This window comes from Sminthopsis crassicaudata, chromosome 4, assembly GCF_048593235.1.
Source record: "Sminthopsis crassicaudata isolate SCR6 chromosome 4, ASM4859323v1, whole genome shotgun sequence".
NCBI lineage: Eukaryota > Metazoa > Chordata > Mammalia > Dasyuromorphia > Dasyuridae > Sminthopsis > Sminthopsis crassicaudata.
Window position 1 is genome coordinate 53,526,021 of NC_133620.1, and position 288,358 is coordinate 53,814,378.

The window sequence follows — 288,358 nt, forward strand, 5'->3', positions numbered from 1 at the left end:
AATTGAGTTTATGATGTCTACATGACATCCAATATTAGCTATTTAAAAGGCAGGTAAAATATGAGACTAGAGAGTGGAAGAGAGGTTAGGGTTGGAGAAGTAGATTTGGGAGTATCTGAGTAATGCTATAATAAAATCCATGGGAGCTGATGAGATGATCAAATGAAATATTTGATACAGGAAGGAGAAAAGAGACCTCAGGACAGAATCTTAGGGAAACCCTACTGCAAGCAGATAGAAAATAGTTAAAATTTAGCAAAGTGGACAAAAAAAAGGAGTGAGTAAACTACATAGAATTCCCAATCCCTCTAATTTTGTCCATTTTGGATTTCCTTTACAGGCTAATTGTTCACTATTTCAAAGTCCAATTCTTTTTGTACAGCAAAACAACTGTTTGGACATGTATACATATATTGTATTTAATTTATACTCTAACATATTTAACATGTATTAGTCAACATGCCATCTGGGGGGGGCGAGGAGGGGAAAAATTAGAACAAAAGGTTTGGCAATTGTCAATGTTGTAAAATTACCCATGCATATATCTGGTAAATAAAAACTATTAAAATAAAAAATTTTTAAAAGAGTGGGTAAACAGGTAGGAGGAGAATCAGGACACAGAAGGATCATGAAAACCTAGAAAAAAAAGAATATCAAGGAAAAGATGGTGATCAACGGTGTTAAAGACTGCAGAGAGTTCAAGATGGACGAGGACTTAGAAAAGACATTGGATTTGGCAATTAAAAGATCATTAGTAACTTTAAAGAGAGCAGTTTTAATTGGATGATGAAGTTAGAAACCAAATTGCAAAGTATTAAGAAGAGAGTGAAAAGAAAGATACTGAAAGTATTTATTGTGTTAGCCTCCTCAAGTACAGTAACTAGATGTCACCATAGTGGATAGTGCTATGCTTGAAGTCAGGAAGACTTGTCCTCCTAAGTTCAAATCTGGTTTCAGACTTTTCCTATCTGTGTGACCCTGGGCAAGTCCCTTAACCCTATTTGCATCCATTTCCTCATCTGTAAATTGAGCTGGGGGAAGGAAATAACAAACTATAGTGTCTTTGCCAAGAAAATTCCAAATAGGGTCCTGAAGAATCACACATGTCTGAAAAATAACTGATCAAAAACTTTTCAAGTTTAGCCATAAAAGAGAGAGATAATCTCTTGTCTTGAAGGAACACTATCTAATGAGGGTTTTTAAAGGATGGGGAGATATGGATATGGTTGTTCTATAATGAAAAATAGCTAAATATAATAAAGACTTTCAGTTTCATGTATAATCCTCTTTTCTTTGTTCTATTATGTATACAAATGTCCATTCTTTTTGGTGTTCATTAAGTTTAAAGTAAAAGTTAAAATTAATTTAGAAATAAGAAATAGTAGAGTTATCCCCTACTAGGCACTGAACTTAAGCTACTTATTCAGGCATCTTTAAAAAGGCGTAAATCTGATCTCTACTTATTTCTCCCCTTCACAACTTCAGATCATATCAGAACTATTCAAAGTTCTACTGTGAGGTGTGAGGAGAGAGGACATCTTTCCTCGCATCCCAACCAAATAGCAGCTAAAACACATTTTATTTTTATTTTTAGAGATGACTGAGCAACAATCCTAAAATGGAATTTCTAGCCTTGAAAGTCCTCTGGTGAGTTCAAGAATTTGAAAAGTCCTAGATTTCTTGGTCAGGGCTCACTGCTAGCTGGCAGAGTATCTGTATTTTATACAGAAATGCTGATTTAAAATTTCTGCAAAATGCCTTATGTTTTGGTTTTAAACCTCAAGATCCTACAGCCATAATTGGTTTTCTGTCAATGATCATTTGTGCATCTTCTATGTATTAGGCATTTCTTTTGGGTAGAGAAAACAAGTAGCTGAGTACTTTGGGGAGATCCTATACATGAGCCAAATCTAGGCAGTAAATAATTTTTCTCAAAGCACAGGAGAGGCGACAAGGGGAATGAAGGTATGGGGTAAAATATAAAGAGAAAAATAATATGAGAAAAGGAATAAAACTCACATTAGAAGCAAGGTACCTTATTAAAGAGATGGCAGTCAGCATGTGCAAATCAAAACATGACCACCACTTTGACTATCACCTCTTCTCAGATTCTGAGAGGGAAAAGTCTAGGAGTCTGAACCCAAGAATCTTGGGAGTAACAATACCCCTCCAAATCAGCATACCTACTTCTAGCAAAGCCCTTATAGCCATCATTAAAGGGAAAAATCATTGAGAGAGAGCCTATCTTCCTCATTAGTATAAGCAAAAGTTTCTGACCAACTGCTACTAACAGACAAATGGACGGAGGAATCCCAGGGGGTGGCAACAGAACACCTGCTTTTAGTCCAATACTGACAGCCATCATCTAGGAAACAACTCCTGTGGATAATGGTCAGTCAAACTTCTGCCCCCTTTGACTGACATCTCACCTCAGACTCTGATGGGAGCATTCCAGGATTCCAAACCCAAGATTCTTGAAGAAAGCACTACTTCTAGTCCAGTGCCCTCAGCCATAATCCTGAGAAGCAAACTCTGAGATGTAGAATGCTCCTGCAGGTGCTACAGCCAATCACTGAAGACATGGAAGGGAAGTTTTTGCCACCAAAGTGCTTAACACTGTCAAATGTTTTAGCATCCCAAACTGACAAAAGCCAAAACTGGCTTTTCTAATGAAAATAACAGTAAATAAGATGCATTTACATCTGCTTTGCCACTGACTTTTCCATCTGACTTGCATATATGTTGTCTCTAACACTAATATATGGGCTCTTTGAGAAAAAGGAGTGATGGATAGGCTAAAAATGCATAAAGATACATTTTTTTGGACATGGTCATTATGAGAAATGTAGTTTGCTTGACTATGTTTATTTGTTACAATGGTTTTGTTGTTTATTTTATTTTAGTTGGTGAAAGTTGGAAAGAGAAAATACATTTTCATAAATTGAAAAAATATTAATTTTAAAAAAGAAATTCAGTGTCAGCAACTACCTTGGGACATCTGATATCAAGAATCTCTTAATGGTGGGCATAAATGCAATACTAAAGGACATAAAGAATAGTTGTTAGAAGATTTGGTAGGACACAGACAAGAGTCACATGAGGAGAAAAATTATAAATTTGCTGCAAATTACATTATTAGAAGAGGACGCACATTAATGGAATCATGACCCAGTAAGCTGTTTAAGAATGAATGAACTGAAAGGACATGGATGGGTTGCGAACTGCACTGAAGTGAGGAGTAGCTACATCAATGAAGTCCTGATCCTTTGAATTTCAAAATAACAGGAAACACAATTTCTTTGTTGCTTTGTTGTTTCCTTCTTTCCTCTCTCTTCCTTCCTGTTTCTTTCTTTCTTCCTTTGTTTGTTTGTCTTCTTTCTTTCTCTCTCTTTCTTTCCTTCCTTCTTTCTTTCCTTCTTTCCTTTTCTTTAATTTCTTCCCTTTCTTTAATCATTTATCTATTGGGGAAATAGCTACTAGTTTATATATGTTTATTAGGTGTTTGTATCTTTTGAACATCAAAAATTTTTAAAATTTATTATAGCTTTTTATTTACAAGATATATATGCATGGGAAATTTTATAGCATTGACAATTGCCAAATCTTTTGTTTCAATTTTTCCCCTCCTTCCCCCCATTCTTTCCCCGAGATGGCAGGTTGACCAATACATGTTAAATATGAACATCAAATTCTTATCAGAGAAATTTGATACAAAGATTTTTTTTTCATTCACTCACTTCCCTTCTTATCCTGAATGCATTACTGTTATCTGTGCAGAAGCTTTTCAGTTTCAAGTAATCAATATTATTAATTTTATCTTTTGTAATTTCCTTTATCTCTTGTCTAACCTAAAAATACATCTCCTACCCTTAGATATGAGAGCTAGATGATCTATTTCTTTTCTAATTTTTTTTTATAGTGGTGCAGTTGTGTATCTACTTAGAATATATCTGTTAGCCTGAACTTTATTTTTGCTGGACTGCTTTCCAGTTTACTCAGTAGTTTTACCAAATAGGGAGATTTTTAGTAGGTAATTTATATTTTCCATCTTATCAAATACTGGCATATTGAATTCTATTATTTCTAAATATTCCTTATTTAATCTATTCCATTAATTTATTACTCTATCCTTTAACCAATACCAGATGTTTTTGATGAGTGCTGCTCTGTAATACAGTTTGCGGTCTGGAAGTGTTATTCCCTCTTCATCTTTATTTCTTTTCATCATTTTCCTCTATATTCCAAATGAATTTTATTATTTTATCAAGTCTTGTGAAATATTCCCTTAGTTATTTGATTGGCATAACATTAATAGTATAAATTAACTTATAAATTAAAAGTATAAAATGAGGTTCAAGTATAACAATCCCATTTTTTGTGTAGATATCTACTTCTGTACTGTTAACAGTGAAATAGTTTTTTTTTCTGATTCTTCTTTACCTTCTCTGCTTAAATTTTTTTTTATATTGGCATGGCCTACCCATGACCACTTAATATTCTCCAGCTATTTAAGTTGTTCTTTATTTCTTTTAAGGAGAGCTTTATAATTAAACTTATGCAGGTGTTTGGAGAGATTGATCCACAGATATTTTATGCATTTTGTAGTTATTTCAAATGAGAATTGATTTTCTATTATTACTTTTTGTCTTTTATTATTAAAATATAGAAATAATGTTGATTTTTGAGGATTTATTTTTAGCTTACAACTTTGCTGAAACTTATCTCAATATTTTGCTGATTCCCAAAGTTTTCTAAGAAAATCATATCATCTGCAAACAAGAATAGTTTTATTTCTTCTTCAATTATAATTATTCCTTTATTTACTTTCTTGTATTGCTAGCATTTCTAAAACTACATCAAATATACTTTACCTTTTTTAAGTTCAAATTTTATTTCATTTTTAAAGATCAGTTTTCTCTCCCTGCTACTTCCCTCCTCTTTCCCATTTAAAGGGGAATAAAAACAAAACCCCTGTTATTTAAAAAAAAAAAAAAAAATTCTCACTGGTGAAGTATAAAAAAAAGTGTTATTCATGCTCTAAATTCCTCACCTCTCTCTGTCCAGGTGGTGGACAAGATATTTCATCATGAATCCATAGAAACTATAACTGGTCTTTGTGTTGATCAGAATTCCCAATGTTGAGGGCAGCTAGGTGGCGCAATGGGTAGAACACAAGTCCTGAAGTCAGGAGGACTTGAGTTCAAATCTAGTCTAAGACACTTAACACTTTCTAGCTGTGTGACTCTGGGCAAGTCACTTAACCCCAATTGCCTCAGCAAAAAAAAAAAAAAAAGAAAGAAAGAGAGAAGAATTCCCAATGTTGGGGTTTGTTTTTTTGTTTGTTTGTTTTTTTTTTTTTTTTGTCTACAAATATTTTGTTTTAATTAATTAAGATCCACCTTCTCGGCATCCCACTAAAAATGAGGTCCAATTATAATAATCCCTCCTTTTTATATAGCTATCTGTAAGGGCCCTTTAAATGGGCGGACACAGTGCATCGGGAGATTGAGGCCCAGAAGTAATTTCTGTGGATATTAGGACTGCCCTTGGGCGGGATCCTGGCCATATTGAGATAGTTTCGTAATGGGTGACTCTCTCGCTGATTGGCTGTGTGTGTGACCTCACAGGCCCTATGTAAGCCCACTGCAGGCAGCAACCGCCCTCTTTAACCTCCTGCTGTTCACCCTGGCTTCCCAGCCTGGGTGGCCAAGCCAAGATGGGTAGCCAAAAGAGGTAAGGGTTTTGGTAGTGAACACATGGGTCTTCTGACCAGGTGTTCACTCAGGAACCAACAAGTCAGGGCATCAGTTAGGGCATTATGTGAGTAGGTATAATAAAGGCTTTTAAGATTACACGTGGCTGTTCTTGAGTGCGCTACCGGTTATTAAGCTATGGATTCAAGAGATTGTGGCCAGAGACCTTAGAAGGCCTCAGAGGAGGCGAGCCAGGTAGAGCTCACACTGCAAAGGACAGTGGTCAAAGGTGCTCTGGTGGGTCTAGGACAGACTAGTAATTGTAACTGCCAGGAGAGCACGATACAGCTATCTATTTCTGCACTGTGATTCAGTGAAATATTTTCTCCTGATTCTTCTTTACCCTCTCTACTCCAGTGTATTCCTCTTTCCCTCTTCATTCTTTTCTTAACATTATCCAGACAACAGAATCACTCCCAAGTTTTATCTAATAAAACCTGATGATGAGGTTTAGAAGACATATGTATCCGTTCCTTATATTTTAACTTAAGCAGTTTATTCTTGTTTAATTATTTATCACTGTGCATTCAGTGTATACCTTTTATATTCCTTTTCATTCTTGTATTTGTACTTCAAAATTTCTCTGCATGCTTATTTTTTTTTTTTTTAAATCAAGAATGTTTGGGAATCTTCTATTTCATTAAATATCCATTTTCCCCTTGAAACATTATCCACAGTGTCTCTGAGGAGATTATTCTTGACTGTAAGCCCATATCCTCTGCCTACTGAAATGTCATATTCAAAGTTCTCGGCCCCTTGATAGTGGTAGTTAAATCATGTGCCACTGATTGTGGCTCCTAGCTACTTAAATTATTTCTTTCTGACTGCTTGCAGCAGTTTTTCTTCTTTGACCCAGAAGCTCTAGATTTCAACTATGATATTCCTAGGAGTTTTCACTTTGGGGTTTCTTTCAGGAGTTGAACAAGTGGATTGTTCTAAGATTCTTTTAAGAGTTCTCAAAATATGTTTAAGCTTTTTTTTTTTTTTTTTGTTCAGGTTTTCTGGTGGTCCAATATTTCTGTTTTTTTTTTCTTCTTAATCTATTTTCTATGTCAGTTATTTTTGCTCATACTATCTTATATTTGTATCTAATTTCTCAGGTTTGGGTTTTATATTAATAGCTTTTCTTGTTGCCTCATGAAGTCTTTTGCTCCTATTTGGTCCATTTTTCCATTTGGTCCCATTTTCTGGGAGTTTGTTCATTAAGGTTTTGTACTTCTTTGCCAAGATACTAAAATTTTTTTCAATTCTTTCTTCCTTCCATAACTCTCATTTCTTTTCCATTTCCCCATTAAGTACTTTCATTCTATTTAGAAAATATTTTAAAACATTTTTTTAAATTCTTAATGCAACTCTTCCAGGAATTCTAATTGTTTGTGATCAAGTTATTTTCTCTCCTCTGAAACAAAGTTTATTTTTGTTGTAAAGTCATTCTCTTCTGCATTTGTGTCTTTAGCATCCCTGCTCCCATAAGAACTCATAATGATGAGATTCTTTTTGTTTGCCCATTTTTCCAGTCTACTTCCTGATTTTGGACTGGGCTCTGTAGCACATTTGGAGTGAAGATCTGAACAGTTTTCTTGTGATATTGAGTAGGATGTTATTCCAGGATACCAGACACAGGCAGTGGACCTGCAAGTTTACAGGGTTCCCAGAGTGTTCATTATAATCATCATAATCCTAATCATAAATATAATACTAATCCATCTTTATCTGAACTTGAACTCTAAATCAATACTGCATTTGACTACTGTGTCCCTCCACTTTGCCGGGAATCAAAAAATCTAAGAATTAGATTGGACTCAGAAAAAGGAGTTGTTAACGATTTAATGTCAATGTGGCAGAAGGTTGCCAATGGAGTATTCCAGAAACCTGTCCTTGACCTACATAAAGATGACATTGTCATTAAGTTGGTAAGTGATATAAAGCTAGGAGAGATAGTCAACACATTGAATGATAAAGAATCAAAAAAAATCTCAATGGGCTGGAGAATTGGGTTAAATCTAATAAGATAAAGTTCAATAGGGATAAATATTAAGTTTTACACTTGGTTCAGAAAAAATTGACTTTTTAAGCAGAGTCAGGAAACCAGAAATGATGATCAGCCGCAAAACAATGAGAACTGAATACCTTCATCAGACCTCATCTGGACTATTGTTTTAAGTGTTGGGTGAAACAGAGAATATCCAGAAGAGCATAACAAGAATGATCAACAACCTTGAGTTTATGTCATAAAAAGATTGATTTTTAAGAACTGGAGATGTTTAATATATGGGGGGAAGAGGAAGATAACTATTTTCAAGTATGTGAAAGATTGTCACATGGAGGAGGAATTACACTTGTATATGGCCCCAGAAGGCAGAAGTTGGAGGAAGAGGGGGTGTTAGAAGTCAATGTTAGGTTTTGATGTCAGCAAAAACTTTCTAACAATTAGAACCTTTTTTTTTTTTTTTTTTTTTTTTGCAATTCCAAAGAATCGGAAACCAAAGGGATGCCCATCAATTGGGGAATGGCTGGACAAGTTAGTTATATGACTGTGGTGGAATACTATTGTGCTATAAGAAATGACAAAAGACATGGTTTCAGAAAAACTCAGGAAGATGTGAGCTGATTCCAAGGGGAGTGAGCAGAACCAGGATAGCAATATAAATGACATTGTAATGATAATCAACTTAGAAACAGTGAATAGCCGATCAATATGATTGATGAGATCTTCATTGTTAGGTGTGATTAGCAGAGGAATTGATAAAAATTATCAGGCAGGCAAGGAGAAGGCACTGATAGAGATCAGTTTAGCTACAGGGTCCCACCCTCTGGAAAGGTCAAACAGTCTGAAACCCAAGTTATGTCAAACCTCTGGGACCCATCCTCTGAACCAGCAGTCTCACCTTGCTATGTCCTATCAGAAATTCCAGTATGTCCCTGAGGACATTTCCCTATAATATCTACTCATAAGCCATCTCATGGCTGCGGCCTTCCTTTGGGTCAGTCTACTATGGCATTCTGCCTCATGGTGTCTTTTCCCTTTCCCCATGCCTTATAGTATCTCCCCTAACTCCACTAGGCTTCCCAACCCCACTTCTCTTCCTTACAGTTATCTAGTTCTTTTTACCATCTAAGTCCCTTTGGGATTTAGCCTGCCAATTAAGGACATCCCCTAAACTCATGAGGTGTTCCCTTTCTACTGGGTAATTGGGAGTTCCATTGGGGAATTAAGTCTTTTAGATGCTTTCCCGGTGTATATTGTATCCCTTCATTTTATCTATAACCTATTCCCTAAATAAATCTACTTTTTGCCAAAAAGAATGGCCATTGTGAATTCTTCACTTGTCTGAACCCCAACTTTTGGAACCTACCATCATCTGTTGTCTACATTACCTACATCATTTTGGTCCTCAAACTATATCATCATGATTCATCACAACCCCAACTCATGATGATAAATGCTATTAATCTCCAAAGAGAGAGAACTGATGAATTATGAGTGCAAATTGAAGTTTATTTTGTCCACTTTTTTCTTGCCTTTTTTTTTGCAACATGATTAATATGTAAACATGTTTTCATGACTTCATATATATAATGAGTCTTGTATTTCTTGTTTTCTCAATGGGTAGCAGAGGGGATTAAAAAGAGAGAATTTAGAACTGAATATTTTTTTTAATGAGGAAAAGAAAAAAATACTTTAGGTTGCCTAGGGCCTCAAGTCACTCCCAGAGTTTACTCTTTATGTGTCAATACCTAAACTGCCTGCAAAACCCTGAGATAGAATATTGGAGATTTTGCTTTCAATACACCCAAAGTAGAGATCTCCACCTAGAATGGAAAAAGAATAAATGTTGAGATCAACAATCAAGCCCTATTTCATGGGGTTGTGAGAAAAAAAAAAAAAAGTATTTATTGTATTGTTTAGGAAAAATTATACTATTTAAATCAACCTTTATGTGATTAAAGGTTGTTCAAAATTAGAATGTCTCCAGATCCCAGTAACTCTATAAGAATGCTGGAGATGGCAACAAGGAATTTTGTGTTCCCTTAGGTTCCAAAAACACCTAAAACATTCTTATTTTGATTCCTACATTCAAGTCTTATTTTGGGTCCACTCAAACTTGGATTTGGGATTTCCTTGTGTTTTGGCTTCACCCAAATTGTATTCATCTCTATTTCAATTTAGCTTGCTTTCAAGTTGCTCTCTTGGCAACTTTACTTAATGGTATACTTATGGTTTGTGTGTGAGCACTCTTGTCTAAACCCTATATAATACAAAGTTTCCAGAGCCTTTTTGACTCACTCATCTTCCAAAGGATCTAATACATTTCTTTCTGAAATGTATTTCAGATTTATGGATTCGTGCATGAATAACATGCATTATTTCCCTTTGAAATCCACCTAGTTTACTAGCTTCCCTGTTTCTATAGAAGAAGCCACCATCTTACCAATCACCCAGGTTCACAACTTCATAGTCATTCTTGATTTCCTTCTACAACATCCAGTCGGTTGCCAAATTTGGTTAGTACTACATCCACAACAACTCTCATGTCCATCATCTTCTCTCTCTTCATATAATCACAACCCTATTCCAGGACTTCATCATCTCTGATCTGGACTGTTGACAATATTATTGGTCTTTCTGGCCCCAATATCTCTCTTTTCCAGTCCATCTTCATCACAGATACCAAAGAGATATTACTAAAGCACAGAGATGACCATGTTACTCGATTGCTTAATAAACTACAGTGGCTTCTTATTGTCTCTAGGATCAAAAATAAACTGTTTTGACATTTAAATGTGAATGTAATAGGTGGTCACCTATGGAGTATCCTAGAAATCTGTGCTTGACACTAGGTCCATACAATAGTTTTGTCAGTAACATGGAAAAAAGGCATAAATGACCTTTTCATTGACTCTGAAAGGATTGTGCTCTTTTTCCACCTGGTTCTAATCTATCTCTCCAGACTGATTTTACATTACTTCCCCTAATATGTTCCATCTTTCAATGAAAATGGCCCATTCTAATATTCTCTCTCCTTGCCTCTGCTTCTTGGGATCTCTAATTCAATTTAAGGCTCAACTCAAGGCCACTTCTTACATACCTTGATCTTTGCTCACTTCCTAGCTGTCTCTCTCACCAAATTACCTGCAATATTAATAAATAGTGCTTTTAACTAAGACAAAGATTCCTGCAGAAATTTGCACCACGCTTTTCAGCTTTACAAAGCAACAGATATTATCAGTTTTATTCTTCACAATAACCTTGGGAGATAGGTGCTATCATTACCACCCCCATTTTGTAATTGAGGCAGACAGATTTTAAGTTGACTTGCCCAAGGTCATACAGCTAATTAAGTACTTGAAGTCACACTTTTGGATTCTTTTCTGATGTACTGTGGTGCCATTTAGAAGTAAATATCTATAAAAAATTGTTTCCTTTCAGTAGACTCCTTCAGGTCAGAAAGTATCATTTTTGTATCATACCTGGCACAATGCCCTATGAACACAGAAAATTCCTAAGAGAGGAATTTTTAAAATTTGAATTGTATGACAAGCTGGTATAACAGAAAGATCTCTGGACTAACAATACTGATCCTGGATCAATCATAACATCTGTCTAAATCTTATTTTCTTTGTATAAAATACTGGAATGCCTATTTGCCTATTTCATGAGCTAATATGGGAAAAGCTCTTTCTAAACCTTGTTGTTATAAAAACAGTGAATAATTATTATTCTCTTTCAGCATATTAATTAGCCCTGAGGTAAATCCTGTATTTCCAGCTTTTTTCGTCCCATCAGGATGCAAGGAATGTATATTTTAAATTAGGTGGTACCAGAAGCTATTTTTACTACTTAATGATTAAATGAGGGAATGACATCAGTCCTGCTCTTCTAAACATCACTAGAAAGTTTCTGTATATTAATAGTTTTTATAGGAACTGCAGATGGGAAAATGTTTTTAATTTGCTCTATATAAAGAAATCCCTTATTATCCTGTGAAAACTCTATCACACCTGTGAAAATTCCAACTTTAACTATGGAATTAAGCTCCCCAATCCTTTCAGGCTATCATATTATGACAAATATTTTGTTTCCACCTACAGTTTCCTGATCTCTCAGTATCTTCTTCCTGTGCTCTTTTGTTTGGCATTTCCCAAACTGCTGGAGATTTACATAATGCCAGACTAGATAATGACTTGATAAAAATCTCCTTTGAAACATGTAATAGAGTAGAAAAGCATTAGATTGAATCAGAGAATCTAGCTTTACAAATTACTAGCTATAATTTTTTTCAATTTCTAGCTGTAACCTTTTCTGAACCTCTGTCCCTTCCTCTACATAAATGAATGAAAATGTATTTTGTAGCACATGCTCTGGAGCTTAATTTCCAAGTTTTACTCCATTTACCAAGTAAGGTCCTCAGAATTGGGCTACTACTTCTTCCCTGTGTGTTCTAGGGTTAAGTCTGAGGGATGGAGAGATTGTTCCAGTCCCCACTGGAATGCTTTCTTCCTTAATGATATATTGACATCAGTCAGATTTAATTAGCCTTTAGGAAGAATTAAAATTTTACTAAGGTGGTGCAGCAAGAAAAGTTAGTACATAACATATTGTCCTACAAATTATACAGAGCCTAGAGGAAGTTTAGAATGCTCCTGCATGAAGGGGTAAGTCACAGATCCTGGTTAATAAAAGTACTTTTCTTTCTTCCTGCTACTTATGACATCTCAGCTAGACATGGTGCAAATTCTGCAGGAATCAGTCTTCTTTAAATTTTCCTCAGTGCATCTAGTTTGCCCTGGGCTCCCAATATAGAAAATGACACTAGCCTTTACTGTCCCAGGGTGCTGGTATAATGCCAATGAAACTAAAAGTTTCACAAGATCACTCTCTAGTCAAGAGAGGGAAAAGATTGAGACTCTTCTTTTCTCTACCCCCCCACGCCTAAGCAATCCAGTCCAGTCAACTGGATTGCTGCCTCCTCTAACTTGCCATTGTCAAATGCTAGACAATGAACCAGCTATTGTATAGATGACCCACAGGGTGTGAGCAAGTTTCTTCAGCTAATCCCAACATACTTTTTCTCCACCTAGCTGAAAGTAGTTGCCTGATTGACTTACTCAGTAAAGAAGTCAAAGGCCTTTATCATATCTGGTTCATAACTACATCAACTGATTCAAGAAATCTGATTTCTTCATACATTTGTTAAGTGCTTGCTGTGTGTAAGACCTGTGTGAAATATATATATATAATATGTGTGTGGAAATATATACATTATATATATTATATGTGTGTGGAAATATATATATATACACATATATATTATATATCTGTGTATATATACACACAAATATATACATATATTATATATGTGTATATATACATTTATATATTATATATACATATGTATATATTATGTATGTGTGTATGTATATATATATATATATATATATGTGCAATATATGGAGAGAGAGAGAGAGAGAGAGAGAGAGAGAGAGAGAGAGAGAGAGAGAGAGAGATCATTGATATTCCAGAAGCAAAGATTTTGGATTTTATCACTGGTCTGAAAAGAAAAGGTAGAAAGTGTGCATGTGAGAGCGAGCATGTGATAAGATGACATACCTGTAAAGCATGATTTGAGGTTTGGGGCCAGATAGATATAGTAGATTAAGTGTTATAGTTTGTACTCAATAACCAATGTCTTAAGGGAAAACTAGGCCCCAGAATAGCAGTTTAAAAAAAAAAATCAATATACTAATTTTTCTGGTTCTTTGCAACTGAAGAAAGAGTTGCAACACATATTTTTATACACATAAGATCTTTTCTCCTTTTCTTCTTTTTTTTTGGATCTCTTTAGAGCATAAGCCTTAAAGTAATATTGCTGTAACAAAAAGAATGTATACTTTAGAGACATTTCAATTTACTTTCCAGAATTAATGCACCACCAGTAGTGCATAAATATGCCAACTTTTCTGTATTCTCTAACTTATGCTATTTTCCTTAATTGGCAATTTTGGTAATCAGATGGCTATGAGATATAACTTCAGAGTTGCTTCAATTTTCATTTCTCTAGTTATTAGTAATTGGGGACATATTTTCATATGTCTATGGATAGCTTGGGTTTCTTCCTTAGGAATTTCCTATTCCTATCCTTTGACCATTTACCAATTGGGGAATGTCTCTTATTCTTACACATTTCAATCCGCTTCTTATATGGCTTGAGAAATTAGACCTTTATTAAAGATACTTTCGGCAAAGATTTTTTCCCCTAGTTAACCGTTTTTTCTTTTAATCATAGCTACATCAGACATGTTTGTGAAAAGCCTATTTAATTTTATGTCTGGTCCACTCTACTACTTGGATTTTTAGCCTCTCCATAGATTTGAAAAGTAATTTTTTCTTTGGTCTTTTGATTTGCTTAAAATGTGTCTTTTGCCTCATTTCTAAAATATATAGAGAATCGAGTCAAATTTATAAGAATACAAGTCATTCCCAAACTGATAAATGGTCAAAGTATGTGACCAATTTTCAGATGAAGAAATTTAAACCTATAGTGATATGAAAAATGCACTAAATTACTATTGATTAGAGAAATGCAAATTAAAACAACTCTGAAGTATTTTTTCATGCCTAAAAGATTGGATGTTAGGATCCTTACTAGGTGCTAAATCGGTACTTAACAATTCTCTAGCTCAGAGTTCACACCTTTAGTTCAACCCTTTAAAGGAGCTTGCTCATTGGTTCTGTAAGGAGTTCCCACAAGCCCATGGAGTATCCACAAGCCAATTCTCTGGGAGGATAAAAGGAGCCAACATTGAGTCTGGAAGGAGTCAGGATTGGGTCAAGGAGAAGACTTCCCACACTCTTGGAGGAGGAATCTACATTCCCAGGTCTACATTCGTGCAGGCTGGAGGCTTTGGATTCAGAGAGAGCTAGAGATTGAAGCTGGCTGGAGACATTCTGCCAGGAAAAGATTCAAGACTTTGAAGGACACAATATAGGATCCGGACTTTAACTCCTAGCTGCATTTTGGGATTATTGAACTGGAACTGAAACTAAGGCTGGCTCCAGAAGCTCTCCAAGAGATCTGCCTCCAGAGAACGATCGCAATTTAGAGACAACAGAACTTCACAATTGGTCAACATGATAGGAAAAGATAGTGATCAATTTTGGAGAGGATGTGGGAAAACCGGGATACTAATGCATTGTTGGTAAAGTCTTGAACTGATCCAGTCATTCTGGAAAGCAATTTGGAACCATCCCCAAAGAACTATAAAACTGTGCATACCCTTTAATTCAGCAGGCTGGTGATAAGCCTATATCTCAGAGAGCAAAAAAGAGGACCCATAGGCAAAAAGATGTTTGCAGCAGCTCTTTTTGTGGTACAAAGAATTAGAAATTGAGGGGCTGCCCACCAATTGGTGAATGTTTAAATAAATCATGGTATAGAAATGTGATGGAATACTATTGCTCTAAAAGAAATTATGAGCAGGCTGATTTCAGAAAAACCTGGAAAGACATGAACTGATGCTGAGTGAAGTAAGTATAACTAGGAGAATATTATCTCCTAGTAATATCAACTAATATCAAGATTATGTGATCAAATTACATTTAGCTCTTTTCAATAATCCAGTAATCCAAGACAATTCCAATAGACTTTGAATGGAAAAATAAGTCCAGAAAAAAAGAGAACTATGGAGACTACATGTGGATAGGTGCATTCCCCTCTTTTGGTTTTTTTTCCCCCTTTCTCATGATTTTTCTCTTTTGTTCTGATTTTTATTTTCCAACATAACTCATAAGGAAATGTTAAAAAATTGATTGTACACGTATTACCTATATCAAATTGCTTGCTGTCTTGGGGAGGGGAGAGGTAAGGGAAGGAGGGAGAAAAAAAATAGAATGCAAAATTTTTCAAAAATGAATTTTGAAAGCCATCTTTACTTTTAATTGGAAATAATATACCATTAAAATAAAATAAAACACTAAGAACTTTTTAAAAGATGTCTTTATGTCTCAGTTGTGTATTCGTTTGGAGTTTCTTAGTGTATAGTGTGAGCTGTTCATCTAAATCTAATTTCTGCCAGATTGTTGTCCACAGAAAGTTTTATCAAACAATGAATTGTTGCCCCAGTAGCTAGAATTTACCTGATCTTGGACTACTTCATTTGCTTCTATTTGCTATATACTTAATCTGTTCCTCTTATCAACTTTTCTATTTTTTTAGCCAATTGTTTTGCTGATTTGTAATATAGATTGAGATTTGATATTGATATTGCTCCTTCCTATAGGGACCCTTAGAGGTTCTTCTGATAGATTTTAGAGTGTCTGAATTTGAATGGGAAAAAATTGCATCTTCACTTATAGTTGTGCTTTTTAAAATAATTCTATGTATTTTATCTACTTATCTATTTATTCTAAGAAGGGATTCATATGGGCTTCACAAGACCAGAATAATCAAGTTGGATCAATATTTTCTAAATTTTTATATGTATTTTAAATAACATGAAAGCAAAACAATTAAAAGAAAAAAAAAAAACTCTCCTCATCCTTCCCTTCATCTTCCTCTTGCTTTGCTTAGTAAGAATTGAGGATGGCAAGAAGTATATTTAAAAAAAAAAAAAAGCATCAAAAATAATTGTTTTCCCCCAGAGGACAGAAAAAATGGCAGAAAGGAATTATTTTTGGGTCGAGGTCTCTTAATGTCTAGGGACTTAAGGTCACCATTTCTATTCCTACCATAATGGGCCTCATTAGTAAAGGAGATGAGTTCCATCTTTAACTTAGGGATGCCGCCACAAAAATCTTGTTCCTGCTTATTTTTCTGCCTGAAATTCTTTAGCTTCTTATGGTGCTTCTCCTGAAGCTGTTCATCTAGCTTTATCTATCTCAGAAGTCCATCAAATACTTCCAGGTCATATGACCAACGATATGGAGGACTAATGATTTTCTATCCTCATGACTTCTCACACATCTCCAAAATCAGAAAAAAAAAAAAAAAAAAAAAGCAGAAGAGAATGCATTAGAGATAAACTTTTCAGTTGTCTCTCTATGGCCTAAGATATCAAGAACCAAAATGAAATGTAAGCCCAATGAACTGATAGAAAAGAAAACCAGGAATTCTTAAAACCTTATGCACTCATTCAGCATTCATTACCTTCCCCAATTATCCACAATGCTCCAGCAGTAGAAATGTATAATTTGACTTACAAACTTACAACAGAACACAATTCTACTCTTTAGTGCCACAGAAATGTAAAAGGCAAAATCTTGCTCAGGCTATGAAAGTGTAACACTAGTGCTATGTGTTCCTGATAGGGGTTGAGGTCCCTATAAGATTCCTTTCTGATTTCCCAACCCCCATGGCTGAACTTTGATTCACAAATCCTAGTCAGAAAGCATCCTTTTGAATATTGGGGCCCAGTCCCCACCAGATCTGAGCTGGGCTTGGGTTTTTGAGCCCCCACTATCTGCTCAGGTTTCCTCAACATCCCACAAACAGTTTCTTCCTTATCTGAAAAGCCTGCCAAGAACTTGGGGCATTGCCCACACGTCCCTTTTAGGTATAAAAGAGCCAAGCTGGAGCTCTCTCTTTGCAGGAGCCCTTCCCCCAAACATGGTATCCTTCCAGCCATGTGTTCCTGCCCGCCCAGCGACCATCTTTGGCCCTGAAGTCTTTCTATCTTTGACTTTACTTCCAAATCCCTACAATAAACCTTTTTTTTTAATCAATCTAGGTTTTTGGGCCTGTAAATTCGTTTACAGGGGACCCTGATCCATAATAGGACTATCTTTGTGCCGACCAAAACGGGGTTCCCCCTTTCCTATCTCTTATCATTCCCAGAAAAATGAAAAAAAAAAATAGGGGGAGGAAGGAGGGAAGGAAAGGAGGGAAGAAAAAGAGGGGAGGAGAGAAGGGGAGGAATAAAGGAGTGGAGGAGAAGAGGAAAGGGGAAATGGGGAAGAGAAGAAGGGAGGGGAAGAGGGGAGAGAAGACAGGGGGAGGAAAGGGGGGAGGGAAAGAGGGAGGAAACTAGGACAGGATATATGTGTGGCATTCCTCTAAGCCTAAAAGAAAGAGCCCAGGATAAAGCTGGAGTCCGTTCTGTCCCTTTGGAAGTCACTTTGATACAAAGACTTAGACTGGTAGCCTTGCTCAGAGTTGGGAGAAATTGAGATAACTTTGAGATCCAGCCCCTAGAGAAGGGAGGGTAATTAGAAAGTAAACAATAAGGGGAAAAACAAAATTGTCAAAGATCACAGGAGGAAAAAAAAAAAAACTCAATTTAAAACCTTAAGCATAAGTAGATAATACAATGAAGATATTAATAACAGAAGGGAAAATGGCCTGTAGGGTTTAAAAATTTATGAAAAAATGTTGAAAGACAAAGAAAAATTAATCAATACTTGATGAAATAAAGGACCTTATGAAATAACCAAGAGAGGTTAGAACTACGGCAATATGCTCCTGAATGTGTGTTTTTTTTTTTAATACAAATTTTGAAAGGAGAATTTATGTGGTAAGCCACTCCAAAGAAACAGGAAAATAACTGATTGGGAATGCAAATACATAGAATTAAAGGTCAATTTCAAAAGAGAAGCAAAAAGCAATAAAATTAAAAGAAAAAGTGATCCTTAAAAAAGAAAACATTCATCTCAAAGACAGAATGTAAAGAAACAACCTAAGGATTACTGAACTTTCAGAAAAACATGGCAATTCAAAAAAATCTATATATCATATTGTGAGAGAGAATGAAGTGTTTAAAGCTTCTGAACAAAAAAATTAAAAGAATAAATTGAAAAAATTCACTTTCAGGGCAGCTAGGTGGCGCAGTGGATAGAGCATCAGCCTTAAATTCAGGAGGACCTGAGTTCAAATTTGACCTCAGACACTTAACACTTCCTAGCTGTGTGATCCTGGGCAAGTCACTTAACCCCAGCCTCAGGGGGAAAAAAAAAGAAAAAATTCACTTTCCAGGAAGAAAATATAAAGGATGCCCTATGATGCAGATATTTGGTGGTTAAATTGATCAATTCTACTGACAATAAGTCTTTTGAGCAATTAGGAGAAAGGCCTCTACATATAAAGAAAGTTCCACTGACAATTTAATTTTTCAAGCAATTAGGTTAGGAAAAAAATCTTTAAATAAGGGAAATTTCATTAACAATAAATAAATCCTTCAAGCAATTAGAAGACCTAACTTTAAATATAAAAGAAAAGAAATTTAAAGGACACAAAATTACTTTGCACCCACCAAAAACTGCAGGAGAGAATAGAAGAAAGGTGCTCTGATGAGCAAAGAAGTTCAAGATTCAAATCCAGACTATTTCAAATACCCTGAAAGAAAAGCAATTCTGAGGAAATTATTTGCTTCTCAAACATCCTAGGCAACAGAAATATAAGGGTAAGCAAATACCAAAAATCAAGGAGAAAGAAAGAGAAAAAAAAGGGAATGGGGAAGAAAGAAGAGAGAAAGGAAGGAAAGAAAACACTCCTTCAAATAAGCCTTTCTCACTTGAGAAGGCCTCTTTAAAGTGCAAGAGGTTGATTGCATAAAACTCTCCAGCTGGCTCTAATAGCTTCTTCTTCCCTACAAACTCTTCACTAATGACCTCTTGAATTGATTTTTGAAAAACCCAGTCACACAAGTCAGAAGGTATCTAATAAGATCTAAAAGATAGCCTCTGTTTTCAAACTTAAAAAAAAGTCAATGTGAATTTTAAAATAATTAGACAATATGATTTAATCAATCTGTAAATATGACTGAAAACAAAAATAAATATGGTTTAGTGTTTAGTTTCAAGTTTAGACTTGAAGTCATGAAACCTAGGTTCAAATTCTAACTCTACTTACTAGATATGCAAGCTCAAGAGAGAACCATGAATCCATTTTGGAAGAGACTTTAAAAATCATCTAATTCAACACTCATTTTGGGGAAATACTCGTCTGAAGACTCTTGTGTCCCATCTGATGTGCTTTGCATTTACACAAAATTAGTCATCATGAAATCATTAACAAACACAAAGCATTTGCTTAAGGCAAATGCAATAATAATCACATTTACTCAGTAGAAGGTAAAAGCAGGAATAATCAAACAGCATAACTACTCAATAGAAAAAAAAAAGAATAATCAAAGCAGTCAGTTTGCTGACTTTTGATTTTTGTCTAATACGTTTTGCTTCAGCATTGAAATTTCTGGTTCTGTCTCTTTCATTCTACCTTTTGTTCTGAGATTGCTAATCAATCCACACTATTATTACGTTTGTGGGGGAAAATGGGGTTCCAATCACAATCTTAGTGACTTCTCAGGCTATAGTTCTCTACCCTGAATACTGCTATCACTCTATGTGTTATCTTCCTCATTGGAATGTAAACTCCTAGTAGTCTGGGATAGTTTCCCTTTTGTATTTGTATCCTAGTTTATCTACATAAGGACTTCATCTCTAGTAAGTTTTTAATAATTGCTTTTCATTCTTTTAATTTGTTCCTTTTTTTTTCAGAGTGTCTAATGCTTTGCTAAAGTTTCTGTGCTTCTGTTTGAAGACATATTCTCCTTTTGAGTTTTTCATTAAGAGTTCTAACTTACATATGAAATGGTGCTCTAAATGACAATTGATCAGAGAAACGCAAATTAAGACAACTCTGTAGTTTCACTACATACCTCTCAGATTGGCTAAAATGACAGGAAAATATAATGTGGAATATTGGAGGGGATATGGGAAAACTGGGTTATTAATACATTGTTAGTAGAGTTGGAAACTCATTCAACCATTCTGAAGAGCAATTTAGAACTTTGCCCAAAGAGCAATCAAACTGTGCACACTCTTTAATCCATCTGTATCTCTACTGCGTTTGTATCCTAAAGAGACCATAAAGGAGGGAAAGAGACCTACATATGCAAAATTGTTTAAGTCAGTTCTTTTTATAGTGGTAAGGAACTGGAAACTGAGTGGATGCCCATCAGTTGGAGAATGGCTGAATAAATTATGGCATATGCATGTTATGGAATGCTATTGTTTTATAAGAAATGATCAGCAGGATGATTTTAGAGTCCTGGAGAAGCTTACATGAACTAAAGCTAAGTGAAGTGAGTAGAACTAGGAGATCATTGTTTAGGGCAATAGCAAGATTATACAATGATCAATTGTGATGGAAGTGGTTCTTTTGAACAAGTTGATTTAGGCCATTTCCAATGGTCTTGAGTTGGAAAGAGCCAACTGCACCCAAAGAAAGGATTGTGAGGATTGAGTGTGGATTATAACATAGTATTTTCACTTTTTGTTGTTGCTTGCATTGTTTTCTTTCTCATTTTTTCTATTTGACCTTATTTTTCTTGTGCAGCATGATAATTGTGAAAATATGTATAGAAGAATTGCACATGTTTAACATCTATTGGATTACTTGCCATCTAGGAGAGGGAGTGGGGAGAAGGAAGGGATAAAAATGTAGAATACAAGGTTTTACAAGGGTGCATGTTGAAAATTATCTAGTGTATGTTTTGAAAATAAAAAACTTTAATAATTTTTTTAAAAGAGTACTGACAACTTTTTTTTTTCTCCAATTATTTTTTGTAAGTCATTCCAACCATTCACAGGGTTCTTGTAGCTATTCCATTCTCTTTCCAAAGTTACAAGAATATACGATTTTTCCTGGGTCTGCTCTTGAATTTTCTTATTACACAGTATTTCTGGATTAAATTGAGAACTTCTCTTTTCCTTTTCAGTTCTTCAGCTCCTCTATTGCTTTTTCTTCTATAGAACTTGTCTTGTGGAGATTTCTTTTTTCTGTAATAGGAACAATAACTACTACATATAAAAAGACTGGAAAGTCCCTGCCACATAGGCCAGTTTTCCCCTTAAAAGGATAATGAAACCATCATGGAGAATGTTAGTTCAGGAGAATAAAGCTTGAACTACTGACATAGCTTCCTGGTAGTCCATATAAATGTCCAGCACAAGACTAAATGACACTTTATAAGCTTTACAGACTTCTCTTTACCAAGGGAATCAATTCATCCTTCAGATTTGTCATATCATTATGGCAAATACAAGTGCCCAACTGAACCTCTCTTCTATCTTTTCTTAAGATCCTTTCCATGTCTTTTGTAAATTGTTATATGATTCACATTTTTTAAATGTTACTGATACTTTGTTTTGAGACAAAGGAGGAAGTTGGTGCTGATTTTACATATCAATTTCCCTCAGCCACCTTGGTAGAAAGTTCTCTTTTGCCCTTTCCTATTAAGAATTATAAAATAAAATGCTTGCTTAAGCTTGAACAATTAGGTGATACACAAGAGACAGTACTAGGCTTAGAAACACAAAAACTCATCTTCATGAGTTCAATTCTGGGCTAGTGAGTAACCCTAGGCAAGTCACTTAACCCTGTTTGAGTTTCCTTATTTGTAACATAAATTGGAGAAGGAAATGGCAAATCACTCCAGTATTTTTGCCAAGAAAATCTCAAATGAGGCCAGGGGGAGTCAGTGTTTCCTTCATTTATATGTTGGCAACCAGTTTCTCTTTGCTGTTCAGAGTCTAATTTAGAATAACAGTCCCTTCATGGTTTTCTCTGCTTTTTGAAGGTTGAATTTTCTAAGAGGGAGTGTTTGGGTGCGCTGGGTACTGAGATGGGGGAAAGAGAGGTTGGGATTAGACAATAAGGAAATGAGAAAGGGTATGAGCCTGTGCCAGCTTCAGCTGAGAGAGTAGAATGAAAGAAGATGGATGGGAGTGAGTGGAGGTAGATGGAGGTTAGAGTATGGGAAGGATGTCCAGAAAAGTTGAGAAGATTGAAGTAGAGGAGGTTTGAAGAAAGAGAGCCCAATCTGTGTGAAATGGAAAATCTAGGTTGGATATAGGATGAAGTGAAAGGGAAGCAAATTATAATATACTAGACTGGGTGATACTTTTAGAATGAGATGATTATACCACATAGCTCTCCTCCTCTCGTATGTTGTGTGTGGAGTTATAAACCAAATATGAGGTGTTATGGGCCAGAACTCTGAACTTAAAACAAAGGATTCTTACAGGGTACTAAGTCAGTGGAATTGATAGAGACAATAGCTAATCTAATTTAGCAAGGTTCAGTACGATTGATTTAATCCTACAAGGAGATGTTATGGGCCAGAACTTGAAACAAGGTAGTAAGTGAAATTGAGGAGACAATGGTTAAATCTAGTTTAGCATATCTTTAATCCTACAACAAATAATGGTTTCCTAGTGACATAATAATTGGTGTATACTCAGTGTGGGACATATAAGCAAGAAGCTCTAAGGGCCAGAAAGACAAGCCCACTAGAAGCTCTTGGAGCCTCAGCCAGGAGTCAGTTGGGGAGATTCAGAAGCCAGAGAAGGCAGGCAGGAACTCAAGTTCTCGGAACGAAGGCCAGACTAAAAGGCTCTCCAGAAAGCTGTCCAGCCCCAGGAAGGAGATAATAAAGGATCTGGACTATAAGAAAGCTAACCGGGCCCCAGGAAAGGAGACAAGACTTGGAAAGAGACAATAAAGGATTTGGACTTAAATCTTTGGCGGCACTTGTGGTGATTACTGAATTGAAATAAAGGCTGCTCCAGAGACCACAAGAAAATCTCAACAAGAGAACATTACGTTTTAAAGAGAATATTACAATAAGGCAATAATCAGTTCACAGAAATGCACGAGTATCTTATTGCTGTGATAAAACGGAAATTTAAAGCACTGGGAAGTGATGACATGACTATTATATCAACAGCAGCCAACCAGATAATTCCAGTCATAGGTTACCCTGTCAGTAAGCCAGCATTTACTAGTGCTAGGCATAGTGCTATGCCCTAGGGATAAAATGCAAAAACACTGGCTTTGCCCTCAAAGAGTTCACATTCTAATGGGGAAATAATATGGGAAATAACTATCTGTGTACATGATACATAGAGTAGAGGAAAATCAATCACATTAGAAAGGTACAAGTAGCTGGGGCCCAAAAGTAGAGAGGAGGGGGAGAGAGAGCAGGAAAGACCTTCTCTAAAATGTGGCTTTTGAATTAATTCTTGAAGGAAACTAGGAAAATTAAGAGGCAGAACAAAGGATGTGTGTATTTTAGGCCCATGCCTGGAATAGCCAATGTCAAAGGCACAATTAGGAATAGTGTCTCCATTTTCATTTACATATACCATATAAAGTCAGAAGAGAAGCAGATCATTTTCCTTTCATAACTATTAGCAAGAGATGAATTCTTAAGTAACAAAGGTTAGAGACAATTTTTAAAAAAGATAAATTTTTGACTAAAAAATATTTCAACAAACAAAACTAATCTAATTAGGATAAGAAGGTAAGTAGTTAACTAAAAACAAAGACCTGAGACAAAGGTTTGGTATGCAAGATATTAGACAAAAGAATTATGAGATCAAAAAGCCATTCCACAATAGATGAGTGGTCATTGTCAAAGGATATTTTGAAGAAGTTCTCAAAAGAATTACAAATTAATAGCAATGATATTTTAAAAATTAGATAAATAAGTAATTTTAAAACAAATTTAAGTTTTTCAGCTCACATCCAGAAAACTGGCAAAGATGACAAATAGTGAAACTAGTAGATAATGGAGAGGTTATAGATAGGCACATTATTGGTGAAACTATGAATTAACAAAACTATTTTGGAAAATTATTTGCAATTATTTAAAATAGTTAAAATGTTGACATCTTTGATTCAGAGAATCATGCTAAGCTGATATCCTAGTCAATCAACCAAGAATCAACAATGGTCAGGGAAGTCACTTACAAAAAGGTCTCCATATACATTAGAATATTTCTAGTTGCATTTTTTTTGTGTTAGCAAAGAATTAGAAACAACTTACCATCAATTGTAGGAATGGCTGAACAAATTGTAGTGTATGAACGTAATGAAATATTACTTTGCTCTAAGAAGTGATGAATGCAAAGAATAAACAAAAAAGCATGGACTTACGTGAATTGTTGTTAGATAGTAAAGTAAGCAAAGCCAAGAAAATAACAGATGACAACAAAAATGAAAAATGGGAAACACAACTATGAAACAAAATGAATGTTGCAAAATTATGTAAGCTTGATTCCAAATAAAAAATATGAGAAAAAGACACCTCCTCCCACTACTTTGCAGATGGTTGTGGATGAGAAGGGACAACAAAAGTATGGATGTCAATTTACACACACACATATATATACATTATATATATATTCAGTTTTGTGTAATTTTTCTTTCTTTTTTTCCTGAAGCTGGGGTTAAGTGACTTGCTCAGGGTCACACACCTAGGAAGTGTTAAGTGTCTGAGACCAAATTTGAACTCTGGTCCTCCTGAATTCAAGGCTGGTGCTCTATCCACTGCGCCACCTAGCTGCCCCCTCTTTTTCTTTTTAAAAAAAAATTATAAAAGTTGGCTTTCTGGTGAGGAAAAAAGGAATGGATAGTGGGAAACTTAAATGATGTAAAAATACATCAATGAAAATCTTTCTAAAAATATTAAAAAAAAATAATTCAGAAGGAGACAAGGAAAAATCGGGCAAGTACAAAACATGTTAAATTTAATATTTACTTTAAAAATATATATAATAGTATTTAAAAATCCAATAAATCTTCTTATTCTTTGTATAAGTATTTATTTGTTGACATTTATTAACTCCATAATAATGGGACATTTTAAAAAATCAACAAGTCAGTCTATCAGTAAATCATAAGCAATTATTACAGTCCTACTATGAGGCAGGTACTGTTCTAAGCATTGAAGGTCCAGAGAAGGGCAAAAAAAAACCCTGCTCTCAAGGAGTTCATAATCTAAGACAATGTTTGTAAATGCGAACCACTATGTGCAAATACAATAAATGGAAAATAATTAACAGAAGGATGACAATAGCATTAAAGGAGACTTAGGAAAAGCTTTTTACCTAAGGTGGGACTTTAGCTGAGACCTGAAGCCAGGGAAGTTAGAAGAGTTCCAGACATGGGGTACAACCAGAGCTGGTAGATGAAGTATCTTGTTCAAGGAATAGCAGAGACCAGTGTCAATGAATTGAAAAGTATGTGAATGTGAACAAGATAAAAAAAAAAAAATTGGACAGGTAGGAGGAATTGTCATTGTTCAATTGTTATTCAATTGTGTCCGACTCATCATGACCCCATTTGGGGTTTTCTTGGCAAAGATGCTAGAGTTGTTTGGCATTTTCTTCTCCAGTTCCTATTATAGATGAGGAACTGAGGCTTGAGTGACTTGTCCAAGCTCCTATAGCTAAATGAAATGTCTCAAGCTGGATTTGAATTCCAGGAGTCTTTCTCTTCCAGATCCATCACTCTATTCATTGTGCCACTAATATGCTTCTCGTAGATAAACTCACCATTTCTAAACTCATGCTAACTCCTCTCCCCTCTGAGTGAAGGACTGTAGGGCAGAGTATCAAACTCCTCCCAATGCCTTCCTAGTAGAGGCAGAAATCAGGCTCCCTTTGTTTTGCATCTACTGCGCTGCCTGGTTTCACCTCCATGGAGTAAGATACATCCCTCTCCAAATCTTCAATGAGATCACCACAAAAAGTTAATGTGATCTTGTGTTATGAGAACCACAGCTACCAAACATAGGGAGATGACAGTTGTATTGTATTCAGTCCTCTTGTAGAATATAGTGGCCAGTTTTGGGCATTATTGTTAAAGCTGCAGTGAAGGGCACTAGGGATGATGAAAGCTTTTAAGTCCATGTCAGATGAAGACTGAACAAAGGGACAGGACACACAGCAATTCTGATTGTAATATGGAGGAAAAATTCCACTGATGTTTGGCTCTCAAAGGATAGAACCAAAAGCAAAGGGTAAAGTTGCAGAAAGGCCAATTTAGACTTGATAGTGTAAGGGAAAATTTCCTAACAAATAGGAAAGTTCAGTAGAAAGAGCTAGCACCAAAGCCAGTGGTCTTTACTTGGAGGTCTTCTGCTACATCAGGACTTCCTTTCATTTGATTTGGACTAGATGGGTCCTGAGAGCCAATAATGAGATAATTATTGTCTTCCTCATTCTGGACAATGCAGATCTATCAGTGTAGCCTAAAATGTTAAAACTTTATCTCAACACATTTATTAGTCAATTGAGTTCTAAAAATGAGAACTCCAAGTTGAAATCATTTTCACAAGAACACTTTCTGGATCCATGTCTACTCCAACCTGGACTTGATGTAACTCATTTTTAAATCCAAGTACTAGATATTGATTCCAATTAAAACTCATTCTGTTAGCTTTGGCTTATTTTCCAAGTTACTGGCATCTTGACTGCATAAACTTCTTCAAAAAGTGGTCAGTAAAGGACTTTGTAAATTGCTATATAAATATGAGCTATTATGTTATTTTGGTAGCAACTTTTTAAGCAAATAAAAAAAGATAATCTATAAGAAACAGACACTAAAATGGTAGATGCTTTTATGTCTTTTGGGTTTTTTTAAATATAAATAAGGCATCTGCTATAGAACAAAAAATAAGAAGAAAAATAATAAAACTATATATGAAAAATAAACTGAATGTTTAGAGAAAAGAAATGTTTTGTGACAATTTAGGGCTATCTTAACAGTATCTTAGCTTTACTTTTGGTTCTAAGAATTAAAGAACTCTTCCTTACTTAAATATATTTTAAACACAGCTGGAAAGTAACAAAGGGTAAAAGGCAAATTCAAGCACAACTATATTATTTAATACCAAAGATTACAGGGATTCTCCTAGAACTTGCAACTTGACAAAGAGATCACTTAAAATGTTTTTCACAAGATAAGTTTTGCATGATGCATAACCAACCAAATACTTAGTTCCAGGAAGGTCTGTCTATGAGATGTTGATACAGAAGCCACCTTGTCAGATTCAGGAGGGGATGTCTTAGTAGCAATAGAGAAATGTGACCAACATTCCTCCTTCATAAGTTCTGGGCACTTAGAACTTACTCGTCTTCCTATTTATGTCTTACAATAAATACTGATGGAGTCATTACTTCTAATTCTCAAAATTTAGCTCTTCCAATCTGCCCTGTTCATTGTTGCCACTTTTATCATGTGAAACAGCATCCAACATGAATTAGGTTTCATAAAATAGACTTTGTATTGGCCTGTCTTCTTACAAGGTTTACAAATAGTAAAATAAATTAAATCTTAAGTTGATATTTCAACATTTTTATCCTTAACAAGTTCTTCTTTGTGAAGATGATAAGATATTTTTTCCTGAGTTTTAAAATTTCCTAATCTCTGTCTGATGTTAATAATTTAAACCTGTCTTCTCTGTAGTATACAGGAATACAATGTAACTACAATCATAAGAATCAAAACTAACAAGAAAGAAAGAAAAAGCCTTCATGAAAATCCAGCAATTTGTAATTAGGTTTGAAGTGTGGTATGCTTTAAAGTCTGTTAGGTTATAAACTATTTGAACTGCTTGATCATTCTCATAAACTCCCACATTGTACCTGCTCTGCATAATGTTCAAATAGAGGGGGAAGTCAAAAAGTTTAGGGCAAAACCAAATTGTTTCTTTCTATACCAAGATTCCTGCTACATGCAGTTTAACTTTCATTATTAAAGATGACACACAGTCATAAACATGCCAAAACAAGGTGTTTTTATTAGATTATAAGATTATTTTATTATGAAGTGGCACAAATTAGGTTCTCCTTAAAGGTAGTCATCACCTAACATTTCAGCTATGGGAAAAAAAAAAAATTTATCACAAACCAAATTCTTTTGAGTGTGCTTAGCTCTAACTGATTGTTTTAAGTTCATATCCCTATGTCTTTATACCTAGCCCATATTTCCATGGCATATTTAACATACCAAAACTATGAGCTGGCCACACCAAAAATATTCTTAGAATATGACAAGCATAACATGAAAGATTCCTTGTTTCTCAACCACACAAATAGCACTTAAAACTTATCTAACCAACATAGACATATTTTTAAAATTTCAACTCTGACAGACAAGAACAATCATTAATCTTGTCTGCTGAATGCTATTCTCATTCCAATCAAGTACAGAGGCTTGAGATTAGCTCAGATAGTTGGGAAGTGGCCCTTGTTGCTAACAGTGCCCACCGCTCAGGACAAAATAAGAGCAGTTTGGTTTGAGCGTCTGAGTAAGTAGGAAAAGAATGAAAAAGCTTTGGGTTTGGTCTCAGGAGAATTTTCCAGCTGGAGTTGGGGGACCCAGAAAGCCCCCTGCTTGCTTGGTGGCAGCTCGAGAAGGAGCAAGGCCAAGCATCTTCTGAATGTTCTGTGGAAACAAACAAAAAAACAAGAAATTATGTTTCAGAATGATACCTATAGAAAGCTAAATATTTACTTCATATGTGATTTTTAGATGTAGTCAAAAAAATTATTTGCAGCTAGTACAAATGAATCCAATGTTAAGTAAAAGTATGTTTAGCATATCCACTATGATGTTTCTGCAATGGACCTAAACTCCCCCTCACTGCCCCACCCCTGGCAAAATTTGGTACTTCCTAAGGTGGAAGAATGATTGTTTCCAGTACCAACTGTTCCATGCTGTTCAAATTTCGAATACACACCCCCTGAAACTTTCATAAATCATATATTTTACAAAAACAAACCATTGGTTCTCTAGAGTTAAACACTACTTTTTTGCCCCCACCCCTGCCCTTTCACAGAAGGGGAAGCAGAAGGCCAGGAAGCTAAGTGAGCGATCAAAGTTATACAGAAGTAAGTGTTACGCAGAACTGGAATCAGAACCAGGGCCTCTGGCTCCTAATCCCTTTTTTCCCACTACACTAATCTGTACATCTGGTCTTGTACATTTATGCTTGAAGTGAGCACAAACAATTGTTTGAATAGGAAATATTTTCTGAGATGCCAATTTAAATACTACATAAAGCGAGTTGCCTATTTCATGCATACATATACTTAGAGCAGTAACACAATGTTTTTCATTTTACTTTGTAAGGTCTATCACAAAACAGCTTCTTTTCAGGAACTGGCTGGCCCCTCAGTCCCCTGCAACACTCTGATAATGTGATTGTTAAGGTCCTAAGAAGAAATGTTAAATAGAGGCCCACGGAGACCAAGTTACCTATCTCTAATAAAGGTGTACAATAATCTAAACAAAAAGACATTAGAATGTATGCCTTTTACTAGCTTCTTTGGGTAAACTGCCAACTCTCCCTAGTGTTAGCTTGGTACCTGGCACATACAAGAAAACTACAAGGCATGATCCCTTGTTCTCAGAGCTTACAGTTTAATTGAGAAATGTTCACAATAATTGCTTTATTCTAAAACATTAAGAAAACAGTAATGGCATCTAGAGTTAAAGCATACAAGTTACTGTTTAAGCACAGTACACAATGAAATGCAACCTCTAATTCTGTAGATAAGGTATTAAAACAATTCCTCTATAAACACAGCTCTGCTACTCTCTAAATTATGGGGTCAATGGATTTAAAGAAGAAGATGGGGAGGGAAAGGGATAAAGGAAAAAACATTTTCAAGACTCAGGACTACAACAGGAAGTGACTGACCCATTAAAACTGAAGAAAGTGGCAGATGACAGGGACAGCAGACCTCGCACGTCAGTATTACTCTAAGTGCTGGTAGGACTCAACTGGAATGTCCCCAGCAATTGTATTTCAAGCTGCAATTGACTTTCATATTGCAATCTTATACTTTAGAACAAAGCTGTCTTGACTTCATGAGGCAGCCTGATAAAAATCCAGGCCTCTGCTGACACCATCATGCTCATGCCTTTGTTAAGAGCAAACTCTTTCACACTCAGTAGTCATCAGTAAAATTGTTCTCTCATGCAGAGACCTGGAGGATATCATGCCCCATTTCATGGTAGTAGACACGTCTCTTATTAAGAAACACCTTGCAGGGAACATAGTACAAGCTGCATGCCAACCTGAATGAGCTTGACCAAATTCAATTCAACAAGGCCGGTGGCCTGACACTAGGAAAGGAAAGAGCTCAGAATTAGAATATGTGGGCAATATTAGTAGTTTTTCTTTTTCATCTTTTAAGTCACCCATTCTGATCTGACTGTTAATTCTTTAAAATGTTTTCTGAGATGAGTTTTTCAGTTTTCTGACTGGTAGATGTAAGTTAATCCAAAAAGACAAATGGAAGAAATTACTGTTCTCGAACTTATAGAAATTAGCTTTCTTTCTCACATCAGGAAAATAAAATAGAGAATTTAAACCAATTAAGACAGGTGGAAAATGATAAGATAAAGTTGTTAGGGCTCTAAAATTTAACTAAGACGAGGTTTACATACATAACACGTTATTTTAAATTGTAAAAAGACCCATGTCTATTTCTGCATTTTCAGACAGGCTATCTGTAATACATTCACTAGCAAATGAAACAGGAAAAAACAAAGGAAAAAACTTCCTGATAATCATCCCTTCCACTAAACAGGAAATCCAGAAGCACTACTCTACAGGATTTACGTTCCTTCCTCTTTTGTGAAGGGTGAGAACAAGTTATTAAGAAAAGGAAGTTATTAGTTGCAAACTAGATATTTTGAGAAGACACTGTAACCCAGGTCATGGGCAATAAATTCATTTCATTCTTTTATTCTTTAGTCATTTAGATAATATTCATCTATCATAACTTTCAATTCTATTTTTTAATGCAAAACTCTACAGCAGGGGTTCTCAAACTGCGGCCTGTTGAGGACGTTTATTTGGCCTGCCAGGTTATGGCAAATGGGCTAAGGGCGGAGACAGAGTGTGAGTTTTTGTTTTTACTATAGTCCGGCCCTCCAACAGTCTGAGGGACAGTGAACTTGATCCCTATTTAAAAAGTTTGAGGACCACTGTTCTATGGCAATGTACTCTTCTCTAGCATTTCAGCAGTCAGTTTTTGTTTCAATTAATTGCTTCCTGGGTGGTTTCATGTAACAGTCTTACAACCTTTCTTTTCTTTTTTAAATATATGTGCTTTTTCTAAACACATTTCCTTATCTGTAAAATGTATGAAATGTATAAGAAAAATTAGATCAAAAGGGAAAAAAAAAAACCATGAGAAAACAAACAAACAAACAAACCCCCTAAAAGGTGAAAATACTATACTTTAATCCATATTCAGTCTCCATAGTTCTCTCTCTGGATGTGAATGGCATTTTGCATCCAAGCCTATTAGAATTGTCTTTAATCAGAAGATCTAATTCAGATCCAATTGATCAATGATGGACAGAATCAGATATACCCAGAGAAAGAACACTGGGAAATGAGTGTAAACTGTTTTCATTTTTGTTTTTCTTCCCAGGTTATTTTTACCTTCTGAATCCAATTCTTCCTTTGCAACAACAACAAAAAAATTCGGTTCTGCACACATATATTGTATCTAGGATATACTATAACGTATCTAATATGTATGGGAATGCCTGCCATCTAGGGAAGGGGGTGGAGGGAAGGAGGGGAAAATTCGGAACAGAAAGGAGTGCAAGGGATAATGTTGTAAAAAATTGTCCATGTATATGTACTGTAAAAAAAAAAAAAAAGTTATAATTCTAAAATTAAACAAAACAAAACAAAACAAAACAACTATCTTTAATCACCACAGTGTTGAAAAGAGCCAAGTCCATCACAGTTGATCGTCACATAAGCTTGTTACCATGTACATAATTCTCTTGGTTCTGGTTCACTTCACTCAGTATCAGTTCATGTAAGTCTTTCCAGTCTTTTTTTCTATCTCATACTCACTTTTCACCTATAGTTCTCCATGTATCATATTATTAACCATACTTTCCACAAACTGCTGTGGAATAAAATATCTTGGAATGTCAACTCAATTGGACTCTTCTTATTGAAATACATTTTCTAAGCTACTACTATTAGGAATTATAAGATATTGGCTTGGGGACGAAATATTTAGTCATTCACAATCAATTCAATATATCTAATAAGATAGATTTCAATTATCTTTTGGTTCTCTAGGAAGGAGAAAAGAGTTCAGTATAGAGAATGAGTATACTGATCTACACTTCTTACATACTCCTAAAGCTATAGTCAAGGTAACTACCATTTCCAGTTATACCTCTACTAAATAATAAATGCCTCTAAGTTGTAACTAGGATCATTCAAAGAAGAACCAAAGTATCTGCTTTAATATTATATAATACTTGAGCTCATCTTCCAGTGGTAGCCTACATGTTGAATAAAACCCAGAAAATAGGACTCAAATTTTTAACTCAGTTGGATGGAATTACAAACATACAGAAGAGGGGCAAATCCATCATTATTATTATCACTTCAAAAATGTTTATTGGACTCTAGCTGTTTCCTAAATAGGCATTAAAATGTCAAACCTGACTGCTTTCTTTACCTGCTGAATTCTTACAAATCTTTTAAAATCTAACCCAAATTCCACTTTCTCTAGGAAGCCTTCCTTGATCTCTTCAGGCAATGCAGTGGATAGAAGTGAACTAAAAGTCCTGGTATCTCTACCAATATTGGGAAAAGGAAAGCAAGAATAAGAGAGCTTCCTTTTAAACTTCACAGTGCCTTTGTCTCATTCTCACTTTGTCTCTTCTTAGCAATACAATGATTAAAGACAATTCTGAAAGACTCATGATGGACAATGCTATCCACATCTAGAGAAAGAACAGTAGATTGAAGCATACTATTTTCATTTTTTTTTTCTTGTGGGTTTTCCCTTTTACTCTAATTCTTCTTTTACACCATGACTAATGTGGAAATATATTTAGTCCAATATTTAAAAAGGCAAGTACTTGGAAAAGAACTTCCTTTTTGATAACAAATGATGGGAACATTGGAAAAAGATTGGAAAGAAATTAGGTTTAAGATGGTTATTCTACACTATTTACCCCAATAAAATCAAAATGGGTACATGACCTAAATATAAAGATTTAACCATTAAAAAAAAAAAAAAAATCTTACATATAGCAGATATTTTTCATTGTCATGACTAGAAGACAACTCTCAAAAAATAAGAGACATAAAGATAAACTAGAATTTTAATTACATGAAAATGAAAAGCTTTTACATAATTAAATCAACATAATTAGGTTACAGAAAGCAGTCAACTAGGAGAAAAAAAGCTTTGAATCAAATGTCTCTGATAAAGAGCTGATATCCAAGCTATATAAATAACTACCACCAACATACACATACATATGTGTGTGTAAGTATGTGAAAATCATTCCCAATGAACAAGTGGTCAAAGGATACAAGCAATTTCAAACTACAAATGCTTAACAATCCTATGAAAAATTGCTCTAAATCACTAGTAAAAAGAGATGCAAACAAATTATTCTGAAGTTTCATGACAAAGCTGGCTAACTGGCAAAGATGATAATATTTAATTTTGAAGAGGTTGTGGGAAAACAGGCATATTATTGGTGAACCGATATTTTCTAACATTGGTCCAACCATTTTAGAAAGCAATTTGGAACTTGTTGGGATTACTAGGTGAGGACTCAGGTTGTCTGGAGGGTGACAAGGTGAGAATTCAGGTTTTCTGGACAGTTACAAGGTGAGAACTCAGGTTGACTTGATAAGAGGGGGCAAGCTCATTGGCTGGGGTGGTTCTTCCCAGAAGCCCTTGCATTATCCCACGCCCATTCTCTGGGAGGATAAAAAGAGACAGCATTGGGCGCAAAGGGCAGATCGGCCTGGAGAAGGATAAGAGCTGGAGGAGATTCAGAGCCAGGATTCAAGAAGAAAGACTCTGAATTGCATCAGGCTTGACGGGGCTCTCTGCAGGAAGGGAAGTCACTTCTTTGGACAAGAGTTAACAGCAACTGCCTGGAGACAACGGTTCGTTACAGGAAGAAGAATCTGTCTGAGAGATTTGAGTAGACACAGCAGATCTCTTCCCAGAGAGCGATCCAGCAGCTTCTGGAGACGACAGCTCGCAACAATTGGCGCCCAACGTGGGGCAAGGACTTTTGCTTATCCTGACAAGAGGAGCTAGACCAGACCTTCGCAATTTGGCGCCTGAACAGGGACAGACACAGTCCTGATTCCAGTGGAAAAGCTTCCAATCTAGATCTCAGTCTCTCTGACCCAGAACCGTGAGTAACGAGGAAACTTTGTTAAAGATTAAGTGAGCGTGCTAATAGATAAATAAGGAACTTAACTTGTTAAGGGCTAAACCAGGAATCTCTTATAGCTGAAATGGGGCAGATGTTAGCTATATTCAATCCCTGGACCTCAGCCGACTCAACCTCAGCCCCAGACGCAACCTCAGCTCCATTCAGGAGTGGTACTATAGAGAGTATAATCAACATAATTGAGGAGCAGAGTTTACTTGTAACCTGGGTACAGATTGCTAAACTCTTGGCTGCATTAAGACGCACATCCCCTTGGTTCTTAGAGGAAGAAAAGATAGATGTAGATAAATGGAAGCTAGTGGGATATGAAATGAAAGAATTTCAAGCAAAAAATGGGCCTCGTTCAATTTCTGCAGAAGTATTTTATATCTACAACATAGTTCAATTAGCCTTAAACTATCAAGCAAGTTGTAGGAGAAGGAAAAGTTCTAAAAATGAACAGAGGAGGAAGTGTGAGGAAAAAAGGAAAGATCAAGATCTTTCCCTAGAGCAAGAGGATTTAAATGAGGAATTATGGTATGATTCTCTTGAAGAAGCTTCAACCCTGCCTAGAGAACAGATTATTGACAGGCCCACATCAACCCCACCTTCAGAGATGGAGGAAGAAAGAGGGGAAGAGGCAGAAACACAAACAGAATTGCCTGTGAAGAAGCCTAAGCCTATGACAAGATTAGAAAAAGCATTGGTTAAAGCTAAGAGAGAAGGACAGGATATAAGTGATTTTATACATGCATATCCTGTGATTGAAAATACTGACTCTGTAGGTAAAAAAAGGAGAAGATATGCACCTTTAGATTTGAATACAATTAAGGATTTGAAAAAAGGTTGTACCCTTTATGGGGCTACATCAGCTTATGTCAAAATGTTACTAGATGGTTTGTCTTATGAAGTCCTAACCCCGAATGATTGGAAATCCATAGCAAGGACATGTCTGGAGCCTGGAGAAAATTTATTATGGCTTGCGGAATTTCATGAATTATGTAAAATTCAAGTCAGATGCAATTTGGAAATAGGAGTTAACACACAATTCACTTTTGAGCACTTAGCTGGTGAAGGTCAATATGGAGAGAATTCGGAACAGATTAATTATACCATGACAATATATGAACAAATTGCTAAGGCTGCAATAAAAGCTTGGGGTGTCCTTCCTGGACAGAAAGATCGTGGAGAGGCTTTCACTAAAATACAGCAAGGTCCCAATGAACCTTTTGCAGATTTTGTGGGACGTTTGCAAACTGCTGTCAAAAGAACTATTGGAGAAAATTCAGCTACAGAAATAATGACCAGACATCTGGCTAAGGAAAATGCCAATGAAATTTGCAAAAGAATTATATGGGGATTAGACAAAGATGCTCCTTTAGAGGAGATCATAAGACGCTGTGCTACAGTGGGAACAAATGCTTTTTACACCCGGACAATGATGAATGTGGAAAGACAGGGTCCCTCCTGGCAAGGGCCTTCTAGAGAAACTCGGCGATGTTTTCAATGTGGAAAAATTGGGCATCTAAGAGCTCAGTGTAGATATGGAGATACAGTGAGAAGACAGGGTGAGAGAAGACCTAAAACTCCATGTCCAAAATGTCACAAGGGCCTCCACTGGGCCTCCGAATGTAGATTGACCCAGGGAAATGACAGATGGGGCCCAGCTTCAGCCCCCCAAGTGGGGCATGATGGCAGCCGAGGTTACATCCAGAAAATTTTAAGACATGATCAATCAGCCAAAAGGCAATCAGATGGAAGAAAGGGATTGAAATTAGGAAAAATAGAGTTGTGTGCAGTAGAGACTACCGAGATACTCCCTGGAGAAGTGAAATCTGTTCCTGTTGAGCCTATGGATCCTTTGCCTCCAGGCACAGTAGGCTTGACCATTTCACCTTCTGAGAGTGCCTACAAAACAGTGTCCATCCATACACTGATGTGGGAGACTGGAGAACGTGTATCTAATATCCCAGTCACTAACACAGGCAGACAACGTGTGATTTATCAACCAGGAGAAGTAGTAGCATCAGGCTTATTGTTACGGACCCCTAATAAGCAACCTAGTGATAGTCGCCTAGATTTTGACTCCAATGAACAAAATCCAGGAATATATTGGACAGCAGCTGTGACAGCTGACCGACCTATGCTTACTATTTATATAAACGGAATACCATTTGAAGGATTGGTAGACACGGGTGCAGATCGTACAGTTATTAGAGGTGCCAATTGGCCCGGTCACTGGCCAAAGATTAAAGCAGACACCTATATGTCTGGGGTGGGAGGATCAATAGCAGCAGAGGTTAGTGCTAGGCCTTTGAGATGGGTATTTGAAGGAGAAACAGGAGCTTTTACTCCTTTTGTGGTTGAAAAAATCCCCATCAATCTGTGGGGAAGAGACATTTTACAGCAGATAGGATTACAAATAAGCACTTCGGCTTTTTAGGCAGGGCTGCTGTTGAAGGCCTACCTGCACTTTCACCAGTTCCTATTCAGTGGAAGACTGATTCACCAGTGTGGGTAGAACAGTGGCCCTTAAGAAGTGATAAAATTCAGGCCTTATTAGACATAGTGCAAGAACAACTTGACCAAGGACACTTGCGGCCTTCTCTAAGTCCTTGGAATTCCCCAGTATTTGTGGTGAAAAAGAAATCTGGAAAATGGAGGATGATAACTGATCTAAGAAGAGTAAATGAACAGATGGAAACTATGGGAACTCTTCAGCCTGGACTTCCATCTCCTACTCAGTTGCCAAGAGAATGGCCTCTATGGGTTATAGACATTAAGGATTGTTTCTATTCTATTCCTCTAGATAAGGAGGATATGAAAAGATTTGCTTTTTCAGTGCCTAGTGTTAATTTGGCTGAGCCTTATAAAAGATATGAATGGACAGTTTTGCCACAGGGAATGAAAAACAGCCCTACTATGTGCCAAATGTATGTTGCAGCTGCTCTTGCTCCAGTAAGAAAAGCCTTTCCAAAAGTAATATTGTTACATTATATGGATGATATTTTGGGATGTGCACCTGAGGAACAAATGTTAGAGGCATGTCTACAAAGGACCATGGAAACATTAAAGTACTACAAACTGCATATAGCTACAGAAAAAATTCAAAGACATGCTCCTTTTCAATATTTAGGATATGAAGTATATCCTAAGGTGCTTACAGTACAAAAACTCTCCTTAAGAACAGAGAAGCTAAACACCTTAAATGACTTCCAGAAATTGATAGGAGATATCCAATGGATGCGTCCCGTGCTAGGCTTGACTACCTGTCAATTGCAACCACTATATGATATTTTAAGGGGAGACAGTGCTTTAAATTCACCACGCCAGCTTACAAAAGAAGCACAAAAGGCTTTGAGAGAAGTTGAACTGGCTTTATCCAATGTGGTTGAAAGAGTCACTCAAAAACCCTTGGAAATATCAGTTTTTGCTACAAAAGAGGCACCCACAGCAGTCCTTCATCAAGGAGACAGAGTGATTGAGTGGGTGAACCTCCCAGCACAACCAGAACAAAGCCTTACACCTTACCCAGTGCTTGTGGCTAGGATTTTATTAAAGGCTATTAAGAGAGTAACACAATTATCTGGGATAAGTCCTGAAAAAATATACACATTCTATACTAACGCACAGATTAATGTATGCTGTGAGAACATCCCAGAATGGCAAATTTTATTGGCCACCGCTCCAAATTTTGCACATGGATCTCCATTAAAGATTACCCGGCTACTACATAATTGGCGATGGATTTTTGAAGAAAAGGTTTCTAAGGTTCCTCTTAAAGGACCAACAATCTTTACAGATGCCTCCAAAGAAAATATTTGTGCCATATACTCTCATGATTTAACCATAAAGAGAGTAATCAGGACTCCTTTTCAATCCACTCAACAGAATGAATTATTTGCTATCATGCTAGCTCTCACTTATTACCCAGGAGACGTAAATATAATTACTGATTCAGCCTATTCAGTAGGTGTAGTACAAAGAATTGCCACAGCCCAAATAAAATTTGCAGCCTCCAATATTTATCAGCTCTTTAAGGAACTTCAAGAACAAGTGAGAAAACATCCAGGCAAGATTTATATCTTGCATGTCCACTCACATAGTGGACTCCCAGGTCCTATTTTTGATGGAAATTCAATGGCAGATAGCCTTCTAACCATGTTAGCCAGTAGTCCTTTATTTCAGGAAGCGCAAGAATCTCATTCTAAATATCATCAGGCTGCTCGAGCTTTACGTTTACAATTTGGAATCACAAGAGAGGAAGCTAGGAGCATAGTAAAAAGCTGTACAGCTTGTCTTCCTTTCCATGCTCCTACACTCCCTCCAGGGAAGAATCCTCGTGGTTTGAGACCCAATGAAATCTGGCAAATGGATGTGACCCATTATAAATCTTTTGGTCGTCTATCTTTTATTCATGTTGTGGTAGACACCTTTTCAGGATTCACATTTGCAATGCCAGCAGCAAAAGAGACAGCCCGAGTGGTCACTGAATTCCTTATACAAGCTTTTGCAATTATGGGTGTGCCACAAGCAATAAAAACAGACAATGGACCTGCATATACGTCCAAACATTTTACACACTTTTGTGCACAGTATAAGATTTTACATACCACGGGCATACCCTTTAATCCTCAAGGGCAGGCAATAGTAGAGAGAAGAAACAGAGATATTAAGACACTCCTCCAAAAACAAAAGAAAGGGGGAGCCACAGGTAGCCCTAGGGAACTTCTAAATTTAGTTCTCTATACCATTAATTTTCTAATTTTTGACAAAGATGCACTGGCTCCAGCAGACAGGTTTTATAACCCACCAGAAGGGCAGTGTCCAGTGAGAGCATCTCCACTGTCCTTAGATAATCGCCAGGTGATGTGGAGAGATCCAGAAAGTGGTGAATGGAAGGGACCAGATAGGTTAACTGCCTGGGGGAGAGGGTTTGCTTGTATTTCTTCAGCAGGAGAAGGAATCAGATGGGTGCCAACGAGTCATATTCGCCTTGTCCATCAGAGAGAGACAGAAAAAGAGAAAGATCTCAAAACAAAGGAGAAGATCTAAGAAACATCTGACACTGAAAGAGCCATTGGACTTCCTCACACAAGATGAGACTAATGGACAATGGACTTATGGACATTTATAAATTCTCAATTTATGATTATGTTATATACTTCTAGCATGTGTTATGTTACTATGTTACTATGTGCTTATGTAATTCATGTAATTATCTGTAATACTTCCCATATTGATGGATTTATGTTTCAAGGTCATTTATGTAATTATCTGTAATACTTCCCATATTGATGGATTTATGTTTCAAGGTCATGACTGTCCTATGTTCTAAATCAAAAGAAAGGGGGAGATGTTGGGATTACTAGGTGAGGACTCAGGTTGTCTGGAGGGTGACAAGGTGAGAATTCAGGTTTTCTGGACAGTTACAAGGTGAGAACTCAGGTTGACTTGATAAGAGGGGGCAAGCTCATTGGCTGGGGTGGTTCTTCCCAGAAGCCCTTGCATTATCCCACGCCCATTCTCTGGGAGGATAAAAAGAGACAGCATTGGGCGCAAAGGGCAGATCGGCCTGGAGAAGGATAAGAGCTGGAGGAGATTCAGAGCCAGGATTCAAGAAGAAAGACTCTGAATTGCATCAGGCTTGACGGGGCTCTCTGCAGGAAGGGAAGTCACTTCTTTGGACAAGAGTTAACAGCAACTGCCTGGAGACAACGGTTCGTTACAGGAAGAAGAATCTGTCTGAGAGATTTGAGTAGACACAGCAGATCTCTTCCCAGAGAGCGATCCAGCAGCTTCTGGAGACGACAGCTCGCAACAGGAACTGTTCTAAGAAATGACTAAAATGCCCTTTGACTCAGAGATCCCATTACTAGATATATACTCTAAAGAGGACAAAGACAGAAAGAAAGGCCCTAGAGACATTTAAATATTCCCAGAAACATATTTAGTGGTAGCAAATTACTGGAAATTAAGTAGATAACCACTGAATGTGGAATTGCTAACAAAATGCTATGTGATTTTAAGAGATAATTACTGTGCTATAAGAAATAATGACTATGAAGAATAAAAGAAATTTTGCCATAAGAAGATATGATAAAAAGTGATGTAAAGAAAACCAAGATAATAACAAAACACAACAGGTACCTTAAAAGGAGTGACAATAAAAAAAGAAAATAAATAATGTGTAATTGGCAGTTAAATGGCATAGTGGATAGACTTCTGGGCCTACAGCAAGAAAACCTGAATTCAAATCCAGCTAGATATATGTGACCCTGGAGAATAACTGAAACTCTGTAAGTCTTCGTATCCCCAATTATAAAAGGATAATAATAGTACCTACATCATTGGGTTGTAAACACTCAATGTAATGATTTGTTTTGTGATCAGATATTACAAGTCTATTATAATAATTTCCAAATAATGGATGCTATTAATCCCATTTAAGCTAAAATAAAATCACAGCCAAAAAAAAAAAAAAAAAAAAAGCCTCAATTCAAAAGTCTTCTCTTGAAAAGATTTGTTTTATTCTGCAGTTTTAACTGCCCTGAGACTGACTTAACACCTCTGGTGGATATTGGCACAGCTGCCACATCCCTTGAGAGGTCTCTTATAATTCACAAAAGGAAAACAATTGTTATCTGAAGGTCAAGGCAAGTTAATCACTAAACTTTAAGGAAATAAACAAAAGCCAAAGAAAAAAATAAACTAAGAAAAGGTAATTAGGTTTATTTTTATATATTAAATTCTCTTCAAAATATAATAACCTTCCCTCTTCTATACTCAGCCAAAACAAAACTAGTCACCTCTTTAAGTAGCACCCTCTGTTCTTTTCAGTGTCTACATTATTTGTCAAAATAGAGGGAAAGAAAGGAAGGGAGAAACAGAAGAAAAGAGAAAAGAGGGGAGAGAGAGAGGGAGAAAATATGAGAGAATCATCAGCAATTCTAGATTAAAATTGCTGTTTTTTACAGGTTTTAGTCACTTAAAAGAATCTTAAGATAGAATTTTCTCTACTTAATAAAAAGAAATAATGGCTTGGGGGGGGCGCAAAGAGAGGCTTTTTTTTCCTTCTTTTTTTAATGTGAAACTCCAGTCTTTTGTTTCTGAGCTTTGGTTTCACTTGACTCCTGTTAATGAATACGATGATTTAAAAATTTCATTAAACAAACAGCATTTATTAAGCAATTATTATGTCTCTCCTCTTCATCCAACCCTAAGGGTTATTTGCTAAGTCTTGTATTCCAAAGAATCTTAAGAGCTACACGAGTCACCAATGTCCAGGGGTGAAAGAAAAGAGAAATTCAAATCAACATCAGTTCTCAAGACTAAAGCACTTTGTAAACTTCAAAAAGCCAAGGAAAGGTGAGCTATTATTATATTTAGCTGTGCAAGATGCACAGCAGTTTTATCTTTTAGTTTTTGTACAGAGAGAATGAAGCATATCATCTCAGCTATAATTCATTTATTTATTAAAAATTATTGGGTTATAAATCACACAGTTCAATACCTTTTAATATAGCTCACCCCTCTCTCACTGTGTTAACTAATCTGAGTTGATTGCCATCCCATGGGGACATCTATTCTCTGAAGAGCATATAAATTGAGTTTATCACCACTATGAGATGGCCAAATGACCAGTCTAATAAAAAGCATTGGTCTTATTAATAAAATTAAATTAAATTAAATTATGCAGAAAAAAAATGCTAGGTTACTCCTTCAATATTTACTTTAAGATCTGTACCTAGAATCAACAAAGATCTAGAAAGACGTCAAATGACATTGAGACCAAGCCTATCATTTAGCAAAAACTAATAATAATGTTATTCTGTTGCACTTCAGTGTTTACAGAGAGCTTTCCATGTCAACTAATCTAATCTTTACAAACCTGGGAGGTAAGTCCTATTATTCCTATTTTATAAAATAAGGAAGGTAACACATTCAAAACTTCAATGAATTGCTTAGGATTACACAAGTAATAAAGCTCTGAGGTTATATTTGAACTCCTATGCCCAAATCTAGTGTTTTAACTACTGGATTACCTGAAAGTGAGACCCAAAAAGGCTGGGTACACATTAGTATCAGAGAAGGATTTTAATGCAGAACTCAACTCCAGAGCCAGTGTTCTTTCCATTGTATATCACTGTCTTCTAGTAGCACTAAATTTTTGAACCTAAGTAGAAGAGTACATCTATTCCTAATTAAATTTCATCTTATTAGATTCAGTCTTTTAGCCTATCTGGATCTTGGTTCTATCATTCATCGTCTTGGTTATTCCCTTCACATTTTTTCTCGACTTCTAACAATGTCTTCACTCAAGTTATGAATAAAATATTGAACTAAACTAGATTCAGGCCAGAAATCCCTATTAACTCTTGGAAATCTGTTCATAATGGCATCAACCTGCTGTTATAAACTGGTACTAACTATATTATTGATATTAACCTATGTATTGGGCCTAGTAATTCAATTAGTTCAATATCCATTTATTGGAATTACCATCTGCAACAACACCATGATGAACTTCAAATGTCTCAATGAAATTTAATTACACTATATTTCTTCAATCCATCAATCTGGCTAAAAGAAGTAAGATTGGTTCATGGGATCCCCAAATTTCTGAGCTGGAAGGATTCTCAGCAGCCATCTAATTCAACCTATACTATAAAGGAATCTCCATTATCCCAAAGCTAGACAGGTGACCATATAACCTCTGCCTGAAGACATCTAAACCATATACCAATGTGATCCCATTCCACTCTTGGACAACTCTAAATTATTAGGAAGTTTTTCTGGAAATATAGCCTCAATTTCTTTCTTTGAAACATCTCCTCATTGCTCCTGGTTCTGCCTTCTAGATTTAAACTGAATTAAGACCAATCTTTCTTTCACAATGCTCTTTCAAATACTTGGAAACAGAAATTACATTGCCACTCCCTCCAATTATTTTCTTAAGCAGGCTAAAAATGTCATCTTCTTCAAAATGATTCTGAATCACAGCCTGTCATCATCCTAGTTACTCTCCTATGCTCTTGCCCTTCTTAAATTGTAATATCCAGACAGGAAGAATTCTGTGACTTCGCTGATATAAGGAGTTGTCAGGTGAGGACACTTTCTCTCCCAAACCAGATTGGCCACTTCTCTGCAACCTGCAGTCCTGGAGAGTTGCCCAGATTGTTGAGAATCTCTGACTTTTTGGGTTCCTTATAACTAGCATGTGACTGAAGCAGGATACAAAAGGTTTTGTGACTTCACAGGCCAACTCTATAGTGACAAGGTACCTCCACAAACTGTATTACTAGAACAGAATATCATTCTCCAAATGTTGTCAAACCAGGGCAGAAGTCAGAGGGCCAGTATTGGCTTTTTTTGGCTACCAGTTCATAACGACTCCTACTTCTTTTCTTTTTTGCTACTTTTACTATTCAAAAAACAATCTATCTGGGATAAACTCGGAGAACCATATTATGTTTATCGGTATGTAGTTTGTAGAATCCACTATATTCCTCCATAAAAACTGGGAAACCATTTGTATGTCTCCAGGATTCCTCAAAGATAAATTGCCCAAGCTCTTTTATCACCATGGGATATAATTATTGTGTAAAACTAACTAGACCTGGCATCAGGAGAGAACTGAGCTCAAATTCCACCTCTGATACTAATGAGCTGTGTAACTGTAGGTAAATTATTTAAATTTTATGCTCATGTATAAAGACGACCAACCTCATAAAACTGTTGGAAAGATCAAATGTGACTGTGTGTGTGTGTGTGTGTGTGTGTGTGAGAGAGAGAGAGAGAGAGAGTACTCTGTAAACTTCAAAGTGCTACATGAAGGCAGAAACAACAATTACAGATTAATTAATTATAAGTACTTTGTTAAGTACTTATAATATAGAAAGTATCATCATAGGAACTGCGGGGCAATCATTCATCCACTTATTTTTTTGTTCATTCATTTATGGGCTGGGATCATAAGATAACTCATTCTACAGATGAGTAAACTAGGAACAATGGTATTAAGTGACCAGTTCAGGGTCACAAAGATAGTAAAAATCAAGCCACAGAATATGAAACTAGATCAAGATTTTAAATACTCACCTGTCTGATAGACATAGTACAGAGTATATAGAGGAAGATGAAGGAACAGTCTGTATAATCTTCTCCCAACAGATTTCGATGAGATAAACCTTGGATGTAGGAAAGAGGAGTGAAGGGAAGCTTTGCCACCACCCTGCCATCAAATCTAGGAAGAAAAAAACAAATGACTGTTATTTTTGGATGACAGAGGAGATTCCCAGTTCAGATGAACTCTTGGGACAGAGACAACATTTAGATTCTTTGATTTCTGAAATACAAAAAAATGGTGATCAGATGTAAGATGTAAGACCTAAATTAAAATACAAGAATAAAAGGAAGAGTTTAGATTATTTCTATGACCCTTTCCTAAACCATGAAATGAAGAGATTTATGAAAATCTATTTCCTCAGGGGCTTATCCAGAAAAAAATATATTTTCCAAGTCCTCCAGATCAATGTTAAAAATGTATTTCCAAAATGAGAGGAATAGTTATTTCAGATGCTACATGTTTTCTGAGACAAAAAGTACATAAATGACAGTGGTTATCAGGCAGGGTGAAGAAGAAAAAACAAAAACACAATAAATACCAATGGAAAGTTGCAGCTCATGAATTAGGTATTTTTGCTAGCAGAAAACAGCTGCAAAGAACACACATTGCATCCTAAAACTAGAGGGAACTTAATTAATTTTTTTTTTTTTTTAATTTTGATAATGAAGATGAGACATAGAGCTATTCAAGCTGAAAGTGTCCTTTGGAGAAACCAACTCAGAATTTTAAAGCTGGAAAGGACTGTAGGTATTATTTAGTCGACCTCCTTCATCATTTAACAGATGAAAAAACTAAGGTCCAAACATCATGGCCACATAGACAGTAGCAGGCGCTAGTCTAGATCTAGGTCTCCTGATCCTCAGTTCAGTGTTACAATAGAGTATAATGAAATTAGGAAAAGAGATAAAACTTTTCAAGATAATTAAAAAACTTATTAAGGAAAAATTTACTAAAATTCAAAAATTCCAGATTAGGCTCTAAGCTTATTATCACATTGAGTATATTTTAGATCTCTAAGCCTCATTTTGTTTCCATGTATATAAATCATTCTTCTACTCTATTTCCCCGACATAAAGAAAGAATTAATACACAAATAATACATTTTGCACCTCCACTCCACTTTTTGTTTTACTATATGTTGCAGTAAACATAGCAGATTTAAAAATGGGTAGGGCAATTAAAAAATAAACAACAAAAAGTCAACTAGTCCAATCCCTCATCCAGTGAATAGGGAAGAATTGAAGTAACCTGTTACACAAATAGGAAAGTGTAGAACTGGGGAACATTCCAAAAAGCAAAAAATATACTTACAACCAAGAATAAATTACCTTGAGAAACTAAGTATAATCCTACAGGGAAAAATATAATGGAATAGAAGACTTTCAGGCATTTCTAATGGAAAGATTTCACCTAAGAAGGAACTCTGATATAAAAACACAAGAGTCCAAAACAAACCTCAAAAAGGTAAATTTGAGAAAATTGAAAGAGACTATATGATGATGTAGGACTAACATTGTCATAAGGGGAAAATACCAAGTAAGTGTTCTTTCCTAACCATAATGTCTTCAAAGGATACTTAGAAATTAAGAAAAGCAGGAGATCTCAGAGTACTTTGATTACATTTTGAAAATTTTCAGTGAGAAAAGAAAAAGAATAAGTAGAGGAAGTTGAGAAACTGAAAATCAGAATTATCTTATCTCTGACCTGAAAGAAGAGGTTAGCATACATACCCAGAGTCTGATATAAAAGTGGGTGAAATTCAGCAGGAAAAGAAGTGGGGAAAGAGAAGGAAGGTGGTTCCAGAGAGAGACTATTAACAAAGAGGAAGACTGCCAATAAATATACTACCAAATCCTTGAGGGAGATGAACAGAAAAAAAAATTGGAAACTAAAAGAGATTATCAATACCCATCAACTAGAAAAATGGCTGAATAAATTATAATATGAATGTAATAGAATATTATTGCACTGTATGAAATGAGAGAGATGATTTCAGAGAAAAGTTTTTTCTTTTGCTTCTAATTGAGATGGAAGGGTATCAATGTTATGAAAAAAAAAAAAAAAGAAAAAGGAGGGCTACTGAAATCTTTTTTAAGTGCACAGAGAGGAGGAATTCAGAAAGAAGCATAGACAATTCTGAAAGTAACGTGTTGGACTTAATTATATTCTTTAAAAGGCAAGCAGTATAGAAAAGAAATTCAAGGTTTTATATACAAAATCCTGTCTTGTATATAGAAATGCTCATTTTTTGAGTAATTTCAAAACAAAAAAAGTATATATATATATATATATATATTTTTTTTTTTTAATAAACCAGTTCTTTGAGGCAGCTAGGTGGCGCAGTGGATAGAGCAACAGCCTTGAATTCAGGAGGACCCGAGTTCAAATCTGGTCTCAGACACTTAACACTTCCTAGCTGTATGATCCTGGGCAAGTCACTTAACCCCAGCTTCAGGGGAAAAAAAAAAAAAATTAAAAAAACAAAACAAAACAAAAAAAACCCAACCAGTTCTTTGCCCCAGTTTATATTCACACAGCTTTATTACTGTTTGTTTCTTTAAAATTAAAATGAAAAAGTTTAAAAAAAAAAAAAAAAAAAAAAAAAAGGGAAATGAGTTAAGCAGTTAAACAGAAACATTTAGAGAAGGATTACTTACATGGAGTTAAACATTCCCATCAAGGCAGTAAAACAAAAGCCAATAGCAAACATAGATTTCATTCGAACCTGCAATGAGAAGTCACAGTTACTGTATGCTGTTGGCAATCACCAAGAAAAAAAGACTACAATTGCAATAAATACAAATTTTAGTTTGACAAGTTTTCAGCTGTCCATTACATAATGGATCTCTCTCATTTAATATAACATGAATTTCAAGTAAAAGGAGATGAAGAGAGTTGGTAAAGATTCTTCAGCAAGTTCATGAGAACTGGCACCACAACTCAGACTTTCTCTCTTGAAGTTATATTAAAAACTAGATTAGAAAATCAAACTATACAATAGAACTATTTAATGGCCACTATGTTCATTCTATAAAGGCTTAAAAATAGTTCTCATTTAAAAAGGACAAATAGATAATGAAATCTTCCTTCTTGTCATCCTGAAAAAATTATCAATGAAAACAAAAATACCTATAGTAATGGTCCCTAAAAGGCACTAGCAAAGAAAGAAACTATAATATTCTCTAATTTTCATACCAACAGGACATGATGCCCAGGGGGTCATGTTAGATAAAAGTACATCATTATTTGATAATATAAAGAGTCTTCTATTGGAGAAGAAGCAAGAATTGTGCATGAAAGACAATTAATGAATTGTGAGATAGCCTAAAAAGATTAATCAATTTAATAAAATAAATTTTTATAGACAATAATATACTTTCCATTTAAAACTAAATCACAAAAAAAAGACAAAAAAAAAAAAAAACAAAAACAAGAATCCCATTGTTAAAGCATAAATAAGGTAGATATGGAATGCTAGATGAAAGGCATAAAAGGGGAATCTATAGCGTGACATGCTGCTTATAAGTCTAAGGCTCTTACCATAGATAGATCCCTGTTGTTATTCTTCAGTTTCTCCTCCTGCCTCTCTAAAAAGAATCAAAGCTAGAGTTAAAACAAACATATAATAAGTTTTCAAATACTTCAGTCAGAAATATAGTTGTAGCTTGTCTGGCTTCCAAAATCAACAGAAACAAAGGTGAATTCTTTTCTTTTCTTTTTTTTTTTTTTTAAAAACAATTGAACTCCTGACTACATTTTTCTTCTTGATATTCACTCCTCATAGGCTTTCATGATACAACTTTTAAGTTTTCTTTCTACAGATATCTGACCACTTCTCAATTTCCTTTGCTGTATCTTCACCCAGGTCTCATCCACAAAATGTTGGTGGCCCACAGAGCTCTCTTCTCTTCTCCCTCTTTAATTTCATTAAATAATCTCATCAGTTTCCATTAAAATACTTATCCAGCCTTGACCTCTTTTCTAACCTCTACTAACCCATCTTCAATTTGTACTAAGATATCTGTACTAAGAATCTATCAGTTTTCTATTCTAGGCACTTTCACAAGTTGCCTCTCATATGTGGAATTCTCTCCATGTTCATCTGTTTTCTAACCTCCCAGGTTTCCTTCAAATCCTAGATAAAATCCTACCTTCTACAAAAACCTTTTCCTGATCCCCCCTTAATTCTAGTGTCCTTTTTTGGACCCTATTCTTCCTTGGTTCTCTTCTTAATGTGTGATCAGTCCCTTTCCTTCATCGCCATCCATGCTAGCCTCTAATGAGGGGAAGGGAGAGAAGAGAAAAGAGATGACTCTAGGATCTGAATAAAATCTTTTTCTTCTCTTGGTAACTTCATCAGATCCCAAGTATTTAAGTTATTATCATCACCACATCCTGGCTCCTCTGGATGCCTTCCCAGCTAAAATCTTACCTTCTACAAGAAACTTTTCCCAATCTCCCTTAATTCTAATGCTTCATCTCTACTGATTATCCCCAATCATCCTGTCCATTGCTTGCTTGTACATAATAGTTTGTAGATCTCAGGAGACTCTGAGAATAAGGACTGTCTTTTGCCATGCTTTGTTTCCCCAATGCTTACTGAATAGGTTCTTAATATTTATTGATTTGAGTTTATTTTCTTGAAATAGAAAAGCTTAGGGATAATCCAAATTAGAAGTACTTGAGTGGGATTCCCTCCAATAATCCAGGACATTAAATCTTCTACTTGGTGATCTTTATGAATCACATAACCGATAAAGCATAAAATCATCACCCAGAAACCAAGCCTTTCAGAACTTAACAAGACTGATAATAGAATAAAAATATCCAATCTATCAATGGTTCTATACCTGAAATCCTTTTCTTCATAGACCTACCAGAACCTGGACTCACGACTGAATGCCACTGAATCCAATGTTGAATGGCCCTTTGCTACATATAGTATGCAATCCACAATTAAATTATATGGTTTTACTCAAGAAAGACAACAAAGATAAAACAAACAGTAAGAGTAGATGTGGATTCAAATCTTAGCTGAGAAGATTTTTAAATTATCCTAAGTAGAGTATTAGAACCTTTTTTCACTAGGCCTAGGAGCTTCAAAGTTATCACTTATTATCTGATGTCTTTGAAAATATTGATTAGCTGATAAATCATTCTTTATAGTTGTTTAAAATATCCCACAACCTTAAGCCTTGACTCTTAAAACAAGTCAAGAGACCATTAAGAGTCACTCAACAGGGGGCAACTAGATGGTGCAGTGGATAGAGCACCAGCCTTGAATTCAGGAGGACCGGAGTTCAAATCTGGTCTCAGACACTTAACACTTCCTAGCTGTGTGACCCTGGGCAAGTCACTTTAACCCCAGACTCAGGAAAAAAAAGTCACTCAACAATTTCAATTTTATCAAGTCCATCTCCAAGTTTTCCATCCTAGACAGTGAAAGACAATTAGCAATATTCAAGCATATCCAGCCTCCCTTAATACTAGCCAACATCCTTCCCAAGAATGATACTTCAGGAATATCAAAATCAGATCATCTGGAAAAGGCTGAGGGCTTTGTTCTGAATAGCAATCCAAGCAACTTGTTTTGACTGAATTGAAGAGGATTTATCAATGAGATTGCAAAACTACTTAAGAGGGCAAGATGAAATCTCTAGGAGGATTTAATCCTATCAATTAAGAGTTATAAAGAGCACACATTAGTATTCCAGCAAAACCAAATGAGAATTGACTACAAATCATAATCTCAAAGATAAATAAAATATACTTGAAGCAATCCTACAAAGAACCTTCAATTATATGCAAAAAAACCAAAACTAACCTCTTATCTTTACCAAGATTTTAAATTTCAAAGACCAGAGCAAGAAAAGGACAATTCTGTTCAGGTATAGTCGCTTAACTTTCATCTTTGAAGCATTTAATTTATTATGCAGAGACCACATTCTTATCTTACCTATTTTCTTCTTTTGCTGACGACCAGCTGATTCTGTTATTGTTTCCTTCTTCTTTTCCACTGAAAGCAACAAAAGTAGTTAAGAAAAACAAAAAATGACTTATGATAACAAAGTAAATTATTAACTCTTTATAATCATACTGATGAACAAAATAGACACAGCAGTAGCAATGACCAGATCATCTTTTGATGGCTTCAACTATGGATATGGGAAAGTAAGAATCCACAAGCAAAAATGCTAGAAATAATTGTCTTCAGAAAATGACATATATAATTAGAGCCCAAATTTTGTGATAGTTTTCAGACTATTAACTATCTAGTTAATAATAAGAGGAATTGTGACCTACTGGGAAGAGAGCAATCCGTTTAGAGTCAGGTCAGAGTTCTAATTAGAGTTCTACCTTCTACTTGTCATGTCAAACTTACCATAGATATGACCCTCACCTTCTATCCCTATTCCACCCTAAAACTATCAGTGGCTCTGAACTATCTATGAGTTAAGATACAAATTCCTTGTGCTTCAAGACTCTTCACAATGTGATTCAAACTTACACTATGTTCTCTGCCTAACTTCTCTACTAGCTATCCCCCAATCTGGTTCTACCTTCTCCAACCACCATACATTTAAACAGATGGACAATTTAACTCAACACACCAGTCCCATATTACCAATTACCTACTAAACATCTCAATCTATATGCTCTGCAGGCACCTTAAACTTAACATGTCTAAAATAGAACTTATCTTTTTTTCTAAACCCTCCCCTCTTTCTAGCTTTTCTAGTTTTGTTGAGATCATTATCCTTCAAGTCACTCAAGTTTATAAACTGTGAAGTCATCTTTCAATCTTTCTTTTCTCTTATGTCCCATATTTAGTCAATTTTTCTTCCACAACTTACAGACATCCATCCCTTCCCTTATCTCCATTCACACAGCCACCACCCTACTCTTCACCTCTTGTCTTGCAATAATTTCCTAATTGGTCTTTTGTCACTAGGCTCTTCTCTTTCCAACCCAACTTCAGCCTGTCGACCAAATTGATATATTAAAATCATATGTCTGACATCATTTTTTAATTAATAAGTTCTAATTAGCTTCTCAGAAAAGATACAAACTCTTGTTTTTTAAAAATCCTTCCCTCTGGCTCCAATCTCCCTTTCCAGATTGATTGCATTATCACTTTATATCTAACTGGCTTTCCCTCTATACATATTAATCCACCGCCTGTCTCCAAGTCTGCACAATTCCTGGAATAAATTCTCTCCTCATCTCTACCTGGTAAGACTCTAGAGCTTCCTTCAAAATTCAAGTTTTACTGACACCTTCTAAATGCATATGTCAATAAAAGAGAGAAAGAATAATTGGTACGAAACTAAAAACAATAAAAACAACAAAAAACTAGAAAAATAATATTTAAAATCCCCTAATAAGCACAAAAAAGATTAATAAAGTTTAGGGTAGAGAGCTGGTTTTATGGGGAGGAGGGAGGAACAAGATAATAGATAAAGCACTGATTAATTTGATTTTAAAAAGAAAACTAGATCACAAGTATCAAAAATGAAGAGGATGAAAGAACCACCCACCAATGAAGAAGAAATTAAAGCAACTACTAGGAATTATTTTGTCCAATTACATGCCAATAAAGTTGATAATCTAAGTGAAATGAACACATACAAAAATAGAAATTACAGATTAATGGGAGAAGAAATACAATATTTTAAAAACTCTATCTTAGAAAAACGATATTGAGTTCCCTTTGAAAAAACCTCCAGGACCAGATGTATTTACAAGGGAATCCAGTGAATACAATATAAATTATTTGAAAAAATAAGTAAAGAAATTGTGATACAAATATGCTATTGATAAACTAGGCAGAATAAAAACAGAGAAAGAAAACTATATACTAGTTTCCTTAACGTGTATCAATGCAAAAATATTAAATTAACGCTAACAAGGAGATTAGGTAATATAACACAGGATCACACTATGACCAGGTAGAATTTATACCAGAAATGAAAGACTAGTTCAATATTAGGAAAACGATTATAATAGATAACAAAATAACAAAAATCATATAATTATATAAAAAAATGCAGAAAAAGCTTTTGAAAAAAACAATACCCACTCCTGTTTAAAAAAACTAGAAAGCATAGGAATCAATAATAGCCTTTCTTAAAAAGATAAGTAGTAACTATCTAAAATCAAGAGAAAGCATTATCTGGAATAGATAAACTTGAATTTTCCTAGTAAGATCAGGAATTTTAAAAATCTGTCCATTAACACCCCTAATATTCAACACTGTAGTAAAATTGCTAGCTATAGCAATAAGACAAGAAAAAGAAATTAAAGGAATAAAAATAGGCAATGAAAAAAACAAAACTATCACCCTTTGTAAATGACATAATAGTGTATACTTAAGAGAATCCTTGAAGAATCAATTGAAAAATTAGTTAAAGGGGGCAGCTAGGTGGCACAGTGGACAGAGCACCAGCCCTGAATTCAGGAGGACCTGAGTTAAAATCTGATCTCAGACACTTAAACGCTTCCTAGCTGTGTGACCCTGGGCAAGTCACTTAACCCCAGCCTCAGGAAAAAAAAAAAATTAGTTAAAAATTAAACTTCAGGAAAACTGCAGGACATAAACCCATATAAATCATCAGTACTTCGAAATAATACCAAGAAAACCAATTAGCAACAGATAGAAAAAGACATTCCATTTAAAGTTAATTGCAAACAACATAAAATACCTGGGAGTCCTTCTGTCAAGACACATTCAGAGATTATATGAACACAATTACAAAATTTTTTCTCACAAAATAAAGAGATCTGAACTTGAGAAATATCAATTGCTCATGGATAGACTGAGTCAAAATAATAAGTGACAATTCTAATTTAATTTATTTAGTGACATACAATGTACCAAAGAATTTCTTTATAGAGCTGAAAAAATAGTAACAAAATTCATTTAGAAGAACAAAAAGTCAAAAGTTTATCAGGGCAAATGATGAAAAAAAAAAAAATTAATGAGTAGCCTAGCATTTCAGATTTCAAGTTATATTGTTGCTATATACAGTAATAAATATAGTGATCTAGTGTTTGATAAGCCCCAGGATCCAAGATTTGGGGATGAGAATTCATTTGACAAAAACTGTTGGGAAAACTGGAAAACAGTTTGGAAGGAACTATGTATTTACCAACATCTCATACCACATATCAAGATAAGATCAAAATGGATAAATGATTTAGACATAAATGGTGATTTCATAAATAATTCTGGGGAGCAAGAAAAAAATGTCAAATCAATAAATATAAACATAATTAAAACTTTCAAAGTTTTGTTCATCATAATTATTATTTTCAACAGAAAAACAAGATTACAATTACCCAGAATTTATCTTGGTTGCCTAAAAAGAGAAGAGTGAAACAGAAGATTGAGGAAGGTTTAAAAAATATGGCATAAACAAAAACTTTGTCTTTTGGCAGACCAAGATCTTGAGATTATGGGGTTCAATTAGCCAGTTGATTTTCAAATTCTGTGATGAATATTATATGCCAAAAGGCAGTATCCAGGTTAGGCCTAATGATGATGTAATGGACACAAAGGGAACATGTCGACCAGACCCATACATTCTTTCACATAAGTGATAAAATATTTCTTGGAATTTTAAGATTACAGAGAATAATTTTTTTTTATTTTTGTATTCATTTTTCCAAATTACCCCCCCTCCCTCCCCCCGATGACAGGCAATCCCATTCATTTTACATGTGTTACAATATAGTCTAGGTACAATACATGTGTGTGAATATCATTTTCTTGTTGCACAATAAACATTAGAATCCGAAGGTACATGCAACCTGGGCAGACAAATATTAGTGCTAACAATTTACATTCACTTCCCAGTGTTTCTTCTCTGGGTGTAGCTACCTCTGTCCATCATTGATCAACTGGAAGTGAGTTGGATCTTCTTTATGTTGAAGATTTCCACTTCCATCAGAATACATCCTCATACAGTATTGTTGTTGAAGTGTACAGTGATCTTCTGGTTCTGCTCATTTCACTCAGCATCAGTTGATTTAAGTCTCTCCAGGCCTCTCTGTATTCCTCCTGCTGGTCATTTCTTACAGAGCAATAATATTCCATAACCTTTATATACCACAATTTACCCAACCATTCTCCAACATGATGGACATCCATTCATCTTCCAGCCTCTAGCCACAACAAAAAGAGCTGCCACAAACATTTTGGCACATATATGACTCTTTCCGCTCTTTAGTATTTCTTTGGGATATAATCCCAGTAGTAGCGCTGCTGGGTCAAAGGGTATGCACAGTTTGATAACTTTTTGGGCATAATTCCAGATTGCTCTCCAGAATGGCTGGATTCTTTCGCAACTCCACCAGCAATGTATCAGTGTCCCAATTTCCCCACATCCCCTCCAACATTTATCATTATTTGTTCCTGTCATCTTAGCCAATCTGACAGGTGTGTAGTGGTATCTCAGAGTGGTCTTAATTTGCATTTCTCTGATCAGTAGTGATTTGGAACACTCTTTCATGTGAGTGGATATAGTTTCAATTTCTCCCTCTGAGAATTGTCTGTTCATATCCTTTGACCATTTATCAATTGGAGAATGGTTCGGTTTCTTATAAATTATGGTCAGTTCTCTATATATTTTGGAAATGAGACCTTTGTCAGAACCTTTGTTTTTAAAAATATTTTCCCAATTTGTTACTTCCCTTCTAATCTTGTTTGCATTAGTATTATTTGTACAGAAACTTTTTAGTTTGATGTAATCAAAATCTTCTATTTTGTGATCAATAATGATCTCTAGTTCTCCTCTGGTCATAAATTCCTTCCTCCTCCACAAGTCTGAGAGGTAGATTATCCTCTGTTCCTCTAATCTATTTATTATCTCCCTCTTAATGCCTAAATCATGGATCCATTTTGATCTTATCTTGGTATATGGTGTTAAGTGTGGATCCATATCTAATTTCTGCCATACTAATTTCCAGTTTTCCCAACAGTTTTTTCCGAATAATGAATTTTTATCCCTAATGTTGGAATCTTTGGGTTTGTCAAAGATTAGATTGCTATAGATGTACCCTTTTTTGTCCTTTGTATCTAATCTGTTCCACTGATCTACCGGTCTATTTCTTAGCCAATACCAAATGGTTTTGGTGACTGCTGCTATATAATATAGCTTTAGATCAGGTACACTTAGACCACCTTCCTCTGAGTTTTTTTTCATTAGTTCCCTTGCAATTCTCGACCTTTTATTCTTCCATATGAATTTTGTTGTTATTTTTTCTAGGTCATTGAAATAGTTTCTTGGGAGTCTGATTGGTATAGCACTAAATAAATAGATTAGTTTGGGGAGTATTGTCATCTTTATTATATTCGCTCGGCCTATCCAAGAGCACTGAATGTCTTTCCAATTATTTAAATCTGATTTTATTTTTGTGGCAAGTGTTTTGTAATTTTTCTCATATAATTCCTGACTTTTCTTTGGTAGATGGATTCCCAAATATTTTATACTCTCAACATTTGTTTGGAATGGAATTTCTCTTTGTATCTCTTGCTGTTGCATTTTGTTAGTGATATATAAAAATGCCGAGGATTTATGTGGATTTATTTTGTATCCTGCCACTTTGCTGAAATTTTGAATTATTTCTAGTAGCTTTTTAGCAGAGTCTTTGGGGTTCTCTAAGTATACCATCATGTCATCTGCAAAAAGTGATAGTTTGATTTCCTCATTTCCTACTCTAATTCCTTGAATCTCTTTCTCGGCTCTTATTGCCGAGGCTAGTGTTTCTAGTACTATATTGAATAGTAATGGTGATAGTGGGCAACCTTGTTTCACTCCTGATCTTACTGGGAAAGGTTGCAGTTTATTTCTATTGCATATTATGCTTACTGAAGGTCTTAAATATATGCTCCTGATTATTCTAAGGAATAGTCCATTTATTCCTATACTCTCAAGAGTTTTTAGTAGGAATGGATGTTGGATTTTGTCAAATGCTTTTTCTGCATCTATTGAGATGATCATATGGTTCTTATTAATTTGATTATTAATATGGTCAATTATATTAATAGTTTTCCTAATATTAAACCAGCCCTGCATTCCTGGAATAAATCCTACTTGATCATAGTGTATTATCTTGGAGATGATTTTCTGAAGTCTTTTTGCTAATATCTTATTTAAGATTTTAGCATCAATATTCATTAAGGAGATTGGTCTATAATTTTCTTTCTCAGTTTTCGATCTACCTGGTTTAGGTATCAGTACCATGTCTGTGTCATAAAAGGAGTTTGGTAGGACTCCTTCATCCCCTATGTTTTCAAATAATTTATATAACATTGGGGCTAATTGTTCTTTAAATGTTTGGTAGAATTCACATGTGAATCCATCTGGCCCTGGGGATTTTTTCCTGGGGAGTTGATTAATAGCTTGTTCTGTTTCTTTTTCTGAAATGGGACTATTTAAGCAATTTATCTCCTCCTCTGTTAATCTAGGGAGCCTATATTTTTGGAGGAAGTCATCCATTTCACTTAAGTTATCAAATTTATTGGCATAAAGTTGGGCAAAGTAACTCATTATTTCTCTAATTTCCTCTTCATTGGTGGAAAGATCCCCCCTTTTCATTTGTAAGACTATCAATTTGATTTTCCTCTTTCTTTTTTTTGATCAAATTTACCAAAGGTTTATCTATTTTATTGGCTTTTTCATAAAACCAACTCTTGGTTTTATTTATTAATTCAATAGTTTTTTTACTTTCAATTTTATTGATTTCTCCTTTTAATTTTTGTATTTCAAGTTTAATTTTTGGTTGGGGGACAGAGAATAATTTGAAAAGTAGTTTAACAACACTCACTGTGTAATAAGGAAAATATGTATAGTACTTCTCATTTAACAAAAAAGTTCTCATAGTCAAACTACCACTTGGTCTATTTTATAAGAATAATACAATAACTACAAGTATAACCTGTATCAAGACTGCTTGTTTCCAAATCCAATTCTTCCTTTGCAACAACAATAACAAAATTCAGTTCTGCACATATATATTGTATCTAGGATATATTATAACATATTTAATATGTATGGGAATGCCTGTCATCTAGGGGAGGGGGTGGAGGGAAGGATGGAATATTCGGAACAGAAGGGAGTACAAGGGTTAATGCTGTAAAAAATTAGCTATGCATATGTACTGTCAAAAAATGTTATGATTATAAAATTAATTTTAAAAATTAAAAAAAAAAAAAGACTGCTTGCTGTTTTGGGGACTGGAGAGGGGAGAGAGGGAGAAAAAACCCAGAAACTCAAAATCTCATAAAAGTGAATGCTGAAAACTATCTTTCCATGTAATGGGGAGGGGGGGGAGAGAAAAATATCATTAAGAGGGGGAAAAAGAGGAAAAGAATAATACAATCAATTAGAAATGGTATCATATACCAGATGGAGGATATGCCAAGAAGACATAAGTTCAAGTCCTGCCTCAGCTACATTACTAGGTGTGTGATCATGGACAAATCACAAATTCTCAAAGCCTCACAAGACTTTCTAAAGCTATAAAATACTGACAGTTGCCAATATATGTTGGTACTATATGGAGTTATTATCTAGACTGAAAAAATAATCAGGCACAAAGAAATTAACATAAAAAACCCAATCTTTCAAATATTGTGGGACTTCATTTAAAATCCTTGAGATAATACAAAGTAGTAAGTATTGTTCTTTTAACTTAGCATACTATCAGAAAGGCCAAAACCAGCTGTAATTAGAAGCTGTCTTTTTTTTTTTTTTTTTTTTTTACTGATGCAATTGAAGTTAAGTGACTTGCCTAGGGGTCACATAGCTTAACACACATGTTAAGTGTCTGAGACCACATTTGAACTCAGGTCATCCTAACTTCAGGGCTAGTGCTCTATTCACTGCACCACCTAGCTACCCTAGAAACTGTCTTAAAAGAATCTGGAAGTTCTAATTTCTTGGGTATCGCAGTATTCAGCAAGGAGTGATAAGCCACAGAAAAAGAAAGCTAAGTGCTGTTTCATGCCCACAACGTGTTTTTTTGATTGGATTCAAAACCCTTTGTAATAAAGAGGTTAAAATGTGATAAATAGATTTGCTGAACTGAGCTACATATCTAGATAAAAGACATCTGTTTAAAGGATTGGTAATTTACTTTATGTTGGTTCAACATGTATTTTCCTTATGTTAGATTTGACTATTAATTCACATATATTTCCTAAAGGACAAAGAATTTTGTCTACTCAATTTTCTTTAAACTTTTTTTTTTTTTTAAGCATCCTAGCTTTATTCATTAAATTTAAGTAACTAGGCTTAGATAACCTGCATCCCAGTAGACTGAAAGAACTTGTGGATACAACCACTTGGAGCAGCCAGGAGAGGTGTTACAGACCCAGGACAAACCCTGAAAAAATGCCATCCTCCTTTCAAAGAAAGGAAGGTGGATTCATCATTTCTTCTATATGGGGGGAGAAGGGAGCTTTACTTCAATTCCCATACACTATTCATTTTAGTACTCATTATTAAAGAGCTGATTTATAAGCACCTAAAAAGAAAAGCTGTAATTGTGACAGCCAGCACAAATTTGATAACAAGATATGCTTTGTTTTATACAAATAATGGATGTTACTGTACCATAAGAAGACAAATATGAATTCAGAGAAGCATAGAAGACTTAAATGTACTTATATGGAATGAAGAAATAAGCAGAATTAAAAACTAGAGCAGCAAAATACATAATTATAACAATGTAAACAGAACAAAAGCAAAAATCCTAAATGATATATAATAATAATGACCAGGCTTGGCTTCAGAGAAAATATCAGCTAACATTTATAATAGTGTTTACTTTGGTAAGCAGGTGCTATTATTATTCCCATTTTATAGATGAAGACATTGAAGCAAACTACAGATAAGTGAGTTTTCCAGTGTCACACAAACTATTAAGCATCTGAGATCAGATATGAAATAACTTTAGGTTCAGAGCTTAATCCACTGAGGCCACCTACTTGCCTCAGGAGAGCTGATAAAATGCCAATTCACTCCCTCCCCTATAGCAGGGAAACAAGAGCATGGAATATGATATATAATCAGAGAGATGACAGTTTCAGTTGGCTGGCTTGCTTAACTGTTACCCCTCTTCTACTTTTACTCTTTATTACAAAGATGGTCTTGCCAGAGTGGACAAAGTAAAGGATATGACTGGAAAGAAATGTGTAAAAAAGCAACTGGCATCAATTAAAAAAACAATTTAATTTACCAACAACAAAAAAAAGAACAAGGCAGACTCATTTCACTTTGTAGGACAGGTTTTTTAAACTGATAAAGAGCAGGAGAAAGCCACAGATGTGATCTAATTTGATTTCTGTAAGGCATTTGCCAAAGTCTTTTCCAGTATACTCATGACAAACTAGAGGTTTAGATAATAGCGAAATGGATTCTGGACAAAGTGAGTGACAAGACCCAAAATATTATAAATGGAATAACATCACCCTTCAGGGAAATTTCTAGTGAAATAGGAGGTTATGGTCCTGACCTTGGTCTGCTCAACACTTTAATCAATAAGTTACAGGCATAAATGGCATGCTAATTACATTTTTGGATGGTATTATACTAACAGTTATAGCTAATACATTAGATGAAAGAGTAAAAATCCATTAATATGGGGATAAAGTAAAACCATAAGCTGAAGCAAGTAAGAAGCAATTTAATGAGAAAAATTTTAAAAATCTATTCTTGGGTTCAAAACAATCAATTATCCAAGTGAAGCCCATGGTAGGCAACAGTTCATGTGAAAAACATGTGGAACTCTGAATGGACTACATGCTCTTATGAGTCAGGTATATCCTCTGATAGAAGATCATTATGTAATAATAATTAGAGCAAGAACTGCCACATACCACTTTAAGAATTGCAAAGCACTTCAATTATACAATTTAATTTGGGTCTCATCCTAGTAGGATGAAAGGTTTTATCACAGAGGAGGAAATGAAGACTGAGAGGGGAAGTAATCTACCATTAAAAAAAAAGAAAAGAAAATTTAACTTACACTTTGTCACAAAGTAGCAGAGCTTAGACATAAACTCTGGTCCTGAGCCATATTCTCACTACTACATCCGTGTCTGAATTTTGTTTGGGTGGACATTCCCTCCATGAACACAGATTGCAATCTTTTTATCACTTGGTGAAAAGCCTTCTGAAGTACTTGAGTCAAAAATCCATTAGTTGTCCACTCTCCCAGGTGTCAGATATCTTGCCAGAAGCAAGAAAGCAAAGAATCTCAGGCAAAGGTCTAGTATTACACCAGGATTCCCTCGAGGGAAGTACTAATAATGACATAGTTGGACCATGGCCTTAAAACATCAAGCGAGGAACATGTTCCACTTATGTCTTACTTTCTACCATCTTGGAAATGCAACTCCTGGGTTGGTAGGTACCACACTCATTTGAGACCATGGGAAACCAGGTCTCTTGTAGGAACTCCTTGCAACCACTCTTGCTAGCTCCCTAGCATTTGGAGAAGGAAGAGCACACCAAAAAACCTTTATTACAGGACTCTAGAAGGTAAATTCCCTAACAAATGATTACCTTCTGTTTCCCAGCCCATATTAAAGCCCTCTTCTACATCTACGTCTCTGCCCATTCGATTCAATTTTAATCTTTCCTCAAGTTCTTTTCCTCCTTTGCCCCCACTCCACTATGCCATCTCGAACCTCCACCCTATAACAGACTTCCTTGATGAATTTCCTGTACACTCACGCTCATTGCTTCAGATTATCTCTGTTGTTTCTTTTCATTCAGAGTTTTGTCTTAAGAATTTCATTCTTGAGTTTCCTGTCCATCTTGTGTTGATTTCTCCTGTAGCACATTAGCAATGAGATCCTAACTCTTTTTCTTCTGACCAACAGAATAAATACTATTTCACTCCTATATCACAAAATCAAGGAACAAGCGGTTACTTCTTCCAAAAGTGTCATCAATTCTACCTTGGCAACCGGTTTTTCCCATTTAGTACAATGGTATCAAATATCTAACTTCCCTTTATTAGTTCCTCTACTTTTTGAAGGATCAAATTATCATTAAGTCAAATCAAAAAAGTATTGGCTATTCTGTTTTGCCAGAGGAGGAGCTCCAGCAGGTATATGGATAACTGAATTATCCTATCACTATTATCATATCATGTTTTTGTGCCATGCTTATAACTTTTTTCCCCCAAATTCATCTATTTCTTCTTTCCACCAAGGTGGATGGAAATTATACTATGCTCCAATGACACATGTAATTCTTTTTCCACTGATCGTCACTCTCTAGCAAGTTCCTCCCCACTGGCTTTCATATTTTCATTAAATTTCTCTTAATATACAATGCAATCCTACTATAAAACCTACTCCCTTTCATCTATTCTGTTTCTTTTGAATAAAATACTTTTACCCAAATCCTTCCTGGCTCCAAAGTAAGACCCTAATACACCCACAGGTGGAGTGATCTCAAGAAGAACTTGTATATGTGTCATGCTAGGGAAGCTAAAGGACCTATGAAGCCTATGGAATCACTTGTCTTTTCCTACTCGAGTCCACTGAACCATGAAGATTAAACTTTTTAAAAATACCTAATGAAAAAAGAAAGAAAAAAGCCAAAGGCCCATTTTTACATCAGAACTCTTTCCCTGAACTTTTGTTACTACCTGCAAAGGAACATCAAATGTATGATGAATATTTAAGAACTAAATAATGAAGCAATACACAGTGGGTATGAAAAGGGTTCAACCATTACCAAAGAGGCAACTCTGCAAGAGTGGTATGAAGGATTTCAGCAGAAAAATAGTCTAGCTTGGCAGATGGTCATAGAGTGAGGAACAACTGAGAATTTGTGACTCTATTGGCATCTCCACATTGTAATCAATGTTAATATTTCAGTACCACTGAATTTCTTCTTTGAGATAAATACAAACCTCTTCTGAGACTCTTCCTGAGACCATAAGGTACCCTAATCTGGATCCTGTAATGGAACTAGTAAGCACTAGATTCTAAGTGAGCTTATGCTAACATGCCACCTTTCCCTCAGTTTTCTTTTTATTCTAAGATTTAAAAAAAAAAAAAAAAATTAATACATTTTAATTGAAATCAAGTAAGTCATGATACTCACATTTTTTGCTCTGCTTTTCCACTTCAGCTTTTAATCTCTTATACTTGTCCGTCCTGTAAACCAGTACCCAAGTAATACCTGAAAGCATCAAAAATAATAGAATGTATTGATAGCATAATTATTCATTTCGTTCCAACCTGGTGGGAGAAAATCATAGCAATACAAAGAGAAATCAATTAATTTTGAGTTGAGAACTTGTATTTCATAGGAAACATATTCTTCCTATTTAGTAAAACTCCGTCCTAGGCCTCTTTTATAAGAAAAAGGGAAAACATTTAGAGAAGAATCATTCAGATCATGAAAGGATACTAAACCATGGTAAACAGTCTCAGCAGTTTGACTAAAAAGAGAATTGCAGACACCAGAGTTATCATAGAAAAGGAGAGAAATTGCTAGAAGACCCTTCTCAACCAATGCCAAATCCCATTCTTCCCTTCACAAAAATAAAAAAAATTATATGATGGAAAAAGGACTGAAGTTGGATACAGGGCCTAGTTCTGGGCCTAAGCCCATTTATGAGGTATGTGATTCCAGTACAAGTCATTTTCCACTTATACAGTGCTTTTTTTTTTTTTTTTTTTTTTTTTTTTGGGCCACCAGAGAGCTATTATATTCTTGTACATAAAGGACCTTTTCCTGTTTGATTTCTTTTAGGAAAATACCCAGCAATGATACAACCAAGTCAAACGATAATGGGCTAGTTTAGCAATTTTTAATGTATAGTTCAACTCACTTCCAGTATAGTGGTGGCCATTCACAGATCTTCCAATATTTATCAATGTGTCTATTTTCTTCACAATTCTTTCAATACTTGTTAGTTTCATTTTTGGGGTGATTTTTGCCCCTGGTGGTTGAGGTATAATCTGAGTTGCTTTAATTTATATTTCTCAAATTATTGTTGATTTGGAACATTTTTTTTTCCTCTTAAGTGGCTCCAATTTATCATTTATTAATAGAAAAATCTTATTTGTAGCAATTCCTTTTATATTTTGGAAATTAAATCCTTATCAAGAGAAAAATGCAATTATTTTTGTTCCAGGTAACTGCTTCCCTTTTAAACTTAAATTGCTAAATGTTAATGCAAAAACTTTTCATTTCTATGAAATCTATGATTTTTCACAGAATTCCTTGTTTGGTAATGAATTTTTCTCCCACCAATATATTTGATAATTTTCTCCATTTTTCCATATTTTGTTTACTATTTGTCCTTTTATATCTGGAAGCTTTTATATCTTGCAGCTTATCTTTGATGGTCTATATCTAATTTCTTCTACACAACTATTCAATATTCCCAGTTGTTTTTGCCATAAAGTGAGTTGTTAGATCAGTTAGGATCTTTATGCTTATGGAATATCAGAGTAGAGGTATTATACATGCCTCCTAAATGTGGCTGAAAGCAAATTTAAAATGTAGTCAGGAATTAACAAAATAAACACAGTGGAAGACAGATACCATTAATAAATAGTTTTCAAAGTCAATATGAAGGCATTAGGGAGCCTTATGTATGGGTTAGTAGCCCTCAGTTCTAAATTTGGTACCACTACAGTAGAATATTAGAAACATTTGTTTCCATATGCCATACACTTAATCTGTTCATGGGTTTGATCTAGTTTTTAACCAGTAACAAACTTTTTAATAATTTCAACTTTGTAATATAGTTTTTGCTTTCTGGTTGTAGTTTGTTGTATTTATAAAAAAAAAAAAAAAAAAAAAAGAATGGAAACTAAAGGAATGCTCATCAACTAATGAATATCAGTTGTTACATGAATGTGATGGAACACTATTGTGCTTTAAGAAATGAGGAAACAACAAGATGTGGAAAAATGTGAACCTAAGGTAAAGTAAGTAGAACAAGAACAATTTATATCAATTTGATAAAACGGAAAATTTTTGAGAATGTTTATAAGTTGAATTAAATTAGCAGAATCAGAATAATTTCCATAATATTATCAAAGCAAACACCTCCAAATATTGTAAAAACTATGATCAATGCAATGACTATTCACGATTTCAGCGGAACTATGAAGAAAGAAGCTATCCCTTAGAGATGACAGATTTAACTAAAGGGAAAGGGACCTGTATGTGCCAAAATGTTTGTGGCAGCCCTTTTTGTAGTGGCCAGAAACTGAAAGATGAATGGATGTCCATCAATTGGAGAATGGTTGGGTAAATTATGGTATATGAAGGTTATGGAATATTATTGCTCTGTAAGAAATGACCAGCAGGAGGAATACAGAGAGGCTTGGAGAGACTTACATCAACTGATGCTGAGTGAAATGAGCAGAACCAGAAGATCATTATATATTTCAACAAATGGATATTTTAAATATAGAGAAGATCTAAATCAGATCCAATTGATCAATGATGGACAGAATCAACTACACCCAGAGAAAGAACACTGGGAAATGAGTGTAAACTGTTTCATTTTTGTTTTTCTTTCCAGGTTATTTTTACCTTCTGAATCCAATTCTTCCTTAGCAACAACAACAAAAAATTCAGTTCTGCACACATATATTGTATCTAGGATATACTATAAGATATTTAATATGTATAGGAATGCCTGCCATCTAGGGGAAGGGATGGAGAGAAGGAGGGGAAAAACTCGGAACAGAAGGGAGTGCAAGGAATAATATTGTAAAAAATTACCTATACTTATGTACTGTCAAAAAAAAAAAAGTTATAATTATAAAATTAATTTTAAAACGAAAAAAAAAAAGAGATGATGGATTTAAGATGCAAAATAATACAGATATTTTTATGCAGCCACTAAGGGAATCTGTTCTAACTATGCCTATTTGTTACAAGAATTTTTTTTTTCATTTTTTTTCATCCAGCGGGAACTGGAGGACATGTATTTCACTTATTTTTTTTAATTAGAAAGTGGTATGAGGAGTCAGTTGCTACAGATGTGAAAGGTTCCATTTATTTTCAAACGAGGCTACCGAATTATCAGTTTTAATTTTTCTACTTTTGTCACAAGAAACCTCTCAAAGTGAATGTAATCTGAATATAATAAAATATATTAATAGACCATCAGAAAGAAAAAATATTTAGCAATTAACAAATCACTGGCTGAATTACAGATACAAGTTAGATTTCTCTTTTTATATTCCCCTTGGCATACCCCTAGTTCCATCTACTCTATTTGAAATTTCATTTTTAAGCTCAAAAGAGCCTCGGTAACTAAGAGCTCATTATTTTGGTCCATCCTGATGACGCCCTATTGGAAATCAGAAGCACCGATTTAAGGCAAAAGAGGTTCGAGCTAAAGATCATCTGAGCGTTGATATTACACAGCTACACAAAAGCTTTCGGAATCCTTATCCTTCTTCCAGGCTCACGGACGACCTTCTCCACAAACATCTCCCCCCCTTCCTCCAGCAGTAAGAGTTCCCTCTTCGGATTTGGTCTTGGCCACAACCACTTCCTCCCTGCGTCCACGCAGTGATCCGCCGGTAACTAACCACAGACTTTTGTCAGTGGCCGCCTACGTACCACATTAATAAATGGCATTAATTTGACGCTTTCAGTTTGCACGGCACTTTATTCCGTGAGCTCCGGGGAGGCAGGCCCTACAAGCTCTATGACTTTTATATGTAGCTAGGAGAGACTGAGACTAGAGTTTAAGTGGTTGCCCACGATCACGCAGCCAAGAGTCAAGTCTGATGTCCGACCCTAATTCCCCATTTCATACATACTGTGCAGGTAAATTGTGCGAGGGAAGCTAAGTGTTGTGCACATAATAGGCGCTTTTTAAACCGTTTGTTAAAACCGAGTCAGTCAGGACCCCCAGCTCCTCTAACCGGGGCGAGGGAGCCCTAAGAGAGCGGAATGCGGCCCCCGCCCCGCCGCGGTCCCGCCCTCACCCTCGGCCAGCAGCGCCGTGCACACGGAGATGAAAACGATGAGAAGGGTGTCCGCGAACATGGTGCTCATCCTGCGCCGCGGTTCCCGCTCTCCAAGCCCCCCCGGAGGGGGCGGGGAAACACCTGCGGCGGCTCAGGAAAGGGTGCAGATCTTCAGGTGACGGCGACCACCCGCGCGAATACGGCGACACCCCGAAAGTCTAGAAGACTCACTTCCGCTTCCGGCTCACGGAGCCGGATCCACGAGGAAAGACGGAAGAAGAGGAGACCGAGGTAGAGGAAAGGGAGGGGGAAAGGCTGGGCGAGAAAGGCAGCCAATCAGAGAGCGATTCGTGGTAAAGCAGTCCGGAGAGATCTCGCGGGATTTCAGAGAGCGTCCGCTTCGAAAGGTTTAGCTTGCTTCCGGTGTCCGTGCTGTGCTCTAGGTTGCCTTCGCCCTCCACATGACTCCTCCCCTCCCTCAGTTTCTCGTGCGCGTCTCTGCTTCCCTTTCTCCAGCAAGGTTCCTAATCATATCCCTTAAAGATCATGGAGTCCTCTCCTCTCACTTTATAGGGAGAAAACCGAGGCCCATCGAGTGAAGTAACCCCGGAAGTTAATGACAGACCACGACCAGAAATTGGGGCCGCCGGACCCTCAGACGGGGCTCCCTCTTTGGTTGTGAAGCGCTTAGCGCAGGGCCCCGCCCTAATGGGCGTTTGACAAATGTTGCTTCCCTCCCTTCCTTCCTCCTCCCGTTTTAAACCGGATGCCCCTTGGGCACTCAACTGGTGAAGCCTTTTTAGAATAATATTTTTTAAATGCATAAAATTAAAAGGAAAAAAAAAACACAAGATTATAGAGGAAACCAATTGTATTGAAATAGCCATTCGTGGGTATATGTATGTTGTGTTTACATGCGCGTGCACGTATGTACATGGCTAAACCTCTCTATATAGTCACATCCGGGTAAGTGTGCATATTTATAGACAGAAGGAGGTCACGAACTCCAGTTTAACAACTCTAGATTGTCAATGAATAGTCACGCAAGGTTTGGATACATTTGTTTAGCAGCATTTATGACTTTGTAGAGCGTGGAGTTAAGAAGACCGGCGAAGGGGTTCTCAAACTACAGCCCGCTTAGGACGTTTATGGGGGGGAGGGGGGAGGCCCTTATGGCAAATGGGCTGAGGGGCGGAGTTTTAGTATACTCCGGCCCTCTCACAGTCTGAGGGACTGTGAACTGGCCCCTATTTAAAAAGTGGGAGGACCACTGGGGTATTATTTTACTTCTTTGAGGTATGAAGTTGTGAAAACGCTCAGCTTGTTAGTGGGAGAACACTGAAGAAAGAAAAAGATCTCTGTAAAAGTAGATCTAGAAGCCAAAGTGGAAAAAGAAGGAAGGGGAATAGTGACATCATTCCTAGAAAAGTCAGTAGGCGGGAAATGTAGTTGGTTTGGGAGGGGAATGGGAAGAAAAAATGTTCGCTATATATTTTAGGTGATAGTGGGTCATCCTGGTTCCGTTGCAAATTGGCAATAAAAGACTACAACAAAGAGTTTAGAGTTGGGAGATTTATCTTTTTATTTAGATATTTGTAGCAATATTAACGGCTTACAGAGATGCAGAAAGTATGAGTAGCTTAACACAAAAGCAAATTTGATCTTGTAGACATCACTGACACTGACAGATCCATGACTGAAATATGGTTCTTAGACTTTTTATCTTATTCAAAAGAAGAATAAGGTTTGTTTTTTTGGGGGGAGGTATAGAAATAAATATTGAACAGATAAAGCTACATATATACCTGTAACAATCATTTTGGTGAAAATCAAGTGGAAGGGAAACAAAAGTGATAGTTATTGCAATATATATTATAGATCACCGGCACAAAAGATTTAGGAAAAAGCTTATAAACCTGTCATGGAAATGACCTAACAGTGAGAAGAGATTTCCGTTTTACACAAACTGCAGAAATTTTCTCTCTGGTAAGAGTAGCTAGTGATTTCCTGACTTGCTTAAATAATAGCTGCCTCGTCTTTGAAAAAGATGGAGAAAACAAGGACATGGTGTCTGAATTGTAAATGATGCAAACTTTAGGAAGAGACGACCATTCCATCTATGAATTTGTTCACAGAGAGAATGAAAACTATATATAATTTGCTTGTCTACCCTAAGAGTTTTAGTGAAAACAAATATTAAAGAATTTGTTTCATCCTTGCTTATTTAGCATAGTGGGTATATAAGAAATGCTTTTTATTTTTAATTGAGTTATGAGAAAAGATGTTTGGGGTGAAGAAGAATGCACCTGAGGAGAAGTTATCTCCTTTTCAACTGTCTCATTCCCTTTGCTGCATTCGAGTTGAAAAGACTGTCCAATAACATTAGGACCCAAGTCTTTTGTACTTGATTGTAAGACTGTTATTTGAAAGTGCCATGAAATATAGCTCAACCTTGTTAGAACCCTCTCTTCCCAGAATCAGGCGGAGTCAGGATAATCAAAAGTCTTTATTCTTGGTCTTTTGCTGTCTTGGTCAGGGGATTAGATCTAGCAATCTCCACACCTCCTCCCTCTCTCTCCCAAGCCAGCAGAATGAATCAATTTCCTCCTCCTACTCCACCCATTCATGTCAATTCCCCTCTTTTGTCCACACCCACCAATCTAGTCAGCACAGAACAACTGGGGAGGGTCATCCTTCAAACAAGTTAATAGAGAACAGTCCAATTGGCAATTAGTCTCAAGTGCTCCATTATCCAAGTGCCTTTGCTCAGTTCTAGCCCTTTACACATCCTGATAACAGGATCTTGTGCTATATCTTTCTCTAGCCCATCTCTGGCTAGACATCCTATTCCACTCAGCTTTGTCATCTCAGTTCCCTCTGATGTCCCTTCCTGTTGCTCCTTGCAGTTACCATTCTGATCTCAAACCTTAAAATCTTATAGTAGTAAAACACTTCAGCTATTACCCAATCCAACTCTTACCTGAACCCCTTTTCAATATTTTTTATAATTGGCCAACTATTAAAGTTCTCCAAGGGTTGATAAGTCTCATCCTGCTTTTTAGATAGATCAGTTTTGAAAAGAAAAAAAAGTCATTAATTTTATTGTTTTAGACATTTTCAGAAATTTTTAGGTTTCAAAAGTATAGCTTTAAATTTTTTGACCAAAATATTTCTTAAAATAAGTTTAATTTCTTTTTATGGAACAACACTTCAAGCAGAAAATGAAAACTGAACTAAGTCTTTTCTTTTCCAGGGTAAGCATCCCCAGATGCTAAATGACAGCGGAACTAGTAATGGGTGGTCATCTATAGTTACTTGATTGGGAGGCTCACACAGTAAAACTAATCAATCAGAAATTTCTTAAAGAGCTTAGAATCATAAAGGGAAAGGGGGGAAGGAAATTGTGTGTTGCCCAAAAGAGTTTTATATCAAGCTATTATAGCATGGTTTTGTCATTTTTTTCTACAGTTAAGATTTATTGAAAGTTCATTTTATGTAGGGTATTATCATAGACTTTGAGGTAATAAGGAATTAGAGACTGTAGACTCTTATTACAGCAGTCATTTGTTTCTCTGACCTTGCAGAAATCATTTAATTCTTTGGACCCATTTTCTCAGCTGTTAAAGAAGAGGTTTAAATTAAATTAATTCTTAGATCTTTTGCAATTCAAAATACATGATCTTCTGATCCTCTTTAAAACAGATTCCTGATTGACAACTATAGGTAGTCACTGCTAAGACAAGATAGTCAAGTACTAAGGCATGAAAAATCTTCTTTTAGTCAGTACTATAGAAACTATGCCATTCTTATCCTCCATTTTTCATCCAGCCTCCCTTTTTAACTCTTTTCACTGCACAGCAGAAAATCTTGTCATTATATCATTTATTTCATATTATTTGATACCATTTCTAATACTATGCCTAATTTTACATTAATTTACTTTTAGATTAATGTCTCCTTGATTTTTTTTATAGATCTCAAAACTAGAAAGGCCTTCAAGGGTCATCTAATCCATCCTTACCTGAATAGGAATTCCTGTTTCAATATAGCTAACAAGTCATCATACAGCCTCACTTTGGGATCTCAGGTAAGGGTGAAACCACTACTTCTGGAGGCAGTTAATTTCATTTTTGGCTAGCTCTAATTGTTAGGAACTTTCTTATGATGAGTCAAAAGTTTTCTCTGTAATTGCTATCTATTGTAACTAGTTCTGCAAAATTAGGTTGGGCAGAATTCAAATTTCTTTTTACATGACAACTCTCTAGCTACTTGAAGACAATTGTCATGTATGATAATAGTATTATCTTGGTAATAATAATAGCTAAATATTCCCACTTCCTTCACCTGACCCTATGGACTCTCTGATAGGATCTGGGAAAGCCCTTTTCTAAATATAAAAATATATGAGATGATATGTCTACGTTCAAAGAGCCATACTTAGTAAATTAGTAGAGATGAGAAATACAAATTAATACAAAGCAGAATATTAATGATATAAGCATATCATCATACAACTTCAGAGGAAGCAGGAATCATTTCTAATTGATGTAACCAGGGGAATCTTTGTAGAGGAGATGGCATTTGAGTTTAAACTTGAAAAATGTACTGAATTTCTATTGTTGAAGATGGGGTAGTCATTCTAAGATAAGGAATCAATAAAACAAACACTAAGCATTGTCTATATTCTTTGCAGTGTGTAAGAGGAGTTGTTGGAGAGAATACAAATATAAAAATGTAACAATCCTTATCCACAAGGAGTATACATTTTACTAGGGGCAATTGAGAATGTCTACAAGTGCATAAATACAATATATATACAAAACAATTTTACAAATTTATTAAAATGAGGGAATCAAGAAAGGCCTCTTAAAGGAATTGCACTTGAGTTGTTCCTTAATCTACAGGGTTTAAAGAGGTGGAATTGAGGAGAGAGACTATTCCAGGTTCTGAAGACAGACTTTGCAAAGACATGCAGGTAAGAGGTTATCTTATGTAGTGATTGGGTTAGTATCCTGAATATCTTAGAATCAGCCAGAATCAGGATAAGCAAAAGTCTTTATTCTTGCACTTTTGGAGTTGCAGTCAGGGGAATAGATATAGGAATCTCCACACCTCCTTTTTCTCTCTCCACCACCAAAGAATGATCCCCATTGATTTACACACATATCTAGGTATCTAGGTTATATTGTAGCACCTGTAAAATATATGGGATTGCCTGTCATCTAGGGGAGGGAGTAGAGGGAGGGAGGGGATAATTTGGAAAAATGAATACAAGGGATAATGTTATTAAAAAAAAATTACTTATGCATATATACTGTCAAAAAAAATTTATAATTATAAAATAAAATAAAAAAAAGAATAATCCCCATTGTCCTAGTCCACCCTCTGATCCCTCACACTTCTCCACCCACAGATCCAGCCATCACAGAATAGTTGGGTAGGGTCATTCTCCAAGCATATGTTAATAGATATTGTCCAATTGATAATTAGCCTCAATTACTTGGCTATTCAAACGCATCTCCATTTCAGCACTTTACATCTCCAGATTTCTTTTGTTTTAGAACACAGGTGGTCACACCATCCCAGACTTTTCAGGGAGGTGAGAACCCCCAAAAGAAGGTGATCACAGCCCTCCCTGACTTCTCAGGAAAGGATGTGAAAACACCGAAAAGGAGGTGATTACACTACCCCTCTCCCCCCACTTCTGAGGAAGGGAGGTGAAAGCACTAAAAAGGAGATAATCACACCCTCCCTGACATCTTAGGAAGAGAGATGAAAAGCACCAAAGGGAAGTGGGGATTGCTAGCAGGTTTCTGGGCTGAAGGGTCTTATTAGAAACAGGTATGCACAAACCCATCAGCATGGGAGGTATTACACAAGCACATAACAGTAAAGCACAGGCTATAAGTGATGACTCTCCCCACAGCTAGTGCAAGCTCACTGTGTTGTAACAAACATGAATTGTACATCAAGTAGTGATATAACAAACAATATAAATCAACATGGTCTTGTAAAAGATTTCCAGAAGTCCTAAAAGAAGAGTATATAAACATCAGTCACACATACACCTTCTTCAGCAGCCAAGAGACAGTCCAAAATCAATCTATTATCCATTGCTTCACATGTCAGGGAATCCAATGATCCCCACAAATTTTTGAAGTCCTGCAGCAGTCTTTTTATATGTTAGGGAATTCAATGATTCCTATAGGTTTTGAAGTCCTGCAATAGTCTTATTATTTCTCAGAAAATCCAATAATTCCTAAGGGCTTTCAATTCCTACAACAGTTTTATCATGTCTCAGAGAATCCAATGATTCTTGAGGGTTTTGAAGTCAAACAATTTTTGATGTTCATGAGTCAAATGCCATAACTGCTGTGCTCTTTCAGTGGTGGGCACAGTCAGCGCTGTAACCACTCGATGTTTCTTGGTTCTTCTCCTTTGTTTCAAGGGGTCTGCTCCATCTCTCCCCAATGGACAAGGTGAATATGGCTCATTGGCACTCATCTGATTCCTTCTCCATCTGTGGAAATACAAGCAAACCCTCTCTGCCAAGCAGTTAACCCATCTGGTCCCTTCCATTCACAAGGGAATGCTCTCTCCATTCTTTCTGATCTCTCCACATCACCTGGCAATTATCTAAGGACAGTGGAATTGCTTGCATTGGACATTGCCCTTCTAGTGGGTTATAAAACCTGTTTGCTGGAGCCAGTGCATCTTTGTCAAAGATTAAGAAGTTAATAGTATAAAGGGAAAGATTTAGAAGTTCTCTAGGGTTACCTGTGGCTCTCCCTTTCTTTTGTTTTAGGAAGAGCATTTTAATGTCTCTTTTTCCTCTCTACTATTGCCTGTCCTTGAGGATTAAAGGGTATGCCAGTGATGTGTAAAATCTTATACTGTGCCCAAAAGTGTGAAAAATATTTAGAAGTATATGCAGGTCCATTGTCTGTTTTTATTGCTTGTGGTACACCCATAATTGCAAATGCTTGTATAAGGAATTCAGTGACCACTAGGGCTTTCTCTTTTTGCTGCTGGTATTGCAAAAGTGAATCCTGAAAAGGTGTCTACCACAACAGACGACCAAAAGATTTATTTATTTATTAATTTTTAAGTTTTATAATTATAACATTTTTTGACAGTACATATACATAGGTAATTTTTTTTTTTTACAACATTATCCCTTGTACTCCCTTCTGTTCCAAATTTTCCCCTCCTTCCCTCCACTCCCTCCCCTAGATAGCAGGCATTTCCATACATATTAAATATGTTATGGTATATCCTAGGTACAATATATATGTGCAGAAATGAATTTTGTTGTTATTGTTATTGTTGCAAATTAAGAATTGGTTTTGGAAGGTAAAAATAACCTGGGTAGAAAAACAAAAAATGCTAACAGTTTACATTCATTTCCCAGTGTTTCTTCTCTGGGTGTAGCTGATTCTGTCCATCATTGATCAATTGGAATTGGATTAGCTCTTCTCTATTTTGAAGATATCCACTTCCATCAGAACACATCCTCATAATAGTATTGTTATTGAAGTGTATAATGATCTCCTAGTTCTGCTCATTTCACTCAGCAGACCAAAAGATTTATAATGGATCATATCCCATTTGCCAAATTTCATTAGGTCTCAAACCACAAGGGATCTACCTTGGAGAGAGTAGGAGCGTGGAAAAAAAAGACAAGCTGGACAGGCTTTTACTATGCTCCTAGCTTCTTCTCTTGTTATTCCAAATTGTAAACATAAAGCTTGAGCAGCCTGATGATATTTAAAATGAGATTCTTGGGCTTCTTGAAATAAAAGAGTATTGGCCAACATAGTTAGAAGGCTATCTGCCTTTGAAATACCATCAAAAATAGGACCTGGAAGTCCACTATGAGAGTGGACATACAAGATATAAATCTTAACCTGGATGCTTTCTCACTTGCTCTTAAAGTTCCTTAAAGAGCTGATATATATTTGAGCTAGAATGATAGCATACAATTAATTCTGCTGAGTGGACTGAAAAAGAGTTCTGACTACTCTCTTTATAGTTAAGTCATGCGAGTATATAGCACAAACATGTTTGGATGCATCTGTAAAAATAGTTGGTCCTTTAAGAGGAACTTTAGAAACCTTTTGTTCAAGAATCCATCGCTAATTATGTAGCAGTCTGGTTATCTTTAATGGAGACCAGTGTGTAAAATTTGGAGCCATGGCTAATAAAATTTGCTACTCTGAGATGGTTTCACAGCACACATTAACTTGTGCATTAGTATAAAAGTTGTATATCTTGTCAGGTCTTATCCTAGATAATTGTACTGCTCCCTTAATTGCCTTTAATAAAATTCTAGCCACAAGCCCTGGGTAAGGAGTAAGGCTTTGTTCTGGTTGTGCTGGGAGGTTCACCCACTCTATCATACTATTTCCTTGATGAAGGACTGCTGTGGGTGCCTCTTTTGTAGCAAAAACTGATATTTCCAAGGGTTTTTCAGTGACTCTTTCAACCACATTGGATAAAGCCAGTTCAACTTCTATTCAAGCCTCTTGAGCTTCTTTTGTAAGCTGTCGTGGTGAGTTTAAAGCACTGTCTCCTCTTAAAATATCATATAATTGTTGCAATTGATAAGTAATCAAGCCTAACACTGGATACATCCATTGGATATCTCCTATCAATTTCTGGAAATCATTTAAGGTGCTTAGCTTCTCTGTTCTTAAGGAGAATTTTTGTACTGTAGGCACCTTAGGGTATACTTCATATCCTAAATATTGAAAAGGAGCATGTCTTTGAATTTTTTCTGGAGCTATGTGCAATTTGTAGTTCCTTAGTGTTTCTATGGTCTTTTGTAGACATGCTTCTAACATTTGCTCCTCAGGTGCACATCCCAATATATCATCCATGTAATATAATAACATTACTTTTGGAAATTCTTTTCTTATTGGAGTAAGAGCAACAGCAACATACATTTGACACATAGTAGAGCTGTTTTTCATTCCCTGTAGCAAAACTGTTCATTCATATCTTTTATAAGGCTCAGCTAAGTTAACACTAGGCACTGAAAAGGTTAATCTTTTTATATCCTCCCTATCCTTAATGTCTAACCAGAGAGGCCATTCTCTAGGCAACTGAGTAGGAGGTGGAAGTCCAGGTTGAAGAGTTCTCATAGTTTCTATCTGTTCATTTACCTTTCTTAAATCAGTCCACATCTTCCATTTCCAGATTTCTTTCTTACAACAAATACTGGGAAATTACAAGAACTTAGAGAAGATTGTAAATGTCCTTGGTCAAGTTGCTCCTGTACTGTACCTAATTAGGCTTGAATTTTATCGCTATCTAAGGACCACTGTTCTATCCACACTGGTGTATCAGTTTTCCATTAGATAGGAATAGGGGAAAGTGTTGGCAGGGCTTCAACAGCAGCCCTGCCTAAAAAACCCTGAAGTACTCACTTTTAACCCTAATTGTTGTAAAATGTCTCTTCCCCACAGATTGATAGGGATTTTTTCAACTATAAAAAGAGTAAAAACTTCTGTTTCACCTTCAAAAGTCCATCTCAAAGGGGTAACACTAACTTCAGCTGCTATTGATCCTCCTACACCAGACATGTAGGTGTCTACCTTAGTCTTTGGCCAGTGACTGGGCCAGTTGGCACCTCTAATGACTGTACAATCTGCACCTGTGTCTACCAATCCTTCTAATGGTATGCTATTTATATAGATAGTGAGCATAGGTTGGTCCGCTGTCACAGCTGCTGTCTAGTATATTCCTGGATTTTGCTGCTTAAAGTCAGAATCTGGGTGACTATCACCAGGTTGCTTATTAGGAGTCTGTATCAATAAACTTGATGCTACTACTTCTCCTGGTTGATAAGCACACATTGTCTACCTGTATTAGTGACTGGAATATTATCTACACATTCCCCAGTTTCCCACATCAGTGTATGGATGAATACTGTCTTGTAAGTGCTCTCAGAAGGTGAAATGGTACTGTGTCTGGAAGCAAGGGATCCATAGGCTGGAAAAGAACAGATTTCACCTCTCCAGGGAGTATCTAAGTTGTCCCAGCTGCATACAACTCTATCCTCTGCAAAGGTCTGGTCTAGCTCCTCTTGTCAGGATAAGCAAAAGTCCTTGCCCCACGTTGGGCGCCAAATGTAGCGAGCTGTCGTCTCCAGAAGCTGCCAGATCGCTCTCTGGGAAGAGATCTGCTGTGTCTACTCAAATCTCTCAGACAGATTCTTCTTCCTGTATCGAACCGTTGTCTCCAGGCAGTTGCTGTTAACTCTTGTCCAAAGAAGTGACTTCCCTTCCTGCAGAGAGCCCCGTCAAGCCTGATGCAATTCAGAGTCTTTCTCTTGAATCCTGGCTCTGAATCTCCTCCAACTCTTATCCTTCTTCAGGCCGATCTGCCCTCTGCGCCCAGTGCTGTCTCTTTTTATCCTCCCAGAGAATGGGCGTGGGATAATGCAAGGGCTTCTGGGAGGAACCACTTCAGCCAATGGGCTTGCTCCTTCTATCAAGTCAACCTGAGTTCTCACCTTGTAATTGTCCAGAAAACCTGAATTCTCACCTTGTCACTGTCCAGACAACCTCAGTTCTCACTTAGTAATCCTAACATCTCCCCCTTTCTTTTGATTTAGAACATAGGACAGTCATGACCTTGAAACATAAATCCATCAATATGGGAAGTATTACAGATAATTACATAAATGACCTTGAAACATAAATCCATCAATATGGGAAGTATTACCGATAATTACATAAATTACATAAGCATATAGTAACATAGTAACATAACGCATGCTAGAAGTATATAACATAATCAAATAATCATAAATTGAAAATTTATAAATGTCCATAAGTCCATTGTCCATTATTCTCATCTTGTGTGAGGAAGTCCAATGATTCCTGCTGGTTTTTAAAGTTCTTTAACAGTCTTCTTATTATCCATGCTCTTTCAGTGTCAGATGTTTCTTAGATCTTCTCCTTTATTTTGAGGTCTTTCTCTTTTTCTGTCTCTCTCTGGTGGACAAGGCGAATATGACTCGTTGGCACCCATCTGATTCCTTCTCCTGCTGAAGAAATACAAGCAAACCCTCTCCCCCAGACAGCCAACCTATCTAATTTCCTTCTATTTACCACTTTTTAAATCTCTTCTCATCATCTGGCAATTACATTGGAATTGTTTGCACTGGACACAGCCCTGTTGGTTTAAAAGGCCTGTATTCTCCCCAAGTGTAATCCATTTTTGCAATCTGATTGCCTTTTGACTGACTTATCAGGTAATCCCTTTCTGCCATGTGATTGCTTCTCTGCTGATTGATTAAATCAGAGTCCTGGCCTTCTAAAGGTTCTTTGGGTGTAACATCAGCTGCCATCATGCCCCAAGTCTTTTTTGCCTGGGGCCCTGGACCTGGGCCCCTCATCCCATTTCCCTGAATTATTCTACACTCTGATGCCCAATGGAGTCCTCTGTTGCATTTTGGACATGGGGTTTTAGGTCTTCTCTCACCCTGTTTCCTCACTGTATCTCCATACCTACACTGAGCTCTTAGATGTCCAATTTTTCCACATTGAAAACATCGCCGAGTTTCTCTAGAAGGCCCTTGCCAGGAGGGACCCTGTCTTTCCACATTCATCATTGTCCGGGTGTAAAAAGCATTTGTTCCCACTGTAGCACAGCGTCTTATGATCTCCTCTAAAGGAGCATCTTTGTCTAATCCCCATATAATTCTTTTGCAAATCTCATTGGCATTTTCCTTAGCCAGATGTCTGGTCATTATTTCTGTAGCTGAATTTTCTCCAATAGTTCTTTTGACAGCAGTTTGCAAACGTCCCACAAAATCTGCAAAAGGTTCATTGGGACCTTGCTGTATTTTAGTGAAAGCCTCTCCACGATCTTTCTGTCCAGGAAGGACACCCCAAGCTTTTATTGCAGCCTTAGCAATTTGTTCATATATTGTCATGGTATAATTAATCTGTTCCGAATTCTCTCCATACTGACCTTCACCAGCTAAGTGCTCAAAAGTGAATTGTGTGTTAACTCCTATTTCCAAATTGCATCTGACTTGAATTTTACATAATTCATGAAATTCCGCAAGCCATAATAAATTTTCTCCAGGTTCCAGACATGTCCTTGCTATGGATTTCCAATCATTCGGGGTTAGGACTTCATAAGACAAACCATCTAGTAACATTTTGACATAAGCTGATGTAGCCCCATAAAGGGTACAACCTTTTTTCAAATCCTTAATTTTATTCAAATCTAAAGGTGCATATCTTCTCCTTTTTTTTACCTACAGAGTCAATCTCTTCAATCACAGGATATGCATGTATAAAATCACTTATATCCTGTCCTTCTCTCTTAGCTTTAACCAATGCTTTTTCTAATCTTGTCATAGGCTTAGGCTGCTTCACAGGCAATTCTGTTTGTGTTTCTGCCTCTTCCTCTCCTCCTTCTTGCTCCACCCATGAAGGGTTAATTGAGGGAGGAGATGGGAGGTGCTCCTGTTGCTGTTGCTCAGAATTGTATTTAACTTCATTGTTATCTGATTCATCCTTTTCACCTAGTTTAGTTGACACTTCCCCATTTTGCTCCTTCATCTCTTCCTTTAGAATAACATTTTTTAAAGCCATTTGGATTAAATTGTAGGTATGAATTGTATCTTTGGAAACTGAGTTTGGTCTGGAACCAAAGGGCAAAATGTCACAAAGGCAATTGTAGTGTTCACCTAATTGCTCTCCTACTAATTTCCACTCATCTGGATCCAATTCTTTTTCCAGAGAAAAAGAAGGACATATAACCTTCACAGTTCTTAAAAGTTCAGTAATCTCCTCTAAAATTATAATCAAGCCTTGGCTTTTCATAACCTTGATCATGCTCTCCAAACATTTTCCTTGAACAGAAGGTGTTTGCCCCATTTCACTATAAGAGATTCCTGGTTTAGCCCTTAACAAGTTAAGTTCCTTATTTATCTATTAGCACGCTCACTTAATCTTTAACAAAGTTTCCTCCTTACTCACGGTTCTGGGTCAGAGAGACTGAGATCTAGATCGGAAGCTTTTCCACTGGAATCAGGACTGTGTCTGTCCCTGTTCGGGCGCCAAATTGCAAAGGTCTGGTCTAGCTCCTCTTGTCAGGATAAGCAAAAGTCCTTGCCCCACGTTGGGCGCCAAATGTAGCGAGCTGTCGTCTCCAGAAGCTGCCAGATCGCTCTCTGGGAAGAGATCTGCTGTGTCTACTCAAATCTCTCAGACAGATTCTTCTTCCTGTATCGAACCGTTGTCTCCAGGCAGTTGCTGTTAACTCTTGTCCAAAGAAGTGACTTCCCTTCCTGCAGAGAGCCCCGTCAAGCCTGATGCAATTCAGAGTCTTTCTCTTGAATCCTGGCTCTGAATCTCCTCCAACTCTTATCCTTCTTCAGGCCGATCTGCCCTCTGCGCCCAGTGCTGTCTCTTTTTATCCTCCCAGAGAATGGGCGTGGGATAATGCAAGGGCTTCTGGGAGGAACCACTTCAGCCAATGGGCTTGCTCCTTCTATCAAGTCAACCTGAGTTCTCACCTTGTAATTGTCCAGAAAACCTGAATTCTCACCTTGTCACTGTCCAGACAACCTCAGTTCTCACTTAGTAATCCTAACAATCCTCCCCAATTGTAATCTCTTTCTCCCATCAGGTTGCTTCCTTGCTGATTGGTCATGTCTGGGTATTGGACTTCTAGTCACTCTCTGGGTGTGGCATCAGCTGCCATCATGCCCCAAGTGTTTTTTGCTTGAGGCCCTGGGGCTAGGCCCCTCATCCCATTTCCCTGAATCAGTCTACATTCTGATGCCCAGTGGAATCCTCTGTTGCATTTTGGACATGGGGTATTGGGTCTGTCTCTATGCAACATTGAGCTTTCAGATGCCCTACTTTACCACATTGAAAGCATTGACGAGTCTCTCTGAAAGTCCCTTGCCAAAAGGGACCCTGTCTTCCCATGTTGGGATCTTGGGAAGTTTGCATCATAGCCTAGCTATAAAAGGCATTTGTGCCCACTGTGACACAGCGTCTTATGATCTCCTCTAAAGGTGCATCCTTGTGTAGTCCTAGTATAATTCTGCAAACCTCATTAGTATTTTCTTTAGCAAGTTGCCTTATCAAAATGTCTGTTACTGTATTTTCACCATTAGTCTGTATGACAGCTGTCTACAACCATCCCACAAAATCAGCAAAGAGTTCATTTGATCCTTGTATAATTTTTGTGAAGGTCTTGCCCTTGTCGTTTTTAATTGGGGAGAGAAACCCATGCTTTGATAGCAGCAGCAGCAATTTGCTCATATGCTACTATGGAGTAATTCATCTGTACTGAAACGTCTGCATAAGAACCTACAGGTGATTAGAGGATTAACTCCACTTTGACTATTTTATTGCACTTGTATCCTACAGAGCTCACTATATTCAGAAAGCCACAACAAGTTTTGTCCAGGTTCTAAGCATACCCTTGCTATGGATTTCCAGTCCCTAGGGGTTAAGACTTCATAAGCCAAATTCTGTAATAACATCTTAACATAAGCTGATGTAGCCCCATAAAGAGTGCAAGCCTTTTTCAGGTCTTTGAGGATGTCTATATCAAAAGGAGTATATCTTCTGCTTTCTTGACCTGAAGAGTTAAACTGTTGAATCACCGGAAATATTTGCAGCTTCGAATCACCTATATCCTTCCCTTCCTCTGTGGCTTTAAGTACTGCCTTTTGCAATCTAGTCATAGGATGGGGTGATTGCTGGAAGGGAGATGCTGGTGGTATCACTGTCCCTTCCACTGCTCCTCCTCCCTCCATCCTGGAAGGTGGAATTGATGGGGGCATGTCAATAAGCTCCTCATGAGAGCCAGAATCACCACACCCTTGAGCTTCATTTAAGTCCTCATGCCCTCTGGCAATATGGTCATTAGACTGTTCTTTGTCTTCCTCTTTTTCTAAAACTTTTCTTTTTTCTATAACTTGCAAGATTCTTTAAGACCAGTTGTATTATATTGTATATATAGAATGCTCCTGTGCACATTGAATGAGGACCTCTATCCTTGTAGTATTCGTGCAGTTGATCTCCTACCAGCTTCCAATTATCTAGGCCTTTTTCTTTTTCTTCTAAGAACCAAGGGGATGTGCATCCTAATGTACCCAAGAGTCTAGCAATCTGTTCCCAAATTATAATTAAATCTTGCCCCTCAATCAACTTAAACATGCTTTCCATAACACCCCTTTGGGGCAGGGGTGGGAGTGGGGCTGGGGGCAGGGGAGAATCTTTTCCTAACATCTCCCCCATTTCAGCTAGAAAAGGTTCCTAGTTTAGCCCTTAACAAAGTAAGTTCCTTGTTTGTCTATGAAAATACTCACCTAATTTCCTAGTCACTGAGGAACTTCTTCAGTGAAAGTACGGTGCTTGGCCCACACCTTGGGTGCCAAATGTAATGACCGTATTAGTACCCTGGATATCTTAGAATCAACCAGAGTCAGGATAAGTAAAAGTCTTTATTCTTGGACTTTTGGGGTCGCAGTCAGGGGAATAGATATCGGAATCTCCACACCTCCTTTCTCTTTCTCCACTGCCAAAAAACGATCCCACTTGTCCTACTCCATCCTCTGATCTCTCTCACACTTCTCTGTCTCCACCCACAGATCCAGCCAGCACAGAATAGTTGGTCAGGGTCATCCTCCAAGCATAATAGAATATTATCCAATTGGTAATTAGCCCCAAGTGCTTGGCTATTCAAATGCATCTCCATTTCAACCCTTTACAATCTAACAGATGTGGATAGATATTAGTAAATAGGCCAATTCCATTACTGTGTAGTGGATATTAATGACAGTAATGTGTACTTAGCCTGGAAAGATAGGTTGGAGCCAAGTACACTTTTAATTTAGACATACTGCATTTCCAGAGGTAGAGTAGGACTTCCAAGTAGAAATGTCCATCAAAAAGTTGGCAGGGTGTTAGAACTGGTTTGAAAAAGATATAAAGGCTGGAAAGACATGAGTTAGAGTCAGGTATAAATCATATCTTAAAGATATTTACTTCTTGAATGATATCCTAAGATCATTAATTCCACCTATTTATATAAGCTTACATAGGATACTATAATTTATAAAATATTTTCTTCAGGTCAATAGTATTATTATTTTATTTTATAAATAAAAAAACTGAGGCTTACAGAGTTTATGGCCTACCCACAGTCACACATAATAATTTTAATGAATCTGGGACACGTATATAGTTTTCTAACTTCAGGTAATTCAGAACCTTAAATTCTATTAATACTTTGCTATTATTTCACTGGCTCTCTACTCATTTATCATATCATAATAATAATTAGATAGTACAAGGGAGATTATCAGTACATGGTACAGAGATTCAAGGTTGAACTTCTCCAAAAATGTCAAGGTATTATGCTTTTTAATGAATTTTCTGAACTAAGATGGAAGGAATAGAACAATGCCCTCTTTCCCTCAAAAAATCTGGTGACCTGATGTTGTAGTTTGCTCTTCCTACTTTACTGCAGGACTTTTTATTCATTAGATTCTATCACAATAACTAAATTCACAATTTATAGATAGACCAAATACATGACATTTATTGAACCTACTTTAATCAGCCCTGTTGTTCATATATGAGCAGGTAGTTTTGTATAAATGCCCTATCATTTCTACAACCACTCTGTATGTTTTAATAATATGCCAATTTAGAAGTAGTCTTTTCAGTTATGATAAAATCTCAGAATGAGAAAATAAATCACATGCTTTTGATTCCAAAATAAGTGATAATTTTTATTGATTAAAGCTTCAGCAAGGCTGCTTTATCCATATGAGTGGAATTTTGTCTACTTTCCTGTAGTTTCACCCAGAAACTACTGTTACCAGTCATGTCTAATTCCCAGGCCTTCAGAAAAATCTCTGGCCACTGTCTTTCTCAGGGGTTCTTTACCAATCTTTCCTTAATCAGAGGTCTTCAGAGATGTCTAGCCACTGCTTGGTACAGTGGTTCTCACAGCTGCATGTGAGTTCAAGGTCTTTATTCCACATGTTCACATCCTACCCTAGATGACCTCCTGCTTACTCCTAGTGAACTCCTAATGAACTTTAGTTAACTCCACTTACTTCCTGGTCCCCACAGTTTATATATATGGTCTGTGAGGTCACACGCACAGCCAATTAGAGAAGGAGACACCTCCGTTGATGACACAATTTCAATGCGACCAGAGCTTGCACTCACTAAGCAGACATGGGGATCCCAGTCTTCAAGAACTTTGTACTTCCTGATTTAGCAATGTGTGGCTCCTCCCCTGACCCTTATACTTTCTCATAACTATGGCCTGAAAAAGGAATAAATCTATGACTGTCATTTAAATACATTTAGATAGCATTAGTCTTTCATGATTTCTATGTGTAGGACTCAAGTGTCTAGCTACAGCCTTTCTGTATCCCTAGTAGATATCCCTAAGCCTTTCTAGATACACACCTCTAGGCTCACTTTCCCCATTGCTCTTTGTATTGGCAGTTTGAATCTTTAGAAAACAGTTATCTACTCCTCCCTTGAGAGTTTTAGTGATAACCTGGGGGATGGGGTGTTTCTAATACTGCCACTCATAATAATGTAATGAGTAGTAATAACTAACATTTATAAAACTTTGTGCCAGACTCTACAATTTATACATATTAGTTGATTTCATACTAACCTTGGGAGGGAGGCACTATAATTATCCCCACTTTATAAATGAGGAAATTGAGGCAGACAAGTAATTTGTCCAGGGTCACACTAATTATTTGAGGCAAATTTTAATTCAAGTTTTGCTGTTTCCAGGGCTTGTGCTCTAGCCACTGTGATATCTTGCTACCCCACAAACACCTTTTAGAGTTTTTTTTTCCAATATCAATCAATCAAGTCATATCAACTGACTTTTGCAAAAGGGAATTTACTAAGAAAGTATAATAAAGACAGAAGTTGTAAAAAAAAAAAATATATATATATACACACATTCCCTTCTCTACTCTAGGATACACTCTCCTCTCTAAACATAGTCCCAGGAAAGAGAAAATACCATGTAAGATCACAGAGATAATGAAGCACATTTAGATACCATGTGGGATCAAGGGCTACCTTGGAACTCTTAGCCTTGGGAGACCTTTAATCCTTTTGAGGAGTCTACCAGGTTCATCTCAGGCTAGTTAATCTGAGCTGGCTTCTTTTCAGGTTGGTTTTTCACTTGAGGACCAGTGCTCAATTGGTCTGGTTTAAGCTGGTCTCTTGATGCTTGCCAGGCTTCCAGTTGTACTCAGTTGCTTGATTATATTTACACTGCTACTGAATCTGGTAGCTGAGGATCCCTTTCATGGCTCTTGAGGCTTTTCAAAGTTTACAAGATTCTGGTTATTTCCCTCTATTTCCCTCCTCAATATTGATGAAAAAAGTCAACAAAAAATAAGCACAAAAGAGACAAAAGAACAGAGATTCCATGTTTTCTTGAACATGTTAGCCAGTTGGGATGAAACCTGTTTCTGCACATCTCCCACCCCAGTCTCACCAAGCACTACAGAGTCCTCCACTTGAAGGGAAGAGAGAAGTCATCTAATGAGACCTTTTGTATGTACCCTTGCTTCCAACTCAGATGCCAGTTTAAAAGACTTTTTGTCACTAACTTGCTATGACAGATAGAGTCCTGATCTTGGAATGAAGAGGATATGTTTTGGGGTCCTACCTCTGTTTGGTACTAACCATTTCACCCTTGACAAATAACAGTCTTTCTGAGGCTTAAATTACCTAATTTATGAATCAAAGGAGAAAAATAATCTCAGTGGCCTCTAAAGTTTCTTCTAGCTCTAAATCCATGATCCTGTAATCTAGAAATATTCAGTAAATTAAATGTTAGGTAACTCTAATTTGGGATTGCACAGCCATTGTATGACAAGAGCAGAACTTGAACCCTTACCCTCTTACATCTTTCTCTCTCCCCCCTTTTCTTCCCTTCCTACTTCTTCCTTTCCTCAATATCTTCTCTCCCTCCCCCACTCTTTCATTTTTCTCATTTATTTTTTTATAATGTACATTCTTATAAGAAAATAAATGCACGTAAACCCCAAAGACTTATTTTTTTGTTACAAATTTAAGTGGCCTGGGCATTAAAAATGAATAAAAGGATAGAAAGATGCTGAACTTGTCAGAGTGCAGACTAAGACTCTTGGAAATGACCAATGCAGGAGTGTATTTTAAGTGTATTATAAGTGTATTAGCTTGATACATGTTTGTAAAAAGGTTGTGTTTTTTTCCTTATTTCTCAGCTAATGCTGAGTGAATATAATAAGGCAAAGAGAAAAATGGATTTTTCTTGATTAAAAAAAATTGTGTTTAAAAAAATGAATAAAAAGCTGCTGTTAAGTTAAGAGGTAAAGTTGCATTAAGAGAAGCATACAGAAACTTCTGGGTCCTTTAACCAAAAAGATGGCTTGGACATTTTCTCCAATCTTCATGATCTTGCAAAACTTCCAAAATAAGAATTATTCTGAAGAGGCAGAGAATTGCAGAGATCTCCACAGACTAAAACACCAAGAACACAAATAATAAGTACCAACCAACCTGATGAACTAATGGCAGAAAAAACTAATCTCTAATCTCTAACATTAGATCTTTAATAATTCAACATCCCCTCTTCCACTAATACTCTTACTCTTAGGGGGGCACACAATGGGATCCTCAGTGCTTAATAATCCATTCAGCAAAAAATTCCCTTGATGATGCTAGAATTCCTCCCCTTGTACTCATCCCACCAATCTGTGACAATTAACATAATTCAACTTTATCCCTTCCCTTTTTTTCCTCCTTTCCAACTGATAGGCATCTATTTTGTTTCTAATTCTTGGTCATCTCAAAAAGTGCTACTGTAAATATTTTGGAGAATGAGGACTTTTTTCTTATTGATGACTTCTGATTCAAAGGATATGGACATGTTAGTTACTTCATTTGCTTAGTTCAATTTTTACCACTTTGTAGGGTAGGAAGTGAAATATTAGTTATTTTAATTTTCATTTCTCTTATTAGTGATTTTTTAATGTGCTTATGAATAATTTGCAGTTCTTAATATACTTTGGCTATTTATATTTTGTTTATATTGTTTATATATTTTGTATACTAAACTCTCATCAAGGAACTCAGATATGAGGAATTTTTCCTATTTGATCACTTTCCTTCCCATTCTAAATGCATACTATTGTCTGTGCAGAACCTTTTTGGTTTTAAGTAATCAAAAATATCTCTTATCTTTTGCAGATGCTTCTATGTCATTTGGTTAAGAATACTGTCATTGTGTCTTAATATTTTCCTGGTTTTATCATTTGCTATCTCTTTGTGCCTTCCAGAACCAACATTCATTGTTCATTGACTAAAGATAACAGGGCTTTTCCATCCACCCTGTCACTAAATCCTTAGGATTTCTAGGCTTTTTTTGGTGGCTGAACTCTTTTCTCCTCCCTTCCAGCTTTCTTTTCTTCTCCCCCCAGCCCTTCAGGCCATCCTAGGATAGATATAGGGAAGCCCACTATAGGTGCTCTTTCCCTTTTGTCTTCCCTTTTTGCTTCTTTCCTTCTTTCCTTGGCTTTGGCCACCCAGAACCTATTTGGTGGCTTCTTGACTGCTCAAATCACTTGCTTAAGTTAGGAATCACTATCTCTATTCTATCTAATAAAATAGAAGACTATCAGGCCTTAGGAATTGCACTGCTTTTATACCTTGCAGACCCCTGGCACATCTTTAGAACTCCTAGGCTTTGCCACACTCTCTGTTTAATACTTAAGGGTTTTGGGCCATTCCATCTTCCCTGTAGCAGAACTTTCATTTATATGTTGCCACCTCCTAATGGGATCAAGGATAAAAAAAGCTTTTGCTTTTTCTGTCTCCAGTACATAGCATAAATGCTTGGCATAAAGTAAGCATTCAACAAATGCTTTTTCATTCAGTCATGCACTCATTTGTCCCAGAAATCTATCTGACAGATCTGGCATATGACCTGCATTGCCTTGTCATGAATGTGAATTTAGAACCAGAAAAAAAAGAAATCTAAAGAGGCAAAGTCATTATTCTCCACCTTTATAAATTTATTATGTGCAGTTGTCAGCAGCAAAATCTTGCAGCTCTGATATCTTTAGGATGACAAAAACCTCACTGTCTTCCTAGATTATTATGATTTTGGATATATTAAATCAACTTTATTTATTTGTTAATATGTAGAGAGAAAGAAAAGGGTGATTACTGTAAATCACTTAATGCTAAATCAGCAATGCAATTATTAAGGTAAACTCAAATTGATTTAAACATCGAGAGTTTTGGGATCTAGTGGCCAATTTTCCAAGAAAGAATAATGCAGTATAGGTAATAGAACTGGTAGCTTGCCTTACATAATATTTGTTTAGCTACATCTAAACAACTATTTTTAGTATTTATATTTACATATTTAGTAATATAACTATATTTAGTATTTATATCTAGTGTACTTAGCATTTTTATCTATATCCCTACAATCATAGAAATTCTATAGTTGGAATAGTCCTTAAAGAATCAGTGACTGGTAATCTGATTTCAAGAAAAGAAAGTACTTTTAATGAGGATTGGCAAGCCATATTCTTTGTCAGATGATGTGTGCCATTTTTGGTTCAAAAAGATAGAAAGATAGAGTCATCAAATCCCTAAATCCAGAGATAGCATAGTATGAGGGATTGAGAGCCAACCTTGGAGTCCATAATACTTTGCTGGGTTCAAGTCCATATTCTATTAACATAGTCAAATCACTAAGATCTCTCAGCACCCCAAGTGATTCTCTAGGACCATAAGCTATAGACTAATTGCTGATTTGCAATGAAGGGAGTTCCAAAAGAAAGAGTTTATCACACTAAGAAAATTGTAGGTCTGATGTTAGAATACACAGAAGCCACCTGACAGTAGTGCTGGAGATGCAACTCAGAATGGATCTCCTCTTTGTGATACAAGGAGATTGAGAGGCCATTGCTGTTCTCTGACTGCTCTGATTAAGAGGCCATTGAGTTGTATGACCTCTCTCCTCTTCCCTCTGCCCCCAATGTATCTCATTCCCAGTCTGCAATACCTATGTCAGCAAAGGCTGCCCTGCAACTCCTTCAGATGCTATGATCCACAGCTGTGGAGAGTCTAGGAGAATTGACCTGTCCCTTAACAATTTCCTGTTTTTTTTTTTTCTGTTATTTTCCTTCCCATTTTAAAGATGAAGAAACTGAGGTATAGAAGGATTGTGTTTGGCTATAATCCCACAGCTAAACAATGATGTAATATTTGAATAGAGATCTTTCTGATTCCAAACCTAGTGTTCTAATCCATTATACTATATTATACTTCCTATATAGACCCAGTATATAATGATGTTTTTATTTTTCAAAATACTTTTGCATCTATTAATTCAACTCTGGAATAAGTAGATAAATAGTCTTAATATTATAATCCCTATTTGACAGATAAAGAGAGTAATTAAAATAGATGACTTTAATGGTCATCTAGCATAATTTCCTTATTTTACAGATGAGGAAGGTTTAGACCAGATAGTTTTAATGACTTTTGTCTTCATATAGGTTAATGGAAGAACCAAGATTCATACTTAGTTTTCCTAAATTCAAATCCAGGCTATTTTCCATGATACCATGTTACTTTGTCTCTTTAATAATATCCATTACAGTACTTCTTGTGTAATTTTTCATCATGTGTTTGAGCACACTTAACACCCATTCATATACCTTTTCATTACACTTTAGTTGATTCTTAAATTTAATTCTTCAGAACCTATTATTCCATTAATCACAATCATAAAGTATTATTAGAAAAATACTGTTGAAAAGATGGGCCATTGATATTTTGTAGTGCTGGTGGAGCTATGAAATGGAACAGCCATTCTGGGAAGTAATTTGTATCTATGCCCCCAAATACACAAAGTATATTGTGTATCCTTTGACCCAATAATAGCACTACAAGACCTGCACCCTATAGATATCAAGGAAAATAAAGGCTTCTTTTGTACATTTTTTTTTTTTATTAAAGCATTTTATTTTTCAAAACATATGTATGGATAATTCTTCAATGTTAACTCTCCCCCCCCCCCCCCCCCAGCGATTGGGGGGTTAAGTGACTTGCCCAGGACCACACAGCTAGGAAGTATTAAGTGTCTGAGAACAAATTTGAACTCAGGTCCTCCTGATTTCAGGTCTGGTGCTCTATCCACTGCGCCACCTAGCTGGAAGGAAGCAATACAAATTTTTAAAAAGATTTCATAGACACCTAATTTAAAGCATTATTCTTTGTGCTAGAAAAGAAACAAAAGCCAAATAGATATTCTTCAATTAGCATAGGTTCAATTAGCTTAATAAATATTTATTAAACTCCTACTACATGCCAGACACTGAACTAAGCATTGGAAATACAGAAGAAAGCAAAAGACAGTACCCAATGTGGGAGACAACACGCTAACAAAAATGTACAAATAAATAAAGAAAAACAATACATAGGATGCATAAGAAATAATGAATAAAGGGAAGGCACTAAAATTAAGAGGGACTGAAAAAAGTTTTGCAAAGACGGGGGATTTTTGTTGGTATTTGAAGGAAGGCATAAAAGCCAGGAGGTGGAGATCATTTCATGGATGGGAAACAGAGTAAATTCTTGAAGCTGAGCATGTTTTATTTTAGGGAGATGGAAGAAACATAAGCATTTATAATATCTACTCTATTCTAGGCAGTGTGCTAAGTGTTTATTTGTTTTAACCAACATTATAGAATTTAAATTTCACAAAAACACTGCAAAGGAAATCAGTATATGAATAGAAAAAAGAAAGAACAATATGACAATCAGAACTGCTGTAAAATTATAATGGCTTGAGTTTTGCCCTCAAAAAGAGATATGAGAAAATACCTCATCTATTTCCTTTGCAAAAGTGAGGTTCCTTGTATGTGGAATATTGCATATAATGCCAGATTTTCCTTTTAATATTTTGATCAGTTTCCTGAATTTATTTTTTTCTTTTTAAAACATTTTATCATACAAGATGGTTCTCTGGCAAGAGGGAAAGGAAATGTATAGTGGGAAGCATAGATAATATAAAAACAAAATACTTAAATCTTTTTTTAAAATTTCCTACATAATTTCCCAAAGGGAATCTGGACTTTTGGGATGTTCAATCCTGGGTCCTGTTCATTGGCCACCTGCAGTACCTATCCAAGTTATCTATGTAGCTATCTGTCTATCTGTCTCATATTCATATATACATATATATATATACATATATTATCTTTATGTATATGTATGTGTATATATGTATATATATGTTTAACATATAAAAAGATAAACTAACTTTTTGGGTTATTTATCATTGTTCTGGTCTGGGCCTGAGACCAATCTCCTGGCTCAATAATAGGGGGGGGGAAAGACTCTTGCAGAATTGATTCAAATTTATACGAATACAAATCATTCTGTAATTGATAAATGTTCAAAGAAAGAGACAATTTTCAGATGAAGAAATATTCTAAATCACTATTGGTCAGAGAAATCAAGAAACTTTGAGGTACCACTACAGACATCTCAGATTGGCTATAATGATAAATATTGAAGTTGATGTGGGAAAACTGGGACACTAATATATTATTGGTGGAGTTATGAATGGATCCAGCCATTCTGGAGAGCAATATGGAACTATGCCCAAAGGACTATCAAACTATGCATATCTAGCAATGTCTTTACTGGGCCAGTGTCTCAAAGGGATCACAAAAAAGGGAAAAGGACCCACATGTGCAAAAATATTTGTATCAGCCCTTTTTGTAGTGGCAAGGAACCGGAATTGAATGGATGTCTATCAGTTGGGGAATGGCTAAATAAGTTATGGCATATGAATGTAATAGAATATTATTGTTCTATGAGAAATGATCAGCAGGATATGGCCTGAAGAGACTTATCCGAACTGATGCTCAGTGAAATGAGTAGAACCAAGAAGACATTGTACACAGCAATAGCAAGATTATACAATGATCAATTTTGATTGGATGTGGCTCTTTTCAACAATCAGATGATTCAGGCCAATTCCAATAGAATTGGATGGAGAGAACCATCTGCATCCATAAAGAGGATTGTTGGGACTGAATGTGAATCACAACATAGTATTTTCACTTTTTGTTGTTTACTTGCTTTTTGTTTTCTTTCTCATTTTTTTCCTTTTTGATTTTTCCTTTTTTGTACAGCATGATAAATGTGGAAATATGTATAGAAGAATTACACATGCTTAACATATAATAGATTACTTGCTTAATAAGGGAGAGGGGTGAAGATAAGGGAGGGAGAAAAATTTGGAACACAAGGTTTTACAAGGATGATGTTGAAAACTATCTTTGCATAATTTTAAAAATAAAAATCTATTATTAAAAAAAAAAAAAGAAAAAAGAGTTACAGGCCATTCAACAAACAAAAGGAAAGTATTTAATCATATTAAGAAAAGAATATCACCAAGAATAGGTATTCAGAACCCCTCATAAATCCCAAGAAACTCTTGATGAAGTTTGTCTTTGGTCTAAAAGAAATGGTCAAACTGATACATTGTTGGTGGAATTGTGAATGAAACCAACCATTCTGGAGAGCAATTTGGAACTGTGCTCAAAAAGCTATCAAATTGTTCATCCCCTTTGATCCAACAGTGTTACTACTGGGCTTGTATCCCAAAGAGATACGAAAGATGGGAAAGGGACCTGTATGTGCCAAAATATTTTTGGCAGCCCTTTTGGTAGTGGCTAGAAACTGGAAAACGAATGGATGCCCATCAATTGAAGAATGGTTGGGTAAATTGTGGTATATGAATGTCATGGAATAGTATTGTTTTGTAAGAAACGACAAGCAGCATGGTTTCAGAGAGGCTTGGAGAGACATGAAGTGATGCTAGCTAAGTGAAATAAGCAGAACCAGATAATTATACACGTGGCTGTCTTCAACAAGATGATTCAAACCAGTTCCAATTGTTCAGTAATAAAGATAATCAGCTACACCCAGAGAGAGAATTATGGGAAATGAGTGTGAGCCACAACATAATATTTCCACTGTTTCTGTTATTGTTTGCTTACATTTATTTTCCTTCTCAGATTTTTTTTCTTTCTAGATCTGATTTTCTTGTATAGCAAGATAATTGTATAAATATGTATACAGATATTGGATTTAACATATACTTTAGCATATTTAACATGTATTGGACTACCTGCCAAATCCAATGAGTTTAAATTTCATTCTATGCTTATCCCCTCCCTTCTTTCCTTTCCACTCTAATAGTCTTTTGTGCCTCTTCATGTGAGATAGTTTATCCCACTTAACTTCCCCTTTCCTTTTCTATCAGTACCATTATCTTTCTATCCCTCAATTTCTTTTTTATATCATCACATCAGTCATCTTATACCCATACCCTTTGTCTATGTGTATGCCTAACTACTTGAACAACGATACAATTTTCAAGAATTATAAATATTATCTTCCCATATAGGGATGTGAACAGTTTAAACTTTACGGAACATTTTTTCATTGTTGTTAATCTTTTTATGCTTCTCCTGACTCTTATATTTGAATATTGAATTTTTTGTTAGTTCTGGTCTTTTCATCAGAAATAATTGAAAATCCCCTATTTTATTGATAAGTGATTGTTCTTGATTGTAGTCCTAAACACCACTGCCTTCTGTTTAGATTATCTTTCCTGGATCTATTTTCTAGGTCAGTTGTTTTTCCAATGATGTAATTTTTTTGTTTTCTTTTTATATTCTTTTGATTTTATTTGACTGATTCTTGATATCTCATAATGTTTTTTGTTTGCACCTGTTTGATAAAATTTTTTTTAAGAATTTTTTTCTTTTATTAGCTTTTGTAAGGGAGAGAAAGAAGAAGGAAGGAAAGAAAGAAGGAAGGAAGGATTTTACTGAAAACATGTTGGAGAAGCTAAAGAGGTCCAAAATTAGTTGTTTTGTTATTTGTACTTGGTTTTTGAAGAGGACTGATGGTATTACAAGTGATTAACTTACAAGTGATTTGGATTTTAGTGAGGTAGAGCTGTGCAAAGTCATTAACCTTATTCTTTCCTCCAGAGTCATTTAAGTTCAGTGAAAAGACAAAAGTCAAGAGGATTATCCATGGTCCTGAATGAAGTAGAACAAGTCTTTCCTACTTCTCAGTTTGTGTGAGGCAACCCCCATTCACTATTTAAGGACTAGGTAAGAATTGAGACAAAAAATGGCTTGCCTAGTTTGCTATCACAAAAGAATCAAACTAGGATGGGAATATCCTCAGAATTTTTGAACAGAAAATAATTGCTCTTAACACTCTGAGCCATCAAAACTCAAACAGAGCTAGAGAGATTTGGACTAGGACCTGTGATTGATTTTTCAATGAAAGACAGTGATTTGGGTTTAAAGCTATTTGAATCTTTTTCAAAGATTCAAAGATTTCCAAAGATTTTTTTTAGAGCTATTTTAAGAAATCATAAATTAAAACTGAGCAAAGAGTTAATTGACCCATCTACTTGGGAAAAATATGATAATATGAAATAAATAGGAAATTTTATTAATCTAGCCTGAAACTCCAAGATATCTTACAAAATATAATTGACCAAAAATCATATTCCTTTGGACAGAGCACTCACATAGTAAGGGTATAACTTCCCATATGGACAGAAGACCCATAAATAATGAAGGAAGAAGGATGAGGAGGAGGAGAGAAGGAGAAGGAAGGAGAAGGGGGGGAAGAGGAAGGAGAAATAACAGCAGTAGATTGTTTTTCATCTTTTATGCTTGAAAAATAAGTGAATAAGATGGAATATAAGGAGATGTCTGAAAAGACATATAAGTGTTGCTTTTGTTCACTGATTCATTTGAGCATCTGGATTCAAGGCTGATCTATCATGTTTCTGATTTACCACTATGGTTGTTTCAGTCTACTGAAACATGAGCTCATGGATATGCTTACTTCATACAGTGTTTCAAATTCTAACTCATCTACTTCTCTGCAGTTTTTGTAACCTTGATTACCAACACAACTAATAAATAAATCATTCACTCTGCCTCAAGTCTTTAACACAACATGCTGACTTCTTTCCTCTGGGTCAGTCTTATAACCCTATCAAGGAAAATAAGTTAGTCAGGTATAATTATGTCTTTAATAATAAATTTCAAAAATTTTACAGGAATCATAGTAAAACTATTGCCTATAGTTTTCAGACCCCCCCCTTTTTTTTTTTTTTTTTTGTAAAATCAGAGGATTTTCTTTTCTCTAGTCCTATGACACTTTTCCCATCTTCCATTTTAAAATCAATCACTGACAGGGACTCACTATCACATTTGCCAGTCTCCTGATGATATAATACATCTGAAACTGGTGATTTGAACTCATCAAAAGAAAATGGGTATTTTTGTTTCCCTACTTATCTTGGTTAGTCCTATTGAGTAGCCATTTCTGTTTTATACTTCTAAGTACATAAATTGTTATCCTTACTAGAGTTGGGTACCTTGGCTTTCTTTTGTCCATTATTACTGTCCAAAATGACTTCTGGCCTTTTTCTTCTTTGATCTTTCTCTTTCCCACCAATATAAATATAAATAAATCCTATTTGTTGTATTTGATGTTCTTCACCAACCTCAGCTCTTTTCAGCCTTAGAAATCCTGGTATTCTTGCAGGTCCATACCATGCCTTATCCCCAATTACTTGTATTAGTTTATATCTCCTTTACTTTTCATCTTAAAATTTAATTTAAATAATGGATTGTTTGCGTATCCATTCTAGGTTTTTTTTTTTTTTTTAGGTAACTCCCTTTTTACCTTAATCAGAAATGTTTTCTTTCATATAGTGAAAGTTTCATTCTTGAGATGATGTGGGTAGAAAGCTACATAAACTTGTAGTCAGAATGACCAACATTTGAAATCCTGCCTCTGACCCTTACTACCTGGGACTAGTCCTTCTACTTTCCTGAGCTTAACACTTACACTTACTTAACAGTATTGTTAAGTACTTAACATTGAAATGAAATGAAATTTAAAAAAAATACATAAAGCATTTTGCAAACTTTAAAGCTTTTATCATTTTTTCCCAAAGTGACTTTCTCTGTAGAATTTTTTGTCATGGAATATTTCCTTATCCTTTTCCTGAACATTTGAAGTATAGTCTCTCAAAATCTAGGGTGCATATCAGATTGTACTTGGCTTTCTTCTTCTATCACAAAATCTAAGTTTAATCCTTAAAGTTCCTCTCATTTCTACTCTTACAACCAATTTCTTATAGCTGATATGAATCAGCTATAGAAGAATGGTTCCTCTTGCTGTTTTCTCTACATTTTTGAAGGATAAGATTATTATAGTCAGACAAAAAAATTATTGCTGCTCTGTTTGGGTGCAGAGAAAGAACTTCAATAAATGTTCAGATGATTTAAATTCCTTATATCATAACCTCTCTCTTTCCTTCTTATTTCTCCTCTCTGTCTTTCTATTACTCCTTCCCACAAGCAGGGATTTTTTTTTTAATTTATTTTTAATTTTTATTTGTGTGTTTTCTTTTTCTTTCTTATTAAATCTTTTTTTTCACAACATATGCACAGATAATTTTTCTTTTTTATTAATTTCATAATAATATTTTCTTTTGGCAATACATATGCATGGGTAATTTTTTTACAGCATTATCTCTTGTATTCACTTCTTTTCTGAATTTTCCCCTCCTTCCCTCTACCCCCTCCCCTAGATGACAGGCAATCCCATACATGTTAAATGTGTTACAGTATATCCTAGATATAATATATGTGTGTAAAACCAAATTTCTTGTTGCATGGTAAGAATTGGATTCAGAAGGTAAAAGTAACTTGGGTAAAAAGACAATAGTGCAAACAGTTTACACTCAATTCCCAGTGTTCCTTCTCTGGGTGTAGCTGATTCTGTCCATCATTGATCAGCTGGAGCTGAATTAGATCTTCTCTATGTTGAAGATATCCACTTCCATCAGAATATATCTTCATACAGTATCGTTGTTGAAGTGCATAATGATCTGGTTCTGCTAATTTCACTCAGCATCAGTTCATGTAAGTCTCTCCAAGCCTCTCTCTATTCATCCTGCTGGTCATTTCTAACAGAGCAATAATATTCCATAAGATTCATATACCCAACCATTCTCCAACTGATGGGCATCCATTCATTTTCCAGTTTTTAGCCACTACAAAAAGGGCTGCCACAAACCTTTTGGCATATACAGGTTGCTTTCCCTTCTTTAGTATTTGTTTGGGATATAAGCCCAGTAGCAGCACCACAAACAGGAATTTTTAAATAAACTTTACCCTTGTACTTTTCAAGAGCTATATTCTAGTTGTTGGTTTCATCCTATAAGTGCTGTTAATGTCCAAGAGATCTTTAGTTTAACTTGCTTTTCTTACATACTTTGTGCATTTGTATATAAAAGTATTAAATGCGAGGTTTAATTCTTCCTCTTTTTAGGATATTTTCTTCTTTTAAAATCTCTTGATATTAACTATTACTTTTTTTCTTTTGCTGAAAGTATCTTAGAGTATTGAAAATAGTATCTGCCTCCCAAAAGTCATCAGTTTCTCACTGATACTCTTTATTCTTTAGCAATCTTTCTAGATTACTTCTGGCAGTATTATTGTAGCATTGTGAATGATCAAAAGTGAATCATAGTCATTCTGATTGATTAATATTAGGAAGACAGCATACCACTCTTGTTTTGGAGTTTTAGAATGTTTTATCTTCAAATATTGTGAAAGTTTTGGTGGAAAACTTAGTTTATTTGGGGAAAGCATTTCTCTGATTTATACCAAGGAGTGAACCTAGTTTTAAAATAGCTTGTTGTTGTTGTTGTTTTGTTTTTTTCAGTCGTGTCCAACTCTTTGTGCTCCCATTTGAGGTTTTCTGGTAAAGATACTGGAATGATTTGCCATTTCTTTCTCCAACCCATTTTAAAGATGCGGAAACTAAGGCAAACAAGATTAAGTGAGTTACTCAGAGTCATAAAGCTAGTAAATGCCTGATTTTAGATTTGAATTCAGGAAGATGAGTTTTCCTGATTCCAGACCCAGCATTTTATCCACTCTATCCCTTGGACAAAACAGTTTTTGCATCTTTAAGAAGTCAATCAATTTAGCTTTATTTTTGTCTTACAAAACTAAAAGAAATAACCAGTTTAACTCAATGGATTTTTTCCAGGATACACTAGATTCTAGGAATAAGTATATAAAAACAGTGTCATCATTAGATTCTATGTGTGGGGGTAGAACATGTACACAGATAATAATACCATTAAGTGGAGTGTGATAGAGATCCAATTGCTTATGAATATCTTAGAAAGGAGAGAAGAACCTTCAATGGGAAGGATTAGGGAAAGCTTCAGGCAGTAGGTGGTACTTGAAAACCTGGAAATAAAAGAGTGATTCTTAAAAGCAGAGAAAAGGAATGTATGTCTAGGCATAAAGGGTGTTCTATTTGAATGTGGAAACCGGAAAGAGTATGCTTGAAAGACAGTTAATAGTTTACCTTGACTGGAATGTGGACTTTATGAAGGAAAAAAATACAATGTCCATAAGAGATTCAGTTCAAATAAGACAGAAGAAAATAGATTGGAATCAGAACATGGAAGACCTTAACTACCAGACTAAGGGGTTTACATTTTTTTTCTATAAGCAAAAGAGAGCCACTGAAAGTTTTCTGAATTAGGAAAATTATTTTGATTGCTATGTAAAAGATAAATTGGGAAGGGGAGAGAAGCAGAGTGATTATATTTGGTGCTATTCTAATGTTCCAAGTAAGATGTAATGAAGGCTTGAATTTAGGAGTCTAAATGGAAATATGAAAAGATGGCTATGAGAGGTGTTCTGCAAATTATCAAACTTGGCAGTAGATTAAATATGAGGAATCAAGGGAAAGTATCAAGTTAAAAATTACTCTTGGGTTTTGAACTGGGAGAATGACTGGGAGGATAGTGGTGTCATCATCAGAAGTAGAGAAGCTTTTTCTTTCTTTCTTTTTTTTTTTTTAAAATATGGCTTTTTATTTGCCAGATATATGCATGGGTAATTTTACAGCATTGACAATTGCCAAACCTTTTGTTCCAATTTTTCTCCTCTTTCCCCCCATCCCCTCCCTCAGATGACAGGTTGATTAATACATGTTAAATATGTTAAAATATAAATTAAATACAATATATGTACAAAAAGAATCAGACTTTGAAGTAGTGTACAATTAGCCTGTGAAGGAAATAAAAAATGCAGGTAGAAAAAAATAGAGGGATTGGGAATTCTATGTAGTGGTTCATAGTCGTCTCCCAGAGTTCTTTCACTGGGTGTAGCTGGTTCAGTTCATTACTGCTCTATTGGAACTGATTTGGTTCATCTCATTGTTGGAGAGTGCCACACCCATCAGAATTGATCATCAAATAGTATTGTTGTTGAAGTATATAATGATCTCCTGGTCCTGCTCACTTCACTCAGCATCAGTTCGTGTAAGTCTCTCCAGGCCTTTCTGAAATCATCCTGTTGGTCATTTCTTACAGAACAATAATCTTGAGTGCGCTACAGGTTATTAAACTATAGATTCAAGAGATAGTGGCCAGAGACCTTTGAAGGCCTCAGAGGAGGCGAATCAGTAGAGTTCACACTGCAAAAGTCAGTGGTCAAAGGTACTCTGTTGGGCCTAGGAATTGTAACTGCCAGGAGAGCACATTACAAATGGCGCCCAACGTGGACTCATCAGGAATTATCAGGTTTTGAAAATATTTAATATTCAGAATTAAGATTCTGAAAGATCCGGTAGAAACGCCACTTAGGAGGGAAGGCAGAGAAGTAATATGGATCCAGGTAACACCGGGATCAGGTTCAAGGACACAGCTGAACATAATGCTTATATAAAGAGGTTAAAGAGCCAGATGGAAAATCTTTTAATAGAGATCACCACTGAAGAACAGCAGGAAGCTTGTAATCAAGCTCCCAGAAGGCTATCCCCACACCCAGTAAATATAGCTCGAGAGGGAGCAACCTAGAGCTAATGCGTATGTATGACAATATAGAGTATAAAATGCCACAGCAAGAGTTGCTGGAATTGCAGGTTAAACTACAGATTGAGATAGAGAAAGAAGAAAAAGCTAGGTTACTACAGACAGAACAGGAAGAGTTCAAACCAGTGGCTGAAGCTAAGGAAGGAAATAGAGGAACCACATGGACTAAAGTTATAGAAATTCTTCTTAGCGTTTTTGTTGGTTTACCTTGTGTATTGTTGTTTTAAGGAATTTATCAATTACTCTTCCATTGAGAAGAAGTTTAGTTCTTTTTATGTGCAAAGCTCAGGTTGGATTTTAAATCAGCCTTTGGGGAATTTTCCAATTCCTCTTTCCTCAGCCTCACCTTTGTGGGCCAAGGGAGAAGGGGGAGGAAGAAAAGGAAGGGCGATAATATCATCTGCACTGCCCATTAATCCATTTAAAACTCTTGTGTCTTCATTTCAAAGGACTGGAGTAGGCTTTATGGCCCAAAGCAAAAAGGAATTGTGGGGTATTGACTATAATCAGAAAAGTTTTAAAAATACAGTTCAGTTAATTTCTAAGAAACCTTACAGGGATAAGACCTTGCAGTTAGAGAAAGTGCAGTTTTATACTTGTAAAACTGCTAGGATCATCTTTGGAGAGTTGGAACTCCTCTTTTCTTACCTTGTGGATTTTTTACTTCCACAGGTGGGCTTGATTTCCCAACCCCCTCTCGAGTACTTATAAAACAGTGTTTGTTTAGAATGGTTTGGAAAATTGCTGTTTTAATCACTAGAATAAATAGACAGTGTGTGATCTTTGACCCAGGAGGAAAAGTAATATCAGATTTATTGATTCACACTCCTGAAGTACAATTCGGTATCAGAAACTCAAACTTTGATTTTTAGGCAAAATAATTCAGGGATATAGCCGAGTGTTCTCTTTTCATTAACTATATGAGTGGCAGACCACTGAAAAGGTATTAGCTCTTTTAAGAACTTTGAGAGCGAGTGAGAAAGTGCTCTGATAAATATACCCTACATGTCCATTTTCAGAGTGGACCTTCAAATCATTTATAATCAGGCTGCTAGAATCTTATATTTGCAAATTGTGATAACTAAAGAGGAAGCTAAGAGCATGGCAAAAGGCTACACAGCTTATCTTTCTTTCACTTTCCTATACTCCTTATAGGACACAAACCTTATGGTTTGAAATTTAATGTTTTAAGACCAATGGACATTATGGCTTCATTCCAATCTGGAGAAATAGCTAGACATGTGATCAACCATTTTTCCATTGTAGAAATTTCACATGCATTTAAGACAGTTTATGAATTGGCTTACAAATATTTTGCCTTTAAGTGTTTTTGCATTGAATTTGACTTTGCCCATTCCATTGGCATTTCTTATAATCCTACTAAAGCCATTACTGCACAGACTATATCCCCAAGATCTTCTCTTCTAAACAAGAGAAGGGAATTTTGGGATATGCACAAGATGTGGCAATACATATATGTGATTGCTTGCAATTTTTAAATTTTGATTTTACATTTTTAAACACTTTTGATTTTACATCTTCAAAGTATTTTGATTTTACATTTTAAAGTTATTTTGGTTTTACATTTTTAATCTATTTTGGTTTCATACTTTTTGGTTTTACATTTTTAAATTCTTTGCCTTTTACCTTAGCAATGCACTTCAGGCATACACAGAAAGTGCAGCTAAGTGACAGACTGACTAACTTTTGCCTGACTTTTGTTAATCTTTTTGACAACAACTTTGTTTCCACTGTGATGTGGAAAGGCCTGGATGGCATTTGGAAAGGCCTAAGTTGGGCCCCGGGTACATTCCTTCCTAGGTGCAGATCCAGCAGCAGAGTTCATCCCCACCAGAGACATTTGTAACCTGGGGATCCAAGAGAAGGACCAGACAACAGCCCAGAGGGACCAGCCAGATGTCAGCAGCCCTTCAGACGCTGATGGCAGCAATGTCCCTCCTGACTGTGACACCAGAGACAGCAGACACAGTTCCAGTGTTGCAGCTGAAATGGACTGTTTCGGTGATATGCAATATAAAGACTGTAAATGGACAATGGGCCTACTTGCTCCTCCCGTGGCTACTTGCCATATGGTGGTCTGGGGAGAGGCTTTGCCCTATACTTTCTATTGAAGGACTATGCTTTTAAATTAGTGGGTGAAAAACCAACACACCCACCTGCCGTTGTTATTGAGACGTTATTGGACATGACTTTGCTTATGTGCACCTGTGAAACTAGAATTGCTCTAGGATTGTGAAAAGTGCAATAGAGAATTGTGATAAGCTAGAATTGTTCTAGGATTGTGAAAAGTGCAATAGAGAATTGTGATAAGCTAGAATTGTTCTAGGATTGTGAAAAGTGCAATAGAGAATTGTGATAAGCTAGAATTGCTCTAGAATTGTGAAAAGTGCAATAGAGAATTGTGAGAAACTAGAATTGCTCTAGGATTGTGACAAGTGCAACAGAGAATTGTAAGAAACTAGAATTGGTCTAGAATTGTGATAAATGTAACTAGAATTGTGACAACCTACCTCACTGATATTTAATTGTTAACTAGAATTGTGATGTTTTACCTTGACTTCCCACCTCAGTGTTGACATCCTACCTCATTGGCATCCAACCTCTTTGGCTTATTATCTCGAGTATGACTTTGATGAATGGGTTGAACACTTGGGCCACTATTGAGCCTGGTTCTCATTGTCATACTTCTGTTTACTGATCTGCTGCTTTGTACCTCCTTGGGCATAACACTCTGTCATCTCATGGATCAAGTGAACTACAGCTGGTGCTAAAAGTTTAGCTTGATGAGATGTGCGGTTCCCGCAAAACAAGAGAAGGGAATTGTAAGGGCCCTTTAAATGGGTGGACACAGTGCATTGGGATATTTGAGTCCCCCCAGGAAGTAATCTCCGTGGATATTAGGACTGCCCTGTAGGTGGGATCTTGTCCACATTGAGATAGCTTTGTAATAGGTGACTCTCTCGCTGATTGGCTGTGTGTGTGACCTCACAGGCCCTTTATAAGCCCACTGCAGACAGCAGTCGCTCTCTTTAACCTGGCGCTCTTTACCCTGGCTCCCTAGCCTGGGTGGCCAAGCCAAGATGGGTAGCCAAAAGAAGTAAGGATTTTGGTAGTGAACATGTGGGTCTTTTGACCAGGTGTTCACTCGGGAACCAACAAGTCAGGGCATCAGTCAGGGAATTATGTGAGTAGGTATAATAAAGGCTTTTAAGATTACACGTGGCTGTTCTTGAGTGTGCTACCGGTTATTAAACTATAGATTCAAGAGATAGTGGCCAGAAGACCTTTGAAGGCCTCAGAGGAGGCGAATCAGGTAGAGTTCACACTGCAAAAGTCAGTGGTCAAAGGTACTCTGTTGGGCCTAGGACAGACTAGTAATTGTAACTGCCAGGAGAGCACGTTACACAATAATATTCCATAATATTCATATACCACAGTTTATTCAGCCATTCTCCAACTGATGGGCATCCACTCAGTTTCTAGTTTCTGGCCACTACAAAGAGGGCTGCCACAACCTTCTTGCACATACAGATCCCTTTCTCTTCTTTATGATCTCTTTGAGATATAAGCCCAGTAGTAACACTGCTGGATCAAAGAGTATGCACAGTTTGGTAACTTTTTGAGCATCGTTCCAAGTTGCTCTCCAGAATGGCTGGATGTATTCACAATTCACCAACAATGTATAAGTGTCCTTGTTTTCCCACATCCCCTCCCATATTGTGCATTACCTTTCCCTGTCATTCTAGCCAATCTGACAGATGTGTAGTGGTATATCAGAGTTGTCTTAATTTCCATTTCTCTGATTAATAATAACTTGGAGCATCTTTTCATATGGCTAGAATTAGTTTCAATTTCTTTATCTGAGAATTGTCTATTCATATCCCTTGACCATTTATCAATTGGAGAATGGCTTGATTTCTTGTAAATTAGAATCAATTATCTACATATTTTGGAAATGAGGCATTTATTGGAAGCTTTGACTGTAAAAATGTTTTCTCAGTTTAATATTTCCCTTCTAATCTTGTCTGCATTAGTTTTGTTTGTACAAAAACTTTTCAATTTGATATAATCAAAATTTTCTACTTTGTGACCAATAATGATCTCTAGTTCTTCTTTGATAATAAATTCATTCCTCTTCCACAGGTTTGAGAGGTAAACTATCCTATCTTCCTAGTAGAGAAACTTTAAAAGAAAAATAATGAATTATGATTAGAATATGTTGAGTCTGAGATACAGACAAGATATTTTCAAATATAAATGTCCAGCATACATTTAGAAGCAATGCAGGATGAGAAACTAAGGTGTTATATGTAGTTATTAGGAGAGACAAATAAATGAATGGATAGATAGATGGATAAATAGATGAAAGAGAGTAGAAGAAAGAGGAAAGAGAGGGAATTATATATAGGAGAGAGAATTTATATATATGAAGATCACCAAATGAGAGAATATATAGAAAGACAATAGATGAGGGCCTAGAACAAAGATTTGCACCCAGGGGATGATAAAACAATCTCTAAATTACTTAATCTGATGTTCTTTTCTCAGTTTTCATCCTTGTCAAGCTCAAATGAAAAAAATAAATCAAATTGGGGGAACCTGAGGATACTTGTATACATTAATGAAGGAACAAGTAAGTAGGGATGGAGAATAAAAGAGGGAATGATGATGTAGCAGAGTTCTAAAGAAAACAGAAGGGAATGGGATGAGTGACATATATGGCAAGGAGAAGCCAAGCAGAACTTTTTTTTTTTTTTTTCCCCTGAGGATGGGGTTAAGTGACTTGTCCAGGGTCACATAACTAGGAAGTGTTAAGTGTCTGAGACCAGATTTGAACTCAGGTCCTCCTGAATTCAGGGCTGGTGCTCTATCCACTGTGCCACCTAGCTTCCCCCATCACTTTCATTTTTAAGATGGAAAAACTGAATTTGAATAACTTCACATGTGCTTTCTCAATGAGGAGAGGAGAGGAAGAAAGGGAGAGAATCTGGAACTCAAAGTTGTAAAAACAAATGTTAAAAATTGTATTCCATATGACTGGGAAAAATAAAGTATCAAATAAATAAAAAAAAAAGAAAGAAAAAAAAAGATGAAGAAACTGAATTTCTGAGATCTATTAAGTGATTTGCCTAAGTTCACCCAGCAAGTAAAACTGGATTTGAACCCTAGCCTCCTGCTCCCAATAATCCCATTTTTTCTACTGTATATGCATGCTGCTTATCATGCCATGATTTTGGTGTAATATAATTTTGGCATTACTCTCTCAGGGAGAGGCCTACTATATCTTCCTTTTCAGAGTCTAAGGGTTCTCTGAAGGATTTCTGGGTACCTCTTATCACTGCTATTGGCACAAACCCCCATTAGCTATGTTCTTTCCATTTTTTGAGGTCCAGTAATTAGCACTCTAGTTCCATTTAACACAACTTAGTTTGATTTTTTTAAAAAGGGATGTTTACTTTATAGATATAGCAAGAAATATAAAAAAAGAGTTCCTCAAACACCTCAGAAGTGTAATTCCCTTATATCATTTCATTTCATTCTGGGGGTATGGGGCTGAAAAAAAAGATTAGGCTGAAAATTTAGCTTTGTTCCTGCATAGCATTGCATCCACCAAGTTCATGTCAACTGAAGCATGATTGCCAGATGAGCCTATATCTCAACTACTTTTTGTGAAGACCGAGTTAGCACCCTAGATACCTTAGAATCAGCTGGAGTCAGGATAAGCAAAAGTCCTTGGTCTTTATTCTTGATCTTTAGGGGTAGAAGTAAAGGGAATGGACACAGGATCTCCACAACATTCCTTCTCCTCCTCTACTGCCAAAGTGACCCTCGCTTGTCTTACTGCACCCCCTAATCCCTCCTACAATTCTCTGTATAAACCAAAAGATCAAGGCAGCACAAAATAGTGAGAAGGGCCATTTTCCAAGCATAAGCATAAGCTAGAGTGTTATCCAATGGGTAATTAGCCTTAAGTGCTCAGTCTTCTGACCCCAGTGCATCAACTCAGAGTTTTAGCCCTTTACAACTTTTAGACTGGTTTCCTGAAGGTCACTCTCTAAGATTGCTCTTTACTCCTCAGGATATCAAAGCTATGCTTTTTTATGAATCTCAATTCTAAAATGACAGGATGCCATGGAGCACTCTGCATTTTTCAAACTCACATAGTTATAAGCTCTACTTTTTTCACTAGTCTTGGGCTAATGTGTTGAGACAAGCAGATCAAAACCGAAGTTGACAGGGCTTTTTGAATATCTCCATAACCAATCAGTCAGCATGTGATTAGCTATACAAAGTCTTGACCACCTTCACAGTGTGTCTTTTAACAGCATTTTCCTTACACATCATCACAATATGACTCTAGAATCGATTTCTACTCTTCTCTCAAATTGTACTGTTTTCTGCCCTGCCTCCTCTGATGTTCATGTTTTCTTTGATTCATTTTCTCTAGTTTTTAGATTGTATAATAATATACAATTGTATAATTGTATAATCATAATAACAATGAATATTTATATAATTCAATTAGAGTCTTTCCTTAAGTCTGTGAGGTGAATAGTACAAGTATTACTATTCTTATTTTACAAGTAGAGAAACTGAGGCTCTAAAATTTGTTTGTTAGCCAGATGATTTTCAATCCTTCCCCTTCTTCACTTCCAATCTGCATCTTTTAAAGGGTTCCTTTCTTTATGTAAAATCAATAAACATTTATTAAATGAAATAATCAGTATAGAGAGAGGGATTGAAGATTAGTTAAAGAATGAGGTTGATAAAGGGAGCAAACTTCTGGATGGATGGAATGGGATCACTTGAGGAGAATAGACATCTCTACTTGTGAGATGGGTTGAAGGAAGAAATATTGAGGAAATATTGGGGAAAGGCATGTAAGTAATTGTGAAATGAGGAGTAATAGGAAAAAAGGAGCTCTCAGACATCATTTTTGTTTTTCAGAGAAATATGAGCCAAGGTTCTTAGCTTAGAGGATAAGAGAAAAGGGATCTATGGGAGGTTTGAGAAGATGAAAAGACCTGGAAAATCCATGGTGGGGTATGGTTTAATGTCTGGGCTAGTTTTCCAAATCTTGGGATTGTCAGCACACGAGAGCTGAAAAAAGACAGTGTAGAGTTAAACAGGATCAATAAGGAGTCAAGATTAGGGCAGGAAGAAAGAATATCCAGAACAGGAATCATGACTTGGAAAGAACTTAGAAGCAAAAGAATTGGAAGATGAACAGGGCTAGAGGTTTCAAGGCAAAGGGAAAAGTGAAATTTTTAAAGATTATGATCAGATAAAGAATTTTAGAGTTCATGAATACGGAATTGTGGGTGATTGAAAGAGCAAGGGCATGACCATTTCTGTGAGTAGTTGAGATGAGATGAAGGAGGAAATCATAGGAAATAAGTAAGCTAACAAATTGGAAAATTGGTCTGTTTCAGAGAGTATCAATATTAATTATATGGAAGCTAGAATGAGAGCAGAAGGTAAAGACAAAGGAAAGACAACGAGCCAGGTGCTGAATCATTGAGGAACAAAGTAAGTCCAGGAGATCAGTAAAGAACAGCTACCAGAGTCATGACTGGGTAATAAATATGGATTGAATTCTCCCATAAAATCTTCTGAGATTTTTTTTCCTTTCTTTTTTCTGTCCTCCTCCCAACAAGCTCAATTTTCTCTTCCATTCTCGAATTTCTCATTGCATATAGTTTGGACCTCACTGATGTTCTTATCACACTCATTTTTATAGTACTGCTATTTATTTGACATCTTTCTCTCTGTTAGACTTCTAAAATCCTTATGAGCAGGGTCAGGGGCAGTATCTTTATGTTCCTAAGACTAGTATAATGCCTTGCAAAGAGTAGCCAATAAATAGACATTTGCTGAATTCTATTGGATTTTATTTAGAATAATCTTTTTTTTTTTTTTTTTTTTAAAGATGTGAAATAAGGTCCTACCTAGTATTCAGTGCTCTCTATAATTTGATATCATCTCTGCTTTAGCTCTTATTTTCATCCATATGTATCTGGGGCAGCTAGATGGCACGGTGGAGTGTCAGGCCTGGAGTCAAGAAGACTTGAGTTAAAATTTGTCCTCAGACACTTAATAGCTGAGTGATTTTGGGTAAGTCACTTAATTATGTTTGCCCCAGTTTCCTCATCTGTAAAATAAGCTGAAGAAGGAAATAGCAAACTATTCCAGTATCTTTGGCAAGAAAATCCCAAATAAAGTCTTAAAGAATTAGATGTGACTGAAAAAAATGAACAAAAAATTAGAATTTAAGGACTGACAAATCCTATCCTGGTATCTGAGAAAACATCCTTTGATTTTACATATGTACTGTATGGTCCATCAACGATGAACTACTGTTCTTGCTCTTGAAGATCTGTCTCCTAGAGACTCCAGGAAGAGTTAGACCTCTGAGTCTTTGCTTATACTATATCCTCTTCCTGGAATGTCCTTCCTTCCTTTTTTGCCTGCTGCTATCTTATCTATTCTTTGATGCCCAACTCACATACCCACCTCCTTTATAAAGCTCCCTATTTCCTCAAATCTATAATGACTTATCAGACCTTATATAACTTTTTTTTTTTTTTTGCTAACTCTCTGCTATATTATTATATATATTAGATATCTGTGTATTGTCCCATCTCTTCATCAGATTATATGTACTATTAGGATGGGGATTCTGTCTTATCTAGACTTAGTATCATATCCAATGCTTAAATGTTTTGTTTGATATTTGTACTTTGTAAATATACTTTGTATATTCTTGGTAAATATTTGCAACAGTTGAAATGAATGTTGAAATAATTTGTGCACCAAGAATTATCCCTTATATTTGTAAAATCCTCACTTAAAATAATCTTCTATGAAATATATAAATGTATTTAAAATGTATTACTGGTCCTATGATCTTGTCAAATATAGATGTTCCTCCAGGGATGCAGATTACAACCCATCAATGTCTATCCTTCCTTCCGGGAAATGTGCTAAGCACTTGGATACAAAGAAATGCAGAAAATAGACCCTATTCTCAAGAAATTTCACATATAATGGAAGAGACAATATAGGAGAAACAATAAATAACTATGCTAGTATAAATTGAAAATAATCAACAGAGGGAAAGCTCTAGAAATAAAAGGGCATTAAGAAAGGTTTCTGGTGGGAGATAGGATTTTCTCTAGGAATTAAGGGAAGCCAGGGAAGCCAGGAAGCAGAGATAAGGAGGTATAGATTTCCAGGGATTGAGGACAACCATTCATAATACCAAAAATTGTGGAACAGATCCTACACTAAGCATAGTTTTGGGGATATGATGTGAAGTGTAGGAAGACTGGAAAGGTAGGGGGGATAAGTTTGAGAAGTTTTGAATAGCAAACTATTTTATATTTGATCCCACAGATGTTAGGAAGCTATTGGAGTTTAGTGAGTAATAGGTTTGTTTTGGTCAGAAATGAACTTTAGGAAGATCACTTTGAGATCAGATAGAGAGAAACTTGAGGCAAAACCTTCCTCCCATTCTCTTCAGATTGTAGGTTGTAAGATAAAAAAGGGATACAGGGGAAAATCTAGGTGATGTACAAGCAAAACATATCAATAAAATCTTTTTTTTTTTTTTTTTTTTTTTAAAGACTTCTAAGATTTCTGAGAGAAGCTTGGCATCAATAAAAGAACTGTGCATTTTAGAGAATTGGTATAAATTTTAGAAAACCAATATAATCTAAACTAAATAAAAATACATATGTATAAAAAATACACTGAATACATCTTTATATTCTTCAGTGACACCATGAAGTTCACAATATGGGCATTCCCTCTAACACCCCAAAATACACGTCCAACCATACTTCCTCTTTCTGCTTAATTCATGTCTATCATGCCACAAATCTTTCTTTCCTTTCTATTTAAAGATTTTTTTCTTTGTTGCTTACAAAGTTTGTTATTTTTATTGAATTTATAAACTTACCACTATGGGTCTTACATTTTGATGTTGTGGGTTGGTTTTTTTTGTTTGTTTGTTCTTTTGGAGAAAAATCGGTGGATTGTTTCAATTAATGGTTTGTTATCTGTATTCAGAAATTCTAGGAAGTCTTCTATTTTTCTTGGATTGTGATGTTTAGATTTTTTTTTGACTTGTAATTTTCTAGGAGACTTAGAATATCCTTGAGTTATCTCCATATAGCCTATCTTTGAAGTCAATGTGTTTTACTCATGCAGAGATCATATGTTCTATAAACATCATTAACTTTTATTTCTCTTCTAGTTAGCATTTCATTTCAGCATTTTTATATTCTGAGTCTGTTGTTTTCTCTTTTGTGTCTTTGGAGAAACTTGCCATTGTAGATTCAAGTTTTTCTATTCTACTAATTATTTCTGTTATAGAAGCTGTCATTTTGCTATGTGTTCCCTGCTTACTTCTTTCAAGATTATTATTTCTCTTTTAAACCACTTAGGAATATACAATTATGGTTCCATGCTCTCTTAGGGAATCTCATAGAGTTTTTTTTTTGTTGTTGTTGTTGTTTTATTTTATTTTATTTTATTTTTTTATTAAATCTTGATTCAATTTCTTGATCATATAATATTTACTTATAGAAGTTTGTAATCTTTTATATGTTTAGATAGTCATCTCTTTTGATTTTTAATATCTTCTCATTTATCTGTTTGTGTTTTAGGATTATATTTGAATTTTCTTCCTCTTTAAATCTTTATAGTTTGGGGGCTTTTTTCTTATATTTCCCCTTTGATAACTTTTTCATTTCTTTCCTTAGGATGGATATATCCTTGAGGCTGAACTAAAAGCCTCAAGTCTTTCCTAACTCTAATTCATCTTCCAACCAGCTACCAAATTAAGTCTCAGCTTCACCCAACATTGGTGAATTTATTTGTCACTGGTGTTGGTCCCTGATCCAAATCAAGTCAAAGTAAAGTCAAATTAAGGCAAGAAACATTTAAGAACCTATAATGAATGAATGATTGAAAAAAGCACTGTGCCAAGAAGTTAGGGAATACAAGTAGAAAAATCTGTGCTCTCAAGGACTTTATGTTCTAAAGGAGGAGACAATATTTAAAAGGAAGGTTTCAGCTACAGGTTAGTAGAAGGATCTCACAGTCTCTAGAGGGCAATAACAAAGGAAATGGTCACACCTCTTCTTTAATATCATTTTCACTGCTTAAAAAAAAAGTATATATATATATGTATATATATGTATGTGTGTGTGTGTATATATATATATATATATATATATATATATATATACATTTTAAGGAAGAAGTTAAGGTTAAATGACTTTCCCCAGGGTCACACAGTTTGTTAGTATGTAAGGGCAGATTTGAATTCAGGTATTCCTGACTCTAGGGTTGCATAAATAAAATATAGACATTCAGTTACTATACTATACTAGTATTAAGTGGATTGAGAAAGGTTTCTTGTGGAGGTGGGATTTTAGTTAGAGCTTGAAGGAACTTAGGAGATGGAAATGAACTTGGAGAATGCTCCAGACATGGGGGATAGCCAATGAAAATGCATAAATTTGGGAGATAGAGTGTCTTATTCAAGCAAGAAACTCAATGTCATTGTATCAGAGTATGGAGGAAAATAAGGTATATAGTAATTCTGCAAAGATAGGAAGGAGTCAGATTATGAAATGCTTTAAAAGCCAAATAAAATATTTTTGATCCTGAAAGTAATAGTGAGTTACAATTAAGTAGTAGTGTGACTTGGTCAGACTTTTGATTTAGAAAGATCAACTGAGTAGAGAGGATAGACTGACTTAATAGAAAGCCGAGATAGTCAGGAAAACCAGAAGATTTGCAAAAGAGATGATGAAGGGCTATAATGGAATGGAAATAATGACAGAGGAGAGAAAGGAGGAGGTAAAAGAAAGATATGGTGAAAATAGAATTGTCAGGACTTGGCAACAGATTGAACATTGGGTGTGAAAGTAAGGAGTTGAAGATTTGGGGTCCTATCTTTATTTTGGTTTCCTTTTCTACAGAATTGGAGTGGCCATCAGCTACTAGTCTTCTGCTTTATTTCCCTCAATTCTTTAGTTCTCTAGCTCAAATGAAATAGCAACTGCTGCTTTTTTCAAGATTGAATTCTAGGTAGAGCTCTCTGGCCTTTGGATTTCCTAAACAAGGAGGTCATAGATAAAGCAGAATATTAAATAAGGGTCAAATCTTTAAAACAAAACAAAACAAAATCTCAGGGACTGTTCCAGGCAGAAGGGTGCTAACCCTCTTCCCCAAGCTTTTTCCCTTCCCCCCTCCCCCATATGGATGGGCAGAATCAACGTTTGCTTATTGTTGCAACGGGATTATGAGGAAAAGGAAAGAGTCAAGTGGATCATTAGAGTCTCAACAGCTAAAAGAAGTTCTCTGAGTAGGTCTCAAAACACAATCCTTTGGGTCAGTTTGTGTATCCTGCCAGAATGAATCTAGGTTAGTGAGTGCTAAGTGAGTTCATAATGGATTAATGCTTTCTACTGTTAATATATAATTCTGTTATTTTTTTTGTTTTTTTTTACTTGTGTTGTGAAGTCAGCTGTAATTACTCATCTCTTGCATATAATTTCTGCGTGTGTGTGTGTGTGTGTGTGTGTGTTTAAGAATTAATGGAGATAAGAAAATTCTAGTTCTCTACATTGTAGCTCACATGATCTGGAAGTCCATAAATTTTCCTTTGAGTATCTACCCAACACACTAAAGAGTTTCCTTTAAGTATCTTTTAAATTTGGGGGGTAGTAGTGAAGCATTTGGACTTTCCATGTTTTTCTCCATGGTATAGGATTGGCCCACCTCCTCTTGCAGTCATACATTTTGTTGGGTTTTATGTAAGTTATCATATGTCTTATTATAAGTCTTATATTCTCTTATCCAGATATAATATTTATTATTATTTATCTCTACTGGAATACCTCTTTTATCCATATTACCTTTTTTCTACTCACACTGCCACTGTCCTAATTCAGGCCCTCACTAATTATTAACTGTAGTCTTGCAATAGCTTTCTAATTGGTCTCTCTAACTCAAGTCTTTTTCCTCTCTAATTTGTCCTTCACATGATGGCCAAAAAAAAAAAAAAATAAAATAAAATAAAATAAAATCCTGAAATATAAATCTTACTACTTTCCTCTCTTGAGGTACCAGAAGTTTGCTATTTATTTAGCCAATAAGATCCTTTTTTGGGCATCTAAAGCTCTTTACTTAACTTCTCCAAAGAATTGAGAAAAAATAGATGGGATGGGAAATACAAATATGGTATACCATAATGAAGAATAATCTTGAAAAAGAAAAAGCAAAAAAGCAGTACTTTAAAAGAACACATGATCTCTATACAAGCACAATAGTTCAGTCAATCAACATTCACTTCTAGCTCATTTACCACCCTCCTTCCCTCCCTCTGTCCCTCCCCACTTCTCCCTCTCTTCCTCCTTTTCTTTTTCCCTCCCTCTCTCCCTCCCTCCCCTCCTCTCTCTTTCTTCTTATTGTAATATCAGATTACAATAACTAGCTCATTTTAAATCTTAGGGCAAGATTATGTTTCCTTAGTTCCAAATGGTTCCCTTTTCTGGGGGCATTGATGCTGGGCTGCTGCAAAACTCATTATGGACTCATCTACAGAACTCTTGGATTTCATTTGCTTCCCTATTACTGATTTTTCAACTTTTATATGGGTCATTGTCACCAGATTAATCTCTTTCATATGAAAAGAAAAAGTAAGGAATGTATTCATGGACTATATGTTGGGTCTTTGTGAAGAAGGCCAAAAGCTTCTTCTCTTACAGCATTATCTCTCCTTTTTCTTGTGAGCACTGGTGTTCCAAGTTAGGATTCCCCTCAGAAGTTGGTATCTTTAAGATTACAAATCTATTACTATCACTTCTTACCTTAAAAATTTATACATTCAATACTTGTAAGTTAATTCTTATAAGTTTAATACATTATATTGTTTTCTTAAATGTTGTTTCTCTTTCTGAATCTTCCTCTTGGGCTTTGCTAATAAAACAAAAAAGATTTTTATGGGGAAAAAAACTATCCATTTGGCCATTTAAATAACTGGCTGATGCCTTTATGTAGATTTTCTCTCTGGCTTGGAATTCATTCCCTATTTACCTTGCTTCCCACAATTCTCAACTTTTTTTCAAAGTCCAGCCACATGAGTACTTTTCTGATCCCCTCAGAATCTAGGGCCTAATCCCACACAACCCTTTCAAAAAAATTACTTTATATGTATTTTGCATTTCCCTAGATGTGTACATATTAACCTCCAATAGAGAGAATGTAAACTTTGGGAAACTCAAATCATAAACTATCTGTATGTAGTCTTCTTGATAAGGTGCCATTTCTACACTTTTCACAGGGAAAAAATGCCAATCAAAAGTTCACCATTTATAAATTCACCAAAAGCAACTTGAGCACCTTTGGCTAAGTTTCTACACATCTATTAAGGAATTTTATACCATCTTAACAAATGTATATATGGTACTTGGTTGAAATGAAAGTTAAATATGACCAAGTACCATGTCTTACTCTTTTTTTCCCACTGTTATAAAAATCTATTTTTTTCCATTTTTATTGAAAAATCTATACTATGCATTACATTTTTGAACTACAACTATAATAATTAAAACAAAAGGACAAGTTTATTTAAAAAGCAACACTTCCTACTAACTACTGTCTGATAACTTGAAAGGCTATGTTATGTTCTCTATAACCTTGGACAAGTCTACATTTGTCATTTTTGAAATATGCACATCTTAAGAACTTTATATATATATATATATATATATATATATATATATATATATATATATATATATATATATATATATATATATATATATATATAAAATTGAGAAACATTGAACTGGGTCATAGCTTTTTGTCATGAACCAAATTAATGCCAGGACCTTGATTAGTTTGAAATCATGTAACAAAGTCCATATAACATAGGGAAAATAATCAGTACAAGGGAACTGGGAAAAATAATTTGCTATATTGCTAGTATGATTCTGACTCTTGTTAAGCCAACTTGATTATACATATAAAAAATTGGGGAGGGGAGGAATTATAAACCAGTAATGTCATTATTATTATAGGCTGAAAAATGCAAATTGTGGGATCTGCTGACTGACCATTAACTTTCTCTCTCTCTTCCCCCTAGATATTTTTCCTTTCTCCCACTCTCCCTCTTTCTTCCTTCCTTATAATTCTCATTTTTATATTTTGACTCCTAGATGTGTGTTGTAAATTTCTGTATCTATTTTCTTTTTTTTAATTAAAGCTTTTTATTTTAAAAACATATGCATAATTTTCAACATTCACCCTTGCAAAACATTGTGTTCCAATTTTTTTCCCTTTCTTCCCCTCACCTCCTCTCCTAGATGTAAGTAATCCAATATATGTTAAAACATTTGCAGTTCTTCTATACATATTTCCACAATTATCATGCTGCACAAGAAAAATAAGATCAAAAAGAAAAAAATGAGAAAGAAACCAAAATGCAAACAATGACAAAAAAAAGTGAAAATACCATGTTGTGATTTACACTCATTATCCACAGTCCTCTCTCTGGGTGCAGATGGCTTTATCACAAAATCATTGGAAATGGCCTAAATGTCTGTGTCTATTTTCAAAATAATTGTTAGTTATGAATTTCATTATCTTTTACTAGATATTTCAGCTCTTAGGCCATCCAAACCACAAAGCCTGATTACTGTTTAGTTTAGGATCCCTAAAGAAGTAGTATTGAACTCAAATAAAAATGGGAGCCATTAAACTGTAAATAAAAGTCCCCAAAATACATTTTGATTTAGAAAATCACATATTAACATTATGTTCTATTTTACTTATATTTATTTTGTTAAATATTTCTCAATTACGTTTTCATCTGATTTAGGCTGCATTTTGGAGTGTTATGGGTGCATGCAGCCTTAATATGTTTTGCCTCAGAGAAAAAATTGGAAGCCAAGATTATAGACCTTTTATTTTCACCTTAAAATTTTCTCAAATTCACTTTCAAATGCAGTAGACTGGTTAGGTTATTAATATTCTAGTTTCTGGTCAAATATATGCTAATGTGATTTTAAAAAGTTATTCTCTATTTAATAAATGCCAAGTAAAATTCTGGGCATATTATATTTGTATGGTAAAGAAGCTGTTTGCATATTGTCTTTTCTGTTAGACAAGAACTCCTTGAGAGAAGAGATTGAGCTTTTTGTTATTTTCTTTGGGTTTCCCTTCTCTGTATTCCAAGTTCTTAATACCAAGCCTACATAATGAATGCTTAATAAAAACTTGATTAGAATAGAAAAAGAGGATATAATACAACTGGGATATATCTATTATATATGCTGTATATACAGTTTGCTTTTCTTTTAAAATGTATGATAAACTCAACATGTAATTATAAAAGCTATTCATCTTGTCTGTGATTCTTTTTGGCCTTGTTTCACATCTTTTCTGTTCCAGCTAAAATGTTAATGGATGTCAGTCAGCTAACATTTATTAAGTCTTACTTTGTGTCAGGCATTCCATTAGGTGCTAAACATATCAAAGAAAGGCAAAAGATAATTCTTTGGGAGTTCAGTCTAATGACTGGTAATATGCAAATAACTATGTATAAACAAGTCAGACAGTTAGTGATCATTTATTAAATACCTATTTGCCTGACACTGTGCTGGGCACTGAAGATACAAATGTGAAAAAGCTGCCCATGGGGAACTTACATTCTAACCTAAAAAACAACACACAAAAGAAAACTGAATAAGGGGATGGGAGAAAGATAGGAGTTTGGGGGAAATGACAGACAAGGCTGAGAAGTCACAGAAGATCAAAAGCAATGTGGTTGGGTGTCTATCTTCATAAAATCCTTCAGAATTTAAAAACTAGAGGACTCTATATTTGATTTAGAGATAATAGTCACTGTAGTTATGGTATAAGGTGGGATCAATTTGACAAGTTAAAGGAGGACAAAGCAAAGTGGAACTAGACCTAAAGCAGGGAGACCAAAGAGCAGGATATTGTAATTGTCTAGGCATGAGATGAGAGCTTGACCAGTGGAGAGATGGTGAAGGTAAATTGAGAGGATTTGGCAATAGGATAATAAAAGTGAAAGACAGTAAGGAGTCAAGGTTAACAGGAAGATTTCCAGTGTGGGTAATTGGGAAGTGGTTGATACCCTGAGATAGCAATAGGGAAATTAGTAGAAGAGATGGTTTGGAGGTAAAGATTATGAATTCAGTGTTGGCCATCTTCAGTTTAAGATGTCTACAGAAAGTCTACAGGAGGTTAAGAGAGATGTTAGGGCTGGATATGTAGATCTGAGTTATGTACATAGAAATAATAATTGAAAAAATATTTAGAAGAGGGCCCAATTCACTGTTGTGAAAATCTAAAGAAAGTATCAAGGAGAATAACCAAGGAAATTTCAATAATGGGAATCTCAGGTAACAAGATATGCTGATGGAACTATGTTAGTTTTTGGGTTTTGGTGGGGGGGAAAGTGAAGCTGAGAAGTACTTTAAGTAGAACCCTTCATAAAGTCCATTCTACAGAAGGGAATGAGGAAATTGGGATTTTCTAAGGGTGGGGGAAAAAAAAAAAACATTAAAAAAGCCAAGAAGTTACATAAGTATTCTGGCAAACACTAGAAATAAGCAAATATTTTCAGAATGTAAATGTTTTTGTCCCGGATGCTCCAGGTATTCATATTAACCCTTTGTGTCGTTTTGTTCGTCTGCATTTGATGTTAATTAGATCTCTGCAGTTAGAATGGATTTAAATAACTAGGTTAAAGAGTGGCCCGTTTTTGAAAATACTTGCTTTGTTCATTCATTATAATAATATATGTCATTGTAACATTACTGTGTGTATACACACTGACTTCTTTTTTTTCCCCTCTGACATCCAGGACTGAAAAATTAAATCTTTTAATTCATTTTCTTGTCCACTCATGGCTTGTTAAGAAAGGGTTAATTAAGTAAGCCCAGGTTTTCTGATGAGGTGTCAAGCAAACACCTTTCCCTAAGACCTCAGCCAGCTGGAGACTTGGGATATTGGGGAGGGTTCAAGACGAGCCCACTGGACTGGGAAGCCTTTCTCTGGGCAAATAGACTGATTAGATTTTCTTTCGGATTGGAGCGGCTGTATCGCGATGATCTCTGGCTGGGATGTAAACTAGATTGGGGCGGGTAGTGGGAGAGGAAGGCTCTTGACTCATCAGATAAAGCCAGCTTAGCTGGAAGGTTCAAAAAAACCTAGAAGAGGAGGAGGAGAAGAAGGAGGAGGAGGAGTAGGAGTAGGAGGAGGAGGAGCAGGAGCAGGAGCCGGAGCTGGAGCTAAAGCAGGAGCTGGAGCAGGAGCAGGAGGAGCAAGAGGAGTAATAGCAGCAGCAGCAACAGCAGCAGCAGCAGCAGCAGCAGCAGCACCTACAGCAGAAGCTGCAGCAGCAGCAGCAGCCGCCGCCGCCACAGCCACAGCCACAGCCGCGGCAGAACAATAACACCAATTAACACCAAGTGGTGGCTGAGAGAATAGAAGGAATCCAGACTGGGAGAGAGAGAGAGAGGCAGTCAGGCAACTAGGCAAGCAAGCAACCCAGCAGTCAGGCAGGCAGGAAGGAAGGGACTGGCTGGAGCCATGGCCGGAGACAGTGATCAGACTCTTCAGAACCACCAGCAAACCAACGGAGGGGAGCCTTTTCTGATCGGCGTCAGCGGAGGCACAGCCAGCGGCAAAGTAAGGGGGTTCTCGGGTTCTTTTGTTTTTGTTTTTTTTTCTTTTTCCCCTCCACGTTTCCAACTCCTTCTTAAGACCCCCTTTTGGTCTGGCTTCCCCCTCCCCCAGGCGGCGCGTGTGGGCTGGGGGAGGGGGAAGCTGTTGCTGTGTCAGTTTGCAGCAGGGACCCGCGTGGCTCTTCAGAAACGCGGTTGTAATCTGTTTTCCCGGCCCACGTTTCCAAAAAGAGATACTTTTGGCTTCCATTTGCATCGGAAGCTCTCTTTTGCGCCCCCCGGATTTGGGGGTACCTTGTGAAGGCTGAGGAAAAAAAAAAAAACCCTGCAAAAGGGCTATAGGGCGGTATTGGGGCCACTGAGCACATGCCCTTTTTCCCTAGTGCTAACTCTTGGCCAGGGTCGTTTTTTGGGGGGACGTTTTTTAAAATGGGACCCCTTTTTTTTAGGGTCATTTGCTTTTGGGAAAGCCAATGTTGGTGAGACAGCTCAAAGAAAGATCTTTTTTTGCGCCGCACACATGTTCCTTTTTCTCTGGGCCTTGCATTAATCCGCGCGCCAGAGCTGAGCAGCCCTGGTGCCATGGGGCGGAGGGAGGCAGGAAGCTAGCCTGGGAAAGCTGCTGTGGTGGCGGGAATGGGGGGGTAGGCGAGTAGAGAGACTTGGCTTTTTAATCTGGATGTGATTACAGATTTTGAGGTAAAAAATACCAATGGGGCCAGATGTGTGTACGCCTGTGTGCAATGGCAGATGAAAAATTGCATTTGGTGGTACCGGGTTTCCTCCTTTCTTATTAATATTCCTAATTTCAGGAGGAAACCTGGTGGCCTCCATGGGTAAAGTTGCACACTCCACTGCCGGGTCTATTTTGTCCTGCAGTTGCTTTCTTTTATCACTCTGTGGTCCTAATTAGGAAGAGGTCATTGCTTACTTACGTCTATTAAATCCCCGCCAAAGACCAGCGGCTGGCTTTGTTTTATCCAAAAGGTCTGAGACTTATGGGAAACGGCAATTCCCCAGCCGCGGCCACCAGATTGCGGGTTCTGCAGGTGGAGAAGAGGGCTTTACAGATGGCTTACAGTTTATACTCTTAACTGTCTTTTATGATGTGGCTACTTGTTTCCCTCAAAATTTTTAACTATCTCCCAACTTCATTTGCAACAATGGAACCCAAGGCTAGAGTCTCTTCCATGTGAGTGCTATAGTCTAGTTTGGGTAGGGGCCGGCGGCGGGCTCTGATTGGCGCCATGTGCTGTGAGCAATGAGAGTGTCACTCCTTGGTATGCTTCACCCCTCCTCCCTCCATTTTGGTCCTTCATTTTTCCTTCCTAGAGTGGAGATGGATTTCTTTGGAATTTGGGCTCCTACGCTTGGGAGCAGTTGTTGAAGAGTTGATGGGTTCTGTTAGTCTCTGCTCTTTCCCAAGGCAACATTTATTGAAGACATTCCTTAAGCTAGCCCTGAGGCCCGACTTCACTAGGTTGAAAAGAACACTTGTACTCTTGATACTAGAGATTTTAGAATTGCATACCGTTAGGCCTAGGGCTGTTAAAGATACTCCGATCCAACCCTTTCATTTTACCTAGGAAGAAATTAAGATTCAGCTGGAGGGAATAACCCTTTTTTCCCCTTTGTTCTGATTCTCCTCACAAATTTAGTTTTGCTTTTGTGACATGATTAGGCCTGTGTAGCGGAAACACTGGACCCATGATGTCAAGCAACTGATTTGGAGAATCCTAGATCTAGTAGTTATTTCACCTCTCAGCCTCAGTTTTCTTATCTTTCAAATGGGCATATTGATGTGTGCCATACCTTCCTCAGGGGGCTATTGTGACGGGAAACGCTTTTAAAATAAACTCATTATTATTGTCTTATGGAAATGAGAATTTGTTATCATTAGAATATAATTTTCAGTTTGTATTTTCATATTTATAGTTGTGATGGGAAAAGTATCCTAAATAATCCACTAAAAATGCATGCAAAGGCAAGTTCCCGCCTTTGTTAAAAGTGCACAGTATATCCTAGGCTTTTTAGTGATTAAAACTTATTCAAAAGAAGAAAATAGCATTTTTATCTAATATTCATTATATTGTATTTTAAATGACTAGTTTGCATTTATTTTTATCTTAGTATCTTTCTGCCAGAGAATTCAAAGATGTTTATAGAGTATGAATCTTTTGAACCATCTAGTTGAAAGGACAAAAGATGGAGCTGGGAGGAATAAGGAAAAAAGTTTGGAAGATGGGCTTTTGGAAGACAGCAGCTTACATTCGCACTTGAGTATAGTTGTATAATTTGGAAGAATGAAGAATCAAGGCTGGTGGAAGCGCTTACTTTTGGGTTTAAGAAAACCTTTGTTAGATTCCTCTTGGGTAGGGAGCACTGTGCTAGGCCCTGTGGGCTCTATACCTGCCTTCTTGTATAGTCAAATGGTCCATGGAATAAGATACTAACCTGGATAATTATAATTAACTATATAATTAATAACTGGAAAAATGAATGAGAGGTTACCACATAAGAGAGAAAGGAGATTTGTAAATGAGGTCTGAAATAAGGTGGGGGATGGGAAGTGAAAGAGGGAGTGGAGGCTTTGGGGGAAAGCTGAACCTCCTTCTGGTTTGCTGGAGGAGGTGCAAGTGTAAGAATTCTGTTGGCTGAGGGAGGATTGGAACTTGTTTCAGGCACAGAATTAGGCTGTGGGGAACGGCTTCAGTTATTTAAAAAAAAAAAAAAAAAGACTAGATGTGAACTAGGAGTTTGGAGTTCCCAAGGAAAGTTGCATAAAACTAGTCTGGTTTTTGCTACACTGTAGCACTATTTTATTGGTTCTTATCCTTATCTAAGTCCCACTGTGAAAGGACTTGGTCTTTTCATGTTTGTGGTGTGGCTGCAGTATCTCAATGTTGTGACTGTCTTTGGTGCAAGTATTTTATCTCAGACTAAAATATTTTGGATTTTGAAGGCAAAGGCAGTGGTTATGGCTCCCATGCCCCTTTTCCTTTTCCAGATTCCCTCCTTTATTTTAGAAATTATTGTCAGAATTCCAAAGTCAACAGATGTCTGTGTTCAAAAATCCATAAGAAAGTCATGTTATTGAAGATGACCATAATTTAGTTCATGTGGTAAGGTTTTATTAAAAGTCTACTATGTGCCACATACTGGAGATAAATAATTTTTAATAAGAATAGGAACTTCAGTTTAAGGTTTACAAAGACTAGAAGTCATTGATACTAGCCGTTAGTTATTATTTTACTTCAGTAGATTCTCTTAAAAAGAGTTGGCATTTCTAAAATGTTTTATCGTTTATGAATGTTTTAAACATTTTATTTATTTTATGTGACCTGTGCAATAACTCTGTTAGGTAAGTATTGGCAAGTATTGTGCCCATTTTCCAGATGGGGAAATTGAGCTTGGAAGAAGTAGAATAATTTGCTCATGGTCACATTTTCAATAGTAGAACCAAAATTAAAAGCCAAATTTCTTGGGTTCTATTGCTTCCCCTGTCCTTGTGAAACCCCCGCTCAGGATTACTAAATTACATCAGCCTCTTTTGTTCTTACTTGTGTGATGTTGAAGAGAGCTAGAAGAAATAATAAAACCATGCTAATTCCACTATAGATTTGTGTTATCTAATTTCAGCTGGACTTTCACTACAGCCAAATAGTTGATTGAGTCTAGCTCACCACAGTTGCTGTTCTAAACCTCTTCTCAAGCCATCCCACACTTCACTTAGAGAATAGAGCCTGTTCACTGATTCTTTCTTCTCTTCTTCTCATCTCACATCTACCGTTTCCTTTTTTATTCCAGCCTCAGAAGAGTTGACCTTTCTCTTTGCCAGGCCAACCTGTTTATATGTGGACTTGATTCCCAGTCCACCCCATCTTCTCACAGCAGATTGACCTTGCAGTCTAACATTCATTATCTTCCTGTTTTCCTTCTTTGTTATCTGCATACTAGTCACATATATGTCCAGGTGTTCCCATCATTAAAAAAACTTCTCTAGATCATGCATCCCTATTAGGTATGGTCCTCCAGCTTTCTTCTCTGTCTCAGCTAAATTTGAAAAACTATCTACATGTGATTTATCCACTTCCTGTCTTCTTTTTTAAACTCTTTGAAGTCTGTAGATGGTTGAAATAAAACTTCACTAGTCACTAGTGATCTTTTAATTGCCAAATCCTTGGTCCTTTAATCAGTTCTCATCCTGCTGATCTTGTTTTCTCTGTTTCTTTTCCCCTGCCCCTGCTTTCTTCCCTTCCCCCACGAGTATTTTGATTCTCTAATTTAATGATGCTTTTTCTTTGTTTTCTCTTATGCAAATCTCTATTTCTGGATCTTTATGCTATGTTCACTACCTGGTAGGGACCTCAAGGTGATGTTTTAGGCACTCTTTCTTTACTCATTTGGTAAATTCTCTCTGTATTTCCCTTCTTAAATTCACCAGTCCCCATGAGTTAAATTAATTTTTCTAAAAGCTTTTTATTTTCAAAACATATACATGGATAATTTTCAACATTCACTCTTTTTTTTTTTTAATTTTTATTTTATTTTATAATTATAACATTTTTTGACAGTACATATGCATGGGTAATTTTTTACAACATTATCCCTTGCACTTACTTCTATTCAGATTTTTTTCCCTTCCTCCCCCAACCCCTTCCCCCAGATGGCAAGCAGTCTTATATATTCAACATTCACTCTTGCAAAACCTTGTGTTACAAAACTTTTCCCTCCCCTCCATCTCCTCTTCTAGATGGCAAGTAATTCAATATAAGTTAAACATGTGCAATTTGTCTATACATATTTCCACAATTATGCTGCACAAGAAAAATCAGATCAAAAAGGGAAAAAATGAGAAAGAAAACAAAATGCTAACAAACAACACAAAAAGAGTGAAAATACTTTGCTGTGATCCACACTCAGTTCCCACAGTCCTCTCTGAGTGCTCTCTTCATCATAAAACCATTAGAATTGGCCTGAATGAGTTAAATTATTACCTATTTAAATGATTCCCAAAACTATATGTCCAACCTGTAATGTTCTCTTTAAAATATAATCATTCTCTGGGAGCAGGATTCTTGGGGAGCTTCTGGAGGCAGCCTTAGTTTCAGTTCAGCTCAATAATCCCAAATGCAGCCAGGAGTTAAAGTCTAAATCCTTTATTTTCTCCTTCAAAGTCTTGTCTCTTTTCCTGGGCCCGGTTAGCTTTCTTAGAGGCCTATCTTTCTCCTTGGTTCCTAGAGTTCTCTCCAAATGTCTCCAGCCAGCACAAAGGTGGAAGTTGGAATAAAACTGACTCCGCCTCCAAGAGTGGGCTTCTGGGTTCCTGTGGGCTTGTGGGAGCTCCTCCTTATATATGCTCTCTTAAAGGTGTGAACACTGATAAGTACTAAGTACATAATCACTTAGCACCTTGTTTCAAGCTCTGGCCCATAACATCTCCCGTTTTCTTTTGATTTAGAACATAAGGTGGTCATGACTTCCTTGACTTCTCAAGGAGGTGAGAACCCCAAAAAAGGTGATCATGCCTTCCCTGACTGATCAAAAAAGAAGTGAAAACACCATTAAAAAGGAGGTGGTCATTCCCTCCCTGACATCTCAGGAAGGAGATGGAAACACCAAAGGAAATGGGAAGTAAAATCAGATTAGTGGGCTTCTTATGAAGGGGCTCACTCTTAAAATAGGTATACATAAATCCATCAATATGGAAGGTATTACACATAATTACATAAATTACATAAGCACATAACAATATAGCACAGGCTAGAAGTTATATAACAAATAACATGAATCAACGGGAGGAATTATACATATCCATAAGTCCCAGAAATAGTCCAAAAGGAATCTATTGTCCATCTATTGTTCATGTGCCAGGAATCCAATAATTCCTGCAAGTTTTTAAGTCTCTGCAATAGGCTCATCTTATGTTAGGGAATCCAATGATTCCTGCTGGTTTTCAAGTCCTGCAACAGTCTCATTATCAGCCATGCTCTTTCAGTGTCAGATGTTTCTTAAATCTTCTCCTTTGTTTTGAGGTTTTTCTCCTTTTTTGCCTCTCTCTCCAGGTGCTGTTGCCTTTTCCATCTGTTTCCTTCTCTGTCTGTAAAAATACAAGCAAACCCTCTCTCCCAGACAGTTAACCTATCTAGTCTCTTCTATTTACCACTTTCTAAATCTCTCCTCATCATCTGGCAATTACATTGGAGCTGTTTGCATTGGACACTGCCCTGTTGGTTTAAAAAGCCTGTATTCTCCCCAGTTGTAATCCCTTTCTGCTATTTGATTGCTTTTCTGTTGGTGGATCATGTAATCCCTTTCTGCCATCTTATTGCTTTTTGGCTGATAGATCACATCAGAGACCTGACCTTCTAAAGACTCTCTGGGTGTAAACTCAGCTGCCATCATGCCCCACCTGTCTTTTGATTGATATCTTGGGGCTGGGCCCTGCCTCTCATTTCCCTGGGTCAATCTATATTCTAAGGCCCAGTGGAAACCCTTGTGGCATTTTGGACATGGGGTTTTAGGTCTTCTCTCACCCTGTCTTCTCACTCTATCTCTATATTTACACTGAGCTCTTAGATGTCCAACTTTTCTACATTGAAAACATCGTGATTTTTTTCTAGAATTCCTTTGCCAAGAGGAACCCTGTCTTCCCATGTTCAGCATGGGTCTGGCTATAATAAGCATTTGTGTCCACTGTAGCACAGCATCTTATGATCTCCTCTAAAGGAGCATCTTTGAGTCCCCATATAATTCTTTTGCAAGCCTCATTGGCATTTTTCTTAGCCAAATAACTAGTTATTATTTTGGAGCTGCATTTTCTCCAGGGTTTATTGTGACAGCTGTTTGCAAACATCCCACAAAATCTGCAAAGGGTTCATTGAGACCTTGCTCTATTTTTGTGAAGGCTTCCCCTCGATCTTTTTGTTCGGGGAGGCAATCCTAAGCTTTTATTGCAGCCTTAAAAATTTGCTCGTACACTGTTATGGGATAATTAATCTGTTCTGAATTCTCTCCATACTGACCTTCACCTGTTAGTTTGTCAAAGGTGACTTGTACAAACTCCTGTTTGCCTATTGTGTCTTGCTTGAATCCTACACAATTCATGATACTCTGACAGCCACAACCAGTTTTGTCCAGATTCTAAACATGTTCTTGCTATCGATTTCCAATCATTAGGGGTTAGGATTTCATGAGCCAAATTATCTAGTAACATCTTAACATAAGATGATGTAGCCCCATAAAGATCCTTAATTTTTTCCAGCTCAAAAGGAGTATATCTTCTCCTTTTTTGACCTGAAGAGCCAAGCTCTTCAATCACAGGGTATGCATTTATAAAATCAGATACATCCTGTCCTTCATTTTTTGCCTTGACTAGTGCTTTTTGTAATCTTGTCATAGGCTGCTTAATAGGGGATGCTGATTGTGTTTCTGCCTTTCCCCCTCCTCTTTCTCCCTCTACCCATGAAGGGTTAATTGAGGGAGCAGGAGGAGATGAGAAATGCACCTGTTGTGAAGTGCCACTCCCAGAATTGTACTTAACTCCATTCTTTTCTGAATAGTTAGTTGGCACTTCCCCCTCCTGCTCTTTCTTCTTTTTCCTTATTCTATAACTTATATAATTTGCTAAAGCCATTTGTATTAAATTATATCTATTAAGTGTGTCTTTGGAAATTGAATCAGGTCCATTTTTATTGTAGTATTGACAAAGTTGCTTCTTTTCCCATAGAAAACCAAGGAGATATGTACTATTTAGTTTCTAAAAGTTCAGTGATCTGCTCCCAAATTATAATCGAACCTTGGCTTTTCATAATCCTGACAATGCTTGCTACACATTTTCCTTAAAGAGAAACAGAAGACTCTTTTCTAAACATCTGTCCCATTTTAGCTGAAATTCTACTTTAGCTCTTTAATAAAATTTCCTTGTTGTACTCACCCTAATTTCTGGGTTGAGGAGACTTTTCCACTGAATCAGGATCATGTCTGCCCCACGTTGGGCACCAAAATGTAATGTGTTCTTCTCTATAATATAATGTTCTGTGAGAACAGATTTTTGGGGGAGCTTCTGGAGGCAGTCTTCATTTCAGTTCAGTCACCCCAAATGCAGGTATTAAAGTCCAAATAAGTCCAAATCCTTTATTTTCTCCTTCAAAGTCTTGAATCTTTTCCTGGGGCCCAGTTAGCTTTAGTAGAGCCCTATCTCTCTCCTTGGTTTTAAGAGCTCTCTCCACATATCCCCATCCAGCACAAAGGTAGAAGTTGGAATGAATCTTGACTCCTTCTCCCAGAGAGTGGGCTTGTGGGTTTCTGACTTGTGAATCTCCCGAAAATCCAAGAGTGGGCTTGTCCTCTAGTAGGCTTGTGAACTCCTCCTCATATATGCTCTCTAAAGCATATGTACCATATATGTGTGAACTAATGTGTGAACGCCTTTAAAGGTGTGCACTAAGTACATAAGCATTGTATCTATCAGTGACTTAGCACCTTGAAACAAGTTCTGGCCCATAACACCAACCCTCCCTCCTGAGCCTCAGTCCCAACTGGATTTCAGTGGACATTTCAAACTAAACTAGTTCAGTCAATGAACAAATATTTACAGAGGGTCTAGCGTGCTAAGGATACAAAGGGGGCAAAAAGACTGTCTGCACTGTAGGAAGTCACCATCTAATGGGAGAGACCTTAAAGGACTATATACAGGATACATTGGAAATAAAAGGGAAAAGGCACACTAGTATTAAGAGGGACTGGGAAAGGCATGTTGTAGGAAATGGAGTTTTAGTTGGGCCTTGAAGGAAGCCAGTAGGCTGAGTTGAGGAAGGAGAGCATTCTAGTTTGGGGGAAAAGTCAGTGAAAATGCCAGAACTGAGAGATGAAGTGTTTTATTTGAGAAACAACAAAGAAGCCAATGTCATTGGATTCCAGAGAATATGGAAGCAGTATAAAATGTAGGAAGACTAGAAAGGTGGGGGGTAGGAGGTGGGTATATACATTATATACAGAATTTTAAATTATAAACAGAATTTTGTATTTGATTTTGGAGGCAATTGAGAACCTGGGATTTATTGAATTAGGGAAGTAATATGGTCAGACATTAACTTTAGGAAAACCCTTTGGCAGCTGAATGGAGGATGAATTAGTGAGGAGAAATTTGAGTAGACAAATCCAGCAGTGACCTATGTATTATTGCAAGCCCAAAACAGACCTCATTTTCATTTTCCTCAAAACTCCTAGTCTCTCATGATTACTATTCTTATCATCCATATGTAATCAAATTCTAAACTTGTCATTTATTTCTCTATAATAACTGGCTTTTTTGGTCTCTGCATTCCACGCACAACCACCATTTTCAAATTCTCATTGCCTTTGACCCAGGATTATTACAGCAGTCTCTTAATAGAGTTCCCTGCCTTGAGTTGCCCATTTCTAATTCATCCTACCATAGAGGTGCCAAAGTATTCTTCCTCATGGGCAGGTCTCTCCCTGACACACTGTTTCTTGCTCCCTCCTTACTAACTAGTGTCTCTCTACTACCTATGGTATCAAATTAAAAATTTTTCTGTTTGACATAATACTCTTCATAACTTGGCGCCATCCTGTCTTTCCTAGTCTCTCCTTCACATTTTGTAGTTCATATTGGTCTTCTTGCTATTCTTCCAATCTTTTGTTTCCATGGCTTTCCATTGGCTGTTTTCCCTGCTTGGAATGCATTTTCTCCTTATTACTGGTTTCTTTCAAGACTCAGCTCAATTAATAAAGGCGTCTTCTTGAGGCCTTTCCTGTGCTTTTCAGTTGCTAGTATTGCTGCCTTCTCTTGTTGTATTTACTTTGCATATATCTCGTAGTTATATGTGCATGTTGTTTTATATATGTGTCATACATACATATATATGTGTCCAGTATCTATGTTTATATGTAAATTCTTTGAGGTTGAAAATTATTTTTGATATTTTTCTCTAAAGTGTTTTGGCATATTAAAAGCCCTTGGTAAATGTTAGATTGTTTTTCAAATTAAAATTGATGTGTTTGGGGCAAGTAACTTCTAGTTGTATGGGTGAGAGACCTGGAAAGGCTTATTGGAAGATGTCTTATTTAACCTCTTAAAAGCTTGAGTAGGTGGTAGTGAGTTGAAGTAAATGGTGGGTTCTTTATGTGAGAGTCCTTAGAAGAGTGTTTAGATACTTGTATAGTTAAAAGAAAAACATAGTTTAAAATAATGATGTTACAATGTTATTGAATCAACAAGGGAATATTAAGTGCCCTCCCGATGCTAGGTAAGTCAACAAGGCCCAGCTCTCAGGGGAGCTAGAATACAGTCTGAATTTATAGCTATATTGGGTAACTAGGTGGTACCTTAGAGAGATTACTTAGTCTGGAGTTAGGAAGACTCAACTCTGTATTTGGATACTTACTAGCTGTGTGAAATTGGGCAAGTCACATAAGGCTGTTAGCTACAGTTTCCTCATCTATAAAATGAGCTGGAGAAGGAAATGGTAAACCATTCCATTTTCTTTGCCAAGAAAACTACAAAAAGGGTAACAGAATCAGTCATGAATGAATAACAAGCCCAAAATGTATATATATAGGAATATAACATACAGTAAAGAATAGTTACTAGATCTTAGGGTTGGGTGGTACCTCTTAGCAGGTGGTGCTTGATTTAATTCCCCAAGGAATTTTTGTGGTTGAGGTAAGTAAGGTGATCATTTCAGGAATGGAAGATAGGTAATACCAAAGGTATAGAGATGGAAGATGAAATATTATGTGAGAGGAAATAGCAAGATTGTCATTTTAAATCATAGTGTTGGAGGGAGGAATTGTATGCATTAAGGCTAGAAAGGTAGAATGTGTCTTAAGTTGTGAAGTTTTCAGTATCAAAGGAGTTGATACTAGAGATATTGGGGGGCCACTGGAATTTAAGGAGTGTAGAAAATTATGACAATAGCATTTACAGAACACTGATAAGAGTTTGACCTAGACTTTTGAGCTTTTCTAGGTCCTATTGGATTGATTAATCAAATAAAATAAGACTCAGGTCAAGTGTCTTTTCTCTTGTTATATAATTGGAAGTGGTTGGTCCATGATTGGAACCTAGACCTTTCTGCCTACATCTGCTGTTGTCCCTAAAAAAAATCTTGGAATCTAAGGGAGCCCTGCCCCTGTGCAGAAATGCTGTTTCTCAACATCTGAAAACTTTCATTGACTGGGAACTGTGTCCTGAGGCAGCCCCTCTCACTTTTAAACAGTTTTAATGGTAGGAAATTTTTACTTTTCATTTAGTTTATGAGTCCTCACTTCCACCTGATGTTTCTAGTTTTGCTGATGGATGGACTGACTGACTGTTCTTTAGGGCCAAGCAAAACAATTCTAATCTTTCTTCCAGATGGCAAGTTTTGACTTACTTGGAAGCAACTTTTATTTTCTCCCAGAGCTTTTTCTTCAGGCTAAACATAACCATTTCTTTGAACCAACTTTGTGAAGTGTGGCAAAGATTTCCAATCCTCTTTGCCATTCTAGTCCTTCTTCTGATATAGGTTTTATTTTGTCAATATCCTTAAGTTTCAGGTCCCAGAACTGAACAAGATATTATAAATTTGCTTTGACAAGAGGCAGATTAAAACTGAATTGCAGCTGCTGTTACCTTCTGTTTTACCCCCTAGACCTGTAGGACTTGTATGAAACTTCCATTATCTTTCTCATTTGAACTGCTGTTTGTTCCCAAATCTGGGTTCCAAATCTGTGAATAGCACAAGACAAGAGCAATAATGTGTGTCACCCTCTAGGTGACAGTGAGTAGATAGCCACTTCCTGGAGCTCTTTAAGCCAAGAGTCCCTTAGTTCTCATTTCCCTATTCCTGGCACCTTGATTCAGCTCTCTAGCCCTGACATGATTGCACACTCTGTTCACCTTCCATATGAGGAACTTGTTATATCATATGACTGGCCCTGGAAATTATTTCTTGGCTTTCTTACAGGGAGCTCTTACAGGCCACAAGAAAGTGGCCAGGTATAGAGTTGAAGATTGGTATATAGCAAGAACTCTTCATCTGTTCTCTACAGATTCCTTAATGAGACTTCCCATCCTACCCCATCCAAAACTTGATAAATTCCATGCATCTGTGAATTTGGTTGGGAAAAATTATTACACCTTTAGCCTCTCAACTAAAATTTAGCACTTCCTCCAATTTTGACTCTAGGCAATAAAGAATATTTTGAGAAGTACACCAGTTTCACTTGATTACCAATTGGGATTTGGGAACTAAAAAGAAACTTTGTACAAGAACTAAAATGTTCACTGTTGCTTGTGGGAAAGGAAGAATATGAATAAGAAATAAGAAAAAAGATTGTATATATACACACATTCACTCAACTTTTTTTCCCCCCTTAGGTATACTTAAGAAATGATTTTATTTATTTTTTTTTTCAGGGACCAACTAAATTTCATTTCAATTTCATACTCTTTCATCTTAGGCTGAATTAGGATGTTATGGTTATAGCTGTTATGCCCCCTTGCTCCATTGACTATGGTCAGATTGCAAACAAACTAGGTATGGAATCTTTTAGACCTGATGCCCTAGATCTCTTGCTTCAATTTGGCAGAGCACTTGCAGGAATTCTAAGTTTCCAACTTAGACTCCAATATATTATCTAATGTGTCTATGGCACACATCGCCTGAGGGCGATTTTTTTTTTTTTGGCCAGGCTTCTGGTAACCTTTCTGTTTCTTACCCTCATTAGCTCACCCCAGAGAATCATATTGTTTTCATCCTTCCTTTATATATACTGTAGGGCTAGTACATAGGCCACTGTCTCCTATTCAGCTCCATGGGTTTTTGAAGCTCTAGAAGGACAGTTAGGGGATCGATTGGTCCTTTCCCTTTGTATTTGGGTCATAGCTGTGGGATCTTGGGACTAATTACTGGATCCCATTCCTTATACTTTGACAGAGTTAATCTTAAATGAACACCACAATCCTTGCAGGACTGGGCTCATGCTACATTTTTCTTAACTGGCTCATGATTAATATGCTTGTACTTTAAAAATATCTGTTTTGCCTAAGAGCTAGCAGACTCATACAGCTTCAGCTGTTACCTGTGTGACATCTCCATTTCCCATTGGGCTTCTCCACCAGACTCCTGAGGCAGGTCCCTCCCCCATACTTTTCAGCTTTCTTTGGCATGCTGTTGTTCCCCTTTCTGTATAAGCTTCTTGAGGGAAGGGACTGTTTCCCCCAAATAGTTCCCATTTTAACTTTTGAGGCCCAAGGTTTCAGGCTCATATCCCCAACTCCTTACAAACATCCCTCTTCAGTAGGTCTTGTTTGTTTCTCAAAGTTAAGCAGTCAACAAGCATTTATTAAGTACTTTATGTATGTCAGTCATAGTAAATACAAAGACAGAAATGGAGTAGCCCTTTCGGAGCTAAACCCAAAACATATTTAGCCTCCGGGTTCCCTTAATTTTGTCAGTGTTGTCACATTTATCCTAGCTCCTATTTTTTTCATCCTTTCCTTCCCTTCTTCCTAAATCCTCCTACCCCAGGTTTATCTTGTCATATTCTGCCTTACCAACATTTCCAATGCTACCAATCTCATTTGTGAATTAGTTCACTATCATCATTTTGAACAGTTAATAATAGCTTTACTCATAGGTCTTTCTACCAGCACTCATCCTTCCAATCCATCACTCCTTTCCTTCTCTAATTTTTTTCCCATTTAATTTTGCATGCATCTGATACTGTCACTTCCCAGTTCAAAATCTTTCCTTAGTTTTCTATTGCCTGCAGGTAGATAGGACATTGGGAGAGAGAGGATTTGGGTTCAGTAAAGACTTGATTTCATTTTCCATCTCTGACATGTTATAGGGTGGGTTTGAATTCAGGTTTTTCTGTGCCACTTAGTGCTCTACCCATAGCAATAATCAAACATTTATTAAGTACTTACTCTGTGCCAGGCTCTATTCTAAATGCTGGGGTTACAAATATGAAAATGAAAGAGCACCTTCTCTCAAGGAGTTTATGTACAAAGAGGAAAGAGTACTAAAAGAGTACTAAAGAAAGCTGAAAAATAGAGGGGTAGGGGAAAGATATAGTGGAGGGGCCAAAATGTCCAAAATAAAGCTAGATGGGAAATATGAGAAGTATATAGGTTTGCCTTTTCTCCTTGCCTTCTGTAGTATTATTACTGAGTGCCTTCTTGGAGCTCGTCTATAGTTAATACTTGGAGGCCATTCATTGACTAGAAAGCTTCAGAGCATCATGATCAGGACTTTCTGATCATCCTAGGTGGCTGTTTTTTCATTTTGCTTTCCAAACTTTCATTCACTATTAACTTCAGCTGTTGCTGTTGCAGGATGGTGTCTCAGCTGAGCTGGTACCATCTGTAGAAATCTGCTCTGACTAACCTGCCTAGATACTAATCATTTCATGTTTAGCTAGTTTGTTGGTCTGGCTTATTTATAATCATTTCTTTCTCCTCCCCATTCGTTCCCTAGGCAACAAACTGCTGACAAAGCCTTCATATCCCCTCCTTGATGAAAATTCCCTAAGTCCCATTTCTTAATTGGGTTAGGGCAAATTATCTACCCCTGGCAACAAAGTGAATTGTTTCCAGCTCTTGTTCCTAGCAGCTAGCAGTAGGGTCACAGTAGGGTCCTGCAGATTCCCATTGATAAGCAAAAAAAGACATAATCTGGTAACACTCAGGTGGGGTGAATAGAGCTGGTATCTACTGGCATTGCATTCCTGCTGACATAGCATATAAGCCTAAATATACTTATTGTAACTTCTACCTGTTGCTCACAGTTCTGGGGCCAAACAAAAGAGCTGAAAAATAAGAATTCCACCACAATGCAGGGGGAAAAACATTGCATTGAGAGTAAGAGGAACTAGGTTCAAATTCTAGTTCTTTTTCTTACTCTTGTGTGGGATGAAGACCAGAGAACCTCGTGTAAAATGTCTCTCAGTTACAAATTGTTGAGACCTATGTCTTTTCTTCTTCTGATTAAACATCCCCAGTTCCCTCAGTTGAGTCTTCTCTATATATCTGACATAATCTCAATGCTTTTTACCATCCTTTTTCCCTTCTGCTAGTTGTTTTGAAGCTAATCACCATCCTTCCTAAAATGTGGTACCCTAATATTGCATAGAACACTCTAGATATTTGCTGCCCAGGGCAAAGTACAGCATGACTACTTTCAGATCCTTACCTCCATGTCATTTTTTTAGAGGATGTAAATTTGAGGGAAGGGATTATTTCACTTTTTGTCTTTGTATTCCTAGCATGATTTATAGCACATAGTGGATGCTTAGTAAGTGCTTTTTGACTTATTGATTGGCTGCTTACCTTTCTTGGTTGCTGTTTAATGCTATTGACTCAATTTGTAGTGTGCTCTTTTTTTAGTTGAATTGCTACATCTAGCTATGCCTTCTCCATCTTGTGTTTAGCAGGTGTTTTTTTTTTTTTTAACTAAGTTTAAAAAAAAAACTTTACATTTATTCCTAGTGAATTTGATCTCATTAGACTTGGTCCAATGTTCTAGCCTCTTGGGGTACTTTTAGATCTTGATTCTGTCTTCTCTTTGCTATCTCTTTTTGTGTTATTTGTGGGTGTTGCTTTACATAAGGGTTTGACAGAAATGTCCACAGCATCTGGCCAATCAAGAGATCTCTGGGCACTCACTCCATTAGAGCTTTTTCAAGTTGTCATCTGGTCAAGTCAATTAGTTTTGAATCCATCAAACTTTAAGGACTTTCTAGAGCTAATATTAAATCGGTTTTGTGTGCACATGAGCATCCTTGTGTGCCCATGCACATATGTATGTATGTACATATGTATATGTGTTAGGATTCTTGAGATTTCTCACTACACAGTGTTTAAGTATATTCATGATGTTTCCTGTGAAAGAGAGAACTGGGTTCTAGTTCCTACTTGACTAACTAGTTTTGTGAATGCTTACATGTCTGGATCTCTGTTTCTTCAAAAGTGATGATTTTGAAGTTTTTGCTGAAATAATAGGCTTTTTTTTTTTTTTTTTTTTTTTTCTGGCTTAGGATAGGGCAGGTACTACCCACTTAAGGCTCTACTTTGTGGGGCCCCTCCCAGTGAAAAGTACTTGATTATTTCATTTGATATAATCTCAACAATCCTAGCTAACATTTAGGTGCTATTATAATCCCTATTTTTGTTCAGTTGTAAATGACTCTGTGATCCCATTCTGGGTTTGGTGGTTGGTGTTGTTTTCTTGATAAAGACATTAGTGTTATTATTTTGTTATTATTTATTATTTTAAAAATCAGGCAAGCAGGGTAAAGTGATTTGTTTAGAGTCACACAGTTACAAAATGTCTGGGGTTAGATTTGAACTCAGGGAGTTGAGTTTTCCTAACTCCTAATTTTCTGACACTCCATCCTTTGTACCAGCTTATTACATAAAGGTATGGCTCCTTTATGGCTGAGTCCTTGACTTGTTTTCATTTTTGTTTGTATCCTTAGCATAATGATTTGCACATATGTACTTAATAATCAAAGATGTTTAGAAACCTCAGCTTAAAGGTCCAAAATAATTAGTAATGATCATATGTTGAATTGAGTAAATGTAGCTAAAGTGGGAAGCAAAAAAGTGATGGCTTTTTCACAATTGCTAGAACAAGAAAGCCTGTAAAACTTTTAAGGCAAGCTATTTCTCTATCTATGGACCATATACATACATACACATCCATACGTGTGTGTATACTATATAAATAACTTAGAAAAAATGCTGGCTTAGGGGTCAGATGACCAACAGTTAAATTCTGATTCTTCCAGTTTTTGCCTGAGTGATTTGGGCAAGCTACTCAGTGGTAAGTCACTTCCCCTTTTTTTTGGCCCTCAATTTCCTATCTGGAAAGTAAGTTGTTGAACAAAGCTTCTTAAATTATGGATCTCCATCCTATATGGGGTTGAGTAACTTAATAAGGAGATTATGAAATTGAATTTTTGTGTGTGTCTGCTGAGGCAATTGGGGTTAAGTGATTTGCCCAGGATCACACAGCTAGGAAGTATTAAGTGTCTGAGACTGGATTTGAACTCAGGTCCTCCTGACTTTGGGCCAGTTCTCTATCCACTGTGCCATCTAACTGCCCGAAATTAATTTATTATTAATAAATATTTGATTTGCAGCTTTTTTTATACCCTGGGTTGTAGAAACATTTCTTTGGTGAAAACAAAAGTTTGAAATTAGGAAAAGTTTAAGAAGCCCTGAACTAGATGGCCTTGTTTCTAAGTCTAGAGCTTTAATTCTTGATGGAAATTCTGGAGGATGTGGAGAAACCATTACAAAAGGGCATCAGGAGATTATATAGGAGAGACTCTTGAACTGAGCCCTGAAGAAGAGCTAGGGCTTACAAAGGGAGGAGGGAAAAGGCAGAGTAGATATGTTCTGATTTGATGAACAACCTTGTGAGAAGATACCACTGGCATTAGCATTCCTCCTTTGTAGATAAGAGAATTGCCACTATGCAAGTTTACCTTGTTCCTGCTCATACTCAGCTAGGAAATATAAGAGGAAACTAGAATTAAAACCCAGTAACTCTTAAGTCTAGTGTCTTCAATGTTTTATCTGGCTGCCTTTCACCTCATTCAGTGAAATATGTGAAACCATAGGCTTGGAATATAATGATCTTTTATAAGATCATTAGATTTAGAGTTGGAAGATAACTTAGGCCACCATATCATTTTAAAGATAAGGAAACTGAGGCCCAAAGAACCCAAATAAGAAATAAAAAGCTTTTTATTTTTGTGCATTTAGAACTTAGGACAATGATTGAAAATCCCCTAGGGAGGCAGAGTTCAGCTCAATCAGTATAAGGACAAATTGTACTTATTCCAATTTTCATAAAAAATGATATGATATGGGCTATCGTAGTATAATGAATTCTCTATCACAAAAAGTCATTGCATATGCTGAAAGACCATTTGTCTTAGATTTGTAGAGTTGAAGGATTTGTCAACTTGAAGATTCTAACTCTTTGATTGCTTCAGTTTTATGATTTTCCTTTCCATGATGTGGCCATCTCAAGGAGAACTGGGAGTCATTTTTTGAAATCAGAATAGAATGACTTTGTGAACAGAGATAATCTTAGAGGATTGATTGGCTTGCTTGTTGTAAACTCTTCAACCTAAGTTACAGAAGTCTCTCTGTCTTCCTCTTCCTCTTGCTCCTTCCATTCACATTACAGATAAACCATGTCTTAAGTTAAAGGAAGGTTTTAGATCTTGTTAAGATGGTAAAGTATCTAGCATATATCTGCTTTCATCAGGATTTTTATCCAGTCTACTTGCTTTCAGAAATTCCCCAGTAGATTGCAAAATTTAATGACCTTTTTTTTTTTTTTTCTTTGTTTGTTTTTGGTAGTTCCCCTGGCTCTTTGCCTTATGATTAGTGTCCAAACCCTATTTTTGCACACTCCAAAGTTAATTGCACCATAGGTTTAATGGAAGTCTTTGTGGCTCTACAGCTGCCAAAGGGGCATTATCATTGTCTGAGAGGCAGCTACATTTGTGGTCAAGAGTGGTTTTTCTCTGAGCCCCCTGCATACACAGAATGATACTCTATAATAAATAGTATTGACAACGAACAGGCTAAACTATTTTTTCCCAATTCACAACTATGGATTTACTCACTAACTGGGTGAGCCTGAAAAGTTCAAGTGTTAGTAGATGACATACTTTGCACAAATTTGGGCTCCCATTGTATTCGCTTACAAAATCAATTGTGGTTCATTAAGCTATGTATTTGAAGAATTAAAACCCCTCTATAACTTTCAATTAGGACCAGGGACAGAGATCAAATGACAAATTCCCCAAATGGACTATAATTTTGATGTTGACATGAAACTGCAATTAGCTATACAATGTATATCTAGTGCAACATGAATGATATAAGCCATAAAGGGAAATTTATTCTAATTTAGACCTTTATTATCATCTTTATCCTAAACTGTTAAACAGTTGAATCTAGTCTTTTCTTCCTTCTAGTTCATTCAACATATAACTATAGAATTAATCTTCCCAAAGTACAGGTTTGACTGTAATACTCCCTTCTTCAAGTATTTGTAGTGGTTCCCTATTTCCCCTGAGGACAAGATGCAAACTCTCCTGTTTGATATTTAAAAGCTGAGCAATGTGGTCCTGGCAGATCCTTCCATATTTGGTTCACACCATTCCCCTTTATATATGCTAAACTGGATTGTTAACTATTCCCCAAATTTGTTATTTGATCTCTGTCGTTGGTCCTACCTGTTTTTATATAGGCCCTCACCTGTGCCCAGACTTCAAGGTTCAACTTGGGTGCCCACATTCTGGGAAAGGGGCTTATCCCCCTGAGTTAGTACTCTTCTAAAATTATTTTGTTCTTAATTTCAGTAAATATATGTCCTCTATTGCAAGACAGTGAGCCTCATAAAGGCAAAGATATAGAGTTTTTCATTTTTCCCTTTTATGGTGTCTTGCATATAGAAGGCATTTAGTAATTACATGTTGAATGAATTATAATTGTAGGCCAAAGGCATTTCAAAAAGATGACATTGAAATGTGATGAACTTGTGGAAAATAAAATTGAATTTAAATAGGAAAGGCTCTAACCACTGTGCAACCCAGCTGCCCCGAGACAAACTTTTAGCCGTGTGTAAGGACAGAGGGCAGCAAAACCAGTCATGGAGCATACTATGCCAGGATATAGTCCGCCATCATTTTTCAGGCTGAGGTGAAAAAAATTGGTTCTTTTTCATTTGGTATTTGAGAATTGTAAGATGGTGTCAATGGAGAGCTAACCATATTATTGGAATGGGACAGTCAGAAGAGCCAGGTTTTAGTCCTTGTTCTGTAATGGATTTGCTAGACTTCAGTTGTTGGTATGTTGTCCTACTTTTTCCTTTTTTTAAAAAAATCATATTTGGGGTTGTTACCTGATTTGGAGTTGGAACCCCCTAGTTTCTGCTGTAAATTAGTTACATGACCACAAGCAAATGGGTCTTAGTTTCTTCATCTGTAAAATAAAATGATCAGATCAGACTTCTGTTTTCTAAAAGGTTATCCCTGAAACAGGTGTTTGTGGAGACTGGCAATGGGGTCAGAGATTATAGACATTTGAAAGCAACTTAACCATGATTTTGAGCTATTGCTTAAAATTGGTTGGAAAGTTTCTTTATTAGGATTTTTGATTCTCAGTTACTTTGTTTTTGGGAACTGTGATCTTTACGAGGCCTGGAACAAAGAAAATAAGAGGGATGTGATCCTAGAGGTAAAGGAATAATGTGTGATGATTGAGGGCTGAGTGCCTGGGCTTCCCAAAAAACTCTGTTTATTCTCTGTTCATCATTAGAAAACTTCTTAAGGGCCTACTATTTGCCATGACTCTAGGATGGTTCTAAAACCATCTCTTCATATGTAAGTGACAAATAAGTGATACCCTGAAGTAGTACTGAAAGGGTTAAAAGAGAGGAGAGATCGGAGCACTCAGGCATTCACTGAGTATGTAGCAGAGATGGTCCTTCAAGGAAGGAGGAAAGTAAAGAAGTAGGGTTGGTAATGATTTTTGTCTCTCTTTAACATACATGAAGTTTCTTGAGGTGCTACAAAAGTGCCTGAGAAAAACTGATTTAAAAAACAAACATCTTCCTTTACAGGAAGGAATCATAAGATTCACTTATCTATTGGAATTAGGATTATTTGTGTTTTTAGACTACTCTGAGTATTTTATCTCTCCTTTTGCTTATAAACAATAGTGACAGAAGAACATGAAACAGCAGAAAAGCAAATCTTGACTTGACAAAACATCCATCTCTTGCCTGGTAGCACGGTGAAGTTTAGCTTTTCCTCAGTGCTCAGTGGAAGGACTAAAGAAAGATGGCTGGGGGGGGGGGCGGGGAATGCTGGCTAACCAGTCTCTTAAACTCTTACCTTTGCTTTATGCTCTTGTTTTCCTCTTGTGGTAAAGAGATGTTACTTAATTACATTTAATTAAAAAAAAAAAAAAAACAAACCTAGTGCATCAGACAGAAATGTAAACCTGAAGATGAGAATGTTCTTTGTTTACCTATAAATAAGAAGGGCAGGCAGGACCAGCTAATTAATTAGTAGGCTTTGTCAGCAGTAAAATTTGAGCCTTATGTTAAGTAAACCAAGGGAAGATAGAATGATAGCTGAGACCCCAGAATTAAGACAAGTGGACTCAACAGAAACTTTGTATAAGGATCCTCAGATTTGGAATGTCAATATTGATTTACTGCCATTTGATACTGTTTATTCAGATAGAAAGGGGAAAAAAATCTCAAAAGGAGGAATTGTGTTATCTCAAATTTTTGCTAAAAGAGGATATGGAAGAGGTCTCTGATTTTAGGAATAGTAAGTGGAAGCAAGAAATTTTAAATCATATAGCAAGCACCCTGGTTGCTTATATATTCTCAGTTTCAGGAGGAAAACATCAGAATCCAAGGTGAGGAGGAAGGAGCTGTAGCAATAATAATAGCCCTGCAATGCTCTTTGAGGGCTTGCCAGCCTACATGATTCAGGGTATAAGCTGTTTGACAGCAGGGGTCAGGAAACAACTTGAACTTGGCCTCCCATCTAGCTTTTGGGAGATGGACCTCATTGTGGGCTGGCTAAATGCCAGCAACCAGTTCATATCAGATGTTGGAACAAATTAAAGCACTTGCAAGTCATTGAACATTTAACAAAAGGAGATTTACTTTGCTCTTACTGCACAGATATGCAACAAAGATTCAGTGACATTTGGTTTCTCTGGATGTGGCCTTCCTTGTTTCCTTATGGACTACTGTGGCATTTAGAAATTCAAGTTAGAGGAGCTATGGTCATGGTTTAGGCTTTTTATGCCCTTAAATGACTAGGAAGCTGCCCCCAAAGAGTAGGGGCAGTTAAGTCCCATAGTTAACTTCAAGAAAATTTTCAGGGGGAAAACTTGGTCAGATCACAGAAGGAGTCTTCTTCCTGAAATGGCAACTGCTTGTGCACTAATTACAGTAGATTGCTCAGTTTTAATGGTCTGGTTTGATCCACAATGCCCATTCTGATGAGTCAATAAACATTTATTTAGTGCCTACTATATGCCAGTTACTGTACTAAGTGCTGGAATACAAAGAAAAACAGAATCTCAAGGAGCTCACATTTTAATGGAGAAGACTACATAGAAAAAACTGCACATACAAGATATTTATAGGGTAAATTGGAGATAACTTCAGAGGAAATGAACTTAACATTCATTTAATGTTAACTGGATGAGCCTTCTTGCAGAAGGTACAATTTTAGCTGAGGCTTGAAGGAAGCCAGGAGGCACAGAGCAGAAAGGAGAGAATTCCAAGAATGGAGGGACAGCTATTGAAAAGGTATGGTTTAGGACACAGAAGATTTGGTGTGAGGAACAGCAAAAAAGCCAGTATCATATGGCTGTATAGATGTGTAGGAAAGTAAAGTATAAGAAGACTGGAAAGTTAGCGAAGGCTTTAAAAGCCTTAAAAAGAGAATTTTAATTTTGGTGTTAACTAGGAACCTTTGAGGATGGGTGTGGGGTTGCCTGTGGAGCTAGGTGTAATGAATTGCAAATTCACTGAGTCAGGGGTGTGACTTACACTAATATGCTGATTGCATTTTTATCTTGTCAAGATACTGATACTTACTGAAAATGTGCTTTGAGTAAGGCAGATTAACAGCTAGATTGGCTTCAGTTCTAAGTTACATTTTTAAGGTTATTTAAAGCTGGTGCTAAGTGGTGTAGTGGATAGAATTTAGGAAAACCTGAGTTCAAATTTGACCTCAGACACTTCCTGACTGTCTGATCTTGGGCAAGATATGACTGAACAAGAAAAGAAAGAATACCACTGATATGAAAACTCCCCAAGGGTCACAGCATCTTAAATCTTAATAGACCTTTTCCAGTTTTTAAGGGGTTTTCAGGTTCCTCACAAAAGGCCAGTTTAAATTCAGCCACAAAAGCTGAAAAGGAACTTAGATGAGTGAGAAAAAGAGAAGCAGAAAATTACAAGCCAAAAATTTTTTTAGTGACTTTGATAACAATTTGCCAGATTGATTCTCAGATCTATTTATCTACTTTTCACTTTTCTTCTAATTTTTAGCTTTGCTTCTCTGTCTGTTGAATATCTTTAATTGGATGTCCAGTAGATAGTTTAAACTTAACATGTCCAAAATTGAATTTGCTATCTTCCTTCTTCCACTTTCCCTCCACCCAAACTCTTCCAGATTTCCAAATTTCCCTATTATTGTCAGACTATCATCTTTCTAGTTACTCAGGCTTACATCTCAACACTTCCCTTCTTCCCTCTCCCCATACCAAGTCTTGTTGATTTTACCTTTAGAGCATCTCTTGTATATGACCCATTTTCTCTGATGCTGCCATCATTTTTGTGTTGACCCTCATCATCACATACCTAGACTACTGTAATAATTTTGTTTGATCTCCTTTCCTCAAGGTCCTTCATTAGTTATCAAATTTATCTTCTTAAAGCACAGTCTTAGGTAATCTTGTCCTCCAATTCAACACACTTCACAGTTTACAATCTCCATGTAATTAGCAATAAAAAGTCCATAGCAATTCAGAGGCCATTGGAATTTCAATCCTAGTTGGTTAGCATCAGTGAAGCATCTCCCACCAAGTTTCTTCTCTAAGGTGATTATGTTAATATATTAATACTTAAGAGATTTGTAGGATGTAATGAGGCAAAGTATTTTGAATATTCCACATGAAAGAGTGGAGGTGAGACACTGCTATAACTTAGCCCCAGTTATATAACTTAGCCACATTTCACCTATGGTGAATTTCACTAATAATCTTGGAGATCATCCTTGCATATGCTTTCTTGCTCACTCTCTCTTTCCCTTATCCCCCACTTCCCCTCCATTTACATTTGTTCAGAAAACCTGTATGTTGTTGAGCTCAGGCAGATGATGCAGACATAGATATTTGATTTGAGCACAGAAACTTGAAAATACAATTATAAATTATTATGTCTTAGAACAAAATACTGTGGGGTAAGGCAACCTTGGGAAACCAGGTGGGAAATTCTTTATTGATTCTATGTAGGGGGAATTCTGAAAGCCAGCCACCTGCTAAGGCTTAAGAAAAGGTCAGAAATCTTTTATCAAGCATTCTTCCTAAAGTTAGTCCTAATGTTTAATGAACCTCTTTGTGCTATAGCTTCTGTTTTGTTGTTGTTGTTGTTTTTCTTTCTCTTTTCAATGGGCTTTGTTGTTACTTGTATTATTTGATGAGCATTGTCTTCTCTTGGTCACAGTTCTACTAAAAGCTCCTTGATCCACATGTCCCATATACAACACAGGCTACTCAGCCAGAGGCTTACTGTGTCAAGCTTTCCTTCTTCTGCCAAGAGGCACCAGGGGGGCCATCTGCTCTTTCTGTGCTGGCCTTGGTAGAGAAGTGGGAAAATTGGGGTATCTATGAGCACTGCGAGTTGTGCTATTTCAATGTAGCTTAGATTTTAATGGTCATTATTTTTAATGTTCTCTTACAATTTAATAATTTAATTTAATAATCTTTTAATGTTCTTTTTATAAAAAAAAAAGTTCAGTTCTTTTTCTCATTGACACGATGTGCATACTAAGGGTTTTATCTATTTAAAAACTATATCTCTACTTAAATATAACCTTTTAAAAAACACACATAGACCTGTACCACAACCCAAACATATTTTTAAGTAGGTCAGATGTTGAAAGTGCCTCCTATATTTGGTTTTCTTAGTGGGTTTTTTTTACAAAGAACCTTTTTTTTTTTTTTTTTTTTTAAATAGTCAATGTCCATAGACAATATTTTATATTGACATTTTCTAGATATGAGTTGGGGTAAAAGAACCTTTGCCAGTTGTACTGCCTGATGGCTACTCCTAAATGTTTGCTTGTTTTTTGTGTGTTTTTGTTTTTGTTTTTGAAAGGTATGCCTCAATTTCTAAATGTATTTTATGAGACCCTTTGACTTCTACTTTTTTCTAGTATTAAGATTAGCAATTCTCATTTAAGATAAGGTTTAGGAACAGGAATTTTATTCTGCTTGCATTTTAACCCATTATTATTGTCTCTTTTGGTATACTAGTGATGGTATAATTGGGGACAGATATATTGCAGAGATCAGGAAGAGGCCAGGAAGACTGCTGATTTAAAGCTCTGGGAGAATAGATATCTCCTGGACCCATTGCATTCAATTTGTCTCTAATTCATGTTTCTTTTCTTTTTCTAATCAGGCATTTCAACTTTTGGGGTAAAAATTGCTTTTTCTCATCTCCTTTAGCAAGTTGAATTTTTCATAAGATTTAAAACTGGAAGGGACACTGTCTAAATTGAAAGAGTGCACCTAATACAACCTATTTCTGCACAAAAATTCACTCCAATGTCCAAGACAAGTGGTTATTCAGCTTTTGTTTTCAGCCCTCCAAAAAAACCGTAGTCATTAAGCCCATTCCACTTCTTCCTAATTCTAATTGTTAGGAAGTTTTTTCTAATTAAAATGAAGCCTCTATTTTCTTCTTTGTGACTTTCATACATTTCTTTTGCCTTGTAGGATTAAGAGGGAATTAAATATCCCATGAGGTCTCCTCCCCATTCATGTAGCCCTTGCCAGGATCATGTTTTAGAATCATAGATCTAGGGGTCAGAAGAGATTTAGAGGTCATCTCATTTTATCAGTGGGGGAAACTAAAGCTTGGAGAGGTGATGATTTCCCTAAGATTTTGTAGGATATTAGAGTCGCAATTTTAACCTGATTTCTCTTTATTTTTTCCTTTCTTGTTCCTTTTTCAATCCTGTGCTATTCCTCTCTAAACCACTACTCTTTTTCTAGGTCAGACATTCCCAGCTTATTTGAGAAGTCCTTATAGCTCCATCCTGGTTCTCCTCATCTGGATGCTGTTTAAGATCTTTATAAAATTTGACACTGTAGATGTAGCCTTGAGCTGAGCACTTTATATTGTGCTATAACCTTCGCACCCATGTGTACAATGGCTTTCTTAGTGAGATAAAAGTCTCTTAATAAAATTCAAGAATTATTCTTTTTTTAAAAAAAGAAAAATTGTTCTTTTTAAATATTATAAACTACTAACTCATCAAACTTAAAGTTCACTAAGACTCCCAGTTCTTCTAAATCATTGATAAAAATGTAAAATAGCATAGAGACCTGTGAGATCTTTTCGACTCCAGGACCAATAATTTTATTTTATTTTTTGCTGATAAATAGCTTGGGACATAGAAGGCATTTTTCAATCCCTTGTCATTTATGACTAGCAAGTATGCATGCAACATGGGTTTGTTTCTTCCTTATACCAGTGATAATGCATGACCTTGATAGCTTTTGGTTGTATGAAGATTTTTACATCCTGTTATCTCTTTTTATCCTTATAATCTTCTTTGTGGGGGGGCAAAGCACAAAGTAGGTACATTCCTTTCCATCTTTTAGATAAAAAAGCAAGGCTCAGGGAGGTTTTGGTGACTCATTTCTGGGGTGCTTGGAGCTTTCCAAAATATTTTCTTTATATAACCCTGTGAGGTAATTATTCTTATAGATAAGGAAAATGAGACACTGAGTTTGTTAGTAAATTATACAGGGTCACACAGCTAGGAAGCACTATGGCCAGCATGCCAACTATGGTTTTCTGATTTGAAGGCTGGGTTTTTTCTGATCAGATCCGGCTGGCTAGCTAGGATTCTAAGGAAAGAATATTTGTACAGTGGCCAACATGCAGTAGGTGATTAATAAATACTCGTTCCTTTTATCTTCCTTTTTTTCTCTTCCTATTTTTTCAATTTCTCTTTTCCTATTGATCATTGCATATTATAATGACTTTTAAAATTTTAGTCCTTGAGCTTTCTTTCCTGAATATTTGTTCTTTTGACCCTTCTGTAAGAAAGACATTGGTTTAATTTGGTGTAAGTGTGGGTGTGGGCATGTGTCTGTATAAAAAGATAGTATGTGTGTTAGTACGTCTATTTTAGATTATCTTATTGGTTTGACCACATTAAGTTCTCCATACTCAGGTTATGAAAGGATATAATTTTCATAATCTTTATCAGTAATACCCCTTTAGGAGAGGAAAAAGATGTTGCCACTTTCCATCAGCTTTGTGCAAAGGTATAAGCAGTCTCACAGAGTGGAAAAGGTGCTGGACCCAAAGATCAGAGGTTTAATTTGAATCAGACAGAGATTTAATACTTACCAGCTTTGTATCCAAGAGCATGTCATTTAGCCCTGAGGCTCAGTTTCTTCATTTGTAAAAAAGGGGATTCTATTTACTTTATGGAGTTTTCATAGGAAGGCATTTTATAATTGCTTAAAATGCTTTATAAAATATTTTGATTGTTTTAGAGAAAATAGATATTTTTTTCTCTTTTCCTTCCTCTTAAATATAAATATACACATGTATGTGTATGTGTGTGTGTGTAATATATATATATATATAGTCTATCTTTTGCAGAACAAACATGCAACATGTTTTCTATCTGTTGACATGAAGTATCATTCTGTACTAATCAATAAGCATTTACTAGTTAATTAGCATATATCAAGCATCATAGGGTCGGTCAGTCACTATTATGTCTAAATTTTCCAAATCTGTTCCTACTATATCTAGTCCTTGTCATAATTCTCCATTATCTCCTATAGCAAAAGCATGTGGTTTACATGTGTGAGAGGCTTACAGGAGCAAATAGTTCCTCCTTGGCAGAAATACATTGGACTAGGAGCCTGTTCATGTAGTTTGAGGCCAGCTTTGCCACTAACTGTATGTATGATCTTGGCCAAGCAAATCACTTAACTTTACTGATCCTATTTCCTCATTTATAAAAGGAGGATGTTAGTGTTTGTACTGCCCAGCTGACTAGAAGGTTCCTAGAAGAGTGCTTTGTAAACTGTTAAAATGCTACATAAATGTAATCTATTGTTACTCTGAAATCAAGGCAGTTTGTTTAACCACCTTTTGTCATTACAGATTTTCTGAAAAAGATGGGTTTCCCCCAAAACATAAATCCCACTTTTACAACACTTTTTTTTTTTTTTTTTTTTGTTCAAGCATTCCCTTTATTAGCTTAGCTACATCTATAGAAAGCTTGTGTGAAAGAGAATTCCTAAAGTTAGGATCTTCTCTTTCTAACATCTACTTGTAGATACAGAAAGGAAATCATTGAGTTTAAAATTGAGAAACTCAGTAGATAAAGTTATAGAAAAGCTGAGATAAGGACTGTGCTATTATTTGATTGCTAGGGACACACCTAGAGCTGAATTCTCAAGACTCTTGGTCTATTACTTGACTAGAGTAAGTATCCTCAAGTACTTCAGAACTAAACATTTGATGAGTTACTTCTTAAACCTATTGTGCTGGGAATGTCTATGTCCTTATATAATATGTGCTTTAATGTCCACTTTACTCTATAGGCTTTTGGAGACCTTGACATTCTTTTCTTATCTTTTCTATATTAACCATCCTGTACTTTATTCTTGTTTTAGGCTTGTTTTAAGCAGTCATTTTTGGCCCTTGGTATACTAAGGAGAGAAGTTTCTTAGAATCAGGTACTAAAAGTTGTCAGACTGTGCCATAGGTTATGGGATTAGTTTTTCAAGGAGATAGTTTTATATCAAAGTTTTTTCAGGTTCTTGGTTCATCTAGCAGAAGTTGGAGAAAGGATTAATCAATCAATTAATTAATTAAATTAACCAAATTAAAAAACGTTTTTATGCAACTGCAAATTTCAGCTGGGATGATATTCAGATGATCTTTTAACTACCCACCCAGCCATTGTCCTGAAGTTTTCATTTTTACTAATCAGTGTCTGATGAATGGCAGTGGGCATAGATATGAAAAAAAGGATATTATGGTCACATGCTTATGTTTCATTCTTTGGCGGCCTTCCCTTTTGTTTTAGAATAATAACTATTATAATGCTTTAAAATTTATAAAGATCATAGTTTCACAACAGTCCTCTAAGATATGTAGTGAAAGTATTGTTATTTCCATTTTCCAGATGGAAAACTGAGGCACAAAGTGATTAATTGACTTGCCTATGGCCACATAATAAATATCAGACCTAAAAAGGTTGTGAAATTAGGTCTCCTAATTAGAATATTTCCCATATACATTGTTGTCTCAAACTTTGGGGCTAGTTGTCCTCTCCATTTAGATTTTAAGAAAGAGCATTCATTCATATTTCAAATCTCCACAATATAACTGAATCCCAGAGATATTAATTAAATGATTTTCCAAAGATGAAAATCACCTTTGGTCAGGACAAGATAAAATCTTTGATATGTGAGATAAATGAAATTGGAAGGAAAAACTTAGGTCTTTTTGATGAATTCAAGTCATCAGCATTGGATTAACTGCAACTGATTTTCTGAAAGAATTGGTAAATAGCATTTGTTGATTCACTGTCAGTGATTTTGTCTATTTTCTCCACCGTTAGTTTTGAACTTTTTGATGACGGATTTTTTTTCTTCCTTTATATAACCAGCACTTCCTTTGTATAAACTGACACATGGTATGTGTTCAATAAATGCTTATTGACTTAATGTACCTAAAGACTGGGGAAGTGTCTGTTTAAAAAAAAAAAAAGGAATTATAGCATGCAGATGATTAGACTTGTGAACTTGACTTTGATTCTTGGAAAAGGTGTAGAACATTTTGAAAGGGATGGTTAATACATTTCTAGAAAAGGAAGCAGGGATCAATTATAAAGAACTAGCATGGCTTTAAGACAGATGCCACAGCTAACTGTGTTAACCCATTTCCTAAAGTGGTAATGAGAGGAGTGATAGTTTAGTTTATCTAGATTTATTTTTTTTTTTTGGGGGGGAGAACATTGATAATCTCTTATTTTATATTTGTAGAAAAATTAGAGGGAGATTGTCATATAATTAACTAGATTTGGAATAGCTGGATTTATAGACTAGTAGAATGCCCAGACATTTTTGCTTGATCTTTTGGTAGTTGATATTTTTTTTGTCACTGTCTTAAAGACAGGGAGGGAATGTTTGAATCTAGAAGGAATGACTCCTTTTTGAGTAGGAGATGACAGAGCTGAGATTCAAGACAGATAATCTTCCTGGCCATTATTCTATTACATGGGAGAAGATTCAGACCCTTATGTTTTTAAGTGTAAGAATGGGAGTTCTTCATCCAGCCCCCCAGAATCTCTAGGAGTGTTTCATCAGAGAAATCTCAGGTTAGAATGTGTGAAGACCTAAGGTGTATTTGGATAGATGCCTTGGCAAGCTTTATACTTGACTCTGCTTCCTAATCTAACCTGTTGATCTCTTTTCCTTAATGTATGTGACCTTTAACTGAAAGAAAATACATCTAACTATTCTAACAGGTTGAGGGACTTGCCTGCCTTTAGGATTGTAGAGGCAAGGAAAGATTTGTCATTAGGGGAAAAAAATATGAGTGAAAAATTATAATAGATGCCCAAACCTCTCTGAAATCTGCTGAGAGAATGTCACCATTTTGATTTCTACTCTAGCTTATCTACTGCCTTGCTACTGGCTCCTCATCTCACCCTGAGTCTAACAATTTAATTTTCTGCTGCAAAAGATATTTTCTTATTTCTCCACCAACTGAAGATGGTGTTATTAGTGGCGTTATTTAGGTTCTGAGAAGTCAATTAGCAACATCTTTCAGTTTGTTTTGATATCTAAGCTGATCACACGTCCTCACTCCAATGGTTTTCTTTGGCTCTACAGCTGCACTCAAGATTGCACCATTTTTCCCAGATGAAATTAGAACAATACCATTTTAATGAAATGATGATTTTATCTGTTCACAACTGCCTAGTGAGGGAGATAGAGCAAGTAGTTTTCATCCCCAATTTACAGATGAAGAAGTAGAGACTATGGGAATCCAGGTGATGTATCTAAGGAAATAAGCTATGGGATCTGAGTGCAAGTCATCTCATCCACTATCATTATATTTTCCATGTGTCAGTAGCTGGGTGTGTGTGGTGTGTTTGGAGTTTCTGCAACTAGACAAGACAATGAGCTCCAGAGATTCTTGCACATCTCTCAGTAGCCAGAGGATAGCAGTGGCCAATTGCTGTTTGGTGGGTTTATCAGTCTTCGGCCTTGGGTGGTTGTTTTGCTAAGCCACACAAATGATGAAAGGTCTGGGTATGCCATGAATCATGGTTCTGTGGATTGACATTTATCTGTGAGCTTGATGAATCCTCCCATTGAGACTGTTTCTCTGTGGCTACAATAGACCTAGTAACTGTTTTGAAGGGAGCAAATGATAAGTTGTAAAACTTTATTATACAGGATATAAACATGGTAATTAAATCTCCATATAAAAAGAAGAAACTTTGTAAACTTTGAACCTCTCAGGAAAAGTCTTCTGAGCTGGTGTCATAACTATTAGTGAGAGGATTTATTTTCACATCTTTGACCTTGATTTCCTGGAAGGTAGGGAAGGAGAGAAGGAAAGAGAGGAAAGGAGACTCTCCCCAATCTCAGACTGCCAGCTCCCCACATTTTTTGAAGAGATTGACTCAACAACTCTGTTTACCTGGCACTGAATTCTACATTCCTTACTCCACTGTGTTCTCTCTATACCAGCACCCCGGGCAGTGAGTGAATCACCTTTTCTGTCCAGATAGTTGACCATCATATCTCCGAACTATATTTGTCAGGAAATCTAAGATGCTAAGGTCTCTATGTGACCACACCCCTTTTTGGGTGGTTTCACTGTGACCAACTGAATGAAGTGGCTTCAAGAAGCCATCACTCTTCTCTTCTTTTGCCATTAATCCAGTAGGTAGATAATTGATAGTTCTGCCCGTATATTTTTTTACAGTGGCTTTTGTATGGTAGTCTTTATGAGTGAATGTCTGCAACATTGTAGAAAGAGCACTGCATTTGCTGTCAGAAGAATCCTAATTCTTCTAGTTAGGGTACTGAATTTTCATGAATTTTTTGGACTTTAATTTTCTCATTGGTAAAACACAAGAAGCTTGGCCTAAAATTTTTCTAGCTCCAACGCCTCTGGTGCCATTAATTCTGTGGTGTTGCAGCTTTGGGCTGAATTTGGATCTTGTCTTACTCAACTATTAGTTGTATGACTTTGGCTAAGTCTCTGGGTCTTAAGTTTTGTTTCTATCTTAGGGGATGGGCTTTGATGAACACTTAAATTCCCATGGATCTTAACTTATTATGATTCTTTCTACTCATCTGACTCTAGTTACAGGCTTTTGCTGTTTAGATTGTCTCTATTCATTGCTTTAGGGAATTTTCTGAATTGACTCTTCCCTTAAAAAAAGTAAATGTTTTTTTTGAGACTTGATATTGAACATCAATATAGACAACTAAACTTTTAGTCACTATTTACATTCAAATGAATCCATTCCCTCTGAGTCCCTGATTAGATTTTTAAAAATCCATTATTTTATGATTGTAATTACTGCATGCCATTTTCCTAGTTCTTTTTATTATTATTTTTTGGTTTTGTAGTATGTCACAAAGAAAATTTCAGACTTTTTGGTCTTACTAAACATTATAATATTCAATTATATCAATGTATCACAATTTATTTAACCACTCCTAGTGTTGGATATTTATGTTGCTTCATTGTTTTGTTTTAAAATGACAAATAGTGCTATTCAAAAACTTTTGAAACAGATCTTTATTTATTTACTTATGTATTTGTGTTAGTGCTTTTAGGTTATGTTGCCAATAGTGGAATCATTGCATCAATCAACTTTCTCCCTCCACCAGTTTATCTCAGAGTCTTTTCTAGCAGTCTTTTCTGTTTTGCCTAGAAATCCAGAAGGCCTTCCCCTTCCAGATTTATTTATTTATTTAGTTTTTGGTGGAGTTTTAAAATTTATTTTATTTTATTTTTTTTTTTTTTTTGGACTAGGTGAAGGGGGACATTCTTTGCTTGAATTGCTACCTAACCCTAATCACTGAATGGGTGTGGCCTCATTCAAACCGAAACCTGTTAAAGCTTAGTTTAAAAAGGCCAAGGTCTCCCACTATATCCAGTCCCATCTCCAGTAGTCCTGATCTAAATCTGGCCATTGGACCCATGTGACTCTGGAGGGGAAAGTGAGGCATGTGACCTTGCACAGCCTTCCCTCACTGAAATCCAATGTACTTGCATATCACGTCATCTCCTTCCGATGTCATGGTCCTTTTTGAGAATGAAGAATAAATAGCAACAGCAATAACATAGTCACATTGCTGCTGGCTTTCTTACCTCTACTTTAGAGGGAGAGAAAGAAACCATGGTAAAAGGGTAGGAGCTCCTTTTATTCTCCTGATGGTGAAGATAGGCAGGGAATAGAACATAGGTTAAGCTTAAGTGCTTTTGGGAAGATTTATCCCTCAGCTTGGTGATAGATGTAGAGAGTAGGTCCCATCGTATGTGTCAGCAGCAACTTGGGCAGATGAGGGCATAAGGGAGATCTGAAATGATCATGGTTCAGAACTAGGAGCCCCAAGGGACAGCTTCTTCATTTTACAATGAAGGTGATGGAGGCTCAGGTAGCAGGTTGGCTTCCTGATTCCCAGCCCTTCCACTGTGCCACACATGCATGTTTCCTAAGTTTCCTAAGTACCAACATTCAGTGTAAATGAAAGTGATTTTTTAATTCAGTTTTACTTAAAATTAGAACATGTAGTTGAAAAAATCCGGAGTCTGGAGACTTGGGTTTGAATTTTGGACCTGACACTTATAACATGGGTGACAGGTGAGTTCTTTAACTTGCATAAACCTCTGTTTCCTCATCTGAAAAGAAGGGGTGATAATTCTTAGATTACCCACCTGATTAGCTTGTCAGACAAGCCCCAATTTAACTTTACATCAACTTGACTCACATTTATAAGAATTTTACTGTGTGCCCTAATGGGTGATGACACAGTGTGAGAAACAAATGACCAAAAAAAGCATTTACTCTTTGCTTAGTTGTATAAACGTTGTACCAGGTGCTGAGGAGGCAATATAAGGCAAAAACTGTCCCTTTCCAAGGACATTTTGTGATAGTTGGGTGATCTATCCATTCCTGAAGAAATGACAAGATTGATTTGATTTGAGTTCCAGAGCTGGAAAGATGTGTGGGTGAGGAATCTCATTATTCTAGTTGGGTTATAACACAGTTTCAGCAAGTTAATTAATACTGCATTTCATGATATTCTATAGGGTTAGACTGGGAAAATAAGGACTGAAGGATACAATTAAGTAGGTTCATATTTGGTTCAATGTGCCAATTAATATATAGATATCAAGATAAAGGAGATTTTTCTGTCTCTGACCCTCTTTTATTCAGCATTTTTATCCAGTATGGGTAAATGCATGCATGGCATGCTTATTAAATCTGTGTATAGTACAAAACGAAGAAGACATATTTTGGGTGCAAAAATCTAAATAATCTCAGTAAGTAAGGATGATGAATCCTCAAATAACCTTTCTTTCAGTATTTAAGTGAGGTGATGCCTCCAATAGGATGGAAGCTTTGTTTCCTTTGTTACAGAGGTTCTTTAAGTTTTTTGTTTGTTTGTTTTGGGATTTTTTATTTTTTTTTTATAGACTCCTCTCTCCATTCAGGTCTAGAAAAATCTTGAAATCCTTTCTCAGCAGAATGTTTTTAAATCCATAGAACAAAATACAAAGGATCACAAAGAAAACCAATTATATTGAAATAAAACTGGAGGTTTTTTCCTCCATTTGAGTTCATAGACCTCTTGCAACTTCACAGATCACAAATAAGAAAGTTTGCTAAAGTTGTTAGTTCTCTGCATCATAAAATTATATCTAGATATGGAGCTGAAAATTTCAGATCCTGTAGGCAATTTAATTCTATTTCATTTCTTCTCTTCAATTTTAAACTTCATAAGAGGCTTCCTTTTATTTTTCCTCTATAGACTCAATACTAGTGGGCTACATTGAAACAAATTAGGTACTTAATAAAATGCTTTTTGCATTGAATAGGATGAAATAGGCAAACATTTTAATTTTACACAAGTTAAAAAAACAAATAAAAAAATTAGATATTGGAATGTGCAGGGGAGAAGAAAGGGATAAAAAAGGTGATTTCATGTGAGAAAAACTTAGTTTTTTTTTTTTTAGTTGTTTCGAACAATAAGCAATTATCTTCTCTCTGTCACTCCCAAAGTTCAAAACAAAACAAAATGAAACAAACAAAAAACAAAAGACCTCAGAAAACAAAACTCTTATATCCGATGTGTTAGTCAAATGAAACAAAATTTTTATTTATTTTTTTCCTTTGTCTAAAAATGTGTTTCAGTCTGCATATGGAGGCAACATTCTTCATCATCAGTTTTTTGGTATCATTGGTTGGGTCATTTCATTGATCAGAGTTGGACTTGGATTTAAAAAAAAAGTTGGCTCTTAAATTTAATATGAGTCAGCTGGCTGCTCCCAACATTTATGTGATTGTCACATTAGTGGAAGTATAGTACCCAGAACAAAGGAGATAACAGTACCACTGTACTCTACATTAGACAGATCACATTTTCAGTGTTCTGCTCAGCTTTGGGCTCTACATGTTTAGAAAGATAAACTCGTCTATGTCCAGAGAAAAGTTCTCTTGATGTTGAGGAGGTCTTGAAATAATGTCATATTATAGTTAAACAAAATGGGGAGGTTTAATCCAAAGAAAAGTAGAGTTGAAATGGGGAGGGACATTAAGTATATGAAAAGCTATCATGTAGATGGAGGGATTAGATTAGTTTTGTATAAAGGGCAAAATTGGGAATGGAAGATTTTTTTTTTCCTTGTTCTGCATACAACTTCTTAGCAGTTGAGTCATTAGAAGTGAGATGGTTTGCTCTGCAATAAAATCAGGAGTCCTAGTACAATAGATTTAGTCAAATCAACAAGCATTTATTAAGTGCCTATTATGTTCCAGACATTTGTGTTAAGCACTAACATATATAAATATAGAGAAGGTTAGAAGACAGTCCCTGTTCTCTAGGAATGCATAGTCTAATAGAAGGGAGTAGGAGAAAGAGACAGATAATATATAACAATTTTGTATAAATAAGATATTTGGAGATAGGCTTAGAGGAAAGGCACTAGGGTTCAGGAGGATCAGAAAAAGATTCTCAAATAACGAGGAATTTTATCTGAAATTTGGATGAAGCAACCAGTGGATTAGGGAGATGTGTTTGGAACAACTAGAAGGCCAATGAAACTATATTGCTTCCCAGAAATGAAGGAAAGGTAAAGGTTAGGAAGGGCATTAAAATTCAGATAAAGAATTTTATATTTTATCCTGCAGGATAGGGAGTCACTAATAAGAGTGTGACTTAGGTTTAGAGCTGAAAGGGACCAAAGAGATTATCTGGTTCACCTCATTTTATAAAGAAATCAAATGACTCAAGAAAGTGAGACTGTATGCACAAGAGTACTAAGGATCTCTGATGCCAAAATCTACCTTGACATACTGCCTCTTTATTATTAAAAGGATTCAAATAGTGTCTGAACAATTAATTACCTCTTAGAGATAATATAAAGGGGACTCATTCTTGGAACTGGCAGTTGGATTAGATCATTCAGCAAGCATGACTGCAAAGATAAAAGGAAGTAGTCACTGTTTCTAAATGGTCCTCTGGAGATATATGTGGTAGTGTGTGCTTAAGAACTGTATAGAGTTAAGTGCTACTTGTATTTAAATTAAACATATATAATTCTAATGCCCCCAGTGAGAATTCAGTTCAACAAACTGAGATTAGATGAGAAACTATGATTGAGGATGAAAGAATACATAAAATTAGGGAGAGTAAGATTAGTTTAGATAAATGCAAGCAAAAGTATAAGATATTTAAGAAGAGAAATAATACTTCATGGGGTAGTAGTCTTAATCTTCCAATTAGAATTAATTGGTATTGGATAGTTTGTATTTATCCCTTTTCATCCAATTTGCTGGGTCTACCACTGGGTTAACCTGATAAATATGTAAGTATTAATATAATATAATTTTGTATTATTTGTAACTTACATTTTTACTAATATGATTGTTATATTAATGTAATTTTGAAAATATGTGTTTTTACTAGTACTTATCTCCATTCTTCCCATCTCCTGTCCTAATAATCTATTCTTAATCTCCCACCTGCCTGACACAAACGTTGTTTCATGTGGTGTAGAATTCTCGACTTCTGTCCTGGAGAGAATCTTTGGGGATGCTCAGACCAGCTGCTTGCACAGGTGCAGTTTGTGTTCGGTTGGGGTGGGGTGGGGGGTAGGGAGAATGTCTGGGCTGTGCCAGAAAAAGGAATGGTTCCCTTGGGTGGTGTGGTATGTATTGCCACAAAGTGTAACAACTAAAGAATCCTTGTTCCACCCTTAATCTCTTACTCCATTCCTTCAAAGCTCCCCTTTCCCCCTCCCTTCCAACCTAGGATACTTGATATCTCATTTGTTCACTTTTCTGTTTAGATTTTCTCTTTAGTAAGTTTTCTTCCTAGATGACTTTTTTTTTTTTTTTTTTTTTTTTTGCTTAGCAAAGAGGTTTTGTATGAAAGTCAGAATTTTATAGTTTGCCCTCTTTTTTTTTTTTTTTTTTTAAATCATGCCATTTTTGGCTTCTGAAATTTGAGGGGTCAAGTTTGGAACAAGGCTACTTCTTGCTGCTCCCTAGTAGTTAATATAGTGTCAGCTTTTGGCAAATAATCTACCACAAAGGTATAAGAATTCTAGGACTCAGCTCTAAGTTTAGTTAGTTTCTAAGTGAAATTTCTATTTTGAACAAAAAAGAAACCTTGTACTATGTAACTGTTAGGCAAGTTACTTAAGCTAATTTAGCCTCTTGGAAAGTACCTCAGAGATCATGTTGTCCAACCCACTGGGCAAAAGAAATCTTTTCTGCAGAATTCCAGACTATTCTGCTTCCTCACTGTTGGGCAATAAATTCAAGAGATTCACCTAATGGCTTTTGAATTAGCCATCAGTACAATCTGTGACAGATCTAATTAGACAGTCAAAACCACCACAGGTGACCAGAGGAAACATTCATGGTTGCCAATCCCCTTCTTGCTGTGGTTTCAGAATGGCTTAGTTACTGACTAGCTGTGCTAATTCTAACCCAGGGCATTACTCTCTAAATCTATAAATGATCTATTGTACTCAAAGTCTTCAAAAGTCTGAGCTTTAAAATTATGATATATTCCATTGCCAAGTACCTAGGAATTTGAGTTAGAAGAGACTTTTAATGATCCTCCAATCCAGTAGTCCTTGGACTTTGAAGTTTTTGGCAATTGCATCTCAATATAATTGGTTTCTTTTGAAATCCTATGTATTTTATTCTATGCATTTAAAAATATGATTCTGAGAAGTACATAGAAGTCACCAGATTGATCACCAAAGGGGTTCAGGACACTAAAATGGAAAACGGCTGCTCTGGTCTAAATCCCTCTGTCTATTAAATAGGAAACTGATTAGCTTAGCCTATTTTCCCTTCTTCTTTCCCTTTTTTGCTCATTGTGTCCATCAGAATAAGATAACTAATAAATGTGTACCAAGGGAAGATACTCTTACTTTATTCTGTAATTCCCTACAGATGAGAAAGATGCACCAAATTTGGTAATGGTGGTGATAGGAAGAGGTCACTCTTTACTATACTATATTTTATATGTAGGTTTTTTTGTTTTGTTTTTGTTTTTGTTTTTTAAATAATTCTTTAGGCCCTGGGGATTGGATGGGAAGGGCTCTGCTGCTACTCATTCAGAGGATGAGGGAAGGGGGAGCAGGGACAGAGACCAGATGGAACAAGCTTTTTTGGGTTTGCCTAATTAAATATTGAGTACGTGCTATGCAGTAAGCCTTATATTAATCTCTCTATATATAGTCAAAAAAGTTCTTTTAGCTTTAAATTGTTCCAGATTGTCAGCGGTGGATATACCATAAACAGTCATAGAACATGATTTTATTTCTTTGGAGAGTCAAAGTGGTAGATGAGTAATGATGATTTTGGGAATTTGAATGGAGCTGAAGGGTGATATCCACCTCCTACTTCATGCTGCTTCATGTAAATGCACTCCTTGGAGGTATTTGCTTAGGACTCATTTTTCCTGGGTATTTCCTGAAATGGAAATTGTTTATGGCATTTTTTCTTCATTTTTTTCCAGTTTCCTTGGCAGGAGGTTTTCTGCTTTCCCCATCCTGGAATAAGAATAGAAGTAGTTTTTCAGCATGTTCCCTTCCTTAGGGATAGATTAGAGGAAGTTGACCAGAGGCAAGTGTGTATATAGGTATGCTCCTATACCATTTTGACTTTAGTAGTCACCAGAGTGATTCTAGATTAGAAACATGGTATTTAATGTACAGCATTTTCAAATTCCTTTTTTTAAGAGATTCTCTCCCCCCCCCCCCCAAATCCTGAAATTTCCCAACCTGCTTTTTTGTTTAACTCCTTTTCTCCTTTCCATTCCAAGCTTGCTGTTTCAGTTGTGTTGTGGATTTGGGAAGGAAAGATTTGATCACCCTCAAAAGAATGCCTTGTGTGAGATAATCAATACTGCAATTTACTTTGTTTAAAAAAAAATAGCTTAAAACTGCTTTTTTGCATCTAGGGAAAAAAAAAATCTCATGATTTTTCTTTAAGCTTGTCCCCTCTCTGTGTACCTAAATGTTGAAAACAGGTCTTCTTTACTACTGTGAATTCACATTGTTACAAACTTTTTTTTTTTTTTTTTTTTTTTGCTGAGGCAATGGGGGCTAAGTGACTTGTCCAGGTTCACACAGCTAGGAAATGTTGTGTCTGAGGTCCTATTTGAGCACAGGTCCACCTGACTTCAGGGCTGGTGCTCTATCTACTACATTACACTACAACTAGCTGCCCCTGTTACACACATTTTTGTAGCTTCATGTATTCTTCATGAGGTCCAGTGAAATTCATTCTAATAGAATTCATTCTGGCTCTTTCCTGTTCTTTGTGAACTAAAGATATCTAGCATGTCTGCCATTTGATAGAGACCAGCCTCCTTGTTCTCCTGTGATCTTGGCTGGTGTGAACCACTCCATTATATCAGTTGAGGAATTAAGAAGGCATTACGTACTGTATCTATTCTCTTTTCCCTAAGTCCTTATTTGCGTAGAGAGTTGGATATATTACCTACCAGGAATCGAAGTTTTAGGCTGCTCTGGTTTGGACACGAAAAAATGAAATTCTGCTTTGATGTTCCATTGAAAGATCACTAGCGAATCAATATAACGTACTCTTCTTGCTTGAAAGACATATTCTTTCCTACTGTTTTGGTTATGGAGAAGAAAAATAGAGGATGCTAAATTAGAAATGGCTTTTGAGTACTCTCAGCTACTCAGAGCACTGATTTTGAAATAGTATAATAATAGTAATGCCTTTTTGGAACAAAATGTTAACTTTTGTTTTTATCATGTAGTGTAGGTGACTTGGGTGTTTTTTGGGGAGTAATCTTATTTTCATTGGACCAGAAAATTTTCAAGCAGAATTTTATTCTTACTAAATGATTATTTTTAAAATTGGAAAATAGAAAATACTTTTGTTTTCTGACACATTTTAAATTGTTTACTTAAGGTCTTTAGTAGTTTTCTTTCTTTAAAGGGAAAAGGTAGGGAATAAGTATTTATACTGCATCTACTCAGTGCTTTACAAATACTGTCTCATTTAATTCTCTCAACAAACCTGTAGGGTAAATTGCTGTTGAATCTGAGGAAATTGAGGCCAAAAGAGCCCTTTAGGGCTCTATTCCATCATGCAAGCTTGTTTCAATTACTTAGCAACCAATTTTTAAATTATTATTATTAACAGGCATTCAGGTCATGTTATCAGCAAACATTTTAAAGTATTTTAAACATTAAAGATTTTTTAAGTATTCTAGTCACTGTGCTTAGCAGTTCTATAAATGTAGTTCAATAATAACTGGTATTCTTAATGAAGACTGTAATGCTGCTATATCCTGAAATGTTTTTTGAGTCAATTTAGTTTCTAATTAAGAAGCTGGAAATTAGTGGTACAACTAGATGATATAGTGGATACAGCACCAAACTTGGATTCAGGAGGTAATTGCTTCATTATCCTACCTTCTCCCCCCCAAAAGAAGAAGAAGAAGAAGAAATAAAGAAAACCAGTTACATTGAAATATAGTTATCAAGAAATATATATTTTCATGATTGCCAGACTGCATGTTAAGAACTTCTGTATTTAGGGATGTATGACATGCTTATAAATCAGTGAATAGAATTAATGTATAAAGGAAATTTCAAGAGGGAGAAAAGGCAAACAATTTGAGAAGAGAATGACCATGAAAGCTTTCATTGGACCTTATCTGACCTCTCTGGAAAAATTCATTGAATATCTAGCTAGTACATTGTGGGTTCTTAATACCATCACAGTATTAGCTATTCAAAAAAAAACAAACAAACCCAAAAGAAAAACAAAAAAAACAATGAAAATAAAATGATGCTTTAATTTCTAAGAAAGCTTCTAAGTTCTAGGGTTAGCCCATTTTTTCTGTAATAAGTTTGAAGTACCATGTTGAGGATTTTATATTTTATCTGAATAATAAGGAATGAATGAAAAAACTGTTCAAATTGAATTATCAATCCTAGAAGTTAGGTAATATCCCTATTTTATAGTAGGGGAAATAGAGGCTGAGGTAAGGTGAGTGGTTCAAGGTCACATGGTTTAGGAAGTATCTAAGTCTGGATTTGCATCTTGAGGTAGGCCCAGTGCTCTGTCCATGGCACCACTTAGCTGCTTGTTAGATGAATCTGTTGAATGAGTTCCCTAGAATTCTGGAGAAGACCTCTATGAATGGCAGCTGTTATTCCTGACAGTCTAGAGTTCAAGACTTCAAAAGTCAGCAGGTTTAATTGTTTGGGGGAACTCTTCCTATGTCTACCTGGCGCATCCTGTAAGCTTCCCACCTATCCTCCTCACGGATATTGCATTAAAAGAACAGATACTGGATAAGCCGAAAGTAAGTATTGAATTCAACAGTATAAGTACTTTGAAAATACTGACCTACTTGGGGCCCTCCTACAGTTTTTGCATAGGAAGGAAAGGATTCCTTACTGGCTGCTTATGAAAGCTGGTTGACTGCAATTGAATGCAGGGAAACGTATTTAGGTCTAATAAATGGCATTGAGCATGTCAAGCAAGGAAAGCAGGGAACAGTAAGTCTGGTCCAGGAATAGAACTACACATTATGATTTTCTTGGAGTTAATTAGGAGTTTTTTCTGGCATGATGATATTGCACCAATTGTGTCTTGGTCACGGTGGCAGGGCAATCCATCTATGCTTTCAGTTGTAGCAGCAGCTATTGTTTTTCAATAACAGAGTTATGGAGTGAAGGGAAAAATACAATCCATGTAATTATGGAATATAATCTGAAAGAAAGGTTATTCCTATTGGCTCCACCCATCTCCCATTTGTCCTATTGGCTCCTAACTCATAGTACTAAGATAAGGAGCACCTCCCTAGTTCATAAGCTTCATTCAGGGACAGAAATCAAGTCCCAGCATATGTGGCTTAGCCTCATATTTTTCCCATTTCATGCCTGTATCCTAATTGTTCTTAAGCTATGAATTGACACATAAAACAAACAAATAAAATAATGTAAGAGAAGCTTTTATATGGCTTTAACTCATAAATGTAAGTAAGCTATTGTTATTTTCTGTAATTATTGACAGTTGAGTAACTATCTGTTTAAAATATGACCAATTAAAGAATTCTAGCATGTTTGAGATGAAAGAATCTTAGAAATAATTTGTTTCTACCCTTCATTGTAAAATGAAATTAAGGCTAGAGAGGTTAAGTAATTAGTCCAAATTTACTTGAATAGTTCCCCTTCCTTCTCAGGCTTGAAATTAAAGTGTTGGTAGAATTTATGTAGTATTTGGTAGAGCTCTTCAAACTCTAGAGCTATTGTGTTTTGATGATTCAATTGTCTGCATCTTCTATAGACAAATCTATACATTTTTGGTGCTAGGTTTTTTTTCTCTCCCCCATGATTAACAATTGTAGCAATTTTAAGCAAGATTGTGTCATCTTGTCTTTGACCATTGAGATGAAACAGTTGCACATGAAACAACCTTGTATGTATCAATTTGATTGTCTTTATGGCATCTACTAGTTAATAACTTCCTATATGAGGTAATTGAAGTCCAGAAGGTTTAGTCACTGCCCCAGAAAAACTTGCCAGGTTATGGATAGAAGTAATATTGATTTCCATGTGTCAAACATAGGACAAGTTAATCATGTACAAATATATCATTTGATCCTTACAATAATCTTTGGAGATAGGCACTATTCTTATCCTCATTTTATAGTTAATAAAACTGTACAGATGTGAATAACTTGCAGATGATTATATAGTTAAGTCTTTGAATCCAGATTTAAATTCAGGCCTCCTGGAATTATAGACCCACTCCATTTAGAATGTCAACTAATTGCCTTAGGGTGTAAAAGGTTATATGAAATTCTGTTCTCTAGGGCAGTGGTGTCAAATTCAAATAAGATGGGGGGGGGAGAAGATGAAACTATATGCAAAGTTCCCTGCATTATTGACTTAGAAAACAAATTATTAATATTATCAGTGTTTTATTGTACTTTCTAATTTTGTTAAATATTTCCCAATTACATTTTAATCTGATTCTGGTCCACTTAGGAACAGATGTTTGCTTTAATGGACTTTTTAAAAAATTATGTTTCTTTAAAAAAGTTTATTTTCAGTTCCAATTTTTCTCCCTTCACTCATTCCCATTTATTGAGAAGTCAAGAAATATCATACTCATTATACATAATGAAGTTACCATAAAATATATTTACCTATTATCCATGTTGTGAGAAAAAGAAACAAGAAAAATAAATGAAAAGATATTCCCCAGTCTGTACTCAGAGTCTATTGGTTCTTTCTGGAGATGGATAGCATTTTTTTTTTTTATGGGTCCTTTGCTATTTCCTTGGATCATTTTATTGATTAGAATAGCTAAGTCTTTCACAGTGATCATCATTATATTGCTGCTACTATGTATACATTTTTCCTGGTTCTATTCACTTCGCTTTGCATCAATTCATAAATGTCTTCCTCAGGTTTTTTTTCTGCAACCATTCTCTTCTTTAATATCAATGTTTCTGTGACAGTTCCTGTGAACCATTTTGATTTAGGCTGATAACTGGTAATTTACCAAATTGACCATTGAGTAATTTGCAGCTCATTACACATTGGTGTCTTTAGTCATAGCACTATTTCCCAAAAGGAAATGTTCTTAGGCACCATTCTGCTTTCAGATACCCAGAATATATTTTCAGCTTGATTGGTAATTTGACATCCTGGGCTTTGTTTCTCAGCCCTAGATGACTTGCACATATTTTGAAAGGTACCTGTTTCCCTGTACAAAATAATTTCACCTAGGTCCTTCATTTCTCCTCTTTGCTAGAATGAAGTAATATCTGGGAAGCATGGCTTGAGTTTTCTTTAAGATAGTAATTATATAAATCATTGGTGGTCATTACTACATAAGGAATTCTGTCATTCCTGTCATTTTCAGAGCCTATAAAATTGGTGGGTATCTATCTACACAGTGGGGAGGGGAGGGAAAGAGGAAACTATTTTAAAAAGAATTGCCCTCCTGGTTATTCAGCTTCATGGTAAAGGTAACATCTAGTATGAATCTACATTTCTAATAACAGGACAGTTAATAGGGTTAAAGAATGAGGCTGCCTGTCTATTTAGGTACATGATCTAGCTTTTTTTTTTTTTTTTAAATTAAAGTTTTTTATTTACAAAACATGCATGGGTAATTTTTCAGTATTGACCCTTGCAGTCACTTCTGTTCCAAATCATCCCCTCCTTCTTTTCATGCCCTCCCCTGGATGGCAGATAGTCCAATACATATTAAATATGTTAAATCCAATATATGTTTACATATTTATACAGTTATCTTGCTGTAAAAGGAAAATCAGATCAAGAAGGGAGGAAAAAAACTGGGAAAGAAAATAAAATGCAAGCAACAAGAACAGGAAGAGTGAGAATGCTATGTTTGTGGTCCACACTCAGCTCCCATGGTCCTCTCTTTGGGTGTAGACGGCTCTCTTCATCACTGAACAATTGGAATTGGTTTGAAATCATCTCATTGTTGAAGAGAGCCACAACTATCAGAATTGATCATCATGTAATTTTGTTGTTGCTGTGTATAATGATCTCCTGGTTCTGCTCATTTTACTTAGCATTCATTCATGTAAGACTCTCCAGACCTCTCTGAAATCATCCTGTTGGTCATTTCTTACAGAATAATAATATTCCATAACATTCATATATCATAATTTATTTAGCCATTAATCAATTGATGGACATCCATTCCGTTTCCAGTTTCTTGCCACTACAAAAAGGGCTGCCATAAACATTTTTGCACATGTAGGTCCCTTTCCCTCCTTTAAGAGGGATATAAGCTTAGTAGGAACACTGTCGAGTCAAAGGATATGTACAGTTTGATAACTTTTTGAGCATAGTTCCAAATTTCTTTCCCGAATGGTTGGATCCGTTCACAGTTCCACCAGCAATGTATCAGTGTCCCCGATTTCCCATATCCCCTCCAATATTCCCATGATCCCATGAAACTGAAATCTGCGGCATAAGGAATCAGTGTGAAATAACAATACTGATTGGTTATGAAGTTTTTCTCCATCAGACAGAGCTCTTGCCTCTGCTCCAGCTCCCTCTGGGTGTGACATCCAGGCAGAATCCTGAAAATGCCTATTCAAAAGAGAAACTGGCCCTTACTCTGTATAGCTCTCATCCTGCCTTTATTCCTACTAGCCATAATAAATGCCAGCTCTGTTCGCCCACAGCCAGATTGAGTCTACAATTCCACGAAAGCCTGATCCCTGAGCTGGTTTAGTTTTTCCCTTGTCAGCCCACTTGAGCACTAACTGTGAAGAGCATATAGACTGAAGAAAGGCCACCAGGCAACAAGAGCTGAGTCAAACATTTGTATTTTTGCATCTGTTTAGCTGTACTGAGTCTGAGTTAATGAGTTAGGTTTAAGATTTAAGGCAGCAATTATTTGTATTTTTCCATTTAATAGCTATTTTTCTAGTTGCATATAAAGATAGTTTTCAACATTTGTTTTATAAGATTTTTTTTTCTCCTTCCCTCTCTTTCCTCCTCCTTCTTAAGATGACAAGCAATCTGATAGAGGTTTTATATGTACAGTCATATTAAACATATTTACACATTAGTCGTCTTTGTAGAAGAATCAGAATAAAAAGAAGCCATAATAAAGAAAAAAATAATGAAAATAGTGAAAATATTATGTTTCTATCTGCATTCAGATATCATAGTTCTTTCTGTGGATGTACATAGTATTTTTCATCTTTTTGGAATTGTCTTAGATTACTGTATTTTTGGGAAAATAAGTCTATCAAAGTTGATCATTACATAGTGATAGTATTACTATTTCTATCGTCCTAGTTCTGCCCATTTCTGTCAGTATCAGTTCATATAAGTTTTTCCAGGTTTTTCTGAAATCTACTTGCCCATTATTTCTTAAAGTACAATAGTATTCCATTACAATTACATGCCACAATTTGTAGAATCTTTCTCCAATTGATGAACATCCCTTCAATTTCCAGTTCTTTGATATCCTAAAAATAGTTGCTATATACATTTTTGTACATATGGATCCTTTCCCCTTTTTTAATTATCTCCTGGGGATATAAACCTTGTAGTTGTATTGCTGTACCAATGCACAGTTTTATAGCCCTTTGGGCACAGCTCATATACTGTCCAGACTGGGGTTGGATCAGTTCTCAGCTCCACAATAGGGCATTAATATCCCAATTTTCTCATCCTCTTTAACATTTATCATTTTCTTTTTCTCTGACATATTAGCTAATTTAAAAGGTTTTAGTTAGTACTTCAGAGTTATTTTAGTTTATAATTCTCTAATAAAATTGTGATTTAGAACTTTTTTTTCATATAACTATTGGTTTAATTTCTTCATCTGAAAATTAAGGCAGGGATTTTAAAATTTCAGTACTATTTTTTTCTCAATTCCATGTGAAGAATTCTCAACATTCATTCTTGTAAAGTTTTGAGTTCCAGTTTTTTTCTCCCTTCTTCTTTTACTCTTCCCTCCCCAAGACAGCAAGCATAATCACTTTAAACATATTTCCATATTAGTCATGTTATGAAAGAAAAATCAGAACAAAAAGGAAAAATCATGAGAAAGAAAAAAATGAACACAAAAAAGTGGAAAAAATATACTTCAATTCACATTCAGTGTCCATAGTTCTCTCTCTGGCTACAGATGGCACTTTCCATCTCAAGTCTATAGGATTGTTTTGGATCCCTGTATAACTGAGAAGAGTTAAGTCTATTTAAAATTTTTTTAAAAATTATTTTAAAGCTTTTTATTTCCAAAACATATGCATCGTTTCCAACATTCACCCTTGCAAAACCTTGTTCCAAATGTTTTTCCCCCTTCTTTTTCCTCCCATCCCCTTCTCTAGACAGCAAGTAACCAAATATATTTTAAACATGTGTGGTTCTTCTATACATATTTCCATATTTATCATGCTGCACAAGAAAAATCAAATCAAAAAGGGGAAAAAAAGAGAAAACAAAATTCAAGCAAACAATATAAAAAAAAAGTGAAAATACTATGTTGTGATTCACACTCAGTCCCCACAATTCTCTCTCTGGGTGCAGATGGCTCTCTCCATTACAGGACCATTGGAATTGGACTGAATCACCTCATTGTTGAAAAGAGCCATATCAGAATTGATCATCATATAATCTTGTTGCTGTGTACAATATTCTCTTGATTCTACTCATTTAACTTTGCATAAGTTGCTGCTAATCTCTCTACTTTTCTGAGTTCATCTTGCTGATTGTTTCTTATAAAACAATATTCCATAACATTCATACATTATAACTTAATTCAGCCATTCCCCAACTGATGGGCATCCTCTCTGTTTTCAGTTCCTTGCCACTATAAAAAAGGCTGCTACAAAAATTTTTGCACACATCAGTCCTTTTTGCCTTTTTTTATGATCTCTTTGGGATGCAGCTCAATAGAGACACTGAAGAGCTAAGTTATAGTTGATCATCACATAATCTTGCTGTTACTATATGTAATGTTTTCTTTGTTCTACTCACTTCAAGCAACATCAGTTCATGTAAGTCCTTCCACGTGTTTCTGAAATTAGCTTGCTCATTATTTCTTATAGAACAATAATCCATTATATTCATATACCATAACTTAGTCAGCTATTCTCCAATTGATGGAGAGCCAGTAAATTTTCAATTCCTTGTAAAGCAGGGATTCTTAACCTGAAGTCTGTGGAACATTTTTTTTTTAATATTTTAACTATTTCATTAAAAGTGGATTCTCTTGTGATCTTAGTATTTTATGTATAAAATGTATTTAAAAAAATCATTGTGAGAAGGAATCGTTAAGAACTTCTATTCTAGAGGATACCCTCTTTAACAACTATAAGCTGTATTTAAATCAGTGTAGCTTAGCACATATTTGAGAGGTGCCAACAAAAAATAAACCTCTGAGAAACTATCTGTTGAAAAGAAGCATTAATCAGTTTAATGGAAAGTAACAGACTTAGAAGCTGTATTTGAATTCTCTTACACTTATCTGTGTGACTCGTGAGATTTCTTATCTATTAAATAAGAGTGCATAGCAGAGTTGTTATGAGAATCAGTGAGATTTAAAAGTTTACAAACTTTTCAAGCAATTATGCAAATATCAGGTATTGTTATTATTATTGGGCCTTGTTCTCTTGGTGGCTTTGAATGTTTGAATAAAAATTTATTTACCTTATATTTGAATCCCCAGCATTGACTGTGGAGTTATTTTTCAGTCATGTCATACATGACACCATGTTGGGGTTTTCTTGACAAAGATACTGGAATGATTTGCTATTCCTCTCCAGCTCATTTTATAGATAAGGAAGCTGAGGAAAACAAGATTATGTGATTTGCCCAGGGTCACACGGTAAGTGAGTAAGGCCAAATTTGAACCCAGAAAGATGAGTTGTCCTGACTCCAGGCCCAGCACTTTGGCCACTGCACCATCTGGCTATTCCAGTGTGCCCCAGTATTTGGGAAAATTATTTACTCCCTTTGCTGCCTTCATGGTTTACAACATATTTAAAATGAGAGATTTGGAGTGGATAATTTCTAAAAGTGTCTTCCAACTTTAGATATTGTGTTCCTAAGCTTTGTCAGCCTGGGCTATAGGAATGGAAAAAAATATCATGTCAGAGTTTGATATCCCATGGTTCAGTACATTCAATGGAATGATCTCAGTCTATTTATTATGAAACACAAACATCTCTTTTTTAGAATACCATAATTATTTCCTTGCTTCCAGGAAACTGTGCAACTATGTCACTCAGCATAGTTGACTGTTGAATCTCCTTCCCATGAGATTTTTTTCTAAACCAAATTATACCTTCTCCTTTGCCACATATTCCTAATAACTGGATTATTCTGAACATTGTAAAAATTCAGGTTGCATAAAATTACAAATAGATATTTCTTTATAATGTTTGCATACTAATAGCTGGAATCTAACCTTTTTATAGATCATTTCTACTTATTCATTTTTAGAGAGGCACATCAGATGATGATAGTTTCTTGGATTTTAGAGAATGCTTTAATTTTTTAATATGCAAGGCATAATATAGTTGGTCCAATTTATTCTCTCTTCAGAGGGTCAATTAATCATTTACTATGGAAACACAGAATTTTAGATTTAGAAGGCATCTCAGCAAGTTAGCCAGTTTAACTGAAACTTGCAAGAATTCTAGCCTAAAATGTCCTCTAACATGTGGTTGTCCAGTCATCACTTTTGGACAGCTCTAATTGCTTTGTTATTTTTTTTTTTTTCCTTATGGCAAGATCTAGGACAAAGACAAACAATATTTTATACATACTGTAAAATAGCCCACATGGTACCCCTGAGTCATTTTCTTAAGGATGGGTGAAATATCTCTAACTTTTCCAATGTTTTCAAGATTCTTCATCATAGTTGCTCTCCCTTGGATTTCTTTCATCTTTAATATTGTCCTCCTCGCCGCGGCGCCCCCCCCCCCCCCCCATTATACACCATGGAATACCTTTTAATTTTTTTTTTTTTTTTTTTTTTTTTTTTTTTTAATATCAGCAAAATCCTCTTCTCTCGCTTTCACCATCACCCTTCCCCATTGAAAAAGAAAGAAAAGAAAATTCCTCTTAGGAACGTGTATAGTTGAACAGAGCAAATGTCCACATTGAATTGACCTTGTTTTTGTTTTTGTTTTTGTTTTTTTTTGTTTTTTGTTTTTTTAAATAGCATCTTATTCTACACTCATATGGGACAGTGCTAGACCCCCTTACCCAAATTAACTAATCAGAGACATCTTCAGATACAAAGAGAAAGCATTTATTCAATCCTTGAAAGGAGAGGCCCAAATACACTTGGGCAGACATAAAGCCTCTCAGCTCCCATCTCCCAATATGTGCTTGGCCCTACAGTACGGAGTTGGAAATAATGAATCTGGTTAAGTAGCAAAAGACCCATATCTTTTTATTGGATAAACTAAAAGGAAATAGCCATTACTGACTAGTGTTTGGCCATGTTGTCTGCTTCTTGTGGGTCACATCACTTACTGTCACTTCCTGAAGCTTGGACCTAGGGTCTGACCTTTCTTGCCCTACAGATATTTGGGAATCACTTATTAGGCTTGCTGGCCTAAGGTCTGACCCAACCCATTCCATTTCATAGACTTTTAGAGAGATGTTTACCTGGTCCTATTCATTGGTAATAAATCTCATCTTGAGTCTTTTGAAATCTTGATTATTATGCTGATAAGAGTTCCTCAGTCTTTCAAAGTTGTTATTATTATGTAAACATTCTCCTAGTTCTACTTACTTCAATTTTTTAACAATTATACAAATCTTCTAGCTTTCTCTGAAATCATCTCTTCATCATTTTTACTCCATAGTTATATTTCTTCATTTTTATATACCTTAACTTGAAGCCATTACTTAATAGACTACTCCTTAGCTTCCATTTATTTGCCACCTAAGAAAGAGCTGCAAAAGTATTTTGAATGCCTTTAGTTTGTTTTGTGTGGGACAAATCCCTCCCTTAATATACCCTTTTTCTTATTCCTCCTTTCCATTCTCTCCTGTTTTGCTGTTGATTGAATTATATTTTTGTATCCGTATGTGTGTGTGTGTGTGTGTGTGTGTGTGTGTGTGTGTGTGTGTGTGTGTTCTCTTACCTTTTTGATCAATTGAGATGAGTATGGTTCAAGTGTCACTAGTGGTTTGTATAGATTTCTATTATGTGTTCTGATTATGTGAACTAGTTTCCCCTAACTTTTTCCCTTTCTTTTCCCAACCCCTAAGGGTATTCTTTTTTTCCCTTTTAATTCTTTTTAAGATCATTAAGATATAAAATAACCAATCCCAATTTCTCTAATTATACTTACTTTATAATTGCTATTAGTGATAGGATTCAGAGGAGACACATTTCATAATAGAATATAAACAGTTTATCCTTTTAATTGTTTGCTTATGTTTATTTTGTTTTTCTTCATTCCTATGTTGAACTTCACAGTGTCTTCACAGCTCTGGTCTTTTCTTCTTCAGGAATGCTTAGAAGTCTACTATTTCATTAAAAATTCCATTTTCCCCTGTAGGATAATGTTTAATTTTGCTGGATAGATTATTCTTGGTTGTAAGCCTGAATCTTTTGCCTTCTGGAATATCATATTCCAAGCTCTCTATGCCCTTACAGTAATGGTTACTAAATCATGTGTGACCCATCTAGAGAAAAGATAAAAAAATATATATATATATATATATATATATATATATATATATATATATATATATATTTGTATATATTTATACATATATACAAATAAATATATATATATATATATATATATATATGTATATATATATATATATATATATATATATATATATATATATATATATATATATATATATATATTTGTATATATATATATACATTTGTAACGTGCTCTCCTGGCAGTTACAATTACTAGTCTGTCCTAGACCCACCAGAGCACCTTTGACCACTGTCCTTTGCAGTGTGAGCTCTACCCGGCTCGCCTCCTCTGAGGCCTTCTAAGGTCTCTGGCCACAATCTCTTGAATCTATAGCTTAGTAACCGGTAGCGCACTCAAGAACAACCACATGTAATCTTAAAAGCCTTTATTATACCTACTCACATAATGCCCTAACTGATGCCCTGACTTGTTGGTTCCCTGGTGAATACCTGGTCAGAAGACCCATGTGTTCACTACCAAAATCCTTACCTCTTTAGGCTACCCATCTTGGCTTGGCCACCCAGGCTAGGGAGCCAGAGTGAAGAGCACCAGGTTTTATCTTTATTTATTTTATTTATTATTTATATGTATTTATATAGATTTATTTATTTTATTTATTTATATAGATTTATTTATTATTTATATGTATTTATATAGATTTATATGTATATATATTTATATATATTATTTATATGTATTTATATGTATATATTTATATATACTATTTTTATATATTTTATATATACTATATATATTATTTATATGTATTTATATGTATATATATTTATATATATTATTTATATGTATTTATATAGATTTATATGTATATATATAGATATTTATATGTATGAAAGCCCCAGTTGGACACTGGGCTCTGATTAACTCAGAGTGACTGTAAATAGTATTATTTCTGTTTTGGCCAGAAACCTAGAGGGTATTCCCCTCCCAGAGATAGATATATATATATATTTAAAACTAGGTAAAAGAGGCCATTTTCTAATTTTTTTTTTTTAAACCTAACCTTAATTACTGATTAGCTGTTACCTCAGTCAAACTGAGACTTCTTAAAGACCTTGACTTAAAAAGGCCAAAGTCTCCCTCATATCCAGGGCCATTTCCAGTTGTACAAATCTATATCTGGCCACTGGACCTGTAATGTCAGAGAACCAGACAAGATAGAGATTAGAGAATATTTAACATTTTATTTAAAAGGGAGAGATTTACTGGAAACAAATGGATCCATGGTTTGGTCCCAGGACTGAATGTAAGTTCTCAATGGCCTACACATGGCTCAGACTCGGGGTAGACTGAGGCAGAGGTGGAGTCAGGGTGCTGAGAGTGGGATGGGATTTTGACAGGGTGGGGTGAGCCACTGGAGAGGGGGATGACATAATAGGAGGCACCCCAGAGATGGGGAGAGGCATCTTGATAAGATAGTATTTGATATTTTGATAGCTTGGGATGGGGAGAGGCATTCTGATATCCTAAAACAAAATCTTTTATTTTTATCAAAAATTCTGATTAAGAGGGAGGGGTGGTTTTGCAGGACTGAGCAGAACAATTATAAACTGAAGCAGAACAATTAGGAAAACTGAGGATAACTGGGGAAATTTAGGAAATTAGGGAATGTATAGGACATTCTATTTTGTTTTCACTAATATATTCACTAAGCAGCACATTCTTCTGATTTCTAATTTATTCCTATTAGTTCACAAAAGTCTTATTATATTTCTTAGAATTCCTTGTTTGTCTATCATTTCTTACATTGTAAAAGACCATGACCTTTCACCATAATTTTCAAATGATGGTGATACATAGGGTCACAGGATGAATATATGTAGCATATCAGAAAAATACAAAGCAAAAGTGCTTTAGGAGGTCCAAGAATGCAGTAAGGATGAGGGTGATCCACAAAATCTGCATGGAGAAGGTGGAAAGGAGGAGGAAAGACATTCCTTACAGTCAGGCGACTTGCCCTGATGCCCTGTCTTATACTCTTCTACCTCCACAATGTCAAAGAGGAGTCTTCTAATAAGAGATTTAACTTAGTTCATTGCTACTACCTCAAAATCAGAGATGGCTTTAAATAAACCAATAGCAATAGCCACAAGTAAGTGGAGCAGAATGTCAGGGAAGAGAAAGTTAGGTAAGAAAGATAGCATATTAATAGATTGTAGAACATCCTGCTAGTTAAGAAAAGATGTTTGAACTTGGTTCCCTAGGTAATAGGAAATCACTGAAGTTTGTGAGCTAAGCTGGTACAATGACCCTTAGTCAATAAATATAATAAGAACTGGGTGGAGATACAATATTGCCTTGGATGATAACAACTTGTATCTCACTGCATTGTACACATGGTGAATACTGGCTGCTTTGTATTTCCAGCTACTAAAAGCCTTTACATACATATACACACACATACATGCTTATATACAACTAAAAATGAGCATTTGTTTTCAGTAATATCATTTATGTTTGTGTGCATGCACAAATATGTATATAACAACTATATGTATGTGACACATGCATGCACACGTATGCATATGTGTATTATATTGATTTAGATTTTTTTGTCTTTCATTGGTACTTAGTTCAGCAGAGCATAGAATGTATACTGACATCTTCAAAATGAAGCTAGATATCACACACTAATTCTATCCTATTCTAGCCTCTATTTGTCTTTCTGGATAATGTTTATGCCATTAAACTGAGCTCTGCTATTCTGTCTCTGAATTGGAAAGGATTACTGAATTATGATATAAGAATAGAAAGGGAATTTAGTGATCATCTAATTTAATCCCCATATTTACAGATGAAGAAACTGAAGCCAGAGAAATTAGGTAGCTATATTCACAAAAATCACAAGCAAAGAAGAGATTAAACCCACCTCTGACTTCAGATCTTTCTGTAAATTGGATCTGAAGGCTTATGTGAGAACATTTTAAGTGCTTTAGTTAGGATACTTTCGGGAATACATTCTGAAGAATCCCTGTTACAGCCTGCCTCTCACCCCTACCCCACCCTCGCCTAACCCCCAGCATTGGATCCATCTTTACAATAAAGAAAAAGTTAAACAACAACAACATAAGAGTAATCATTTAAGTTTATGCATCATCATGTAACTGTAATTCCTTGCCTTTCTATCAAGAGGAGTGGTTCATGTTTCATTATTTGTTCTGTAAAGATTGTTAATTATAGTTACTCATCATTTTACAGAGTAAATAATTAGTTCATACAATGTCTTTATAGCAAATAAGATTTTTATTCCCATTTTACAGGTGGTAAAGCCAAGGCATAGTCTTTTCTGTAATATGTTTGGTATAATTAGAATTCCAAATTTAAAAATTACAATACTAATAAGCCCATAAATAAAATCCCCAATACTTTGAAAATCCCTACTTTTTTTAATTGTTCCATTTTTTGTTTGTTTTTGTTTTTGCTTTTGTCATTTCTGCATAAATTCCTTTCTTATCTCTCCCCTCAGCAGTGAATCTTTAAAATGAAAAAAAAAAAAGGCTCAACAAAAATATCATACAGTGATTTATGTTTGGCATATATATATATATATATATATATCATTATGTAATTGTTTTTTTATTACCTTTCTATTAAGAGGAGGCATCCATGCTTCATTATCTGTTATCTAGAATCAAGATCGTTTATTTTTATAGTTACTCCTCTTATCATTAGTTTAGTAATTGAGTATCATATGCTCCTGATTCTTATTTTACTACAGAGTATAAGTCTTCATAAAAGTTATTATATTTCTTAGAATTCCTTAATTTGCTAGTTCTTAGGTCATAATCTTTAATCATAATTTTTTCAGCTATTTTGAAGTGATGGGTAAAACCAAAAAGGTTATTCTATAAATATTTTGGTATTTAGGACCAAAAAAAAGAAGAAAAAAAAGTTCTAAGGATGAGTATACACATATCATCTTTTCTTTAGCTCATTTTCCTAGGAAGAGATCATCAAGATTAAAATCATTTGCTAAACTATGAATCCATAGTCTTCACAAAGGGATTTTAGTTTAAACAAATTAATATCTGATTCTTAAAAATTCATAGACTTAGGTGACATGCAGGATATAGATTTGTAGTCAGAAGTGGTTATTGTTCATTTATGTTTGACTCTTTGTGATCCCTTTTTGACATGTTTTTGGCAGAGACACTATACTGGTTTGCCATTTCCTTCTCCAGATTATTTTACAAGTGAGGAAATTTGAGGTAAACAGGGGCAAGTGACTTACCCAGGGACACATAACTGGTAAATGTCTGAGGCCAGATTTGAACTTAGAAAGAAGAGTCTTCCTGATTTTAGGCCTGGCTCTCTATCCAGTACACCTATCTTTGCAATCTTGGATAAATTAATTATCCTCTTTGAGAGTCAATTTTTTTTTATGTATAAAATGAGACAAGTTTTATGTTCTATCATTTATTAAGAGTCTATCATGTGTGAAGCACTGTGCCAAGCACTGGGAGTACAAATAAAGACAAAAATCACTCCTCTCCTTCCAGAAGCTCATAATCAAATAGGAAAGTTAGCATGCAAACATCTACATACAGTATGAATTGTAGATAATCAGTGAGAGAAATTCAATAGCATTTGAGGGAATTATGACTTCTTGAAGATGTCATTTTAACTGAGATTCAAAGGAGACCAGGAATGGAGAAGGGAGAAGACCATTCCAGGACTGGAGATTAAATGCAATCAGGAAACAGTGTTTTGAAACAGAGATGAATGTCAAGGAGGCCAGTATTTTTCTGTTATAAATCTATAATCTCATTCTCTTGTGTATTTTTACTGAAATGGTCCACTCTGTTTTAAGTCAATTTTATTTAAACTTTACCAGTTTTCATAATGAAATACTCAAAAGAAACCAAAATGAGACTATAGAAGGAGGTCTTTATGTAAAATCTCCTTTGATGTCCATGACAGACACCAGTTATGCTGTAAGGCATAACATACGCAGGTATCTGTAGAATGGAAAAGCATTGGACAGGAGATCTTATTTCAAAACTTGATTCTGGTTATGACACTTTTTATCTGTAAGATGAAGGGGGTTAGATGAGACAGTTATTCCTGATCTCTGTGAGCTGTGCACTTTTGGAGAGTTTGAAGGTAGCATAGACTTCTTACTTATTTATTCAGGATATCTCCAGAGTTTAGTGAAGTGAGTATTGAGTGGGGTTGTGAAGCTTCATGAAATCTTTGTTTGTGATCTGATAATTATCTTTGTTGTTAAAATGGCCTTACTCTTAGGGATACAGGACTATGCCATCTCTGGTTCTTTTAACTTTCAAAAATAACATTGTCTTATATGAACATTGTAAAAGAATAATTAAGTGAATTAAATATATAGGGAGATATCTAGTACAAAATATATAGTGAGTATCCGTGTATTAGTGGAAAGATGTAAGGAGAACACATCACTTAACTGATTTTGCAGGTTGCTCCTTTTTTTTATTTGTACTCAGTTTTTTGATCATTGATTTGAGGGACATATCTAGTGGCCATCTATCTCATCAGGTTCCCTAAAATCTCCTTTATCTAATCAAAGAGGTAAATTTAGAGCCTGTTAGGTTAAATGGTTTGCCTGCAGGCACATTGGTTTGTTTGAAATCTTCCATGGACTCCAACTATAGAGAGCCTCTCTTCCTCCTGCTTTCTGGGGGCTAATGAGTGTGATTGTGAGGTGATAGCCAAAAATGTCTAGACAACAGAAATGAAAATGCCTTGTTTCATTCAAATAAACAGACCCAAATTTCACCCCTACTTTTCTTCCCAACACCTGGATTTGACTCATGTGAAATTTCATTTCAAGTAATGTTTTGGTGTTCTAGTCTTATTCTGATTCAACAATTGAATAAACCAGATTGTGTTCCAGTTTAAATTTATCCACTTTTTTTTTTTTTTTTTTTTTTTTTTTTTTTTTGTGGACAGTAGGAAAAAAAATCTGGTTTAGGGTTGTTTTTAAAAATGTTATTTGGATTGAATTCTGTGAATTTATTTAGGATTTTGTGTTTTTGTGCTGTTGATTTGGGTTTTTTGTTTTACAAGTTCAGGTGCCTAATAAGCAAAGTAAAAATACAGAGAGGTTAACAGGTTGGTGTAGTGTCTAGGCAGAATACTATTGATTCTTACCCAAATTGATGAGGTTTGGTTTAGGACCCTAAAATATTTAAAAAAGAATAGAATCCTGAATAGAAGACAACCTTGTGTTCTAGTCCTCAGAAGCACAGAACTTTAGCAGCACAAAAGATTTATCCAGCCACATGATTAAAGGCAAAATAAAAATGTTCTAGAGATGGAATATTCCAAGTACTTCCTGATTACCTAGGACTGATTATTCAATTAGTATATTATTTAGGAGTTTTTCCATTGCTTTCTGCTTTTTTTCTCTCCCTACTGAGAAAGTAGATTGATATAATCAGAGAGTTGTGGGCACCAAGTCAAAAGATCTAAATTTTAAAAATCCTATCTCAGGATTTAATAATAGCATGGTCCCAGAAGGTCACTCAACCCTCTAAACTCTAAAACTCTTTCATTTCTTCATCTAGAAAAACAAGATCATATTTTTTTTCTTTAGCAAGTTTTGATGGGAAAAGAAAGTTTGCAAATCTTATAGCACACTGTATAAATGTTAATTTAAATTCCCTTTCTCCTCCTTTGTACAATTTCATTGCCCATATGCCTCTAGACAGAGGCTGATGGGTCAGAAAGATAAAAGGAAGAAAATTTTAAAACAAGATTATTTTTGTATTTTTTTATACCACTTTCATTATGAGTTATTAAGATCTACCACATGATAATGAAGGGAAGTATAAGTACCTACTGGTCCTACCTCTTAGCACCTCTAAGTTTCCCCTCTAATCTAGGGAGATGAGAGTCCGCTCAACCTGTGATCTTTCTCCTCTTTAATCTAAGGACTACTTTTTCTTCTCTCTTTGCAGTCCTCAGTGTGCTCCAAAATTGTGCAGCTGCTGGGGCAGAATGAGGTGGATTATCACCAGAAGCAGGTGGTAATCCTGAGTCAGGACAGCTTCTACCGGGTGCTGACCATGGAACAGAAGGCTAAAGCCCTCAAGGGCCAGTTCAACTTTGATCACCCAGGTAAGAAAGTGGCACAGACTGGTCTGAGGTGAGGTGGGGAGAGGAAGGAGAAAGAAGACAGAAAGAGAAATGGAGGAAATAGGAGGGAAGGAGAGAGGAGAAGAGAAAGGGAAAGGAAAAGAAAAGGGAAAAGAGAGAAGTTCTTTCCTCCCAACCCCCCCACACAGGGGAAGAAGGCAGTGACTGGGAGCATTCAGGCTGCCTACTGCTCTCTGCACCCCGCCCTCCTGCAGCCTTTATCTGCATACAAATCCGGCTCTCCGTAGAGCCTGCTGATCAGGATAGAAAGGAATCGATTAGAGAAGCTGCCCTTCATATCTCTGCCAGAACTAAGATTTCACAAAACCCTCCCTTATTGCTCTAGTTGCTCTAGTCACATTGGCCCCAGTGTTGCCTGGAATTTCAATTTCTAACTTTGCCAGTGCCCTTTGGGTTGATTAGTAACTGGTGGAGAAGGGAGAGAAAGCTGGAATTTTTAAAAGAAAAAGTTCATCAGGACTAAGCAATATATCTCCAAAGACTGATTTTATATGTTCCATACTTATGGTCACTAACTTCTACAAAGGAAGGAGAGGGGTGTAGGCAGGTCCTTTTTAAAGAAAGCAGTAGTTCCTAAAGTGAGGCTCTACTTGTCATTGTTGTGTTCTGGCTACCAAGTGCCTCATTACAGAGAGAAAAATCAGTAAACCCTCAAAGCTTGTGAGTGTCTTTGTCATTTGAAAATATTATTAGGGCTTTATGGAGTATAGCCGAGCCAAAGGCATCTCTTTTTCCTTAGATGCCTTCGACAATGAGCTCATCTTCAAAACCCTCAAAGAAATTACAGAAGGAAAGACGGTTCAGATTCCTGTATATGACTTCGTCTCCCATTCCCGGTAAGAGACTACTTACTTCTCTTGGTCAATGGTGGGGATTTCTGTTCTTTCTCTCAGAGCACACAGTAGGTAGGCACAGAGCTTTCATATCTGAACTTCCTTATATAGATTGAATTTTAGGATTGGGAGATAAGGATTTATGATTGTAATAGGACATTCATCAGTAGCACCAGTGCTGTGGGTATACCAGCAGATGACTTCATCAAGCTCTCCCTAGAGCAGGAAGTTTGTCATATAAATGAACTTTCAGATGGCTTGGAGTTAACTGAGAAAGGGATCATAAAGACAACAAGTCCTTTTCTATCCTATTGATTTGGGGCAGTGAAATAGCAGGAATCTCTGAAAGGATTGGAGTTAGGCAAAAGCCTAGTAGTTAATCCTGCTAATATTTACACTTTCTCCCTTCACCAGAGTGGCTAGGTGGTACAGTGGATAGAGCACTGTGCTGGGAATCTAGACTAGCCTACAAACTAGCTTTGTAACCTTGGGAAAGTCTTGCCATATCAGTCTGCTTCAATTTTCTCATCTATAAAGTTCAAACTATACCAGTGAGGGTTGGTAGGAAAATCAAATAATGTGTCTAAAGTGTTTAGCATAGTGATTGGCACATAGCAAGCACTATATACATATAACTTATTACTGTTATTATTAGTTTCCCAGACTTATTCTATCTGTTTAAGGAAAGCAATATCATATTATTAGATTAAGAAATAGGGAGTTCTTAATCAGATGAGAGACTTAATTTTTTGATTCTTAGCTTCCTCAAAACACAGGGACATCATATAGATTCTTATAGGAAGGAGCCTTTTACTTTAGCGCCTGCTAAAGAAATTAGCTTTCTGTTATCAGCAGCCATTTTAATCATGCCTAGCAGTAGTGTTTCTATAGTTAAAACTTAGCTCTTCTAATTTAAACATTTATACAGTACTTATTGTGCGCTAATCACTGAAGCTTCAAAGACAAAAAAGACTTCCTCTCCTCCCAAAAAGCTTTCATTCTGTGGGGAGGAAAGCATGTCTATATTCCAGATAAGTATAAGGTAGTTAGGACTCAGAGCTTCAGAGAAGGCTTTATATAGATAGTGATACTTGAATTATTTATTGAAAGTTAAGAGAGCAATTCTGTGACAAGGAATTGAGGAGAAATTGCATTTCAAACATAGAGGATGGCTGGTGCAAATGTATGTTGATGAGTCATGGTAGGAGCACAGAAAGAATATCAGTTTGATTGAACCATAGATTTGGGAAAGGAATATTTTATTTTGATAGTCCTCTAGAGAATGGATTGGAGTGGAGAGAACCTTGAGACAAGGAGTTCAATTAAGAGGCTTTTGATAATAAACTAAGAAAGTGACTGCAAATAGATATAACGTGTCAGAGTGATATACAGAATGCATACAATTGGGTAGAAATGACAGTAGTCTGAATATACTGAATTATATTCCAAGATGATAATCAGTCCCAAGAGAGTTGATGATGTCATCCATTAATTCAAGATTAATTAAATTTCTTTGTATCCTTTGCATTGTTATTCAATAGAAAGAGTACTGAATTGGGAGGATGAAGATTTGGCTTTGAATTCCATTTCTTAAGTTTCTTAGTCTTCTATTTACATATGTAAACTGTAGCCTGGCTTTTGAAGTTCCTTTTTTGCTTCAAAGCTATGATTGTATGATTTGGATTTGATTTATTACTTGAGTAATTCTAAACAAGTAAGTCCTTTTTTGTCTCTGAGCCTCATCTTTTTTCTAATCTGTAAAATGAGAGGATAGACTAGATGATATTACTATTAATGTCTATGAGCTCTAGTTTTTCATCTGAATATGAGAGTTAGGCTATCTGATCTCTAAGGCTAATATATAAGGCTAATATTCACTAATGCTATATACCACTTAGGTAAATGTGTGTTATCAAACTATAAGCAACTTTATAATTATATTGATTGTATTGCGATTTGTGTTTTGATTATTGAAAGTACATTGCTTTTCCTGAATTGTACATGTCATGTTGGGCAGCTTGGTGGCACCATACTGCCAAGAGTGCTGGGCCTAGGATCAAGAAGACTAAATTTCCTGAGTTCAAATCTTGCCTCAGACACTTCCTAGCTGGGTGACCTTAGGCAAGTCATTTCACCATGTTTGCCTTAGTTTCCTTATCTGTAAAATGAACTGGAGAAGGAAATGATATCTTTGCCAAGAAAACCCTAAATGGGGTTACAGAGAGTCAGACACGATTGAATAAAAACAATATGCTGTATAGATGAATAACAGTACCACATACACCAAGTTGTTGATTTCACCTGTCATTATCTCAGCTCTGTTGCTAGATAGACATGCTGCTTCTACCAAACTAGACTTCTGGCACTTCTTATATACAACTAGTGTTGCTTCCTTGTTCTTTGCTTGATTTCTTCCCTATACTTGTAATGTCCTTTCTTTTCTTTTCTTTTTTGCACTACTGTTCTAGTGAATGTGTAGATATTGTATCCCCCTCCTCAGATCAGGAGGCCAGGGACCCTGTCTTCATTAGCTTTGTATCCTGTTCAGTACCTAGCATAGCATTTTATGCATGTTAGATGCTTTTAGGATCATATCATTTCAATTTGCAAAGAGATCATTTTATCAATGAGTAAACAAACCTAAAAAGTTTAAGTGACTTGCCTATTGCCATAGCAAACTTGACAAGCCCATGTCTCCTGATCCTAAATCCCTTTCTCTGTTTTGTCACACTGCCTCTTCTTTAATAAGTACTCACTGAATGACTAAATCAAGTCTCATCAATTCTGTGGCTTCCTGGTTTTGTGACAAAATTAGGGATTGGAGTTCTAGAACCCCTCCAGTTCTAACATTTCTTGCTATTATGGGTCATAGGAATCAGTTTGGAAAAAAAAGTCTCCCTTCCTACAGTTATCTTGGTTGTTCAGTCCTTTCAGTCATGTCTGGTTATTCATGACCACATTTGGTTTTCTTGTCAGAAATACAGGAGTGGTTTGCATGTCCTTCTCCAGCTCAATTTACAGATGAAGAAACTGAGACAAGCAGGGTTAAATGACTTGTGTAATCACACAGCCAGTAAATGTCTGAAGCCACATTTGAACTCAGGAAGAAGGGTCTGTCTGACTCCAGGCCTGCCTTATAGCTTGTAGTCTGGCTTCCCGTTTGTCTGGTTATTCTTTTTTTTTCCTTTCCTGCCTTTCATCCTTTAATTATGATAGTTCTGAACATAGAACATTCATAAACATTTGTGAAATTAAATGTACTTACTTTTTAGTTAGAATTAAGTTCTCTTTCTCTTAAAGATCAGTTAAGGGACTAATGAAGTATGTCTTTCTATTAAAGACAAATCTCACTAAGTTTGTCCTGTGATCTTTCTTCTTGCCCAGGCATGACATGGGAATTGTGAGGAAATGTCTGGGAAAACCTTTGAGGGTTTTTATTCTGACAGGCAGAGTTCTAGTCCTGTCACTTGGGGTTTCCATTGTTGGCTAAGATTTAAATGGAAATAAATGGTGATTGAAGTATTGAAAAAATGGAAATCAGAAGAATGAGAATAGAAGTGAGGGTGAGGGAATGATGGAGGATACTAATTCTGCTTGAGAAAGGTCCCACTTTGAAAATTTGTATGCTTTCCCAAGAACATTTATGTGCTTGTTATCCTTCGTCTTCTGTAACCCTTTGTGAGAGTGGAAAAAAGAGGTTATGTCCCTTGACCAGGGTCCCATGATCAGATTAGTGATGAATTTGGGACCAGAATAAGTCTAGAGTGATCTTCTCAGAGGTGTCAGCATCTCTTCTTAAATTACTTTTTGTCTAAAACAAAAGTTTTGACTTTCTATGTTTAAAAGTTCAGAATCAGGCAGTGGCCAGTGTCAAACACCAGTTTATTCCTAGAGAATTAACTTTCCCTATCTTGTATGCATGTTCATCTCTGACCTTCTCTTAACAGCTGGTCCCTATTTTAAAGTGAAGATTCTTTCCTTTCTTTTGCTTCCTGTATCATCCACAGTGCACAGTTGACATTAGTCAACAAGTCAATATTTATTAAGTGCCTTTTATTGTTGTTCATGTAACATCTTGCATATTATTGTTAAGTTGTTTAAGTGTCCAACTCTGTGACCTCATCTGGGGTCATATGGGAGTTTTTTTGGCAAAGATATTGGAGTGGTCTGCCATTTCCTTCTCCAGCTCATTTTTAGAGACTTGCATAGGATCACACATTTAGCAAGTGTCTGAGGCCAGATTTGAAGTTAGGAAGATGATTTTTCTTGATTCCAAGTCCAGTGCTCTATCGGGCAACCTCAGTTGCCCTTATTAAGTACCTTCTATCTTGTTAAAAGAGGCTCTCATCTCCATTATGACTGTTGGGTCTTTGATGTTAGTGAAAGCTTCTTGAAGCTGCCTTGGCTAAATCCTTTCCTTAGTTCCTGCTGGGAAGAAAGTGAATAGAGGATATGGAATCATCATTTTAGACCTAGAAGGGATATTAGATGCCATTGAGTACAATCCCCTTGTTTTACTGGTGGGGGAATTGAGTCCCAGAGAGATTACAAGATTGGTCACATGAGCAGAATTTGAATCTTTGTCCTCTAGGGCTCTTTCCAAAAGCTTCCCTTAGGCTGCACATCCTTTCTCCCTCCACCATCCCCTCCCCTCATCATCTCCCTTCCTCCCACTTCTTGATGCTCTTTACTTTTTTGTCTAACTTGACTTCACTTTCTGCCTTATGCCTGGCAGGAAAGAGGAGACAGTGACTGTGTATCCTGCTGATGTGGTGCTCTTTGAAGGGATCCTTGCTTTCTATAGCCAGGAGGTCCGAGACCTTTTCCAGATGAAGCTCTTTGTGGACACAGATGCAGATACTCGACTCTCCCGTAGAGGTAGGTTTGGAAACCTCTCTTTGATCTTAGAGCATAAGCAATAGAGACTTTGGATCCCACTTTCTTTTCTATGGAAATGCCTAGCTCAGATGTGCTCACTTTTAAAGCTTAGCCTGTAAAGAGGCTTCTTTATTCCAGAATGTTCTCGTGGGCCATTGATTCTGGTGACATTAGAGGTAGGATTAATCAGTTGTTCTGTACAGAATAATAAATCCCCTATGAGGTCACCATCCAGTAACCTAAGAGGTTGGCATTTGGGACTACAGGAAAGGGGTTGGGCTAAATACTCAGTTCCAAATAATGTCTTTGTGGGAAATTCAGAGTAAGATCAGGACATTTGACTTCAAGGTATTTTGAGTGGAGTACAGTTTGTCCCACTGCCTAGAGAGTAGTTCTGCCAGTTTTCCCCTATTCCAATTTTTTTTTTCAGATCTTTTAAAAAAATGTTTTTTGTTGATATCTTTTGTTTTTGCATTACCTTCATCTTCTGATAGATCTCTGCCTTCTCCCCTAATCAGCAATCTTTCTAATAAAAAATAAATAACAGGTCAGGGGAACAGCTAAGCAAAACTAACTGATAATCAGCTAAATCCAGTGGGATTCACAACTCTTCAAAGGGAGGGAGAGAGGGTCCTACTCTCTTGTATCTCTTTTTTGGCACAAAGCTTGTTCTTTATAATTATGCCATGTTAAGTTTTGGGGGGTTAATAATTTTTTTCCATAACAGAAATGTTGCTACAAATATTTTAATATAATTGAGACCATTCTTTATATCTTAATGAGATACTGATAACAAGGGTATAGTCAGGTATAGGCAGTTTAGTCACTTTTTTTTATCTCATGAGCTTTTTTTAATTTTTAATTTTATTTTTTTCCATTTACATGTAAAAACAATTTGTAATATTCATTTTTAAAACTTTGAATTTCAAATTTTCTCCCTTTCTCCTTCCCTCCCCATCAAGATTGCAAGCTGTTCAATATAAGTTATACAAGTATTGTCATGTAAAACAACTGTGTGTTTGCTTTTAACTACATCCCACTACATGAGGCATTTTCTGATTCCACATAATTCCAGTCACTAGTGCCCCACTCTTGAAAAATGGTTTTATTTTTAATTCCACATACACTTTTATTTTGATATAATTTAAGGACGGTGTGTATCTGCTTGCTCACTCTCACCCTGGTGTGCCAGAAGGTCATTAGGCCTTCCCATTAGATTCCCTACCATGGTTACTCACAGATTCCCAAATGTGTTAGAACATGATATTGGGTTGGGTGACCACAGGCTCAGGCTTACGTCATTGCCAAGTCTAGCCCATGCAGTTGGAGCTGAAGTCAAAGCCTCAGAGAATGGGATGAATCAAGAATGATCACAGTGTTAGAAGTGAAAGCGACTTTAGTGCTTCCATTCAAAGAGCAAATAGCCATGTGAGCATGTTCTTTAGCAGACACAGATATCTTTTTTTTTAAAGGATGTATTTTAATAACAATCAAAATATATTTTTGGTACATACATAAAATAATAATAAACAAAAAATAAAATTATTCACAATAAAATATAAATCCATGCCAGAAGGTTTGTCGCATGTGGAAGAGCAATTGTTGGAATTGGTTTCAGATGGATTCTTTTTTTTTTTTTGTTAATTCACTTTTTTTTTTTTTTTTTGACAGTACATATGCATAGGTAATTTTTTTTGGTTATGAATTTTCCCCCTCCTTCCCTCCACCCCCTCCCCTAGATGGCAGGCCTTACCATACATATTAAATATCTTAGAGTATATCGTAGGTACAATACATATGTGCAGAACCGAATTTTGTTGTTGTTGCAAAGAAAGAATTGTATTCAGAAGGTAAAAATAATCTGGGAAGAAAAACAAACAAAAAAAATGCTCACAGTTTACACTCATTTCCCAGTGTTCCTTTTCTGGGTGTAGCTGATTCTGTCCATCACTGATCAATTGGAATTGGATTAGCTCTTCTCTATGTTGAAGATACCCACTTCCATCAGAATACATCCTCATACAGTATCATTGTTGAAGTGTATAAAGATCTCCTAGTTCTGCTCATTTCACTCAACATCAGTTGATGTAAGTCTCTCCAAGCCTCTCTGTATTCCTCCTGTTGGTCATTTCTTACAGAACAATAATATTCCATAACATTCATATATCATAATTTACCCAACCATTCTCCAATTGATGGACATCCATTCGTTTTCCAGTTTCTAGCCACTATGAAAAGGGCTGCCACAAACATTTTGGCACATATAGGTCCCTTTCCCTTCTTTATATTTCCTTGGGATATAAGCCTAGTAGTAACACTGATGGATCAAAGGGTATACACAACTTTTTGGGCATAATTCCAGATTGCTCTCCAGAATGGTTGGATTCTTTCACAACTCCACCAACAATGCATCAGAGACACAGATATCTTACTTGAAACAAATAATCAAGTCATTAAACTGATAATTTCTTTTTTTTTTTTTTAACTGATAATTTTTATTGTCCTGTTGACAAATATCAGGAAATCTTGTATGATCTTAACATACATTAGAAATCTTTAGATGGAGAATTCTAAAGCTACATTTTTGTCCTATTGAGTCAAATCCTTTGTTATTATTTTACTAATAAAACTTTTTGTAAAAGTAATTAGCTGGCAACAGTTGCTGATATATTGTTTGCTTGGTTGAGGATGGGAAGACAATAATTTTGTCCCTAATTGTATTTTTAAACTTATTTTGGTATCTTCTACCTGCATTATTTTGTTTAAAAAAATTTCTTTAAAAAAAAATCTTGTTTTCTAGGTTGCTACCTCTAGCATATTTCCTCATAGAAATAAACTTGAAAAAAATTCATTTTTTTGTGCTTTCTTCCTCCTTTTTTATGCTTTCTAGTCACTCTTTTTCTTTGGTTAAAACTTGCTTTGTATCTGTTGTCTTTTCTACATGTCTTTGTTCTGCCTTAAGCAAGGGACCTGAGCTAGAATTGTCAACTGTGTTACTCAGATTAAATCTCATCATTTCTCTAAGATCCCTTTTCTTATTTGTAAGGTGAAAGAATAGGCTGAATGATGTTTCAGGTTCCTTCTTAGATAGTTGCATCCAAGTGAAATAGGTTTCCTCCTTCCTTACCTTGCTTATTTTTTGGAGTAGACTTTGTATCCCTTTCTTTAATCCTTCCCTTTGTACATGGTATATTCTGAACACACCAAAGCTTTCTTCTTGCTGATCATTTGCTATTTCTATGATTCATCTTCCAGTCTACTCCCCTGCAATGTGTATGTGAAATTTTCCAGCTTATTGTTTCTTAACTCTTTTGCAACACAGGATGGGATATGTGTGATTGTGCTTATGGGGTGAAGAAGAAACTGGTCCTATTTAAATGAATTACTTGAGACTTAAAATTCACTTCTTTCCACCCCCACTCCTCTTCCTTCCCTTTCCTTCCTTCCCTCCCTTCCTTCCCTCCCTTCCTTCCCTTTCCTTCCTTCCCTTTCCTTCCTTCCCTTTCCTTCCTTCCCTTCCTTCCTTCCCTTCCTTCCTTCCCTTCTTTCCTTCCCTTCCTTCCTTCCCTTCCTTCCTTCCCTTCCTTCCCTTCCTTCCCTTCCTTCCCTTCCCTTCCTCCCTTCCTTCCCTTCCTTCCCTTCCTCCTTTCCTCCCTCCTTCTGACAAATTTCACTGGTCAATCTTTATAGTTAAAGGCCTTTGCAGTGGGATTCTCTTTTTGGCATCGATATCTCTCATCTAGGGATGTGTGAATAAAACAAATTAAATTTATTTATTTATTTACTTACAGACATATGTTTATTTTTTATTAATTTTATGATTATAATTTTTTTGACAGTACATATGCATGGGTAATTTTTTTTTTTTTTTAATAACATTATCCCTTGTACTCACTTCTGTTCCGAATTATCCCATCCTTCCCTCCACCCCTTCCCCTAGATGAGAGGCAGTCCCATACAAGTTAAATGTAAACCAATTAAATTTAAAGAAATAATACCTGGCTCTTTCTGAACCCTTCCTTCACAAATGGCTTTCCTTCTTCCTCAGAATGCAAGGTATGGGATAGGATGCAGATTGGTATCTTAAAGTATTTGTTTATTTACTAATCCCATAGCAACTAACTTCTTTATTATAAAGTGTGAAATTTATTATAAATGCTAGAATTTCTTTTTAACTTTCTCTTCCTTTTCCATTTTGAATCAGAAAGAATTAGCAAGAGAATAATCATGGGGAATTATAGATGTGGCTCCGGAAGGGCCATCAGAAGTCATTTAATCTAGCCCTCTCATTTTACAGATGAGAAAACTGAAACTCAGAGAAACAGTGATCTGCCCTGATCACAGTATTAGTAAATGATAGAGCCATTATTTGAATTCATGTTTTCTTTCTTTTCTTTAAATTTTTTTAAATAATAGCTTTTTATTTTCAAAATAAAAGCAAAGATAGTTTTAAACATTCACCCTTGCAAAACATTGTTGAATTCATGTTTCCTGATTCCCAATGTAGCCCTCTTCATGCTGCCTCTGCTAGCTGTTCTTTAAAGCCCATTTCAAATGCTACCTTGCTATGTGTAGCCCCTTCTGATTCCTTTGTCACTAACAATCCTCCTCTTTCAGCCCTACAGCCCTTTATTCTTCATCTTCCAAAGTAAATATGTAACATTTTGTATTCTAGTTAACTGTTTTTGTATCTTATTCTCTTAGTAGATTGTAAGCAAAATTCATCTTTTATCCAAAGTTTATCTTATCCAAACTTTTTATATCACTCAGTGCCTAGATGAGCACAGAGCTCTGCTTATAGTAGTAGTCTCTTATTAGCTGTTTGGGGGAAGTTATTGTTAAGCATAAATGGCACCAAGCCCAAATAATAAAGTATTTTTACTTTGATCAGAGTAATCACCATAACTTGGCCTCCTCTTTCTGTTGATATTGTATTTTCTCTGACATCCTTTTGTCCTAGCAAAGCATTTGTTTTATATGAATGTATTAAGGCTAAAAAAAGGAGGGAATCAAGTACTTAGCACTTCCCATGTTCCTGTCATTGTTCTGAGTTCTTGGGGATACAAATAGAAGTCAAAAAAATAGATGTTCCCACACTCAGTGAGTTTATGTTCTGTTGGGGGGTGGGATGAAAGTACTTGTTGGAAGTATATCATGATTTAATCCAGCAAGTCAAGAACAGGGCTTGGAGGAGGATGAAAACCGGCTCACCAACATTACTCATTAGCAAAAGGGGGATGAGGCATCAATTTGCAGAGGAATATTATGGGGGTAAACAGCAGAGCTAGTGGGATATTCTAGGGTAAGGAGGCCCCAGATACAAGGGAAGTTCCAGAATGAAGCTATAGGGAGACATGGTTTTTATGTGGATGTCCTGTCCTTTACATATGTGTTGAGGTAGAGGTTGGGACAAAACTGGACAAAGCTACAAAATGACAGTCCTTCCTATTATTTTGATGAGGGCCCTTTTCCTTGGCAGACATAAGTATCTTGACTTTCTTGATGGCTGTCTCATGTTTTCATTCCTGTCATTTCATCAGACTAGAAAGGACACAACTCAAATTGCTCCAGGTAGCAGACATATTTATTCTTCTTCTTGATTGTCAACTTTTTCCAGGAGAATTACTAGATTTTGTGTTTTTTTTTTTTTTTTTTTTTTTTTTTTTTTTTTTTTTTCTCCTCCAGTATTTGGGACTGTTTCTTTCTTTCTTGAACCGAAAAAAAAGAAGTGCTTTTGTCAGGATTCAAAAATGATGTAAATAGGATGCATTTTGTCCTCTTTTTTTTTTCTTCCTAATCCTTCTCCTGTTCGACTCTTCATTCCCATTGCTCATATAGAATAATTCAGATGCATCTCTCTTCACTCAAGTCTTTCAAAGATTTGTTTACAATGAAATGTAGCCTAATTTTGAGCTCTGCAATAAGTGTGGAACCTTAAAGTAGTTTGTTGATAGAAAATAGGGCATCTTGTGCAGTAATAGTGGGTTTCAGTGAAACATCTTTAAATAAGATATATGTAATACATCCCTTAAGGGAAAGAAAGGTTTAACTAGAGATCTTTTGGGAATGTAATCAAAACGAAACAAAAAATCTCTCATTGTAATTCCTGTGGTCCTCTCTATGCTATTTTTTTAATTTATGGGAAAATGGAAGACCAGAAAGCAACATACTTAATGAAAAAGCCAAGATTGTTTTTGACATTTTCTATTCCATGAGTCTTCCTACAATCTCCCACCTTGTTTTCATGAGCCTAGGGCCTGAAGTACCTTTCTGTCCAGTCCTTTTGGGTCCAGACCTGAGAATAAGATGAGCAAGTTTCACTCTTTATCCCTAGCATTTATTTAACAAACATTTATTGAATCTCCTTTATTCACTGCACTTTTACTTCATAAGATGCTTAAAATTTAGTCAGATTAGTGGCAAGAAGATAGATGGAAGGAGTATGGGACTTGAAGTTAGGATTCCTACATTTAAATGTCACCTGACATTTACTAGCATCTTAACACAGAGCTGTAAGTGGCATCATTTTGTGCAAATTCTATGTTCTCTTCTTTCTGATGGGGAAAGTACATCTGTTTTACTGTGTACTGAGAAAAAGGATTTTGAAAACATCCAAATATTATGGGAAAGTATGATTTGTTTATTGAAGTTATATTTGGCATTTTTGGCAAACCTAGACAGTTCATAATTCCTTTTTAAAAAATATGTTGATATCCTTTGTTTTTATATTATCTTTGTTGTTGACCATTGTATTCCTAGAGCAATCTCTGGAACAAGGAAAGTTGAAAGAGAAAATCAGTGCAGTAGAAGTAATCAAATTGTTACACATTCAGTTCAGATCAGCACAGCCTTACTCCCTCTCCCCCTCCCTATCCCATCCTCTACCTGCAGAGAGATTGGGGCACAAAGTCTTTTGATGTATTACTTTCTTGTTTTATTTTATTTTTTTAATTAAGAAACATTTATTTTCTTTCCCACTTCATTGCCTGTCTTTTCCCACCACAGGTTCGCATGTCTTAATTTCCCTGCCTTGTCAAGTATATTTGTGAATGCTGGAGTGTCAGGGTTTCCTTGGTTTGTGACAAATTGTCATCAACTGCCCACAGCTGAAATTGCTTGTGGTGAAGTTGATATGAGGGCAGGATGGCAAAATTGGGTACTGACATTGGGTACTTGGAATTCTGGGAAGAATACTGAGAGAGTTGTTGAGAATCCACAGGGTTGGGCCAGAAATGCTGAGGTGGGGGAAGGAGGTTCAGAGAGAGGAAGAAAGTCACCGGAGAAAGAGAGGGAGGGCTCTAGAAGAAAGGGGGATGAAGAGAAAAAGAAAGGGCGAGTGGGCTTCTTTCCAATCCTTGTCTGATTTTGACATGCAGGCTAGAGTAGCACATTATCTTTCTAAACCTAATCAGATCCTAACAGACCCTAGTCTTCTTTTTTTTTTTTTTTTTTTTTTTTTTTTTTTTTGTTATTGTAAAATATATTTTTTTAAATGTTGAAGAAAAATAAGCTGCTGACAAAATAGTCAGCCTTGGTGGTTCTCGTATTTATTATAGAGAGATTTTTCTAGTTATAAGACATCAAATGCAATTTAATTGCATCTGTCAGAAAGGCCTGGAGAGATTTATATGAACTGATACTAAGTGGAGAGACTTAAACATGAATTGGTTCTACTCACTTCACAACAAAATTATGTGACGATCAATTCTTAAGGATGTGGCTCTTTTCAATAATGAGGTCATTCAGGCCAATTCCAATATACTGTGATAGAGAGAGCCTCATACCCACCCAGAGAGAGGACTGTCAAAACTGAGTATGGGTCACAACATAGTATTTTCAGCTTTTATTGTTGTTGTTTACTTGATTTTTGTTTTCTTTCTCATTTTTCCTTCCCTTTTTTATTTGATTTTTCTTGTGCAAGGTGATAATTGTGGAAATATGTAAAAAAGAATTGCAAATGCTTAACATATACTGGATTACTGTCTAGGGGAAGGGAGGGAGAAAAATATTTGGAACACAAGATTTTTCAAGGGTGAATGTTAAAAATTATTTTTGCATATATTTTGGAGAAAATAACTATTATTTAAAAAAACCAAAAATTGCATCTGGCCTGTTCTTTGAACAATCTGATGGGCCCTGTCTGCCAGAGACCTGAGGGCTTCAAAGGGAGGGAGGTGTTGGCCAATGCATCATTTTATTGACTGTTGTTTTTCTTTCTTTTGTAGTGTTAAGGGACATCAGTGAAAGAGGGAGAGACCTCGAACAGATCTTATCTCAGTACATTACCTTTGTCAAACCTGCCTTTGAGGAATTCTGCTTGCCAGTAAGTTCTAATATTGTCCCCTACCTCCTCCATCCAACTCCTTCTCTAATTAATGAATTAATTTCAATAATGCAAACAAAACTTACTCAAATTGATGCAACTCTACCCTAGTTTCAGAGGAAACTAGCTTCCCTTTCCTCCCTGTTCCTTACTGATGTCAGAGTTATTTCCCTTCTTAAAGCCCAGAAAAAAGCCACCTCAACCAATTTCTTGCCTGGCAAACCTAATTGTACCCACTCCAAGGAAGATTCTGGAAGTAGTTCTCTCTTGCATCACTTTGGCAAGGGATCTAGTATTTTTTGTTGCCAGATCTCAAGCCAACTACTAGATACTCAGCAGCCTCTACTAAGCTGATTCTCAGTATGATAATCACATTTAAGTAAGTTTCATGGGTTCATATTGGTCATATTATTGGGGGAAAGTAGGAAATGTTGTATACTATGAGATTTGTTCTAACGATTTTCCCACAGGTTTTTACCTCTTAACGTTCTTCTTTGGTTTTGACTTCGAACTAAAGCAGATGGTTTAAATTTGGGAGGGAAACATAAAATGCACTTTGTACTTGGGGCTTGCCTCAAAAATTTCCCCACTTCCTTGTTGATTCCCAGCCATTGACTAGTCTTGTGTCAATTGTAGCCATCAACCTCGGTCTTGTAAATTCTCCAGCTCACCAGTGAAGTAACTAGTCCATATGGGGGGGAGGGGATCAAGACATCCCTTAAGGAGAAGTCTTTGTTTCTGTAAAATTGGAGCCCAGCTCCTGATTCAACTTCCCTCGTACATGAGGGAAGGGGACAAGATGATATAGTGGGAGACGGATCTGAAAAAAAGAATTATTTACTGTAGAAATTTCCTCTCTTTATTTCAATGATATTGACGGGGGTAGAGAGTGGGAGGAAATTTCTTCCTAACCATTCTGATTCCATTTTATTCACACTATTATGGGATGGGAATTTGACCTGGTGGTCCTGAGTGACATCTGTTGGGAGCTAATTGATAGGTAGATGTCCTTCTGAAGGGTGAGGAAGTTGTTTGGTCTATGAAGCCAAGAATTGTGAATATTCTATTTATCCCTTTAAAAAATAGATTGTAAGATTTTCATCTTCATTTATACTTCCATTCCATAAACTTGGTTTAAAAAAAAAAAAGTCCCTCTGTTGTTAAGTCTGACTAAAGAGATTCTAGTTAACTGGTAGAAAATCATCACAAACCAGGGCTAATTTTAAGTAGATAGTGTCAGATCAGAAATAGAAGAAATCTCAAGGATTCTGTTAGGGCAACAAGGGCCCTGGTTCCTTTTGGGAATTTTCTTTTTAAGTTTAGGTCTGATAGTAATAGGCTAAAGGTACCAGAAGGGCCTTAGTAGTAGAGAAGCAGACATACTGTCATTCTTGTCTCTAAAGAGAGAGATAGTTAGGTGACTCAGTGGAAAAAGCACTTGGTTTAGAGTCAGAAAGGCTTGAATTCAAATGTAGCTTCAGATACTTATTAGTTGTATGACCACAGGCAAGTCACAATTTTATCTGCCTCAGTTTCCTCAATAGTATATAACAGATTCATAATAGCACCAAGTTTATTGTGAGGATCAAATGAGATATATTTAAAAGCAGTTTGGTATCTGGCACATAATGGGTGCTTAACAATAACTTGTCCCCTTCTTCCCCTCTGTAAGTCTTACCTAAGTTCTTAATGTGAGCATAGGTAACTCTGGGTAATTTTGTTTTGTTTTAGGGGTTTTTGCTGAGCACATTGGTGAAAATTAGAATTTGGGGCCATCTAGTTCTCCTACCATCCCTGCTTGTTCCTCCCTCTAATCCTGCTATTCAAGAAAAAATTCTATTCTATTCTACTCAAGAAAAGCCAACAAATTCCATTGTAAGTCAGGGACTGAGATGGAATGTGTGTTCAGTTTAGTTCAGGATTGGCTAGGGAATATTTTTATAAAATGCTGTTCTAGTTCATCAGTCTTAGAAATTTATATTTGACCTTTTAGGATTATTACTTGAAATTGTTTCTCAGAGTTTCTCATTGTCTTCATGCATCATAACTCTTTGTTCTTACTCAAAATTCCAGTACACAATCAGTCAGTAGATATTGATCACTTATTATATGCAAAAACTACATATTGACTGAAGGATGTATCATTCTATCCCTCAAGAATTTGGAGCTTAGTCAGTATAGGGAGAAAAGATGGTATGCTATTGTTTGGATGGATTTGTGTCATGCTGAGTTAAACCACATAGAAAGCACATTTCTGTTTACTTTTGGAACTCAAGTAAAACAAAACAGAATTAATATTTAATTTTACAGTTTAGGAAATTAGTAGTTTGGTTTGTTTTTGTTTTTGTTTTTGTTTTTTGTTCCTTATTGACTGATAGAAGTCTGAGCAAAAATTAGTCAGGAAATAAACATTTTGGGAATAATTATTTTATAGTCATTAATATAAGACAAGCTTTGGGGCAAGTAAACTCCCTAAATCACTTATGTTTTAGCTTTAAAATATTTAATATTTTATATTATATGCATATAATATAAATATAAAATATTTAAAATATTTGGAATTCCAGGTGAAGTTTTCATTCATTGTATGCCTCCCTTTCCACAGTTCTCTATTTCTTTCCTTAAGGAAAGAATAAATTGTTATGTGGGTTTTCTTCTTGAATCATCTATGTGAAATTCTAAGCAGAACAGTTCCTTCACTGGTTATTTGTCCAATTTTTCCTTGTGGATGATTTTATACTTTTCCTTTTTTGCAATAGATCACGTTTGGTGAGGAAGTAATGAAATGTTTGCATTTCTTTATTAAATTCTAATGTATACAATAGCAAGTAAAGGTGTTAACATAAGTGTTAAATGTCAGAATGAATTTAAGGAGAGGAAATGATTAGACAAAATTAGCTTGAAATCAAGATTTAGTGCCAATTAGATCATTGTGAGTACAGGTCATTGAAAACTCAGCTTTTTAAAATTTATCTTTTAAACAGTTGCTATTGTTGTATTGTCTATACAGCTATCCCATTGGTTGGGGCAGCCAGATAAAATCAGATAAAATTTCTGATTCTCTATTCTTGGTAGTTCTAATTTCTAAATTATCTCCAATCTCTTCATCAGTCATGTTTCTACCTACCATGGTTTGTCTTTAATTTTTTGAGAGATCTTTGCCATAAGCTTTAAAAAATTAATTAGATATATAACTTCTGTACTGTAATAACAACCAGAGATATTTCATAGTACTATCACTGAAATGAGAGGGATGCAACTCAGCCTGTTGCTCAAGATGCAAATTGCAAAAACAGTAAATTGAAATTGGCATGTAAAATTGAAGTGTCTTCACTCCTCTAAGCATCAATTATAGTCCCATTCATAATGTGTTTCCCATGGGATTAGTCAATGTGGCTGGCCAAAATTTTGACTACATAAAACTCATCGTTTTAAATTAGAGGTTTTAGTAAGTACAGCAAAGGAATTATTACATAAGAATTCCTAAGAACGAATTGAAAGGGATCATCTAAGCACATTTTGTAGATACAGCAACTGAAGCTCTGAGGTGTTAAGGAATACAATTGCTCAGTTACACAGGTATTAAGTAACAGAACCAAAGTATAATTGAGGTTCTCAGAGTACAAAGTCACAACCTAGACTACCTTCTCCTATTCCATGCTCTTATAGTACAGTGTGTTGCAGAAGCTCCAACTTCTATAATGCTAATTTTTAAAAAAAATTTTTTTTTCACAGACTAAGAAATATGCTGATGTGATTATTCCCAGAGGTGTGGATAACATAGGTGAGTCCTGGAGGGATGTAGTGGGAAAATAAGAGACAGAGAGAGGGAAGGAGAAAGGGAAGGAGGAAAGAGGAAAAAAAAAACTTGAAAAAGAAAAGAATTAGATTTTTTTTTTAACTCTTTTCTGACTCTCCCTTGTTTCTTCCTGGGCTCATAATATTTTGTATCTCTGCCTCTACAGTGGCCATTAACCTCATCGTGCAACACATCCAAGATATCCTGAATGGGGGACTTACCAAGCGCCAAACCAACTGCCTCAATGGTTACACCCCATCTCGTAAGAGGCAGGCATCGGAGTCAAGCAGCCGGCCACACTGACCCTCCTCTGCTCGACTCTTTGTCCCTGCCCCTGAACCCTACCCCTTATTCACCTAGGAGACAAAGGAGGAAGGGCGAGGAGGCACCACTGATCTGTGTATATAGTGTTTCCAGTGACATGACTGTATGTAAGAAAACACCCATGAAGATGAAATGCCTTTGATTTTTGTACTTTGGAACGGGCAGGATGAAAATGGAAGCTGACCTGAGTTTTAAGTGATAAACTGTGCCAAGAGCTACCGGTGATGCTGAATTACGAGTCCATCGTGTAACCAGTTATAAATATATACATATATATATAAAAATCTATTTTTGTGTAAATGTAGAATAATGTAAAGCTGTTTGCCGTGAGTATTTTCCAAGGGGATATTGTGAGAGCTTGTGCTTGTATTTTCTGGGGTAGGTGCTTTAGCCCTGGCAGAGGGCATTTATTTCTTACATTTCCAGATAGGATAAGCCAGTAGTTCAAGCATCTGTCAAGGAGGAGTGGTGCAGGGGGAAGGACAGCTAAATTGTCCTGAGTGCTGGTGGATTTTTAGAAAGGATTAGCTTCTGACATTCCTCCCCATCCCCCTGCCCCCCAGTGCTACTCTCTTCTGTCAGATGCCATCTTCTGGGGCTAGTCTTTAAGGATAGGAAAGGTGAGAGAGGAACTCTGTCTTTTAGTTGGGAAGGAGGGAAGTCCCCAAACTCATACTCAGGGAAGGAAGTGCCCTGCAGAAGAGAGTAAGTTTTGAATGTTCTCTTTGCCCTCTTCTTTCCCCATTTCCAGTTAATCTGCATATCCCTTTTTTTTCCCTTCTTGATTTTCTCAGAGAGTTAGAGAGTTGGCTATCTAAGGGTGCCTCCGGTTCATACTACAATAAGTCAGAATTTTATGAGGTTGCTGTCACCACAGAAACAAGCAAAATGGAACAGGAGGGAATTTGCCAGTATTGTGAGGACCTCTCTAGATACTGGCTTTTTAGATGGTATCTGGAAAGAATTTAGTACTTGGGATTTCCTCTACCCTGTTGCTGAACAGTAACTGAAGGGTCTGGTCTTCAGTGTATTTCCTTTCTGATCAGAGGTTCTGACTCTCAGACTCCTACCATATGGCCAATTATCCCAGTGATAGGGAGAATCAGTCCAAGATACTTATGCTATTCCCTCCTCTGATAGAGGGGTTTGTTTTCTCCCTCCTCCCCCACAAAAAAAAAAAAAAAAAAACAAAATGCATGCACATTTAATAAAATGAGCTTGATCCCCTTCCCATCAATGATTTTAATTTGCAATGTGACAACCAGGATAAAATTGCTGTTACCTCAGAGAAGGGAACAGCTCCGTCCTGTGCCTTAGAGGTGCTAGAAGGAGGGGACTGTATATTTTCATCTTTAGTAATGAACTCCCTCTCAATTACAGAGAGGTAAACCCCATCTAGACTCCTAGTGACATCTTCCTTCCTGGGAGATTTCTAGATGACTTCTGGGGTTGGAAAGGAGGAAGGAAATATCAGAACTACTGGATTCATGAGATGTGATTTTAAAGTAATATGACTGATTTAATTTAATTTAATTTAATTTTTTTATACATTTGCCAGATAGTCTCTATCTAGAATTTATGTGATTCTTCTAAGTAATGGACAGAGATAGGGGATAGAGTGTTCAAACATTTTGGGAACTCTACAAGTATCCTTCAAGGTCTTAATATTAGAGTCACAAAACAAAACCAGTCTCATCACTTGGTGACAACTTTTCTTTTAATCCCAGATGGCATCATCTGACTCAGTCTACCCCTTCTTATTCATCAGATTTGGCTCCAAGGGACTTGGATGCTTCTCCATTGAACCTATCTCCAAGGACAAAGCTTTGGCAGTCCTCAAAAGGTGCCACCTTTTAAAAAAGAAAAAAAAAATTTCTCCAGAGATAATGGCTCTCTGTAGGCAGTTCAAGAGAGAGGAGTTCCCAGAATGTTTTAAGTCATGAAAGTGTCATTGATTCATTGTGTCACTCTCCGGAGGTATATCTTTTAAAAGAGAACCACATGCCTTTGTATGTGGAAGTTCTGGAATCTTTTTTAGTATTTGGTCACATTCCTTTTTAGTCACACTTCAAAGAGCTCTGAGGCATGGGGAGGGGGAGGACAAAATAGGGCCAGGAGCCTCCGAACAGGGCCTTAACACAAGGCGGGGGCAGGCTCTATCCATGGGAATTGTCTGTCTCAGAGAGTCTTTGCCTTGCAGCCGGTACCATGCTCAACTTTACTTGAAGCTCCCAGGTGCCAAACCATTTAGTGCCTTGGCTGCCTATCCCACTGCCTTGTAAGACAGATTCTTCTGTTGTCACCTCCTCTTCTCCTTAGTTGCTTCTTTGTCTTGTGGTATTGGGACCAAGGCCATCTCCTGAGCAGATTCTCCTTTCCAACCAACCCCACTTAGCCCCCAATCTCTCCACTGCTGCTCTATCCTCCATCAGTTTGATCACAGTCTTGAACCTTTCACTGACAGATTCAACTGACAGGCAAAGGAGGCTGGGTGGTATTTCCTAGGGTTGACTAGGATCTAAAGTGGGTCTCTTCAAAATTATAGCACAGAGCAGGGATTGCCAAGAAAAGGAGAAATTCAAGGGTATGATCCAGGTGCCAGAAAAGGCACCATCATTTTTAGGCATGGCAAATTCCTTCTCTGAGATTCTGTTGCCCTCATGTGCCCCTGTGCAGATGGTCTTAAGGATGAACTCAATGGAGGGGTTCCTTCAGATTCACTACTAGAAGGTGCTAAGTTTCCACCTTGAAACTCGGGACTTGCAGTATGGTAGCCTGCATTATATAATGTGATGACAGTCTGGCTTCACCCTAATCACTAAATTAGAGAACTCCTGCCTCCTCTATTCTTCATAACTCACTTAAGAAAAGGAAAGATGAATTATGGGGCAAAGGATGCTAGGAGAACTAGTGGATGCTATTGGAAATGTAGTTGGGTCCAGCTCATAGAGGCAGTAGTTGACTGTAGGCCAGAAGAGGGTAAAGGTGGCAGTTGTGCCCGCAAAGTACTACCAAAAGTTTACTCTAGCTATCTGTTCTGTGATAGTAGGGGTGGTTAATCATGGGGGGAGCACTTTTTTTTTTTTTTTTTTTGCCCCCATTGAATTCTAGGTCAGATAGTTGCCTAGGTCAATTGAGAACATCTTTCTTTGCTGGATCAAGTTTGGCATAAGAGCCTTTTAAAGAGGTGAGTGAGCTAATCTCATAGGATTTATGGCTCTGGGTTTGGATGGGAAATTAAAAGTTTTTAAATTCATTCAGCGTCATATATAAATAAGTGATCTTTTGGTATGGTCTCTTGGAACTCTCTCAGCCTGGCAGCAAAGACTGCAGTTAATGGGAGGTTAGGAACACATGTTCTTCTGTCCTACAGCCCTCACCTCACCTTTCACACATCAGATCTTCCAGTCCTCAAAATGGAGTAAATATGTTTTAGCCCATGAATACTATGCTGATTGGACTTCTTTATAGAAAGGATCCAGTGGATGCCTACCATTCTTTCTTGACCCTTCTAATTTTTTTCTTTGGGTCTAGTAGGCATAGCATGCTTTATTAGCTGGAATGGTAGCAAGCAGGTTTTAAGCAGGAGAGAAACCTGCTGAGGCTAACTGAAAACTTGGTGTTCCCTTTACCCATCAGTGAGAATCATTTTCCTCTGTATCAGGCAAATGTTTAAAAATCTGCCCTTGCTAATTCAAGATCTCTCTGCCTTTACGGATATGAGAGACAGTAGCTACCAGTATTGCCTCTGGAGTAGGGTTGGGTTGTTGGTAAGAGATTAGATTTTTTTGTTTTTTTGTTTTAGGTTTATACATTTGCCTTTTCTGTTTATTAGTGATGAAATACTCTTGCCTATGCGTATTCTAATCCTTCCCTGTAAATAAAGATGGAACCAAAAGGACGCAACCCTTTCCTTTGCTTTTATATTTGTCATGTTCAGAGAAGAAATGGTTAAATCTGGTGTGAGTGTGAGGTGACCTTAGCAGGCCTCTGTATATGCACTGCTTTTAAGGTCTAATGGAACTCTGGAACCTAAGCTCTCTAGAAAAGGAGGACATGTCCCTCTGAAATATCATCTCCCTTAAGAACATCACAAATTTGTAAAGAGCTTTTGCAGACATCTTCTTTCCCCAGGATAACCTTTAGAGGTGGGCAGAGCAAGATGTGTCCCATTCAACAAAGAGCAATCTGAGAACCAATGATATTAAGGGGCATTTTCAATTCCACAGGGCTGCTAAGTGGAGAAAAAGCCAGCTCTTCCTACTTTTGGTCTAGTTTTCTGTGTCTAATTCAGTCTAGCGTCCTGCAAATCAGTCACTTTGTCTTTGATTTTCAAACCTGAACTTCTGCGGGAACCACAGGATTAATTTTTCCTAGTTAAGATAATTCTTCAGAGGTAATTTCTGGTGTTCCCATACTCTGGTCTTATGGACAAGAGGTAAGGAGAAGATATTAATTTATCCAGGTGCTAATTTAATCAAGTGTTAGGGGGTCAGGGCATGAACCATGAAGCTTTAGGTTCAAGCAGACATTCCTAACCTGGGGGTCTATGTACTCCCAAGAAAGCAACCGTTCATTAAAAAAATTTTTTTTTTGACTGTTTCAACATAATTTCTTTTGTCATTCAACACTGAAAAACATGTCTTTAAATAGAGGTGTCTAGGCTTCATCAGTCTGCTGAGAAGGTCCATGATTCAAAAAGTCAAGAACTCTTGCATGAAAGGAAGATGGTCAAATTGTGGTGCTGGGTCTCTACATGGTCACTCAGTATGAACCCAACCATAAACTTCAAATCATTAAAAACTATGCTAATTTTTTGAATTTTGGATTCCACTCCAATATTCTTGTCTGCATGTGTGTATTTACATATGCATACATATATATATACAAATACAAGTTAAAAATGAGACTTTAAGTGAAAGGAAGTAGTTTAAACAGAATCCAGATACTAGAGGCATTGTGAGGTAGTTGAGGAAAAAAAGTATTGTTTTCTAGTCCCAATCCTATCATTATCTTGGCTGTATGATCTCAGGAGGTGAATCATTTGACTTCCCTAAGCCCCAATTTTTTAATACCTAGTCTGTTAAAGGACATTAATCTTCTAAAATTATATTAATTCCATTAAAAAACTAAGTGCCTACTATATGTAATCCACTTTGCTAGATGCTGGGGTTTCAAAGTTAGAATATGCTTTTATTAGGCACTTGTCCTGGGCCACTTAAGGATAGATAAAGGAAATTGCCTATTGAAGTTTAAGATCTTAGGGGTAAAAATATACAAATGAATACATACACACACACAAACAGATGAACAATAAAAACTTAAATTTAAAAGGGGAAAGCTTTAGCAATTGAGATGGATCCAAAAATGACTCCTGCAGAAGGTGGACTTTGAAATTTATTACTAGAGGAAGCCAAGCATTCCAAGATACAGAAGGAGAATAATCTAGACATGGAAGGGGAAGGGCTAGAGAGCAGAAAAGCTAGTGCAAATGGAGATGTGAAATGCCATGAAGAGATCAATATGATGGAATCAGAGAAGGTTCCTTGAAGGAAAATAAAAGTTGCCAGGATATCAAAAGCTTGAAATGCCAAGCAGAGGATTTTATATTTGATTTTGAAGGCAATATGGAGCCACTGGAGTTTGTTGAGTAGAGGATAAGACCAAGCTTTACTAGATGCCACTAGCAGCTTTGTGGAAAATGGATTGGAATAGGGAGAAATGGGGCAGGGAGGTCAGAGGATTTGGCTTTGAATCATAAATTGTATCACTTTGGACAAATCACTTTGTTTCTGCGCTTCTGTGTTATTCTCTGTAAAATAAAGGGATTTGATAATATTGACTCCAAGGGCCCTTTGGGACTCTAAATTAAATTCTTGTCCCTAATAAGTAGCTATTGATTTTGTGTATTAAGTAATAGAAATGGCAAAAACCAGAACACTAAGATATCTAAACCAATATCTAAACCAATAGATAGATCTCCTTAAAGTCCTTAGCTTGAACCCAGGATTCCACATTATAATTGACTTTTGCTGGACTCCTTTCTGGAATGCATTCAGACTCTTCCATGTAACTGAATCATATTTAATGGGGAAAAGCATCATGGCCCATCAATCCCTGCAATGTATGATTGGCCTAAACACAGCCATGGTTATGTGTGCTGTGTTAGAATTCTCTCCTTGGTTAAGGAGAGAATTTAAAAAAACATTTTTTTGAATTTTTTATGTTTTTATTTTTAAACAAGTATGCCCCATCTAGTGGCCACATTTAGGTTTCACTTCCTACCTTCTTTGAGATGGCTACCAGGCAGACACTCTTTCCTTTGGCATAGGTGTTCACCATAGAACTTACAGACAGACATCTCCAGATATTTTTATATATTCTCACTTTTTATATACAGAATAGAGTCCCCTTCCTTTTTAGGACCAAATGAGAAAATTTAATTCTGTTTTACACCCTGTTGAGTGTATCTAATTCTAGAATTAAAAGGGATGACCTAAAGAGATTGTCCAGCCTTCCTCATTTTACAGAGGTATAAAATAAATTATATCAGCAAATAAGAAGGGTCAGGGCTCAAACCCAAATCTTCTGGTTCCTGGTAGGTACTCTATACATTTTACCATGTTGCCAAAATACCTACTGTGAACATAATACTTTGGGCCTAACTTTTTTTTCCCCCCGTTTTGTTATTTAAAACCTATCTAAAGTGTGTATTCCCATTTAGCTTGTCTGATTTACAGAGTACAGACCTGTGGCAGATGGCAAGAGATCATTCACTTTCATAATCTCAGGATTTTTATTGACCCTCAATGAAAACTCAGTTAATCTTATCCCTTTATTTTTCAAATGAGAAACTTTTAGGTCAGATGACTGACTAGGGCCAAGACTAAGACTAGGATCTAGATCTTGTGACATTTACCCTTGTGTCTGATTGGCCACCTCTTTACACCTTGGTTAAATTGGCAGCCCCCCTCAATGTTTGCCCCAACATAAACCATTGGCAGCAAGTGCAGCCCCAATTAGGCTCAAGGGTTCCTGGATTTTTTGTACTTGAGCATTTTCTTTACAGGCAGCTTCAGGAGGGACATGAGAAAGGAAACCTTTGACTAGATGCCCAGAGAAGCACATTTTAATAAAATCTCATGTTTATATAGCCATATAAAGGTATATAAAGCTCTTTTGCTGTCTTGTTTTTAACCATATGTCCATTTAAGAAATGCTTGTTGATTTAAGTTGACTTCACAATAACTTTGTAAAGTGGTAGGTAGCACAAACATTAAGTCCATTTTATGGAGTAGAGAGCTGAAGCTCAGAGAAGCTTGGCAATTTTCTCATATTCAAACCCAGCCAATTAAGTGGCTTAACTGTCCCTGAACTGAGCTGCTTTTGAGATGACACATAGTTTTTGTTATTTATTTATTTTCCCCAATGAACTCTGGATCATTGATATCTTTTGAGAAATGTGAAATGATCCCACCTTCCCATACTTGTGGATTTAATACCCTTGAAGGCTATATGTTCTGATTGGGCTGTATGGAGGGAACACAGTCTATTTACGTCCCTCTCAACAGGCCCCCTGAGGATCTGGAGCAGATGGAGGAAGCAGGAGAGTGCTCATTTCCTTCTGCTGGACTGCTTTGCTGCCAATACTGTAGTCCCTAGCTCAGATCCTAAGGACCTGAGCAGGTAAAGAACTCTCCATTTGCTTGAGACTGATCAATCCAGACACCTTTAATCTTGGGTCAGTGATTTGTTTGGTGGTAACATCAAAGAGAGTAGGGAATCTTAAAGACTGAGAGTTGCTCTCCTGTGACTCTCGAAAGCTCATTTTGCTTTGAACTGGTTTTTGGAGATGCCTCTCCCTGGGTAGGAAGCCAAGGTCTTTGCTGAAGAACACTTTGGGCCCCTTTTATTTCCCTAACTTCACTGAGCTAAATCTTCCAGATCACTTGATGGAGAGGGAAAACAGAGTGTGGGGAAAATTGTGGTGTAGTAGATGGAGTGCTGGACTCAGTCAGGAAGATTAAATTCAAATCCATCATCAGATTCTTAACTGAGCAAATCTTTTCATTTCTCTCACTCTCAGTGATAATAATAGCACCTACCTCACAGGATTGTTGTGTGGATCAAATGAAATAACAAGTCAAAGCCATTTGCAAACTTTAAATGCTAATTATGTGGCTCTGAATGGCATGGTCCCCCAAGGCTCCAATGCCCAGAGTCACTGGCCTTTTTTCTCTAGTGTCATTCAACCTTGACCTTTACAATTCTTCGAAAGTGACCATTTAGGAGCTGATCAGTATGACTTTGTGGAGAAAATGCATCCCTGTTTCTATTTTGGCAGGTTTGGGACCAACTGGGCCTGGTAAGAGTACATGTTGATGTATGTGACATCTCTTCCTGTTAGATTGTAAGCCCCGTACAGGGCAGGGTTTGTGTCTTCTCTAAAATGTGTATCTCCTTCAGCATCTAATACAGTGCTTTGCACACAGTAGGTGCCTAATAAACCTTTGTTCAATGGAATCAAACTGTGTTGGAATCTTTCCAGATCCAGCTCCCCAAACTGAGCCCTCTGCATTCTTCCATACTAGACTTATTCTATTTTTACCTGTTGCAGGTGGGCTAGACTGGGCTAGATTAGAAGAGGATGGGGAAGGCAGTGGTAGCACACGGACCTCCCTATTCAAGCCCAGGGGAGTCTAGCTTGGTTCTCAGCAGGACTTATAGAGATAGAAGTGAAGAGAGAGTGTAGGAGAGCTAGCAAGTATAGCTAAGATGGACTGGGAGAAGAGTCATTATTGACAATGGAATGAACTGAGGAAAGGGAAAGATCAGGAGACAACAGGGAGCCAGGGGGAGCAGAGCTGGGCTCTGGCTTCAAATGTGACCTTCTCATACTCACTCCCTGGGTGACATTGGGCAATTCATTCAATATCCCCAAGCCTCTGTTGCCTCATCTATTAAATGAGAAGGTTGGACTAAATGGCCTTTTGGGGTCTCTTCCAGCTCTGGATCTTTGATCCTATGAAGTCTGGAGAGCAAGAAAGTTGAGGTGAATGGTTGGAAATAAAAAAATTCTTTGGGGAAATGATGCTGAAAAAGAGAGAAATGATAGACAATCAAAAAGAAACAACAAGCGAGAATCATAGCTTTTTGAAAACAAGAGAAGCTCTCTCCAGGAAATGAGGTCTCAGTGATTTGTAGCGAGAAAGGGAGGCTGAGTAATGGAGAATTGTTCCATGTGAAGTCATGGAGAGGATTCTGATAATGAAAGGACAGAATATAGTCTCACTTTTGCCTTTTTGTACGATCTTTATATTTCTAAAGTTCTTCAGTAAAATGGTAACAGTAAGATCTGCCTTACATGGTTATGGTAGTCATATAAAATGACAAATGTGAAGGTGACTTGTAAAAATGAACAATGCTATTATGTGAAGATGAGAGAGGTTAATGATCATGTGCCATATTGTTTAGTGTGCCACAATGGGAAGTCAGCTTCCCAGCTCTGACACCTTTTTCCTTGTATACAGGTGGAGCATATGTGACCAACAGTGGGGGTACCTTCCATAGGAAGGCAATGTGCTGGACCTGGGAGACAAGAGCCTTGGGTTCAGATCCTGGCGTCATCACTTACAAGCTGTGAGACCTTGGACAAATCTTTCTGAGCCTTTGTAAAGGTTCATCTATAAAATGGAGGTAAAAAAAAAAAAAAATCTTGTATCCCTTCTTAAAGGGCTATATGAATGAGTGAATGAATGATAAAAAAACAAAAAACAAAAAACCAAAAAAACCATTAAGTGATTATTGTGTACTAAGCTCTGAAAATAGAAATGCAAATGAAGAAAGTCCTTGCCATTAGCTTATAGCTTCATAGAGAAAGATATATAGGGGTGTTAAGGACCATGCTTGGGGGCAGGTCAATTCTCTGAGAACCTCCGAAGCTATGGATTGTGACTCTTGAGGGAGTTGCTGGGCAGCCTTTACACAGGTGTTGCTTGTGGACTGGGAATGAAATAAATTGGAGTCTTAAGGGAAGAGGAGAGCAGTCAGACAAGGCAACTGCCTCTCAGTCTCCTTGAATCACCATCATCTTCTCACAAGAAGAGAAGAAAAGGTCTACCAGAGGTAAAGCAAAATTACATATTGTGTTCCCTACATAAGGGAGTGATGCTTAGAGAGGGATATTTTGGATTTGAAAATTAGCAAAATGGTGAGTGGAATGACAGGAGAGTAGATTGATCTTTTGCAATAGTAATGGCAGTATTCATTTGGTTCTGGCACTATAATTGGAAAATAGTTGGAGGTTTGGAGAGGAGCATAAGTGAGAAGGTGGGTGTTGAATAAAGTAAAGCATACCTGGGACCTACCTTGATATAGGGGAGGTCCCAAGTCAGGAGAGTAGTCTCCTGGGGTGAGAATGATAGAGTGTCTGTTCTCCAGAACATGATCCCTGGTCCTGGTGGTGAAATAATATTTATTTTCTGTGACAAGCTCAAGTAACTCAAAGTTACACCCTAGGAATTAAACAGGTGAATAGAGAGGAGGGGGTGATACTACACGCCATCCATTTTAATTTGGCATATATTTATTAAGTGACTGCTATGTATATGTCATTGTGTAAAGTATTGGGAATATAAAGACAAAAATAAGTCTCAACCCTCGAGGGATTTACATTGTATTGGTAAGGTATTCTAAGTACAATGAACAGCATTAACAGACATGATTAACGTGATTAGGGAGACAGGGAAAGCAAGAAATGTAGAGGATGTTTCAGGTAATAAAGAGTAGCTCAACTTGGTCAAAGTGTTAAGTGAATAGGGTGAGCATGGGGGATGAGACAGAAGATAATAGAATCTTTTAGCTTTTAAGTGAAATCCTGAGGGATTAGTGCCAAGGATGGCGGCATGCGGATATCATGTGAGTCTAGTAAAAAGATCCAGGACAATAGAATACTGAGACAGAGCCAAAAATGGCTTGTATTAAGGAGAGTCAACACATAAACTTTTAACACGTATTCTAGGAAGGGCAGTGAAGCTGTGGCCAAAGCCTTCTGTAACCAATATGTAGAGAGGCCTTTAACCTTGAATGACTTGAATGACTTTCATACACTCCTCAGGTCCAAGTTCCCTAAGGGTTTGAAAGGTAACTCCAACATCCCTTACAGTTACTGAATTCTTCCTATTTACATGGAACTGGGTCATTGGCTTTTGTCACTTAAGAAAATACTTTCAGCAGAATGCCAGGAGACTGAGATGAAGGGTAATTCTCCAGAGAAGGTATAGAACCTACCCATCCCTCCCATTTTTCCCCTTAAGAAATCTACAAAGGACTTAGATAAATGGGGAAGAAGAAAAATAAAGAGGATGCTGGAGGTGGGAAAGAATAGTGTGCCTGGTATATATGTAGAAAGTTTCAGTATTGGATTTATGTAGGGGAGTAAGGTTGGAGGTACAGAAAGAGGATTAGGGATGGTCTCAAATGCCAGTTTTTAGAGTTTGGACTTTATCTTGTAAGCACTGGGAACCTCTGAAGATTTTTGGGCAGGGCTGTAAATAGGAAGATGGTATGTAATTTGGATTGAAAGGATGAGAGCTATAGGGAGAAAGATTGTCTCAATGTAATAAAACTTTCTGACATTTAGAACCATCCAAAAGAGGACATGTTAGTTTTCTTATTATTGGAAGTCTTTTGAGTTGGAGGGAGGAGGATTATTGGTAGAAAATAATTGAGGATATACTGGACCAGATTACTTCTGAGCTATCCTGAAACCCTAAAACTGTAGTTTTATGAAGGGGAGGGAAACCAATTAGCAAACTGATGTAGTGGGTGATAATAGAGCCTGAATCAGAGTGTTCCAGTGAGAAAGGAAGGAATAAAAGTAGATGATATCTATAGCATTTCATTTGTTGATTCATTCATCAGTAGAGAGAGCATTATTCCTGGACTCAGGAATATCTGAGTTCAAATCTAGCTTCAGATATTTACTAGCTGTGTAAGCCTGGACAAGTCACTCAACCCTATTTGCTTCAGTTTGCTCATCTATAAAATGAGCTGGGAAGAGGAAATACCAGACCTCTGGGTATTTTTTCTAAAAAAAAAACCAAATGGAATCATAAAGAGTTAGACATGACTGAAGAATAACTGAACAACAAAATTCTCAAAGAAGTTAAAATCTCACTAACACAAGAAACAAAGTCAACTCAATTCAGTGTTATTAAGTATCTACTATGTATAAAGTTCTGGGAATGAAATAAAACAAGACACAGATATTTAAATAATTCTAATATTACAAGTTGAAACAAAACAACAATGAATAAAATAAAGCCTAGACAGGGTGTACAGTATCTGTATTATCATTGGCTTTTCTCTACACACTGTTCACTTTATCACCTAACCTTAGTCATTGAATGGGTGTTGCCTCAGTCAAAATGAGATTTGTTAAGGATCTTAACTTAAAAAGGTCAAAGTCTCCCTTTGCATCCAGGGCCATCTCTAGTCATCCTGATCTATATCTGGCCACCAGACCCAGATGGCCCGGAGGAAAACGTGAGGCTGGTGACTATGCATAGCTCTCCCTCATTTAAATCCAGCTGACTTGTCATCTAATCTCATAATTGTGAGAATTAAGGACAAACAACAAAAACAAACACATGAAGGGAAAGGAAAGGGTCAATGGTAATATGGAGCCAGGGTCCAGGGTGTGCTCATGAAATATCCAGCCCACATTCTATGCATGTGATGACAGCGTTAGCCACCCTGGATACCTTAGAATCAGCCGGAGTCAGGATAAGCAAAAGTCTTTATTCTTGGTCTTTAGCAGTAGAAGTCAAGGGAATGGATGCAGGATTTCCGTGACCTCACCTCTTCCTCTCCTGCCCAGAAGTGACCCTGGCTAGTCTTACTCCACCTCCTAGTCCCTCCCACAATTCTTTGTATACACCAAATGATTGGGCCAGCACAGGACAGTGGGAAGGGCCATTTTCCAAGCATATTCTTATAAAGTATTGTCCAATCAGTTATTATCCTCACACACTCTATTGTCCAACCTCAGTGCATAAACTCAAGAGTTTCAGCCCTTTACATATGCACACCTGTGCGCTGGACCCATGTTTTTTCAGCTAAATTCTTGACATCTGCACCTGGCCATCATGATGAGATCTCCAAATCTGCCTCTCAAATCTGTCCTTCATCCCAGGTTGCTTGTCATCCCATATTCCCCGTCACTCCAACTTCAATCATATTTCACTCTTCTCTATACATCCAATCAGTTACTATTTCCTGTCAATTTTATGTCCACCTTAAATTCTCTTCTTTCCACTCAGTCATCATAGTCTAGGACCTCATCATCTCTTGTTAAGACTGTTCTAATAAACTCCTAACAAAGTTCCTATGGCCAGTTTCTTCCCCTCTTCAATCTATCCTTTACAGAGATGCCAAAATAGTCTTCTAATGTAAATATTTGCTCAGAAAGTCTTACTGTTTGCCTGCTATCTTTACGGTGAAATTCAAATACCTTAGCCTGGCATTTAAGGCTTTTGGTTTTCAGCCTACTTTACAGTAAAAATCTTTCACTGATTACTTTTTCATTTATTCTCTGGCAGCCAAACTGAACTACTAGGTTTTCCCTGACCATATCTTGCTTTGTAATGCGTATTAATTAATGTAGGGAATGTCCTATGCCTGACACCCACTCCCTTCTTATCTCTGCTTGTTAATCTTCCTCTTTTAAGTCCTCCACATCCTAAATCAAAGATGTTAAACATACCTTTGGAGCATGGAATTAAACACAATTAAAATGTAACTGTTAAATAGTTAACAAGGTAAATAAAAATATAATAAAATGTAAATAATATTAATTGGTCTTTCAAGTCAAGATGGTGCTCACAGATCCTTCTGTACCACTTAGTGGATTCTTCTCTATTTGAATTTGATACCATTGTTATTTGCCTGATTCTCCTCTCAATAATTTCCCCCAGCTAGAACCCTTCTTATTTCTTAGGTCTCTTCTAGATTCCTATTTCACTGTTTTGTAGCATGCTTATTTATGGGGGTTCTAAAGTAGTATTTTATTTTCCCAAACACATGTAAAGATAGTTTTCAACATTTATTTTTGTAAACTTTGTGTTCTAAATTTTTATTCCATCCTCCCTTACCTCCTATCTCTCTAAGACAACAAACAATTTGATATAGGTTAAATGTATAGTCCTTTTAAAAATATATATTTAAAAATATTTCTACATTTGTCATATTGTGCAAGAAAAAAATGATCAAAATGGGGGAAAAACATAGGAAAAAAAGGTGAAAATATTGTATTTAGATCCACATTCAGTCTCTGTAGTTCTCTCTCCAGATTTAGGTGGCTCTTTCCATCACAAGACTTTTGGAATTAGCATGCTTATTTGTACATTCTAGAGAAAAACGAGCTCTATAGCATGTTCTAGCCTCTTCTAAAAGAGAAAAGAGCAATTATATCACCTGCTGCTTAGGTGAGGGAAGAAGATACCATTCTCTCCAGTTTCTAGCCTGGTATCCTGCCTTGAGAGGAAAAAAAAAAAACGAAACACCATTCCTTTGGCTCCAATTCTTTTTTTTTTTTTTTTTTTTTTTTAAGTATTAGATTCCGAAGGTATAAGTAACCTGCGTAGATAGACAGTAGTGCTAACAGTTTACATTCACTTCCCAGTGTTCCTTCTCTGGGTGTAGTTGTTCATTGATCAACTGGAAGTGAGTTGGATCTTCTTTATGTTGAAGATATCCACTTCCATCAGAATACATCTTCATACAGTATTGTTGTTGAAGTGTACAGTGATCTTCTGGTTCTGCTCATTTCACTCAGCATCAGTTGATGTAAGTCTCTCCAAGCCTTTCTGAATTCATCCTGCTGGTCATTTCTTACAGAGCAATAATATTCCATATTGGCTCCAATTCTTGCTCCCTCAGCTAAACTGCCTAAGGTTCTGAAAAGTCTCTACCCTGAGGTCAAATAACTTTAGAGAGAGTACAACAAGAAGAGAAGTAGAGATATGTTCATAGATGTTCTTCTCGTGTGGTTTAGCCAGAAAAGATAGGAGATATGAGATGCTAACTATTGGGGATGAAAGTAATTGGGGTATTTTTTATCCTTTTGGTAGCTAGGAAATTCAAAGTGCTTGGCCTGGAGACAGGAACCCCTGCGTTCCCTTGTCCTCTCATAAATTCCTATGGATCTGAATCCTATATTGATTGTTCTCAAAACTACTTATCCAGTTTTAACCTCTGTGATGGCCACCTAATCTCACATATCCAACTGCCTTTCAGACATCTCCTATTGAATGTTCAATAGACACCTTAAACTTGTCACTTCCAAAACTGAATTCATTCTTTTCCCTAAATTTGCCTCTTTTCCAAACTTGTATTACTGTCAAAGGTACTGCCATCATTCCAATCCCTCATGAAACTTACATGTCATCCTTGATTCCTCATTATCTCTCACTTTTCTCTCTCCCTACTCCCTATTCAATCTATTGCCAAGGCCTTTTGAATTTACCTTCCTAACATCTCTCACATTTGTCCTCTTTCCCCCTCTAACACTGTCACAACCCTAGTGTAAACACTCATTACCTCACATATGGACTATTTTATAAGTTGGCTCATTGGTCTACCTGTCATGTCTCAAGTCTGACCGTATCATCCCTCTACTAGATAAACTGCAGAGGTTCCCTATCACCTCTAGGACCAAATATAAAACACTTTGTTTGACATTCAAAGCCCTTCATAACCTGATTCCCCTATACTTTTCTAGTCTCCATATACTGTGATTCACTGACTGGCCTCCTTTTTCTTCCTGAAACAAGGCACACCTCTCTACTCCATGCATTTTCTCTGGCTGTCCCCTGTCTAGTAAGCTCTCCTTCCTCCTCCCTGCCTCCTGCTTTCTCTTGCTTCCTATAAGTCCCAACTAAAATCTTGCCTTCTACAGGAAGCCTTTACTAACATGTCTTAATCCCAGTACTGCTGGTTATTTCCTATTTATCTTGTATATGTCTTATTTATACATAGTTTTTTGCATGTTGTGTCCCCCCATTAGAATGTGAACTCTATCAAAACTGGGATGGTCTTTTGGCTTTCTTTGCATTCCTAGCACTTAGCATAGTACCTTTTTATAGGTACTTAACAAATATTTCTTGATTGACTTAATGATGTATAAGTTCCGTGGGATCAGTGACTATTTTATTTTTAATTTTTGTAGACCCTAGATCATTCTACAGTCTTAGTAGATGACTATTGAATTAAATTATTGAAATTGAAATTAAATTATTGAATTGAGAGTGATACTGACATTGACAGAGAAAGATGATTGTATATAATCCTTATGTCAGAGTTTACCTCCTGAGATGAAGGACTTGTCCCCTATGAAGAACTTATTTCTCTAACCTTATCCTGGTGGGAATGTAGAAAGCTGATATTTGGCAAAGGTAGCCAACTGTTCTCCTTATAAACCCTCAAATTCACAGGTTTTGGAACAGGCTTTATTTACAAAGGGATGGATTTGAGAAGTCTTAGAGAAGTAAGAGAATTCTCAGTGGGCAACTTTTCCTTCAAAGATGTGTATAATGGGGGCAGCTAGTTGGTGCAGTGGATAGAACACCAGCCCTAAAGTCAGGAGGACTTGAGTTCATATCTGGCCTCGGACACTTAACACTTCCTAGCTGTGTGATCCTAGGCAAATCACTTAACCCCAATTGCCTCAGTAAAAAAAAAAAAATGTATAATGGTTGAGGTTGATAATACTTTCTGCAAGAAGGAAGGTTGGGGTTTGCTGTACTTGGTCAATCTTTGCTTCCTATGGTTTCCTCATTCCCTGATAGGTGCCAACTTATATTGTACCAGAATGGTATAACATGCATACAAATGAATATAATACAAAGAAAAATGAGGAATAATATAATAATAACCATTTGAGGTGAAAGGAAAGCCTCTCAGCTGAGGTAAGATCTGAGCTGATTCTTCAAGAAAGACAAGGATTTCGGGAAGTAATAATAGGAAGGAAATATATTCTAAGCATACAGGATAGCATCGCAGCCACATTGTTTCACCAGAATATTGGCATTAAAAAGATGGACTTTTACAATATAATGAAAAGGAAAACCATGAAAAAAGTTCAAAAATCAATGTCAAAATTATAAAGAACACTTATAGCCAAAGGAGGAGATATGGGAAGCTATCTCCACCCCTTCCCTTTGCAAAGGTAAGAGCTCCATGAATGGTGTACATTGTATGTATTTTCAAATTATTTTAACAAATTGATCATTTATGCTATTTTTCCTTTTTTTTAATTTGGATCCTTTTGCATTTAAAAAATCATTTGTTATGTGAGTTGGATCTATGAGAAGAGGAGGGATATTGAGGGAAGATATGGTGATGTAAAAAAAAAAATATATATATATATATATATATATATATATATGAATAAAGATTTGCAACAAAAACCTACTTTTTTTTTTTTTAAGAAGTTTTGTTGTTTAGTCATTTCAGTAACGTTCAACTTTTCATGATCCTATTTGGGGTTTTCTTGGCAAAAATACTGGAGTGATTTGCCATTTTTTTCAGTTCATTTTGCAGAGGAGGAAACTGAGGCAAACAGATTAAATGACTAGACCTGGGTCGCATAGCTAGTTAGTATCTGAGACCAGATTTAAACTCAGGGAGAGAATTCTTCTTGACTCCAGGCCAGGTGATCTATCCACTACTCCACCTAGCTATCCAAGAAGGTTACAATCATTGAAAATTCTGAAAAATTTCCCAAATGCAAAACGGATTGCTCTCTTTATTCTTTTCAATTCTGTGCTCAATTTCCTGTTCATCCTTGCCAGTACAATAGGTATTCTTCATCCATTTGGTTTTTATGTATCTGGATATTGAGGCTGAACCTTGGGGTGTGGAAGGGTGATTATCTATCTCATTTTGGAGGAACATTACAAATGTTCCAGGACTTGATGCAACTGACATAATGTCATCTATCAACAGGATCCTCTGGAGAGTCTTATCATCTTAGGGAATTCTTTGATTTAGACTCTGCTCCCAAATCGTCACAAATACTATCTCCTGTTTGGCTTAATTTCTTATGCCACTGTAATTCTGCCTCCCATTGAACAGTTACCAACACAACTGTTTAATCTTTTCCCAAAGCTCACTCCTTGGCTAATGTTGGAAGTTTCTCTCTGTCTCAAACCAGGGGTACTTATTCAAATTTCTAAAGAGTCATCTTTTGTCTTTGACTCATGGGAAATGAATACTCCAGAATCTCTGCCTTCCTTGACTGCATTTCAATAAAAGTAGAAGAAGGATAAAAAAGGAAGAAGATGATTTTCCTCCTTTTGGAGCACCCTAAAATTGATCATTCCTTTAACCTTTAAAAACCTTTCATTCATTCAGGCTCCACATCCCCTGCTCTCACCAAAGGACTCTGAGGGTGTTGTAGGTACAAAAAGCTGAGTCATAGGATGGATATTATAGTGGATACTTCCTTATTAAAGCTTCAAATGATTCTCTGTCTTCAGTTGCATATAGGATTTTATTGAGTTAGTATACATTTCTCTCTTCCCTCTCAGTGCATAGGCAGCAAATCTGTTTGGAATAAGTCTCAGAAATTGTGGGAGCACTCTTGGATTTACTCTCCCATTCTTGTCTCCCCCCAAAAGATCCTTTTCCAAGGAATTGGGCAGGTTATTCAAATTATCCTGAGACTACTTGAAGAAATATTTCTAAAAGGGGGTTAATGGCAAGGAGATAGGAAGACAGAGATGACTGTTCACAGTTGTATCAGAGGAGAAGATAATTTGTAATCCTTATTATATGTTAGAGGATACATTTGCTTTCAAACTGACATATTACTTTGAAGTCCCAGTAGTAGTAGTAGTAGTAGTAGTAGTAGTAGTAGTAGTAGTAGTAGTAGTAGTAGTAGTAGTAGTAGTAGTAAAAGAGATTTAGCCAGCATTTGGAATTTTGGGGTCTTTTGGTGAAGACTGGGGAATATAGCTTTGGGAAGCATTGTGTGGGAACAATAGTTGGAGGACCTAGAAAAAGTAGAATGAGAAAGTTAAGCATGAAGCCCTGGATGTCACTCACATTTAGGGTAAAAGTAATACTTACTAGCAAAGGAGACAGGATTTCCTGCCTGGGATGGTAAGAAAACCAGTATGATATGAGTTTTAATCAATAGCAATAGGAAAGAGAGGAACAGAAGCAGGAAATAATTCCAAGTCAGAAGTGATATGATAGAAGTCAAATGAAGGAAGGTTGGGATTAGGACTAACCAAATCAGATTGTACAAAGCGTGTTCTCAGGAGGCTAGGCCACTGGGCCATTTCCAATGGTTCAGGGCACTGATGTTCCCTTCATTCCTAAGTAATGTTTTTACAGGAAAATGAATTTTAAAAGTATAAGCCTTAATGCCTTCTGGGAAGCCTTGCCCTAAAGATAAGAATAGAAAATTTGAGAATGTAAACTCACTGAGGGCAAAGACTTTTATTATTTTCCTTTGTATTTCTAGTGTTTGGCACATAATAAAAGCCTTGCTCTTATGAAACGATTTAATAAAAACTTGTTGGTTGATCAGTGGAGTGACTGATTGGAGAACCCATGGCATAGACATTAATCCTCCACAGCAGAGAAATTTTGCTATTGTTTTAGGAATTCTCCATTCATCTAGTTGTGTATTGGGCCTACGAGTGGGGTGATTGACTATTGCAAGAGTCATCTAGACTTTCTGGTTGCACCTTAAACTTTTTTTCTAAGCTGCCTTTTTTGTAGTTCCAAAATTTTGTACCACAGGAGTTAGAGGTACCCAATAACTGCTTATTGGTAGGTTGAATCACAACCCCCCTTTCCAAGGACTTTTCTGATATCTGAATCTAAGGGGTTCCCTACAATTGAGGGGGAGGTAGTGGTTTGAATATTGGAGCAAGTAGTAGACATGATCCCAGCCAGCCCAGACTGGGAATTGCTAACTGCTAAACCAAACTCACTTGTGTGCTTCTGTATAGACCACTAGGTGGTGGGAATGAGCTACAATACAATGCTGCCATGCTTTCACCTAACCAGCAACTAGAGGGCTCAGAATGCTCTTCTGTGTCATAGTGGGATTTCTGCTTCTTCCTGGCAGTATTCATAGTAATAGTTGACATTTACATAGCATTTAAGGATTTGCAAAGTCCTTTACATCCCTCATCTCATTTAATCCTCCCAACTACCTCGCAGGTAAGCAGGTACAGCTCAATAAAATAATCAAACAGCAAGGATTTATGAAGCACCAACTGTATGCTGGCATTACAAAAACAAAGACTGAAACAACTCCTACCTAATAAGACCTCACATACTAATAAAAGAACTATGTATGTATATGTGAGTATATTCACACGTGTGTGTGTGTGTGTGTGTGTATATGTATATGCATATGTATACAGTTATCCCTTCTATATCAAGGGAATTAGGGGCATGGTGCCCTCATAAACTGGAAAATTCATATAAAATCTTTGGCCCTCTATATAGTGGAGAAATCTGAATCATTATAGTATTAGAAGATAAAATGTATTGATATTATACAATATTATACATATATATTTCTTAGTTTCTAAACTTTTTTTGTATTGTCTACTGGTATTTGTGTGTTGGGTCCAGTTTCTGCAAGACTCTCCTCTAATTCCCATTTAATTTCTTATGCCAATCCATGATATATTGAAAACATTATAGAGAAAATTGAGATGTGAAAGAGTTAACTGCATACCCATGTATTTGTATATACATACTTTACAAGTATATATATATATATTTATATATATATATATATATATATACACACACACATACATATGTATGTATACAAAATTAAATATAAAAGGAATCTAGTATAGTAGTTGTTGAGTTCCTCCTGTTTGCAGGCTCTATTCTAGTTTCTGTTATAAAAAAGATTTCAAAAAGGCTTCTTACAATCTACTCGAGATGAAGGGAAAATAATACACAAGTGAAGAAAGTGATAGAGACAAAGGACAAATCTAGGAGAAAAAAGTACTTTAGGAAAATCAGGGGAGGAAGAAATCTCTTTTAGTTTGGGGGAAGAATGCAGGATGAAGTCAGGGAACAATGAGAGTCCAGCTTGGTTGAAATATATAGTGCATGAAGGGGAGTAATGTGAAATAAATCTGAAAAGGTGGTTGGGAACCAGATTGTAGAGGGCATTAAATGTCAGGCGAGAGAATTTGTATTTTATCATCTAGACTGTAAGTATCCACTGAAGGTTTTTGATCAGGACATTTTCTTTGGTAATCATACCTCAGCACTTTCAGTTGCTTCTGCCTCTCTGATTGGAGGGCTAGAGGGGAAGCAAACAACTCCTCCCTATGGGCTCACAATTCCAGTCCATCTTTTCATTTGCTGTCAATTGCTCTGCCAGGTTTTCACTCCACCATTGTCATTACCTTCATCCTTTTCAGCTTCCTTTGTGTATTATTTTCCCCCTTTGAAAAATGACAGGCACTGTCTTATTTAAAAATCTTATTCCCTACAGAGTGTCTGGCACAGAGTAGGCATTTAATGAACATTTACCATATCATATTGTACTTTTTGGGGATGTTTCTCCTCCCCCCCCCCCCGAATGTTCTCCCTTCTTGTCTCTACCTCCTGGATTCCGACTTTCTTCAAGTCCCAGCTAAAATTTCACCATATACAGCAAGCCTTTCCTTATCTCCTTTAGTTCTAGTGCCCTTTCTGTTGATTGCTTCTTATTTAGTCTGCGTAAACTTGTTTGTACTTAGTTGTTTTCATTTTGTCTCTCCCATCAGACAGCAAACTCCTTGAAGGCAGTGGCTACATTTTGCCTTTCTTTATATCCCTAGCACTTAGCCCAGTGCCTCAACTATACTAGGTACTTCTTAAATGCATATCTACTGAGGGTATTAATGTGGCACATATTGTGCATTTGAAAGGGGATGCTGGCAGCTCTGTTATGGATGGACTAGAATGGGGGAACATTGAAGACCTGGAAAATGAGGGAAGAGGCTATAAAGTAACCCAAAAGAGAAATTATGAGGGGTATAAGATGGAATTGGCAGGTCTTGACAACTGAAAGGATATGGTATTTGGAGAAGAGGAAGAGTCAGCAATGACTCCATGGCTTTAAATCTAGGTGAATAGGAGAATAGTTGGTATCATTAATAGAAATAATTGAGTCTGGGGGGGATAGGAAAAATATTGGAAGAAAAGGAGGGGGATGCATTCATTGAAAGTATTATTCTCATTTCACAGGTGACAAAACTGAATGTTTTTGTCATGGCTAGTAAATGATGGATCTAAGATCCAAATCTAAGTCTCCTAGATCAAAGTTTATTCCTCTTCTTATAGCTAGGAGGCACAGTCAGCTTCCAATATCCAGCAACATAGTGAAAGTTTCTTCTAGTCCTTACATTCTATGATTTGGTGATCTGGACCTCAGTCTCCTACTTGATTAGGTTCTATTTTTAAATAGCTATTCCCTCCATCATTTTCTCACTAACTGCCTTGTCCCATGAATTGGATATCATATGTTGCAACTTTCAGCTCCAAAAATCCCTCATTGGGGTGCCCAAGTTGCTGATTTGACTCCGTGATCTCAAATACAACTTCCATTAAGCAGACTGCTCCAACTTCCCCACCTTCATCTTCCTGTCAATGGCTTTGCTGCCATACATGTACCTTCTTTCTCTTTGCCATGCTTCTAGAATGGTTCTAGAACCGTTATTAAATCAATGCCATCATGGATAATGGAAAGAATGTATTATCTACTCCTCTATAGCTTCACTGACTACTCCAATTTTTTTCCCAACCAAAATTCCTCTCCTTGGCTACCATATATCACATGTATGTTGTCTCCTCCATCACCTTCTTGAGGGCAAGGACTATCTTACCTTTTTTTTTTTTTTCTGCATATGAGTATTTAGTATAGTACATAGCAAATGCTTAATTAATTTCATTCATTCACTCATTCACTTATCCTCCTTATTTCCCACAGTTCAATCACAGGAACTGTATCACTCTATTCCTATGGCACCCAGCACTATGAGCATATTGAACTAAATTGAATAGGTGGTGCAAAAGATAGAATGCTAAACCTTTTTCAAACACTAGTTTTGTGACCTGGGTGAGTCACCTAACCTATGTTTTCCCCATCTGAAAAATGGGGACAATATTAGCATTTACTTCATAAGGTTGTTGTGAATATCAGATGAGATAATATAGGTAAAATGTCTGGTACATTGCCTGGTGCAGTTGTTGATTGTTCTTTATTTTTGATGAGGTGATGACTTGACAGTGAATTGGGTTTAGATGAGGCAGAATCACACAAAGTTATCAGCTTCCCTCTCTTTTTCAGAGTCAGCCAAGAGTTAGGATGACTGGTGAAGACCCAGGATGATGGATGCCCTAGGAGTCATCAATGTCTGACTAACTTCTAAGAGCCCCACAATTCCTGCTCCAGCAGTCTTTGTGAGCATTGGAACAAAGTGTTTTCATCTGCCTATTCCACCAGGGGAAGTCTTCACTTGCTTGAAGTCGACATTCCCATAACTCATTGATGAGTTTGAGACCTGTCAGTTTCCCTCAACCTGGTTCAGCCCATTTGCCAAGATGGTTTTCCCTGGGTCTGGCTTCTCAGAGCTACAGGTGAGAGTTGAGTGCCAGGTGGACATCAAAGGTGGATGAGCAGCTCTGAAAAGGGCTTGGCAAGTCCTCCTAGCAGAGGTGCTAGTTCCCTATGAACACCCTATACACCCCAGCATATAGTAGGTGCTTAATGAATATTTGTTTCCTTCCTTTGTAGAGAATATAAACTCTCCCAAAAAAATTGAATGGGCCTACTATTGCTGCTTGGTAGTATTAGGGAAACATCTCATCATTAGGGAAACACTTGGTATAGAATGGCATTGCTCTATACAACAGTGTTGAATAAATTGGACTAGAATATAAAAAGAGGCACATAGGATGTGCTTAGAGGAGTTTGGAAGCCCCAAGAGAGAGGTTTCTCAACTTGGGCTCGCACTCCCTTTCCTTCTTACACAGTATACCTAAGGGAAATGGTTTGAGTTGTTAGGGAAGAATAGATTAGCATTCAGACGTTTGATAGGATGTGAAATTGGACCGACAATCATAATACAAATTCTGGGTTTTATTTTTGCTTCTCTTTTTAGGAACACCCACGGGAAAAAGCTGAAGAGAGGATGGAAGTCTCTCCTTAGCATCATTTATTCTAAGTGGCTTGATAATCCCTCGTTCCATCAGGTACAGCTACTGGAGGAAAAGACTCTGCCAAGTTCCAGTTGTGATTTTCAGGAATCTACTGTGGTTGATTAAGTCAGAAGACCTGGGTTTGAAACTTGCTCTCCCATCCACAACTTGTATAAACTTTGACTTTTGGGGATTCTCAGTTTCATCAACTGTCAATTTAGAGCTGAAAGAAAACTAATTCAGCCGCCTTAACTCATGATCCTGAGTAGGAGAATGGAGGCTAAGGATCATTGGATGCCTTCCTTTCTCCTTTTTTTACTCTTGGTAGGACTTGACAATCAGTGAGATTTCTGTTTTTTGTCTTCCTGCAGCAATCACTTCCACATCCCCTTTACACTCGCCACACATTTTAACTTAGCACTTAATACAAGCACTGCCTGGAAGTTCATTTTCTAACTACAATAAATGAATGAGGTTTTTTTTTTTTTGTTTGTTTGTTTGTTTTTTTTGTGAAGGCATTTTCCAAGAAGTAGAGGGAAAGGTTATTTCAGAAGAGCATTTTCCCTGACATGGTTTTAATCAGACTTGAAAATACCACTTTTATGTTATTTTATTGGCAAAGTTAAGATAACTCTTAGCCGTTCTGATTATATCAATCTGCAGAGACAATGCGGAGTAGTAAGTTGTGTTATTTGGAGTTGGTGTAGACCAATCTTGTCTCTGACGGTTATTGGCTAGGTGATTCTAGCCAAGTCACTTGACTTCCTTATTTACTCATTCTTAAAGTAAACAAAATAAGAGATGTCAAAAATGAATGCTGCCTGTCTTGTGGAATTGTTATGAGGAAAATGTCCTGAAAACCTAAAAATTCTGTGTCAGTGTGATCAGTTGTTTGTGATTGACTTGGGAATATTGGTCTAGCCTTCCTCTAGCTCAGTTTGGGAATATCCTTTCTTCCCTTTTTTAAACTTAAGAAGTGCTCCCTTTGTGTCCTCTGTATCTACAGAAAAATGGTCACTTTGGTATACTGCCACATATGTTTTATAAAAGAAAAAAGGCTGAACCAAAGGGGACAGGAGAACCTAAAAAAGAATCTCTTGACTCTATGAAGGATTAATATTCAGAGGATGAGAATTGGCTTTTTCTCATCTCTACCAAAAAGTAAACTAAAAGAGTTGGCCTATTTTTAGCGAGATACCAGGAAACATTTCTTTCCAGGGAAAGTTGTTCATGCCTTCCCCTCCTCCCCTGCTTCATCCCCTCTTCCCTCAAAGGTTGTAGGATCTCAATGGTTTATTTGCACATTTATATGGAGGAAGAGAGGTAGGTTAGATAATCTTTTAAGAGGAAGGTTCCTTTCAGATCAAAGACATATTTCTCTCCAAAATAGGGCAAGCTTCTTCCATCACTCCTCCATTACTAAGTGTTACCTTGTAGCCTAATACCTTTAGAAGATTTTTTTATTCATCTGCGGAAACTAAGGTCCTGCAGGTTAAATCTAGTCAGCTGCCAACTTGTTAGAACTAGTACAGCCAGAGGCATACTTTCTTTGAAAGTTCCTTCCCTGCCCAGGTACTCCTCCCTGCCCCCCCCACCTCCCAGCTGAATTAAGGACCATTATGTCACTGAGTCTCTAGGAAGAAAATATTAGCCTCAGGATAACGAGTCTGGCTAAGGGAAATGGAATACTAATCACCTATGACATAGAGCAGTATGGTTCCAACTAGAGTAAGGCTGTAGGCCATGATCAGACCTCAGAAGTACAGGGTGAGTACTATCACATAAATATTCAGTGAAGTAGTCATAAAAGACCCTGATTTTCAACTCTTAGAAAATAAAACTAGTCAGTCAATGAACATTTATTAAGCATTTATGATGTGCCAACCATTATGCTAAACACTATGGGATATAGATTAAAAAAAAATTTGAAAGACAGTTCCTGCTCTTAAAGAGCTTACAATCTAATTGAGGAAGACAATAAGTGAAAGGAAGCCAAAAGGGAGAAGGGGAAAGTGATAGCTGTTGGAAACATGGAGAATTCCAAAGGAACAAGTGGTTGGGAAATGAGGTGACCATCCAGTTCCAGAATATCTCTTGAGATGCTTCATGATTCTAGGTGTTTGTAATTCCTGCCCTAGCTCTAGAGTAGCCCAGGAGAGCACTTCTGAGGGAGACTCATTCCATACCAGAACAGGCTCACTGTCACCTAATCTTATGTAGGTAGATAGCACAGTCTTCTGGACTACTATCCTCCATCTGATTTAGGACAACAAAGTCAGGCCTCTACAGTTCTTACATTGCTGGAGGCAGCTAAATGGCTTAGTAGATAGACTACTAAGGAGACAGATAGCTGGGCCCAGAGTCAGGAAGATCTGAATGCAAATCTGGCATCAGACACTACTAGCTGGATGAACTGGGAAAGCCATTTTCCCCGTTTGCATTAACCCATGGGAAAAGAAAATGACTCATTATCAAGAAAACTTTATGGTCAATATTGGCACTTTATGGTCCTTGGGGTTACAAATAATTGAACATGACTAAACAACAACTCAATCTCAACCAGTTGACATCTAAATATCAAATAACCAACTTATTTTAATTAGAATTTACAAAGAATATTTATTGAGAAGGTATGGTAAGGTCCAAAGGGATAGGAAAGGAATAAGCTTTTATTTGTATAAATATTATCTCACTTGAGCATGTCTCAAAAGCAAGATCATGTTTTCTCCTCTATGCAACTTCTGGGTCCATGGCAAGAAAATAATTTAACTTCAAATCGCTGCTACAAAACATCCTTTTCTCTCTATGGAGGAAGGAGGAGAGTACGCTTTCTGGTCCAGGAATTTTTTACTCTTTTCAAGGCTCTCAATCAAGTTCACTTTGGAATATAGCATAGGGATAAACAAACTCCTTTGCTTTTCTAGATGCCAGTAGGGGTCCCTCAGGTTGCTCCTCGGGGCTTTTGCTCTCTCAACTTGGCAATAGCTGGTATCAGCTCTGGTTGCTCAAAGCAGTGTTAAAGGCTCTTTTTACCTTTCAAAACTCACAAGGTTGTAACACAGTTCATTCTGTGCCCCTTATTGATCCATCTGAGATCAGGAAAGAATAAACACCACAGAGGCATTCCCAAGCATTGACAGGTGACAGCCTTCACACATGGTGTAGAGGTGGGAGAGAGCACCTGAGATTCCCTTCCTCAAATATTCTTGTCTTAATTTGCCAGAGAAGAGAGTGGTCAAGTTCATCTGTTTTAGCTTTTGGCATATACAACTAGTTCTGACTCAAAAGCCAATTAAAAAAAGCTTTTCATTACCATGTAATGTTGGTAAAAAATAGACCTGTGCCTTCTCTGAAGTGGAAAAGGAAAGGGACCCCTCCATTGTATGTTTCCAGAGTCAGACTCATCAAGCAAGAATTTGTTGGCTACTTCTCTTATTATATGAGTGGATATTTACAAACATTGGGTAATTTGAAAAAATGCTTCCATAAGACGCTCTGTTCTTCTTCTTTTTTAAATAAAAGCTTTTTAATTTCAAAACCTATGCATAGATAATTTTCAATATTCATCCTTGCAAAACCTTGTATTCCAAATTTTTCTCCCTCCTTTCCCTCCCCTACCTAATATATGTTAAGCATGTGCAATTCTTCTATACATATTTCTACAATTATCATGCAGCACAAGAAAAATCAGATCCAAAAGGAAAAATGAGAGAGAAAACAAAATGCAAGCAAACAACAACAAAAAGATATTGTGATCTATACTTAGCCTCTCCACAGACTTCTCTCTGGGTGCAGGTGGCTCTCTCCATCACAAGACCATTGTAATTGGCCTGAATCACCTCATTATTTGAAAAGAGCCTTCTGTATCAGAATTGATCATCTCATAATTTATATTGTTGCTGTATGCAATGTTCTCTTGGTTCTACTCATTTCACTCAGCATTAGTTCATGTAAGTTTCTCCAGGCCTTTCTGAAATAATCCTGCTGATCATTTCTTATAGAACAATAATAATCTATTACTTTCCTATACCATAATTTATTCAGCCATTCTCCACCTGATGGGCATACACTCAGTTTCCAATTTCTCAACACTACAAAAAGGGCTGCTACAAACATTTTTGCACATGTGAGTCCTTTTCCTTTTTTTATGATCTCTTTGGGATATAAGCCTAGTAGAGACACTTCTGGATCAAAGGGTATGCACAGTTTGATTGCCCGTTGGGCATAATTCCAAATTGCTCTCCAAAATTGTTGAATCAGTTCACAATTTTTCCAACGATGTATTACTGTCCCAGTTTTCCCACATCCCCTCCAACATTTATCATTGTCTTTTTCTGTCCCCGTAGCCAATCTGAGAGGTGTGTAGGGTTTTTTCATAGTTGTCTTAATTTTTATTTCTCTGATCAATACTGACTTAGAGCATTTTTTTCACATGACTAGAAGTGATTTTAATTTCTTCATTTAAAAATTGTCTGTTCATATCTTTTGACCATTTATCAATTGAATGCTTGTATTTTTTTTTTCCTGAGGCAATCGGGGTTAAGTCACTTGCCCAGGGTCACATAGCTAGGAAGTGTTAAGTGTCTGAAGCCAGGTTTGAACTCAGGTCCTACTGGTTTCCGGACTGGTGCTCTCTCCACTTCACCAACTAGCTGCCCCCTTGTATTCTTATAGATGATGAGTCAATCTCTATTTTGGAAATAAAGCTTTTATCAGAACCCTTGGATGCAAATTTCCCCCCCCCCCCAATATTCTGCTTCCCTTCTAATTTTGTCTGGATTGGTTTATGAATACAAAATCTTTTAAATTTAATATAATCAAAATTATCCATTTTGTATTTCTTAATGTGCTCTGGTTCTTCACTGATCATAAATTCATTCCCCACAGATATGCGAGGTAGATTATCTTTTTTCTCCTAATTTGCTTATAGTCTAAATCATAAAGCCATTTTGACCCTATCATGGTATAGGGTGTTAGGTATTAGTCAGTGCCTAATTTCTACCATACTATTTTCCAATTTTCCCAGCAATTTTTGCCAGATAGTGAGTTCTTATCCCAGAAACTGGGGTCTTTGGGTTTATCAAATACTAGATTACTATAGTCATTAACCTATTACACTGATCAACAATTCTATTTTTTAACCAGTACCAAATGGTTCTAAAAACGGCTGCTTTGTAATATAGTTTTAGAAGACTCCCTGTTCTAAAATAATCTTTACTAGGCCTGGTATCATACCAGTATTCTATCTCCAGAATGTCTCTATCAAATCAAAATGTTTTTCAGAGAATATAGACAAAGTTTTACCTTTGAGTGGACTGAGTAAACAAAAGTTTCAATACTGAGCTCCCTCTATTTCTAGCCAACTAAGGTAAAAGTGAGGAGATTCTTCCATCAAAGACAATGCCCATTTGTCCCAGTAATACTTAGCTATTCCATAAAGCATGTAGGGCTGGGCAACTAGATACATACATATATATCTATATCTATATCTATATATCTCCACATATATATATATGTAAGTGACAACTTTTTTATTGATAAGATTATATATGTGTGTGTGTATATACACACATATATAATCTTATCAATAAAAAAGTTGTCACTTACATATATATATATAATATGTATCAAAGGTAATATTTTATTCATAGGAGTGTCCCTTCAGCACCTTCTCAGAATCTATATATTTTATTAAAAATGTTTATTGGTGTCTTTTAGCATCATCCAAGTTTCCTTCTGCATCCTGCCATTTTTTTATTAGTGTTGGAAAATTCTACCTTTGTAACAGAGTAATGCAGCAGAAATAAAGCAGGATATCCTGCCAGAAGACTGGTTCAAAACCAAATTCTGTCACATATTACCTATATGACCTTTATTTCCCCAAGTCTGTTTCTCCTCTGTGAAATAAAGGGCATTAGACATGGCCTCTGGGATCCTTTCTAATCCAAACTCTCTGGTCATTTCAATAAGCACTTCATGGAGAAGCCAAGGTGGCAGAGTGAAGCTCTTCAGTTTCCTGCAGAAACAACGTTAAATCAAGCTTCTAAACAGATTCAAAAGTGACAACCCATAAAAAGGTGAAGTGAAATAATTTTCCATCTTAAGATAACTTTGAAAGCCTTCAGGAAAGGTCTGTCTCATTTTGGGAAAGATGGAACAGCTACCCCCCCCCCCCAGCCCTCCAGACAGTGTCTTAGCAAGTCAGTGGGAAGCTCTTAATTACAGGATAGATTAGCAACCCAGGACCTTTGTTCCAGGTCAGCAGATCAGTGGTACAGCTCTAGTAGAAGGTAAACTGTCAGCCCTGGAATCCCAGCATAATAGGTACAGGTAGACCAGGCTATCCCAGCACAGTGGAGCAGCACCTGAAGCCCTGATGGGGAAAGCCAGTAGCCAGGACTTTATCCCCAGCATAAAAAGCTTGAGACAATGTCCTCCTGTATCCCAGAAGCAGAGCTCAACTTTAAAAGTCATGAAATAAGCTAGAAAAAATGAATTGAGAAACAGAAAAGAGTTCTGAAAAAGAACTACTGTAGTGACAGGGAAGATCAAAACACAAACTCAGAAGAGGACAACATTGTCAAAATGCCTACATGTAAAGCCTCAAAGGGAAATATGAATTGGACTCAAGCCCAAAAATTTATCTTGGTAGAGTTTAAAAAGGATCTTAAAAAAAATAAGAGAGGTAGAAGAAAAAAAGGGGGGAAATAAGTTATGCAGAGAATTACAGAAAAAAGTTTGGAAAAAGCACAAAAATTGACTGAAGAAAAGAACTGACCAAATTGGGGGGTGGGGGTGTGAACTCACTGAATAAAAAAACTCCTTTAAAAACAAACTTGGCCAAATAGAAAAGGAGGTATAAAAGCTAACTGAAGAAAATAATTTCTTAAGTATTGGGCAATTGAAAGCTAATGACTAAGACATCAAGAATCAGTCAAACAAAATCAAAGAATGAAAAAATAGAAGAAAATGTAAAATATCTCATTGAAAAAACAACTAACTTGAAAAATACATCCAGGAGAGATAATTTAAAAATTACTGGATTAGGGCAGCTAGACGGCACAGTGGACAGAGCGCTAGACCTGAAGTCAGGAGGACCTGAGTTCAAATCTGGCCTTAGACACTTAACATTTTTTAGCTATGTGATTCTGGGCAAGTCTCTTAACCCCAATTGCCTCAGGGGAAAAAATAATTATTGGACTACCTGAAAGCCATAATTAAAAAAAAAAAAAAGCCTGGATAACATCTGCCTTTCTGTCTGTCTTTCTGTCTTTCTATCTGTCTGTTTCTTTCAAAATATATGTAGTTTTCAACATTCACCCTTGCAAAATCTTGCATTCCAAATTTTTTCTCCCTTTTTCCCCTCCATCATGTCCCTTAGAAAGCAAGTAATCCAATATATGTTAAACATGTACAATTCTTCTATACATGATTATCATGCTGCATAAGAAAAATCATATCAAAAGTGAAATGAGAAAGAAAACAAAAAGCAAACAACAAAAAAAGTGAAAATACGTTGTGATCCACACTTGGTTCCCACAGTCCTCTGTGTGGGTGCTGATGGCTCTCTCCATCATAGGACCAATGGAACTGGCCTGAATCACTTCATTGTTGAAAAGAGCCATGACCATCAGAATTGATCATTAAATAATGTTGTTGCTCTATACAATGCTCTCTTGATTCTACACATTTCATTCAGCATCAATTCGTGTAAGTCTCTCCAGGCCTTTCTGAAATCACCCTGTTGGTCCATTTCTTATAGAACAATAATATTCTATAACATTCATATACCACAACTTATTCAGCCATTCCCCCACTGATGGACATCTACTCAATTTCCAATTCCTTGCTGCTACGTATAGGGCTACCACGAACATTTTTTCACATATAAATCTTTTTCCTTTTTCTATTATCTCTTTGTGATACAGATCCAATAAGAGGCACTATGCACAGTTTGATAGTCCTTTGAGCATAGCCTGGATAATATCTTTCAAGAAATTATCAAGGAAAACTGTTCTGACATCCTCGAAACAGAAGATAAAATAGTCATTGAAAGAATCCACTAATCACCTCCTGAAAGAGCCTCCAAAATGAAAACTCTGAGGAATATTATAGCCAAATTTCATAATTATCAGGTCAAGGAAAAATATTGCAAACATCTGTAAAGAAACAATTCAGGGGCGGCTAGGTGGCGCAGTGGATAGAGCACCAGCCTTGTATTCAGGAGGACCCGAGTTCAAGTCTGGTCTCAGACACTTAACACTTCCTAGCTGTGTGACCCTGGGCAAGTCACTTAACCCCAGCCTTCAAACTTTTCTGATGAAAAGATCAGAGCTGAACAGAAAATTTGATTTTCAAATACAAGAATCAAGAGAACACACTAGATAGAGCATTAGCCCTGGTATCAGGAGAATCCGAGTTCAAATCTGACTTCAGACACTAACACTTAATAGCTGTGTGATCCTGGGTAAGTCTCTTAACTCCAATTGCCTTGCCAGAAAAAATAATTGAGAAACATAAAAATGTAAAGAGGAAAGGAAAACAATGTTATTCAATTATATTAAACTATTTACATCTTTACACAGGAAGATAATGCTTACAACTCTTGAGAACCCTATCTCTATTAGGGCAATTAGAAAGAGTATACACAGACAGGAAGGGGTGAGTAGAAGATGATCTTGATGTGATATGAAAAAAATTAAGGGGCAAAAGAAGGATTTTACTGGGAGAAGAGGAAAAGAGGAGTAAGAATAAGGTAATATTTTGTGCCTCTTCATATAACAATAGAGGAAAAGAAGGGAGTGCACATTGTTTAAAACTTACTCTCCTCAGATTTGCTAAAAAAGTGAATAACAGATACTTAATTGAATATAGAAAATTATCCTATAGGGAAGTAGGAGGGGAAAGGGGAAATAAAAGAGGGGGGGTTGATAGAAGGGAAGGAAGATTGAGCAAGGTGGTAAAACACTGGTGAGGAGAAATAGGATGAAAGGAGAAAGAAAAGTATAAATAGGGAGAAAAATAGGATGGAGAGAAATACATGTTAGTAATCATAACTGAATGTGAATGGGATAAACTCTTCCATAAAATGGAAGTAGATAGGTTAGGTATACAATACGCAACAGTAAATGACTATAATAATCTACTGTTTAATAAAACCTAAAGGCCCCAGCTTCTGGGATAAGATAAGTACCTACTACTAGGTCTGTATCCCAAAGAAATCTTAAAAAAAGAAAAAGTGCTCTACAAAAGTATTTGTGGTGTCAGAAATTGGAAATTGAGGAGATGCCCATCAATGTGAGAATGGCTAAACAAGTTGTAGTATATAAATATAATGATGAGCAGGTAGATTTCAGAAAAACCTGGAAAAACTTACATGAACTGATGCATAGTGAAATGAGCAGAATCAGGAAATCATTGTACAAAGTAGCAGTAACATTGTGTGCTGATATGATATGATATGATAGACTTAGCTCTTTTTATTAGCTAATTTATATATTTAGCTAAAGTATTCGATTAGCAATGCAATTATCCAAGATAATTCCAAGGCTTTCACAATGGAAAATGCTGACCACATGCAGAGAAAGAACAGTGGAGTCTGAATGCAGATTGAAGCATACTATTTTTTTTTCTCTTTTGTTTTGAGTCTTCTTTTACAACATGACTAAGGTGGAAATATGTTTAACATTGTACATATATCCTATATCAGATTGCTTGCTGCCTTGGAGAGGGGGATAAAAAGGGAGTGGGGAAGAAAATTTTGGAGCTCAAAGTCTTACAGATATGAATGTTGAAAACTTTTACAAGTAATTGGAAAAAATTAAAATATATTGCTTGCTGTCTTGGGGAGGGGGCTAGAAAGGCAGGAAGGCAGGAAAATTTGGAGCTCAAAATCTTATAAAAAAGGTTGAAAATTATTTTTACATGTAATTGAAAAAATAAAAAATATTAATTAAAATAAAATAAGCATCTCTCATTTATTTCATGATAAATCATATTGCATATGTTAACATGGAGATTTGAAGTCCTTGATAGAGTACAATGCCTGGGGGTGGGGGAAAGGAGCATAGATGTCAAATTCAGGAGACAATTTACAAATCTCCCTAAGGTTGTTATCATATCTGGTTACTTTGGCTTCTCTGGCAAAGTTTCTTTTTCTAGCCTTATACATTGTAGGATATACACAAAGGCCAATAAATGCATAGCTAAACTTATCTCAGCATGAGGAAATTCAGGGTAAAGACTGTGCACAATAGAAAGGTTTCAAAAATAGAGAGTGTTCTAAAACCTTTAATGGGTTAAAACTGTTCTGAGACTTTTGAGATATCATGTATATTTCACACAAGTTTTGCATAGATTTAAAACAATTCATAACTTGGTTTAAAATCATCAACAGTCCCAAAGTCTTTCCTCTTCTATTTTCTATATCCTTATTCTCTTTCTTGGTACTCCAGCATCTCCCACTGATGCACCCCATTTGCTTTTCTTTGTCATATCACCTCATATTTTAGACCTTATCATGCTTCACTCTTCCTCAAGAGAAATTAATCCAGCCCATGTTCTATTTTCTCAAGGCCCCACTATCTTGTTTGCCATGGTGGCAGAGTTCATAATCTGATTAACTATAATCTTTCTACTTTTCCATTATAACATCATCATTTATCAAGATTATGGTTCTTTAAAGGATCATCTAGATCAGGGTTTCTCAAACTTCTGATCCTAACACTCCTTTTCATTTTAAAAAATTATTATAAATCCTCCCTAAGAGAATTTGCATGAATTTTATCTTTGTTTACTGTATTACAAATTAAAGTATCTTATTTGTATGATGAAAATAGTTTTGACCTTACAAATCCCCTGAAATGGAGGAATTTATGACCAAAGAAATAGAGAACATTATGAAATGCAAAATTTGATTACATTAAATTAAAAAGTTTTTACACAAAAAATCCCAATGCAACCAAAATCAGAAGGTAAGTAGAAAGCTGGGATTTTTTTTTTTTAAACAGCCTGTGTTGGTCTCATTTTCTAAACTTAAAGGCCTCATTTCTAAAGTGCATATAGAATGGACTCAAACTTATGAGAATATAAGCTATCTCCCAACTGATAAATAGGTCAAAGGATATAAACAGATAATTTTCAAATGAAGACATTAAAGCCATTTGCAGTCATGTGAAAAATGCTCTAAATCATTATTGATTTAGAGAAATGCAAATTAAGACAATTCTGAGGTATTACTTCACACCTTTCAGATTAGATAAGAAGACAGGAAAAGTTAATGATGAATGTTGGAGGGTATGTGAGAAAACTGGGCACCAATGCATTGTTGCTGAAGTTGTGAAATGATCCAACCATTCTGGAGAGCAATTTGGAGCTATGCCCAAAGGGCTATCAAATTGTTCATATCCTTTGATCCAGCAGTGCCTTTACTGGATCTGTATCCCAAAGAAATCATAAAAGATGGAAAAGAACCCACATATACAAAAATGCTTGTAGCAATCCTTTTTGTAGTGGCAAGGAACTGGAAACTAAGTGGATGCCCATCAGCTAGGGAGTATCTGAATAAAGTTATGATATATGAATATCATGGAATATTATTGTTCTATAAGAAACATTCAGCAAATTCATTTCAGACTTACCTATGCTTAAACTAAATGAAGTGAGCAAAACTAAGAGAACATTGTATACAGTAAGAAGATTATATAATGATCAGATGTGATGGACTTGGTCCTTTTCAACAATGAGATGATTCAAGGGAATTCCAATAGACTCCTGACGGAAAATGCCATCCACATCCAGAGATTTAGTTATATGACTGCTGAATGTGAATCAAAGCATAATATTTTCACTTTTTCCCCTGTTATTGTTTGTTTGTTTGTTTTCCTTTTTAGTGTTTTTTTTTTTCTTTTTTGATCTGATTGTTTTTGCCCAGAATGATGAATGTGGAAATACTTAGAATTGCACATGTTTAAACTATATCAGATGACTTACTGTCTTGGGGAGGAGAAAGGGGGAGGAGAGAGAAAAATTTGTAATACAAGGTTTTGTGAATGTGAATGTTGAAAATTATTTTTGCATGTATTTGAAAAATAAAATACTATTAAAAAACAAATCCCCTGAAATGGTCCAGACAACACTTAGAAAACCATTCAGTCAGTCTTATCCCATCATTTTACAGGTAAGGAAACTAAGACTCGGAAATGAAGTGGTTGCATTGCCTAAAGTTACAAGCCAGTAAGTGACAGAGCTATGCTTTGGACTCTGGTCCTCTACTGTGCTCCCTATCCAGGCTGGAATCATTCTTTGTCTTCTATTTTGGTCTCTATATGTGTAGGCTCTTCCAGGAACTGTCGCTTTCTATGGCTTGTGATGAAAACATTTTGGATTTTAGGTTCCTCTGTCCCTCCCCTCCCTCTCTCTTTTCTCTCTCTCTTTCTATCTCTGTCTGTGTTTCTCTGTCTCTGTCTCTATGTCTTTCTCTCTCTCAATTTTTCCTATCTCTGTCTTCTTTACCACTTTAGCCAATGAGTTGAAACATCTTTTTTCTCCATCCTGCTCTTAGTCCACCCCTCAGCCTGGTCTGGGATACCATAGTCTCTGATAACACTACCAGTCAAAATTTTACAATGGCTTTATTTAAAATAAATTCTAATTGTGTAAGTCCTCCTCACCCCACCCTCGGTCAAATCTTTTCCCCTTCCTCCAGAGAACTATCCCCCATAACAAAGAATTTTTTCAAAGAAAAAGGGAAAAAAAACTTATCAAAACTAATCCATACATAGAAAAAATCTGACAAATCTGACTATCCAATCCCTGGGGACACCCTTCTATTACTATGTCAAGAGGTACGGGGAGATAAATGTTCTCTAACATCTCTTCTTTGGGATTAAACTTGTCCTTTGTAATTTTGCAACATTAACTTTTTTTTTTTTTTTTTTGAGGCAGTTGGGGTTAAATAATTTAATCAGTCACACAGCTAATAAGTGTCTGAGGCCAGATTTGAATTCAGGTCCTCCAGACTCCAGGGCTGGTACTCTATCCACTGCATCACCATAGCAGCACCTGCAACATTAACTTGTATATGTGTGTGTATGGTGTTCTCTCTGTTTCTATTGCTTTAACTACTGTGTACACTGTAATCTTTACTTGATTCTTTCTTACTTTGCATCAATTCTTGTGAATCCTTAAATGCTTCCCTGTATTTACCGTATACATAATTTATTACAACACAGTAATATTACATAACATACTATACTACTATGCATGTATGTACATACATACATACATACATGTACTATAATTTGTTTAACCCTTTCCCGATTGATGAACATTTACTTTGTTTCTAGTTCTTTGTTATCATCCAAAGTACTGCACTAAATATTTTGATATATACAGAAACTTATTTTTTTATTAATGGCTTCCTTGTGGTATAAATTTGGATATGGATTAATGTTAAATTCACTTAAATTTTTCTTTCAGACTTGAGCATAAATATCAGAGTACATTTTTTGTATTCATTTTTTCTTTGGTATAATCTACATTTGTTAAAGAAATACCACAGAGAAGAAAGTATAAACCTTAGAAATATTGGAGTATGTGACTTCCATTTTGCAATAGAAAAATGGAAGTTTTCCAGAACTGAATGTCTTTTTCAAAGTTGTATGGTTTTGGTGTTGAAATTAGGAACCGATGAACTTATTTGCCAACCCCATGATTTTTAACTGTGTAGCCAGAACACTGTATTTATCCTTTCCAGCATCCCAAATTCCTTTTGCCTCTCTGTCCCTTCATAAACACCTTTACAGCCTCATTTTGGTTTTCCCAGTACAATGCAGTAGAAAGAGTGCTAAATTGGAAGGCATAAATTTTGGGTGGCAGATCACCATGTGACTGTCAGTCTACTTATTCAAGATTCCTCCCCATGTATAATAATAACACATGTGTGACCTTTACCTCCCTCACAAGGAAACTTATAGGAAAACATTTAAAATTTTAAAGTGCTCTACAAATGAGAGTTGCCAATTATAATAACCAATATCGTCTGGCTCTTTTCCCTCTCCTCCTCCTTGTAACTAACTATTCTCTCTAGTCCCTACATTCTGCCCTTTCTACACTTGACAAGTCTATAATTTCCACTAAAATCACTGGTTTAAGTTAGCTGCAGGCCTCCAGGTAAGCTTTTTGTAGGCTTGAAGCTAAGTGCTTAGTAGGGTAGTACACACACTAGGTCAAGGCTGGCAAATAACTGATCATATACTTAGGGTAAAAACTATTCTGTTGTCCAAAGGTTGGCACTTGGGTCACAGAGCTGGTCATCCAGACAGCCTTTGGGTTGCTAGGTGCTTCAGACACCATGACCTGGAGTCAAGAAGATCTATAGTTTACATCTAGCTTCAGGCATTTAGTTGTGTAACCCTGGATAGGCCACTTAAATTAAGCCTATCTCCATTTTTGTTCTACAAAATGGAGAGATCAGTCATCACCTATCTCAGAGTTGTTATGATGATCAAATAAAATAATATTTGTAAAGTGTTTAGCATAATCCCTAACACATAGTAGGTATTTTAAAAATGCTTGTTACATCCTCACCTCCTTTCCTTTGGATTGGCTGATCTCTTCTAGTACAAATGATTACAGCATCATAATGTTTTTCTGTCTCTGGCAAGAATTAACAATCCTGATGATTTTCTGTAGGAAGCAAACATCACATCACTGGTATCGCATCCAAGCCAGTGCTTGTCTTTCCACTTATTGTTGTGGAGCCTTACTCTGATTTGTTTTCTAGGGGCAATCAGGAAATCGAGTGGGGAGACATCAATAGAATTCAATACTCACTAGACATTTCACAATTGTGAAATAGATGAAATAGGATGAAGTAGAATGAAATCAAGTTCAGGAACATCATGTCTAGCCAAGTTTGAGGATTAAACTTCTTTAAACTACAATTGCTTTCTTTAAGGCAACATAGTACTATACAAAGAAAGCTTAGTTTGACCTTAGGGTTTTGGATCAACCCTATGAATGAACTCTGTGATTCATTTCATTCCTCTCCAGGATGTCTTCCTTACTCTCCTAGACTTTCGCTATAATCCCTCCCCACTCCTATGTCTATATTCCACATCTCTTCACTCAGTTCTCTTTTATACATTATGTTCTCCTATTAAAATGTAAGCTCCTTGAGGGCAGGAACTATCTCTCACTTTACATTGGGATCCTCTCACCATTTAATCTAGTGTCTGCCTCTTAGTAAGTACTTGAGATATTGGTGGAGTTGACTGGCAACTTGGAGTAGCTCTCTACTTTTCTAAGCCTGACATTTTCTATTTGTAAAGTAGTTGCCATCACCATCCCTGTGGTTTCTTAGGCCAAAATCAATCAATCAATAAACATTTATTAAGTTCTTATTATTATGTGTTCCAACCACTGTACCAAATGTTGGAGATTGAAAAGAGGGGAGTCCTTGCCCTCATAATCTAATGAAATGTAATAAAATAATAAAAATAAACTTTTCTAGTCACTACTCCCTCGTATATGGTGACTCCCTCTGATAGAAAGCAAGTTTACTGAGGACAAGAATTACCTTTGTTGATATGTACAGTATTAGGTATAGTGCTTGGCAAAATTTTTTTTTATTTCATTTGTTCATTGTCATCTTGAAAGTCACTCTTTGTAACTCTTAGGTTTGGGATGAATACAGTGATTTGAAAACTGATTATAATTATGAATTGTTACTGTTGTTTTTTGTCTTTCCTTCTAAAGAAGACCATGTCCTCAGAGAGATGATGCCATAACATTCAAGTGAATTGGATTGAAGTAAGGGAGGGCTATGCAAGGTCACCTGCCTCATTTTCCCCTCCACAGTCATATGAATCCAGTGGCCAGGTGTAGTGCAGGACCATTGAAGATGGTCCTGGGTGCAATGAGAAACCTTGCCCTTTTTAAGCTAAAGTCTTCAACAGGTCTCAGTCTGACTGAAGCCATTCCCATGAATTGTTATTAATGATGCAAAAGCAGCCTGACATAATGGATAGACAGCCTAAAAACAGGAAGACCTAGATTCAAGTATACGATATGTGCAATCATAGATGTAAGACTTTAAATTATCAAAGATTTTTAGTTAATATCAATTAATTAATTAATATGTCTCTCTGTCTCTGTTTTCTCTCTCTCCTCCTCCTCCTTCTCCTCTTTCTTCTTTCTTCTTTCTTCTTCTTCTTCTTCTTCTTCTTCTTCTTCTTCTTCTTCTTCTTCTTCTTCTTCTTCTTCTTCTTTTTCTTCTTCTTCTTCCTCTTCTTCTTCTTCTTCTTCTTCTTCTTCTTCTTCTTCTTTTTCTTCTTCTTCTTCCTCTTCTTCTTCTTCTTCTTCTTCTTCTTCCTCTTCTTCTTCTTCTTCTTCTTCTTCTTCTTCTTCTTCTTCTTCTTCTTCTTCTTCTTCTTCTTCTTCTTCTTCTTCTTCTTCTTCTTCTTCTTCTTCTTCTCTCTCTCTCTCTCTCTCTCTCTCTCTCTCTCTCTCTCTCTCTCTCTCTCTCTCTCTCTCTCTCTTTCTCTTTCTCTCTCTCCCCCTATTCCCATGTATTCAGACCCAGGAAGTGATTGATTATTTGAGTATCAGAGTGAATGTGCCTTTTACCTTGATAGAAAGAGTTTTCTCAATGGGAATTCCCTACATCAATGAAATCATAGGTCTGGTCGCCTCCTCCCCTCTTGAAAAAAAAAAATCACACAGATGGCAATGGAGAGGCATATGGTGGGTACAAGCAGGCTGCTACACATAGCAAAGAAGGAATTGATATGAATGGGAACTAGAATAAAAAAATGTCATCAAAGAAGTGCATAGTGATAAAGAAGAGGGTCTGTTTAAGTGGTGAGAGGGAGGAATAAATGGACAGCCTGTGAATTCTATTGGTATCATTTTGATGTCAGGAAAAAATAGAGTAAGACTCCCCAGTGGGTTGCTTGTCAAAACTTTTAGTAGAATATTGAGTTCCTTGTGAACTGAACCAACTATTCTGGAGAGTAATTTGGAACTATGCTCAAAATAAAATTGTGCATACCCTTTGGTCCAGCAATACTCCTACTAGGTCTGTATCTCAAAGAGATGACAAAAAAGGGAGAAGCACCTACATATACAAAAATATATCAGTTCTTTTTATGGTGGCAAAGTATTAGAAATTGAGGGGTTGCTTATCAATTGGGGAATGGCTGAAAAAGTTGTAGTATATGAATATTGTAATGTTCTTTGTAGTTTTCTGGAGGTCTTGGCGCAGCCTTTGTTTCAGTAGAGTAATCACCAAGAGAATAGCCAGGTGTTAAAGTCCAAATCCTTTATTATCTCCTTCACAATCTAGTTTTCTTGCCTGGGCCTCAGGCCAGCTTTCTGGAGAGTCTTTCAGATATGCCTTGATCTCAGTGGGGGAAGTGCAGGAGGCCAGCTACCACAAAGGTGGATGATGGAATAAATCTGTCTCTATGTCCCTTCTGAGTCTGTGTCTTGCTCTCACTCTGGCTGAGTTTGTTGCAGCTTTATAGGCTTTATTTTGAGTATAAACCTATCATTATATCATTAGGAAACTATTATTTGTTGTAAGATTAAATTAATCATACTGAACTTAGAAAACTATTAATCACCATGCTAAACTAGAGAACCATTGTCTTATCAATTCCACTGACTTGACACCTTGTAAAATCATTGTTTCAGAGTTCTGGCCCAGAATGTACTGGAATATTATTGTGGTATAAGAAATAATGAACAGATTTCAAAACAACCTGGAAAGACTTACATGAACTGATGTTCAGTGAAGTGAGCAGAACCAGGACAATATTGTACACAGTAACATTATGCAGCAATCAACTATGATGGATTTAGCTCTTTTCAACAATGCAGTGATCCAAGATAATTCCAAAAGACTCATGATGGAAATTGCTTATATATCCAGAGAAAGAACAATGAAATTTGAATGCAAATCAAAGCATACTGTTTTCACTTTTTTATTGTTTGTTTTTATTCTTCATGTTTTTTCTTTTTCTTTTGTCTGTTTCTTTCACAGAATGACTAATGTGGAAATATGTTTAGCATGATTGTGCATATATAACCTATATCAGATTACTTGCCATCTTGGGAAGCGGGGAGGAGAAGAAAGGAGAGAGAAAAATTTGGAACTCAAAATTTTTCAGAAAATGAATGTTAAAAATTGTCTTTACACGTAACTGGAAAAAAATAAAATACTATTTAGGATAAAAAAGAATGTTGAATTATTAGTAGGCTATAAATTCCTTGAGGACATAGACTCTCTTGCTTTTATATTTGTATTCCCAGTACCATTTTCAGTACCTGACACATAGCAGGTGTTAAATATTTGCTGATTGACTGTTATGGACAAGAATTGCACTAAATAGGTAGGCATAGATTGATTGTGATTTGTCTATTTGAGGAAATGTCTTTATCTGTATATCTCAAGATCACTCAGAGTATTTTGAGTTACAATAAGGAGTCCGAATTCGCCTACTTTACATTTTTGCCTGAGGCTGACTCTATGCATTGGGAAATGGATGCTTTTGCCCTGGGCTTTAGATTACTGTGGTGCTAACCACACTGCTTGATGATATTTTATTACTACTGTTGTTGTTGTGAAGACATTCCATTTGAACAAAGGTTATAGTTAAAACACTTTCACATTTTCATATATTTCATTATGTCAACGCCCCACTTCAGGATTATTACTCCCGTTTTCTTATAAAGAACCAAGGTCCAGAGTAGTTTTAATGGTGAAAAAAAGACATGAAGTCAGATAATCTTTCTATCAGGTAGACTTACCTCATCCTTCATCCCCCCTTCTTCCTCTCCTTCCTCTCCCAGAACAAGCAGAGAGGCCTTCAGGGCCCCAGAGAAGCATGACCTAGGGTTTTTCACCTTAAAAACTCCCTATTCTCTATTCTAGAGAATCATTCATGTCTCTGCTGGTCGTGACCATATTTCTGATGCAAACTGGCCATCCTTACTTTGTGCTTTGGCTAGACACCAACTTTGTCTCTTACAGTGTATATCTCAGAATGATAAAATAGTAATAATGAAATCCTTAATATTTAAAGCTTAGAGAGCAACAGCTCTGTAGCATATTGAACTAAAAATAAATCACTCTGGAGAAGGCCTTGATGGGCTCCTTTTCCTCTGCTTCCTTAGGTCGGAATGCAGCAGTACCTTTTTCATGATAACTCTCTGGGAGTCTGGGTGATTGGACAAAGGATTAGGGAAGGGCCTAAGGATATTAAAGCTGTCTTCCTAAGGAAGTTCCAGCCCTTCTGATCTGCTTTCTGTTTTAAAAAATGTGGAGGGTGGCAGGTGGCCCTGAGTTGGATTGACTCATCACTCTATGCTCATTTTTATGTACTGGCCCATTTGTCATCCATGATCCCATAGGGCCATATTGCTTTTCTTTGTAAGCAGTTAGTTCAGTCTGCTTCCTTTGGTATGGCCCTGACTTCTAATGAGGAGTTACCTGAGACCAAAAAAATATAAAAAGATCATCAGATGATTCCATTGATTATGAAGAGTGCAGAAAGCTTGGGTTTTAGCCTAAGAAAAAGGATTATCCAGTTAGTTTCTATAAAAATGTCAGTCTACCTGACCTGGGAAGCCTAAGCTATAATTTTTGGGGTTAATTTCTTTTGAGTTAAAGTAGTATTTCTCTTTAAAAATCATTGTTGTTTCATAGGAATGGACACACTATCATCTCTTCCTAATCCCATGGACCAAGCATTCCAAATTCTTCTATCCTCCATCATCCCTTGATGTCTGACCAAGTTCCTATTTATTGTTTCCACGATGAAACAATATCTTATCCTCTGCCATCCCTTCTTCTTTTGCTTTCAATCTTTGTCTTCTTATGTGGCCCAAGTATTTAAGCTTCAGTGTCAGCATTTGACCTTCCAGTGAATAGCCTGAACTAAGTATTGACTGATTTAAGAGCCTCTCCTTGCTGCTTAAGGGCCTCTCAGACGTCTTCTCTAACACTACCATTTGAAAGCATCAGTTCTGATGGGGTCAGTTTTCCTGATAGTCCAGATCTCATAGTTGCTTCCATCATTTCTACTTTTCAGCTCTATTCTGAAATCTTGTGCCTCAGGAATCACAGATTTCCCATTCTGATGCTGAACACAAGTTATCCCTTTATTACAGATAGATATATACAGATACATATGGAGAATGGATCTTGTGGGTCATCTATTCTCACTCCTTTATTTTATAAATGAGACAACTAAAACTTAGAGAGATCGAAAGACTTGAAGATGTTGCCAGTTCATAATCCCTGCAATCCATGATCAGGTAAACGGGATAGGTGAGATGCACTTAAATAATCACAAATAAGACATTATATCATTATATTCTAATTTCCAGATTTAAGTACAGGACCAGAGAAGTCTGCTGAGAAGAAATGGAGAGGAGAGAAAAATCATACAAATATATTTGAGCTTGGAAATCTGGCTAGAATTTTAGAGTAGGAAATGGTGTGCCCTAACAGTCTTTAAGATCTGGTTGGTGATGGAGCAAGAAATAGTCATCTTGGAGGTCTTCTTTGCTCACCATATTTCTGGAATTAGAGATCCTATCTGCTTAAGGCCACTTCTACATCAGACATATCTGGATTCAAATCTGGAAAAAGCAGGATTTCTGGATAATAAAAGATCTTACCTAGAAGTAGCTTTTCACTACCAAAAATAAAAAAAAATAAAAAAAGGGATAATCTTTGTAAGATTCTACCAAAGATAGGATAGACTTCTTCTTTTTTTTCTTTTCCTTTTCCTCCTCCCTCCAATAGCTCATTATATTTGCCTGGGGACAAAATGGTTGGACACCACATCATCATCTAACCAGTGAGCAAAACAACATTTTGCCTTTTGTTTTTTTTAAATGCAAAGTAAATCCTAAATAATAAAGTACGTTTGAACTGTTCTAGGACTGCCTGCCCATTGAGTCTCCCACAGCTAATAAAAAGCAGCCAGGCAATATTAGAATTGAAATTTGATGTAAGATACGCCCCCCTTCCCTTTATTAGCTGGGAGTGATTGGCACAATTTTTCCCTAACGAGCAGGCAAGCACACTGCAATTTTCCTTTTACAGCCCCCATTTCTGATCATCGTTCTATTCTAATTAATCAGGGTGACAAGCAGGCTCCAGGGGAACAAAACAGTCAGGCACCAATTGCTGCATGCAAGCAGTGTATGTGTGTGTGTGTGTGTGTGTGTGTGTGTGTGTGTGTGTGTATAACCCTTAAGAAATTCCCCAAGAAAGATTCCTCCCCTACTACATGGTCCTTTCTAGCTAGGGCCTTTAGAATCATTAGGTAAGAAGTGATGATGTTTGTAGATGTGGAGCGGAGTTCAGGGACATGCTCCCTCCTTAGAACTTATGCATGTGGCAGACTATGTTTTATGATTTAAAGAGTTTTGAAAGGTCCCCTTGCTAACATTCAAAAGTGTTTCTTCTGTTGGTCTGCACTATTCTTGAAATCCCTCTTTCCCTCCTCATTAAATTATTTCCACTTGGCTAAGCCATTGAAGGATTTTATTTAAATAGAAATGTTATGTTATGGTCTTAGTCATTTAACTCTTTATGATATAGTAAGTCATTAGCAGGCAATTTCAAATCCCAAATATATTTATTGTTATTAGGCACCCAAAAGATATTCATAAATATAGATCAGAAGATTTAGACTTGGATGGTTCTTTAGAGATCATCTGATATGATCCTTCTTTTTATAGATAAGGAAACAGGCCCAAAGGAGTTAGGTGACTTGCCCATGATTGCATAGGTAGTGAGAGAGGTAATAGTTAAACAAAAGTTCTCTGACTCCAGATTCAGTTTACTTTTTATGGAACCTGCCTCCTTTTCAATCACTCTATTTATAGAAAGATGATGTACAATTGCAAGAGAGTTTCATCCCCTCCCCTATGTGGGTTGAACTCTCACCTAATCTAAAAGTTCTTCAGAGAGGAGACTGTTGTAACTACTCTTAAAATTTTAAGGGAAACTTATGTATGGCTATATTTATTCTAATAATATAGCTCCTGAGCCCCCACCAGCATAGTTCCCATTAATAAATCAGTTAAATGACTAAATTACTTTTAATAAAGGCATTTAGTCACCAGGCAAATCAATAATAATTATATAGCATTTTACCTGGAAGTACATTCTCCCACCAATCTAGTGTACATTCTCCTATCAATGTACACAATGTGCATGGTGCAAAGCGAGTAGAAATTTAGAAGTACCAAAATAGAAAAGCAAATAAATAAAGGACTACACATCGAGGGCAAATCATAATTCTTGAACTTTGAGCTTTGGAATCTTTTTTTTTTTTATTGGTGGCACTCCTCACATAATTCACTGATAGTCTACAGATAAGCCATTTCTGTGGTAGACTGCTTTACTGCAAAACTGTTTCATTACTGGAATAAGTAGTTTCATTGCTAGACTAACAAACAATATAGACTTACCATCAAGAATATGATACCCTTCAAACCTGTGTATAACCTCACAGGGGAAAAATAGATATTAAATATGATAGAGGACTTTCAAATATTCTTGATAAAAGACCAGGCTTGGGACCCAATACAAACATAAGAATTTGAAATACAAACACAAGAGTCAAGAGAGACGTAGAAAGGTAAATTTATTTGAGTAATTGAAAGGAACTGTATGATGATGTTGTGTTAACATTTTAATACGGGGGAAAGAAACAGCTATCCTTTCAGTATCTTAATGTCTTTAGAAAGTATTGTGTGAAGTAAATAAGTAAAACAGAGGACTTAGGGAGATAGATTAGTTCTGTTCTGAAAATTTTAAGAGAAGGAGAAGAGAGAATAAAAGAAAAATATATTGGTATAGAATGGAGGAAAAAGAGGGATAGACAAAATTACTATAGACATGGAGGGAAAAGTGGGTTAACAGGTATCAGATGAAACTCTTATTTGAAATAAACAAAGGTGGATTGAAGGCATGCCCACACAGTTTAGTAAAAAAATACATCAAAATCAAGAAGGAAATAAATGGCAAAAGGGAAAGGGAAGATTTTTAAAAGGAAGGAAAAAATGGAACTTATAATATGCTATTATAAGTTCCATGAGGGAAAAGACCAAATATGTCTTGGATTTCTTCTGTATATCCTAGAATAATTAGAATCCTGCTGAACACTCAAAATATTTAAAAATGGAACTGTCCCTTATGCCTCTGAATTGCCTCAGCTCCTTCTCTTGATTATATAATTTCTACTAATGATAACTTTATTCTTCCTGTAACCTAATTAAGCAATCAACAATCATTTATTGTTTTCTATTTGCTAGGCTCTGTGATAATTAATGGAAATATAAAAAGACAAAAGTGAAATAGTCCCTCAAGAGTCCTCAACAAGTTTACATCTTACTCAGGGTAGCAACAGGTAGTCAATAGCATTCATTAATACATATATATGCATATATATATATATATTTCTGTATTTATACAGATATATATGTGCACATATACATATGTAATGCATAGAACACAAAGTTTGTTACTGTTTTAAGTCTATTTTGCTTATTTCTTTTGAAGCAGTTGCTCTCTGACTTGAAGTTGTGAGCTAAGCAGTTGTTGCTAAATTTTGACTCCAACAAGCTATTATGTAGTGGAGAGATTGGTATTATTCTGGTATTATTACCAGAACTATATTGTATTATTTGGGAGGAAATGTAATTTATTTGATAGAAGATGAGAATTTTATTACTAATCATAAGCTTAGGTAAGGTTCTTTTGCATGAAAGATTTCACAGTCTGAATCTAGAAATAGAAGAAAGAAATAAAAGATCAAATTAAAGAGTCATATCAGATAAGTCTGAAGCTGGAAGTGACGGATACTACAATTGCTATTGTAGTAAGTCTAGCTGAGCAGAAGAACAATACTGAAGTAAAGAATCAGGGAAGTCATTTAACAGATCGACTAGTCAGGCCTACTGAAGTGTTAGTCAAGCATAATGTGAATCAACTAAACTTAGCAGTGGAAGCGTCTATTTAATATAGACACTACATTCATCAATAAATTTTTATGCACAATTCTTGATAAGAAAAAAAAGCCAATGATGTTTAAAGTTTCAGAGTTTTGAGTTATTTTGAACATGTCTCTTTGACAGGTTTTTGTAATTGCATGTCCATTGCTTCTTATAGTTGTTGAGTGCATTGTTCATAGATTGTGATATAGGTTTATATGTGGATTATGATGTATTCATCACTTATATATAAATATTAATTATTCTATAATATGCAAGTATGTTTGATATTATTATTTTTTTGCCCTAAAGCCAAGTATCTTAATAATGCTTACAATTAAGGTCCAAAAGTGTCATTATTCTGAGTATCTGGTTGTATAAAAAGGTATACATCAGTGTGGATTTAGAGCTATTGTGATGAGAGGGTAAATATAATACAGTTACCCCTATTACCTTTAGATGATTCAGATTTAATGTGGTGATATGCTTTCTCTGGAAACCCAGCTCAATGTGAGAGCAGGTTCAAGTGAGAGAACCAACACAGACAGTAAGTGTCCACATGACCAGTGAGAGGTATGAGGAATATAGTGGGTCACAATACACATGCCAGCAATCTCACGAATCTGTTACATATATAAGATAGTCTGGAGAGAGGCAGTTGCAGCTAAGGAAATGATGAAAATATTGATATAGGAGGTGGGGTTTGAGTTGAACTTTGAAGAAAACTACAGATTCTAAGAAACAGAAGTGAGGAGGGAAGACATTTCAAACATGGCAGATAAAGGAGTGGAGACAGGAGACCGACCACAGGATGTCCAAACCAGCATGAACAGGCTCTTGAAAATCAAATGTTAAATTTCCAGCCCTTATATTTTGTAAATCAAAAGCACTACAAATCAGGGCATGGCTTGTGATTTTTTTTGTTCAGACTTAGAAAAGTGATGGAGAAAATATTTTAATGCAGGTAAAATTTAACCTAATGCAGGTTGTTAAACATTTGCCATTGTTTACCATTGTTGGAGATGTCATGTGAAGAATAGCAAGAAGCCCAGTTTGACTGGAATGTCAAGTGTGAATGAATTCCAAGAGTTCTTAACATATCTAATCAATCATTAATGATTTTGATTTTTCCTTCATTGTATATCAGAAAGATATATATTGGATCAGGATTTGGGAAGATCTAAGTTCAAATGTAGTCTTAGACACTTACCTCTGTCTGCCTCAGTTTCCTTGTCTGTATGATGGTAACACTAATTATACCAACCTCCCAGGGTTGTTATGAGGATCAAATGACATAGTATTTTTAAAAAGCACTTTGCAAACCTTAAAGTACTATATAAATTATATAAATATAAAGCTGTTATTATCTTCAGCCAGTCCTTCCTTTACATTCTCATCGTATCAGCCTAGATCATACCCTTATAAAATTATGCTCAGATTATTTTAATAATCTTTTAGCTGATATTACTTTCAGTTTCTTCACACTCTAATCTATATCACATATTTCCACCACATTAATCTTTCTAACGTACTAGTTTTGTCACTAACATTCCTATTCAAAAACAAAAACAAAACAAATACTTCTATGGGATCCCATTACTTAGAGGATAAAGGCCAAATTATTTAGCTTGGAATACAAGCCCCACAACATTTTTTTTCCCCAGAGTTATAACCATTTATTTATAAAGACATTTATAGAGATATGTTTTTCAAAATATTTCAAATACATGATCTTGTTTGAGCTTCACAACAACCCTGTAGGAGCAGATAATATGGATATTATTATTCCCATTATATAGATGAGGAAATTGGGACCCAAAGAGATAAATCCCCTTGTCCATGTTCACACAGCTAGTAAATTTCAGAAGCAAAATTCAAGTCCAGCTATTAGTGATGCCAGGTCAAGCATCTAACCAACCATTCCAAATTTCCTTCCAGCTATTTGCCCATACCTTAAACTTTAACTTTGTGAGGAGTGATTATTAAAATATATTTTTGTATACCCCACAACATCTAATAAAATTACTTATATACGGTAGGAATTGTAGATAAATTGTAGAATAGCAGATAAAATATAGGACATAGAGTTGATGGAAGATCTGAATTTGAATCTTATCTCAGATATTTAATACTTATGTGATCCTGAGCAAGTCAGTTAATTCTCTGAATCTCAATTTCTTCATTTCCAAAATTGGGGCTACTTATCTCAAGTGAGCATCAAATGAAATAAGGCATAAAAAAGCATGATGAGTGCATTCTGACCCCACTGTCTCAGAATCATATGAGACACATCTTTTGGGGTATCTCTTTTTCTGCTGCTATGCTCAAATCTCCACCAACTGTTTCCTCAGTTTTGGAGGATGAGTGACTAGTTTCATCATTTACCATTGGATTAACCTTTAACAAGTGATATTTCCTTTAAAAATATAGCAAAATATAAACATTAAAATTTTTTTCCTTTTCAAACACCTTGGAAGTTATTTTCCCCATGACTCTCTAGAAGAGTAAATTAAATCTAGTTCAGTTCCTACATTACATTGGTACCATCAAGTCTAGATAAGGCATGAATTCTGGATGAGTCTGCCTTTCTGCTGCCATTGAGCTTGGCATTTCAGCAGCAGCCGCTGAAAATTACTTCTAAAGAGCTTTCTTTGCTTCTCAGGACATTCATGCTTTAGTGACTATAAAACCTAGTCTCTGGAAAGATGGGATGATGAGAGAGGTCTCACTTTTTGTCTTACTTCAGAAAATCAATGCTGCCTTGAGCTCAGTCCTCTAGATCAAAAGGGTCAGATGCATGGCCCACATTTCTGAGCGCAGCCCGACTCAGCTTAAAGTGTAATTAGAACATATTTAACAAAACAAATATAAGATACACTAAAACATGAATAACATTACATTTTAAAGTTCTTATGTGTGGATTAATGGCCCTGTTTCTCTCTAAGTTTGACACCACTAGACCTTTTGAACTGACAAGGTCATGGCTCTATCCCTTTACCATTTACTGAATTGTCTAAAGAGCATTGAAGCAAAAATCCCATAACTGGAGCTGACAGGACATTTTGAATTCCACAGAAGCCCAAAAGCCTTCTCTTCAACATGGGGTGAACCAACCAGAACCAGTTTCAGAATACCCTGTAGTCTGCCTCTCCAATGTACTTTCTTGTGAGACTCACTTCATCACAATTCGCTCAGAGGCAGTTTCCTAACATCTTTTCTGTGGAGAGATGGGGTAAAGGGTGCCTGGATATGCTCCAAATCCTCATTGTAAACCTTAAAGTTATATTTAAACATGATCTAATATCATTAATATTAATCATCAGAGGACTTTGGGTCAAATAGTTGCTGTGCTAATTATGAGCTGTATAACCTCAAGGAAATCTTCTCACCTCATTTTTCTGGGCTTCTACTTCCTCATTTGCAAAAAGACTATGTTTCACCAGATTTAAGGTCCCTTCCACCCAATTCTGGATCTGTGGTCTTGTCATAGGAATTCAAGCATCAATGCAGCAATTATTATGTAGCAGGCATGGTGTGGAGTGCTGTAGATACAGTTAAAAGCAAAAAGACAGTCCCTGTCCTCAAGGAGGATACAATCTAATGGAGGGAAGACAATGCATACAAAAATCTGAAAAGCTGATCTGGGGAGGTATGGTGAAGAAGTAAGTCCCAAAGGTCAGGCACTGGACCCAAAGAGAAATGAAAAAATGAACATGGCTGGCTTGGGGTCCCTTCCTTAAAATGAAGGTTCCTAAAGGACACAAGCAATGAGAGGAAAAGGCCTGAGAGGCAGAAACTTTTTTTCAAGCATGAGAATGCTGCAGTTGTTGGAGGCATTTTCCAGGATGAGAAGTTTGCTAGAATAAAGATATCAAACACAAACCTTAGGGCTGCCTAAATCAGGTTAAAATGTAATAGGAAATAGTTAACAAAATAAAAATATAATAGAACTTAGATAATGTTATTATGTGATTTTCTAAGTTTATATTCAGCCAGCAGAGAACCTTAAATCTGATTTAATGGTCCCTATTTCCATTACAGTTTAACACCTCTTTCCTAGACTATGGTAGTAAAAGAAATCTGGAGAGGGAGAGTCAAGAGCCATCCTTGCTGGCTTGGACGTTTGATACCTGTGATGAAGTGAGGCTGGGAGAATTGGCTTTCAGACATTTTAGGGAAACTCAGGCATTCTGCAGAAGATGAAGTAACTGATTACATGACAATCTGCTTAAGAGACACTGCAGTTAATTAGCAAGGGAAGAGGCGGGTGCCTCTTACTGAGCATTTTTCTAATCCCACAGGCATTGATCAGTCAATTGCACAAGCGCTAGTGCCCTGGATGGGGAACTGAAGCGGAGAGTCCTGGGTACTAAATGGAGCCCAGAGAAAACTATCTACTGAGTCAGCTTCACATAAGAGTAGCTAGAGGAAGCAACCAGGATGTCTGGCTGGCTGCTTGCCAGCCTGCGCTTTCCCTGGCTTTTATCTTATGGAGAACTTTTTTTTTTTTTTTTTTTTTTAAAGAAATCAAAACTGTATAATCTTGTTTATTTTTCCTAAAACTAGAGGATACTGCTAATTAAACAACAACATATTTATGTAGGGCTTTAAGGTTTCAAAATACTTTTCACAGAACAATCCTGGGAAGTAGGGAATACAAGGGCATTATGTTTACAGATAAGGAAAGTCACAGAACTGTTGTCAGAAGCTGGATTTCTCCTGACTCTATGCCCTTCTCACTAGGAGGAAGAGAAAATGTAGAAGGAACGATGATTTTCTCTAATTTTGCTTTACAGCCAGAACTGGCAGAATAAAGCCTCCCTCTCAACAGCCAATCCCCAAAGATTTCCCTGGCCAGCTAAATGCCAAGAGTAGGTTGTCAAGAAGTTGTCTCCTACAGTTTGCTTCATTTTCAGGTGCTACTCACATCTGTTTCTTACAAAATGCATAGGATTGGAAACTCCTGTTTGCTACTTAGAACTCTCTAGGTGGTATTTACCATTAGGTGGTATCCTGTCCACCTCTCCCCCGTCAAAAACCAATGTATCAGGAAAATCATTCAGAATGCTGATCAGAAATCTCTAACCATCTGTGAGGACATCCGCTACGTATATTGCTAGTGTAAAATGATTTCTATTTTGTTCAAATGTGGGTTAAGATATTTAGGAGAGAGAAAAAACATTGCTTCTTTACAAAGTAGACATCTGGGCTGAGTAGTGAAACAAAAGGGCTGCTCTTGACAGATTGCAGATTGGAGAGTTCAGGAAAGCAACCCATTCTATAGAGAATAGAAGGCTAGGTAAAAGCAAGTGAGCAATGTAAGCCAGTTGTTAAGAGATCTTCTGTTTGGGATTAAGAATTCCAAATGCAGAATGAGACATACATTTCTGCATATGGTTAATGCAGGAATTTGTTTTGCTTGACTATGTATGTTTTTTTTTTTTTTTGGTAAGGGTTTTATTTTATTTTATTTTTAGGTGGAGTGAAGTGAGGAGAGAAAGAAAATGCTTGTTAATTGAAAAAAATGTTGAAAGAAGATATTTATTGGGAATTGTGGCTTTAATATTCCAGTTCTTTCAGAGTCCATAAAAATAAAGAGTTGCAAGGGCAGAGGAAAACAAGGTAAGCAAGAGAACTCAGAACTGGAAGTTATCATTTGAGTTGAAGTTCAAAAATCATTCAAGTCAGTAAAGACGGCTCTTGATTCTCCAGATTTCTTTTATTACCATACTCTAGCATAGAAGTCAGACATATGGATCCCCGTTGACCCTATTGGCCCTTTGTGATCCAATTTGTTTTCTTGATAAGATACCAGAGTGGTTTGCCACTTCCTTTTCCAGCTCATTTTACACATGAGGAAACTGAGGCAGACAGGGTTAAGTGACTAGTGTCTGAAGTCTTCTCTTCTCCAAACTTTGACATTTCTGTTAATAGCCTCACTCAAGATATTCAAGCAACTGTTCCCTCTAGTGAGCTAAAATAGGGTGACTTCAGAAGGATAGTTAGGAGAGGTCACCAAAGATACTCTCTGGCACAATATGGAACAAGAGTCAGAGCCTGGTAAAAAATGGCAACAATAGACAGACTGACTTTTTCTTCTTCTGTCATTGGCACAATTTCAGAGCACCCATGATGAATAAAAATGCTATCCATCTTTAGAGAGAGATTTGATGAACTCTGAAAACAGTTTAAACCATTTTCTTTATGTTTCTTCCTTTTTTTGTTGTTGCAATATGTCTACTATGGGAATATGTTTTGCATAACTTCACATATATAATCTATATAAAATTATTTGCCTTCTCAAGAATGGGAGAGAGGTAGGAAGGAGGGAAAAAATTTGAGACACAAAATTTAAAAAAATAATGTAAAAATGAATAAATGATTTTTTAAAAAGGAGTCAACCTGATGACACATTAGGGTGTCAGCCTCTGATAAAAAAAAGAGGCTGGATCTCCAAAGTAGTTTAGTCTTTGTAGGATTTGAAAGTTGCATTTCTACAAAGATCATCACTTGTTGACATCTTGGTATAACAGACACAGCAGTGACAAAGCATTCTTAGAGCTAAAATTGCATGTGGCAGAAGAGCACATTTCACTTTTTATGGTGGTAAAAATGCTGGATTAAGACAGTCATTTTGACATCACTACTCTAGTATTGCCAAGGGCCTCCTTGAGGTTTATCAAAGCTTCAAGGTAATTTTTATGGCTCTGGCATCAGCTGCCAGGAGCATGATGGGAGCTGACAGGAATTCATTCTCCTGACCTTACTAGTCAAGACAATGTGTGGGATTTCCCCTTGGTAAAGCTAATGGTGGTGGTGAGCTGTGATTGAAAACAAGAAAGTCATCCAAAAGTCTCTTTGGCGGATTTGGCCAAATGACAGTGGTGAAAACCCTATCAGTCCTAAGAATATATAAGCTAGAGTACACACATGAAAGTAATCATATTTCCATTTAGAGGGAAGCAGCCATAGAAGATGCTAGCTCAACAGAGAAGTAAGTAATGGCAGCAATATAGAGAGAGTCGAGCAGTAACAAGGTATAGCCTGGGGCTGGGAGCTGAAGCTTTAAGAGAAATTCCAACTGGGATTTTATCCTACAAATGATTCCACCAGGGATTGTTCCATTTTTTACCAGTTCCAGTACTTTTACCAGGGGGAGATTGTGCTTTGTGTGTGGGAAAGCTAGAGATCCAATAGACTAAGGGCTCTGATTCCTAATTGTCCCATAGGTAGAGAAGCCATCTGATGGCGGTCTAATTATACTTATACAGAGGCAGCTAAATAGTGCAGCAGATAGAACATTAGCCCTGAAGTCAGGCTGAGTTCAAATCTGGTCTGACACTTTTCCTAGCTGTGTGACGCTGGGCAAGTCACTTAACCCTAAATGCCTCAGCAAATAAACAACAACAACAAAAGATTATACTTATACATAACTGTGATTACACAAAATATCATTTAATCTGAAGTAGGAAGAGATTAGAGGATCCATGTTATTATATGTTGTAGAGGCAAATATGTCTGTTTTTACTATTTTGGTGTATTCATGGTGTGAACTGGTATATACTCGGGTGAAATATTGATATAAATTGGGTCTTGGCCATTTTAGAAAGTTCATGTGAGGTCTGAGGTTAGGAACAAGAAATTTTGACTTTGAGATTTTGTAAGTGCTTTGTTTCTCCTATGGGAAGTTTTTCTTGACGCCATCAATTGGTGCATTAAGTTACTATATAAATTAAAGTACATAAATTACTATGTATATACTTAAAGTCTTATGTGATATATCTCTCCAGTTGAATATAATTTCCTTGAAAGCTAGGATGTTTTATAGTTGTGCTTTTACTGCCTAGAACAATACCTTCCACATGGTAGGTACTTAATAATTGTTGGATTGGATTGAATTGGATTGTAAACCGTTGTATAAATCCAAGGAATCTGTAGTATACTAGATTAGGGGTTGTAACGTGCTGTTGTCTCCAGAAGCTGCCCAACGCTCTCTGGGAAGAGATCTGCTGTGTCAACTCAAATCTCTCGGACAGATTCTTCTTCCTGTAGAGAACCGTTGTCTCCAGACAGTTGCCGTCAACTCTGGTCCAGAGTAGTGACTTACCTCTTTTATCCTCCCAGAGAATGGGCATAGGATAATGCAAGGGCTTCTGGGAAAAATTACTTCAACCAATGAACTTGCTCCTCCTAAGCATGCAAGCTCTTCCCCAGAAATTCACAAGTAAAAACTCCCAGTAAAGGCCAGAAGTAGAGAATTGTCAAGTACCGACTTAGCACTTAGTAAGAACCTAGTATCTCATTATCACATTAGCACTTAGTAAGAACCTAACAAGGGATCAAAATACCAAGATCTGAATTTCATAGAGGGCTCATGTTTTCTCCGATTTAAAGGTTTAAAGGTCCTTTCTCAGAAGGACTTTTCAAGATGCAGTTCCCTCCAGTTTTCTGCAGTAGCTCTAAGTTGCTTGTCTACTAAGATTAGGGCTTTTGTATTTTGCCAGAGATGGAAAAGGATATTTAAGATAAGAATATAATCTGGTTTTGAATAATCAAAACAACTCTTCTTCAAAAAGCAGTGTACCTTCCAACAGGTTAAAATAAGGATATGCATGTATTTATATGTGTACATTAATCCTGGAATTTAAATAGTATATATTAGATGTGCATATAAGTATATGCTATATATATGTATACATGTACATGCACAGATTCACGTATACACACACCTACATAACATACATGTATAAGGTATCAAAATAAATTTAAAAAGCTAGTAGTAATATAGGCTATATAAGAACTATAAAGAAAGAATATGATATGAAAGCAATTCAATTTCACATAAAGCAAGAAAGCAAAACCTTAATTTGAGACTTTCCTCCAAATATAGGGACTAGAAAGAAAAGCTTCTGCACAATTACTCATACACTTAGCATAGTTATCCAAATAGTATTTCTTCTCTTCCTAATAGATATTGTTAGAGAACATGACCAGGAATTGCCCATGAAGCCTTGGGATTTCTGACACCCAAAAACAGCATAAGTGAGTTACAGATTCTCTTTATACATGCATGAACATTCATGTTTGTACACATACACAAATGGATTTGCAGTCAAATTTCAGAATATTAAGTACCAGCTCTATTGGTAATAGTTGTTAAGCTTAGTTATTAAGTTATTAAGATTAGTTATATAGCCTTGAACAATAACATCTAAACTGATATTTCAAAGAGATAAAAGACTAAATGAAATGATGTGTGTAAGGTACTTTGTAACACCATGTAAGCATAACTTATTTTTCCTTAATTGAAGTCTACTTTGATACCTCTTTATGGCCTGAAGGTGATCCTAGGTCCTCAAAGGCCAGGCAAAAACATGAGGAGGTTATACTAAGCTGGAAAAGCTTGAAGTATGATGACTTCTACATCTGTTGTTCCAGGATCAAACTGGCTAAATTGCAAAGAGATATGGTGGAGGTATGATGCTGGTTCTCAAAATCAGAGCATAAGGTCTTATAAAGACTTTAAGCAGGATGCAATAATGGTTATATCTATGAAATAAGCCACTGATCACTGAAATATGTATTATTATGGTCATGATCAATCAATCAATCAATAAGCTTTTTATCAAGTTGCTGTTGTGTGGTTTGCACAACAATAAATAATAGTTACAAAGACAAAAATGGAATAAAAATAAAGCTCTACTGTCAAGAAGCTCATATTCCATTGGGAAGATAATGCACACAAATTTAAGCATGTATAAATTTATACAAAATATGTTGTCCATATGCCTAGGACAATGCTTCAGCTGCAACACATCCTTGCTCTGTATTTATTGAATAGACAAATGAAGAACAACTCATCAGTTAATTTGAAAACATGGATAGAGTCCACTGGAAGAGAACCCTAAGATGAAAAGTTGAAAGGAAGAATCTTTTTCTCAGCCAGCTAGTTCTTATTCAAGGAAAGGAATAGAGAAGATAAATGCAGTGGTCTACAGTACTGGTTTACCTGTTAAGGTTTCATCAATTCCATTGATTTCCTAGAAGATGAATTCTTGTTCAGTACTCCCTTGGCTTCAAGGTTGCTTCTGAAAACTTCCAAATTTCTAGGACCATTCTTGAAACACCATATTGGCCCCAGTTTCTCACAGGATCCATATGCAACATTCCTTGGTCATTAAGTCAGACCTTTTTCTCTTTTCCCATTTGCAGATATATCAGAGTCTTTCTACAGTTCCTCAGATGTCTGTCCTGTCATTTCTTTTAGCCCAATTGTCATTCAGGCCTGATAAGGATTTCAAACATACTTATTTTTCTTGGTCTCCATCTTCTCATTTGTAAAAAGGAAAGGTTGGCTATATATGATCTCTAAGGATGTTTCCAGTTTTACAATTCACTTTGAATTTCTGATAGGCTATAGTCAAGCAATGCCAGTAGCCATGTACAAGGCCCAGGGCTTTTTGATACTCCAAACACCAAAGGTGAGATAAGGTTAGAAGTTCTGAAGCTAAAAAGAAAAGAAAAAAGAAAGGGAATCAAGGATTAGATACATTTAGAGTTAGAAATTTAGTTAGGAAGATAACGTTTTTGCATCATTATATGTTTAATTTGGAACAGCTGGAGATATGCTTGCTGGCCAGTAATCTAGGATAGCTGAGACTCTGGGTCTCTCTGGGTAAAGCATTCATAGAAGAACTGTCTTGTTCCCAGGAGAACAAAAGGACCTGGAGAAGGGACGACAGAAATTGGAGTTGGGGAAATTTTTATGGTGTTCTAGGCTGGGCCTGACTTAGGTTAATTTAGATATGAAAATATCTTAGTCATGCAGCAGTTAGTGAAATGAAGTTTACTCAGCCAAAGCAGTAGGATAGGCATTGTGGACAATTAAGATGATTTAGGTGAGTGAAAATAATGCTTGAATTATCCATCACAATCCACCAACTAAGCATTTTACCCTTGGCACCCCTTAGAGCTGTTATTCAGATGATGAGGAAGTGATATTAGCCACCTGAGTTTTTAGTCCCCTGAGTCAGTCTCATCTCAATCCACATCTTATTAACTTTTAGGAAACATTAGTCTAACCTGCATGGAGAGAGGACATTAGGATATTGTTGTTAACACATCTTCGTAAAGAAGTGACTGAAAAGAATAGAGAAAACTTCTCAGCTGTTTCTCTGAAGACTTACTTCCCTATAACTAAGGTAGTTTTTGGATAGTTATAATTGTTAAGAAAGTCTCTGACATCAGGCCTCTATCTATGTCTTTGCAATTTCTATCTATTTTGGCTGAACAGAACAATTGGGCTTGTTCTGTTTGGCTTCATAAAGGAGAACTAGTCCATTCTTTTACTACATGATTACTCTTTTAATACTTGTATAATAGAAATTGGACTTCTTGGAACACGTGTGGGATGAGCCACTGGAAGGTATCCCATAGAATATGTAATTTGGGTTCTCCTGATAACTTCTGGGGAAATGTGTAGTTCAGTATTGAAGGATTTGTTGTTTCAAGATTATATAGCAAACTTTGAGTAATCTCTTGCTTCCTCACTTTATGATCTTTATGATCTTCTTCAATGATTTACTCATAAAAGTAAGAGGATTCAAATTTAGCTCAGTAATCATGGTGAGTCAGAAAGAGATAGAATTTAAACCCTACCTTAGACACATTGGTTGACTAGCAAGTCAGTAAAGTTCTATCAATCTCAGTTTCCATATCCATATTAGACTTAGGACAGTAATAATGAAGGCGTTGTGCCCAGGTCACAAAGCTAGTGTCTGAGGACAGATTTGAACTGTCCTCCTAACTATAGCATCTATTCTATAGTCTCTTCACTGTGCCACCTAGTTGCCCTTTCTTATACTATCTGGGTGACATTATCTTACTTTGGGACTTCCCATGATGGGTAGAAGATAGATAACCTTATCCATTCTTAATCTCTGGCAGCTTACTCACTGCTTCCATCTAGCAGGGGCTCAGCTAAGTGATCTGAGCCTGGGTCTTTGGGTATTCTGTGAGCAGAGGAATCCCAAGATACACATATTTGGCTTGTGAGTTCAAGGGAAGCCAGATATTCTGGATCCTCAGTTGGTTTTAGTTGTACTATATGAGGTAAAATCTCCATACATACTCACTACAGAGCTTCTTGTAGAAGTCTTGACCCAACTTCCCTGAAGACAAGGTACTAAAGTAAATTGTTTGGATTGTGCAAAGCCAAGATGAAATATATAATAGTCACTTAGCAGAGTCACAATTCTACATGTTTTAAGTATCAATTTCTCAGGACAGTAGAACAATATTTGTGTTCCTATACTGTTTTTAAGTGGGTTTTTTTGGCCAATATATGTTTGTAGGTTTTGTGAATGTAAAACATTATTTTTTGCATTCAGAAAATAGCTTTGGCAAACCTGATTTACATTATATGTTGAGTATCTTTCTACCTCTTCCTTAGAGAAGGTCCATGTAATCAAAAGCCTAAAAGTTAAGTAATTTCCTACAAGTCTTTCTGGGGTGGGATGGGAAGGCTATAAAGAGCCAAAGAACTTGAGAAAAAGATCTTAACCCTTTTTTAGTTGATCTGTAACTCCTAATATTGAAAATAGTACATTCATGTGGATGGATCAAGAATTGAGATGAGCAAGAAATCTCATCTATCTCCCAATCCAGCCTCTACCTCCCCACTCCCCACCCCTGTCTACACCATTTTGACCTAACAGTAGAGAAACTCTGAATGCTGGATTAGAATGCTGTTCTCATGTTCACTCCCTGACTCTTCCCTTTTCCAGACTAAAGTTGCCTATTTCCTTCAAATGATAATCGTATGAGTTGGACTCAAGACTCTTCACCAATTTGTTTGCCTTTTTCTGAAACCTATCCAGCTTATCAGTGTTGCAAAATTCTTTTTGCTTTCAATTCTGATTTAGATATTCAGTCTTGGTTTCTATTTTAACTACTTGTGGATATTTCTATCTCACTCCTTAAGCACCTCTTTAAGACATTTATAGGTTTTTATCATTCTTAACAATTTCCTTAACTATTTTTTTCACCAATTTCTTTTTTTATTAATTTTATAATTATAAATTTTTTGACAGTACATATGCATTGGTAATTTTTTACAACATTATCCCTTGCACTCACTTCTGTTCTGAATTTTCCCCTCCTTCCCTCCACCCCCTCCCCTAGATAACAGGCAGTCCCATACATGTTAAATATGTTATAGTATATCCTAGATACAACATATGTGTGCAGAACCAAATTTCTTATTGCACAGGAAGAATTGGATTCAGAATCACCAATTTCTTTTATTCACTAGATTACCTTAACAGTGTTTAGCTTATTTTTTTTTACTTTGTCTTGTCAATTTTCTTCTCTTATTTCCTTTTCTGTCCTCTTCTAGTCCATCTCATGTAATTCCTTTCTTCCTTCAGATTGGGTTCTCCTTCCCATTGGAAATTTTTTCTTTTATAACTTATGTTGTTCCCCTTATTAAACTCAAATTCTCCCAAGTTTTGACAGATTCTTTTAAATTCAATTTCAGGTCTTCACAGATTCAACACCTATAAATCATCCTCCCAACTCCTTTTTTCTTATTCTGCTTATCTCTTGGAATCTGGGCCTAGACATTTTTCTCAAATTTACTTTCTTCTCTAATTCTTTCCAAAATGCCTTTTCAAATTCTTTGTTATTCAGTCCAAATCCTTCCATAACCTTCTCCTACAAAAGCTAGAAAACAAGACATATTCTAGGGTACCTAATCCAGAGTCCTGTTGGGAAGAGACATTCCCTCAGTTATATTATTTGTTTTAAAGGGTGACTACATGAGTTAACAGAAGAACCCACAATAGGCACCAGAGAGCTAACTTTCTCTTCTATCCCTAAAGACCTAAGAAGAAATGTGGGCACAAACTTATTTTAGGCCATTATTCCCCTTCATCTCCCATCAGTCATTCATGTAGCATAGTAAATAGAGGTTATGCGTTAGAGTTAGAAAGACCTGGATTAAATTTCTCCTGTGACTCTATTAGCTGTGTGACCATAGACAAATCACTTAATCTCTCATTCTCAGGCAGTTTTCAGAGACTATAAATTACAGCCCAGTTGTTAATCTGTCATGGGTTTTCATGGTACAAAATTTCTCTTCTCATGAATCACAGGTCTAATTCTAATAGATAAGTGTGCAAAGGATAGGAATAGATAATTTTCAAAAGAAGAGATGCAAGCTGTCAGCAACCATATGGAAAAATATTTCAAATCACTAATTATAAAAGAAATGAAGATTTAAAATAATCCTGAAGTTACATAATTGATGAAAGATGGTAAAAGATGGAAATAGACAAGACTGGAGTGGCTACAGGAAGTCAGGTACATTAACACACTATTGGTAAAACTATGAATTAGATGAGCTTTTAAAAATAAAACAATTATTAATTATTTAAGAAAAGTTACTAAACAGTACATACTCCTTGATCTAACCATTCCACTATTGGTATATAAACCAAACAAATCAAAGATAAAAAAGAGAGATCTCATATATGCCAAAATATAATTATCTGCAATTTTTTTTTGTGGTAGCAAAACCCAAATATGGGGAACCAAGTGAGTGCTCATTGGTTAGGAAATGGCTGAACAAGTTCTGGTATATGAATATGATGGAATATTATTGTCCAACAAGAGTGTGGTGTCAAACTCAATTAGAAATAGAGAACACTAAATTGTGCATAAGGATCCCTGTGGTCTACATATTGATGCAGAAAACTACACATGTTTATATATTTCTTTAATTAGTACATCAACACATTTGAATCAAACAGGAACTATATTTTAATCAGATTTGGCTCACACACAGGAGTATTGCTGACCCTAGGTCTGACTTGCTTTTTGTAAGAAATGGTAAATAATAGGAATTTGGAGAGACATATAAGGAAACTTGGATGAAATGAAACAGAGTGAAGTGAGCAGAACTAGGAGAATAGGACATGCCATGACTGCAATAATGTAAATAAAAAATTACAAAAAGGCAAATAAAGTATTAAATCCAATGAACAATGTTGAATCTAGACTTCAGATGACAGAATGCAGAATGTGGCAGATATGGTCATACAGTTGCTGTTTGGGTAAACTATTTTTCTTTGCTATTAAGAAGATTCTGGCATTGGGAAGGAGGATACATAGGAAAAAGACTTATATTAAAAAATAAAAATATCAACAATAAATAATAATAATAATAATAAAAACAATAATAAGCAGTTCTTTTAATCTACCTGTGCAATAGTCTGTAGGACATTAATATAAAAGAATAAGATTAGTAACTTTATCTGAAACATATTGAAAAATATGAGATAATGATCATAAAAATAATAATGTCATATGTTAGGATTATAAAAAAATTCTCTTTACCCTTACCCACAACTCTTACACGAGTATGCCCGTGCATGTACACACACACACACACACACACACACACACACACACACACACACACATATCCTAAGTGACCTGTTCCTAGTTTTATAAGAGAGAGAGCACATACACACACACACACACACACACACACACACACACACACACACACACTCACACACACCCAAAAGCCTTTGGCTTGTTTACCAAAAAGCATAGAACTATTGTGAAGGACTCCTAGTGTAGATGACTATATACATTGAGGGGTAGCAAGCATTTCTGAATTCAGTCGATGAGGGGGCTGTCAGTGGTGTTGGTTGCCAGCTCATAGCTGTGATTTACAGAGCTTTCCAACACTGTTTTCAGATGTTCGATCACCGTTTACTGTTCTGAGGCTAATAAACATCTTGTCATAAGTGATAAACAGAACCGCTCCCCAGGATATGTGAAAGCCATTTTCAAAGAGTGCTTGTTTTCTGCAGAATGTCCAATTTTATGATTTGGGTGGATATCGATCTAACTAAACATAAATACTTATACATACACACATATATCATACTTATATATCTATGTATGTATACATGAATTTTTATACATATATGTGTATATCTACACAAAACAAGCACATATACATTATAGATATATATGATAATATAAAAATGAGATGATCATGATAAATTGTGAAGTCATAGGTCAAGATTATTATCAAAAATTCTTTTTACCTTCACTTCCAACTCCTCCTCTTAATCCACACCCACCCACATATACACACAGACAAACCAGGTAACCCTCCCATTCTGTAAAATAAAAACTCATATATATATGTATATATATATTTATCATTATATATAATGTTTATGTATATAGATATGCACACTCATATATTCCACATTTCTTACATTAAAATTGGGAAATTCTCAGGATTCCTTAATTCTCAGATTTGGAAACTGATGGCTTTGCCTAATAAGGAGATTCAAGTAGTGAGCAATAATTGTCCTAGAGTGAGGAATGGTTCCCATTGAATAACCCTGTTTTTCTATTTGGTCACCTTCCCAAATCAGCAAGATTGGAACTTTGTAAAGTTCTGAATCTCATTATTTGGGAACAAATACAACCTCCTAGGTCAGGCATTCAAAGTATTTCACAATCTGGCTTCAACTTATTTGTCCAGATTGAAACCACATTACATCCTAAAGTCTTTACATCCCCACCCAATTGAGCTACTTGCTATTCCCTCTCCTCATGCCTAGAATGGTCTCCCTTTTTGTTCCTTCTCATTTGATATCCTCAGCTCCACTTAAGGTTCAGTTTAAGTGTTACCTTTTACATGACACTTTCTTTTCCCCTTCTTACCTCAATTAGTAATCCTTCTCCCTATAAGTCATGTTGTGGCAGTTTTTCTTTTTAAAAATTGTTTATTTAATTACTTAGGTATATGTTCTCACAATCTATAAAGTATAAGCTTCTTGAGGCAGAGATTTGTTTTATTTTTGTCTTTGCATTCCAGAATTTCCCATAGTGCTTGATATGTAATAGGCCTTTAACAAATGTTTGTTGAATTGAATCATTTGATATTCTATTATTTTATAATCACCTAGTACTCAGTAGCAGACTCTGCTAAAATGTTTCCCTGAAAATAGGAAAGACTCTCACACAGGGTCACAGTGGCCAAGATCATACTGCCTAGACAACAGTAAGACATTTAGCTTGTAGTGGGAAAGGTAATCTTAATTTTTACAAATGGGGAGAGAACAGAAGTTACTCACTGCTTCCTAGGATGCCTGTCTCCCATTCCTCATCATAATATCAACTTATATCTATGCAACATTTTGAGCTTTATAAGGTTCCTGCACATTTTTTTTTCATTCTCTTCTCAAAAGTTCCACCATGAAATAGGAAGGGATTATTATCACCATTTGTGATGGGGATAGTAATGGCAGGGATGGAAAGAATAATGCAATAATTCTCCAAATGTAACCTGTGGGGTCCCCAAGACTTTTCAGAGGGATTTACAGTCAAATTTTTATAATACTGATTTTTAATTTCTCATATGATAAACATTAGATATAACTCACATAAACAAAAGCTCAATAATTGTTAAGAGTGAAAAGGGATTTTGAGATAAAAAAATATAAGATCCATTAGTGTAATAGATAAAATGCTGGCAAGCAGACAGAACTATTCTCAAAGCCATGAAGTCCTGACTCTCTGACACATACTGACTGTGTGACCCAGAGACTTTACTTAACCTCTCAGTATACTAGTCAACTCTCAAAAGCTCTAAATTGCAGAAGAGGTGCTGATCTGCATTGGTGGAGAGAGTTTCTTCATCTGGGGATTCCTTACACCAAAGAAATCACAGTTTGATCCAAAAAAGAAAAAAAGTTTGTCTGATTCTCACCATTAGTTGGTAGTGCAAATAGCACTCATTGGCTTGGAAATCTAAAAATTTGGGTTTAATTTCTGCTTGGTTACTTCTTGAGTGGCTAGAAAAGTGCTCAGACATCTGCTTGCTTGTTTGTCATGTAAAGGGATTATTTTAAACAATCTCTAAGGACTATTTAGGCTCGAATTCATGAATTCTGTTGAAGAGCTCCTGATTTCTGGTTTGGAGCTCTCTCAAAGGGCACCATTCCTTTCCCCCCCCCCCCCCCTGAAGTCTGGCTTATCATGTTCCATGGAAAAAAGGAGGGAGCATTTGGGTAACCTTAAGAAATGCTGAGTCCAGAAACAGAAGAGATGGCTTAGACCACAGGCTCCTGGCATGTGAGTGCCCAGGTGGTGGGGCAATGCCATGCCCTTTGGAGCAGCTCAGCCCTTACTGTATGCAGAAGCAGGAATGTCCTAATGATGGGGAACCAGCCTGTGCTGAAACCACAGAGCGTGTGACATGTGCTGCCATCCTGTTGATTCACACATTCTGCAAGCTGGTGTGTTCACTCAGCCCTCCTTCAGGATATTTGGAAGAGAGAAATAGAGTGCTATTTCTCACCCCACCCCTCTCCTTTCCTTCTTTCTATCTTTTCCCTCCCTCTTTTTCTCTGCCTCCTCTCTCCTTTTTCTATCTGTTTCTGCATCTTTATCTCTCTCAATGTTTCTCTTCCTCTCCTTTCAGTCTCTCTCAATGTTTCTCTCTCCTTTTCTGTTTTTGTCTGTTTCTCTAAATATCTTTCTCCCTTTTCTCAGTTTCTTTGTTTCTGTGTCTATCAACATTTGTCTGTCTCTTTCCCTCTCCCTTTTCCACCTTTCCTTATCTCTCTATTCCTTTCTCCTGAATTCCTTTTTCTTTCTTCCTCTCCCTTTTCCTCCATCTTTTTTTCCCTTCCCTTCCCATTCTTGGCTTCTTCCCTTCCTCCTTCCCTCACCTTCTCCATCCCCCTCTCCCTTTTTCTTCTTCCTCCTTCTTGTCTATACCTTGGTCTGTCTAAATCTCTCCTCCCTTTTCTCTCTGTGTGTCAGTATTGCTGTCTGTATTTCAGAAGGTCACTCTCTCTTTCTTTCTCACTCTTTGTATCTGTTGATCTCTCTCTGCTTTTTCTCTCTGTTATTTATCTGATATCTACTCTGTCCTTATTTCTCTCCATCTATCAGTCTGTCCCAATCTTTTTCTCTCTTTTTCATTGCCTTTCTCTCTGTTTCCATTTCATTCCTTACCTATTCCCTTTTCTACTCTTGCTAAATCCTACCTGATCCAAATTGGAAGACAGACATAAGAAAGGCTGGAGGTGGGGATTGTATTGGGAATGGAGAATGTGGGAGGGTGAGGAAAAAATTACATGAAGAGGAAAATGAGTTTCCTAACTAACTAGGAAAAGACAAACTGGGCACAGCATTTGGGGATTATGAGAGATATAAGGAAAGTTATAGTCCATCATCTATTACATGATATCACCCTCTCAGGTGAGATCGGCTTAGTTGAGACAAGTTCAAGTATCTTCTACTTGGTTGGGGTTCATAGCTCTCTCACGTCCTTCCCTAAAGATTGGACCTGGAGGATGAGCATGGGAGAACATTGTTTTCTCTGGTTTTGGTGTCCAAAAATAGAAAAATAAAACAGCATTCTCTCTTCATGATTTCAGGGGTTTAGTGGAGGAGTTATTAGGCTGAGGAGCCAGTTTTCTGTTTTATTCAGAAGAATGGAAGTTCTTTGAAAGAAGGACTGTTTTAATTGTTTTTGTATTTGTACTTCCAGACTCTTAGCATAGCACTGTGTATAACATATGTTTAATAAATAATTGTTGGGGTAGCTAGATGGTGCAGTGGATAGAGTGCCAGCCCTGAAGTCAGGAGGACCTGAGTTCAAATCCAGCCTCAGACACTTAACACTTCCTAGCTGTATTATGCTAGTCAAGTCACTTAACCCCAATTGCCTCAGCATAATAATAATGATAATAATAAATGTTGAAGCTCCTAACATTTATGTAGCTTAAGAATTCAAAAGAAAAATATTTATAGAAAGGTCTAGCAATTTCCAAGGGACACTACTCAAGAATAGGAGCAATAATTATATTCATGTCTTCAGACATTTGTACCCAAATGTGTGAAGGGAATATGTTAGGATTACAAGGTGAGACCTCAGGTTGTCTAGACAGTGACAAGGTGAACTCAGGTTGACTTGACAGTTCTCTGGCTCAGACCTTTGGTTCAGGCCTTTAAAGGGAGTTTACACCTTAGGAGTTCTAAGAGGAGCAAGTTCATTGGTTGAAGTAATTTTTCCCAGAAGCCCTTGCATTAGACTACGCCCATTCTCTGAGAGGATAAAAGAGGGCAGCACTGGAGGGACAGAGAGTCTTGTCTGGACCAGAATTTAGGCGGCTCTCTGGAGGAAGAAGTCTCTCCTCTAAACCAGAGAGCGATCAGCAGTTTCTGGAGATGACAGCACATTACAAATTGGCGCCCAATGGAATATGTGTAGTAAATCAAGTGAACTAGACATCATCCAGGCCATTAATTACACTGGAGTCCCAATGAGGATTGTCTTACAAAAAGATGGATTAGATTTGTTTTACTTGGCCCTAGATTAACAGAACCAGGAATATTGGATGTAAGTTGTACAGAGATGGGATATTGCCATATAAGGACAAAAGACTTAATAGTTACAGCTATCCATAAGAGGAATGGGCTACTCATGGATAGCCTTCAAGAGCTAGATGATGAATCATCAGAAATAATGTGTAGGAATACTTACTCAGGTACAGATGGGACCAAATAGATTCTGGGATCTCTTTCTTTCAATTCTTAATTTTTGTCATTGTCTATAAATGATTTAATTTCTTTACCGATATTCAGGGTTTACAAAAAAAAAAAAAATCAAAAACCTTTTGTCACACCATTTCCACAATAAAGCAATGATGATGATGATGATGATAGTAATGATAATAATAATGATGCTAAATGGCATAATAGAGTAGGAGACCTAGAGACAAGACAGTTTGAGTTAAGTGTAACACAGGATAAATCCATCTCTGTGTGCCACAGTTCCCTTGTCAATAATAATAACATCTATCTCCTAATGATATAATATTTGTAAAATACTTTGTAAATCTTATAGCATTATATCAGTTCTAGTTTTTTTTTAAATATTAGCTATTTTTACCCAAGGTGGAAACTGAAGGTCAAGGTTGCCCAGCGTTATACAATTAACATTGAACCACAGTTTTCTGACTCTCAGTCTAGTACATTTTTCATTTTACCTAATTACCCTTCTCAGTCTCTGTTTCCTTATGGAGTTATGAGGGAAATCTATATAAATGTGAATTGTGGCCATCACTATTATCATATCTATGTGTGGAGCACTAAGAATGCAAAGATATAAAACATGAAACTTGCAATCCATAAGGGCATAATATACCACTTTTCTATGTAGATTATATCCTAGGAACACACTCAAATGAAAGCACCTTTGACGCTCTTTGTAGAATTCAGAATTCTTTTTCCCCCCTGAAGCAATTGGGATTAAGTGACTTGCCCAGGGTCACACAGCTAGGAAGTATTAAGTGTCTGAGACCACATTTGAACTCAGGTCCTCCTGACTTCAGGGCTGGTGCTCTGTCCACTTCGCCACTTAGCTGTCCCTAGAATTCAGAATTCTTACTTCTAAACATTTGGTGAAATGTGCCTAGCTAGTTAAATTTATGAGCTAGATTCTCTTTTGAAATGGAGTGCCAAATGGGGTGCGTTCCTCTTATTCTGGCCATCAAAAACAAGGAGAGATATTGATCATGGCCTTTAAAAAGCAAATAATTTTCATTGGTTCCCATATTGAAATATATTCTGTTATTTTCTTTACTTATCCAATCTTGTTAGTTTTGAAGACATAATTGCTTTTAGTGAATCCATGTTGGTTCCTAGTGATCAGTGTATACTTTGCTAAAAACTTTGAAATTTTTTATGTTTTATAATCAAAATTAGAATTTTTCTAGGGATCAAAATCAAGTATATAAATCTGTAGTTTCCAGAATCAACCCTTTTCCCCACAATTTATATAGATGCTCTTTTAATAAATGCCCCTAGGACACTAAAATTTCTACTGCAGGTAATCATAAATTACAAAATGTTTAACAAATAATGACATATGAAGAGTTTTCTTCCTCTGCTACAATCAGAGTTAAAAGACCATTGAAAAAGGGAGAGTTTTTGGGAAAATATCTGCAGAGAGTTGTTGGCAATAATTTGTGTTACTTCCCTGCCCCCCAATATATAGATATAGATATAGATATAGATATAGATATAGATATAGATATAGATATAGATATAGATATCTATCTATCTATTTTTTTTTTTGCACAGAAATTTTTATTCATTCAATAATGCTGAAAGTTCTAGGTAGATTCTGGGGAAGAAACAAAGCTTGGTTAAAACACAGTTTCTTGCTTTATGCTGCTTAAAGATTGATAGGTAGGTGGAAATGACATAAGCACATATAACTATAATGTACAATGTTTTATGATAAGTAAGTCAGAGTGGTACAAAGTAAAATGCAATCTAGGGAGAAGGCTATTTGTTGACAAAGTAAATCAAGGATGATTGTGGACAAGATAACATTTGGAATTCTGCTTTAAAAGGAGTAGCTGTCATTGTCATCTGTTGTCCTCATGCTGTTTGTCCTCATGTTGTGTGCTGGGCTATAAGCTAATATCTTTGGATTGCTTTTTCTGTGACACTGGAGTATAATTGTTCTCCATTACTGCTCCTGACAATGGCTAATTTTCTATTGAATTACTTCTATCAAATGCGAGTTTACCTGTGAATTGCAATTATTATGCTCCTTCTTTTCCATAGTGAAATGTTGATGGCTCTTTGTGTGAGTCTAGTTGATTGCAAGGGTTATTCCATCTCTTTTGTGAGTCATATCCATATTAAGGATAGGTGTGGGAGATACCCAGGTTAAAATTGTCTTTTGAACTGCTCTGCTTTTCCCTTCAGTGCCAAATTCCCCCAGGCACAGTTATTAATTATGTTGGGGGTAATAAAGTCATTTCAACCTTCATCATACTTTTTGAAGTTATCAGTAATGGTGAGCATATTGCTTTGAGGGAATGAATGTCTTAGAGTCTGTGAATTTTGTCCTGCATTTCTGCAAGTACACTCGTGTTGTGTAGTGCATAGAATGGCTCTGTTTATGCTGAGGTGTTTTGTAAATCCTCTTTGAGAAAAGGAGTTTAGTGAAGAGAAAGATGACATAAGGCAGTGAAAAGAAGAATAAAGATTAAAGAAGCATTTACACTTTGGAAATAAAGCTACAAATCAGAGCTTGATTTGTTGTTTTGTTGATTCATCCAGGATGAAGAAGGTGGTGGAGAATATGTTAAATATACAGATTAAATTTAAAAGCCTGTTGGTACCCATTTTAGAGAGCTGGTTATTAAATATTTACTGACATACTCCTACTGCTGATCTTCATTAACTCGATTAGTTTGGAACATGAACTTATTGTAAACAACGAAAACCTCAGACCTAAAAATCAGTATCTAAATCAGCTTTTCCTTTCTTTCTTCTCCCCCCTTTTTTCTTACATTCTCCCTAGTCCTTTAAATTGTCCTCTCCCAATTCAAATGAAGTATTGTTCTCCTTAGCTTTGCTTCACTGAGATTCTTTGGGCCAAGAAAATGATTAACTTTTGGTGTCATTGGATGGAGTCCCTAACCCAGAAGTAAGCCAACAGATTATGGAAGCTGTGGACCCTGGCTCTGTTGACTTTTAAGGGTGTGAGGCCCATGGATTTGGTCCCTGCCTGGACCCAGGACTGGCTTTTGCTTTTTTATCCTAGCCAATTATCACAGTGAGTGAGGGAGCATCCCCAACCCAGCATCCTATTATCAGGCTTAATTATCCCCAGTGAAGTCATCTACTTGGAGCTGTAGCTGCCATATGCTCTGGAGCCTCTCAGCTGATTCCTTTTCTCTCCTCCTTCCCAGGCACAGTAGCAGATGGGGAAGGCTGGGCATGGAAGGACTCCCCCCACCCCCATCTGCCGTAAGCTAGCTTTCTGGAGCCCTGCTGATGAGCAGCTCTGGAAGCCTGAAGTGGTGAAAGGAGAGAGTCCTAGTGCCATTCTAAAACAGCTGCTTTCCTCAGTGATTGTGTGAGAAGGCTGCCCCTCCATTGTTCTTCTCCCCACTCCCCACCCTTTTCAGGCCACAACAACATTTCAGCCACTAATGTGGTTTTCTCTGAATGGCTGCAGAGCTCACAGGGGAGATGCAAGGGAGCACAAGAGGTGCATAGCTATGTATGAATGTGTGCTTGTGAGAGATAGCTGCTAGTTAATGGTACTAGCTGAGGTGCTGGAGAGGGCCCAAGCTAAAATATTAAGTAGGTGAGGTTTGTTTTTGGTATTGTCAATGTTCTCTCTGTGTGTCTCTGTCTTTATCTCTATTTCTTTATCTCTCTCTGTCTCTGTTTCTGTGTCTCTCTGTGTCTCTGACCCTAAGTTTTTCAGCTTCTCTCTCTCTCTCCTTCCCTCCCTCTATCCATCTCTCTCTCTCTCTCTCTCTCTCTCTCTCTCTCTCTCTCTCTCTCTCTCTCTCTCTCTCTCTCTCTCTCTCTCTCTCTCTCTCTCTCTCTCTCTCCTTCTCTCTCTTGTTCTCACTATTGTTCTCTATTTCTGTCTCTGTCTCTTTTGTCTGTCTCTTTCTCTCTTGTCTTTGTCTGTCTATTTCCTATATGTGTGAGGGTGTCCCTATCCTAAGCATCTAGCTTAATGCCATTTCCAAAGGAATCTGTCAGCCAATCCTCAGTAAGGTGTGAGCTCTCTCAGTTTAGGATTCTCCTTCTCCCAGAGGGTTTTGGCAGGTAATAAGGAACTCTGATAGAATACAACCTCTTCCAATGTAAAGGAATGCATTTCTAATAGCAGAATTTCAGTCATCCTAACAAGTGGTGATGGAGGTATTTTTGTTCCTTCACAGTCTAACTGGAATCATTCCACATGTGTAAGGCTAGTCCAGATCAATGTGTGCATGAGTGTGCACACACGTGTGGCTGAGCTAAGATCAGGGATAGTGGGTATGATCCAACAGTATTTTATGGAGGAAGGAGGGGAATCAAGATGTTAAATTATCATAACAGATTCCCTTAGCCAGCAGAAATGCCCATGAGCTATGGAGAGTGGGAATGATCTATATAGTCAGAGAATGAAAATGATTTTTTTCTGAAGGAAAAAGATTACCAAAATGGGATAAGGGCCTGGCAGGAACTAAGAGTTCATGTTATTGTGGGAAGAGAGGGGGAAACACACTCACCAGGTCATTGGACCCGAATAGCTTCTTGCCCATCAGAAATGACCATGTGGTCTGAGAAGGGTTCTGCATTTATGGCTGGTATGTATATCAGGGCATGTGAATATTAGTTATGATAGTATGAGTTGAAATGTTATGGTGGCTGGGGTAGGTAAGGGTTCTTGTTTTGAAACTTATGAGTATGGTGATAATAATATAAAGGTATAAATGAGTGTAGAAATGAGGATAGGAACAAACATTAATATTAAACTCCTACTATATACTATGCACCGAGTGAAGTGCTTTGACAAATGTAATTTGATCCTCACAATAACTTGCAAGATAAATGTTATTATTATTCTCATTTTATAGATGAGGTAACTGAGGCAAACTAATTAGATGATTTGTCCAGGGCTTACCTAGTAATTGTCAGAGGTTTTCTTGACTTCAGGCCCAGCACGCTAATCTAGATGCTTCAATTTCTTGACACCTCCTATGACCTAGGCAAATAGACTCACCAAATTAAGTTTCCTTTTAATTATAGGTTTTCACGGAAAAGCAGTATGGTCTAGTAAAACAAGTATTAGATTTGAGATCAGAGCTTGACTTTGTTGCTTGTGTGACTTTGGAAAAATGACCTTGTTACTTTTGACCACAGGAAAGTGCAAGTGACTCTGGCCTTGCTGTTTCTCACAAAAGACCCTCTAGAAATTTTCAGTGGCTATCTCCCATACCTGGAATGTGCTCCTTCCTCATCACTCTTTCCTGGCTTCCTTTAAGTTCTGGCTAAAACTTCATCTTCTATAGAAGCCTTTTCCATTCTACTTTAATTCTAGCATTTTTCCTCTATTCCTCTCTTGAATTTATCTATTTGTTTGTACCCAGTTGTAGTATGTAGTCTCTCCATATTTTTTTACTTTCTTTGGATCCCTAGCATTTAATACAGTGCCTGTTACATGATAACCACTTAATAAGTGCTATTTGACTTATCAGCAACTTCTCTAACCTTTAATTTTCCTTATCTGTCAAAAAAAAAAGTAGATGACCTCCCAGGAAATTTTAAATTTTAAATCACAGGAGTCTATCCCTTTCCATTGTAGCTGGGCTGGGTGGTATGGTTTGGAACCCTCAAAATTGAAACCAGGCATATTGGTATATAGCTGTAATCTGTGCTATAAGATTGGAAGATGATGGATACTCTGAGCTGCATGTAGTAGGGCTAAGCCAAGGTGTCCTGAGTACAGCCTAAACCAAATTAAACTGTAGTTCCTATCTAATTTTAATGTTCTGAAGTATTAATTAAAAAAAACCCAAATATGTTAACATGTATATTTTATAATTTAATCCATAGCCCAAAGGGATCCTTCTGTATGGATTATCTCTGATTCTTTGTGTCCTCATGAAGTTCATATAGCATGCCAGTCCCTTTTATCCTCTTCTATTTCTTAGAATCTGTCTAAACTCATGTCTATTGATTTCATGACATTATCTATCCATTTCAGATTCTGCTTTTTATTTCTCCTTTTACCCCAATTTTCTCAATAAGCCCTGTTTTCTCCTTGGCCAAAGTTTTTAAACTTTGGTTCTGTTATTTGTCCTTACAATGAATAGTCTGAATTAATTTCTTTAAATATTGACTGATTTGATCTCCTTGCTGTCCAAGGGACTCTCAAAAGTCTTCTCTAGCATCACAATTCGAAAGCATTGATTCTGCATCATTCAGTTTTTCTTAATAATCCAATTCTCAATATATTACTACTGGAAAAACCTTAGCTTTGCCAGCAAGGGGATGTCTCTGCTTTTTAGTATGCTGTCCATATTTGCTAGAGTTTTCTTTCCAAGGAACAAGTGTCTTTTAATTTCATGGCTATAGTCACTGTCTGCAGTGATTTTTTGAGCCCAAGAATATAAAATCTGATATTGCTTCTATTCCTTCTCCTGTTATTTGCCAGAAAGTGAGGGGAGCAGTTGCCATGATTTTCATTTTTTGATGTTAAACTTCAAGCCAGATTTTATACCCTCCTCTTTCACCCTCATCAAGAGCCTTCTTATTTCTTCTTTACTTTCTGCCATCAGAATTGTATTGTCTGTATATCTGAGATTGTTGACATTTCTACTGGTAACCTTAATTCTGGCTTTTGATTTATCTATTCTGGCATTTGGAGTGATGTACTCTGTATGTAAGTTAAAAGAATAAGGTGATAACATACACCTTGTTGAACTCCTTTCCCAATCTTAAACCAATAAGTTGTTCCATGTTTGGTTCCAACTATTATTTCTTCACCTGCACACAGGTTTCTCAGAAGATAAATAAGATGATTGTAAAGTACTCCCATCCCTGAAAATTTATTCACATTTTGTTGTCATCCACACAGTCCAAGACTTTAGTGTAGTCAGTGGAGCAGTGTAGATGGTTTTCTAGAACTCCCTTGGTTTCTCCACAAAATAATTGGTCTCTAGTTCCTCTGCCTCTTCAAAAATGAGCATGTTCTTCTGGTTATTCTCAGTTCAAATATTGCTAAATCTAATCTTGTTGTTTGTTCCTTGTTCCCGAAGAGGACCATGACATCAGGGAGGTGATACCATTCTATGCAAGTGAATTGGATTTAAGTAAGGGATGTGCAAGGTCATGTGCTTCACTTTTCCCTCCAGAACCACCTGGGTTCAGTGGCAAGATATGGATCAACACAACAGGAGATGGCCCTGCATGGAATGGGAGACCTTGGCCTTTTTAAGTTAAGGTCTTCAACAGGTCTCAGTTTTGACTGAGGCTGCATCCATTCAGTGATTAAAATTAGGTAGCAATTGAGGCAAAGAATTTCTTCTTTCACCTAGTTCAAAAAAAGATCTGCATAAATAAATAAACAAATGAACAAATAAACAAATACATAAATTGATGAATCTGGGAGGGAAAGACTTTATGGCCAAAGCAGAAATGATTGCTATTTACATTCAATCTGGAATCAAACAATGATTAAATAGGACCTGGCCTAGTACCTAATTTTAGGCATATCCTTGATGGCATGTTTAATTTGCACAATTGTTTGGCAATTCTTTGACATTTTCCTTCTTTGGTATAGGGATATAAAGCAATTTTTTCCCAATCCAATGACTGCTGTTGAGTTTTTGAAATTTACTGCCATATTAAATACAGTATTTAGCATCATCGTTTAGGATTTTAAATAGCTTAGCTGGTCACTTTCACTAGTCTTATTGCTAGTGATGATTCCTAAGGGCCACTTGAATTCATTCTCCAGGTCTGGCACTAAATCAGTAATTGTATGATCATGGTTATCAGTGATGTTAAGATCTTTCTTGGATAGTTTTTTTGTGTATTCTTGCCACCTCTTCTTAATCTCTTCTACTTCTGCTATGTTCCTAACATTTTAAAATCATACCCATTTTTTCATGAAAAAAATTCCTTAATATCTTTAATTTTCTTGAAGGGATCTCGTCTTTCCCATTCTATTATTTTCTTCTATCACGTTGTATTGCTCATTTAAGAAAATTTTCTTATTTTTCCTTGCTATTCTCTGCAATTCTGTTTTCAGTTGTTTTCCATTTCCCCTTTCCCTTTCCCTTTCCTTCTTTTCTCAGTAAAAAGTAAAGTCTCAACAAATAGTTTGATTTCTTGCTCTTCTGTTTCTTTGGGATTTGTGGTTGCTACTGCTGCTGCTGTTGTCTCCTGTATAATATTATGAACCTCTCTCCAGTCATCCCATCTAGAAGGTCGAAATCCTTAAATCTATTCATCACCTCTCCTTCTTACTCATAAGGGATATTATTTAGGTCATATCTGTATGGTCTATTTGCTCTACTTTCTTCAGTTTGTTTAAATTTTATAATAAGAGGCTGTCACTCCAGGTCCTGTTTTAACTGATCCTATAGAGCTTCTCCACCTTTGATTGCAAAGTATTAATCAAACTTTTGATTTTGATATTGACCATCTGGTGACATCTGTGTATAGAGTCACCTTTGGGATTGTTGAAAAAGAGTATTTTTCTATGACTAGTGAATTATTTTGACAAAACTAAATTAGTCTTTGCTCTACTTCATTATGTACTCCAAGGTCAAATTTATCTATTATTCCAATTTCTTTTTATTTCCTATAGCTTTTCAATCCCTACTGATGAATGTGGCATAGTGTGTGTGTGTGTGTGTGTGTGTGTGTGTGTGTGTGTGTTTGTATTTCTGTTTATGTGCATAATTTCTAAGAGATATTGTAGGTTTTCATGGAACTGAGAGTAGTTTTGACCTCTTTAGCATCAGTGATTGGTGCACAGACTTATGTTACCATAATATTGAATGGTTTGCCTTGGATTGCTTTGGATTCAAAAGAATATCATTTGTCATTTTGGAGATTATAGCCTAGTACTGCTTTTCTCACTCTTTTATTGACTATGATGGCTACTCCATTTCTTTTAAGGGATTGTTGCCTGTAGTAGTAGTATATGTAATAATCACTTTAATTAAACTCACTTCTTCCTATCTATTTAAGTTCCCTGACACTATATATGTTTTAGTGGCCCCCATTTGTATTTGAGTTTAACACGACTGGGCTAAGCTAATCTAGTGTTCAAATGAAGCTTGACATAAATTAGGTAATCCATGTGGAAGGGTGGGCTAGAAGGTGAGCACCAGGCTATATCAGGAGGAATGAACTGACTCAGGTCAGGAACAGATCAACACAAAGAAACTGAGCTGTTCATCAATAATATTGGCTGTGAGTGGCCACTACATCATCGGCCAGGACAAGCTAAGAAGAACCAGCTTTTAAAAATTAAAAAAAATACTAACATGTTACAATCTTGTGACCCACTCTAATAGCCAAGGAAATAATTATTCATTCAGTTTGCCTGACTCAGCCAGGCAAGGCCCCCTCTCCTGAAAAACCTTCCTGCATAAGGAAAAAACTACACCACTTGTGGATTGGCGTGTGACTGGAAGAAAAACAAGACTGTGGGTTTTTTTCAGCTGTCTCTCCTGGTTCAGGGAGAGTGATTAGCCACTAAAGATACTGGGAGATAGTCTGTTAGAGGGATCTTTGAGGTGATTTTGTCCATCATTTTGTAGGTGAGAAAAGAGGTACAGAGGAGTGAAATTATTTCTCCAAGATCATACAAGTTAGTCTAGCTCTAGAACTAGAATCCAGAATTCTTTTTCTTTAAATCCTTTGGCTGAGGTATAAAACTGAATAGGGACTGGGGTGGAATGTTTCTAGAGGATGAGACTGCTTAGGGAAGCCAGAGAGAATCCAGTTACATTTCATTCTCATGTTTAGAATATAGGAACTATAAGCAACCATCTTTTCTTTCCTCTTTCCCCCAAGTAGAGAAGAGAAACAGTAATAAATAAGAGGGAAGTAAGAACTGAAAATTCTCTAAATAATGCCAGTCACTGGAAATAATCAACCATCCTGACTTAGCCATAAGGCTGGCCTAATTCAAAATTGTAAAGTCACTAAATTTGTTTTTCTGAGTTTCTTTCCTCCTATTTTGAAACTTCCTCTCTTCTCAATTTCTCCCCTCCCTCCAGCCCCCAGCCCCTTAAGTGTCCAAGTTTGCTTCACCTACACCTCTTTCCTTCACCACTGCCCCAGATTCCTAAATGTAATAGAAAATCCATTGGACTGACAATCCCAAGTCTGTACCTCATTCCCTGGACAAGATGGGAGGCTACATTTGGGACCTCAGTTTGTTTCAATTGTTAAATAAAGGGGTTGTTTTCAATAACCTCTAAGATTTCTTTGAGATCAGAACTTCTAGAATTAACTATCCCCCTCTAAAAATTACCTTCTCCATCTTCCATGCCTTTAAGAACTTTATTCTTTCCTATCATAGCTAATTGGATATAAAGATATATTAATATATTAATTAATATTAATATATTAATAGCTGCTTGTCACATAGTACATTACTCTCTCATGAAATACTAGCATTTTCACAAAAGCCTTCAATATCTCATCCAGAGGAATGATGGTAATGATGGTCATTCCAAGTGCTGTGGCAGGAAGGCAGGGAAACTCCTTTTGAACATGGAGAGATGTTGGTGATTTCCCAAGGTCACACAAATAATGAGTGGTAGAGTTGAGATTTGAAACCATGACATCAAGTTCCATACATCAAGTGTTTTTCATCCTGCACAACACTGTCTGGCCCAGGTAGGACAGGAAGGAACCTTCAAGATTATCTCTTCCAACTCCACTATAGTAGAGATGAGGAGATCGTGCATATATAGACACAATCTTTCTTCTGAAGCTTCCTGTTGGGGCATGGCAACCTAACATGTGAGATCCACATGGGCAGCTCCTAAACCAAGGTCTCTCAGATGCATGCAGATAAACCCACTACTGAAAAAAAGTTTGGAACTTAAGGCAGAAATCAAGAAAGGTAGATTCCAAGTGAAGGCTTACAAGAGCCATATCTTATCTATCATAGCACCTCTGACAACATTGCTTGGGAAGAGAACAATTCAAGTTTCAGGGAAAGCTCTGTGCTATCTGCTGCCTGCGTAACTTGATTTTGGATTGGTGAATAGAAATGTGACTGAATCAAATGAAAGGAGGGATTGGTGCAACTTTGAAGGGGGAGAAATATTCTTTTTTATATCTTCTTGAGAAAAGGATACATATGGTTCCAGATTATCTCAGGGAGACACTCATAGAGAAAAAAATAGATTTTGGGAGGCAAACATTTGCGGAAAGATGACTTTCAAAATATCTGCAATTTCTAGGTTGCCTCTCTAGAGATTTTGGGGAATTTCCTTTTGGATGGGATTGAGATGTCTCAATTTCGGTAGAAGAGTTTATTTATTCCCTGTATTTCCTGGTACATTTTGTTTAATTTCTTTGATTTCTGTTGGCTAGTTTCTAAGATAAATAGGTTTACTTGATGGTGCTTTTGTGTGACTAACATTTGATGAGAAAAGGCCAAATCTCTGAATATAAGTTTGGGGAACACTTTTTTTCTTTAAGGTATAGTAACTAAAAAAGCAGAGTGAGCCTATGGGGAAAAATCATTGTTAGGCTTGCAAAATGTTTTGGGGAAAAGATAGATAAAACTCTATAGCACCCTATCTCTGAGGAGAACAACATGATTAGCCTAGTGGCCCTAATGGAGATGAACCCTAAAACTGTCTCCCCTTTAATCTGTAAAAGAAGGGTGATTCGGGGTTTCGAGATCTCAGCCTGGTAGCCCTATCTTCTTGGTGAAGCTGCCTTCTAGGACTCTTGCCCACTATGAAGATATTCTCTTCTCAGTGTTAACCTTTGTTATTTCCCTAATAGGAATTTTTACCCACTAAGAAGTGTGTCTTCTTAGCAAAGCTGACTTCTCAGGGCCAAATTCCTAAAGAGGAGTTTTGCCCACTAAGAGAGCTTCTTTTTAGTGAACAATAAACTTCCCCTTTCTGCCACTCAGATTTTCCGGTTTGCTAATTCTTTTGCATTGGACCTGCACGGATGAGAGGGGATTCCCCACTCTGATTCTCGACCACTAATCTCATCATTTGCACCTCATCAGCCCCTCTAGGTAAGAATCAAAATCTCTATTAGAGTGGAATGGAGATATCTAGCAAAGCTCCCTGAGTCACTTTTAGATAAATGCATGCGGACATATCCAAAACTGTTAGGATTACAAGGTACTAACTCAGGTTGTATAGCTGATAAGGAGACTGCTAAAGATTCCCTAACATAAGATAAGACTGTTAAAGAATTTTAAAACCAGCAGGAATCATTGGATTTCCTAACACAAGATGAGACTAATGGACAATGGACTTATGGACATTTATAAATTCTCAATTTATGATTATTTGATCATGTTATTTGTTACATCACTTCTAGCATGTGTTATGTTACTATGTGTTTATGTAATTATGTGTAATGCCTCCCATATTGATGGATTTCTGTTTCAAGGCCATGACTACCCTATGTTCTAAATAAAAAGAAAGGGGGAGATGTTAGGATTATAAGGTGCTAACTCAGGTTGTCTAAACAATTCTCTAGCTCAGAATTCACACCTTTAGTTCAAACCTTTAAAAGGAATTTACACTTTTAGACTTTTGAAAAGGAGTTTACACGTTTAAAGGAGTTCACACCTTTAAAAGGAGCAAGTTCATTGGGGTGTAGGAGTTCTCACAAGCCCATTCTTTTCAAGGATAAAAGAAGGCAACATTGAGTCTGAAGAGCAGTGTAGACTGGGACATTGAGTTGGGAAGGCAGTCTGAATTGAATCAAAGAGAAGACATCCTGTGGATTTGCAAGTCCAGCAATCCCACACTTTTGGAGGAGAAGGCTCCAGAAGCCTCCCAAGAAACCTGCTCACAGAAGAAAAGATTATACAGAAAAGAAACCTCCTCCCAGAGAAAGATTACAACTGAGAGACGACAGGAACAGAACATTACAGATGTCAAATTACTTGCCTTTTCTAGCAGGTGGGAGAGAAGGAAAGAGAATTGTTTAGACAACCTCAGTTAGTACCTTGTAATCCTAACACAAAAGCTTCATGGGCAACACATACCTTATACAGAAAATGGGAGCACAGAGGACATGATGGACAAGTAATTTATGGAAAAACAGAGTTATAGATTCATAAACCTTCACAGCTGAAAGGGACTTGTGAGGTCAGCTAATTCAGCTTGCTAGTTTACAAAAGAGGAAGCTAGGAGACAGATGAAAGGAACTGACTTGCCCAGGGTCACATATTTCTTTAGTTAAAAGATGCTTCGAGGATACAAAGCAACAAAACCAGCAGAAAGGCCTCCCTCTTTATTTGATTTTATATTTATTTTATTTTCATTTCTAGGTTCTCTTCCTTCAACCTCACTCTCCCCAAATTGAGAAGTTAAGAAATATAAAAGCCATATAAGTATAAATATAAATATGAAAATCCAATGTAAATATAAATATGAAGCCATATGCCTCATCCTTAAAAAAGAGAAGATAACAATTCCTCTATAGGATATTTATTCCTCAGGAAAAAGAGTGAAGGAGATTAAAAAAAAATTCCATTGTCCTCCTACTTTTTCTTCCTACAGGTTCCCGTTTATGGTCCTTTTCTCCCACTGTCACCAGAAACTTAAAATTCTGCCCCTGGAATCCTTGGCTTTGATAGATGTTCTTTTTTTTTTTTTTTTGCCTTATTGGGACTCAGACCTCCACTTTACCCATTTTCCTTAGTCACCTTGACATCCCCCCCCCACCAAAGAGTTCCTTTTCTCATTTTTTTTTCTTGTTGTTTAGTCATTTTCAATCAGGGCAGACTCTTCATGAGAGTCTTCATGTGGTCTTCATGGCCTTCATGAATACTTTTGGAGTTTTCTTGGCAAAGATATGGAGTGGTTTGCCATTTTCTTCTTCAGTTCATTTTATAGGTGAGAGAACAGAAGCAAATAAAGTTAAGGGACTTGCCCGGGGGTCATATAGTTAGTCAATGTCTGAGGCTGGATTCAAACTCAGATTTTTTTTAATCTCCTACCCTGAACTCTATTTACTGTGCCACACCTAGCTGCCTACCCTTTTTCTAGCTCTCATTTATATGCTATATTCCCCTATTAGAATGTAAGCTCTTTGATAGTAGGGATTTTCTTGCTTACTTATATTTATATTCTCAATGCTTAACACAGTGCCTGGCATTAGTAAGTACTTAACAAACGTTTCTCTTTTCTCTCTGTCTCTGTCCATCTGTCTGTCTCTCCTCTCTTCTCTTTCTTCTCTCCTTTTTTCTTTCTCCTTTCTCACCTCTTTCTTCTTTTCTTTCTTCTCTTTCCTCTCTCTTTTCTACTTTCCAACAGGCTCAAGTTTCTTCTAACCCTAAGTGACTTCATTATGTTCTGGTCTCCCAAGATTTTGCTTTTGGTAGGTCTATTTTTTTTTTTTTTTTTTTAGTTTAAGAAATAAATATTTAATTAAAGAAAATTCCATATTATTAACAGCATTTATTTGGCCAAAAATTTACATGTTTGTAGAATCCTACTGTATATATATTGGGAATGTATCAAGTGCAGACTATGAAAGTACAAGTAATAACAATTCAAGATTAGAGTAAGTTTTACATTATAAAATTAACTTATTTACATAATAGGCCTTGTCAAACTCCTTTCTAAACCATTAAGTCAATTACTATGGTGTTTTTAATGTGTGTACCAAGAAAATACATATGGATAGATAGAATAGAACAGAAACAAAGTCTATACCAAACCACCTAAAACATGTTAGACATGACATAGGAACTTGGTGGGTTTGTTAAACTGATTCTGAGTAAGATACAATACTTCTCAAAGGGGCATACTCAAAAGTTAACAAATATCAAAGAGCCAAAGAAATAAATATCAAATTGAAAAATTTTAAGCAAACTTTTAGGCACAAAAACTGGAATGAGAGAGACATTTTGGGGAATGAAGTTGGGGTGGTGGTGGAAAAAGGCCTTCCTGGTGTTGGAATCACACTCTGTAGGTGGTTGCCTATTCTGTCTATGAATAAGATCAGCCTTGTTCCTCTTCTAGGATTTTATTTTGTTTTCTTATCTTAGAAATAGTTTCATTTACCCATTCATTGATCTATTTGTTCATTCTACAAAGCTCATTTGTTTATGCCACAGTATTAGGCCCTGTAGGAGATACAAAATCCTGCCAAGGAAGGATTAGTAGTCTAGTGGGGAGATAAGACAACTTCTCAAGTAACTATAAGGCAAAGCTATAATATAAGGCATGTAAGCTAAATGTCATATCAATCAATCAACCAACAATTACTAGCATCTACTCTATACCAGGCACTATGTTAAGCACTGAGGATGATATACATAAAGAATGAAATGGTCCTTTATGGCATGGTCTCTAACGGGTCATGAGGACTGGAGTTACAATATCAGGAACAAAACAGCTGCCAGGATTGATGTTAAAAAGATGGTGGAAGCTTGCTAGGTCTTTTGAACGTCTCTGCAGCCAAAGAATTTTCATTCACCAACCAGCACTGCATACCCCAATCTCTCCATTATATATCTTAATGACTCTCCCAGAAGTAGTCTCCCAGAATCTCCATGTGGGAAAGTTTTATCAGTCAAGCAGGCTAATGGAGTCTGTACATGTACCAGAACCCAGTTACCCATAGAATAAAATTCTACAAGAAAACAGACTAGGAAGTATGGAAAATGTTTGAGAATGAAATTTTGAAGATACAAAAGGATTGATTTCAATGAAATGGAAAAATGGAATTTACTTAGAGAGGCCAATGAGGATGTTCAGGGGTTTCACAATCAACATTTTTTAATGTATAAATTTTATTTTATTTTATTTTATTTCATTATTATAGCTTTTTATTTACAAAACATATGATTGGGTAATTTTTCAACACTGACTCTTGTAAAACCTTCTGTTCCAACTTTTCCTCTCCTTCCCCCCACCCTCTCCCCTAGATGGCAGGTACAACCAACATATTTTTAAAAGAAATATACAGAAGCAAGGTCAGGTGACAGAGGATGAATATAAGTATGTGGTACAGTTCTATAAAAATAGTATCAGGAGTGTTAAAGCTCAGAATGAGCTGAGCCTGGTGAGGGAAGTTAAGGACAACAAAAAGCCCTTTTTTTTTTCTTTTAGTTAGTTTAGGAGGAAAAAAAGGATCAAAGAAGAAAGAATGTGTCTTTGTTTGGGATGCATAATAACTATCAGCAGAGAGGAGGCAAAGTTTCTCAATTATTATTTTGCTTCTGCTTTCTGTGCCAGGAAGAAGAGAGCACTTAATTTCCTGATATTGATTCAAGTCACTGGGCCCAGATGAGCTACATCTTTGGGTGCTGAAGAAAGTGCAGATGTGATTGCTGAATTGCTGTCTGTAATTTAAAAGATTGTGGGAAAGAGAAGTAGCATAAGAGTAGAGAACAATTATTATCCCAATTTTCAAAAAAAAAGAGAGAGATAAAAAGAGAAGAGAACAGTCTGTAAACTATAGGCTAGTGAGCTTGACTTCAATTCCTGGGAAAATTGTAGTATGGTTTCATGTCTTTAAAAGGAAAAGAAATTTTAAAAGCCCTTATTGTTTCATCTAAGAACAGGCTGTACACAGAAATACTATAGATACATTTTGCCTAGATTTTAGCAAAGTTTTTGATAAAGTCTTTCAAAGTACTCTTGTGGGAAAAATGGAGAAATATGGATGAGATAATAGTACAATTAGTAGATTTAGAATGGTTGGATAACCAGACACAAAAATAATTTTTTTGCATTTTAAATTTTTTTCTGACTCACATGTAAAATAATTTTAAACATTTCATTAAAAATTAAGTTATAAATTCTCTCCCTTAATTCCTTCCCTCCCCCTCTTTCTCACTTAAGAAGGCAAGCAATTTGCTTTAGATTATACATGTGTGGTCATGTAAAATGTATTTCCATATTAGCCATATTGCAAAGAAAACAGACAAATATGACAAGAAAAATAAAGTAAAAATATTCTTTGATCTGAATTCAGACTCCATTAGTTCTTTCTTTGGAGATGAATAGTATTTTTCATTATAAGTCCTTCAGAATTGCCTTGGATTGTTGTATTGCTGAAAATAGTTAAATCATTTACAGTTAATCACCATACAATATTGCTATTACTGTGTACAATGTTCTCCTGATTCTGTTTGCTTCACTTTGCATCAGTACACATGGCTTCCCAGGTTTTTCTAAAACCATAATTCTCATCTTTTCTTATGCACAATAGTATTCCATTATTATCACATACTACAACTTATTCATCCATTCCTTATTTGATGGGCTTCCCCTTAGTTTCCAATTCTTTGCCACCACAAAAAGAGATATTGTAAATTTTTTTTTGCACATATACACCTTTTCCCCCACAAAATCTTTTTGGGATATATACCTAGAAATCATATTGCTAGGTCAAGAATACACAGGTTTTAAGACCTTTCAGCATAGTTCTAAATTGCGACTTTGTTGAAGTTAATTATTTCAGTTAATTTTTAGCTGATTCTTTAGGTTTCACCAAGTATATAATCATATTATCTACAAAGAATAATACTTTGATCTCCATGTTGCCTATTCTAATTCTTTCAATTTCTTTGTGTTCTCATTTCTATAACTAGCATTTCTAATACAATATTAAATAATAGTGGTGATAATGGGCATCTTTGCTTTACCTCTTGTTATAGGCCAGAACTCTGAACTTCTTACAAGGTACTAACTAAGAGGAATTGATGAGACAATGGTTGTCTAGTTTATCATGGTGCTTAATAGTTCTCTAAATTCAGTATGATTGATTTAATCTTACAACAAATAAAGGTTTCCTAGTGATATAATGATTGGTTTATGCTCAGTGTAGAGCATATAAACTAGGCACCTTAAGTAGGTTTAATTCAGAAGCCGAGAAGACAAGAGAACTGGAGGCAGGAGCTTAAGCTCTCAGAACCAAGGAGACAGAAATTAATTTCCACTTTTGGTCAGGCTCCTGGTAGCAGCTCTCCTCCTGCATTTCTCTACTGAGACCAAGACAGGTCTGAAAGGCTCTCCAGAAAGCTGCCCAGCCCCAGGAAAAAATGGCCTGTTCAGTTTCTTTTTGTAAGATAATAAAGAATTTGGACTTTAACACTTGGCTGTTCTTGTGAGGATTACTGAACTGAAATGAAAGCTGCTCCCAGAGACCCTCCAGGAAAACAGAACCAAAAAGAACATTACAACCTCTGATGTTATTCTAGCTTATCTTTATTACAACTAGTACTTGTGGAAAGTTTTAAATAGGTATTATTTATTTTAATGAAGACTCCATTTATTTTTATGCTTTCTAGATTTTTTTTTAAAAACAGGAATGAATATTATATTTTATCAAAAGCTTTCTGCATCTATTGAGATAATCATACGATTTTGTTGTTTTTGTCATTGATATGGTCAATTATGCTGACAATTTTCCTAATTTCAAATCACCCCTAAATTCCTGATATAAATCCAACCTGGTCATAGTACATGATCTTTGCAATATATCACTGTAATCCTCCCTGCTAGTATTTTATTTAAAAATTGTGCATCAATATTCACTAGGGAAATTGAACTATAATATTTTTTCTCTATTTTCGTTCTTCCTGATTTAAATATCAGTACCATGTTTGTATCATAAAAGGAATTCGGTAGGACTCCTTTGCCTATTTTTCCAAATAATTTATATAGTATTTGAATTAATTGTTCTTTAAATGACTGCTAGAATTCACTTGTGAATCCATCTGGTGCTGAGGATTTTTTCTTAGGAAAAAATGGCCTGTTCAGTTTCTTTTTGTAAGATAGGGTTATTTAATTCTATTTCTTCTTTTGTTTATTTGGGCAATTTATATTTTTAAAAAATATTTATACACTTCACTTAGACTGTTAGATTTATTTGGCATATAATTTGGTAAAAATAGCTCCTAATAATTGTTTTTATTTCATCTTCATTGGTGATGAATTATTTCTTTTCATTTTTGATACTAGTAAGTTTATTTTCTTTCTTTTTTAAAAATTAAATTGACCAGTGATTTATCTATTTTACTATTTTTTAAAATAAAAACTTGCAATGTCATAAAAATTCAAAGGCAGTGGAAAGGAAATAGGAAGAGAAAAAGGAATGCAGAGAGTGCCTTGTTTTATTAATATATAACTTCTTGCCCCTCCACACCCAAATCCCATCCCAGGGCACTTGGGATAGTACTACTTCCATTTTCTCTTTCTGTCCTAGGGAGAGTCAAGTGATTTATTTTCTGGTGGTGTACTTCACAAATTCTGTCTGTCCCTCTCTGTCTGTGTCTGTGTCTCTGACTCTCTGTCTGTGTCTGTGTTTCTGTCCCTCTCTTTCTTTATCTGTCTCTGTTTCTCTGTCTCTCTCTGTCTCTGTTTTTCTGTGTGTGTCTTTGACTATCTCTCTTTCTCTCTCTTCCTCTCTCTCTCCTTCTTCTTTTCTCCCTGTCTCTCTCTTCCTCTTTCTCTCTTCCCCCTGTTTCCCTGTCGATTTCTGTGTATCTCTATGTCTCTGTCTACCTCTATCTCATTAATATTGTGAGCTCTAAGATCTGCACAGGGGAGAAAAAAGGTGATGCAAAATCATTAACTATGCTGTAATTACTTGTAGAAACAATAATACACAGAGATGTAGAAGGTGAAAAGTTCTATTCATTCCTCATGTCCATCTTTCTCTTGAATTTGGCTTTTCTCATTGGCTCGATTGCTATTCATCTCCATAACATCTGCAACAATTGATTTATTTGTTTGTTTGCTTGCTTTTTTAAAAACCAATCTTCCTAGTCTAATAAACCTAACATTTTGGTGTTTCTGCCTTCAAACCCAAAAGAGATTGATGTAGCAGTCTCTGACAGTGATGACTCAAGAGACTAAGATGTCTTGAGAGAACCAGATTGTTACTGCCAGGAGCAAGCTTGATTAGATTGTGACTGGATTAGGAGGTCCAAATGCTATTAGCCATTTTTCTCCCTTCTTTACCCAGAACAGGCAGAAGCTGCTATACAAGGTGAGTAGGAGAGAGAAAAATCTACATGAAGATAAATCTTTCTGCTTGGTGCTGGAGGTGAGGGGACAGTTTGGTTTCAGTCAGAAATTTCAGACCTGCTAGAGCTATCTCCCTCACCACACTTTTTGTTGAAGCACTGAGTAGTATTTTAAAGGAATAGACACTACAATGACAGATCTCTTAAAGATCAGTGGTGAGATTATTTGGTAAAAGGCAAAAGCAAATAGAAATTAGTGGGAGGGAAGGAAGTAGAAGGAAGCTCAGGAGTTTAGATTGGAGCAGAGAGACAATGAAAGGAAACTTGAAGGGACTCTCTGTTCTAACTGCAATAGAACTATTCAGTTAGACTTTGAGGTTACTTGACTAGTATACAAATGGAAAAACCAGAAAAGGAAAGGAGGAAGGGAAAATGATAACATTTTTTATGATAGTTATGAAAAGTGATATGATTTTGGAATAAACTAATGGAAAGAAGACTGAATTAAGCCTTAAGATCTGGATTCCAGTCCCCACTGTCATCAATAGGCTAAGTGAACCTGGATTAATTATGACCCTTCCACACCTCTATTTTCTCATTTAGAAAATAAGAGAATGGGACTTGATGCTCCTTTTGATTGCTTTTACCTCTAAGATCCATGATTCTGGTTATATTTGAATCATGTTAGAGTTCTAGATTTGGTTTCAGGAAGATCTGGATTCAAATTATATTCTTGGTAGTGACTATCTGTATGGACATGAACAAGTAACTCCAAGTTACTTTTCTAAGTTATAGGTGTTTTACAATTTGTGTAGGTAAAGGGAATTTCCAGAACAATAAAATTTTAGATTCTTAAGATATTTATATAATAATTTAAGTACTTTTATTTAAGCATGCAAGATATTGTACATAAGATATGAGCATGTAGCAAGGGATGTTTCTGGGCATCTCCCGTAGAGTGGAACATGCATTCTGGCCCTTTGAAGTTTCTGATTGGATTCCATGTCATTGTGGAGTTAGGTTGGTATTAGTAATTTATCTGGGAAGAGACAGCTTTGGAGAACCTTTGTTAAATTTCCAGTGTGAGTACACTTTGGAAATTGGCAGATGCTACAAATTAGAGCTTGATTGTTTTGTTCTTTAGATAGACTTTTTTTTTAAATAGTTTTTATTTACCAGATATATGCATGGGTAATTTTACAACATTGACAATTGCCAAACCCTTCGCTCTAACCTTTCACCTCCCTCCCCCCACCCCCAAAGATGTCAGGTTGACAATACATGTTGAATATGTTAAAGTATAAAGTAAATACAATATATGTATACATGTCCAAACAGTTGTTTTGCTGTACAAAAAGAATCAGACTTTGAAATAGTGCACAATTAGCCGGTGAAGGAAATCAAAAAATGCAGGTGGATAAAATTAGAGGGGTTGGGAATTCTATGTAGTGGTTCATAGCCATCCCCTAGAGTTCTTTTGCTGGGTGTACCTGGTTCGGTTAATTACTGCTCTGTTGGAACTGATTTGGTTCATCTCATTGTTGAAAATGGCCACATCCATCAGAATTGATCGTCATACAGTATTGTTGTTGAAGTATAGAATGATCTCCTGGTGCTGCTCATTTCACTCAGCATCAGTTCATGTAAGTCTCTCCAGGCCTTTCTGAAATCATCCTGCTGGTCATTTCTTACAGAACAATAATATTCCATGATATTCATATACCACAATTTATTCAGCCATTCTCCAATTGATGGACATCAACATAGTTTCCAGTTTCTTACCACTACAAAGAGGCTGCCACAAACATTCTTGTACATACATGTCCCTTTCCCTTCTTTAAGATCTCTTTGGGATATAAGCCCAATAGTAACACTGCTGGATCAAATGGTATGCATAGTTTGATAACTTTTTGAACATAGTTCCAAGTTGCCCTCCAGAATGGCTGGATATATTCACAATTTCTTTGGATAGACTTTTATTTATTTATTTCCCTGAGGCTGGGATTAAGTGACTTGCCCAGGGTCACACAGCTAGGAAGTGTTAAGTGTCTGAGACCAAATTTGAACTCTGGTCCTCCTGAATTTAGGGCTGGTGCTCTATACACTGTGCCACCCAGCTGCCCCTTGGATAGGCTTTTAAGAAGCTATGGAGAAATTTCAATAATACAGGTTAAATGTAAAAATATCCACAACATATTGTGTTGTGGGTGATTTTTTTGAGAGCTAATTAATAAACATTTACCATCACATTTACCATCATGTCGCTGACTATAAAAGGAGCAATGAGAAAGATTCCACCTTTTTATGTGTGTCATTTTGGGACTCTGATAGTTCTCCCTTGAACTTCCAAAAAGGGGGGAGGGAAATGGGTTATCTCCCCTATCTTCCCCAAACCCCCAACACAGGTCACCAAGACCAGTAAGAACCATCTCTGAGTAAATGGTTGCCAGTAATAGACTAGTTCTTGGGAAAGACATACAAAGGCAGCCAGGCAAGGCATACTTTTACAGTCAAGTGCTCAGCCTGTGGACCACTTTGCAAATGTTAAAGCAAATATAATTGCTAACTGTTGTTGATTTCAATGACTTTCTGTCCCATGGCTTTGTAATCTAAATGGAGAGAGTAGTAAAGGGCAATCAGGACTTTAATTAGCAAGAAAGAAACAGGTATCTTTGGACAGCAATATTAGACTAGGAGAGACCATACAAAAGTGAGATCAGGACTGTCAGGATGTCCCTAAATCCAATGTAGTACTCTTTTATATATATATATATATGTATGTATGTATAAAAAAATGTATATATATATATATATATATATATATATATATATATATATATATATATATATATATATATATATATTAGGGGCTGATGACCATTGCTAGGGAAGATAGCAAAGAAGGGTATTGAAGTTTGAGATTGCTATATATGGAAGGGATTTCAAATCAACTAAATCAATATTTATTGACTACATAGTGATATGTCAAATAAAGTCATAACTAACAAATTTGATGCCTGGGGCAAAGAGTACTAAATAAACCCTCAAAATTGTTTTTATAACCTATAAGAAAGCAAGGAAAAGATGGACAGTTCTGAACACAATGTGTTCTGTTATAATGCTTTCTTGAAATGGAAATTTGTTACCTATTTTGATTCCTTTCATGTTTTGCATGACAATGTTTTTTTCTTTTTCTGGTTTTTTTTTTTTACTATTTTGTTTTTCTTCTGTTTTCTGCTTAAGTTTTAAATTGAAAAATCTAAAAAATTGCCATTGTAATACATGATATGCAATTGATACTAGAAATAAGACAATTTTAGTTGAGAAGAACATCTATGTGGCACAGGGGAGCTAGGTGGCAGAATTGCTGGGTCTGGAATGAGGAAAGCTTATCTTTGTCTGACCTCAGTCTGACCTCAGACACTTAGTAGCTGTTTGCCCCTGGGCAAGTCACTTAATCTGTTTGCCTCAGTTTCTTCATCTGTAAAATGAGTTGGAGAAGTAAAAGACAAACAGCAGTTTTGCAAAGAAAACCTCAAAATGGTGTCATGAAGAGTCTGACCCAAATAGCAACAAGAAGTTGAGTAGGAAACACAATCAGCATTAACTAGAGAGATAACTTGAGAAAAGACGAGTTTTGAGACAAAAAGATCTCTGTA

The 288,358-nt window shown here is 36.3% G+C and overlaps 2 protein-coding genes across 3 annotated transcripts; one reads left to right on the forward strand and one right to left on the reverse strand.

The window, feature by feature from the left end:
- Nucleotides 1-28,317: 28,317 nt before the first annotated feature.
- Nucleotides 28,318-67,562, reverse strand: TMCO1 (transmembrane and coiled-coil domains 1). The gene is made up of 7 exons (XM_074266486.1): nt 66,901-67,562; nt 63,035-63,112; nt 50,863-50,922; nt 48,447-48,493; nt 47,564-47,631; nt 44,879-45,023; nt 28,318-28,984 (listed from the first exon to the last, which is right to left on the reverse strand). Exons 1-7 carry the CDS (start codon nt 66,968-66,970, stop codon nt 28,886-28,888), a joined length of 567 nt encoding a protein of 188 aa, XP_074122587.1. The 5' UTR covers nt 66,971-67,562; the 3' UTR covers nt 28,318-28,885.
- On the forward strand, nt 67,557-196,159 carry UCK2 (uridine-cytidine kinase 2). Of its 2 annotated transcripts, XM_074266485.1 has the most exons (9): nt 67,557-67,848; nt 70,857-70,969; nt 71,787-71,857; nt 177,516-177,675; nt 178,454-178,550; nt 183,283-183,425; nt 191,651-191,748; nt 195,484-195,532; nt 195,714-196,159. In XM_074266485.1, the coding sequence occupies exons 3-9, from the start codon at nt 71,852-71,854 to the stop codon at nt 195,848-195,850; spliced, it is 690 nt and encodes a 229-aa protein (XP_074122586.1). In that variant the 5' UTR covers nt 67,557-67,848; nt 70,857-70,969; nt 71,787-71,851; the 3' UTR covers nt 195,851-196,159. The 2 variants fall into 2 exon arrangements, with proteins under 2 accessions (XP_074122586.1, XP_074122585.1); XM_074266484.1 differs by lacking the exons at nt 67,557-67,848; nt 70,857-70,969; nt 71,787-71,857 and adding an exon at nt 118,267-118,710.
- Nucleotides 196,160-288,358: the final 92,199 nt, after the last annotated feature.

Bases quoted from the DNA above. Each gene is read 5' to 3' on its own strand.
- TMCO1 (XM_074266486.1), bottom strand. From the start codon at position 66,970: ATGAGCACCATGTTCGCGGACACCCTTCTCATCGTTTTCATCTCCGTG. The intron at 45,024-47,563 runs GTAAGTAATCCT...TTTTCTTCCTAG, and splicing joins ATGGGAATGTTTAACTCCAT to ATTTGATGGCAGGGTGGTGG. The intron at 28,985-44,878 runs GTGAGTATTTAA...TTGTTTCCACAG, and splicing joins GTACTATGTCTATCAGACAG to AACATTCAGAAGATGCTTGG.
- UCK2 (XM_074266484.1), top strand. From the start codon at position 118,612: ATGGCCGGAGACAGTGATCAGACTCTTCAGAACCACCAGCAAACCAAC. The intron at 118,711-177,515 runs GTAAGGGGGTTC...CTCTCTTTGCAG, and splicing joins GAGGCACAGCCAGCGGCAAA to TCCTCAGTGTGCTCCAAAAT. The intron at 191,749-195,483 runs GTAAGTTCTAAT...TTTTTTTCACAG, and splicing joins TTGAGGAATTCTGCTTGCCA to ACTAAGAAATATGCTGATGT.